The sequence below is a fragment of the Canis aureus genome, chromosome 26, assembly GCF_053574225.1.
Source record: "Canis aureus isolate CA01 chromosome 26, VMU_Caureus_v.1.0, whole genome shotgun sequence".
NCBI classification, from domain to species: domain Eukaryota; kingdom Metazoa; phylum Chordata; class Mammalia; order Carnivora; family Canidae; genus Canis; species Canis aureus.
The window spans coordinates 23,994,654-24,252,940 of NC_135636.1; the positions used below are offsets into that span (position 1 = coordinate 23,994,654).

The 258,287-nt window shown below is 46.1% G+C and overlaps 6 protein-coding genes, 1 long non-coding RNA gene, 5 other non-coding genes and 5 pseudogenes across 18 annotated transcripts; 7 read left to right on the forward strand and 10 right to left on the reverse strand.

Annotated features, from left to right (window-relative positions):
- Positions 1 to 3,246: 3,246 nt before the first annotated feature.
- Positions 3,247 to 4,733, forward strand: LOC144298913 (isoleucine--tRNA ligase, cytoplasmic pseudogene; annotated as a pseudogene).
- A 415-nt stretch (positions 4,734 to 5,148) lies between these two features.
- On the forward strand, positions 5,149 to 5,694 carry LOC144298914 (isoleucine--tRNA ligase, cytoplasmic pseudogene; annotated as a pseudogene).
- A 370-nt stretch (positions 5,695 to 6,064) lies between these two features.
- LOC144298915 (isoleucine--tRNA ligase, cytoplasmic pseudogene) lies at positions 6,065 to 7,182 on the forward strand (annotated as a pseudogene).
- A 7,313-nt stretch (positions 7,183 to 14,495) lies between these two features.
- IDH3B (isocitrate dehydrogenase (NAD(+)) 3 non-catalytic subunit beta) lies at positions 14,496 to 19,420 on the forward strand. 4 transcript variants are annotated; one of them, XM_077872452.1, is made up of 12 exons: positions 14,496 to 14,587; positions 14,714 to 14,794; positions 14,906 to 15,004; positions 15,106 to 15,226; positions 16,854 to 16,914; positions 16,991 to 17,123; positions 17,228 to 17,361; positions 17,454 to 17,556; positions 17,652 to 17,798; positions 18,004 to 18,098; positions 18,211 to 18,271; positions 19,278 to 19,420. In XM_077872452.1, the coding sequence occupies exons 1-12, from the start codon at positions 14,552 to 14,554 to the stop codon at positions 19,356 to 19,358; spliced, it is 1,152 nt and encodes a 383-aa protein (XP_077728578.1). In that variant the 5' UTR covers positions 14,496 to 14,551; the 3' UTR covers positions 19,359 to 19,420. The 4 variants fall into 4 exon arrangements, with proteins under 4 accessions (XP_077728578.1, XP_077728577.1, XP_077728576.1 ...); XM_077872451.1 differs by lacking the exon at positions 19,278 to 19,420 and adding an exon at positions 18,962 to 19,149 and having other exon boundaries at positions 14,499 to 14,587; XM_077872450.1 differs by having other exon boundaries at positions 14,537 to 14,599.
- Positions 19,421 to 19,429: 9 nt separating this feature from the next.
- NOP56 (NOP56 ribonucleoprotein) lies at positions 19,430 to 24,858 on the reverse strand. Its single transcript, XM_077872448.1, has 12 exons — positions 24,738 to 24,858; positions 24,474 to 24,563; positions 24,030 to 24,144; positions 23,176 to 23,337; positions 22,804 to 23,002; positions 22,269 to 22,456; positions 22,040 to 22,191; positions 21,767 to 21,867; positions 21,248 to 21,396; positions 20,897 to 21,018; positions 20,568 to 20,702; positions 19,430 to 19,887 (listed from the first exon to the last, which is right to left on the reverse strand). Exons 1-12 carry the CDS (start codon positions 24,738 to 24,740, stop codon positions 19,510 to 19,512), a joined length of 1,794 nt encoding a protein of 597 aa, XP_077728574.1. The 5' UTR covers positions 24,741 to 24,858; the 3' UTR covers positions 19,430 to 19,509.
- On the reverse strand, positions 20,773 to 20,843 carry LOC144298955 (small nucleolar RNA SNORD57). The gene has a single exon (XR_013365787.1). It is a non-coding gene; the product is annotated as a small nucleolar RNA SNORD57 (small nucleolar RNA).
- LOC144298956 (small nucleolar RNA SNORD56) lies at positions 21,111 to 21,181 on the reverse strand. The gene has a single exon (XR_013365788.1). It is a non-coding gene; the product is annotated as a small nucleolar RNA SNORD56 (small nucleolar RNA).
- LOC144298967 (small nucleolar RNA SNORD86) lies at positions 21,619 to 21,704 on the reverse strand. The gene has a single exon (XR_013365798.1). It is a non-coding gene; the product is annotated as a small nucleolar RNA SNORD86 (small nucleolar RNA).
- Positions 22,574 to 22,704, reverse strand: LOC144298962 (small nucleolar RNA SNORA51). Its single transcript, XR_013365793.1, has one exon. It is a non-coding gene; the product is annotated as a small nucleolar RNA SNORA51 (small nucleolar RNA).
- LOC144298970 (small nucleolar RNA SNORD110) lies at positions 23,476 to 23,543 on the reverse strand. The gene has a single exon (XR_013365801.1). It is a non-coding gene; the product is annotated as a small nucleolar RNA SNORD110 (small nucleolar RNA).
- Positions 24,859 to 34,581: 9,723 nt separating the features above from the next.
- TMC2 (transmembrane channel like 2) lies at positions 34,582 to 95,285 on the reverse strand. Its single transcript, XM_077874104.1, has 19 exons — positions 95,246 to 95,285; positions 89,240 to 89,561; positions 85,926 to 86,078; positions 73,992 to 74,082; positions 70,679 to 70,760; positions 70,210 to 70,316; positions 68,734 to 68,832; positions 65,396 to 65,538; positions 63,530 to 63,677; positions 60,183 to 60,371; positions 57,263 to 57,442; positions 55,634 to 55,783; positions 53,468 to 53,596; positions 50,881 to 50,948; positions 49,804 to 50,043; positions 43,226 to 43,351; positions 41,272 to 41,350; positions 40,073 to 40,190; positions 34,582 to 36,584 (listed from the first exon to the last, which is right to left on the reverse strand). The coding sequence occupies exons 1-19, from the start codon at positions 95,283 to 95,285 to the stop codon at positions 36,367 to 36,369; spliced, it is 2,682 nt and encodes an 893-aa protein (XP_077730230.1). The 3' UTR covers positions 34,582 to 36,366.
- Positions 95,286 to 110,074: 14,789 nt separating this feature from the next.
- Positions 110,075 to 118,679, forward strand: LOC144298062 (zinc finger protein 343-like; annotated as a pseudogene). Its single transcript, XR_013365039.1, has 3 exons — positions 110,075 to 114,157; positions 114,323 to 114,381; positions 118,487 to 118,679. The product of XR_013365039.1 is annotated as a zinc finger protein 343-like (transcript).
- Positions 118,680 to 119,123: 444 nt separating this feature from the next.
- LOC144298917 (zinc finger protein 343-like) lies at positions 119,124 to 123,115 on the forward strand (annotated as a pseudogene).
- Positions 123,116 to 124,797: 1,682 nt separating this feature from the next.
- Positions 124,798 to 126,681, reverse strand: LOC144298064 (uncharacterized). Of its 2 annotated transcripts, none has more exons than XR_013365041.1 (3): positions 126,381 to 126,681; positions 125,596 to 125,792; positions 124,798 to 124,952 (listed from the first exon to the last, which is right to left on the reverse strand). It is a non-coding gene; the product is annotated as an uncharacterized LOC144298064 (long non-coding RNA). The 2 variants fall into 2 exon arrangements; XR_013365040.1 differs by having other exon boundaries at positions 126,428 to 126,680.
- SNRPB (small nuclear ribonucleoprotein polypeptides B and B1) lies at positions 126,677 to 136,034 on the forward strand. Its single transcript, XM_077872453.1, has 7 exons — positions 126,677 to 126,834; positions 129,247 to 129,398; positions 131,527 to 131,638; positions 133,796 to 133,948; positions 134,480 to 134,618; positions 134,947 to 135,072; positions 135,751 to 136,034. The coding sequence occupies exons 1-7, from the start codon at positions 126,832 to 126,834 to the stop codon at positions 135,759 to 135,761; spliced, it is 696 nt and encodes a 231-aa protein (XP_077728579.1). The 5' UTR covers positions 126,677 to 126,831; the 3' UTR covers positions 135,762 to 136,034.
- A 12,400-nt stretch (positions 136,035 to 148,434) lies between these two features.
- TGM6 (transglutaminase 6) lies at positions 148,435 to 166,215 on the reverse strand. The gene is made up of 13 exons (XM_077874105.1): positions 166,206 to 166,215; positions 165,731 to 165,904; positions 164,753 to 164,995; positions 163,908 to 164,026; positions 162,489 to 162,617; positions 160,865 to 161,042; positions 160,486 to 160,624; positions 158,569 to 158,672; positions 158,249 to 158,491; positions 157,217 to 157,558; positions 154,414 to 154,568; positions 153,986 to 154,119; positions 148,435 to 153,144 (listed from the first exon to the last, which is right to left on the reverse strand). The coding sequence occupies exons 1-13, from the start codon at positions 166,213 to 166,215 to the stop codon at positions 152,991 to 152,993; spliced, it is 2,124 nt and encodes a 707-aa protein (XP_077730231.1). The 3' UTR covers positions 148,435 to 152,990.
- Positions 166,216 to 206,464: 40,249 nt separating this feature from the next.
- On the reverse strand, positions 206,465 to 246,607 carry TGM3 (transglutaminase 3). 2 transcript variants are annotated; one of them, XM_077872456.1, is made up of 13 exons: positions 246,489 to 246,607; positions 235,336 to 235,509; positions 234,713 to 234,955; positions 233,927 to 234,045; positions 232,500 to 232,628; positions 229,753 to 229,930; positions 229,530 to 229,665; positions 220,286 to 220,389; positions 217,449 to 217,694; positions 213,972 to 214,280; positions 211,716 to 211,873; positions 207,408 to 207,541; positions 206,465 to 207,071 (listed from the first exon to the last, which is right to left on the reverse strand). In XM_077872456.1, exons 1-13 carry the CDS (start codon positions 246,493 to 246,495, stop codon positions 206,924 to 206,926), a joined length of 2,085 nt encoding a protein of 694 aa, XP_077728582.1. In that variant the 5' UTR covers positions 246,496 to 246,607; the 3' UTR covers positions 206,465 to 206,923. The 2 variants fall into 2 exon arrangements, with proteins under 2 accessions (XP_077728582.1, XP_077728581.1); XM_077872455.1 differs by lacking the exon at positions 246,489 to 246,607 and adding an exon at positions 246,087 to 246,257.
- Positions 246,608 to 258,287: the final 11,680 nt, after the last annotated feature.

Consider the following 258,287-nt stretch of genomic DNA (forward strand, 5'->3'; position numbering starts at 1 on the left):
CCTTTGATTCAGCAGACACATCAATATTATTGCTCCACTGTCATAACATCCCTTCCACCTCCTGCATGGAGGAGAGTAAGTGGGAACCAAAGCGCCGTTCTAGGGTCTTGTTTCAATCCTATGTCTCACTGCTTCATCTCATTAACAGGTAGGCCACTGTGAAACCCTTACTGAACTGCCCTCACCCTGCTGCCCACCATTTGGAGGAGAGGATTCACTAACATATGGCAGGGAGTCTCTTTATAACCCCTCACCTGGTCCACAGGGTCTTTCCTCTTCCAGAAAGCCATGTCTCTGTTAGCATCCCATCCTTATGCCAAAACCATCAGGGTCTGGCATTTGAATTTATCCTGCTGATAAGTGATTAATTGGCCTCCTGCTGTTTCATGGATGCTGGCCAAGATGAGACTCCTGGCCAGAGACTAAGGACTTTATCACTCATGGCACAGCAAGCAGCATAAGCATAATGTTTACATTGCCTCCCTTTCCCCCCAAGTCCCACAGGGACAATGTGGGGGGCCTCAGTGGATGCTGTGCATGCAATAGGTTTGTGTTACATCTGAGAACATTGAGCTTGGAGAATGCACTTCTTTTATAGAAGGAAAGAAGCAAGTTTGCTCTTTGTCCTGGAGGGAGATATTTCTACATTCCTCAAAGTTGCTCTGCAAACACAAGCCTGAGAAATGGCAGGAAGAGCAGTTAGGACCTTGCATTCTTGGTCCTGAAAGAATGTGCAGGGACACTCCAAGCTCTCCCGATAGCTCCAACCCCTGTGTCCACTTCCAGGCCATGCCTGTCTCTTCTTAAAAATTTATTATTATTTTTAAAAATATTTTATTTATTTATTTATTCATGAGAGACACACACAGAGAGGCACAGACATAGGCAGAGGGACAAACAGGCGTCATGCAGGGAGCCCGATATGGGACTCGATTTCAGGACTCCAGGATCATGCCCTGAGCCAAAGGCAGATGCTCAACCGCTGAGCCACCCGGGGGTCCCTTAAATTTATTAAAAAAAAAAAATTATTTATTTGAGAGACAGAAAAAGAGAGAGAGAACACAAGGAAGGGGAAAGGGTAGAGGGAGAAGCAGATTTCCCTCTGAACAGGGAGCCGGACATGGGGCTTGATCCCAGGACCCCAGGATCACAATTTGAACCAAAGGCAGATGCTTGAGCAGCCTCGGTGGCTCAGCAGTTTAGCGCCACCTTGAGTCCAGGGTGTGATCCCAGAGACCCTGGACCGAGTCCCATGTCGGGCTCCCTGCATGGAGCCTGCTTCTCCCTCTGCCTGTGTCTCTGCCTCTCTCTCTCTGTGTCTCTCATGGATAAATAAATAAAATCTTAAAAAAAAACAAAAAACAAAGGCAGATACTTAACTGATCAAGCCACCCAGGTGTCCCTCTTTTTTATTTTTTAAAAAAGATTTATTTACTTATTTGAGAGAGAGCAAGAGTGAGCATGCACACGCATGTGCAGGGAGGAGGCGCATGAGGAGAGGGACAGAGAGAACCCCATGCAGACTCCCTGTAGAGCATGCAGCCTGACTTAGGCTTGATCCCACCACCCTGAGATCATGACCCAATCCAAAATCAAGAGTCGGATGCTTACCTGACTGAGCTACTCAGGCACCCCATCTGTCTCTTTTTTAAAAGCCCTGCTTCTCAGTCCCAATGCTCAGCCTGGATGATGGAAGCAAAGCAAGAAAAAGAGAAATCCAAGCTCTTTTAGGATCACAGATGCAAAAGACTTAAATAGAGGTTAGCAGAGCAAATAGAGTGGTATCCTTAAAAAATAATATATCATGATCAAGCCTGCTTTTCTAGCATACAAAGATACCCCAGCATTAAAAAGCTCATCAATATGTATTAACAGACTCAAGGATAAATTTCATTATTTCAATTAGCAGATCCCTATGGGGCAAAAGTCGACAAAAATAACAACATTCTAGCCTTCATTGAACTTACATTTAAGCAAGAGACAGACAAACGAATGAACAAATACATAATATGACATTTAGTAGTGATTGGGATAGTTGAGAAACTAAAGCTGAAGGGGGTGATAGAGATCAACAATTTCACATGAGGGATCCCTGGGTGGCACAGCGGTTTAGTGCCTGCCTTTGGCCCAGGGCGCGATCCTGGAGACCCGGGATCGAATCCCACGTCGGGCTCCCCGGTGCATGGAGCCTGCTTCTCCCTCTGCCTATGTCTCTGCCTCTCTCTCTCTCTGTGTGACTATCATAAAAACAAAAAAAACAAAAAAAACAAAAAACAATTTCACATGGTTTAGTCTAATATGTAAGTGCAAATTTAGCATTTGAAAGAAGTAGAATTTCTTATCTGGCAGAAAAGAACGTAAATGACACTGTGGCAATTAGCTAACATTTTTTGAAAAAATAAAGTTAGATATTTATCTTTCATCTTTTACAAAACTACATTACAGATAAATTAATGACCTAGACCATATAACCCACAAAACCATAACAGCATTAGCAGAAATACTGGAGAATATATCACCTCGAGACACCTGGCAGCGGCATGGACACGACTCTTTCTGTGGTGATCTGGTGTGGGGACCCTTCAGCAACAAAATGGTTCAGCAAGCAGAAAACATGAATTTTCCTGCTGAAGAAGAGAAAATCTTTCAATTCTGGTCCAAATTTAATTGTTTTCAAAAATGCTTAAAGCAATCAAAACAAAGGCCAAAATTTACATTTTATTATAGGCCTCCTTTTGCAAATGGACTGCCTCACTATGGACATATACTTGCAGGGACAATTTTTTAAAGATTTTATTTATTTATTTATTTATTTATTTATTTATTTATTTGAGACACAGAGAGACAGAGACATAGGCAGAGGGAGAAGCAGGCTCCCTGCAGGGAGCCTGATTCAGGACTTGATCCCAGGACCCCGCGATCACGACGTGAGCTAAAAGCAGATGCTCAACCACTGAGCCACTCAGGCATCCCTTGCAAGGACAATTAAAGATATAGTTACCAGGTATGCTCATCAGAGTGGGTTTCATGTTGACAGAAGATGTGGATGGAGTTGTCTTGGCTTACATGTGGAACATGAAGTTGATAAGACACTGGGAATCAGAGGACCAGAGGATGTAGCCAAAATGGGGATTATAGAGCATGAAAATCAGTGCCAAGCAATTTGTGATGAGATATTCTACTGAGTGGAAGTCCACTGTAACAAGACTCAGCTGATGGACTTACCTTTGCAATGACTGTAACACTCTGTATCCACAATTCATGGTATCTGTTTAGTGGGTCTTCAAACAACTCTACAATAAAGGTCTTGTGGATAGAAGTGTGAAAGCTGTGCCTTTCTCTACTGCACGCAACACTCTACTTTCCAGATTTGAATCTCACCAGAAATACAAGGAAATACAAGATCCTTTAATATTTGTAACTTTTCCTTTGGAGGAAGATTAGAATATATCTTTGGTTGCTTAGACAACCATTCCCTGGATGTTACCTAGTAACTTTGTCCTGTGCATTAATCCAGATATGCAGTATACGAAGATTAAAGGTATTTTCAGAGGAAAATTACTCATTTTAATGGAAGCCAGATTATGAGCCCTCCATAAACTGGAGAGTGACTATGAGATCCTTGAAAGATTTCCTGGTATCTATATCAAAGGGCAAGAAGCAGAGGCCCCTGTTTGACTATTTTGTGCAGTGTAAGGAGAACGGTGCTTTTACTGTGCTTGCTGATGGTCGCATGCAGGAGGAGGAGGGCCATGGAGTGGTACAGGCTCCTCACTTTTTGGTGCTGATGACTATCAGGTCTGTATGGACTTCAATATCATCCAGTGGATGCTTCAGGTTGTTACACAGCAGAAGTGACAGATTTCACAGGACAGTATGTGAAGGATGCTGACAAAAACATCATCAGGACCTTGAAAGAAGAAGGCCAACTTGTTGCCAGCACCCTTCCTCACAGCTACCCTTTCTGCTGGAAGCCAGACACTCCCCTCATTTACAAAGCAGTGCCTAGCTGGTTCTTGTGGGTGGAGCACATGGTAGAGTGGCTGCTGAGGAACAATAGCCAGCGTTACTGGGTCCCAGGGTTTGTATGAGAAAAGTGTTTAGGAAATTGGCAAAAGGATGTATGTGACTGGGTGATTTCCAGAAACATACTGGGGCATTCCTATCCCACAGTGGGTCAGTGATGACTTCAAGGGGGCAGTATGCCTTGGGTCAATGGCAGAACTTGAAAAACTGTTGGGAGCAAAGATCTCTGATCTCCAGATAGAGAGCATTGACCATCTGACCATCCCTTCCTGCTGTGAAAAGTGTTGTGCTGCATCTCTGAAGTGTTTGACTGTTGCTTCAAGAGTGGTGGCATGCCCTATGCTCAAGTTCATTATGCATTTTAAAACAAGAGGAAGTTTGAGGATGCATTTCCTGCAGACTTCATTGCTGAAGTCATTGACCGAACTAGAGGATGGTTTTATACTCTGGTGGTGCTGGCCACTGGTCTCTTTGGACAGCTGCCTTTTAAGAATATGATTGTGAACAGGCTTATCCTGGCAAGTGATAGCCAAAAAATGAGCAAACGAAATAAGAATTATCTGGATCCACTTCCAATCACCCATGAATATGGTGCTGATGCCTTCAGATTACATCTGATTAACACCCCTGTGGTGAGAGCAGAAAAAAACCTCTGCTTTAAGGAGGAGGGTGCCTGTGATGTCTTGAAGGATGTGCTGCTCCAATAGGTACAATGCCTATTGCTTCTTCATCCAGAATGTCCTAAAGCTGCAGAAGGAAGAAATGGACTTCTTTTAAGATTTTATTTATTGGGCTGCCCTGGTGGCGCAGCGGTTTAGCGCCGCCTGCAGCCCAGGGTGTGATCCTGGGGACCCTGGATGGAGTCCCATATCAGGCTCCCTACATGGACCCTGCTTCTCCCTCTGCCTCTCTCTCTCTCTGTGTGCCTCTATGAATAAATAAATAAAATCTTTAAAACAAACAAAAAAAAGATTTTATTTATTTATGCATGAGAAACACAGAGAGTGAGGCAGAGACATACACAGAGGGAGAAATAGGCTCCCCACAGGTGCTTGATCCCAGGACCCCAGGAGCATGACCTGAGCCAAAGGCAGATGCTCAACCACTGAGCCACCCAAAGAAATGGAATTTTTTCACAACAAGAATATGGTTAAAGAAAGTGCCAACATCACAGACCTGTGGGTCCTGTGCTTTGTATAGTCGCTTGTCGGGTTCTTTGAGATGAAATGGCAGCTTATAGGCTCTATACTGTAGTGCTTTGCCTGATCAAGTTCATGGATGTCTTGACCAACTGGTATGTCAGGATGAACCACAGAAGACTAAAGGATGCAAAAGGGGTGGAGGACTGTGTTATGGCCCTGGAGACCTTGTGTAGTGTCCTGTTCCCCATGCAGACTTATGGCCCCCTATATACTTTTTCTTACTGAATTGATGTACCAGAATCTAAAAATGCTGATTGACCCTACTTCTGTCCAGGACATGGACACACTCAGCATCCACTATCTCATACTGCCCAATGTTTGAGAGGAGCTGATTGACAAGAAAATGGAGGGTGCAGTGTCTTGGATATGGTCTGTGATTGAATGTGGATGAGTCATTTGAGACCCCAAAACCATTCTGATAAAATATCCTTTGAAAGAAATGTGGTTTGGAGAAGTGTATCACTGAATGTTTGAAAAGTCATTATCTGCAGACGAAATACGCATACGACTTTCACCTAAGGGCAGATCCTGATCCCATGGTCCTGGGGAAGCCTCTGAAGGGAACCTTTTTAAAAATATATATATATTTATTTATTCATGAGACAGAGAGAGAGAGAGAGAGAGAGAGAGGCAGAGGGAGAAGCAGGCCCCATGCAGGAAGCCCGATGTGGGACCCGATCCCGAGACTCAAGGATCATGCCCTGGGCTGAAGGTAGGCACCCAACTGCTGAGCCACTGAGGCGTCCCTGAAGGGAACCTTGATGGGTCCATCAAGTAGCTGAGGGATAAGGAGCTGGAGTGCTTCCAAGAGAGGGGGGACCACTGTTGCAGAAGGCATGAACTGCATGAAGAGGACATTCATCTCATGTACATCTTTGACCAGGTAAAGGAGGAATGATGCAGTTTGAAGGACACTCAGATGCTCAGGCTTTGGTTCTCTTAAATGGATAAAGGAGTAGCTCATATCCAGAAACTTCATGAAAAGTGCAGTCTGGCTGTAACAGATGAAATAATAGTTTATTAGGAAGCAAAGTCTGAAGAGAAGTATCAATGTTATTGAAAGCCGCATGGAGTTCATACCATAAAGTCTCCCTTGAATCCATATCTAGTTCCAACATCAGATAAAGTCCTTATTCAAGAAAAAACACAGTTGGAGTGCCTGAGTGGCTCAGTCAGTGAGCATCCCACTCTTGATTTTGGCTCAGGTCATGATCTCAGGGTCGTGGGATCAAGCACCTCTTTGGGCTCCAGGCTAAGGGCGGAGTCTGCTCGCCCCTCTCCCTCTGCTCCTCCCCCGGCTTGCATTTTTTCTTTTTCTCACAAACAAACAAACAAACAAAATCTTAAGCAAGCAAACAAACAAGTTAAAGGGGTCTGATCTGGAAATTACTCAATAGAGGATCATCTCTTTTTGGCCCTGCTTGTGCATATGTCAACCTTAACATCTGTATAAATGGCAGCAAACAGGTGGAGGATGGCTTCCAGAAAACCCAAAAGGCAATAGTAGTAGATTGCACCTTTTAAAGATGAAGTGTTATTACTAGTTTTTTTTTTTTTTTTTTTTTTTTTTTTTTTTTTTTTTTTTTTGCTGTCTTCTGCGGTGAAACAGAAATGTGAAATCAAACCAACTTATTGAGTCTCACTGGAAAAACAGGGTGGCAGCAGGGTCTTCCTGCAATGTGGTGGACAGCCCAGGCACTGTTCTCTGCCAGTACATCAACCTACAGCTCCCAAACCGGCCTGGAACAGTGGGCACTCTCCTACTGGAAACCCCCCTGGAGCAGAGTGGACTCGCCCACCAAGGTCTTCTGTATGAAGCAGCCAAGGTATTTGGCCTTCGGAGAAACTAAAGCTGAATGAGACTCTCAGATGAAATTATGACGAAATCCCCATGAAGACTGTGAACATGAAGACTGTGTATGTTTCTGGGACACCTGGGTGGCTCAGTGGTTAAGCATCTGCCTTTGGCTCAGGGCAAGATCCTGGGGTCCTGGGATCGAGTCCTGTTTTGGGCTCCCTGCAGTGAACTTGCTTCTCCCTCTGCCTGTGTCTCTGTCTCTCTGTGTGTGTCTCTCATGAATAAATAAGATCTTAAAAAAAAAGATTGTGTATATTTCTGTATTCCTGACACTAGCAGACTTCTAACATTTATAATCAATGTGATTCAGGCAGCCTTATGCTGGCACATACCTGTCCTCTACACACACACTGAAGACTATATAGTCCCTTCAGGTACATGTATAATGTGCTGCTTTGGTCTAAAATTGAAATGGGGTTGATTCATCAAGCGACTTGGAACCTCACAGTAATATTCACACTTAACCCTAAATACCTACCCAGTCATGGGGGAAAGCTATAATGTTTTCGCAGCATTACAGGGTTGATGTTTATACTTGAATTCTTCAAGTGTAGAAGGCAGAAGTGATTTAAGTGGCATAGTGTGTGCATATACATTCTGTGGCCTTTTAAAACTTATCTGAGGGATCCCTGGGTGGCGCAGCGGTTTGGCGCCTGCCTTTGGCCCAGGGCGCGATCCTGGAGACCCAGGATCGAATCCCACGTCGAGCTCCCGGTGCATGGAGCCTGCTTCTCCCTCTGCCTGTCTCTGCCTCTCTCTCTCACTGTGTGCCTATCATAAATAAAAAATAAAAGTTAAAAAAAAAACTTATTTGAGACCTCTTGAAGGAAGGGGCAGTGTTAAATATTTATTTTTTTAAGATTTTAGTCTTAAGTAATCTCTACACCCGGTGTGGGGCTTGAACTCACAACCCTGAGATCAAGAGTCACATGCTCTACTGACTGAGCTAGTCGGGGGCCCTGAGATATTTCTGCTACCTGGATTTTCTTGATGGAATATTTTAAGTTTCAGTAAACCAGAACAATAAACTTTCAGATAAAAAAAAATTGGAGAATATCCTTATTATCTTTAGAGGAGGCCTTCTGAAACAAAAGCCAGAGCTTCGAAGACAAAGGCTGACATGTTTCTGTATCACACAGGATATAAGCAGAAATGCTCTGTGACATTTCAGTAAGTGTCATAAATGGGCTGGGGGCCTCTGCTCTTCTTCTCTTTCTTGCTGGTTGGAATACAGACATGATGGCTAAAGCTGAAATAACAGTCTTAGATCTTGAGTGAACTTGGGAATGGAGGCCTTACAAGGAAGGGCAACCACATAAGGCATCTGAGCCTCTGACACTATAGGGGGCTGACCCTGCCCTGAACCAACTATCACAGAAATTTTATGTGAGCCAGAAATAAACCCATTCCTTATTTGGGCTGTGGTTATGTTGTGCATTGTTCCCTGCACCTGAATCTAATCCTAACAGAGACACCTGTTCAGGCCCAGGTGAAGGGTCATGATTAATGTAAGCCACTGGTTCTCAACTCTGGTCAACTTTTAGAATCATCCAGGGAGCTTTTGAAGAACATAAGTATCTGGGCCCCATCCTAGACAGTTACATCAAAGCTCTGGCAGTGGGGTCCAAACACAGGTGTTTTTCTTTTTTAAAAAAGATTTTATCTATTTGAGAAAGAGAGATAGCAGAGAGAGAGAGAGAGCATGGGTTAGGAGGAGGGGCAGAGGAGAGGGAGAAGCAGACTCCCTACTGAGCAAGGAGCCTGATGTGGCTTGATCTCAGGACCCCAAGATCATGACCTCAGCTGAAGGCAGATGCTTTACCAAGTGAGCCACCCAGGTGCCCCAAAACACAGGTGTTTTTTTAGAAGCTCCCAGGTGAGTCTGAAATGCAGCCAGGTGTGAATTAGTTTAAGCCAATCAGGAAAACTCTCTTCTCTTTCCTAGTCTCCTTTGCAGTAGGAGTGGTCACAGACCTAGTTTTGGCCTGTGATACCTAAGTGGAAATCTGCTGAGAGTGTTCCTGGGAAAACTTATATACCTGGTAAGAAGGAACAGATATGGGCAGCTCTGGTGGCTCAGCAGTTTAGCGCTGCCTTCAACCCAGGGCCTGATCCTGGAGACCCGGGATCGAGTTCCAGTCAGGCTCCCTGCATGGAGCCTGCTTCTCCCTCTGCCTGTGTCTCTGCCCCCCCCCCCCCGTGTCTCTCATGAATAAATAAATAAAATCTTAAAAAAAAGAAGGAACAGATATGGCTGGGACTATTCTTTTTCCTCCTTTCCAGCGGAATGCAGAAGTGATGTCTAGAGCTGCAGCAGCCATATGGTGATGATGAGGCACCAAAGATGAGGATGTCAGACAACACACTAAGGCTGGCAGGGTGGAAAGTAGAGATCTGGGATCTCAGGGGGAGTCACCAAACAGTTAAGCCAACCCCACTAATTTCTTATCTTCAGAAAAATCCTAGACCCTAATTTGTTTAATGAGTTTTCTGTTCATTGTGCCAGAACATATTCATAACTGAAACATATGCATGAATACAGGTGCTTTGGGGCACTTTGTAATGTGCATCATGTGTACAAAGAAAATCAGATGTACACAGCAATATTACAGGTAATGGCCCAAACTAGAAACCACCTAAATATCCATCAACTTGAGAAAGGCTCATTAAATTTAGTAAATTCTCATGATGGAATACTTATGCAGCAAAACGAAACTAGTCTGCTCCTTTTCTAAAACATGGTATCGTAGATTTCTAGTATTGAGTGAAAAAGTAAATTATAGGACAGTAAGTATATAGAGCATAAAACAATTTCTTTTAAAGTGCACACCCCGGGGATCCCTGGGTGGCTCAGCGGTTTAGAGCTTGCCTTCGGCCCAGGGCGTGATCCTGGAGACCCGGGATCGAGTCCCACGTCGGGCTCCCTGCATGGAGCCTGCTTCTCCTCTGCCTGTGTCTCGGCCTCTCTCTCTCTCTAGGTCTATAATGAATAAATAAATAAAAATCTTAAAGAAATAAAGTGCACACCCCTACACTAAAAACAATACTATATATTCTGTGTGTAGTGGGTGGTGTATGTGCATAGGAAAAAGGTTTTGAGGGAGATGACTAGCTGCCTCTGGAGATGGGGCAAATAAATTGGGGGCTGTGGCTAGGGTACTAAGAAACTTTAGACTTCCCTATGATTTATAATCTATTTTTAAAATATTTTATTTATTTATTCATGAGAGACACACAGAGAGAGTCAGAGACATAGGCAGAGGATAGAAGCAGGCTCCAGGGAGCCTGATGCAGGATTCAATCCCAGGACCCCGGAATCACGACCTGAGCCAAAGGCAGACGCTCAACAATAGAGCCACCTAGATGCCCTGTAATATTTTTTTTTTAAAGGAATGTAATCATTTACTCATTACTAATATACTAATTATAAATATCCAAGCAAAATCTTATATTAAAACTAACAGAAAAAAGCAGCTCCACTTTTTGGTGCCTCTTTCCAGTCACTGACATTTCTTATTCTCTGATGTCTCTGGCCTCCTGGTCTCTCCTGTTCATCAAGAGGTGATCCTGGCACCTGGATCCTTGCCTTTCCCCCACGACACAATCATGGATGCCTCCCATGGGGATACAGATGACCCAGCCAATATTGAGGGTCTGAATTCTCTTCTGTGGGGGTCTTCTTGAGTCTCTTTGGTACCCATTCCCACAGCTCCATCTGGGACTTCACTGCCACCAGCATCTGCTCCACTTCCAAAACTGCTGGTGGAGGCACCCTCCTTGCCTTCCAGCTCACTGCTCAGTGACTCCCATGAGCACTGGTCTTGGAATATTTTGGGCTCTTTGGTCCTTTTTTCATCTGCCTATCTATCAGATCTCTTCTGTCTTTACTTCCCTCTGGGTTCCATTTTGTCACCAGTCTCTGTTGTACTTCTCTCTGGCAAAAATAATATTTTTGGATGAACCCAAGAGTTAGCTTTCTCCATGACACCACACATAGTTGTGCCATACCATGATAAATTCACATCACCATCCCAATAGGGTCATTGGTATTGCTTATAAATTCCCCTTTAGTTCTCTCAGCCCTGAGACTTATACCAATTTTACCCACTACTCTTCACTGTACATCGTCTCCTCAACCATGCCTGCTCTCCTCATGGTGTCCCAGAGAACTATGTTCATTCTCACCTCCGCAGGGTAGCAGCTGCCTTGTTCAGAGCCTCGGCTAGCTGGTGCATCCATTCCCCACCAGTTTCAGGTGTTAGTTGTTAACTGCTCACAGATACCTCCTTCTCTGTTGGGTTGCTTTGGACAAATGGAGCCTCCAAGAGCCAGAGAGATGCCAGAAAGGTTAGGCTGTGCGGGGCCTAAGTGAAATGTGGAATGAAATGTAATTTCTATTAGTGACAAAGTCAAAGGTACTACTGCTAACACTACAATTTCATTCTACTTTCACAATGAAAGGAAATGCTAAATTTCAGTTGGAGGTTAGTAAGAACAAAGATGTGATTTTTGCATTTTCCCCATCCAAGTTCATGATACTGATTTGTATTCATGCATACCTGTGGGCTCTGTGGACCCAAGGTTAGGCCCCCTGTACTAGCGGATGTAGGCCTTGGAAACTGACATTGAATTAATTCAGCCTCACACTATATGCTCTGTAACAGCTATGCAGACTATTTAACAGCTAAAGAGTTCCTCCCCTGTGCAAAAGACACTGTTGGAACTTTTCAAGGGTTCTGACTAAACTTCCCCATTCTCAGGCAGTATCAGTGAGAGATGTCTTCCAGGATACTTGGAAGGCCAGGAAAGCTCACCAAGCTCATAGGGAAGATACAATGGCTTTCAGACAATAATAGTCTCATCTTCTCAGCTTGAGTCAATTGGTTAACCCTTCATCAGTCCTTTTCACCATGTGGACAGCCATGTGGTGTCATATCAGTTAGCAGATATTGTTTGAATGTCAGACTGGGCTTAATTAAGGGTAGAATGTCTTACATATTGATTGGATGTCATGCTGTGCAGAATTTAAAGATGAAAATAATGTTGTAGTTATCCTTAAGAAAACTAATATTTCCTGGGATGAAAATTAGATTATCACCAGATTGGATCAAGACAGCACATCTCTCTTCTTTCCCACCTTGAATTTCCTAAAATAATAGAAAATACAGATTTTTAAAAAGATTTTATTTATTTATTCATGAGAGGCATAGAGAGAGAGAAAGGCAGAGACACAGGCAGAGGGAGAAGCAGGCTCCATGCAGGGAGCCCGACACGGGACTTGATCCCAGGTCTCCAGGATCCCGCCCTACGCCGAAGGCGGCGCTAAACCGCTGGGCCACCAGGGCTGCCCCAAAATATAGATTTTTAAAATTTTTTTTATTTATTTATGATAGTCACACACACACACACACACAGAGAGAGAGAGAGAGAGAGAGAGAGGCAGAGACATAGGCAGAGGGAGAAGCAGGCTCCATGCACTGGGAGCCCGACGTGGGATTCGATCCTGGGTCTCCAGGATTGCGCCCTGGGCCAAAGGCAGGTGCCAAACCGCTGCGCCACCCAGGGATGCCAAAAATATAGATTTTTAAAAGAGTAAATCTCTCACTTTTTTTTTTTTTTAAATCTTAAAGAGTGATATTTGGAGGAGAAAAATAGTGGTGGATGGCAATAGCAGTGTGGAAGTTGGGACTAGGGAGTGTACGGGAACAAGATGGTGATGATCTCTAGGTTTTGTATGTTTGTTTTTAAGTAGACTCCACACCCAGCATGGAGTGCAACATGAGGCTTGAACTCATGACCCTGAGATCAAATCACCTGAGCTGAGATCAAGAGTTGGTCACTCAACTGACTGAGCCACCCAGGTGCCCCTCATGCTCTCTAGTTTTGATTTGTTTCATGGAATAAATGAATGGAGCTTGAGGAGCAGATTATATTAATACATTAATAAATTACACATTAATTTATTAAATACATTAATAAATTATATTAACTATATTTATAGCAGCCTTATATTTACACACTACTTTTAATTTTTTCAAGGCTCTTACACATTATCTAATCTTTAGATCTATAAATCTTTTCATCCCACTGCTGTAGAGAATGTTCTGTCTAAAGGAATGCAGAGAAGGAGGCATAAAGCCTGTATTTTGTCCCTAAGATTAGAATGACTACATTTCCTCCCTTGGGCTGCCAGAATGCCTGGCACCTTTTTCAGATGGATGAGGTATATAAGTGACAGAGAACCTAACTAGTGCTTGCTTTCAGTGCGTATCATCTGGAGATGCCTGTTAAAAATGTATCTTCTGGGGCCCTAATCTTGAGATTCAGATTCTGCAAGTCTGGGGTAGAATTCTTAAGACTGCATTTTTAGCAAGTGCCCCTGGTCCACTTGGATAGGTGATCCAAACCACACACTTCTAGAATACTGGCTTAGGAAAATCCTTCTGTGCCATTTTGTTTTTAGGCAGGTCACCTGGAAACAGCATGTGAATGGTATTTTTTTTTTTAAGATTTTATTTATTTATTCGTGAGAGACAGAGAGAGGCAGAGACACAGGCAGAGGGAGAAGCAGGCTCCATGCAGGCAGCCGGATGTGGGACTTGATCCCGGGTCTCCAGGATCACACCCTGGGCCAAGGCAGGCGCCAAACCACTGAGCCACCCAGGGATCCCCAATGAATGGTATTTTAAAAATTAGTCTGGGGGCACCTGGCTGGCTCAGTAGAGCATTTGACTCTTGATCTCAGGGTTGTGAGTTCAAGTCCAGTACTGGGTGTAGAGATTGCTTAAAAATAAAATCTTAAAGAAAAAAAAGTTTAAAATTCCCCTTTGGTCACATTGACACGCTTGAAATAATTTTTGTCTCTAATAGTCCTGCCCAGGGTAGTTGAAGCCTGGGACACACTGTTAGGGAAACAACTGTCAGAAGAAAGAACAAGACCACATAGGAAGAGACAAGGAGGAAATCTGATGAACAGTCTCTGGGCAGGCTGGAGCTCGCGAGGAGGCCAGACACACACGTTCCCCATGGAAGTTCGTGTTCGTGTTCTCTTTTAGTGCCTGATGTACGAATGTTCAACGAGTACTGGTTAAAAGAGTCACAAAGACGTGACACAAAAATATTAAGAAAAGACAGATCCCTCAGGATTGTTTCTCAACCCGTTAAACTCAAGACACTCGCATGAAATCTCATTTTCTCCTTTAGTGCTAGTTTCAACATAAATTAGATGTGGAGACTGAAAGCAAAGCAACACACAAAGTGGCCGCGTGTCCCATGGGGCTCCAGGGCAAGGGACACGCAGAAGACAAGGAGAGAGCAGGACACACAGGAAAGCACCGCGGCCGTGGGTCGGAGGAAAACAGAGCAGCCCGCGGCCCCACGCCCTTGTACTCCGCGGACCGGAAGTCGCGGGGCCGGGCCACGCCCGCTTCCGGCACCGTTTCCCACGTGACTTCCTGCAGCGAACATGGCGGCTCTCAGTGGTGTCCGCTGGCTGACCCGAGTGAGGCCCGGGGTCAGGTCGGGCCGGGGGCGGGCGGGGGAGCGGCGGGTTTGTACCGGGTTCATGCAGTATTCGGGGTCCGGGACCCCCACGCCCGACCTCATAGCGTGTGCGTCTGTGTCGCAGGCGCTGGTCGCTGCCCCGAACCCCGGGGCATGGAGGAGCCTGGGTACCTCGGCCGTGGCTCACGCCGCCTCGCGGAGCCAGGTAAGGGCAAGTTGGTCATCGGTCTACCCGCGCCCCTGTCCCCTCATTCCCTCTCCCCGGGAACCTCTGCTCCCGCCCCAGCTCTAGCTGTGATGGCTCCTCCGCTTGCAGGCTGAGGACATGAGGGTGGAGGGCGCCTTTCCCGTGACTATGTTGCCTGGAGACGGTGTGGGGCCTGAACTGATGCACGCTGTCAAGGAGGTGTTCAAGGTGAGTGTGGCCTGGGGGAGTCAGCCAGCAGGGACCGTGAGGTGGGTTGGAAAGGACTTACTCGATCGTGACCCAGAGGTTTTTGGGTCGTGTCCTTGAAGGCTGCCTCTGTGCCGGTGGAGTTCCAGGAGCATCACCTGAGCGAGGTGCAGAATATGGCATCTGAGGAGAAGCTGGAGCAGGTGTTGAGCTCTATGAAGGAGAACAAGGTGGCCATCATCGGTATGTGTGCCCCCTTGCTCCTCCACCCATGTGCCGTTTAAAATCACATGAGCAAATGTTTTTTAAGCTTCTTTGGGCACATACTAGCACATTAAGTCCTCTAAGCTCATCACTATTTTGTAGTTATTTGTTTCTTATTTCTGGGAATGCAGGAGTTGAGAGATCGTTAGTTGTCCTTGTAGGAAGGCTTCAAGGGGGTACATCATGGGTCATCAAATCTTGTTAATTCTGTTTCTAGAATAGTGCTTCTAGCTGCCTCTTCTGTCTTCCCCTCTGCTTGTCTGCTTTAATCTCGTTAGGTTTTTTTTTTTTTTTTGGTCTCTAGTTTTGCCTCTACAATCCATCTTCTTCATCTCTTCTTTTGGAAAGGCCAACATGAGTTTGTCAGGCCCAGCCTTAGCGTAGGAAAGTAAATTCTTCGTAAGCTGGCTCTCAGGTCTTCTGCCTTTATTTCCTTAACATTTGTTCTGTGCTTTGGTCACATGGGGCTGTTAATTTCCAAATACAGGACTATCTTAACTTTCGTCATTACTTCTGCCCAGAATGTTCTTCCTTTGATGCTACCTGTTAGAATGGTTCTCACTTACGGTTTTATAGTTTCCTAGGGCTGCTGTACAAATTACCTCAAAGCTAGTGGCCTACAATAACAGTTCTGCTCTCACAGTTCTGAGGGCCAGAATCCCAAAATTAAGGTGTTGGAAGGGCTTCCTCTGAAGGTTTAGGAGAGAAGCCTTCAGGTACTGGTGACTTTTGGTGTTCCTTGGTGTTTCTTGACATGTAGATGCATCCTTACAATCTTTGGCTCAGTCTTCATATGGCTTTACCCCCTCTATGTCTGTGTATCTGTTTCTTTTCCTGCAGGAGGACTTATCATTGGATTTAGGGCCCACCCTAATTCAATGATTTCAACATCCTTAATTATGTCTACAAACACTATTTCCCAAATAAGGTCACATTTACAGGTTCTGCAGGCTAGAACCTGGACATAACGTTTTGAGGTCACTATTCAACCTACTGTACTCACTTAACCCGAGGTTTGGCTGAAGTGCCAGCTATTTTATTACATTTCTTGATATTACCAGAAGAATTTTTACTGTGGGTTCCTGTGCATGATGTTAATACCTCTCCCATGGTGTTTATCATGTGTTTCATATTATTTGTCTTCCTTGATCTATTGTTTGGCTCTTGACAACAGGAATTGTGTATTGTGTTTTTTTGGTTGATATTTCCAGTGACTGACATGTGGTAATAAGTTTTGGTTGAAAAAATGTCAAGTAGGTAGACATGCAAACATAAAGAAAGGTATAGATCTCTTGGCATTATTTCTCAGCCTATTAAACTTAGGCTCTTTGATAACATGAAAAAATTTTCTGCCCTCCTTTTAGATCATTTTGAAGTTTCAACATAAATATGGTGACTAAAAATAAAGCATTGGGAAAAAAAAAGCATTGGACAAGATGTTTCTGGTTTTAACTACATTATTCTTTGCCTCCAGAAGCATTTAAGAGTCACAGTTTTGGGAATGGGAGATGAGAGTCTGGGTTGCATCATGTCCCTAGGATTGGACACTGATCTGGATTCCCTTGGGCTTGGCTTGTGCCTGACCCCTTCCCCTTTGTTTACACAGGAAAGATCCATACCCCGATGGAGTATAAGGGGGAGCTAGCCTCCTACGATATGCGGCTGAGGTAGGTGTTGGGGGCTATGGGGTAGAGGAGTCCTGGAGCACCAGGCATGGTACTAATGGCTCTGCCCCACCCTCAGGCGTAAGTTGGACTTGTTTGCCAACGTAGTCCACGTGAAATCACTTCCTGGGTACAAGACTCGACACAACAATCTAGATCTAGTGATCATTCGAGAGCAAACAGAAGGGGAATACAGCTCATTGGAACACGAGGTGAGGCCATAGAAATTGGGGAAGCCAGGTGTGAAGGTGGGAGAGCGGCATAGCTCCTTCTCTTCTTTCCAGCGTCACCTGGCTGCTTCTCTCTTCTTACCCAGAGTGCGAGGGGTGTGATTGAATGCTTGAAGATTGTCACTCGAACCAAATCTCAGCGGATTGCAAAATTTGCCTTTGACTATGCCACTAAGAAGGGGCGGGGCAAGGTCACGGCTGTCCACAAGGCCAACATCATGTGAGGGACATGGCTTTGCATGGGGTAGGTTCCTGGGAAGGTAGCCCCTTGCACTCTTGTGACTGAAGCTGTTCCCTTTGGCCCATGGACAGGAAACTTGGAGATGGGTTGTTCCTGCAATGCTGTGAGGAAGTTGCTGAACTGTACCCCAAAATCAAGTTTGAGACAATGATCATAGACAACTGCTGCATGCAGGTAATGTCCTCCCCATGTCTCTGCTCTCAAGGTACCAGGGATAGGCAGGGAGCAGAACTTATTTCTCTTCTCCATGCCCACATTTTGCCCCCTAGCTGGTGCAGAATCCTTACCAGTTTGATGTGTTGGTGATGCCCAATCTCTATGGGAACATTATTGACAATCTGGCTGCTGGCTTGGTTGGGGGAGCTGGTGTGGTCCCTGGTGAGAGCTACAGTGCAGAATATGCCGTCTTTGAGACGGTGAGTGAAGTCCCCTCTTCCCCCAGCCCTTTGCGTGCCTATCTTCTGACTTGAAGTTCCTTGATAGCTACTTCCCAAGGCGTCCTCTTCCCCCATGCCTCTTTCCAGTGTCCCTGGCCTGATCCCTCTTCCTTAATGCCCTTCCCTGACCTTAGCCATGCAGAACGTCTGCCCCCAGTGACTCTGGTCGGTCCTCTTTCCACAGGGCGCCCGACACCCATTTGCCCAGGCGGTGGGCAGGAACATAGCCAACCCCACAGCCATGCTACTATCAGCTTCCAACATGCTGCGGCATCTCAAGTAGGTCATGGTGGACTGGGGCAGGAGGCTGGGTGTTTTAAGGGGGAGTACAGACAAGGAAATTGGGGATGATGTGGGGAGAATTTCAGTTTCTTCCTGTCCACATTGACAGTCTCGAGTATCACTCCAACATGATTGCAGATGCAGTGAAGAAGGTGATCAAAGTTGGCAAGGTGAGTTAGGCTGTGGTGGGTTCCAGGGTCTTGGCACTCCTCTTTGGGGAACCTGAATTGGGGCCTCCTTTCCCGCCAGGTCCCCAGAACATCTGCTCTCTGATCTTCCCCTATGGCTCTCAGGGCTGTTCTTCACCTCCCTTCTCCTGGCTGTTTCATCCTCTGGGTCTCCTTTGCCTCTTGGTTACCGGCTGCTATTCCCTTTCCTGCTCCATCCATTGGCTCTTTTATGGCCATCTTAATGCAGCGCTTGCAGCTCTCTGCCTGGGGAGAGAGCATGGGGGATGGAGGAGCAGAGGGAGATAGCAAGCAGGCAGGATGAGGCACAGGTGTCCCCTTCTCCACACTTGGAAGCCCATCCTCTGGCTTCCTTTTCTCCCACCTGGTCTGATTTCCTTTAAGGCATCCTCATCCTGTCTGATGTGCATTTCCCATCTCACTTCATGCTCAGCCTCCCTCCCATCCTGCCCAGGCTGCAGCATAGCTCTGAGAGTGGCTCTGGCCCTCAGCTGGGAGTGGATGGGTCCATGCTCTTCCAAACCTGGCCACCTCCTTGCAACTCTGCTGCATTGCATCTTCTTCCTGGCCTTGCCATCCTTTCTTGGATTCCATTTCCATCACATTGCCCTATCCCCCCTTCATGGGCTCTCTTCTCTTCTTCCCCACGGCTGTTGCCGGTGGTGGCTGTAGGTGCGGACTCGAGACATGGGCGGCTACAGCACCACAACCGACTTCATCAAGTCTGTCATCGGCCACCTGCACCCCCATGGGGGCTAGACCCCTTTATTCCCTCCAACCTCACAAGGACCATACTACCTACACCTCCCTTCAGTACAGTGGACCAGAGAAGAGTTCTTAAATAAATCTTTAGACCATAATCTGGGCAGAGCCTAGGTTGTCCTGGGGCTGGCTTCCTTAGGGAACTGTGTTATTGGAAGGGGGTGGGTGGGGGGTAGGTTAGGGATGGGGCCTAGGCCACAGGGATGATGACAATTCTCCCCTACAGGTTCGAACTTCTGACATGGGTGGCTATGCCACCTGCCAGGACTTCACTGAGGCGGTCATTGGTGCTCTGCCTCACCCATAGGTCCACCCATACCCATGTAAGGTGTTCAATAAAACATGGACTCCTAAAAAAAAAAAACAAAACACATCGACTCCTGTGAATTTGTTTTTATTGGGATATAAGGGTGGGTTTGGAATCATGTGGGTTTGCCCCACCTGGTAAAATGTCCATTCTAATCTTCCTGGGATAGCTTCTGGAGCTTTTTCTTTTTCTTGGAGCTGCCGCTCTTGTTGCCAGCAGCCTCTTCAGGTCCACTGCTAAGTGGCTCCTCCTTAGAAGAGAATTTCCTCTTTTTCTTGGGGACGCTCCTGTTTACTGCCTCTTCAGCATCGCTAACTGGTTCCTCTTTGGGAAAAGATTTCTTCCTCTTGGGAAGACTTACATTGCCAGCTGTCTCTTCAACATCACTACTAACCAGCTCCTCCTTGGAAAAAGATCTCTTTTTCTTGGGTTTGGAGATGGAGACAGATGGGTCTTCCATTCCATTCTCCTGTGGAGTCTCCTGGGGCTTTTGCTTTTTCTTCTTTTTGGGTCTTTCACTTTGGGTCTCCTAAAGAGAAATGGGCATGAAACGATCATCCATTATATGGACACACACACACACATATTAAAAGTAGCTAGGGCAAAGACTGGTGTGAATGATGTGAAAACTGCCCAGTGTTTCTGGGATGGTTTTTAATGGACACTAGACATCCACCCCAAAGATGACTCCCACTTAGAAAGGAAAAATGTGTTATCTAAGCCCATGAATCAGCTTATAGAAAAACCCACAAACCATCATGCCAGGTTGCAAAGGGGACACTGAAAAACCACTTCACAAACTGGGTACCTCAAGAAAATCCCAGGGTGGATCCTGATGTAGCATTATGGATACCTCCCTGCCCCAAGCCCAACTATGAAATGCTACCACCTCCGGACATACGGCCGAGGACACGCAGAGCAGGAATTTATACTACCCCCGGTTGAGGACTCCTGGGAGGCAGCCGAGGACAGAACACTTGCCCAGGGACCGGGTGTGCTACAACCAGCTCTCTGGGCTCCTGAGCCAGTTCTCTCAGCACCTATCTCCTTCCTATAGAATCAAGAGGTAGTTGAGATGTTTCAGGTCCTTATTTCAGTCCAAGTCTGGACTCAAGACCATGGTTTGAAGTAGCATATCCTCTGTTCTGCTGTGGAGAACCCTACATCCAGGGCCTTCACCCTGGGCTGAGGGCTGTCCTGCCTACTGACCTCATACTCCTCTGGGGTACTACTGTTTTCTGAAGATGCAAGGGCAAGGGCGGCTAGCCGTTTCTTCTCCTTCTTCAAGCGTTTCTTCTCCTGCTTCTCCAACTTTCTAGCCATCTCAGCAGCCGCTTCTTCTGCCTGGCCAAAGAAAGGTAATGAAAAGGCCCCAAAGACTGCAGTATCTCCAGACCTCCCTTCTGGCTTCATTGGATCAGGCTCATTAAATCAGTTTTTTGCCTCCACTCTACAAAGTCAGGCTAAGCCTGTTCATCACCTCCAACAGCCAGCTTTGGTCCCCATCCCCTCTCTCACCCCAGCAAGTCCAAACTGACCTGAACCATTGCCTCCTTCATGACATCCAGATTCTTTCGTGGAATCTCTCCTGTCTCATAGAAGGATAGCCGCTCCTCAACTTGCTCTCGAAGCTTCTCCCCAAATACACTTGTGGGTACCTCTGGATGTGTGCGTGTGTGTGTGGGTAAACAAAACCTGTCAGCCCCTAAAGGACCAGCTATTTCCCACCCTGTCTTCCCTCTACCCTCAGCTTCACTCAGACCCAAAGTCTCAACACTCACTAAGTGAACTGCTGTTGACGAAAAATACTGCCATCATTGTAGAAGCTGCTAGGTAGTCAGCCTTCCCTCCCTCCCAGCCCCTTCTCCTCCAACCCCCTCCACCCATACCAGAGAAGCAATCAATTCGTGAGGCAATACTGCATTTGTTTGCCAGGTATCGGGAGATGCGGCCTTTGTTCTTGGCAGCTGCTCGGCCAATGAAGGTGGAGTGGAAAATGAGTCCATATTTTGGAGTGTTACCCCTGGTCTTCAGGGCTCTGGGAGAAGAATATTTAGTGGGGAGTTTTAAGATCAGAAATTTCAACTCTACTAGCCAAGGTAGCTCCTCCCCTCCCCTGTATCCCCAGTCTCTATCCAGTGAGCCTCAGGCTAGACTGGGTCTCTACCCCACCTCATGCCAACCCACAGCTCCCGGAGGCAGAGGGAAGGCATCCAATGTCGCTGACCTGGAAATCTGGTCCCTTTTGCTGGGCCCTAGGAATCACTCAGACACCAGGGCTGGCCATCACCCCCATAGCAGAGGTCTGTATAGGTCAGGGAGCCCTGGTCAGCCATCACTGTGATCCCCAAACAAGCAGTGGGCACCGGAAGTGGCACCTGAGTGTGGGCAGGTGCCCTCACTGGTACCTGAACAGGGCCTTTTCAGCCCCAAGGATCTGCACTGTGGACGCTGGATACTTGGCCAAGTTGGTGAGGCTGCCAGCATGAGCAATGAGACGTGCACCTACCTGGAGAAGGATTCAAGGAATTAGAGGCTGGAATTGTCTATCTCTCAACTGCACAATTCTGCTTCAGCCCATTAAATGCGACCAGGGAAGAGAACATGGGTCAAGAAATACAGCAGTGTGGACCTACACTGTTAACACTCCTTAACCCCATTTTATGTTCCCCACAACGCACCGCTTCCCCAATTAGGGCTGAGAGGCTGGGGGCTACTTGGCTCATCTTGGACCGCAGGTAAGTATGCAGGCTCTGGCGGTACTCTGACAAAGACACCACACGACTGGAGAAGCTCTCGATGTTTATCAGGTCGATGGCCGATATGTCCATGCCTAAGGGACACCTAGTGTGAATGCAGGACCAGATATCCACAGCCCCAAATTTATTTTGGCCACCAGGCTATACTGACCCATGGAGGATCGCGAGGCATCCAGAATAGCCTTAGCCTTGGCCCCATCCATTGTCAGCTCTTCCAGCTTCTCAAGCTTCTCCTCATTCAGCTCCCTTCGGTTTCCAATGAACTGAGCAAGGCGGCAGTATGTAGCATTATCGTTGATGATCTTCACCAGCTCAGGAAAGTGATACCCATACCACTCCCTGCAGAGAGCCACAATCACTCCTTGCTCAGCGACTAGATCTCAAAGCTACAACCTCAGCCCTCTATCTATTCTTTACCCAGAGAAAAGGAATCAAGTACAATTCAAAACCTCAACTCCGTGTCCTCCCATTCACAATACAGACCAGGCAAAGAGCCTGGGCTGGGGTGTATATGGGTGGATTTACTCTACCTCCTCTTTCTGTACAGCCAGTGTAAGAACACAGCCTGTGGTAAGCACTGGGAGGCTCAGCCCCACCCCACAGGAAGTGGTCCTGATTTCAGCATGTGAAATTAGCTACACCACAGGGCAAAGACCCTATTTTCAAGGGTCACTTGGGCACTTTACCTGACACGCATGGAAAAAGTATTAATGTCCTTATCCAGCTGGTCCAGGAGGCTGATGGACTGGATAATCATATTGTCCACCCGGTTCACATTAAACTTAACTTTGGCACGAGAATAGCTGTGTCCCAGCCCCAACTGGGCTTTACAAGCAGACAGATCTGTCAGACCTTTCACCAGGTTGTGGAAGTGCAGACGAACCCCTGGAAGAGGACAAGTCAGTGAGCAAGGGAAGGCTCTAAGCCAGTTACGGCGCCCATGGGCACCAAGCCAAGCAGAAGGGCTTCCCAGAAGCAACCTTATGCACCCTGGTTAAGTGACTAGATCCCCCCTCAGAGATGTCAAGAATGTTGTCAATGTTAATAGGTGGTCCCACCTCGCAGGATCTCAGCTATCACGCCTCCAGTCTGGCAGTTGTACCCTAACTCTTCTTGTATAGCAGCACCGATCTTGGGGTCTCCAACCCCCAGGAGTACTTTCTTCTTTTTGGATGGCAGGTGAGTCTCCAAGAGCAGGCGGAGGTCCTCATGAACGACACCTCAAGGCAAAGAATAGAGCTCCCACTAACATGCTGAAATCATAAAAGGGATCCTGTCCCCTTAACTGCTAATTAAATGACAGACTGATCCTACATTTGTCCCACAGAGCATGCTGAGTTCCTTCTTTGCTTTAGGCTTTGCTCAGAGACATGGAGACATCAGTGATTGCACTCAGGGGATTGACAGACTCAAGTCATCACTGCAAAGCCTGCATCAACTATGGGAGGAATAGGACTCAGGTCTGATAGCATGAGTGTGAAATACAGAATTGAAACCTTAAACCCGGAGAAACTATAGAGGTTAAGTATTTAGTATTTGATTCGCCTTTTGGAACTGAACTTATTTTTCTTGCCTTTTCCAATCACTTCAATAATAACCAAAGAAACACCTTTAGCATTAAAGCACGCCTACCAGATTTCACTGAATCATTTATCGCTGTCAGGACCACAAAGAAAGCCTCTATCCTGGAATATACACTTTAAACTTTTAGCATACCATATTCCCCAGACCTTGGGTTCTGTTTTAAACTACATCCTGTACACATCAAATACTGCCCAACACGTATCAGATTTGTAAGAAATCAGCTGAGGAAAGGAAAACGGGATCATGAACTCCCTATGAGAATAAGAGCAGCAGCTACTAACCCTGCGGTCATCTCCCTCAAATACCTACCTGGTGGTGGTCGACTCACCTTCGGACACAGCGTTGGCATTTTCCAAGGCAACCTGGGACGAGGCGAAGGGACAAAAGGCCACGAGGCGAACGATGTTGTGGAACTTGCCCAAGTTGAGCACGCACTCCTCCACCTTCGGGGAGAAGAGAGCGTGAATGGCTTTCCTCCCTCGCTCTTGCCTCTAGGGCGCAGTAAAGCAGCGGGTCTCAGCCCTGACCGCATGTCAGATCCGCACGCTCCGTAAAGGAGCCGATTACAGGCCCTAAATCCCGGGGTGCTGGCTTCTACATGCTCCCAACGCGACTGTAGGCACGGATGCAGCGGAGGACCCCCGGCTCCCGGGCTTTCCGGCCCAGCGCACCCCCCAAAGCGCGGCCGGCCACGTGGGAGCGCGCGGTGCATGCTGGGGCCCGGCGGCCCGGGGGGCTGCGGCGCGGCGGCGAGCCCACCGCTTCCACCCACCTGCGGCAGCAGCAGGCTGATCTCCTCCACCTCCTTGAGCGCCAGCAGCGCGTAGCCGACCGCGTGCTCGAACAGCACGTGCAGGAGAACCTGGAACGGAGCCGGGCGCGAGCGTCAGCACGGTCTCCGCGTTCGCCCGCCCCGGCTCCCAGCGCAGGCCCCAGCGCAGGCCCCGGCGCAGGCCCCGGCCCCGGCCCCGGCCCCCGCCCCGACTCGGCCCCAACCTCGGCCTTCGTCTCCCCCGCGCCCACAACCACTCCTCACCATGGCGCCCGCTCCCGGCCCGGCTCGCAATGCGGCGAGCGGGGTCTGGCGCGCGGACCCGGGCTCCGGAGGCCACGCCCCCGAGCCGCCGGCCAATCAGAGGCCGGGGACGATACCTTTGCGGGACTTCGGAGGGGTCCGCGGCGGTGGTGTCGCCCGGAGGGCGGGAGGGCCAGAGCGGGCGCGCGGGCGTCTTCCGCCTTCTGCCGCGGCGCAGCTCCCCGCGGTTGCCGGGGACGCGCGGCCTGGGCCCGGCCCCGCGAGGCCGCAAAGCGGGTCGGGAAGGCGCTTCTCCGGAGAACGCCCCGGCCCCTCGGGTCCGCCTCGCGGGGATCCGGGTGGCGGAGCTCCCTTAGGAGGAGCCGGGCGGGAGGCCGTTCCCCCTTGCGCGGCGCCGGTGGCCGGGGGTCCGGGGCCTCCCCCCCCCCCCCCCCCCGGGGCCCCGCCGTCTCCGCTTCCCGCTCGGGGGCCACGCTGTTCCCGCGGGCGGAAGCGGGGCCTGTGGCGCGTGTGCGCAGACCCGGTGAAAGGAGACCCACGGCTCCTCGTGTCCCGCCTCTTGCCTTTCGGGTGCATTTTGTTTATTATTTCAAAAATGCTTATTACAGGCGATAAAATAGAAAAGGGTGACCATCTCACCTGCTCCCAGGTCGGTTTCTAGGTCCCCCACGGAAGCAGGACCGGTCCCTTGGGAAGGGCCACGTGTTGCTCGCCCCGCCCGCGGAACCCGCAGTAGCTCCAAGCGCTCTCAGGTGCTTCCAGGTCCTTGAGGGCGGGGTTTGGGCATTCTGGCGACTAATTTGAAATTACCTTTACTTTAGTAAGTAATATAAGAATGATAAACCCCACACTTGTTTATCCTAAAGTGGTAAATTAAAAAAAATTTTTTGAGGGGATTTTTATTCCCTATATTCCCATAACTTAAAGCGCATTTACACACTTAATGCATTTTCTTCTTAAGCAATTCATTTCCTTGGTAAACAAAATCCAAATAGTGAGCTCCCTCAAAGATGCAGTGAATCTTAAAAATCTCAGTATTGCTTAAAACGTGATTGAATTCTGCTACATACATTTACATATGATCATGAGTCTGAATCCATTACTGTCTCTCTTTTTTTTCATTACTGTCTCATTTTAAGGTGGAATTGCAAAACTAATGTTACATACATCAGTGTGTTAAGTTCTTTTAAATTATAGATACCAAGTTAAGCAGATGATTCCAAAATATAATGGAAAATAGTAATGCTATGACTAATTTTTTCATTATTTCTGTACTTAACCCTAAATAATCCTGGGGTTACAGGTGCTTATCTACTAAAGTAGGAGCTTGTTTGCTTGCTTTTGCTTGCTTGCTTGCTTGCTTTCCTTCTTCATGAAGACAGAGAGAGACCTGGTGCTCTGGGCTGACGGCAGATGCTCAACCGATGAGCCACCCAGGCGTCTCTAAAATAATAGTTTTTAAAGGAGAAGTCAGAATCCATTAATGGATTGCAGAATTAATTTAGCCATTCTTTGCCAGCATTGAAAAAATAGGATGAAAAGGGTGCTTCCATGGCTCAGTTGATTAAGTTCTGACTTGGACTCAGGTCATGATTTGGAGGTCCTGGAATTAATTCCTTTGTCTGGCTTCCTGCTCAGCCAGGAGTCTACTTCTCTCACTCCCTCTGTGCCACCACCACCCCCTTGTCACATGGGTGCTCTCTCAAATAAATAAAATCTTTAAGAAAAGTAAAAAAATAAAAAAATAGGATGAAAAATGGGAATAATAGTATGTCACATAGTCACTTTAGCTGTGTGTAAAATACATGTGTACACATAAATTTAATAGTATGTATATATAAGTTACATAAACATACATTTCTGTGGATTAAATACAAGAAGGCTGAAAGTCACTGAGCTGAAAGATAATCACAGTCATACCTGGGACAGAGTGGAGTCCTCTGGTTATACAGGAGCTGTGCTAGAGCAGTATGCTAACTCAGAACTGGTAGGAGAAAACTGCACTTCCACTAGTGAGTTACAGATGTTCATGATTAGGTGGGACATGGTATAAACACTAAACATGTTCTTTTGGCTTCCTCACCTCCACCTCTTGTACTAAGCTATCTCCCTGACGCTTCATGATCCTGACCATCATGGGCATCTCTGCAGCATGTGATATTAGAGACCACATCTTCCTTCCCTTTGGGCTAGATTCATTCCTATAAGGTTCAGTTCTTCACCACCAAAGTGGAAATTTGCAAAACTTTTGGTTTCTTCTTCCCTAAGCCACCTTCCTCTCCATTGCTAGAATGATCTTCCTAAGGGCAGAGTATCCAATTGTAGTTGTTCATTGTGGCATGCAGTAATAGGAAGATTAAGGGCTTGGTGTCTCAGGATCACCTGTGGTAGCTAGTCTTCAAAGATGACCCCAATGATCCATGGCTCCTGGCATTAGGTCCTCGTGTAGTCCTCCCACAAGGAACCAGGCTGGGTCTGTGAGTCATTCTAGCCAATAGAATGTGGCAGAAGTGATTCCATGCCCATGCCAAGCTGCAGCCTTTTGCATTCCTGGGAACCTTGAGTTACCTTATGAGAAATTCAATTGCTCTGCTGGACAGACCGCATAGAGAAGGAAAGGCCCTGATACTTCAGGGACCTGTCCAGCTTTCCCAGCCGCTCAACTGAGCCCAGCCTTCCAACTGTCCTTATCAAAAAAGTAGACATGTAGGTAAAGCCATTTTGTGTGTTCCAGCCCCCAGCCACCATCTGACTGCAGCCACATGAGTAGCCCCAAACAAGACCAGTAGAAGAACTACCTAGTTGAGCCCCACCTACCCACAGAATTGTGAGAAATAATATATCGTCGTTTTAAGCCACTAAATTTTGGGATAATTTTTAAGCAGCAATATGAATCAGTCAGTAAACCTGGATCCAGACCTCAGTTCTACTACTTACAATGTGACTTCAGTTAATCACTCACCTTACTGAGCTCTCATTTCTTCTGCAGAATGAAGATTGAGGATTCATTTATCCCTTTTTTTTTTTTTAAAGATTTTATTTATTTATTCATGATAGTCACAGAGAGAGAGAGAGATGCAGAGACACAGGCAGAGGGAGAAGCAGGCTCCATGCACCGGGAGCCCGATGTGGGATTCGATCCCGGGTCTCCAGGATCGCACCCTGGGCCAAAGGCAGGCGCCAAACCGCTGCGCCACCCAGGGATCCCTCATTTATCCCTTCAACAAACATTGAATGTCTCCTAGGGGCCTACTCCTGGTAGGTACTAGGAACTCAACAAATACTAGTGGTCTTTTATCTTCTTTTTTGTCCCTTTATGATAAATAGCACAATGACAAATGATAAATAGCACAATTCTCTTGCACCTGTTCTTAGTCCCACTTCTCCCATTGCCTTTCCTGTAGAATCTACAGGAAACCTATTTTTTAAAAAAGATTTATTTATTTATGATAGAGAGAGAGGGGCAGAGACACAGGAAGAGGGAGAAGCAGGCTCCATGCAGGGAGCCCGATGTGGGACTCGATCCCAGGACTCCAGGATCAGGCCCTGGGCAGAAGGCAGTGCTAAACTGCTGAGCTACCCAGGGATCCCCAGGAAACCCATTTTTTTTATACACTCCACTGCCATCATTTAATCCTATCACTTCAGCCCCTAACTTATCCATGCAGACAGATCACCTATAGCACAGTTTAGTTTTACCATGTAAAAAGAGTTATGCATTCCATTTTTCAACTGCCAGTTGTAGTAGATGGACAGTTCATTGTCAGTCACCCTGATTAAACACTGCTGGAACCTGGAAAGCCTACAAGTTTGCCAATTATTGGTACCTCATTTGGCTCATTAATTTAAACTTTTCTTCTTAAATATGCATTGCCTTCAAAGTACTGCTTTAGTTGTAGTCTGCAAAATTCAGTATGCAATATTTTCATTTTTTTTGATATTTTATTTACTTATTCGTGAGAGACAGAGAGAGGCAGAGGGAGAAGCAGGCTCCCCGCTGAGCAGGGAACCCAATGCAGGACTTGATCCCAGGACACTGGGATCATGACCTGACCCGAAGGCAGATGTTTAACCAGCTGAGCCACCTGGGCACCCACAGTATTTTCATTTTTTTAAAGACTTTATTTATTTATTCATAGAGACACACATAAAGAGAGAGAGAGAGAGAGAGAGAGAGAGAAGGAGGCAGAGACACAGGCAGAGGGAGAAACAGGCACCATGCAGAGAGCCTGACGTGGGACTTGATCCAGGGTCTCCAGGATCACGCCCTGGACTGCAGGTGGCACTAAACCGCTGCGCTACCGGAGCTGCCCAGTATTTTCATTTTAATTCAATTCCACATTTATTCTGGTTTCTGTTATGAATGTTGTTATGACCCACACGTTATTTGGATTGGTGATAAAGGTTGATGTCCTCCTTGCTTCCTATTGCTGCTTTCTAGCCTTATTTCCTTCTCTTTTTCTTTGAAAAGCCTCGGCCACCCGTCACTGCCTGGTAGCGTCCAATTTTGCACTGTGAAGGACCTTTTGGATAAGGAGGCAAGAGGCTATTGATGAAAAAGTTTGGGGTGCCCCAAGCTGGTGAGCTTCCTAATCTCAGATTTACTGCCCTGATTATATCATTACAGCTCAGTCTTATAGGTGCTGGTGTGGCCCTGACAACTGGCATCATTATATGTGCATTAGGCCCAGGGCACTCTTTTTAGTCTGCAAACACCTCACAGATGTGAAGATGGAGTGGTGGCAGGTGCTGGGAGGAAGGAGCAGAGAAATGAGCCCAATGCTACATCCACTCATCTTCCTGGAACCCAAACTAAACAAGTGAATTCAGCTAGTCTTCTTTGGGCCCCTGAGATCATAGGTAAGTTTTAAACCAGCAAGCACCTTGGACACTGTGTGATCAACATCCTTTATGGAAGGGGAGTCAGGATATTCAGGTGTCAGGGTGAGGAATCGGGGTAGTCAAGAAGCTACAGAATCAATTAATTCTTCCATTTGTTAAAAAAGAAAAGAAGGGTTTTTGTATGCCTGTAACATGCTAGGTATCTTTCTAGGTGCTGGGGATACAGTAGTAAAAAAACCAAGTGACTGCCATCACAGAGTGCATGTTCTAGGAGGAGATAAAAAAATCAAATAATAGGTAGCGCATCAAGTACTGATGATGGATTTACACAGGCCCTCCTCAGTGAAGAGGCAACATCGAGCAGAGGTCTGAAGCAAGTTGAGTCAGCAATTCAGAGCTTTGGGAGAGTAATATGCACAATGATGATACTAACCAGTGACCTCTGACTTCAGGGACTTTCTAATCCTGGGAGACTGAACGTAGTCGAGTGCTGAGGTGAAGTAGTGTGGGAGGCTGCCCGGAAGACCACTTGGGCCAGTGTTCCTGCGGAAGACATCACAGTTAGAAGGGGTTCTAGGTAGTCACAGAAGAATGTGTAGGTCATTTAGAAATATAGGATAGAACGAGCGTGGAAACAAAAGCCAGCAACGAAAGAAGGAACTTCTAGAAGTGTAAGATTCATCCAGGTCAGTAGTTGGACACAAGACTGAAGAATCTAATATGTAAGATCTAGAACCTAAGAAGCCTTGAATGAAAGCCAGGACGAGTGGCTTGGGTCAGATGAGAGTGTTATTCTCTCCATTGTGCAAAGTTTGATTGGAGATGAGTTTTTATTTTTTTATTTTTATTCATCCATGAGAGACATGGACAGAAAGCCAGAGACACAGGCAGAGGGAGAAGCAGGCTCCCTGCTGGGAGCCGGATGCGACTATGACTATATGACTATATCCGGGGACTCCAGGATCACTCTCTGGGCCAAACGCAGGCGTTGAACCGCTGAGCCACCTAGGCGTCCCGATTGGAGATGAGTTTGTAAGTGATATGCAAGACAGGTTTCCCCCGAAAGTTCCAGCTGAGAAAGTGTCCTGCAGGGGCAGCAGGTCGGAAAGGGAGTTGTGGGTTTCCCTGGGCATGTTCCAGGTTCAAGCTTGAAAGCCATGTGGCACCTGGGGCCATTCCTTTCTTTGTGGAGCTAAACTGTGCATTCACCGGGAAGGATCAAACTCTATAGCACCTACTCCTTTTTTATGTGGCCCAGCCTGGGGCTCACTGTGTCATTTTGCTTTAAATTAACCCAGAGTTTTTACTGCTGGCAACACTAAAGGGGAACTATGGAATTTGAATGGATTTTTTAAGTTCTGGGTAGTTGGGAGAGCTTCGTGAAAGGAAATTGTGTGAAACAACCACAAGATGGCGGCACTGTACACTCATTTCTAGAATGGAAATGCCTCCTGTGGAATTTGAAAGACTTCCAGGAATTCCTTGGCCCTCTTCTCAATCGTGGAAAGAACCCTTGCAACAGCCTTTGGTAACAAGTTACACATATATGCAATATTTATTTCCACAGACTCAGAAGAATGAAAAGCATCCAAGGAAGATCCTCGAGCTCAGCATTACTTGTCATTTTGGTTGCAGTTTGTGAAGCCCACAGTAATTAGGATTATAGAGTAAACATTTTGTTCAGCCAGTGCCGTTTGAGTTCGGAATCTGAGCCTGAGGGATGTTTGATCTTACCTATGCCTGTGATCATATCTGTTATTTATGAGCGAATAGCATGGTGCTTGCTTAGTCTTACATGTGTCAACTTGTAGAACCTTCATAACAGAATTTGGAGGTGAGGTTTGTATGGCTCATTTTGCAGACATGGTTCAGTGATAGAGATGTCTGTATGCTCTATATCCCTCATCTGCCCCATCCATGATCTTGGGACTTTATTCATGTTTTCCAAACTAATACTGCATTGAAGAATAAATTATCTGGCACAATGCTGTAGAGAGCTGTTTAGAATTAGCAATCCTCAACACTCAAAAACAAGCCAAACTTACAAAATTGGATGGCACTCACACACCTGCTGCCTTTGCCCTTGAAGATTGTATTTTGGTTTTGTTCCCAAGGAACAAAAAGAGCCCTAAGGGACTCTATCCTTAGGTTCTAAAGCTATCCTGGAAACAGCACTTGGGATTATAAAATATTCATCTGACAATCTCTGTCTTCTATCTGCAAGGCTTAGTCCATTTGCATTTATTTTGATTCCTGATACATTATTTTTTTAAAAGATTATTTATTTATTTATGATAGAGAAAGAGTTAGGGTGTGAGCAAGAATACAAGTTGGGGTGGGGAGCAGAGGTACAAGCAGACTTTTCGCTGAGCAGGGAGCCCAATGTGGGACTCAGTGTGGGACTCAATGTGGCACTTGATCCCAGAACCCTGGGATCATGATCTGAGCCGAAGACAGATGCTCAGCCACTGAGCTGCCCAGGTACCCCCTACTATATTCTTTTTCTATCATCTCACACACTTTCTATTCATTGTGTTGTTTTTTGTTGCTTTGCTTTCTTCCTCCTCTTTCTTGGAGGTACTATTAACCGAAGATTACTTTAAATTAAAATTTTCCATCTGAGATTTCTGGAATGCACAATTGGTGTGGGAATTTAGGTCCTCTGTGTGAGGGTTGCCTGGTGGATATAAATTCTCAGGGGAGATTTTTTCTCCCCACTTTCTGCCAAGATCCAAAGAGACAAATGTCCCTTTCTGCAATGTGGGTTTGTTTCCTATTATCCCTTACAGGAACTCTGATGTCCCAGCTTTGGGTGGAGCTCTACAGAGTTTACTGGGTTGAGGGTCACCAGCATGGTGGACCCTGTGCTTACCTGGCCTAGCTCTCCCTACTGGCTAGTGCATCACTCCCCAGTTTCTGTGAGTATGCAAGTCAGGTGAAGGAGTATGCAAGTCGCCCTTGATCCTCACCAAAGTTGTGTTCCTACTTATCTGAGTCTGTGTACAGTGGAGTTCTTTTTTTTTTTTAAGATTTTATTTATTGGGATCCCTGGGTGGCGCAGCGGTTTGGTGCCTGCCTTTGGCCCAGGGCGCGATCCTGGAGACCCGGGATCGAATCCCACGTCAGGCTCCCGGTGCATGGAGCCTGCTTCTCCCTCTGCCTCTCTCTCTCTCTCTGTGACTATCATAAAAAAAAAAAAAAAAAGATTTTATTTATTTATTCATGAGATACACACACACAGAGGAGAGACATAGGCAGAGGAAGAAGCAAGCTCATTGCAAGGAGCCTGATGCAGGACTCGATCCCAAGACCCTGGGGATCATGATTTGAGCTGAAGGCAGACATTCAACCACTGAGCCACCCAGGCACCCCAACAGTGGAGTTCTTTATGGACATTGAGTGTGTTGATTATTACAAACGGAAAGATCTGACTGCAAAAATAGCCTTTGACAGAGAAAATCCAGGGTCTGTATCATTTTCTCCCAATGAGAAATGCACAAACTAGGGTAATATCAGTAAAGACATTGGGTAGTTCTCTGGATAAATTGTTAAATAGACTTTCTATTTCAAATCACTTTTAGGTGAGCTGAGGAAAGAAAGAAGGAGAGAGAGAGAGAGGGAGGGAGAGAAAAGGAAGGCAGGAGAGAGAAAAGAAGAAAGTGTGATCCTCATGCCTGATGGCTCCTGGATAGGCTGAATAGCTAAGTGGTGAGGTGGCATGAGCTGGTGGGTCAAACCCAAGAATGCAGATATGATGGGACTGCTTTCTAATAACATGTCCCAGCTCTAAAGCCACACCACAGCAACACCCTTCCCCTCTTATCCATGCGTTCTTCCTCTACCTGTCTCTCTGGTTCACTGGAAGTTTTCTGTTGCATAAGGGTCCTGGGAGCCACCATAAACTAATTCTCCGATGGACGTTTCTTGAAAAATCTTTAGAGTTGTCTTGAGAGAGTTCTCACAACTATTTGAATTGGGAAATGTCCTGTTAAAATATGTCCACAAATTCCTTGATAACCCCCTTCAAGAGATGGAGCCTAGTTCTCCTTCCTGTGAGTGTGAGCTAGACTTAGTGACTGAGTTCTAGTGGATAGAAAGTGGTAAGATTGATGGTGTAACTTCTGAGACTAGGTAATAAAAGGTATGTGGCTTTCCCTTTGTGTTCTCTCTCTCTTTCTCTCTCTCTCTCTCTGTCTCTCTCATCACTTGCTGTGGGGGAGACCAAGTGCTGAGTTGTGAGGACACCCCCGCAGCCCTATGGAGAGGTCCATGTGGGGAGTACTCAAAGTCTTCTGTTAATAGCCAGCAAGGAATGAAGCCTCCCGCCAATAGCAATATGTATGAATCATCTTGAAAACAGATCTTTTAGTCCCAGTCTAATCCTCCAGTGCCTGTAGCCCCACCTGAGATCTAGAGCAATACCGAGAACCAGCAAAGCCACTACCAAATTGTTGGCCCACAGAAACTGTGTGAGATAATCTTTTCTTTTCTTTTCTTTCTTTTCTTTTCTTTTCTTTTCTTTTCTTTTCTTTTCTTTTCTTTTCTTTTCTTTTCTTTTCTTTTCCTTTCTTTTTTCTTTTCTTTTCTTTTCCTTTCTTTTTTCTTTTCTTTTCTTTTCTTTCTTTTCTTTTCTTTTCTTTTCTTTTCTTTTCTTTTCTTTTCTTTTCTTTTCTTCTTTCTTTCCTCCCTCCCTCCCTCCCTCCCCCTCTCTCTCTCTTTCTTTCTTTCTCTCTCTTTCTTTCTTTCTTTCTCTTTCTTTCTTTCTTTCTTTCTTTCTTTCTTTCTTTCTCTTTCCTTCCTCTCTCTCTCCTCTCTCTCTCTTTCTTTCATTTTATTTATTTATTTATTTGACAGAGTGAGAGAGCACAAGCAGGGGGAGCAAAGGCAGAGAGGGAGAAGCAGGCTCCCCACTGAGCAGGGAGCCTGATGCATGGGGCTTGATCCCAGGCTCCTGGGATCATCCCCTGAGCTGAAGGCAGTCACTGAACCACTGAGCCACCCAGGCGCTCCTCAGTGTTTATTTCTTTAAGCTGTTAAATTTTGAGAATAATCTGTTGTGCAGAAATAGACAACAAAGACATTCCCTCACATAAAATTGTGCATCAACAGAACAGGATAATGTGTTTGTGTCTATGGTGGGTGTTGAGGCATTTTGGTAGCCATCAGAAGGCTGATAGTGATCACAAGGAGGCTGATGACTCAGGCCTCTCTTGTTCCCCACCCCAGGGACTGGCATTACCCAGGCAGGTGGTCTTGAAGGCCACATGTCACATGGTGACCATTTTTGGGCCTCTTGGTTGGATAGGTTATCTGGATCCCCATGTCAGGGCATCAGGCAGGTAAGCTCAGGGCCAAGGTGTGTCCTCCCAGAAGAAGACATGACCCACAAGAGTTCTGTATTGGGGGTCAGACCTGAGTTCCACGCACAGGAGGCACCTGCAGCATTTTCTTTAGCCTCGCCTGGAGATGGACAGGGGGCAAAAGAACCGGTCTGTTTCTCCTGGTCACGTGTTCCCATTCCCAATCCATTCTAGGTCATGTGTGAAGTGCTGGTGCTGGGGTGAGAAGGGGAAGGAATTGAAGGGGAACCTGGGAATTATTTTAATTCATAGCTTATGAAATTTCTATAAAATATCCATCTCCCCACCAGGACTTTGTCTGACTTTCAGGGTGTAGGGGATTTTCCTGAGAACCCCAGGGGCCATGGTTGGGAGGTGGATGGGGGAGAAGACTCCCTTTAGGACACTCAGAGACATGGCACGAGATGATTCTAAAGTTATATGCTCCCTGGAATCTGGGAACACGGGGCAGAGGAGAGGAGGACACCACCTATAGGACACCTGCACCGTCAGAGCCCTAGACAGTGACTCACACACTGCTGAGCCTTTGTCCTTATAGCCAAGGCCCTCGCAATGTCTGGCCTCCCTGGCTTTTGCCCCCCAGGAGACGTTCTGCATCGACCCATGCCATGACACTAGTTGAACATAGAATTGCTGGAGACAAGGCTCTGCATTGCACCCTTTGCAAACCCCTCAGAGAAATCGTCTTCAACATTCCTTACACAAGAAGCAGACTATTAAATTCCTTTTTGATCTGGTATTTGAGAAGGATTTTTCTGCCCTGAGCAATCTAAATTGTCTTCAATTAGAAGAAACACTTGCTCCTTGCCTTGCTGCTAGAAGACACCAGTGCGTTTTTTTGCTGCTTAATGGCATCAGCTCCCCTCAGGCTGGGTTCCGGGGGATAATCATCTTCCTACTCACAATGGCTGGACTTTGGTTCACTACCTTTATTTTCAGTGGCTTCTTGTACCTTTTATTTAAACTACTTCATCTCCTTTGGATAGAGGCCATAGTTAGGAACGTGGACTCCTCTGTATCTTCTTCCCAGTTAATAAGATGAACAGAAACCAGTGTCCTGAATGGGTGCCATGAGAAAAGTCTATGGTGGTGGTCATGGCCTTCTCCTTCCTCCCAAAGTCTGGAGCTGAGGGAACCATGGTGAGTCCAAGGTCCAGAGCTGCCTGAACCAAGGTACTGGGAAGAGGGCAGTGTATAGGGAGTGGGGAGACTCAGCCCCCCTAAAGAGTGGATGAAACCATTGTCTGAATGTTGTGGTAGCCAACAAGTGCCTGAGACTAAGTAATCAAACTTTTCGCATTCAATGAGAAGAGAGAGAATATGCATGTGTGGGAGAAAAGAGAGGAAGAGAGAATATTGTTTTGGGTGTATGATCTGGTGGGGCCGAAGGATCAGCCCCAGGATGGTGTTTGTGTGAGTCCCAGCTGTCAGTGGGGAGATCTCTGAGCACTCTTTCCAGAGGCTGACCTCCAAGGATGAGTCTGAGGCCGAGCGTGGCCAGAATCTGGTCTGAAGCCAGTAGGCCGAGCTACAGACAGGCCCTGGGAGGCAGGCAGCGTGGTCCCACTGGCAGAACCAAAGGTCCCAGGATCCTCGGCCTTCTTGTCTGGGGTCTGGGTTTGGCTGGCAGAGTGAGGCGTCATCCCTGGAAAAGGAAGCAAGATAAGAATGAGGATGCGGGAGAACTTGTCTCGGTTGCCTAGTATGGAACTGGAGCCCTCCGGAGCCGGCCCACTTGGTGTGTGGATTCCAGTCCCATGTGGAAATGTGAGAATGGTTAGATGGTCCTCAGGCCTAAACACATCTGCTGGAGGAACATACTCTACTGGCTGGAGAGCTAGATTTTAGAATGCTGCCCTTAAACTGGACTCTGCGAGCCTGGCTTTCTGGAGTATTAAAGTTGGGACAACAGTACGAGTCTCCTAGATGGCTTCCAGGGTCATATATGATGCTGGAAGGGGCCATGTAATCTACACGGAATCACATCTAACTTCTAGGGCTTTCGTTAATAGTTTCCTTCCCTTCCCCTAACTCTGACCTCAGGGTGATTACTGACTTGCTCCTTACCAAACCCAGTTCCTGAGACACAGAAATGGACTAGGTTTCCATGAGGGGTGAATGTGGCATGTGACTGATGTGCCCACTTCCACGTGTGTCCTCTGGGCTCTTCCCCTCAGACCAGTCCTGGAGCAGGCGGAGGCACAGGGTGGAAGGAGCCTGTGTCCCTGCGGCGTCACCAGGGAAGGAAGTGACTGTCAAGTGGAAACACCCAATATAGACTTTAGGTTGAGGGAGAAGTAAACCTTCATTGTGTTTGAGTCATTAGTTGTTTGGGCCTGTTTGTTACAGTAACTGGTATCATTCTAGCGACCACTTCAAGAAGAGAAGCTAAGTGAGGGCAGCCATGGAGGCCATTGGAGTTTTTCAGATGAAATGCTGGCTGTCTTCCTAGGCTCTCTCCCATGGCCTACTCCCACTGATGTGTTCAGATCACACTAATTTTTTTAAAAAAATTATTTATTTATTTGAGAGAGAGAAAGAGAGAGCACAAGCAGGGGAGAGGGGCAGAAGAAGAGGGGGAAGCAGTAGCATAGAGCATAGAGCCCCATGCAGGATTGGATCTTAGGACCTCAGGATCATGACCTGAGCCAAAGGCAGATGCTCAGCTGACTGAGTCACCTAGGCACTCCAGGTCACACTACTTTTTTAAAAAAATCAAACGCTGCAGTGCTGAGTTAAGCAGTAGAAAACTCAAAGTGCTTTAGATCTGTACTAAAAACTTGAATTTGGGGAAGGGCAAACTTTAAAGCAGCAGGGAGTCGAGCTGGGCGGGGATGGGGTGGGTCAGAGGGACAGGCACATGGGGACTGTATGGACACGAGATGACCACTGTCAAACCAGGGTAAGTCCCCTGGTTTCTCTCTCTCTCTCTCTTTTTTTTTTTTTTTTTTTTTAAGATTTTATTCGTTATTCATGAGTGACACAGAGAGAGAGAGGCAGAGACACAGGCAGAGGGAGGAGCAGGCTCCGTGCAGGGAGCCAGATGAGGGACTCGATCCCGGATCTCCAGGATCACGCCCTGGGCCGAAGGCAGGCCCTAAACTGCTGAGCCACCCAGGGATCCCAGTCCCCTGGTTTCTCACAGAAAACATTTTGTGCACCTACTTTTTTTTCCTTCCCTACTTAAGTCTGTTGGTGTCCAAATATGTCCATTCCCTTTTCTCATTTTTGTTGGTGATACTACAACAAACATTGCATTCACTCCATTTCCTGCCCTATGTGGGAAAATTAGGTGATTTCAAATATTTTTTTTTCTTTTTTTTTTTTTTAACTTATTTATTCATGAAATGCAGAGACATTGAGAGAGAGAGAGAGAGAGGCAGAGACACAGGCAGAGGGAGAAGCAGGCTCCACGCCCTGGGCCGAAGGCAGGCACCCAATCGCTGAGCCACCCAGGGATCCCGATTTCAAATATTTTCTTCAGCCTCACGGTAAGCTGCCAGCCAGCGGCTCTTCTGCATTTTATCCCTGAGCCAGTCTTGGAGGGCATCAACGGGCCGCCAGCCAGTTTGACCAACAAAACGTCTGTGGCTTCGAAATGTGTTCCATATATTTTGGGAGACTCACTAGGGACAGGTCTTATTTTGACACAGACTCCTTGTCCTCTTTTTGCGACATCCACTTGTTTTCTTGCTACTAACGATTCACTAGTCATTTGTTACTATTCCAGGAGCAATACTGACACTGACAAGTATTCCAATACCAACACGGCATTTGCCAGGGCTGCACACCGTGTCCCTTTGTCCTTCTGGCCAGCTTTCACAGCCATTTCTGCCACTTTTGGACCTCAAGAATTAAAAATAAGCCAATGGAGGATGTTCATCTTGCAGGGAAATGCTGCCATACAGCTAAATTATCTATTTCTGTGTGCTTTGTGTGTGTGAGTGTGTGTGGTCTTGCCTATATGTCATAAAGGCATCAAATAAATAATACAATTTCTGCACTAAAAATTCAAACTCCTGAACTATCGGCCATTTCTTGTGTGTCTTGTTCATTTCCTGCATCAGAGGTCAAAATCACAGCAAATCGATGTGGTTTAATTTTACAATAGGGCCAACCTTTAAAACACGGGGTCACCTCAGAGATGGTCTGTTTTGATTCAACGTTTCCTCTTTCAAGGTGGAGAGGGTCTGTGATCACTCCCCTTTGAAGCCTGTGACACTTCCCTTTTCTTTTTCTTAAAGATTTTATTGATGTATTAATAAGAGACATACAGAGAGAGGCAGAGACATAGGCAGAGGGAGAAACAGGCTCCCTGTGGGGACTTGATCTTAGGACCCCGGGATCATGACCTGAGCCAAAGGCAGACGCTCAACCACTGAGCCACCCAGGTGACCCACCCTGTGACACTTTCTTTGGAACATATGTGGCCACTTCTCATCCTTTTATTCCAGATACTCCAGTGTTTCTCTTTTTTAAAAGAGAATACAAACTGGTTCTGTTAGAAGTAGCAGCTGCCAGATTCAAATCTATTTCTCCTCCTGAAGAAAACATTCAAAATGACACAGAACAAATGCTTCCTCCATCCTCAGGTGGCTGTGACCCATGTCAGCCAACCCCTCCGAGCATCCCAGAGGCATCTGGGTGAGGACACCAGCAGCGCTCCTATATTAGGTTAAATAGATATAAAGAAGATATAACAGGGGACTGTCAGACTCAGGAGAGAAAGCGAAGAAGATGAAATCATTTCAGAAAAGAAGGCTGAATTGTGGCCAATGTCCAGAGTCACCATAGACAACGCAGCGAGAGATTTGGTGGGTAGAGGTGAGGGAGATGGCCTCGTGGGAGAAGTGGTGGTGCTCCCCTGTTTCACAGATATTCCTCCCAGTTCAGAGTCATGGGTTCTCTCCCTGTGCCAGGACCCTGAAGCTCACCTCTTGCATAATCCTGCCTCATTCTTCCCTCCCCATGAGGTAGGACCTATGACTGATTCTTAGCTTAATGTGCCTAACTTCACACAGCTAATTGTCAGAATTCTGACTTCATCCCAGCCCCACCTGATTTCTCAGCATATGCTCTTTCCACCTTTCCATGTGGGCTTGTAAAAAGTAATCATCATGAAATAGTATTTACCTTCTTTGGTGAGTGGGAGCTGGATAGCATTTTGGGAGGTGCCTTGAGCTGTGTCCTCTGAATCTCTGCCTGTAGTTCTGCCCGTGACAGATTTGTGGCTCTTCTCAACTTCGCGGAGCTGCAGGAAAAGGATGAATGGTTCTCAGGGGAATGGGTGTTTGAGGCTCAGAGCCCTGGATGGTGAGATCTAGGGTACAAGAACTCTGTCTTTGGTTCTTGGTCACTACCTTACATGGCCAGTTCTTTTTTTTTTTTTTTTTTAAAGATTTTATTTATTCATGAGAGAGAGACACACACACACAGAGGAGAGAGAGGCAGAGACACAGGCAGAGGGAGAAGCAGGCTCCACACAGGGATCTCGACGTGGGACTCGATCCCAACTCGATCCCGGGACTCCAGGATCATGCCCCAGGCCAAGGCCAGGCGCTAAACCACTGAGCCACCCAGGGATCCCCACATGGCCAGTTCTTGGTCCACACTGTCAATGGTTAGAGAGGGCAGCTTGAGACTCAGATTTGCACAACATTTGAAGGAGCATCTGGCCAGGGGAGGACAGAAACCATGCCAGTCCTGCCTTTCAAGGTTTTCTGTATCTGGGCAGGAGGATGGTGAGATTAGCAGAGGAGGATGTAGATGGAGAGCTGGCTGTGAGGCAAATGAGATTAGTTCAGGGGGAGGGAGTGAAGAGCAAGGAGGACAGGGTTTAGAGCGGGGTGGGGTCTGCCCTTTACCGCATGAAGGAGGCTGGTGGGCGCTGGGAGAACAGAAGAGAGCTGTCAGAAGTCAGGTGGTGTGGAGAGAGGCTGCCTGCGTGGGGCGGGGGCTCAAGAGACCCTTACACCATGGGCACAGCTCTGTGTCATTCTGACATTATTTTCTCTAGTATTTTAGTATTAGTTTTAACCTATAGGTATTATTGGGGATACTGGCTTTACTATGTATGAACATTGCTTGAGTCCATTGAATTTCTCCTGTTCTTTGGCAACCTCTCCAAATTGAAGTCATCATTATTGTGTGCCCCCAATAGCCTCAGAATATAAATGCATGTCATTTAGTCTTATAAGGCTTCCTATAATACAGATGGTTTGGGATCTGGTTTAGAAGGAAGCCATTTAGATAATATAACTGGACTCACAGAGCAAATTAGCAAAAACCAAAAACATGACATCTTTTTGAACAAAAGCTTCCGACAGACTCACCGCTTGGATTTTCTTTCTCAGCTGGGCATTAGCTCGGGAAAGGCTTTTGGAAACCGAGTTCAGGTAGTAGATGGCCAGGCTGCAAGAGAAAAGGGAGCCTCCTGTGATCCTGCAGTCTTGGAAAATGACAAGAGCTGGACTCCTTCTGGAGGAATCAAAGCAGGCTTCCTGGAGTAGGTTGCCTCTGGGCAGGGTAAAGAGATATCCTACTACTATCCTAAGTTCCCTTCTTAATTTAGAGAAGGTCCTGGGCACCTTGCTTTCTATCTTATTAAATGTGGAAATGACACACACATTTCTAGCTCTCAGAGTGCTCAGTAAAGGTTGGCTAAAAGAGTCGTCTTTCTTGGAAATCTGAGACGTAGGGAGTGGCAGGGGTTCTTGAAAGCAGAAGAAGCTGATTATGCATCCTGGGTAACTGCTCTGGTCAGGCTCTGTGCTATGTGCATCCCACTCCCTGGATAAACTGTGATTTAATCATACTGCAGAGCAGACTAGAGCTGTTAAAGTGTGGGCTCATGTATCCACATGGATAAATTCCCCAAACACAATGTTGAGTGAGGAAAGCTATGTAGAGTGCACGTAAAGCCCAGAGAAGGATAGTGCACATGCACATGACGAAAACACCAAACTATGGGTGGAAATGATTACGATGAATTCTAACAGTGGTTACCTTTAGAGAGGAAGGAAGACAGCAGGATTGGGAGGGCACTTGAAATGTATGCCTAACATTTGTTACTTGGAAAAAGACAGATCTGAAGCACATAATGCAGAATATCAACATTTGTTTACTCTTGTGATTGCATTCACAGTTGTCTGTACTTTTCTGTATGTTAGGAATATTTCCCAATTTAAAAAAGCATGCCAAAACAGGATTTTATAAAGAAAGACACCCTCAGGGCACCTGGGTGGCTCAATGGTTGAACATCTGCCTTTGGCTCAGGGTGTGATCCCAGGGTCCTGGGATCAAGTCCTGCATCAGGCTTCCTGCATGGAGCCTGCTTCTCCCACTGCCTGTTTCTCTGCCACTCTCTGTGTCTCTCATGAATAAATAAATAAAATCTTAAAAAAAGAAAAAAAAAAAAAGAAAAGAAAAACAACCTCATATTTTCATTAGTACATTTTCGTTGGTGGTAATTCCAATTCAGGACTCTCGCTTCCCACCTTCTTTTCTTTCTTCCCCTGTTCCTTCCTTGAACATCTGTTGTTTCCCTCCTCTGCTCTAGGCCTGGGGCTGGTGTTGGCAATACAGAGATCATGAAACCCACCCAACCATCCTCCAGGGTTTTTCAGTCTTTGGTGGGAGGGAGAGTGGTGAACGAACCAAATGCACCTAGCACACCCAAGGACAGGCTGAACCAGCCCCTCTGTTTTCGTAGAGACCCAGTGCCCAGAGGTCTTTAACATTTCTAGTGAGTGTTTAGGAGAGTGTTGCAGATACTGGCAGTGCCCATCCGTATTCCTTGGATCCCGCTTTCGGTGTGCTCCCTGTAAGACTTAAAGCTGCCAGTTCCTTTCCTTCTGGCCTGGAGCTTCCCTTCCAACTCGTGCAGAAACCATTCTACCCACGAAGGTAGCTGACCCAAACTGCAATAAACCAACCTCTCTCTCCTTTTATGTTTCCCAGTCCTACCCAACCAGTGAGCCCTGGGCGCCGGTCTACAAATGCCCAGTCCCCCACCCTTGAACAGGATAACTCTGAGGCACACCGATTCCCAGAGTTTCCCAGCAGGATTAAAGTCATCCCAGTGGTCATGACCTTCTTGTTCCTCCCCCATCTCACTGCCCTCTCTCCCTCCCCAATTAACTATCTGCATTTGAATCTTTGTCTCCAGATCTGTTTCTAAGAAATGTAGATTAATTAAGAGAGTGGGGAAAGAAAGATCTGCCAGGGAAGGCTCAGGTGTAAGGGGAGGTTGCCACGACGCAGAGCCGTGGGCCCTCACTAACTTACAACATCAGCAGGATGGCGGGGATGATCAGGCCAGGGTTGGCAAGGAAAGCAAAGATCTTGCCCAGGAAGGTTGGAAAATCGTTTTCAATCGTCTCTTGGATGACATCATACATTCTGTTTTTCCCACTGTAAAGAGGAGAGAACACATGACAGCACAGTACGTAACTCATGTGGCACAAACACCTGTGGCCCACGCCCCTGTGAATCCAAAGCTGCCACCTCCCACTGCTTTCCTGGAAGAACCAGAGCTCTGCTCCATAGGAACTGCACATAAAAATGCCCCATAAGGGGCTGCCATTTGGCTGTATCTTATAGCCGGGTCAATGCCCAGGCTCATCAGCATCATGTCCTTGGCACCTGAGAACTCAGACTACATTGGTCTCCTGTGTCTGACACCTTTTTCAGCAGGATGAAAATGGAGTTTCTACTATACTCTCATGGGAGAAAATTGCCTACCATATGGCTGTAAAATCGACATGGAGCTCCCTCTGGGTCCCCAGGGCATGGAAAGAGTTCCCTAGAGGCTTCTGTAAGAGATAACCTTATGGGGCCGCTCAAAAATACCTACAATTGTCTTCAGATTACAGTTTCAGGAGACTGGACTTCCTAGGACAGGCTCCTGGAGAGGTCACAGCAGTAATCTTGATTTTCTTCTAATACCTAAGAACCATTATGAAGACTGACCTCCCAGAGACTAGGGTCCTCTGCTTGGCTTTGGTGAGTCCTTTCAGTGTCAAGAAATGGACTTTAGGGCTTGAAATTTCATGTTCAAAACCTTGCTCCTTCATCTATTAGCTGTGGGACACCCTGGATAATTTACTTATTCTCTTTCTGCCTATTTTTATCAGTTCCCTGACTCTCCCCATTAGAGCTGTACTGTCCAGTGGAGCTATTAAAATAGAATAATAATTTTAAAAATTAATTAAAATTAAATAGAACAAAAAATTCAGTTTTTTAGTCTCACATTTCAAGTGCTCAGTAGTCATGGGGCTAGTAGGTACTATTTTTGAAGAGTAGATATGGAATTTTTTATCACATAGAAAATTTTATTAGACAGTGCTGCAGAGGTTTCATATCTTCAGCCAAGATACTGAACATTTCTCTGCCCTAGTTTCCTCAACTATATAATATAATAGAAAATAATATAGCAGAATATGGTATTGTAAGTATAATAATAGTATTTTCCTCAGAAGATTGTTTAGACGGCATAGATACAAATTTATATAAAATATTGTGGGGGTGTCTGAGGGGCTCAGTCTGTTAAGCATCTGCCTTCGGCTCAGGTCCTGGGATTGAGCCCCAGGTTGGGCTCGCAGCTCAGCAGGGAGTCTGCTTCTCCCTCTACCCCTCCTCCTGCTCATGCTCTCTCACAAACAAACAAACAAACAAACAAATAAATAAAATCTTTTAAAAATCATGTGTATGAGGCCATCAAATTATAAGTGCCCTCCAAAATGTTGCAACCAGAAGCTTCATTTTTCTCTTCTGTAAAGTATTGAGCAAGGATTGGCAAAAAATGGCCCATGGGCCAGATTTGGCTTGCTACTTGTTTTCACATGGCCTGAAAATGAAGCATGGTTTTTCTGTATTTAAATGATTGGGAAAAAAAGAAGAAGAATATTCTGTGATATATAACAATTGGAGTAGGTAATTTAAACTTCAGTGTTGGTAAGTAAAACATTACTGGAACACAGCCATGCTTATTCACTTAAATAGGGTCTATGGTTGTTTTGGTGTTCTAGTGGCAGACACGGAATTGTTGTGTCAGAGATCATTTGTGGCCATCTCAATGCTTAGCACTATTTAAAAAAAAAAGATTTTATTTATTTATTCATAAGAGTCACAAAGAGAGAGGCAGAGACACAGGCAGAGGGAGAAGCAGGCTCCCCAAGGGGAACCCGATGTGGGACTCGATCCCAGGACCCCGGGATCACGCCCCGAGCCAAAGGCAGATACTCAACCACCAAGCCACCCAGGCATCCCAATGCTTAGCACTTTTAAGTGCCATGCATATCACCATATTATGACATTTAATTAATTAATTTTTTATTATTATTAGTGGCCGTCTGTCATGTAAAAACAAGAAAAGTGAATTTCACATGTTATGAAGTCACAGTTAAATGTGGGTTATTTTGTCCTTGCATCATGATGTATTAGATGGTGTATTAGTTTCCAATGGGTGCTGTAACAAATTGCCACACAGGTGACTTCAAACAATACACATTTGTTCTCTTATAGTTCTGGAGGCCAAAAGTCTGACATGTTTCACTGGGCTGAAATCAAGGTGTTGGCAGGGCTGCACTCCCTTCAGAGGGAGAATCTATTTCCTTGCTTTTTTTCAGCATCTAGAACTTTATTCCTTGCACTCCTTGGCTCACGGCCCCTTTCTTCATCTTCAAGCCTGGCAACATTGAATCTTCATATCTCTCTCTGCTTCCATGGTCACATCACTTTCTGTCCTTCTGTAGTCAAATCTCCCTGTGCCTCCCTCTTGTAAGGACATTCATCATTTAGGGCTCACCTGGATAATCCAGGATAATTTCTCCATCTCAAGATCCTTAACTTAATCACATTGGCAAAGACCTTTCTGCTATATAAAATAACATTCACAGGTTCCAGGGATTAGGATATTAACATCATTGGGAGCCATTATTCAACCCATCACCATATGCTCTCTGGTCCTTGAAGATTCACATTTGTCCCACCAGCAAAATACATTCACTGTCATTCCTACATCCCCCAAAGTTTTGCAACTCATTAGAGTATCAACCCACAGTCGAAAATCTCATCTAAATATCATCAGCACTGAAGTCCCAAATCTCACCAGCTAAATCACGTATAGATTGATAAGACTCTAGGTATGATCGATATTGGGGCACAATTCTTCCCTGTCTGTGGACCCATGAAACTAGAAAACAAGTTATTTACTCCCAAAATACAATGGTGGGTCAGCCCTAAGATAACAGCAAAAGCTGGCAGTGTTACTGCTCATGTGACATTCTTAAATACCTGATGGGTTTTCCACAAATGTCATGGGAATTCAGTCCATTAGACAAGAGGGACCCACACTGATCTTTCCTGGAGAATTCTGTCTCTGTGTTTGCCTTCTGCTGAGATGGTTGAGAGGATTCCAGCCACAAGCTTAAAAAAATCCTTAACTCATAATCATTTTCCTTTCTGTACATTTTTTTTTGTCAAAAATAGAAGCCGAGTATTTTAACTCGCCCTACTGCACAGCAATTCAGTGGCTTAGCAGTAGTTAAGTACTATGGCAAGTTTTCTTCTATGGTGGGAGATGTGTTGTCATGTCTGGTACAATGATGGATCCAGGCAGCAAAGGCGGCAATCTGAGCTGTATAACTGATGTTTGATGACTTTGAGATTCTGTTATATGAGATATTATCATATAAAAAGTACTCCATCCTTTTCAATGGTGGATGTATCTTACAAAAAATTATACTCTATTATTATCATATCTTGAATTTTGTCACTAAAAACTTTGTGCCCATTTGTTTCTCTTATTTTTTTTAATTTTTTTTATTGATTTATGATAGTCACACAGAGAGAGAGAGAGAGGCAGAGACATAGGCAGAGGGAGAAGCAGGCTCCATGCACCGGGAGCCCAATGTGGGATTTGATCCCAGGTCTCCAGGATCACACCCTGGGCCAAAGGCAGGCACCAAACCGCTGCGCCACCCAGGGATCCCTGTTTCTCTTATTATACAAGTACTTACATGATATCCTTGATTTTGCCTCTTGATTCCCAAAGCCGAAAATATTTACCTTCAGGCTCTTTCCAGAAAAAGTTAGCTGAGCCCTGGTGTAGATAATGCTTTCCCCCTCATAGTCTTGTTATGAGTACCAGCCATCCCCAGCTTGGGCAGGGCCCAGGCTTAATAAACTCGTATATATGCCTTATTACAGAAATTAGCACCCTCCTTTAAGCACTTTGCAAATAATTTAGTAAATGCTCATAACAATCCTAGGAGGGAGGCACTACAATTATTTCCATGTGATAGGCAATTAACTTGTGGTGTAGGGAGCTAAGGAACCTCTCACGATGATCCAAGCTTACTCCAGAGTCTACACTCTGAGTCAGGGGGCTGAGAATTTTCTTTTTCCTGGAAAGAGCTGGATAATAAAGATTCTAGGCTTTGCGAACCAGATATCTCTGTTGGAGTGACTCCATTGTACTGTTGTAGTGAGAAAGCAGCCATAGATTATATGTAAGCAAGTGGATGTGACTGTGCTCCAATTAAACTTTATTTACAAAAAATTTACAGGACTCAACATTGCCCATCTCATCCATTTATGTTGTCTGCCTGGATCCGGTTGAAACCCTAAGTCCCTCCCTGCAAAAGTAAATTTTTGTGACCTGAGAGGTCTAGTCTGAACACTGACCATAAACCAGATGTTCACTTCTAGACAGTGAGAAAGGAAGAAAAATCACATCCTTGTGGACCTTACGTCCTGATGAAGGAGACAGACAACAAACACAGTAAATAAACAAAAGGACTGGGATGCTAGCTGTTGATAAAGGGATGCAATAAGCAGAAACAATGATAAGAAGTGTGTGTGTTGGGCAGCCCCGGTGGCCCAGCGGTTTAGCGCTCGCCTTCAGCCCAGGGCGATCCTGGAGACCCGGATCGAGTCCCACATCCGGCTCCCTGCGTGGAGCCTGCTTCTCCCTCTGCCTGTGTCTCTGCCTCTCTCTGTGTGTCTATCATGAATAAATAAATAAAATCTTTAAAAAAATGTGTGTATGTGTGTGTGTGATATTTTAGTTAGGCTCTCCTGGGAAAGGCTCACTGACGAGGTGACCTTTGGAAAACACCTGGAGCAAGCAAGAGAGAGAACAGCTGTAGAAACATCTGAGGAATGAACTTCTAGTTGTTGGTAAGTTTTGATCAGAAGGGTGACAGGAGGGTGGTGGCAGCCATGATTCCTTCTGAGTCCTGTTTTTACGTTCCTTTCCGTGCTCCCTGGCTGTAGGCTGTCGGGACCTCTCACGGTAGCCATGAAGCAAGGGTGGGGCAGATGATGAGGGCCAGGCAACCCATTCATGGGCCTCCTGTCTGGGGGCAGGTAGGCAGCCAGAGCAAAGTGGCACTGGCATTTGCATCCAGAGCTCAGCCATCCAAACCTTGCTTAGGAAGTCAAAAGAAGCTTCTATCACTTCTCTCATGTAGTTCTCCCTTCAGCCTGGTATCCCAGGCCTTCTACCGCTCAGTCCATTCTCCTATTCTAAACCTAGCCTTCCTTTCCTGCCCTCTGAACACCTGTGCAGCCGGATCTCACTCCGCCGTGAGCACTCCACTAACGTCTCTGAGCACCACCGCACTTGCTGGGGGACACCGAGCATAGGGCTTTCTCTAGCTACGTCCCTTGTAAACAGAAAGGTGCTGGATCAGCATTTCCCCATGTGTTGATCCACATTGGTGAGCATGGAGCCAGGACTAGAGTGAGGTGGGTGAGGCCCTGGGATGCACAGCTGAAGGCACTACTCACTCGGAGGATTGTGCAAGTGCAGCATCGCCACATCACCAGCCTCACCTTACTCCCGGCCTCACATGGGTATTACATAAAGAAAGAGTCTGTGCTCGATAAGGATGGAAACTTATGGCTCATACATATTATCTTGTTGCCTGATTCTTCTGATCCATTAATAAAGAGTGTGCCTCGAGCATTTCTAAGAGAGAAGGTGGCAGATAAAAGGGGCAGCATGTTCCAAACTGCTTGAACCACAGAATCAACTCCTTGTTATGGAGTAGAGAGATGGCTTTGTGTCCAGAGGGTCTCATGTTTGGAAAGAGAGCAGCAGGTGTATATTGTCTCTCAATGTACCTCCTTACATAATTACTTATTTCTTTATACAACACCCAGTGTCCTGAACTAGTCTGACTTATATTGAAACCAGCAGTGCTGACAAATGCTCTGCAGAGCATGGGGCCGGGGGCGGGGGAGGGGGCAGTCAAAAGTCTCAATTCCTGCTTCACATTTGAATGGCACTTATAAATGTATGGGTATTTCATCTTCAGAATATCCCCCGTTACTTATCCCATGGTAAAGGGAATCCAGAGCAGTAGATTATCCACATATTAAAAGGTCAGAGCTGCGCTGTCCAATATGGTAACCATCAGCCATGTGTGGTGATTTAAATTCAAATGAATTATAATGAGGGCAGCCCCAGCTTAGCGGTTTAGCACCGCCTTTGGCCCGGGGTGTGATCCTGGAGACCTGCATGGAGCCTGCTTCTCCTCTGCCTCTGTCTTTGACTCTGTCTCTCTCTGTTTCTCATGAATAAATAAATAAAATCTTTAAAAAAAAAACGAATTATAATGATATAAAGAAATTCAGTTTCTTTGTCCTCATTTCAAGTGCTCAAAAGCCACACATGGCTGGTGGCTACCATATTGGATCACGTAGAAATACATTTCCATCCTTGCAGAAAATGCTATTGAACAGCTCTGATGATTTGCTCAGAGCTGCATGGCCTTTTGCAGGCTGGTGTGACACTAGAACTGGACCTCTGAGCAGACTGGGAAAGGAGCTGCTCCCATGCAACCAAGACTGTGCACCTGAATGGCCCACAGTCAAAGGAGGGCGGGAGGGACATAATGGTGTAGGCCACTGGCAGGAGGCTGAGGAAGAGCACCAGCAGCAGGAGGCCCATGTAGAAGTTGCTGGATCGGGAGGCTTTGAACACACGTTCATGGGGAACGTTGCTGCTCATCACTGCCCAGCACTGGAAGTACATGGAGGTCAGCAGACGTAGCACATTGATGCCTACCAGTCCTGGAGCATAGAAGGAGCCCATCCTGGAAGGGTAGAAACCACACACCTGGTTGGCCCCATAGCAGGAGATGCCAGGGAAGGATGACAGGGGGAAATGGGATTGATGGGTTAGGAGTATGAGGCCTAGCTGCTTTCCCTGCACATCCCAAGGGCATGGGCCTCCCATTGCAGCAGGATGCTTACCACCAAGCCCCAGCCACCCATTCCTCAGGAGAAGGAGACCTCCAAGCTCTACTGGCCTGGCTTCTGGCCGGGATTTAACCACTGCCTCACCACGAGGGACCTAGCAAATTATTTGGCCTCCTGCCTGTTTCTCTGTGATCCCCCTAAAACAGCATTGCTGTTCAGAAATGGATCTGAAGTTCTTAAATGAAGAGAATTGGATGCTGGCTTGCAGTGAGCCCTTGGCCTCTTAAAGGTCTTTGGGTGAAATTACACAGCCTTTTCTTCATCTCCCATCTCAGAGGAGGGAACCCTTTGGCTCCTCTCCTCCTCCTCTCCTTTCTGTTTTCTCCCTCCTCCTCTTTCTTGCCTTTCCTCCTCTGTTTCTCCTCCCTCTCTCCCTTTTCCCTCCTCCTTTCTCCCCTCTCTACTTCCTTTTTTTCTTCCTCCTTCTCATTCCCCCTCCTATCTTTCTACATCCCCCTCCTTCCCTCTCTGTCCATGCTAGCACATGGGTGGGCCAGATACTGTCCTGGTTCTCATCTCATCTTCCTTCTTTTTGTCATCTGAATGGAGGCAGTTCAGAGAGGACTGAGGATTTTTCCAGCCTCTACCTAGCTAGGTGGGAGGCCAAGCTTGGGATTCCAGTTTTCTGACTTCCCCGAATCAGTGGTCCCCAGACAAAAAGCATAGCTCACCAGATCATTCCTTGGTTGAAGATCAAGCCGAGTACATTTCCACTAATATCAAACTCAGCATAAGAGGGCTGCAGAGGGAGGCAGACGGAGAGAAAGGAAGTTGTTAGGCATCTGCCAGTCCCTGTTACCAGCCAACTGGCTAAGTCGAGGCCTCTCCAAAGAGCTTGGTCTAGTGACCAGATAGGAGCCTTGGATTCATGCTTCTGTTTCTTTAACACATTTCTACTTTTTGAGAAAAGTTTTGAAGTTCTCAAAGTTGAAAATTTTTCCAATGACTTTTTCAATTAAAAAAGTGAGAATTAAAAAAAAAAGTGAGAGTTTTTACTTTTTAGAGCCTGTGGGCTGACAGTGTGTTCTTGGGAGGACCCTGGCCCCTCAGAGAACATTTTATCATTGCTCTAATCAGAAATTTACCTTGAAATTATAATAAAGGAATAAATCTAATAAATAACCAAATGCAAACATCTAAACGAGGAGTCAAATACAATAATAGCTTTAAAAGGAAGCAAGCAAACAAAATAACTAAACCACTCCTCCAGTTGTCTTTTCTCCTTCTAGTTTTCTTCTAGTCTGAGTGCAGTTCATTGAAAGGAAAGAGCTCAGCCAGATTCAGGTTTTCAGAATGACTCTGATTTTCAGAATTTTGGAGATATGTCAACTATTTGAAAGAATGCAAAGTGTGTGAGCACTGGGGAGTTGGGGGTCCTCATGCAGCATGCCTAAACTAACTTTCCCATTTGTCCTCCAGAAATGGAGGTCAAGGGTGACAGGGATGAAGAGGAGGAAGTTAGGAGAGAGAGAAAGAGAGTCAGGTATGGATCAAAGGAGGAAATGTACATATTCCAAATATGTGAAGGTTAAACCTTGGGAATTTAAAATTTAACATTTAAAAATATTTTTTAAAACTTCTCATCTTCTGGGCTTTGTGTCCTGGTTAGGAAAATTGTCCTCACGTCAAGATTGTAACTTTATATATGCTTTCTTTCAGAAATTTATGATTTCATTTTTTGATGTTTAAAACTTTGATTTACCTACAATTTATGTGTTTAGGTAAAATGAATGAGAGGTACAGTCTCTCCCCCAATTAACCAGTTGTCTCTACCCTTTATCATATAATCCCCCCTCTCCCACTGGGTTAAAAGACTGTCTTTATCTTAAATTAAATTTCCACATACATTATTTCATTTAGATTGTATTTCTGGATTTTCTATTCTGTTCCATTGGTAACTTTGCCTATTCCCTAGTACCAGTTGGAATTATTATAGCTTCATAATATGCTTTAAAATAATGGTAGGTCTAGTCCCTTTCATTTTGTTATATTAAAATTTTTTCCTGGCTACTTCCACATATTTATTTTTAGAATAAACTTGAGTATTATTTGGGGATTTTGTTGAACTTATAAATTAATTTGAGGGCAATGACATTTTAGCAGTCTCATGTTGTCCTATTAAAGATGGTGCCCTCTTTGAGTATAAGGTTCATTTATCCCTGTTCTCAGATGAGATTATGAAGTTTTCCTCACTGTGAGGAGGAGTTGAGTAGGCCTAAGTAAAATTGTGTCTGGTGACTAAAAGAAAAAAAAAAACTGACCGAGGCCAGGTACATACTGTAGGCCACAATGAAGATGACACAGGTAAACAAGATTTGGAGCTCAGTGAAGGGGAAGTGTCTCCCACCCACCAACAACAGTGACTAATAAGGTCAGTGAATGAGGCATTGAGGAAGAGACATGCACAGGACAGATGAGGCCAGACATTCCACCATATCACAGAAGGCCACCACAGAGAGGAAATGGCACTCATTTAGAATGAGCAGTTTCCCAGGTAGGTGGGGAAGAAGAATATCCCAGGTGGAGGGAATGAGGACAAAGAGGTTTCTCAAAGCATAATCCAAAAGACAGCACCGATGGTTGCTGTGTTCTTGATTTGTTCCAAGACTTTGTGAAACATTCATGTTCACATCTGCCCTCTCCCACCCCAGGATTTCATTAGAGTCTCAAAAATTAAGAGCTATCATTTCCAGGCTGCCTAGGTGGATCAGTTGGCTAGGGGTCTGCCTTCAGTTTAGGTCATGATCTCAGTGTCCTGGGATCGAGCCCCGAATTAGGCTTCCTGTTCAGCAATCCCTCTCTCTCTCCCTACCCTTCAGGCTTGCTCTCTCTCTTTCTCTCAAATAAATAAATAAAATCTTAAAAAAAAAGAAAAAAGAAAAAGAACTACCATTTCCCCTTATCCACTTCGATTACCATTCCTATCTCTTAACCAGTGTGGACTTCAAGTATGGTGTTCCTTGCCTTTCCTAATGAACATCTGCTTGACACTGAAGCATGTGATCTACCTTTCCCAAGGCCAAATGCCTCCATTTCCCAAATAGAAGGTCATTTTGTTAATTACATGGGGGAAAAAGTGAATTTCCTCTAGGAAGGCAAATATGACACTTAAGGGAAATACAGATAAAATGCTTCACTACTTCACAGAGCAGAAACTGGCATCAATTATCTAAACAAATGTCTATGAATGCATCCGACTATATCAGATAGGATGGTTGAGACGCCTCTCTGCGGGAAGTTCATGAAACAGTGACCTACAAATCCAGCCTCCAAGTCCCAGCACCAGCAGTAGTTCATGAACCGGACAAAACAAGCCCGCAGGAAGTCCCCCAGCAGGATGGTGATGTACGTTACCAGCATGTCAGACACTGTCAGCCTCATGAATTCCTGCAAGGGGGAGCACAGGAAAAGGGCATAGTCAGGGTCAAACCTTGCCCACTTCTCCCAATTGACTGGAATCATGCAAAGTCTTCCCCACCCACCTGAATCTTCTCTGTGACCTCCTGGTTCTTGGTGGCAGAGAAGTAGTGCAGAAAAAGGACCCCAGGCTTTGGAAAATGCTTACTTTTAGGTCCCAGCTCTACAAGTTACCATTCATATTGCTTTGGAATAATCTCTGAGCTTCTCAAAGCTGATAATGATATCAACCTTACAGGGTTATTGGGAAGCTTAATGATTATGCATGCAAATTGCCTGGCACATTGGCAATGCCCAATGTATGGTAGTTATCAATATTATTACAGAGAGAGGATCCGAAGGCTCCCTCCTTGCTTCCTCCACTTCCTCTGAAATGTAGCTGCCCCCAGCTAAGACTGAATCTGACCATCGTCCCTGGGGACAAGAGCTAGCCTTCTTCATCTCCTGCTAATTGGATTTTTGCCTTGTTATACAAAGATAATAATGCAGGTTTTTCATGAGGCACATAGTGGAAAGGCCAATAGCAAAGCTTTTCTCTGCTTTATAGAGTGTATATAATTTATTAATTAAAAAAATGGAAAAGATCTACCAGGCATCATCACAACCTTTAAGACATCTCATAGCCTTGAAGTTCCTGGGGAACACAGAGTCTGCTTTATTCATTTTTGTATCCTTCAAGATGATTAATGAATATTTTCTCGATAAACAGCTGATGAGTTTTCAGGTTTATTCCTCAATAAGAATTCAAGTTAATGCTCCTAAGTAAAAGACAAATCAACATGTATCAGGTCTCTTATGTACAAGTTGATGCTCTGGGGCCTGGGGTGGAGGTGGTGGAGGATACAGGTGAGCAGGACATAGCAGCTCAAACCCATCATTACTGACAGCTCAAACCCATCATTATTGACAAGTTCAGAAAGAGCTTTAATCAGTGTTGGGAACAGTGATGGGCATTCAAGGAGGAGGGCAAAGGAGACGCCTTCCAAGGGTGTGACATAGGAAATGAGAAATTCTATTGCAGAATGTTCCAAAAGAACCATGTAGGTAATGAACTCTTTTGTCTTCTGAGGAGAGTGGGTTTTATTGACTTGAAGACGCATTCTCTGTTACACCCTGTTATGGCTTTAGAAATGCAGGAACTAGGGAAGTTGGATTGCTTTGTACATTAATGGTGGGGAGGATTTAAAGAGTATGGGGGAATCTGGATTGGAGGAGTAAGAAATGGTGAGTCTGAGCCCTCCAGGGAGGAATTGGGGAGAAAGGGCCCCCAGGGCCCCGTGGGAAGGACACCCTGTCGCAGGAAAATATCTGCTGGTGGATTTAGAGGCAGTGTTGATGTGATATAATCCCTTTCTTCATTGTACTTCATTATCCTCAGTTAAAAACACTGTTGTCTAGTGCTCTATGAGGTTGGATTCTTCAGGGAACCCATAAAGAAGTAATAAACTGCATCTCAGTGTGGTGACATATAAAAGAAAACCCTGTGCAGGAGGTGGAGTTGAGGAAAAGAGGGCAGCTGATCCCTAGGCAGAAACGTGAAGTATTTCTTCAAAGAAAGAAGGCAAAGAACATTAGCCTTTGAAGTCCATACTGTGTAAGCTACAGGAATGGTGGTGACAGTGAATAAAGAAAAATGGTAGTTTTCAATTTTTGAGATTAATGAAAACCATTTATTTTCTTTACAAAAATGCATAGATGCATATATACACACGAATTCTGCATCCAAGTTTTAGGAGAATTTATTCCTTATTTCAGGGTGTAGAACCTCAGGTTGTCAGTGAAATCTGTAGTAAGATTCTAAATGAATCCAAATGGTATTAGATTGATGAATGGAGCAGGGAGAAAAATATGTGGGATGCTGAAAAAATTGGGAAAGAGAAAAGGTAGAACTTTCCTAAGAAATACTGGCTTGACATTTTGATGGCTTAAAAAAAAAGAAATATCAAGGAAGGAATAACAAAGATCTGAGAACAGGGATCACTTTTGCAGGAGAGCATAACTACTCACAATGCCCACGGCTGTCTCCCAGCAAGAACCCCGGGGCACATCTGCAGGGTGTAGGGGTGGCCGGGGGACACTCTCATTCCAACCAGAGGAGTTGTAATAGTTAAACAGAGTCCAGTGAGTGATGTTCTTTATTGTCTCTTCATTAGAAAGCTAGAATGGAAGATGGAGATGTGGGGTTGGAAGGAGCCAGGAGTGGTCCAACTGTTTCCATGGGAATAATTAAAGCCGGAATATGGCACCACTCTACCACCTACCCTCTACCCTACCCCTCAGCAGTCTCTACAGATGTGTCCTCCCCAGCCTTTCAGTCTATATAGGAAAGGGGGACATTTGGCTGAAGTCCTTGGGTCTTTTCCATGAAGTTATCTTTTCTAAGTTATTATCCATCTGTCTGTTCATCCATCCATCTAGTCATTCATTCTTCTTTTGAGAGTAATTTTTTTCAGGGTCTATTCTGGGCATGTAAGGCAATGGTGACACAAGAGTGAAAAAGAGAGACAGGCTTCCCTCAGAAAGTTCACAGTCTAGTAGGTGACAGAGATGAGCAGACAATTATAGAATAGAGTGATAAGATCTATGGGAAATATTCTCCAGGAATCAGGGAAATCCACCTCAGACCATGGGGGCCACAGAGAACTTCCTGGAGGTAGAGACATCTGAGACAAAAACTCAGGGAAGATTAGTCAACTAGCCATACATGGAGAGAAGGGTGGAAAGACAGGCAAGAGAAAATTCTGTCCTGTGGAGGAAATGTGAGGCTCAGGAGAGTGAAATAGTTCACTGGAGTAGGAAGAAAGTCAGAGGTGAAGGTGGAGGGGTAGGTAAGGGCCAGATCCAGTTACTTCCATGCTTAGAACCTTCCAATAGTTTTCTGGTAACCTCAGGCAAAAGTTCATGCAGCTCAATAATGAGGAGGGGTGGTGGGGAAGAGGACTATCGTCATCTGACCCTTCCCTTAGGTTCATTTTCCCCTTCTTCCCTCCACTACATTCGTGCCATCCTGTAGTTCCTTGTTTGCACCAGCTGTTCCCTCTGCTTTTTCCAATGTCTGGTAAGACACTCCAGTTGGGGTGGGAGAGATCTAGAGCCCCTCTTATGGCCTGCCATGATTCCCTGGGCTTGCCCCCAACTGAAGCACATGCCACAGTGTGCTGTAATGAATAAGTCTGTCTCCCAGCCTAGATGTGAATATGCTTGGAACAGGACTAGTGTCTTGCTGTCTGCTCTACCCACAAGGCCTGACATAGTGGGTGGTCCATAACCGTCTAGTGAGGAGTGATGGAAAGTTGGGTAAAGCTGACATATGTCAATGGACACTTACTTGGCTGATAAACATTTATGGCAGCTATGATACAATATAGGAAAGGCTGCAGATAAAATATTAAGGGTACCAAATGACATGTATACGATGTAAAAAAGACTACCTAAGAAAAAGACAGTAAAGACCTGCAGCAAAATATTAACAATGGTGGTCTTTGGGTCATAGGATTTTGGGGATATTTTTTTCTCCATTTTACTCTTCACAACTTTCCAAAATTTCTTTAATTAATAGGAATCATGCATAAGGAAATTATAGTTGAAGAAGAAATTTGGTAGACACCAGGGATCGGGGGAGTTTATGGTCTTTACCTTGAGGTGAACATCATCCATCAGGGCCAAGAGAAACGTGTAGAGGTTCCCCAGGAAGAGTGCAAAAATGCGTCCTAGCTGCCACTTCAGTCCAATGCGTGGGTGATAATTCTCCAGGGTAGCAATGGTTTCAAACAAAGGGGGACAAAACATACCAAGCAGGGACATCACAATTTCTACCTAAGAAATCAGGAAAGCCTGTATTACTTGTGTCATCAACATCACTTGCTTGGCCACCATCTCTATACTACCCAGGGCCATACATTTCCATCTCCTTGTTGCCCCCTCCTCTGCCTCTGGAAATGTCCTTAGGTCATCACAACTTACTGTGTGACCTTGGCTAAGGCGCCATCATGCCTGGAGCATTCAGTGTATTGTCCCATACATCATAACTGCTCTGTGATTGCTTGTCATCATGATTGTTGCTATTAGTATTGATAAACTTCCTTTGAGAAATAAATGAGTTAACATGTAGAACAGTGGTTTGTGTTCTGTAAAAGTCATGAACTGGACAAGAGTCACCATGGTAGCTCTTATCTCAGGAGCATTGAAGACAGGAAGCTAAGATCACAAAAGGGAGCTAAAAGCAGAAGGATATAGTTAAGAGTATGGCATTTGGAGTCAGTTCTCTGGGTTTGAGCCCCAGCTCTATCACTTGATGGCTTTGTAACTTAGGAAAAGTCACATAACTTCTCTGAGTTTCTTGTTTCTTCATATGTAAAGTAGGAATGACAATTCTTGTTGTGGGAGTCAGAAGAGATCTTGGACATAAGTCTCCCAGCCCAGAGCCTGGTAAGCACTAAATACTGGCTCCAATTTTGGTAGAATTTTGACTCATATAGCTGAACCTGACCATTGTAGAATGTGTGTGTGTATGTGTGTGTGTGTGTGTGTGTGTGTGTGTGTGTATAACTAAAACTGCTCATCTAGTGGAGAGTAAATCTTTGAACTGCTGACCAGAGTGCAGGTGGGTCAACTCTTCTGGGCTGGTTCTGATTCCCTCATACTCTATCACACTGACTGTTGGCTTGGCTTCTCATTACCTTCACACTTTCATCCCAGTTCATGCAGTGCTTCCCACCTGGAGAGCCACCCTGCACCACATCCATCACTGCCTTTCTTCACATATTTGTTTAATGCACAGCCCAATTCCTGCCTTTGCCACAAAATCCCCCTGCTTCTCCAGCTCACATAGATTTCTCCACCTGCCATACATCTGTAACCCGAAATGTCTTATTTGATACCTATTCCTGCCCACTATTTGTGCTTTGATTTATTCTTGTCAAGTACACGTCCTAAGAAGATGTAAGGGCAGAATCCATCTCAGGCATCTTATAGCTTAGCGACCTGAGTTTTAGATGAATTCATTGTAAATAGCATGTAGCTTTAAAAAAAATTCATTCTGATTATTATTGCCTTTATTTAAAAAAAAAAAAGATTTTAGGGTAGCCTGGATGGCTCAGCAGTTTAGCGCTGCCTTCAGCCCAGGGCCTGATCCTGGAGATCCGAGATCGAGTCCCATGTTGGGCTCCCTGCATGGAGCCTGCTTCTCCCTCTGCCTGTGTCTCTGCCTCTCGTTCTCTCTGTGTCTCTCATGAATGAATAAATAAATAAAATATTAAAAAAAGATTTTATTCATTTGAGAGAGTGCAAGCCCAGAGGGAGAGGGAGAAGTGGACCCTCGCTGCGTGGGGATCCCAATGTGGGACTTGATCCCAGGACCCTGGGATCATGACCTGAGTCAAAGGAAGATGCTTAACCAACTGAGCCACATGGGCACCCCTTTTATTGCCTTGTAGCTTTAATCCACTTACATTTATTGTAATCACTGATGTTAATTCTATCTGATTTTATGCTTTATATTTGTCCTACCAATTGCACGTTTCTTTTTCTATCCTTTTTTTGCTTTATGGGAAGAGAGAGATTCTTTCTTATTATTTATTTATCTATGGGTCAGTATTATTTTCCCTGGGTTTAAGTAGGTGGTTCTTTTGCTGGCCTCACGTGGATTCATACATGTATCTATGGTCAGCTGATGGTTGATGGCTTCATTCATATGTCTGGTGGTTGACTGGCTATCGCACTGGCCATGTGTCTGTCTCTCATCATTCAACAGGCTAGTCTGGAACTGTTCACATGGAGGTCTCAGGGTTTCCAAGAGACCAAGTTCCAATACACAAGCACTTTTCAAGTCTGCTTATGTCATGGTCGCTACTGTCTCCTTGCTAAAGCAACTCACATGGCCAACCCTAGCTGTATTCAAAGGATGGGGAAGCAGTCTCTACCACTTCATGAGAGGAGCTAGAAAATCATACTGCAAAGAATTATAGGAATATAAGAAGGGGAAGAACTTGTGGCCATTTTGCCAACCACTAAGATGTTAAATTCCCAAAACAGATTTATGCATTCAATATAATCACAATGAAACTTTGATGAGTTTTATTGTGGAGCTTGATGAGAGATCATCAAGACATACTTTAAAGTCATAGTTTATCACTGTGTTTTTTAGTGCAGGAACAGATAGATAAACCAATGGAATATAATAGAGAGCCCATACATTAACAGATACTTGATTTATGATGTATGGCACTATAGAGCTGTGAAGAAAGGGTCACCTTTTTAATAATTGGTGCCAAGACAACTTACTATTTAGTTGACTGACCTGTTAATTATAACCCAGCTTTAACAACCTACAAAAGCCTAATAAGAGGTTACTCTTTGTTCATGCAACTGGACTGAAAAGGGATGTAATAAGAGGTTACTCTTTGTTCATGCAACTGGACTGAAAAGGGATGTAATTTCACTTTTTAAAACATGTCCTATAATCCAGATTTTCAATAGTTTAGCTAAATTGCATAGGGACCAGGATAATTTCCATGTTTTCCCTCAATATTCACTTCTATAGAGATGTGTGTTTTACCTCATTTCTTTCATACCAGCTGACATTCTGCATTTTGGAGAATTCTTGGGATCGTTTCACCACAAAGTAAATGAGGTACCCACTTCCACACAAACAGCAGATGATAAGAAAGTTGGCTAGAACCCGGAGAAATCTTGTCAGATGGATATTTTCTTCTTTGTTACTTTCTTGTTCATCCACTATCGATTCCTTAATGTGTAGAAATAAGATGTGAATAATGACAAGCCAGGAACTATCATTGTTGGGCTCCTGAAATGACTACTGACTATATTTTTGTAAGTGAAATAATGCAAAGGAGGTGGTGCAGGGCACTATTGCCCTATGGAGAATTATTTTCTTATTTTCTTTTTAAAAAATATTTATTTCTCTATTGAGAGAGAGAGAGAGAGAGACCAAATGAGTAGGGGGGAGGGACAGAGAGAGGGGGGGAGAGTAAATCTCAAACAGATTCTGCACTCAATGTGGAGTCCCATGGAGGGCCCAAGAAGGGACCCAATCCCATAACCCTGAGATCATGACCTGAATCAAAATCAAGAGTCTGAGGCTCAACCGACTGAGCCACCCAGGCACTCTGAGAATTATTTTCTTCAAGAAGATATGTCTTGTTGTTATTGCCATTTTGATACATGTGATAACAAAAGCTTAGATTTATTGAATACTTACTGTATGCCAGATGTGGTGCTAAACACTTGCTTTGCATTATTCCTCCTAATTCCAAAAACAAGCCAGTGGAATAGTTTCTATTATTACTCATGTCATAGATACTAAAGCCCAGAGAGATCTTAGCAACAGTTTGGGATTATTTTAAAACTATAGATCGGGGCGCCTGGGTGGCTCAGTTGGTTAAACACCTGCCTTTGGCTCAGGTCATGATCTCGAGGTCCTAGAATTGAGCCCCACATTGGGCTCCCTGCTTAGCAGGGAGTTGCTTCTCCCTTTGCCCCTCTCCCAGCTTGGTCCTCTCTCTCTCTCTCTCTCAAATAAATAAAAATAAATCTTTAAAAAATATATAGATCAAATAGATTAAAATGAAATGTTAATAATCCTGAGTCTTCTAATCCAGGGGTCTACAAACATTTTCTATTAAGAGTCATATAGTACGGGTGCCTGGATAGCTTAGTTGGTTGAGTGTCAGATTCTTGATTACAGCTCTGGTCATGATCTCAGGGGAGTGCAATGGAGCCCCGCATAGGGCTCTGTGCTCAGTACAGAGTCTACTTGTCCCTCCCTCCCCCAACTTGTACCATCTCTCAAATAAATAAATAAATAAATAAATAAATAAATAAATAAATAAGATCTTTTCTTTATAAAAAGAGCCATATAGTAAATAGTTTTGGCTTGCAAGCCATGTGGTCTCTTTCACAACTACTCAGCTATGCCATAGTAGCATGAAAGCAACCACTGACAATATGGAAATAAGTAGGCATGGATTTATTTCAAGAAAATCTTATTTACAAAAATAGGCAGCAGTCCTGGGTTTACCCCTGGGCCATAGTTTGTTGCTTCCTGTTTTAATCTATGAACATGGTTTATTTCTCCATTTACTTAGGGCTTCTTAATTTCTTTCAGAAATGTCTTATATTTTTTGATGTAACAGTCTTGTACATTTGTTTTTAACTCTATCCCTAAAAATTTGATGTAATTTATGTAATTTTATTGTAAATGGGATTAAAATTATTTTCTAATTGTTTGCCGTTATATATAAAAATACAATAGATTTTATTTATTTATTTGTTTGTTTGTTTGCTTAAGTAGGCTCCACGCCCAATGTGGGGTTTGAACTCATGACCTTGAGATCAAGACCTGAGCTGAGATCAACTGTCACACACTTAATTGACTGAGCCACCCAGGCACCCCTAGATATTTTATTACAAACTTTGCATTCTGTGTCAGTAACTCTCTATGAAGACAGCAATAGTATGTGGCAGACCCAAGATAGTAAATGAGGTCTTCTGATTACCAAAGTGCCTAGAAGGAGACTTTTTTAATCAATGAACAATTACTGTATTTGGATTCAAGTTTAACTAATTTATCAAGCAGTTAATATACATTAGTTCATGCAGTTTTCACATGTGCCCTGTTTTGTAAAGTATTTATCTCTGTTTTTTAAATTTTTTAAAAGATTTATTTATTTATTCATTCAGAGAGAACGAGAGAGAGGCAGAGGCACAGGCAGAGGGAGAAGCAGGCTCCATGCAGAAAGCCCGATGTGGGACTCCATCCCGGGTCTCCAGGATCACACCCCGGGCTGCAGGCGGCGCCAAACCGCTGCGCCTCCGGGGCTGCCCATTTTTTTTTTTTTTTTTTAATTTTTTATCTCTGGTTTTAATAGACTCAGAGTAAAAGCCTTCACCTTCCCAGATGCTCAGAGTGTTTTCATAGGCTTTGACTTTCTTGGTCTCTCTTGGGTAGGCCTGGAGGAAGAGGCAAAGCACACGATGACCTCTCTCCTGCCCTTGGATGATCTGCCAGTGGCCCCCATCACAGGGAGAAGCTCCCTGAGCTACCCACTGCCAAGCTGTCAGGACTGTGACCTCATGAAACCCATGCAATGAGCTGCTGAGCCCAAGTTCTGCCCCTGGTGGGTGTACCTGCCATTTGTAGGCATTGGTGAGTGGGTAGCTGCCAGGAAGGGCTAGGAGAGAGGAGAGGGAAGAAGACAAGACAATTAAGCACAGATTTACAACAATCTGACCTTTGGCAGGTCCTGGCAGAAAGAAAGTCTGACTGATCAGATGGGAGAAATATTGAACTATCAAGAACTGTGAATAGTTTTTATAGTCATGGAGGAAAAAAATAAGATGTGCAGGGCTTTGGCATACTAGCTTAATTAAGCATGGAGTTGTTGCACATTTAATTGATTCCCCCAACCCCACCCAAACCAGGGTTCTCAACTCTTTCTGGAGTTTCTAATCACTCAGGGAGCTTTTAAAGAATTCAATGCCAGGAATCCCCCAGCCCCTGACCAATTATACCAGAATCTCTGGAGGGTTGGGGCTAAAAGACTTTGAAAGCTGCTTAGGTGATTCAAGCATGCATAAAAGGTTGAGAAGTGCAGCCCCAAATGAGTCCTTCCAGTTTCTCTGGCAGAAAAGAGATCCACAAGGAAATACTCAGGACTGGGTCCCAGCATCCATGATTCTCCGCCATATCAGGAAATGGATGGTGGGTACAAGTCATGAGTATTCTTTCTTGAAGGCTTGAAAGCTGGGCTCACACCTCTGGTAAAGCTCTTACCACAAATTACTTGTGGACCTTATCTACCGTGTCTAGGCTGTGTGAAGTCTTGTAATGAGCAGAGTGACCCAGAGTTTCCCCAGGAAGTGGAACTACCCTGGGGTGCCTACCTTGAAGCTGGTGGTGATGGAGGCATATTTGTTGTCAGCCGTCTCTGAATTCCCAATCAGGTAATCCCAGCTGGTGAACATCTTGAAGCTGAATGTGAAGTTAGCATTCTCCCCCTCACTTGCACTGCCCTGGGTATTGCTGGCCATCCTGTTGGGTGCATACCACTGTTGTTAGCCCAAGGGAACCTTGGCCTCAGCTGGTCTGGGGCACAGGTAGCAGACATCCAATGAGAGGAAAGAGCCAAAATGATTTGAACTGGGCTAATGATAGCCAGGGTGCCTTCCCCCCAGATTCAGAGTCCACAGCAAGTACACATGGTATTATCTGGACAATGAACCTGCAGGATAGAGGACACTTAACCCTGTTTTCTACCCTGACATTTGATTTCCTGTGGCTTGACTCATTTGCCAATGTTGTTTGAGAACTCCTTATGGGACTCTATTCTCAAATAGGAATGTCTTCTTCTAATTAACCTATTTTCTTGAACAGAAGAGATATTTATTTTCTGATATAAATAGAGATAGTTGTTACTGCAACCAGGTAACATGTACATCCTTCTCTTAAGCAAACTTGGTTGAAAGTACCTTGAGCCTGCCTTGTTACCCACCCATTTTATCCTACCTATCTTCATTCTTGCTTTGTGCCCCTGGAATTCAGCCCAGTGGGAATCAGAATTCCAAGCAGGTCCTCTATCAGATACAATGAGTGCATGGGAGAGTTCGTGCCTTTCTAGCTTATATGTTGGCTTTTGGGATTTGCTATCCCGTGGGATTAGTTGACTCAGTTATCTTTTTGGTTCATCAGGGAAACCTCCTGTATCCCTATACTTATCTGGAATAATAACAGGGAAAATTGTAACAACATGAAGGCTAGGAATAAAACCAAGCCTATCTCTGCTGATAGATCTGACTGGGTAGCCACCTATCACCCAGGGGTCACTATCATGTGCTGGGCAGGCTCTTGTGAACAGCAGCATTTCCTCTTCAGATGATGTGATAGAAAGCCATGCTAGGCCTGCGCACTGCCCTTCTAGAGGTTCTAACTTCTGCTCTACTCTTCTGCAGACATGGCTACCTGTGCTCTTCTGGGAGGAGTGACCTCATGTGGCCTTGCGAAGGGTGGGTGGGCGCTGGTGATCAGGTTTGTGCAGGAGACTGTGCCCCCCACCCTGCACCAGCCTTTGCTGATTGGGGTCCCCTGGCTTAGAAAAAGGCAATTCATGGGGCAGAGTTTTTCTTCAGAGAATATAAATGAAGACGCATAGACCTATTAAAAGGCCAAAGACCATGAAGACGTGTAGAGTTGAGTGCCAGAGAGGACACCAAGGTTAATCACACCACATACATTCCTTTGCATTTTTTATTGATATCTTTATAAGTGGGGAGCTCAGTACACACATGTAAGCTAGAGTCACAGAGGAGCAGGAGAGTTTTTCTGAGGAAGCTGAGCTCTGGGGAAAGCAAAAACAAGACCTTGAAGACTTCTCCAGCCTTACTTTACCAGTTATATGCCCTCTCTCAAGCCACACTAGCTTTTTGATAGGTTTTAGAATTCACTAGGATATTTGCTGCCTCAGGGCCTTTGCATATGCTCTTCCTTGTGTAAACTACTGTTCCCCAGACTTTCAGTGGGACTGGCCATTCTCAGCATCATGTAAAGATGTTTCTATTCCATTTCCCAAAACTTTCTGTATTACCCTGTTTATGTTTTTTTGTACCACATATGACAATCCATATCTGCTTTCTACATTTCTTTGCTTTCTCTCTAAACCCCCACAGGAAGGTAAGGAGGCACACAGTGGCCATAGGAGTTGGCTGTTTGTGTGAAGAAAATTAAAAGCTTGTAGAAGAGATGGTCATACTTACGATCTAATGACAATCATCAGGCTGTAGCCAAACACGCTGACCCCCACCATAAAGTAAGCCATGGGCAACCTGTATCTCAGCCACCCGATAGTCCTCTGGTTGTTGTAGTAGCCATAGAAGAGAGCAGAATACTTGATGTAGCCCTGTGGGACAAGTCCAAATGTGCTGGGTTTGTATGCTGAGCACAGATAGTCATCTGATACTTTTATTTTACTGGGGATTTCTTTCTCAGAGGTTTAATAGGAGAAAGGAAGAGTTCTGGGGGTTCTTGCTCTTCCTTTTACTTTCCCCAGTTGCTCCAGAGTCTCTCCATGTCTCTATATCTCTCCTTCATTCTCTTTATTCTCCATTATACAGAACACATATAAGATACAGGACGGGGAGGAGATAACATTTGGGATACAATTAGGGATAAGGGTGTGTGTGTGTGTGTGTTGTCTGTGCACACATGCATAAAGAACTCCAAATTCTTTCCCCTCACACTTCCAGGGTCTTAATTTAACATTCTGAAAGTAGGTGGGAGTCTATGAGCTTTCTCAGTACAAAACTTACAAAGAAAACAATACATTATAAGGCTCACAATCCAATCTGAATCTCAAGTTTTGGGCGTTTTTTGGTTTTTAGGCATAATTGGCTTGAAGTATAATCAGTACACTTTGAGGTATAATATTAGCTTAGAATTTTAGTACTTCTTTCACATCTTTGCTGAAGAGAAAACAAGATTATTCTGGCCTCACACAGATATGTAGTTGGAAAGGGTAGGCAAATCTTAATAGCTTTTTCATATACTTAAGGCTGTTGCTTTTTTGATATGATACTTAAACTCAATAAATAAATAGCCATCTGTGAAATATTAGTTGTAATGTGGAATCTGAATCACATAATAAACTTTTCATGTCTTGTTACATTAAAATCCACTGTACTCTCCAAAATACTGGGTAATTAAACAGAGAAAAATATTAACTTTACAGTAGAGAATTCTGGCACACACTACTTTAACCAAGTGGTCACTGTTAACATTGCCAGCAATAACACGTATCAACATAATGTGACCCCAGCTTGACACCCTGAGAAGGGCACGTTATCTTTGTGGTAGCCTTCCCAATAATGTATAACCTCACTACGATTATGACAGATCATCAGATAAACCCAAATTAAGGGACATTTTCCAAAACAACTGACCAGTACTCCTCAAAAGTGTCAAAGTCACCAAAAAATAGAATTGTCATAGATTTGGGGGAGACTAAGGAGACATGACCAATGCATTAGGAGATTTTAAGCTGAGTCTTGGAATAGGAAAGGACTATCAGTGAAAAAAATTGATGAAATCCAAATAAATACATTTTAGTTAATAATATTGTACCAAGGTTAATTTCTTAGTTTTGATAATTGTTCCATGGGTATATAAGATGTTATCATAAAGTGAAGCTGGGTGAGAGAATATGAGAACTATGTACTATTTATGCAACTCTTCTGTAAGTCTAAAATTATCTCAGGATTTAAAGTTTTTAAAGCGTAATTGCTCTATCTTCTACTATCAAGATACAGGATCTTTTAGCCACACATAATTATGTAACATCATGTATTGGTCAAGTGGAAAATAATGGTTCTCTGAGTTATAAAAATCTGCCAAATGTTGATACACTTCTTATGCCATTATTTAAAAATCACATTTGTTAATATCTTCATTGATTTCATCAGAAAAGCATTTAACCATTGAGAAACTACCACTGTCGTGATGGATGTAAGTTTTCCAAAGCTTTTATTTTAGCTGAAAAAATTAAATTTTAGAGGCACCAGGTTGGCTCAGTCAGTGTAGCATATGACTCTTGATCTTGGGGTCATGAGTTCAAGCACCACACTGAGTGTAGAGATTACTTTAAAAAAAACAAACACTAAGGGTGCCTGGCTGGTTCAGTTGGTGGAGCACACAACTCTCGATCTCGTAGTTGTGAGTTCGTGCCCTCTTTGGGTGTAGAGATGACTTAAAAAACACGTAAAAAAAAGAAAGAGAGAAATATTTATCATTGGTGACAGCAGCAACAACAACAACAACAAAACAGAGGATTATTGTTGAATAAATTCAGTTTGCTTTGGGCAGGTAGGATGTATTTTCAAAGGGGCCCTTGAGCGAAAATAAAGAATAAAAATTCCTTAGAGGTAGTCCATAGTAGTAGTAGTAGTATATACTACTTAGAAGTGTAGTAGCTATTTGGAACATCCTTATTCCAAATGACTTGGAAAAATATTCCCACTCACTTCCACACATACCTGAAAAGTCTTGAACTTGACTATGAGTGTAATGGATGACAGCAGCAATGATTTGTTGTCTGAACCATCACAGGCTGGCCTCCCAGCCAAAGGAACTCCTTGGAGCTATGGACCAAGCCCCATAAAGGCATGGGGGTCAGGGGACTCAAAAGAGGGAGGGGTGTCCCAGGCTGTGTTCTGAACAAAAGCAGGAAGGCACTGGTATGTGATTCACTCAGGGACTTCCCCCAAACTTGATAAATATTAGAACATAAAGTCTGAGATAGAAATGGAGTGGGAGAGGGAGGGAGCAACCATGTGGCAAACAGTGCTTTCATAAACCTGACTCAAAACACTGAATTTTATTCTGTTGGGAATGGGAATAAATGAATACCAAAGTAGGAAAGTGACAGGGTCCAGTTTGCATTTCAGAAAGATCACTCTGGCAGCAGAAGGAATGGAGATTTTTTAGGAGCCAAGCCAAAGCAGAAAGCAGAAGATTCTAACATGTCCTGGCATGGTGGGGACATTATTCAAAGAAGAGGCAAGAGAGGTAGAGAAATGGGCACCTAGTCAAGACAGAGTTAGTGGTTGACTGGTTGTTGTGGGAGGGAGGGTGGTAGTGAGGAGAGGGAGAAGTGTAGAATGACTTTCAGGTTTCACATTTGAATGATTGGGTGAATGGTGGTTCCAATAAAGAAGATGGGAGAAAACAATGTGGATTTGGCTGGGTAGATGTTGAATTTGAGGAACAGTTAGGATATTCAGTTGAGGATGCCATGCAAAGCTTGGGAATGGCTGAACTCTCAATAGCCCTGGAGTCTTAATGTGGGTATGGCAGAGAAAACCATCCTGTAGGATCACTTACATGGATCTGGTAGAGAGAAGGGAGCAGTGTGTGTGGCTGCAGAAAGGACCCATGAAAGGGACTTAGGAGGACATGGTTGGCTAGCTCATTTTGCATAGTGGGGAATGTGAGTTAAGCACTGGTTTTCCAATGTCTAAATGCAATATTTCACATTTATCCACACAAATGTTAGGCCTTACAATCACATAATAGGAATGCATTGGCATATTGGTGATGGTACCTCAAAATCCCAAAGGACAGAAAAATCCATGGCTTTTTCTTCCTCAGCCCGAGGCACCGTCTTTCTGGGAATACTCCCATAGGGCACACCCATCAGAACCTTGTGTAGGGACAGAAAGATAGGATGATGCGTGGAGAAGATACAAACACTTCTTTCCTTCGAAGAACGTGTCCTGCTGTTTATTCAGTTGTATTTTTTCCTGTAATGCTTATGATGTTCCTCACAGAAATCTTCTAATTTGTTATATTTTCCTTGGAAAATATCCCAGGCCAATACTCTGGAGACTTGGGATCTCATTCACTACAAACTTACTGTGTGACTTCACACAAGTTGCTTATTCCTCTTTTGTCTCTCAATTATCATCTATAGATAGGAATGCACCTACATCTGTAATAAAATTATATCTGGGAGAATAGTGAGGAGTACTATTTAAGTGCAAGATTTAAAAAAAAGTATATTATGATATAATGCATTCTCTCTTTTTTTTCAGGGTAAAGAAAAAACATACTAAGATATTAATTCTCCACTGATTTTTAAAAAGATTTTATTTACTTATTGGACAGAGAGCACAAACGAGAAGCAGCAGGCAGAAGGAGAAGGAGAAGCAGGCTTCTAACTAAGCAAGGAGCCAAATGTAGGGTTTGATCTCAGGACCCTGGGATCATGACCTGAACTGAAGGCAGATTTTTAACCAACTGAGCAATCCAGGAGCCCCAATCTCCAATGATCTTAAAGTAAAACAAAAGATAGAAAAATGTAGGGTTCACTTCTTAATTTAGAAACACGAGTATTAAAAAAAAGAAGAAGAAGAAGAAAAAAGAAACACAAGTATTTTGAGTGCCCCTGTCCTGTGTGTTTGGCTGGATTGGCCTAGGGGACTGGAGATGCCCCTCCCCACCCATGGGGTGCAGGGGCTAGCTGAAATCCTGGTGGACCACCAGGTGTGTGTGGCTGAGCAGGTGACCTCTCTGGGGAAGAATTGGCATTGTCCTTGCCTGAAGTGTGAGAAATGTGAAAAGATGCTGACTTTAGGGAGCCATATTGAGCATGAAGGCAAGCCCTACTGCAATCATCCCTGCTCTGCCACCATGTTTGACCCAAAGGCTTTGGCTGAGGTGGAGTTGAGAGTCACACTTTCAGGGAAACCCAGGTTCTGGAAACAATATCCCTGGCTGCCCATTGGATCACTGCCCTTCTGGCTGATTCCCGGCCTTATCCCCAGGCACCTGGGCCTCCCATGCTCTCAGTAAAGCCGAACACTCAGAAAAAAGGAAAAAAAAAACAAAAAACACAAGTATTTTGGTTCCATTGGTTCCATTCTTTGTCCTGAACTATTTGGGCAAAGGATGGGAGTATAGAATTTAAAATAAATGACTGATTCTTTGTAAAATGGAGTGCATTTGATTAATATAAATGAGGATGGTGGTCATGATAAGCCTTAACACTATCTAAAGATATAGGAAGCTCTTGGCTTACCTCTGGGATGATAACTAGACCAAATATTAAGCCAAAAAGGACAAGGTTAACTCCATACATCCATCGGAGAAAGATGAAATATGATGCCACTGAAGAACCAAAATGACCTGGCATAAGAAAAGATGGCAGGATTTAAACGTTATGGAAAGACGAAGGTAGCAGTACTGACTACTTTATGTATGTGATGGATTCAGTTTTCGCAACAATCTGTGGAATGGATATTTCAGATAAATAACCTGAGGCTCTGTGGTGTTAACCAGTCTATCTATGCTCTCACAATCAGGAAATGAAGAAACACAATTTAAATCTTGGTCTGACTAAATGCAATATTTCAATAGTTCAAAGTCCATTCTGTTTTCTAATACAACAGGACCTATGAAATAACCTCATCAGTTGGTCAGGAACACAATGCAAGCCCTTGGAAACTCTTTTATAAACCAGTTAAAAATGGTGACACCAAAACACTCACTTTCAATGTCCTTGATCTTCATTTCCCAGGGTATACACTGAGTCTTGAAATTATCAAAGTCTCTCTTAAACTTGACCCACTTCTGAAATTAAACAGATAATACACTCAGTTTATTAACATCCTGCTTTGGGGCCTGGAGGAACACATTGGAGGAACATGTTAATGCTGTCAACACCAAAGTCAGGAGCAGAGTGAGAGAGAAGCCAGCGCAGCATAATGTCTGGTCTTTGTCTGCGGTGCTGATAAAAATTCACGTTTAGATAGTTTATATATGAACTTAGGAATTGTATATATAATTTATGTTGGGGGATCAAATTAGGTTAGCAACCTCTGATACGACATTTTTTTTTATCTTAAAACAAAAATTCAGGCACCTGGGTGGCTCAGTGGTTGAGTGTCTGCCTTTGGCTAAGGTCGTGATCCCAGGGTCTTGGGATCGAGTCCTACACTGGGCTCCCCACAGGGAGTCTGCTTCTCTCTCTGCCTAGGTATCTGCCTCTCTCTCTCTGTCTCTCATGAATAAATAAATAAAATCTTTAAAAAACCAAAAATTCAAGGGGAAAAAGAAATCTCACGACCTTTACATCCACGTTTGGCAGACAGCCAAGTGCCCAAATCTGATAGGAATTGTATTCAACCGCAGTGATGGTGGAATTGGAAGAACCTCAACCCATGGTTTCCATTCTCCTAGTGAAACAACAGCTTGTTTTTTTTGTAGTTGTTGTGTTGTTTTTATTTTTTTCTGTAAATAGGAAGGCATTTTGCTCCTTCCCATGGTCTGTTCCCAGCTCCAACACTTAGAGTTTATATCATTCAGAAGCCTGAGTAGCTGTCTGCCTGCTGATTGGATGAAAATCTGTCAATTCCCAAGGGGCTGCTCTCCAACAACCTCACTCTCTAGAAATAAATCCATTTGTAATTAAAAAATAAAAAACTCATTTGGTTGGATAAAAACAGTGGACAAAGAGATAGTAGAGAGGAGATCCTAAGGTCAGTTTCTATTATTACAAAGATCACCTAAGAACTTATTCATGAAAGGAGTTTTCCCATGTTTAAATTCACGAAAGAATCAAAAGGAAAATTTATCTGAAGGAATCTGATGTGTTTCCAGACCTGCAGGCTTTGAATGTATCCTGATGGGATGATTGCTGCACAAAGAGGAAGTTAGCTGTTGAAGAGGGTGGTGGTCACAGATGCGACAGAGAGGAGGAGCCCATAAGCCAATGCCTGGTTGATAATAATGGCAAAGGTATCCCTAAAACAGGAAGGGATGTGGAGAATAGCAGGTGGTGGTCATTGGGCATTCCAGTCCCACTGCTTTGTCTACCTTCCCTAGCTCTGATCCCATGCTCAAAATTTATTTTTGGCATATTTGGCTTTCTGTGTAAGACTGTCTATAAGGAAAGCATTGCCCATCACCTGGGCTGTCAGTATTTTGGTTTCTATGACAGTGATTTGTGGTTGCAAGTTGATAGATCGGAAATGGGATTGTGGTTTAGCTACCCACATAAGTAACTCTACTATCAGAAGGAAAAGGCACTGCTAATGTGAAGTCTTCACATTTCCAGTTCTCTTATCAGTTATTTCTCCTTGTAAATTAATAATCCAGCATCTGGTTTTACCTATCAGTCCCAGAAGCTTTATTAATATGAATCCTCCCTGGAGAGATGGATCCCCTGTCAGGGTGCTGATAAAATCAGTACAGAATATACACTTGCAAGGCTGAGGGGCAAGACGGGTAATGATCATTGCTAAGGGAGGCCCCCGGGGACAGTCTCCAAGTTAACTTAGTCGATCACTTGGCAACCATCTGATAGCTCCTCAAGGCTGTGGGCATCTTGGCCTGAAAAGTGATGCCCTGGAGGTGGGGCAGAGGACAAGAAGGCCATGGTGAAGCTCCATATTGTAGCTCTTATATTTCATTAGTTTAGAGAATCAGAAGACTGGGATGGGATGTGGCCAGGAGAAGACACCCCCTCCCACAACCCTTCCTCAGAGCCACATGAGATGGTAGCTGTGGTCCAAGGACTGGGATATTATATGAGAATGTTGTCTTGTTCTCCAGCTGGATACAGAAAAAGAATTTCAAATAGTGGATGAACAAGACATGGACAAGCTACACATTCTGTGGATGAAATCCAGATCTGAATGACTAAGACAGCCACTGAGGTCTGAGAAATAGTATTACAGAACAAGGAAAAAGGGATATGACTCTTTGAAATTTTTGACAAGCATTTAGGTCTTCATAACTCATGTTTTGAGAAATTATTCAGCATTCTTAATAGGATACAAGAAATATGGTTTCTAGGTAAAAGATAACATTTTGGGATTTTAAAAAGAATATAAGTAGAGCATGGAAGGGTTCAAGGTAGCTAAAAACTCAGCAACATCAAAGGAAAATAAGCATTATAGGTAATAAAGATTATAATTGAAACAGAAGAGAATGGATTCAATGATATTGGGAATAAACCTGAGAAATTTCTGAGAATGCAAAGAGAGAAAACAAAGAATTTTAAATAATGAAGGAAGATAAACTCAGAAGAGGATCAACAGCCATCCTTCTCCTAAGGAAGAAGCTAGAACTATTTGCTAAACAGAATCATTTATTAAAGATATATTTGAAGAGCACATTCCTCATTTGGAGCAAAAAAAAAAAAAAAAAAAAAAAAACCTAAGTGTGCAGTTCGGTTGTAGTTTCTAGATAAAATTAATAAAATGACACATAGATTGCTGTCAGGCAAGTCAACCTGAAAAAAAGGTATTGGGAATAAAAAAGACTCAAATCCAACATGTACAGAAAGTAATTCCTCAAATTATGGGAGCACCATCTGCAACTTTTTGATGATACATATGATCTTAATGAAATGATTGAGTTTTGGCAAGAATATGAAATATCCAAATGGCCCCAAGAAAAAGTTAAAACTCAAATGAACCAATGAACATGGAATCCATGAAAAAACTTCCAAGTGTTATATAAAAAATGGATGATTTATCAAGCCATGTGTCCTGATTTGGGGCTTGGGAAATAAGATCTCAGTGCTTTAATCTCATCAGTTTTGTTAGTTTATAGTTCTTCACCAGAGAGGAAGTGAGTCTCAAATACACTGATGCTCTCACAGATAAATGTAGAGAAATTGACAGGAGACAGTTGGTTTGCATTCCTAGACAAATCAGTTGCTCAGCCAGACCTCACACTGAGGATTCTGGGGGAGCTGGACACTGATGCAGAGGCTGGGCAGGTGCCTGTGATGGTCACCCGGGTTCAGAGGGTGAACAAGCCCTCCTGAGGGATTGCTGCCTCTCTACCACCCACCTTAGCCACCAGCATCCTATAGGCATAGAGTCGCTTGCCTTTCCCCTTTCCCAAGGCTCCTTCATACTTCTCCACAAATTCTTGGGCCTCCCTGGTTAGGAAAAAAAAAAAAAAGAGAGTTAGAGGGAGAACTTCAATTAACACCAGACCAAAAGAAATCTGAATTATGAGAGCATATATGTTGCTAAAAGTCTTTTTTTTCTCTCTAAAAGTCTTAAGTGTTTTCATACCCCTAGTTAGAATATAAGCTCCATGAAGGTAGGGCATTTTGTCTGTTTTGTTCATTGAAGTTTCCTAAATTCTAAGAATGGTGCTTAGTACATGGCAGGCACCTCTGGTGACATGCCCCTGAATGGCAAAAGGGACTTTGCAGATACAATTAAGATTCCAGAATTTTTTTTTTTTAAGATTCCAGAATTTAAAATAGGGAGATTATCCTGGATTTTCTGGAAGGGCCCAGAGTAATCACATGATCACATGAGCCCTTAAACACAGAAGAAGAAGAAGAAGAAGAAGAAGAAGAAGAAGAAGAAGAAGAAGAAGAAGAAGAAGAAGAAAAGAAGAAGAAGAAGAAAGAAGGAGAAGGAGAAGAAGAAGAAGAAGAAGAAAAGAAGAAGAAGAAAAGAAAAGAAAAGAAAAGAAAAGAAAAGAAAAGAAAAGAAAAGAAAGAAAAGGAAGAAAGAAAGAAAGAAAAAAGGGCAGAAAGGGAAGTCAGAGAAATTAAAAGCAAGAGATTTCTTGACCCTCTGTTGCTGGGGGCCCTCAGGAGGAAACCCACAGAAGGAAGTGAATTCTGCCAAAATCCAGCAAGCTTGGAAGAAGACCTCTAGCCCCACATGGGAGCCTCAGCCTTGCGAATATCTTGATTTTAGCTGAGTGAGACCCTGAGCAGAGAATCCAGCCAGGCCACCCCAGACTTCTGACCAGCAGCACTGTGAACGGAGAAGTATTATCTGTTTTTTTTTTTTTAAGATTTTATTTATTATTCATGATAGAGAGAGAGAGAGAGAGGCAGAGGGAGAAGCAGGCTCCTGGCGGGGAGCCGGATGTGGGACTCCATCCCAGGACCCCAGGATCACACCCTGAGTGGAAGGCAGATGCTCAACCCCTGAGCCACCCAGGTGGCCCGAGAAGTATCGCCTTAAATAGTTACCTTTGTGGCAATTTGTTGCAGCAGCAATAGAAACAAACACAGCAAAACAGATGAAGGGGATTAAGTGGTAAAAAATTTCAGTTATAAAATAAATAAGTCACAGAGATGTAAAGTACAGTCTAGGGAATATAGTCAATAATATTGTAATAACGTTGTATGGTGACAGATGGTAGCTAGACTTATCGTGGTGAGCACTGTGTCATGTATATACACATCGAATCATGCTGTTGTACACCTGAAACGAATATAATATAGTATGTCAACTCTACTTCAGTAAAAAAAAAAAAAAAAAGAAAATGAATACAGCATTCAGTAGACATTTGTGGACTGCATGAATGTTGAATGAGGGAGTGAATCTCCACGGAAGGTTGGATGAGAAATCCACGGATCAGTTTGTCTATTAAGTATTCTGGGGAGTGTGCTGGGGCTGGTGAGAACTGGCTCCTGAGAACCCAGTGTTAAATATTCAGGAACTTGGCCATCCAGCTGTTAAACTGTTGGTAGCTTGAAATTGGCCACGGTGGGAGTATTTAGACCGTGGAAATCAGCAAATGCTGCAAATCTGGGCCTTTCCATCCCAGCCCCCAGACAGCCAGTTTTTCAGCACTGGATAGAGCCACACAAATGGATGAGGAACGAAGTCCATCTCAGCGTGGCCGGAAGGCGGCGTTGTGGAGCTGTGTTGTGTGTCTAGCTGATGTTGCTGCGCCCCGCCATTTGCTGTACAATACCTATCTCACCTCCAAAGTGCAAGTGCAGGCAGACGACAAGAGTCAAAGTCACATTCTAACCTCAGGTGAATCTTGAAGCTGGTTTTATTCGGATATCTCCAAATTAATAAGGCTGACTGTCTGAAGCTGGTTTTATTCGGATGTCTCCAGGTTAATCAGGCTGACTGTCTAGCTCTTGAGCCTGGGGTGAAAAACTGGTCTGTATGGGATTAAGGCTCCTTAATGAGATCAGCTCCCTGTTCCCCCCGAGGCAGGACATGTCCTGGCAGTTAGTTATCTGTGGCTACCAACTTAGCCATCACACAAAAAAATGTTTTCATGAAATTTGTATTTTTGTTCTTTTCCTGTATTTTACATGTGAGCAGAGGCTCATAAGCACTTAGAGTTTGTGGGTGTAAATGTGCCAGGTTTTGGGGCACCTGAGTGGCTCAGTCAGTTAAGAGTCTGACTCTTGGTTTTGGCTCAGGCAGTGATCTCAGAGATGGAACCCCACCTCATCGGGCTCTGTGCTCAATGGGGAGTCTGCTTGGAGATTCTCTTCCTCTGTCCCTCACCCCGGTCTCTCTCTCTAGAATAAAGAAACAAATCTTTAAATGTGCCAGCTTTTAAGATTTGGGGACTTCAAATGAGAATTCTTGAAAGTAAGAGCCAGCTCTTGTTTCTGAGCCATTGGGCTGGACAGCAAATGCTTCTTTTCTTGATGTCCAGATTCTGTGTCTAGATGCCCAGATCCCTCAGGAGAACAGAGTGCTGTGCCCACTACTGGATGCAAATCTCGAGGACCATTCACTATGAAAAGCCCCCCTGGTTTAAGAATTTTGGTGGGGCTCCTGGGTGGCTCAGTGGTTGAACGTCTGCCTTTGCCTCAGGTTGTGATTTTTGCAGCAAGCTCCTTTTTAAACATGTTGCCTATAATCCAGAGAGTATTTGGTTTATGGAAACCCTGGCTCCTGCCCTGTACTTTCTTTTTTTTTTTTTTTTTAAGATTTTATTTATTCATAGAGACAGAGAGAGAGAGAGAGAGAAAGAGAGAGAGAGAGAGGCAGAGACACAGGCAGAGGGAGAAGCAGGCTCCATACAGGAAGTCCCACGTGGGACTCGATCCCAGGTCTCCAGGATCACACCCCGGGGCTGCAGGAGATGCAAAACCGCTGAGCCACTGGGGCTGCCCTGCCCTGTATTTCCTGATGTAAATCTTACTTCTGTCAGGTGCTTCTGTTCCCCCCTTGTCACCAAGTGTCCTTTGAAAAGGGAACTTCCTGTAAACTTGCCTCTCTTTTTTCCTCCTACCAGATGGTGTGTGATAAATGCAGTGAAATAGCAAAAGAGGAAGGATCTGTTGTTTTGAGGAAGCTTTTAGGGGTGTGGATCTCAAGTTCCCTTTTGGTAGGTGACGATTAACCCCTTAGGTCCCTCCAGCACTCAGCAGAGGAAGAAGTTATTGAAGAAAGGGCTTTCATGTGTAGGCACACCACAGACAGCACTTCAGAATCCCCCCACATTTGCTTCCTGGAAGATCCTTCTTGTGAATAAAGTGGCCCAAACCAGTTTGGAAAACACGAATCAGGGTGGCTATGGCTGCTGGGAGGGAAGGAGGTATATTGTATGGCTTTTAGTGCCAGAGCCCAAGCAGGATTCTGTGGCAGTTTTCATCTAGAAATGAGGGTGATATGAGAATCAAGTGTCTGAATGCATGCACCGTGAGTATAGCGACTTCATTTGACAGCCAGTCACCCCTTCCCCTTCTGAGGAAGCAGTAGCTCCTAGGGTGGGCAGCTGGTAAGACTCTGCTAGTTCAGGGGCTTAGTGTGAGGAGGCCTCTGCCTCCCCAGGTGCCTGGACAAGGGGCTTGGTAACATGATCTTTCACAACAGGAATGCTCTGAAGTTGGCCCGTGGCATCTCTCAGAAACATTATATGCTTCCAAAAACTCCTCCCTGGTGAAGGCATTCAGATTCAAATCACACTTAATTTAGAGATTTGAGGTAAAAATAGACACAGGGTAGCTCTGTATGTGATGGCATCCTCACAGAATGTTGCTGTCCCATGCAGGACACTGAGAGAGAATCGTAGCCAGCCTGAAATCTAGAAGACACATGGAAGGGGGAAGGAAGCATTGATTGCTAAAAGGAGGTGGCTAGGGGCTGGAGGTGGCCAGAGGTTGAAGGTGGTCTGGGCCATGCTGGTTTGGCATCTCCCTTTGTCCCCAGGCAATTTCCACTTTTAGTTGTGGAGACAATGGCCAAATAAATGCTGAGTTCACACTAAATAGAAATTCAGATCAGCCAGGTGAGGCATCTGCTCTAGAGACCTCACTGAATCAACCCAAGGGCAGTGGAGGCTAACCAAGCGTAGGTTGTAGTTTAAAATACATTAGCAAATTATTATTCTTCCCTTTAAAATGGAGAACTGGGTACTCGGGTGGCTCAGTTGGTTAACTGTCTGACTCTTGACAGAGTCAAAGCCTGACTGCATCAGGCTCCTTGCTCAGCATGGAGTTTGCTTGTCCTTGTCCCTCCACTTCTCTCTTGCTCTCTCTCTTTCTCAAATAAATAAATAAATAAATAAATAAATAAATAAATAAAATCTTAAAAAAAAAAAATGGAGAACCAAATTCTCCTCCCCTTGCATGTGGGCCAGACTTAGTGACTTGTTTCCAATGAATAGAAAGTGGTAGAAGGGACATTTTATGACTTCTGAGACTAGGACATAAAAGGTATTGTGACTTTCTACTTGAATACATCCTCTTAAGCCAGCTGCTATGTCGTGAGGATACTCAAGCAGCCAATGGAGAGAAACTGAGGCCTCTTTGTTTTTTTTAAAGATTTTACTTATCCATGAGAGACAGAGAGAGAGAGAGAGGCAGAGACACAGGCAGAGGGAGAAGCAGGCTCCATGCAGGGAGCCCGACATGGGACTCAATCCCGGGACACCAGGATCATGCCCTGGGCCAAAGGCAGGTGCCAAACCACTGAGCCACCCAGGGATCCCCCCTGAGGCTGCTATCTAACCACCAACATCAACTTGTCATCCATGTGAGTGAGGCACCTTGGAAGTGGATTCACCAGCCCCAGTCAAGCCTTCAGATGACTGCAGCCCTGTCCAACATCTTGACTCAACCTTATCAGAGACTCTAAGTCAGAACTGCCCAACTAAGTTGCTCCTGAATTTCTGACCCATAGGAGAGAGTAAATTTTCATTACAGTTTTAAATTACTAAGTTTGGGTTAATTTATTACACATCCCTAGATAATATACTGTAGAACCCAAAACAGTGCTTATACATTTAGGTTTATTATGTCTTTCTCTTGATGGATTGATACTTTTATCATTCTATAATGTTCCTTTCTGTCCCTGTTAATTTCCTTTACTCTGAAATCAACTTTATCTGATATTTATGTAGCCTCTTCTACTGTTATTTTGGTTAATGTTTGCATGATATATGTGTATTTTTGTCATTTTTGTACTCCCAACCTATATATATCATTATATTTAAATTGGATTTCTTGTGGACCATATGCAATTAAGTCATTTAAAAAATTACTTTGCCAGTCTGTTTTTAAAATTGGTATATTTAGACCATTTACATTTAATGTAATTATTAATATATTACAATTTAAACCTACAATTTCATCTTTTTTGTTTTATGTTTGTCCTCTATGTTTTTCATTTCTGTTTTCCTTTTTCCTACAGGTTACTTGAATATTTTTTAGGATTCCACTTTGGTTTGTCTATGATGCTTTTTAGTGTTATCTCTTTGTATGACCTTTTCAGTAGTTGCTCTAAGTATTACTATATATTACCATATCATGAAATATGCAATGTAAGATGTGTGTGTGTGTGTGTGCATGTGTGTGTGTATTCAAAGTCTACTGGTGCTGACATTTTACTAGGTAAAGTGTAGAAGTGTTACCTCCTTTTACATCCTTTTAACCTCCCATTTATAATTGTCTTAAATATTTTCCCTTCACTCATTGAGAACCACATTAGATGGTGTTATAATTTCTTCTTCAACTGTCAAACATAATTTTAAATACTCAAGAGGAGAAGGAAAATCTATGACAGTTTCCAATATTTTTGCTCTTACCCTGTTCTTCCTTCCTGATGTTCCAAGAGTCTTTCTTTTATCATTTCCTTTTTTGTTAAAAGAATTTACCTTAGTCATTCTTTTAGGGTAGGTTTGCTGGTAACAATTCTTTTAGGTTTCCTTCATCTGAGAATGTCTTGATTTCTTCTTCTTTTTAAAGATTTTATTTATTTATTTGAGAGAGAGACAGAGAGAGAGCATGAATAGGGAGAGGGGCAGAGGGACAAGCAGACTCCTCACTGAGCATGGAGCAGGTTGCATGGGGTTTGATCCCAGAACCCTGAGATCATGATTGGAGCCACTCAGGCTCCCTGATTTCTTCTTATTCTTAAAGGATATTTTTGGGGCTATAGAATTCTGGGCTGACAATTCTCTTATTTAGCACTTGAAAAATTGTTGTGCCACCTTCTGTCCTCCAGGGCTCCTAGCAAGAAATTTGCTGTCATTCTAATTGTTTTCCCTTACAGGTTTCTCTCTGACTGCTGGTAAGAAATGTGACTATGGTGTCTTGACATGAATTACTTTGGTTCATCCTGTATAGGGTTTATTTAGTTTTCTCAAATCTGTAAGTTTTGCCAAATTTGAGAAATTTTTAGTCATTCTTTCTTTTATTTTCTAAGATTTTATTTATTTATTCATGAGAGACATACAGAGAGGCAGAGACACAGGCAGAGGGAGAGCTCATGGGGAACCTAGTGTGGGATCCCAGGACCCTGAGATCATGACCGAGCCAAGGGCAGACACTCAATCACTGAGCCACCCAGGTGCTCATTATTAGACATTATTTCTTGGAAGACCTTTTCAGCCCCATCTGCTTTCTTCTCTTTTCTGGGACTCTTCCCCCTATCCTCTCATATCCAGGGCAAGGGATGTGGAAGAGACATTAACATTAGAGCATTTATTATAGTCCCACATGTCCCATTCATTTTTCTCCCAGATTGTTTTCTCTCTTGTTCAAATTGGTTAATTTCTCTTGGTCTATTTTCAGTTTCATTGATTCTTTGCTCTCTCCATGCTGCTGTTGAGATCACTCATTCAGTTTTTAAAATTTTAGTTGTATTTTTTACTTCTAAAATTTCTTTCTTTTTCTTTCTTTCTTTCTTTCTTTCTTTCTTTCTTCTTTCTTTCTTTCTTCCTTCTTTCTAGATTTTTATGTATTTATTCTTGAGGGACACACAGAGAGGAAGAGGTAGAGACACAGGCAGAGGAAGAAGCAGGCTCCATAAAGGGAGCCTGATGTGGGATTCAATCCCAGGACTCTAGGATCACTCCCTGGGCTGAAGGCGGGCGCTAAACCACTGAGCCACCCAGGGATTCCAACTTCTAAAATTTCTAGTTGTTCTTTTTTTAGATCTTCTATTTCTTTTGTTAGACTTTTTTTTTAAGATTTTATTTATTTATTCATGAGATACATATATATATAGAGAGAGGAAGAGACACAGGCAGAGGGAGAAGCAGGCTCCATGCAGGAAGCCCAACGTGGGACTTGATCCTGGGTCTCCAGGATCCCACCCTGGACCAAAGGCGGCACTAAACCGCTGAGCCACCGGGGCTGCCCTGGACTTTCTATTTCTTCATTAGTTTCATGTGTTCATAATTGCTCAGGGAAGCACTTTTATGATAGTTTCTTTAAAATCTTTGCCAGGTAATTCTATCCTCTATGTCATCTTGGTGTTAGCATCTTTAGTTGTCTTTTATCATTCAGCTTAAGATCTTCCTGGTTCTTGGTAGGATGAGTGACTTTCAGTTGAATATTGGACACTTTGGGTATTATGTTTAAATGGATTATTATTTAAATGGTTGTTTAAATCTTGTTTAAATGGATCTTGTGTAAATCTTCTGCTTTAGCAGGCCGCCTCTGACATGGCTTCAGTGGGTGAAAGGGATGCTGTCTGGTTACTTCCAGGTGGAAGTCCATGTTCTTTACTTGGCCCTCTTTGGCACCTGAGGCTGGGTAGGAACTCTTCATTACTGCTGAGCAGGGATGGGAGTTCAGGCTTCCAACCAGGTTCTTCTCATATCTTCCTGGCTAGGAGGGATGCCTTGCTTCTGTCAGGTGGTGGTGAAAGTCTAGACTCCCCATGTGGCCTCCATAGACACCCAAAGGAGAGGGAGGGCTCATGACTGCCTGGTGGGGATGAAAGTCCATACTACCCACTCAGCCTCCTCTGATACTACCCTTGTGGGGGCATCAGGGGCACCAGTTATAACCTGGCAAGGGAGGTAATCTAGGCTTCCTCACTTTGCTTTTGCTGCCAGGGATGGGGATGGGACTGCTTTCTGTTTGTGGGGCTTGGCTAGAGTAAGATTGCTGTTGCCTATGACTTTGCCATCTCGACAGACTATCCCTTTCCTGGGCCTTTGGCTAGAGAGAGCTGATTTTTCTTGAGGTATTTTTTAGTCTGTTTCTATCCATGTTTCTGGGTGGCCAGAAATATAGGGCAAGAAGAAAACCCCATAACTCAGTGCCCTATCAATTCTCTGTCATGAGGTCTTTAACCAGACCATTTTCTTCTTTCCACCTTTCTGAGTCTTCTTATGTTTGCTTTACAGGTAATGTCCAGGGTTTTAGTTGTAGTTAGTGGGAAGAATTGGCAGAAGCAGGTCTACTGCCTTTTTCTGGAAGTGGAATTCTTCAGATTTCTCTGAAGAAAACAGGCAATTTGGGTAATTTTCTAAGATATCATCTGATAAAGCTGAGGGACACATCTGATTAATTCTATGGTTGAAGCAAACGTGGGACGCCTGGTGGCTCAGCAGTTGGGTGTCTGCTTTTGGCTCAAGGCATGATCCCATGGTCCCAGGATCAAGTCCTACATCGGGCTCCCTGCATAGGGCCTGCTTCTCCTTCTGCCTGTGTCTCTGGCTCTCTCTCTGTGTGTCTCTCATAAATAAATAAATAAAATCTTAAAAAAAAAATAAAAGCAAATATCCCTGATGCATGGGTCCTAAAAGGCAGAGACTGACTAGTGCCAAAGCTGCCCAGAGGTGGCAGAGGCATGAGCACAGGCTTGGGTCAGTTCACCACTGTTTTGTTCTTTATGCGTTACTATTCCTTCTTCGGTTGTCACAACAACCATGCCCTGGTCAGCCAGCTGCCCGAATGGGCCGGAGGCTGAGGTCTCCACACTATTGATTCTGAAAAAGGATTTATCGGTGCCTGGGTGGCTCAGTTGGTTAAATGTCCAACTCTTAATTTTGGCTCAGGTCATGTTCTCAGGGTCATGAGATTGAGCCCCACATCAGGCTCCGACCGAGCTCAGTGAGTTGGCTTGAGATTCTTTCTCTCTCTCCCTCTGTAACCACCCACCCCTGAAAAATAAATAAATAAAATCTTAAAAATAAAAAAGGAAGATGTACTCTGGGAATGCTATCTGCAATGAAAAACCTCACTGCCAGAGAGGGAAATCATAGAGGATGCAAAGGGATTCATTCTAGAATGTTTAGTAACTCTAGAGAAAGAATTACAAATGAAAAGCACAGGTACTGGAGCCAGAATCCCTGAGTCCAAATGCCAACCAGGCCACTTAACTCACCTTGCAAACCTGGAGCAAATTACTTAATTGCTCTGTGTCTCAATTTGCTCTTTAGTAAATTTGGGACAACAGTAATAGTCCCTATATCACAGAGTGGCTGTAGGATTAAATGGGCTGTGACACACCAGCACTCAGAACAGTGTCTGGCACACAGGGAGTGCTCAGTAAGTGGTGGCAATACTAAAAGAGAAATAATAAAAAGAATAGTAAAAGATGAATTAGACACAGCTCTGCAGACAAGAGTGTCCAGTCGAGGGGGATGCTCAATTGGAGCATTCAGTGCCAGGGGGATCAGAGGGGCAGTAAATAGCTCCGTCTGAATGTGAGGAGGGCCATGGGGCTTCCCTGCAGGGGAGCACTTGGCCTGAGTCTTACAGGGTCTGTGGGAATCAGCCAGGTGGGCCGGCAGAAAGCAGAGATCTAGGCAGAGGCACCAGCTTGCTTGGAGCTGCTGAAGCTCTCCCGCCTAAGACGGGAGTCTGGGATAAGGAGGCTCCGGAGAGGGAGGAGGGAGGGGGGAGGCCTGGAGGGAAGAGGCCGGTGTTGGCTGAGGAGCTCTGCCCCAGGGACCCAGGGACAGAAACGTGGGTCTGTTCAACTTCTCAGGCTTTTAAGGCTTCCCACTCACACCAAGAGCAGGACCCCTGCCCCTGCAGCTGGAGGAGATATCAGACTTCTCTCCTCTGGACAGCTAGACAGCCCTGGGGAATCTTCCTAGTCCTTGAGATTTCCAGCCGGCTGGAGATCTCATTTCCATAAGCACCTCAGTTGCTCTTTTTCCACTGTTAATAAAAGATGTGTTCAGGTGACACCCGAGTGGGGGGGTGAGGTTCTGTTAGAGTGACAGGTGGCTGTTCTGCACGCCCCTGTCAGGAAGAAGAACCTGGCCTGGAGATAGGAGTTTCAGAAGAAGGGCCTAGGAAGGAAGACAGCCACTGCCTAAAGCTGTACCTGCCACCAAACTATAGCCACCAGCCACAAGCGATGATTTAATTTAAATACAGTAAAATAAAACAAAAAAATTTAGTTTCTTAGTCACACTCACCACTTTTCGAGTGCTTACTAGCCACATAGGGCACTATTAGTGCAGATTTAGAGCATTCCCATCATCCCCCAAAGTTCTGTTGGTCAGTACTGGGCTGGTGGCGCCAGAGGGACACATTTTTTCCTGTAGCTGTGTAGGATACAAATGCGGTAATTTCCTGGCATGGAGTAAGCTCTGTCTTCCAGAACCTGTTGGGGTTCGCCTTGGGTTTGTGCAGCCCAGCATCTTTGCTGCGTCTCTTGGGGGTAACCAGTGAGGCTCAATAGGTCAAAACAGCTGCCAAACTGTTCTACATAATAGAGGGTGAGGCGCTTGGCTTGAGAGGATGGGAAACTCATGTGTGAGCAGAGCCAGGGAAATGGCTTTATAAAGGGGGAAGGGGAAAAGGAGTGTCCCTGCAGCCCTGTGGCAGAAAAGCCAAGGAGGAGCTTGGGGGGAAATGGTAATGCTGGATTTTTTTTTTTTTTTTTAAGATTTAATTTATTCATTTGACAGAGAGACGATTTGCAGGTTCACAAGCTGGGGTGAGGGGCAGAGGGAGAGGGAGAAGCAGGCTCCCCCCTGAGCAGGGAGCTTGACCCTACTTGGGGGGGCTTGGGGCTCAACCCCAGGACCCTGGGATCATGACCTGAGCTGAAGGCAGATGCTTAGCCAACTGACGGTTTCTTTCTTTTTTTAAAGTAGAAAACCAGAAATGTGACTCCCACTCTTTTCTCCTGCAGCAGAGAGGGAAGACTCACAAAATGCTCAAAGTGCTGGCCTTTCCAAGGAAGCCAGAGAAGGGCTGAGCTGGAAACAGGAGTCAGGGGCTTGAATAGGAGGAGGCCTGAACTATATTCATGGAGCACCATCGCAGCTTGGCCCTGGGTCGGGCAGACGCACTCCCTGCTCCCCACACACAAGTGTGGGTGTGCTACATACACATGGAGAGGTTCTTGGTTCCTAAAGAACACAGGGGAGTTCTGAACTTGTTGAGGTGGGGGCTGTCACCAAAAGCCCTCCAAGGAAGGCTTGTCTGTGTTGGATTGTGAGGAAGGCACAGAAGGGGAAGGGGTGGGGGACAGAAAGGTTGTCAGGCAGCAGAAGGGTTGGCCCTAGGCCAGGGCACCGTGATCTCTGTCTCTCTCACCAGAACCTGCTCTGTGCTGGCCAACAGCAGGGCCTCTGTCAACGGTCACCACTCACTCTTGTCTTGGCTCTAACAGCCCCCTACTCAGGCGCTGTGCTTGTGCTGGGGAGAGAGGGACCAAAGCAGAGTGGGAGGGTCAATCCCGCCTTCCTGTCAAGTCCTCTCCAAGTCAAGATGGAAGGTGTTCTGGGTCCATCAGAAAGACCCAAGCCTTTTGCACATCAAGAGGCCCCGGTGGACCACCCCCTGCTCACCTGAGCTCCCTAAGCTTTTTTGCCATGGGCCAGGGCTTGTTCCGCATGGTGGCAATGAGCTTCTTCTTGTCTTCTAACTGCTCCAGGATCCGGGCCAGCTCCTCCTCTGACAGAGATTCCCCACCAGAGGTGCTGGAGGCCAGGGAGGGTGATCTGCAGGCAGAGCCAGGGCAGAGCAGGGGGAGAGTGAAAGGTTGGCAAGTGCTCTGTGGAATGTATAGGAGCCCATGGCCCTCCCAGCCCTGACCACCCCTCAGAGGTCCACTCCTGCTCAGAAGCCCTCAGTGACTCCCACCACCCATCAGAAGAGGCCACAACTCTGTCCTGTAGCCCAAAACACCGTGAGAGTTGCCTCCCCCAACTCTTTCTCTGCGTGCTCGCTACCCACCATGTTCTAGCATAATGCTGCTCGATAGAACTGTAACCCAAGCCATGTGTTGTAATTTAAAATTTTCTAGTAACCATATTAAAATGGCAAGAAGAGATGGGTAAGTTAATTTTAATAATACATTTTATTGAATCCAACATGTCAAAAATTGTAATTTTAACATGTAACCAATATAAAAATAATTAATGAGGTATTTTTAAAACTTTTTAAAAAGATTTTTATTTATTTATTAGAGACAGAGACAGAGAGAGGCAGAGACACAGGCAGAGGGAGAAGCAGGCTCCATGCAGAGAGCCTGACGTGGGACTCGATCCCGGGACTCCAGGATCACACCCTGGGCTGTAGGTGGCACTAAACAGCTGCGCTACCGGGGGCTGCCCTTAATGAAGTATTTTATATTCTTCTTGTGCTGTCTTCAAAATCTGGTGTTCATCCCACAACCACTGTGCATGTCAATTCAGACATTAAATTTTCATTGAACATATTTGATCTGTACCTGGATTTCACAAAATTTACAGTTGAAAGGGTAGATCCACACACTCAAGTTGTTTTAAACATACTTAAAAGTCTCCTAATAAATTAACCAAGTAGCAGAATGTCATTTTCCTTTGACATTTGCATCTGCATTGACAAAAGCAGTTTGCCTTTTATTTTTAAGAAGAAATGCATCATCTTCAAATTTAAATTGATTTTAAAAATACAACTGTCTGTCCTAAGTTAAATAAATTCACTAACTCTTGTGTCAACTCAATAATATTCACCTTGAATTAAAATGAAAGGAGATTTAAAAAAAAGAAAGGAGATTAAAAATTCAATTCCTCGGTCATGTTGGCTGCATGTCAAGGGCTCACTCAGCATGTGGCTGCGGTGATGGTGCTGGACAGCACAGGGGGAGGGAACTTCCAGCAGGAACCCTTCCCCCATGTGAGGAGCCTCAGCATCTCACACACAAGACTGACCATGTGTTCGGCTGCCACAAAATCCTAGTTCTTGGAAACAGTGACTCCAGGTGGAACAGTAGCCCATGGGGTGAGGTGGAGGCATGGAGAAGACCACGCTCCAGCTGCCTTCTTAGCAAGTTCCATAAACAGAAACACCAGGATGTGGGCTTGGGTTACTGCAGGTTTTAGAGAACAATTCACAGCAGCCCCGGCAAGTTTTTTTTTTTTTAATTTTTTTTTTTTTTATTTATTCATGAGAGACACAGAGAGAGAGAGGCAGAGACACAGGCAGAGGGAGAAGCAGGCTCCATGCAGGGAACCCGATGTGGGACTCGATCCCGGGACTCCAGGACCTGCCCTGGGCCGAAAGCAGGCACTAAACCGCTGAGCCATCCAGGGATCCCCAAGCCTTGGTGAGTTTTAATTTCTGAAGAACTCAAAGAGCAGAGGAGAAGTGATGAGACATAGGTGAGAGGAGGGGCCCCAACACTTCACCTCTGGAAAGCCTAGGGCACAGGAGTGTCTTGGCATGCCTCATGGGCACCCCGTGATAGTTGCCTTGAGTCTTTCTATGGGGGATCCCTCAGTCTGGGTGTGGGTGGCATTCAGTCATTGCTTGTTCAAATGACATCTGTGCTTCAATGACAGGCCGAAATGCTTACATGCCCTGTGCAGGAACCCTGATGCCCCAGTGCCCCACCAAGAAGGCATTTCAATAAATCCTTTCTCAGACACATACTACTTTCTGCCTTGTCTTGTAAAGACTGTTGCCTGTGTCCTATCTCCCCTGCTAGATTCTCAGCATCTTGGGATCAGGACTGTCTTTTCTATACACCCTAGAGCCCCATGGGAGGGAACATATTCTTCACCATAGCCCTGATTCCTTCAATTATTTCAAAAACCTCCCCAGCCATCATCATCGACTGGGATTTTTAAAAAGACTTTATTTATTTATTCATGAGAGACACACAGAGAGAGGCAGAGAGAGAAGCAAGCTCCTCGCAGGGAGCCAGATGTGGGCCTTGATCCCTGACCCAGGGATCACGACCTGAGCCCCAGGCAGATGCTCAACCGTTGAGCCACCCAAGTGCCCCATCAACAGGGATTCTTAAACATCCCAAGAAGTGAGTAAAGCCAAAAAGGGAGGCAAAGAGAAGATGTCCCCTCAAAACTAGTAGCAAAGAACTAAACTCCCGACTTGCTGATTCCATGATCTGGCTCTGTCCCTGAACCCACAGTGCCAGTGCTCATGCAAAACAAAACAAATAAAACCCCCCATATCCTAATTTTCAGGGCTGGTGGAACCACTGAAAGTCCTCTAGATCAATGCAACATTTCACAGAAGAGGACACAGGTCCAGACTGCGGAAGTGGTGTGCTTAAGTCCTACGACGACTGCTAAATCCAATTCTGCTCATTTCTCTCAACACCTCTTCCAGAGCTGTGGTGAGTCACCAGCTGAAATCCAGGAGACTTGGGATCTTGTCCCATCCTGCTGCCATGTCACCTCCCCCACTCAGTGCTCCCATTTGCACTTGCTGGACAGGAGGCATTGGCTTTGAGAGTGGCCAGTCTGCCTGGGATGGCCAAGATCCTCCTCCCATTTCTGCCCCAGATGGGGAGGGCAGGGCAGTGGAAAAGGCAGGGACAAACAGAAGCAGATGAGAGCAGGGGTCACCAAACCAGGGGACGAGACCTTAGCCCTTCATCAGGGGAGGGGGAAGGGCCGAAGGAGAGGAGACTGGCAATCAAGAAAATGCACTTGGGGGTGCCTGGGTGGCTCAGTAGGTTAAGCGTCTGCCTTTAGCTCAGGTCCATCCTAGGGTCCTGGGATGGAGCTCCTATCTGGCTCCCTGCTCAGCGGGAGTCTCCTTCTCCCTCTCCCTCTGCCCCTCTCCCTGCTTGTGCTCGATCTTTCCCTCCCTCTCTCTCTCAAATAAATAAATCTTTAAAAAAAGATGCACCAGAATCAGAATCACAACATACCTGTGTTTCTTTGGTCGCTTCCGTGTCTCCTTCCTCAGTGCCTCCTTTTCCTTCTTTGGGGGAGCTCTCTGTCTCTGCTCCTTGAGGGAAGCCCTCCCATCTCTCTTCCTCCTCCCCTCACAGGTCCTCTTTGTGGAGCTCCGCCCAGGCTTCCCCAGATCCTCTCTGAGTCTCTGGTGCTCTGCCTGCTTCCTCCGGGGGGACCCTGGCCTTGGGCTCCCCTCGGCCCGCTCCTTCTGGCTAGGCTGAGCTCCACGCCTGCCCACCACATGCTCGGCTCTGGGAGGCTGCTTCCGTGAGGGTCTCCTCCTGGACCTGTCACCTGCAGGGGCAGGAAATGGACAGTTCTGACCTCACTGGCCTCCACCCCAGGAAAGTGCCCCCTGGAATCAGAGGTCCACGATGCTTCCTGGAGCTTGTTGGCTCAAAGGCCACCTCCTCTGGAGCCTCTGGTTTGGGATGAGATTTAATGTCCCCTCCTCTGACCGGTCGGCATCCCCACACTCTTGCCAAAACCTCAGGTAGAAATCTAGGCACATGTCTTTTCGCTTCTTGGGTGTGCAGTTCCTTGGGGTCAGAGCTGAGTCATTCTCCTGACCTCCAGGGCCAGGCCAAGCATGGGTCTCTGGCAAGTCTGGACCCTGACATAGGAAGGGCTGGGCAGGCTTCTTTCTCCAGGAGCTGCTACCTCACCTGCCCCCACCTTTGTGTGTATGTGTGTGTGTGTGTGTGTGTGTGTGTGTGTGTGTGAACCATGACTTTGTGGCATTGGCAAATGGCCTGGTTGAACACAATCTACGGTATGAAATTCCCTCAAAAGTTTGCCCAACAGCTACACTAAGTACAACTATTCATATAGGCATTTACAAATTAAATGCAGGGAAATTTTCATGAAGTTCTGATATTAATTACCAACCTCTCCACAGCTTACCAGCTGGGTGTCTTTGAGCAAGTCACTTGGCCACTCTGAGTCTCAGCTCATCTCTAACATGGGGATGCTCAGTCTTACTCCATTAGCTTGCTAATGAACACAGAACAGTGACTGACATCTGAGAATAAATGATGCTACCCTGATACTTTTAACCAGAAATAAGATGTCTTTTGCTTAGCTAAGCTGGTTTGCACGAAATGATCATTTCTGTCACTTTTTTTTTCTAAAGATTTTATTTACTTATTCATGAGAGACACACAGAGAGAGAGGCAGAGACACAGGCAGAGGGAGAAGCAGGCTCCATGCAGGGAGCTCGACGTGGGACTTGATTCCGGGTCTCCAGGATCATGCCCTGGGCTGAAGGTGGCGCTAAACTGCTGAGCCACGCAGGCTGCCCAGCATGACTATTTTTCCAGGAGCCTCCCACCCAGGCAAATGGCTTGATTGGTCTTTGCAGATTTCCCCAAAGACTCATCAACTCTTCAATGGAAAGCATCACAGACAATTTGCACCCGAAGTTTCTTGGGATGCTTTGCCTCAAAATCCTGGCCTTGCCCCTTATTGTGGACAGTCGTAATTCTTACCCAATTCCAATAAAGCTCTCCACTTTGGAAATCCTGCCTTAAACCAAACTTTCAATTCTCAATAAATTCTGACCGTACCTTTCCCTTTCTGAGACACTGCCAAAGCTTTGCCTGCTGTAAGCAATAAAGCAGCTTTGTCTTATGGATAGTTTGAGTTGGTGATATTTAGGAAGCCAGTTTTTGACAATAACTCAAACAAATTTTTGCTTTTAAAGAGAAGGAACAAATGGTGGATGATAAAAAAAAACGCCATGGAAATACAGAGAGAGTGTGACAAAGTATAATTGGGATGATTAGAAATGCTTCGTAAAGGACTGATGTTTACTCTGAGTCTTGAAGGATGAACGGGAATTTGCCAAGAGAAGAAGGGGAGGGGGATGGTGCTAGCAAGGTGAGGGGGTTCTAGGCAGAGGAAACAGGGGGTGAGGGGCCCCAGTGGAAACACAAGAGATGGTAGAGGTGACCAAGGCAGAGCTGAGTCTTGAGTGGGGTCTGGTTGCTGGGGATGGGAGTGTGCTAAAAGGAGGTTGCCGAGAGAGCTGTATCCATACAGTAGCTGGGTTGAAATCTTGAGGGTAAGGGTGTGATACTGGAGTCTTTTTGCAGGATGTAGTCTGCATCCAAGGTTCATGCTAGCAGCACTGCAGAGGCTTTTGTGAAATATGGACACGGGCTCCCATTACCGCAGGGCAGGCCCCGTAAGCATGTTTGCTGTGGCTGCTTCACCCTCAGTGAATGCAAGAAAAGGCACCAAGCAAAGATCTGACTCCATATTAACACTCTTTGGGACTTGGCTTCTAATTGGGGCAATTACTGCATGAGCTAAGTCGTATAAGTATACTGAAAGGTGGTGAGTGCTGTTTACAGATGGAAAGATAAGTGATTGTATGTACGGCTGGACAGGTTTTCTCAGCCCACTCCTGCCCTGATCTTTTTTTTTAGATTTTATTTATTTATTCATGAAAGATACACAGAGAGAGGCAGAGACATAGGCAGAAGGAAAAGCAGGCTCCCTGTGGGGAGCCCGATGTGGGACTCAATCCCGGGACCCCAGGATCATATTCTGAGCAGAAGGCAGACGCTCAACCACTGAGTCACCCAGGCATCCCTTTAAAAAAAAAAAAAGATGTGAGATGCAGAGAGAGAGAGAGAGACAGAGGCAGAGACACAGGCAGAGGGAGAAGCAGGCGCCACGCAAGGAGCCCGGCGCGGGACATGATCCCGGGACTCCAGGATCATGCCACGAGCTGAAGGCAGGCGCTAAACCACTGAGCCACCCAGGGATCCCCCGAGGTGTCCCTTTTTAAGTAGTTTCTATATCCAATGTGGGGCTTGAACGTACACCCCGAAGGCACCCCCTGCCCTAATCTTTCTTCTCTATATTACCTCCTATGGGAAAAAGGCTTTGGTCAGAACCATATAAAGCAAGATTGTCTAAGTGTAATGAGAACTCATCCAAGTTAGGAAGCTGGTTAGTATCAGCCAGTGAGAGATGTGTCTGTCCCAGTGAGAGATGTCCTTCCTCATGGCTCCAGAAGGCTTCAGCCCCCATTTGGAGGAGGGCTGGAGCCAGAAACAAATCCACTCCCTCCAAAGACCTGGGAATGAGTGTGAGAAAGTATGTGTCATTGCAGCTGGGACTCCTAGGAGAGTTCCAGAACTGAGCTATGCTCTCAGAGTGGACAGAAGAGCAGAGAGTGTGTACAAAGGGTGAAGGAGAAGGGTCTCCTGAGCCCCCATCTAATAATACTTGCTCCATATTGTTTAAAAGAACAGCGTAAAAATGTCAGTATGTGTCTGCATCTTCTTCTGAGCTCCGTGTGTCCTCAATCAGCTACCAAATGGTCTTCTTTTTGGTAATGAGCTGTACCGAGCATTCTTTCAAACACCTTAGATAGAAGCTGCGGGGCTTCACGCATTTTTTTACAGGCTGTAATTCCTGTTGTAATCTTATTTCCCAACTGAACGAAATTCATATGGAATGTGGAAAGCAAGCCAGAATTTGCTCTTCAATCTTCCCCAAGCCTCTTCCACACAGAATATGAGATACCCTTTTAGTTTTTCTTTATAGCCAGCTTTCCATGGACTCCACATGATGAATAATTTAGGAGTCTGAAGAGCAGCTGCTACATTAGGAAGACCTCCAAGCCCAGCACGCACTCCCTCACCCATAACAGGCCTCCTCGTGTGTATGCACCTGACCCAAGGTGAAAAGAGACTGAGGAGACTCTGGAAGGCCCAGTGGGTCTGGCTCACCCTCCAACTTGGTGATTTTAAGTGTTAAGTACATTTAGAAAATGATCTGGAAGGAGGGAGAGTTCTGACCCTCCTTGTCAACTAGTGAAATTACAAATTGTCATTATTTTGAGAAAATAACTGTGTTCTCATTTTTTTTCTCCTTGTAGACTATAAGATAAAGGAATAGGCTACCAGGTCCCCTCAGAGGTGACTCCAGAGGAGATTTAAAATGAAGCTCTTGATGTATTTGGGTTTCAGTTAATTTAATGGATTCTCAATATTTAACTTCACTGTATTCTTGACCATTTGGACCCCTGAAATGAAAATTCTGAACTTTCTTTTTTTTTTTTTTTTTTTTATGGAGGAAGGAAAAAGGGCAAGAGGGGTGGGGTATGAATGGCATTTTTCAGTAGGAAAAGGTTTGCATTTTAGGCAAGATGACTTTCCATTTCAATCATGCTTCAGGACCATGTGCCCGCAGGTGACCCCAAGACCAATCCCTTCGGCTGGGGCAGAGGGAGCCAGGTTGGGTGCAGAAGGACAACATCTGGAGGACTATAAGGAGAATGAAATGTGGAGAACCAGATCCCAGCATCCTGACATCTAGACAACTGTGACCAAGAGCACTACCCCCTCCACCCCCATGAGAACGGGGTTTCTCATCTAGCCACACTTGGGCACACCTGCTAATGCTTGTCCCCATGTCTGGAGGGAAGTAATGACAGGATGGTGGGTGGGGTAGGGGGGACAGACAGTGGCCAAGGGACAGCTTTCAGGGCAGGAGGAGTGTTGAGATGCCAGTGCTACCTCCCCGGCCCCTCCCTTCTGCTTGGGATCCTGGCTTTTCCACAAGTCTTGCTCCTGGGTCTCCCCCTGTGTCATGGAGCTGCTTCAGCAAGGACTCGGGACCCCCAGCAGTGGGGGGGCAGGTGGATGACAGGAGGGAAGGGCTTGGCAGAGGAGAAAGGTGAGGTGGATCCTGGCGCACCTACAGTGTGCCTAGGTGGGGGCCCAGACAAGTCTCTCCCCCTTGGAATTGGCCAAGGGGAATCTCTTCCACCTCCACCCCCAGAAGAACAGTCTGAGATTCTGCTTCCTCACTTACTGGGATTCAAGGAGAAAATGTCATCATATTTCCAATGCGTCTCATGACCTGAAGTGCAGGATGCCTGACCTGTGGGTGTGGCTCCAGGGAAGGTCTTCTCTCCTGCCTAAGACTTCCTCTGGCTCCTCAGGGGAATGGGGGGGGGGAACCCCACTCCAGGTAAAGCCCTTCCAGGCTCACAGAAAAGCTGTGGCCCCACTCCTACTGGGAAGGTAGCCTCGCCCCACCACTGCTGGTACTTTGTTACGAGTGTGCCATCTGGAGTCCAGTGGCCTGGCTGTGCTCCCCTGCCTTGCAGGCTGATGAATGCTCACTGCTTCCTAGGCTCAACTGCTAACTCTGGGCTGCAGGCAGGCCCTTTCTATGCAGCCCTCTGTCTCCCCACCTCCCCAAGTTAAACCCCCGACCCCCAGGGCTCCTTACAGGAGAGGGAGGGAAGGATAGAAGAAGAGAGAGAGGAAGGAGGATGGAAGAGAACTCTGGATGGTGGTTAGACCAGGAATACATCGCCCCATCTCATGCATACCCTACCTCACCTGTGCCCGGAGAGCTGCTCCTCGCCCGCCCTCTCACGCCTCTGCCTGCTGGAAGAGATAGAGGGTGATGGACGGCTGACCTCTGGGGGGTCCCCCTCCCTGGACCACTCCCACCTCACTGTGGGAACCCTCTGCTCGTTACTGCTGTCTCAGACTGGGACTGGGCTCTGATTATTTTACTAACAAGCATCTCCAGTCCTGACATATCTCTGGCACCCTGGAGCAGACATGAGGTCAGAACATCCCACACCCCCCAGACAGATAGAAAGACAGACAGAGAAGTCTGCTGAGGCCATTGCTGAGGAAAGGTGATTTTAACCAAGATAGCAGGAGTCTGAAGCCCCTGGTGGACTCTGAAGGCCTCTGCCACTCAACACTAGCACAGAGGCTGTACATGGCATTTTAATGGCCCTGCCAGGAAACAACGTGCCTTCATCTCCTGGGAGAGGCCAGGGGAGGCTGGATAAGCAGACTGGGGTCACCCAAGCGAGCAAGTGGCAGGCCCTGGACTCAAGCCTGGTCCCTGTGCCTTGAGACCCCTCTGCCTGCCTGGTCCCCTGCTGCTGCTCAGGAACCCTGTGGGTGGACCTCTCAGAGGTAAGGACCACTCACCTTTCTCCTCCCGGCCCTTTAGCTGGCAGCTCATGGTCATCGGGGCTCCTCAGCCCCCGGGCTGACTCACACCACTTGCTGGTCCACACACACCTTCAGCTGGGGATGCTCTCCTGCCCTCATGGCCCCCAGGATCTCTTTCTGAGCCCTGACGGCAGCCAGGGCTCCTTGGCTTGTTTGAGATTGAGCTGGAGGTGGGGAAAGGTTGGCAGAGAGGTGGGAAGGAGGTGGGAGCTCCCAGCCCTTCAATCCGGCCACACACTCCTCCGCTCAGGTTCCCCAGCAAAGAGGCGGTGTAGCCTCACGTTTCAGGCATCACTTACACACGGAGGGGCCCTAGAGGGGCCAGGAGCTGTCAGCTCCCCTCCCAGCCATGATGCCACCTGCTCTCTGGCCATGGGGGATGTAGGGAGCATTCCAGGGCCCTTTCTCCCTACCTTGGGTCCCTGGCTGGGACAAGGCACCAGTGAAGTCCTAGGATGTTTGAGAAAATCAGCCACCAGGAGTTTTGTTTAAAATGCAGATCCCCAGGACTAACATCGGGCATTGGAATCAGTAGGTCTGGGCAGAGCCTGAGGAATCTACACTGGGAATCCTGATGCTGAGTCCTGGGTCCCCTCTGATGATGAGCTGTTCCCCCTCCTGCCACCTGTCACTTATTCTGCAGCTCTTCCCACTGCTGCCTGTCTTCCCAAAGAGCAAATTTGGCCGCTTTGGAAACTAGAGGTTCAGAGTTGATTCTCTGGGTGGTAGTCACAGGCCCTAGGGTATGGGGTTCCTAACTTGGGATCCTTGCAAGCAAAAGGAGGGAGGATGTAACAATTTCATTATTTTTTTAAAAGATTTTCTTTATTTATTCATGAGAGACACAGAGAGAGGCAGAGACATAGGCAGAGGGAGAAGCAGGCTCCTTGCGGGGAGCCCCATGAGGGACTCAATCCCAGGGATCACGCGCCCGAGCCAAAGGCAGACAGATGATCAACCACTGAGCCACCCAGCTGTCCCCAATTTCATTTTTCTTAGTCTTTGAACTGAAATTCAGCATTTCCCTCAAAAATGTGTGATGTCGTCGCCTGTAGAAATCATAGACATTTTCTCAGCACATTAAGCTTTGGAGGTATCTCAAAGTATCCTTTATGCTTACACCGCTACTTTGAAAGTATGATAGTTATAAACCTCTTACTCGATCTTGTTATTTGCTTATCAAGAGGACCTGTCGCCTGGCCACTCTGCTGAGGGGAAGGGGCAAAAGAACCATCACACATGGTAGTGTCTGAATGCACATGGTTCAGCCCAGGCTCTAAAACTTTCTTTTTGTCACCTCGCCTCTCTGATCCGGAGGTACCTGCAGCACTTCCCCAGGCCCAGGGTTCCAGGGCAGTGAGGGGGCTCTGTTGCATTCTGTGGCCTCCATGTTATAACTCTGGTGGTGGTGGGGGACAGTGTGCCTGCAGCCAAGGCCACCCCTGTGCCCACTGCAGCAACCTGCCGTCAGCAGAGGGCACTCCCATCTCCCTTGCCTCCCCTGGGAGGTGAGGACCTCCCAGCCCTTCTCAGGGGAAGGGCTGCCTGAGGAGAAAGGCTTTCTACATCGCCTTTGTCACTGGAGGGAAATCCCCTCACAGGCCAGCACCTGGCCTGTCTATACCAGGAAACACACCACTTCTCTGCTTCTCACAGAGAATGACAAGCACCCCCTAGAGCTAGACCCAGTTCTAGGCACAGGGTGGTGGTGGTGGGGGGTGAGTCACAGTGAATAAGGCAGAGGTCCCGCCTTTGGGGGCTGTTTCTGCCATTCCAGGTGGGTGGGTGAGGCCTCGGCGTCTCAAGGGGACAGCCGGAAGTTTAGAAATGTCTTCTTTCAACAAAGCCTATGTATGACAACTATTGCTGGAGAATTCCAAGTCCAAGTTTGGGAGTCAAACTGAGCACCAGAGTATTTTTGCTTCATTGGGTGGTTACACACCACTCACATCAATACTCTTGAGATAAACTCACCCTCAGGTGTCACCTGCCCTGAGGAAGGGAGGAAGGGAGGAAGGGGTGGGGGGTTGTCCTTATCTCCAATGGGCCCACCCACAGGGCTTCTGGGCTGGAGCAGGGGGCGGGGGAAGCCAACAGGGTTTGTAAGGCACAGGGACCTGGGTTTGAGCCACTTGCTCAGGGAGTTACAAAAAAGATGACATTAATATTTTATAACACGTACTCACATTGCACGTGTGTTGTATGGTGCTGCGTGCTCTGTCCTGGCCGGGAGCTCTCTGAAAGATCTCTCTTTTCCTTTCTGCCAGCCACTTGCCAGGCTCTTTAAATGACTTATGTATTGCCCCAACCATCTGTGGCAGATAAGTCTCATTCTCTCCTCCTCCTCCTCCTCCTTCTAATAGATGAGAAACCTGAGGTTAAGATAAATAATGTGTCCCCACAGTCCCCAGGAACAGAGACTAGCACAGGTGGCTGCTCTAGATCCTGGACCAGACTTTTACCTCCACACGCTTCACCTCTCAGGAAAAGTCTGGATCATACCATATCCTTCCTTCCCTGCATTTGCCTCCCCCCTGGGCACCTGGCTTCTGGTCCTGCCCTATCTTATCAGTCTCTCTCCTGCATGGCAGTCAGGGAAGCCCCTAATGCAGAAGTCTGACTGGCTTTGACCCTGCTTTAAAACCTGTCCTGAAGCCTCACGGCCTCAGGATAAAATCCAGATTCCCTATTGTGCCAGTTAAAGCCCCTGAGAACTCGGGGTCTCTCCAGCTCCCCTCTGTCTTTGCATTTCAGTCCCGTTCCAACCCTACTAATGCACCTTGCTCTCCATCCAGGACTATGATTTTCCTTTGCTTTTGCTTCTACTATCATTTCTGCCTGGGGCTCAACTCTCTAAGGACTGGTGGCAGGGCCTTGGGCACACTGGCCATGCGACATTTAAAAATATAATTTGGGAAAAAAAACACATATGGCTTGGAATGACGTTTTCCAACAGAGTTCTCTGGCGTTAGCTACTTGAGTTACATTTATTGGACATTCAACATAGATGAATATTGTTCTGAACAGTAGTAATATTGGAGTGGTGTCCTCTTAATATTTCACCAGGATGGTGAACATTTCTCTTGCTAGGGTCAAGGATGGTAAGCTCTATAGTAGTTCTCTTTCATTGGGTGTGGCTTGATCGGAGAAATAAAACCCTAAAATCCAGGATGACAACAATAAAAATAATGTATGATTTCAACTAAAAGTTGCAGGGCATCTAAATCCAGTGGTGCTTTTGTCTCAAAAACCTTTGTTATTGGGGAAGCTTCTTGTGTCATCTTGTTGATTTCTAATTATATATATATACATATATATATATATATATATGTATATATATATATATCTGCCTACAAAATATCCAGTGTTGCTCATGGAACGCTGTAAACCAGCACAATGCAAAGGTTCCAGTGGTGGGTGGTAATGCCCTAGCTGGACACTGCAGCCGGGCACAGCCCTCCACCTGCTAACCCAAAGCAAAGACCCACTGCTGGGGTTGCTCGTGGCACCAGGGAGCAGAGAAGCCATCGAGGATCTGGCCAGGGGCTATATGTCCCCCCCACAAGATTTGGGGATGTGTATTATAAACAGAGGGTTTCTTAGTTTCTTGACTTCTTTCAATTAGAATGAAGATGGGGTCTTGTTTGCAAGGAACTACCTGAGTTGTCTCTGCTTATTTCAGGCTCTTAGTCTGGAAGGGAGATTCACATCCAGGTGTTTGTAACCTGAGGGATATTAGTCCCACAGCAGGGGCAATTCCTGTCAGATTAAAGCCAGACAGAGTAAGGGACCTAGATAGGCATGTCCTACACAGCTCATGAGGAAAACTGCAGCCAGGTGGTGTCTCTGGCCATGGATTTTATGTATTTGCTTCTTCCTGCCTCCATCCCAGGAGGCAGAGTCAGGGAAAGAGAGCTTGGAGCTGGGATTCCAAGGCTCTGTTATTTCTGCCTATAGGAGTAAGAACAATTAACAACTGGAAAACTCTCACAAGCAAATGCGTTAAATGAGAAAAGTCAAACCCCATTTACAGACAGGGACAGATCCTTCTTCAGCCCTCCACTATGTGGAGATCATAAGCAAGATACTGAAGATTTCTATACCCTCCTTTTCTTCATCTGTTGGGTAGAGGTGATTCTGCTACAACTCCTGCAAGGGTCCTTTGGGCATAGAGGGAGACAGCATGGCTATAAACAGAACACCTGGAAGTCCTGAGGAGTTCAGAGGGGTCTCTGGAGCGCCTGCTCACCACCACTTGGCTCACAGCTGCAGTGCGTGGACTTGTGCATGGAGGGCCCCAGAGACCAGCTCTTCTTCCTCTGTTCCTCTGTGCACCTGCCGCAAAGCCCATTACGGCCTGTAACCGCTTCACAGAGGTGTGGCCACAGTGGCAGAAGGGTCAAACTCACCCTATTACTGCCCCCATCTCTCTCTGGCCCCCGCTGCATTCCCTCCAGCTTGTTGGACTCTGTGGGGGAACAGTTTCTACTCCATTCCACACAGCAGCACTAAGCCCAGGCTGTGGTGTGCCATCCTCTTCATCCACAGCCTGCTGATCACCGGTTGAGGGTATAGCAGAGCTCAGAGCAGGAAACCTTAAATCAGGACTTTTTAACAGCTTGAAGATTCTTGGCCACTTCCGCCATGGGAATCCCCCCATCCCGCAGATGTTTTCTTCTGCCACTTTGTTTCCAGAGCCCCCTCTTCCTAGGGAGACAGGGCTCATCCGATAAACTAGAAGGTCAGGGTAATTATGCACAGTTCTGGGCGGAGAAAATGTCCTTACAGTGGGCAGGAAATTCCCCCTTTTAAGGTCTTTAGAAAGCCATTAGACCAGTGGTTAAAATGCTCCTGGTAAGCATGGACCATGGCAAAGAAAGCTGGGAATGACCCAGGGACACTTCACTTGAGATGCATGCATGTTTGTCAGGGACATTATTTCTCTCTTTTGGTCACTTGGGTAAGTGCTCGTGTAAGTCCCCATTTTTCTGATGTTTGTCTTTTATTGTCTCTAGGTCCTCGATCTTAGTCTCTGGAGCCGAAGGTTGGGATTTTGACCTTGAGTCAAAAATTCTGGATTCAGGGGGCACCTGGGTGGCTCCATGGTTGAGTGTCTTCCTTTGGCTCGGGTTATGATCCCTGGGTCCTGGGATGGAATCTCCTATGGGGCTCCCCGTGGGGAGCCTGCTTCTGGATCTGCCTGTGTCTCTGCCTTTCTCTGTATCTCTCATGAATAAAAAAATAAAATAAAATCCAGATTCAGCTCCTGGGGTGAACAATTAGGGACTCTTGAGGAAACAGTGGGGTCTTAGCCCCTGGAGGGAGAGGGGAGACTAAGCACCAGGAGTGGTCGCGAAGGATTCAGGTAGACTTGGAGCGAGGGACTCAACTTCTGAACGGACAATGTTCTGGAAACTGGCCTCCAGGGCCAGCTGTAAGGAAGGTCCCCCCTAAAAGGCCCCCGCGCTCCGCCATGCCCCATAAGACCCCCAGCCTCCCCGCCTTAACCTCGGGCCAGGGAAAGACCAGGTGGCGGGCAGTTGGGGAAGCGGGGTACCTGGGGCCTCCCGCCCACCCGGCCGCCCAGACCAGAGAAATGGGCGGGGAGCTCTTTGCCAGCCTGAGTCCTGGCTGGTCCATCGGGCGCCCCCTGTCGCCCAAGCCAGGCCGCGACGATTGAGCCGAGCAGAGGGCTGGGCCGCCCAGCGCGCAGGGGGACAGACCCTGGAGCCAGGAGCAGAGCCGGCCTCCGCAGAGGCCAGGGGACACTGGGCGAGCCGCAGCACCGCGTGTCATACAGATCCTAACCGACACACGTGAAAAGTCTCAAAATCACACAATTCTTTGCCAAGGTCAGCCTTTCTTGTCAGAGCAACTTGAGATGAATCTAAGCAGTATGATTCAAAAGAGGCTCAGATCTTTGATCTCAAAAGCATTTTTTATTTAATATATTTTCATTTTTCTATTTTTATTTATTTTAAAGTTTTTATTACGTAATCTCTGATGTAGGAAAGACATTAGAGTTTGAAGCCAACAGCCAGGAAAGAATTATTGAGATGTCTTTGGTGCAAAAAGGTGATTTTATTAAAGCCTGGGGATAGGACTACAGGCGGAAAGAGCTGCCCAGGGGTCATGAGGAATGACCCATTATATACTTTCAATATGGGCGAGGGTTAGGGATACCGTAACTCTCTAAAGAATTTTGGAAGCAAGGTTTCCAGGACAGTGAGAGGGCTAGCTATTGTTGGGAAACGTCACTTATTACCACCTAATAAAACCTGAGTCATATGAGACCCTTCCGATATGTATCTGTGGGCCGTATGCTTGGGGGATGATTGCCAACACGTGTCTTGGGTGGTTTAGAGATAAAGGAAATTTCTAAAGGATTTTTTTTTCTAAAGGAATTTTTATTTTTATATTTTTTAAAAGATTGTATTTATTTATTCATGAGAATACACAGAGAGGAGAGAGAGAGAGAGGCAGAGACACAGGCAGAGGGGGAAGCAGGCTCCATGCAGGAAGCCCGAGGTGGGACTCTATCCTGGGACTCCAGGATCACACCCTGGGCTGAAGGCGGCGCTAAACCGCTGAGCCACCCGGGCTGCCCTAGAGGAATTTTTATATGTTAAAGTAGACTTAGAGGATCCTGGGAATTGGACTACGACTGCCTTTTGCCTTTAGCAAGGTATCAACATGGAGGCAGTAGAGTCCCTAGAGGAAGGTCACTCTGCCTGTTTTAAGGACTTGTCAATGGGTGGTAGGGAGTAAGGAAATTTCATAATTTCTCTTCTGCCTTTGTTTCCCACATCAATCTCTATACCCAACGTGGGGCTCAAACTCATGACCCTGAGATAAAGAGTTGCATGCTCTTTATATTTAGTCACAGCCAGGCATCCCTATTTTTTATTCTTAACATTAGAATTTCTCAAGATGGGACACCTGGTGGCTCAGTGGTTGAGTGTCTGCCTTTGGCTCAGGTCTTGATTCTGGGGTCCTGGGATCGAGACCTGCATTGGCTCCTGGGAGGGAGCCTGTTTCTCCCTCTGCCTATGTTTCTGCTTCTCTCTGTGTCTCTCATGAATAAATAAATAAAATCTTAAAAAAAAAAATTTCTCAAGAGGATAACTGACATTAGTAGAGATTGAAATTAATGTTGGCTCTGTAGTCAATGATTATTTCAGCTGATGATTTCTGGGCTAGGTTAATAGGTATTCTCAAAGAAATCCACTTTCCCAAATGTATTTTCCTTACAATTCATAAGAAAACAAAAGAACCCAAAACAGTAACAAATTATGTGGATGACTAAAATCAACTTTCTAGGGGCACCTGTGTGGTTCATTGTGGTTAAGTGTCTGACTCTTGGTTTCAAGGAAGTAAGTTCAAGATCCATGTTGGGCTCCACGCTGGGAGTGGAGCCTACTTAGAAAAATAAATAAAATAAAACCAACATCTTACTATAGCTTTGGTTGTGACATAGGACACAGAACAGGCTTTCACTAGGAAGTTGGAAGTCTGCTGCAGAGAGGCAGAACTACATTTTGGTTTTGTGGTAAAAGTCACTTCTTATTAGTGACTTATTAGTTAAGGTAAATATAAATGTAATTAAGCAGTTAATGTTAAACTGAAGACTAAGCTATGTTGATTTCTTGTCAGGGCTATAGCGCATTAGCTCAGAAAGGCAAATTAACAAATTATTATTATTATTATTAGTTTTAAATATTTTATTTATTTATTCATGATAGAGAGAGAGCCAGAGACACAGGCAGAGGGAGAAGCAGGCTCCATGCCAGGAGCCTGATGTGGGACTGGATCCCAGGACTCCAGGATCACGCCTTGGGCCAAAGGCAGGCACTAAACCACTGAGCCACCCAGGGATCCCCAAATTAACAAATTAGCTCAGAAAGACACATCTCAAACTAAATATCTCATTGCAAGTTAGAGCAAATTAAAATAAATATAAGTAGTATTCCTAAACCTAACTTCCTATGGGAAATTAGAACAAATTGCATCTCTGTGAAATCAAGCTCGAAAGCACACATTTGTGATAAAATGTATGAGCTTTATAGTGCTATGTGGAAATTTCTTTATGTGCAAATAAGCTCAGAAACACACCGTCCCCTTAAAAGTTCTTAGTGCAAATTAAGTAGGTTAAGTAAAAAGAGTATCAATCACACCTTCATATGTAAAGTAAATCAAAAGTAATATGTTGAGTTAGTGAAAATAACCTGAAACTAAACTATGTGTACAAATGAGCAACATGTCTGTAAACAAGCTAAGAATCAGACATTCCCCTCTAAGGAAATTTCTAATGGTGAAAGCAAATAAAAATGAGTTAAAACCAATTAGATAAATCTAAGCAGTATTAGAGAAGATGTCATTATTCCTTAATCTACCTTGTATGGAGGAATTAGAGTAAATAGAGTCAATACTAAGCACTTTTGGTGAAATCAAGTTCCAAACCACTCATTCATTTCAAATGAAACTTCTTATTGCCTCTTAAAGATAATTCATATGTAACACAAGCCCCACTCAAGCATTCTCGAAAGGACATTCATAGAGTAACTTGGAGTGTATCTAAGAGTTTATGGGAAATCAAGCTCAAAACCACTCATTCATTTCAAACAAATCTCATAAGCATCATAAGTGCTTTGTAAACTTTACGTGTGCATCCAAGCTCAGAAGCTTCATCTCAAAATTTCCTGCTTCTCTTACTCTTTAGGGGGAGCTTTTCAGGTCTGGCATAAAGGCCCCTCTTTTCCCCAGACAGAAGTAGTTTTGAGTGAGACCACCAGGACCTATGTCCCTGCTCCCCACCCCCACCCCCAGTACGTCTAGATTTCAGCTCCAGAAGCTAAGTCCCCATCTCCTATTTGAAGAGCAAAGATTCTACTTCCCACATCAGAAGTTAAGACCATACTTTTCCAAACAGAAGCAAAGTCCCTACCGTATGCCCTGCTGGCTAGATCCACACTTCCCCCTACAGAGTCTGAGTCGCACTTTTGACTTTAGCGGTTACCCGTTGCCCCAGAGGCTACATCCCCCTTCCTGAACTTGAGTTCATTCATATCTAGGGTAACTTCCTATGGTGACTGAGATACAATCCATATGAAAATAATCAGAATAATTGAAAACAGGCAGAAAACCACACTTTCAATTAAGGTCCAGGTTCAGGTCCAGGAACATTTCAAATAAAATGTCTTATTGTGGGTGAGAGCATGTTTAGACCCAGACCCTGACCCTGACCCTGACCCTGACTTGCACACTAAACCTGACTCTCACTTTGACCCTGACATCACTCTGTCACCCTATGACCTTCACCATGGCACTGACACTGACCATGAATGATACCCTCAAGCTCAGTCTCACTACGATATTCATCCTGACCCTGAATCTCATATTCAACTTTACCCTAACACTTTGACTAAACATCATCACTATGATCCCCATCCTGACTCTCATCTGAAACTGACCCTAAAGCTCACAGTTGAATCACACTTGACTTTCACTGTCACACTCATTTTCGCCCTGACCCTCAGCTTCATCTTGGCTTTGTCCTTGACTCTAAACCAGACCCTCCCCTCCCCCTCTCACTCATCCTCATTTTGAGCTTGTTCCTCAAACAGGTATTTATCCTGACACTGACCTTGACCTCACTCTCATGCTGACCCTCACACTCTGCTGCTGTTCTCACTCCGACACTGACCCTCCTTGTGATCTACCCTATCTTAAGTCAAACACTGCCTGACTCTAAGAGTGACCATGGGCCTCATCTTGATAACCTTTACCCTAAACCATACTCTTAACCTCTCCATGACCCTGACCTTCATCTCATCTTGATTCTGACCTGAATGAAACACTCAATCTGACTCTTTCCCAAACACCAGCCCTGACCCTCCCTGTAACTCTCAACTTCACTCTCACCCTGACCCACATCCTCACGCCATCACCTTCACACTTCTATACTTGCCCTCATTCTGACTCTGACCTTGATCCTCAAATCACCCTAAGTCTGACTCCCCTTGCCCCCTAACAATCACTGACCCTGACACTTATCCTTAATGATCCGCATCATGACCTATATAGACTTCCTGACTGAGAAATGTTCACTCCTGATCCTACCACCCTGACCCTATTTCTCACTCTCTTATTGACCCTCACAAATCTAAAGTTGATGTCCATGTCCATGGTCAAAGTCAAGGCCAAAGGTTCAGCCCAGAACCTCTGAATCAAAAATTCCTCTTAAGTATAATTCATTCCTTGTTAATATAACTAGTGAGAACTTGTATTCTCTCTTGTACTTGTAATACTAGTAGAGATAACAAGATAATCCAGAACTAGATAATTAGCTATTATTAGAATAGAGAATGTAAAAGAAGCTCCAGAAGATACACATGTCTGAGGTTATCCCTCTTTATCTAGTTATATAGTTAACAGTAGTGATTTTAACAAGAAAAAATTCAGTGCTTTTGAATACTTTTGTGTTTTGGAATACTTTTGAATGTTCTTTGGAGAATAATAAGGGATTCTGAGCTGATTTCACAGATACTCTTAGATTCTTAGTTCACTTTTACTCTCAACAAAAAGGATTTTTAAAAATAGTGTGTGATTTTGGAGTTGTTAATACAAATCTTGCTTTGGTTCATTGTAGTTCTTCCATGTCACATTAAGAAATCTTTTGAGTGCTTTTGACTACATTTGAAAACATTAAAAGCAATATGTGATTCTGAGCTCATTTCTATCAGTGTCATAACTGATGAGGAGAACAAAGGCAAAAAAAATGTAGATAAAATTAAATTTCCTTACAACTTGCAGCCCATTGATAAATACCTGAGACAGGTAGAGTAAGATGGTATTTCTCAAGGAATTCACAGCTGCTTTAATGTTAATGCTTTGCTAGAGGCAAAAAGCAACCTTGGCTTGACTAAATCCAGATCTCCAGGATTCTGTAAACCTCTTTTAACATATGAAAATCTCCTTGGAGGGGCACCTGGGTGGCTCAGTGGTTGAGCCTCAGCAGTTGGCACAACCGCCTTTGGCTCAGGTTGTGATCCTGGGGTCCTGGGATCAACTCCTGTATCAGGCTTCCTGCAGGGAGCCTGCTTCTCCCTCTGCCTATGCCTCTGCCTCTCTCTGTGTGTCTCTCATGAATAAATAAAGAAGATTTTAAAAAAAAAAAGAGAGAGAGAAAATCTCCTTAGAGACTTACTTTATCTCTAATATCACCCTCCCCCCAACTTAAGGTATATAATCAATCACTCCTCACAATTTCACAGTGCAGGTCTTTCTGCCCATGGTCCTGTCCCCGTGCTATCATAAAAGCACCTTTTTTCACCGAAGACCTCTCAAGAAATCTTTCTAGACAATTCCCTCCTGGACCACATCACATCACCAAGGACCACAACTGCTGCATCACTTGGTAAGAGTATGTTTAGTTTTGTAACTGGCAAGCTGTCTTCCAAACTGGCCATACCATTTGTTGCACACATGGCACACGCAGAGGGCTGTGTGTATATCATAGAGCCTAGGCCTATGGAAATTTAGCTCTGTCACGGGAGGAAAGCAAACAAAGCTGAAATGCAAAAACTCAGGCCAGAAGCCAAACCACAAATGCTTTGGGACGCCAGACCCCAGCCTCCCAGGGAGGATCTGGATCCCGAAGTTGTGCAGGGAGCTGCCGCAGAGGCTTCTGGGGAGTGTAGTCTTTCCGGAGAACCCGCAGAGGGAGCTGTGATTTTATACAGAAACCACGACTTGTTTTACGGGGAGGCTGTCATCGCCAAAGTCATCGTCCTAGTAAATGAGACCCGCGAACGAGGAGCGGCCGCCTTGGCCGCAGCGGGAGGCGGTGCCCGCGGGGATTCTGGGAAGTGTAGTTCTGGCGAGGACCCGCCCGGGCCAAGGGCCGACCGGCCGGATCCCGCCCGCGGCGAGGAGCGAGTCCTCCTCCGGTCCTCGGCCCCTCGGGGTCTTTCCAGGGGGGCTAGAAGGGTGGGCAGAGGGCCGGCCTGGGGTCAGGGACCCAGCTAGAGCGCGGCAGGTGGGGAGTGCGGCGGCTCAGGCCGGCGAGTGGAGTGGGGGGTAGGGGTCACCTGTGGGGAGGAGGGGGCGCGCACGGGCGGGGGAGCAGGGTGACACTCAGCCCGCCCTGCATCCCTGAGCTGGGGGTGCTGCGCCGACCTCCCTTCCCTGGCTAGGCCGAGTGACTTGAGCCTGCATAACTTTTATTTTTGAAGGGAGTGGACATATCCTGGGCCATACAGCCCCCGAATGGGGACAGCTCCAGTGTGGGTCCGCGGGGTTTGAGTGTGGGGCTGAGTTCAGCCAGGGTCAAATAACAAACACCCCCGCTGTTCGGTGGAGCCCTCGTGCGGTTGGTGTTGTGCCCAAGATTGCGGATCTGAGAAACCGCCAAGGAGCCGACACCGATGCAAACACACGAGGGTTTATTTACAAGCTCGAGCTTGGGTCCAAGTGTACCCGACACAGCGGAGCAGAGACTTGGACCCCGAAGTGGGTTACAGCTGGGTTTTTTATAGGCTGGTCTAGGGGATTTTCAGAAGGGGTGGAGGAATTTCTCAAGTTCTGTTTACATTCTGGTATGGGGCTTAAGAGCATTGAGCTCTGTTCTCATTCTAATATGGGACTTTCTACCGGGGTGGGCTCTGTTGTCTTTCTGATATGGGATTCTCTGCCGAGGGCAATTCTGAGCTCTGTTGTCTTTCTGATATGGGATTACCTGCCCTGCCGAGGACATTGAGGACATTCTGCAGTTTTTCCCATAAAGTTCAGCTCTTATTCACAGGGACCTAAGATGGCCGTACTTGTGCTAATGCTAAACTTTAGGTGGGATGGCCTTAATTTTTCTCGACCTCCACATTTGGCTCAGGAGGTATTTACTTGGGTCCTGCAACTAGGCCTGGTTGTGGAAACCCAGGACTGATTGTGAATGTCAGGTTTTGGGTTGTTGCTTTTGGTGGGACTTACTCTTTGGGGCACATCATTTGGAGTGTGTGGTGTTAAGTTTTTTAGTAACTAGGTGGAAATGAGACCGCCAAGGCAAGCGAGGGTCCAAGAACAGATTTTATTGCAGGCACCCTCGGGCGAGGTTCCACGACTCACGGGGGAAAGAGAGTGAGTCGAGGAAGTCGCGCCAAGACAAGGTGGTAGGGGGTTTACATAACGTTGTAAGGCAGAACGGTTTCCTATTGGTTGGCTCATATGCAAAGGAAGGATTGCAATCCAACCAGTCAGAGTGATCCTCACTATGCAAAGGAAGGATTGCAATTCGACCAGTCAAAGGTGACTTCCTCCTCTGGGGTTTGAAGGGCATTGGGTTCGGTTGGGGAAGTCCAAAGGAGAGGTGTAAGGGTCTGCTCAAGCTGTCAGCAGGTCATTGGTCCATTGGCGTCCCAAGTGGAGGTGGTGACAGGAACCTCAGCCATTTTGGCGTATCCGCCATCTTGAGGAGTTTCCCTTCCCGCCTGGCCCCAACATGTGGAACATCCAACACGCATTGATTTGTTGGGGTTGGGTGGGTGGAGATGAGCTTGCTGTGTTTGAAATATACTTGGTTTGGGGGTCAGTGTTTGGAGTCCCTGGGGGTTTTGGGGGAGTAGGAGAAGTTTTGGCCTGGGACAAGCATCCTATAGTGATGGTGGACTGAACTAGTGGGGCTTGCATCTAAGCAGTGTTTTGAGTGGGGGTAGGTCTGCTTCTCTGGGACCTGTTGTCTCAGGTTTGTCTTGGCATTTTGCTTTGTGGCAAAGATTTTGGAGTTTGGTTGTCATGTGAGTGGCCAGTTTGGCTTATTCCCCCTTTTCTGATTTTCCTTTGTGTGTTGTGGGTCAAACCTCTGGCCTGGGACTTAGTGGAGTTCAGTAGGACGGGGACCTTTGACTTTGACTTTGCTGACTCTTGGATTCATTTCTGGCATCTGATTGGGTCCAGGAATCAGGGCTTTACTTTTAGTTTTAGTTTTTTGTAAGGACAAATTGTAAGCCTACTAGTAGAGTAGTACAATGAACCCCCATGGACCTATCATATATTCAACATTTATTTATTTATTTTTAAAGATTTTGTTTATTCATGAGAGACACAGAGAGGCAGAGACCTAGGCAGAGGGAGAAACAGGCTCCCTGTGGGGAGCCCAATGCAGGACTAGAGTCCCAGGACCCTGGGATCACGACCTGAGCCAAGATCAACCACTGAGCCACGCAGGAGCCCCTATATTCAACATTAATAAATGGGCAGCCAATCTTGTTCCATATACATCCCCTCAATGCTATGTGTGGATACACTTAGTTGTTACAGGGCTTGACCACTACTGACATTACCACTGTTGCAAATGGCTTGGCACTGTACAGCTAGAGTTCAAATCTAGGAACTTTCTAGCTTTGTCAGCTTGAGCAAGATTTATAACTGCCTCAGTTTATCATAAGATCTAGCCTATGGGGTCTTCAAGAGGTAAAATTTGTACAGTGCCTGGAATGGTGTCTGGCATACAGTAAGAGTTTAGTAAATGTTAACTGTTCCTAATAATATTACAACTTGAAGCCCAGAGCCATTAAAAACAATCAATTCTCTATTTAATTTTTTTTTTAGATTTTATTTATTTATTCATGAGAGACACACAGAGAGAGGCAGAGACACAGGCAGAGAGAGAAGCAGGTTCCATGCAGGGAGCCTGACGTGAGACTCGATTCCAGGACTCCAGGATCACGCCCTGAGCCAAACGCAGATGCTCAACCGCTGAACCACCCAGTGTCCCTCAATTCCCTATTTAATAGGAACATGTCAGGGTAGGTTGTACTCTGATGCCCACACCTGATTTTGTCCGTTAGAAGCTGTCTACATTCTTCTTTGAGGGATCTGAAGCTTTCTTTTTCTTTTTCCTTCAAAGGAAGGGGAGCACCCCTCCTTTAAACTTGGGGATTTCTAGCCTGGTATCTGGGGGCCAGGAGATAGTCCTGAAGCTCACAGTACCTCTTTCATCCTCACCACCTGCTTATATCCCTGCTTGCCCAGAGAGGAGTGGGTGGAGAAAGAGAAGACTTCTGGACTCCTGGAGCCCACTTTTGGGTGTGGACCACTGACCTTGTGCATTCCTACAATGCTTTCTGAGTTCCAAACCATGGGCGAAGTTCCTTTGCTTTTTCTGACATCTTGTGTCCTGCAGTGTCCTATTTGAGACACAGAGGCCTTGTTTATTTCTCTAGGATCCCAGGGCAGATTAAGGTCAGGGGCTTTTACAGAGAATATTACTCCAGGCCAGGTTGCCACCATCCTTCCCCCAGCAACTTTTCTCTATAAGTTTATTCCTATACATCTGTGTTCTTGATGCTTTTGGAAATGCTTTTTTAAATGTAAGTTTCGGGATCCCTGGGTGGCGCAGCGGTTTGGCGCCTGCCTTTGGCTCAGGGCGCGATCCTGGAGACTGGGGATCAAATCCCACGTCGGGCTCCCGGTGCATGGAGCCTGCTTCTCCCTCTGCCTGTGTCTCTGCCTCTCTCTCTCTCTGTGTGACTATCATAAATAAATAAAAATTTATAAAAAAAATAAATGTAAGTTTCTAGGGGCACCTGGATGGCTCAGTTGGTTAAGCTTATCTGACTCTTGATTTTGGCTCAGGTCATGATCCCTGGGGGCGTAAGATTGATCTCCGCATCAGGTTCCAACGCTTAGCCCAGAGTCTGCTTGAGATTTTCTCACTTTTCCTCTGATGTTCCCCCCACTCATGTGCGCACACACACCCTCTCTCTCAAATAAATAACTTTTCTCTCACTTTCCCTCCACTCGTGTGCACACACACTCTCTCAAATTTTAAAAATCTTAAAAAAAATAAAATAAATGTAAGTTTCCAGTTGTTTCTACCAATATTTATAAGCACAGTTAATGTTTGCATATTGACTCTTTATATCCTGCCACTTTGCTAAATTTAAATTCATTTACTTAAGATTTTGTTTTGATATTTTGCATCCTAGGACACATTGATATAAATAAATGTGAATGTAAATAAAGACAGGTTTGTTTCCCGTAGATCATCAGTTTTACTAATTTTCTATGTATCCTTCCAGTATTTTGTTTTTATGAAAAGACAAAGATTAAACACACACATACATGTTTATGCCACCCCACCTTTCCTAAAGATGTCTTTGGTTAAACTGAAGTCTTTAATCAATATGTAGTAAGACTTATCCACTTCTTCCTTAATGGGTTCTGGATTTTATAGTGTTATTTTTTTTTTTTTTCTATTTTAGAGATCTGTCTTTCCCCACAGTCCTCTATATATTCTTCTATATGTTTCTAAAATGTTTATATTTTTTTGTTTCTAATCTTTAACTCTTAAACTGCTTGGAATTTATTTTTATGTAAGATGTGAGCTAAGAATCTCATTTCCAATCAGATAGCAGCTTGCCTCAATCCTTTATGAAAAGAGGCCATCCTTTCCTGGCTGTATTGAGATGCTGTATCTACCATACACTAAAACCCCAAATATTCATGGAGTCTATTCTCTTCCATTTACTGTCTGTTCCTGCCCTAACACCACAGTTTTATTTTTTTGTGTCATTATATATTTTCCCTTTTATGATAAAATACAACACAGGAAACAAAGCTACACAAAAGGGGTATGTAGAATGAGAAGGAAGTGAACACCGAGGTCAAAAAGGAGAACTTTGTTGGTCTCCCCTTAGATGTCCCTCCATTTGTTTCATTCTGATCACAACTTCGTCCCTCCCTTCCAAAAGTAACCTTTCCCTCAGTTTCACTAAGGCCAGTCACCTAAATATGCATCTCTAAACCTTATAGTTTAGCTTTTTTTTTTTTTTTTTTTAGTTTAGCTTTTTTATCTTAAAAAAAACCTAATTATGATTTTTTTAAAAAGACTTTATTTATTTATTTGAGAGGGAGAGAGAGAAAGAGAGCATGAGCAGGGGAGAGAGTCAGAGGGAGAGGGAGAAGCAGGCTCCCCACTGAGCAGGGAGCCCAACCTGGGGCTTGATCCTAGGACCCCAGGATCGTGATCTGAGCTAAAGGCAGATGCTTAACAGACTGGGCCACTCAGGTGCCCCCTAATTATGATTTTTTTCAAAGTGTCTTTTATTTATTTTTTTAAAATATTTTATTTATTTATTTGAGAGAGAAAGCGAGAGAGCACCAGCAGGGAGAGGGGTGGAGGGAGAGAAGTAGACTTCCCACTGAGCAGGGAACCTGACATGGGGCTCCATCCTAGGACCCTGAGATCATGACTTGAGTTGAAACCAAGAGTTAGATGCTTAACCGACTGAGCCACTGATACCTCCAAATGATTGTATTTTTATAAGGAAATAGATTTGTCACAGTGGACTTGGCAAACAGAAAAGGACAGTGAAATGAATCTGGATGTACTGTATATAAATTGTATAACTTGCCGTGTCTGAGACGCCTGTTACAGTCAGTGCACTGCCAGAAGATCCTGTCCATGAGGGACTGTTGAGATGTGGAATTTTGTGACACATTGTGCTGACAATTTTTGTTTTCTGCAGATGTATAATATGAATTATACTTTCTGTATAGCCATAGATAGATTCTCATTCCTGAGGTCTCTTGTAATGGAGTAAGAGAGATATTTATTCACCATTGGGAAGATGAGACAGTGAAAATAAGATATATTTTTTTTAAAAATAAGATAATTAAATTGATTTCTCTGGGAAATAACAATATCCAGATTGAAGTTGGTTTTTTACACTCATTTATATATTTTGTAAATATTTAAGTCCCTTAGATCCCATCTTTCCTATATTTTCTTATGACAATCTACATGCATGCAGAAAACCTGAAGGGTTTGCTACACTGAATGTCCGTGTACCCACCTGTGTGGATGGATAGATGTGACGACGCCAGTACAGCAAAAATGTGAACAGTTGGGTCACATGTTAACAAGGAGATTCTCAGGTAGAAATATTTTACCTTAGATTTATACACACATATCCACACACATATATATCCAAACACTTAACACCTAATCAGTTTACTAAAAGACAACTGGAAGTTGTCCTCTCATGGTAGGTTTTCTGACATTAAACTGTCTTGGCCATTTCTGGGATAAAGTCTACTTGGTGATGATGTTTTATTATTTCTTTAAGGTACAGCTGGATTTAGTTTCCTAATGTTTTATTTAGGATTTTTGCATCTAGTTTTATAAGTAGAATTGACTACTGGTTTTCTTTCTCTCTCTCTTTTTTAAGATTTTATTTATTTATTCATGAGAGATACAGAGAGAGAGAGGCAGAGACCTAGGCAAAGGGAGCAGCAGACTCCCATGGGGAGCCCGATGTGGGACTCGATCCCAGGACCCCCGAATCATACCCTTGAGCCAAAGCCAGACGCTCAACCATGGAGCCACCCAGGTGCCCTGGAATTGTGCATTTTGACAGATAAGGAAGAGTGGCAGGGGCCAGACTTGAGGGTATACAGGCTGGAAAGGGATGAAGAAGTGAAGTCCGAGGAAGCCCTGGAGCCTGAGGCGCCACGTCAAATGAGGAGGTATGAGAGGACAGGGCCCCTGTGGAGGAGGCCTGGGCTCCGGCCCACAGTCAAGCTCACTGCATTGTCGAATGGCATCTCCGTAGCACAGGTCCTGGCTTCATGGAAGCAGGATGGGCTTTTACAAGTCAGACACCGAGAAGTCAGCCCAGGCAGCACAGGCAGCACAAGTTGATCTGGAGATGAGGTAACTTCCACTGGCCCTTGGGCAGAATTTCACGGCAGATGCCAGGCTGACTCTGGGGCCATGATGTTGCCTGACCCTTCTGCCCACTGAGAGCAGGGCCAGGGGACGGGTGTTGCCTCTGAAAGAGAGGGGCGACACAGAGACCATGAAGGAACGGACTCAAAATCACACAGTGGAAGGTGAGAGCTGGTGGGCCTGCAGAGGCACCGGGGCGGGGACAGCGAGCTGGGGTTTGGGGAGGATGATTCAGTGCCAGGGGCTCCTTCCTGCCCCTCCGGCCCAGAGGAGCTGCTCTGGGGGCGTCATAGGCGCCGACCCCTCAGAGCTGCTGTTTCTTCCCCCAGGTTTGCCTTCTCCAGCTACTGACGGGCTCCAAGAAAAGGAAGGCAAGCCCCAAATGCTGGTGAGTCGGGTTAGTTTTTTTTTTTTTTCCCCCTGAAATGCTGGCTTATTTCCCGGAGAATGAATGCATATTCTCTTTCTCTCTCTCTCTCTCTTTCTCTCTCCCTTTCTCTCTCCCTTTTTCTTTTTCTTTCTTTCTTTCTTTCTTTCTTTCTTTCTTTCTTTCTTTCTTTCTTTCTTTCTTCTTTTTTTCTTTCTCCCTGATTCCATTTATTTATTTATTTATTCATGAGAGACAGAGAGAGAGGCAGAGACATAGGCAGAGGGAGAAGCAGGCTCCCTGAGAGAAGCCCGATGTGGGACTTGATCCTAGGATCTCGGGATCACGACCTGAGCCGAATGTTTTATTTCTTGGAAAGAGGAAAGGCATTGGCTCATGCCTGTGTGTCAGAGACTGTCTTAGTCATTTGTGTGTTTTTCTTTGTTGCAAAATATACCCAGAGTATATATTAAGAGTCCAGGAAGCGTTTCAATGTAAGTGGTATTTTTGAAAAACAGATCATTAAAATTTTAAGTGTACTTTTAAGTTTTACTCCATATCTGCCCTAAGAAAACTGCACACTGGACATCTTTTTACTTTTGTATTGCTGAATTTTAAAAAAATTGTTATCTAAATTCTAGTTATCATACAGTGCAATATTGGTTCCAGTAGTAGAATTCAGTGATTCATCAGTTACATACAAATGCCCTGCTTAATGCCCATCACCCATTTAGCACATCCCCCACCCATTCTCCTCCATCAGTCCTTAGTCTGTTCTCTATAGTTAAAGAGTCTCTCTCTCTCTCTCTCTTTTTTAAAGATTTTATTTATTTATTCATGAGAGACACACACAGAGAGAAGCAGAGACACAGGCAGAGGGAGAAGCAGACTCCTCTCAGGGAGCCCAATGTGGGACTCGATTCCTGAACTCCAGGATCACACCCTGAGCCAAAAGCAGAGCTTAACTGTTGAGCAATTCAGGCATCCTGAGTCTTTCTTTTTTTAAAGATTTAATTTATATATTTATTTGAGAGAGAGCGGGGCTCCATCCCAGGACCCTGGAATCACGATCTGAGCCAAAGACAGCCGCTTAATGGACTGAGCCACCAGGTGCCCCATATAGTTAAGAATCTCTCATGGTTTGTTTCTCTCTTTTCTTTCCCCCACCCCATGTTCATCTGTTTTGTTTCATAAATTCCACATATGAGTAAAATCATACGAATCACGAGAGACCTGTTGCCTTTTCTCCAGTTTGCTCATAGGGCAAGGATCCTGAGCCAGGAGGGGCAAGCTGAGAAAAAAAACATGCTGTTTAGTGGCCCTCTTTTCAAGCAGGAGTGTTACTGAGAGCTGATCTTGTTCCTTGCTCCAGCTCCCAAGAATTGCCAAGAGGCGCCAACATCCTCCCCTGGAGGAGAGGCAGGTCTAAGAACTGAACCAGCAGTGTGCTGCCTCAGGTGACTGGCTTTATTTGGAACTAGCATAGGAGGTTGAAGTCTCAGCAGTGCTGCTGAAAACAATGGGGATTTGGGTGGTGAACAGTTAAGGGGAAGCTGCAGTTCCATGAGGCCAACAGGCTATATGCTTTCTCTTTTTCAGGAAATTAAAATACCCAGTAGAAAGGCCAGTTGCCCTAGTGATGACAGTTAAAGTACACTTGCAGTTGAGGGAGCCCAGGTAAATGTGTGATCACAAAGCACCACTGCTTAGGTTATAAGAAGTAACTTCATAGGAATCAGAGAATTAGAGTTGTAGAGTCTTTGTACTGTTCTGAGTTTCAGGAGGGATGCACATTGCGAACCTTTCATTCCTTTTATGCCTGCTTCCGTCTGTAATATCTGTGGTCAGGGGTAATATGCTATGTGTGGTCCTCAAGGGTCGCTATCACCATCAGACCCTATGCCTGGAGCGTTTGGTGTGAAAAGCATTATCATCAAATGTGTCTCCAGTATTTTCAAGTTAAATACCTATTAAATTCCTTGTTAAAAAAAAATCTAGGGGCACCTGGGTTGCTCAGTGGTTGAGCATCTGCCTTTGACTCAGGTTGTGATCCTGGGGTCCAGGATCACCAAGTCCTGAATCAGGCTCCTGCAGGGAGCCTGCTTCTCCCTCTGCCTATGTCTCTGCCTCTCTCTTCCTGTGTCTCTCGTGAATAAATAAATAAAATCTTTTTTAAAAATCTAAATTGTGAGCACTTAGTTCACAGAGTATTAAAAGTATGTGGATCACATCACTTTTTTTTTTTTGGCACTTTCACCTGCTGCCGCAAATTCTGAAGATCAGGTGTGTAAGCTAAGAAGTGTCCTCATTGTGCACCACTGCTATGGGCAGACATTGTAGATCATCAGCAGTTTTCTGAGGAAAAGAAGCACTTTAACCCGACCAGGTTAACGTTTTTGTTTGTTTTATATTTGATTGAGTTGTAATAGACATATAGCAAAGCATGCAGTTCAGAAATGTACCCAGACTCTCAGGAAGTGAACACAGCCATGTAACCAGTGCCCAGATCAAGGCGCAGAACACTGCCACTCGTGAGCATTACACTCCTGTAAGCCTTCTAATCTTCCAGACGATACTCCCCCGAGGATAGTCCTCTCCTGCCTTCTAACATCACAGATTCCTTTCCTACTTTTTGGGGTTTTTTTTTGTTGTTGTTGTTTTTTAATGAATGTCATCACATAGTCTGTACCTTTTTGTGTTTGTTCAACATTGTACCTGGGATTCATTTATGGTAGTATTTGTGCTTCATTTTTCTTCATGGTTTGTTTTTATATGTTTTATATGTTTTTATATGCCCCCCAATAGGCAAGGTATTCTTGAAGAAGAACAAAGTTGGAAAATTGGATTATCAGCTATCAGGATCTCTCATGATGCCAGGGTCATTAAGACAGGGATATTGGTATAAGGATAGACAGGTGAGCCGGTGGAGCAGAAGAGTCCAGAAATAGGCCCATACATAGAACAGTGGCCTTACTCATAGTAAAAGGACTGCAGTGTGTGGAGGTAGACTTCAAAAGAAGTGACATAATTGGTTACTGGCCATGATGTGCACCTGTCATTTACATAGTGATTGGCGGACTGGAGAGCTGGCCTCAGAGTCTGCTTGAGGCCGTTACTTGCAGTTAATATGCCACAGTAACTGACATTTGAACCATTTTGGTCGGGGTTTGGTGTTATTTAACTAAACTATGGCAACTGAGATTTGCACAAGGAATGCCTGTACTTAAAATGGGTGAATCTTCTAAAGCAGTGAATTTTAAATTATACCTTGATAAAGTGTCAGGTTTTAAAAGAAGATTAAATTATCTGTAAATGCCCCTTCCCTTGAACATTACTGCCATTCCCCTGCCAACTGTTTTGCACACGTGACATTCTTCGCTATGTGACAAGTGAAGCATTAGGGGCTTTATTTTTAGCATTAGGGCAGGGAAGAGAGATTTTATTTTTTTAAATGATTTTTTATTTATTCATTCATGAGAGATACACAGAGAGGCAGAGACACAGGTAGAGAGAGAAACAGGCTCCTCACATGGAACCCGATGTGGGACTCGATCCCAGGACGGGGATTACACCCTGAGCCAAACACAGATGTTCAACCGCTGAGCCACCCAGGTGTCCCTACAAAGACAGATTTTAGTAACCTGCCTCTCTTACAGATGCACATCACTGACCCCATCTTTTCTTTGCAGTTGAAGATTGTTCCATTTTTTTCCTCTAACTCTTCACCGTCCCCTGATGCCCAGCACAAGCCCCCATGTACCTGTGCTCTCCTTCTCCAGCCCATCCTCTCCTCTTCCATCTCAGAGTTTAAAATAAATAAAATGAATCCTCAAGGTCACTTTCCTGAGCATTGCTTGGGGCTTGCAGATTGATTCGCAGATCTTTTTGCCAGCGAAATCCCAAGGGCCAGGAATGTGTTTTTATGTGTCAGCTGTGTGCCCCTTAGATTTTAACACAAAGCCTGTAGGGGCCCAAAGAACTTGATACAGAGAACTGTGTACTCTGAAAAGAACTAGGTCAACTTCTCACATATCCAGGCTCTCCAGGGCCATCAGAAAGGATCGACTCCTCACACTGGGAAAATGGATGGTGGTTTGCTGTCTATTAACCTACTGCTTGTTTTTAGGTACCGGTTACACTCCGGGATGTGGCTGTGGTCTTCACGGATGCAAATGGAAGGGACTAAGCTCTGAACAGAGGAACCTCTACAAAGAAGTGTTGCTAGAGAATTATAGGAATCTGCTCTCGTTGGGTAAGGATGTGTTCTTTCCTTCATTAATTCAGTAGAGATGTATTGGCTATATACTTGTGCCAGAAAACATTTTAGACACTTAGAACACATTAGTAATAAAATAGTAACCCCTGTCCATTAGGGCTTACTTTCTAGTACGTGGTGACAGACGACAAACCAAAAGCTTTAGATGCAGGGATCTCATAACACGGTATGTTAGAAAGTGATAAACGCTACAGAGTATAACATCAGGATAGAATAGAGCAGGATAAGGGAGTATTGAGTGTGAGAGGTGCCTGACTAAAATTTTCAACTGGGGATTTGAAATCAATGAGGAGGGACCATGTGACCAAAGATAGAATGTGCTAAGGGAGTTGGAACTCTGGGTGTCTGGGTTAAGAGCATTTCTGGTGCAGGGACTTGTTGTGCTAAAATGTTCCAGAAGGGATGTACCTGTTGGGCATAAAGAACTGTAAGGTGGCCAGTGAGGTGGGAGAGAGGGGGACAGCTGGCAATGGAGAGAGTAGTGAACATGTCTTCTGCTGCAAAAGGCACAGGTACATGTCAGAGTTTGTATGGCTTTTGGGTTTCGTAAGTCATATTTTTTTTCATTTACTTAAAAAAACTTACATTGGTTGTTTAAACCTGGATTGGTAAACACTTTCAATTAGGACATTACTCTGGATCAAGAGGTGGCCAGCTTTTTCTGTAAAGGGCCACATAAATTTAGGCTTGTAGGCTATATGGTCTCTCTGTAACTGCTCCGGGGTTGGCCCTTGGAGAGTAAAATTGCCACAGACAACATGTAAGCGAATGAGTGGGGGCTATGTTCCGATAAGACTTGATTTGTGAACCCTGAATTTTGAATTCCATATAATTGTTATGTATCGTGAAATATGATTATTCTTTTGACTTTTTTTCCCAACTATTTAAAAATTCTTGGTTGTGGACTATACAGAAGGAGACAGCCAGGTTTAGCTTGTGAGTTGAATTGTCCCACTGCTTGTTCTAGCTTAGTGCTGCCCAGTAGAAATATATGAGTCAGGTGGGCTATTTTAAATTTCTTAGTAACTGCATTCTAAAAAGCAAAAACAAATGAGTGAAATTAATTTTAATAACATTTTCTTTAACCCAGTATATAAAAAATCTTACCATTTTAACATGTAATCAATATAGAAAAGTTAGATTTTTTTGTTACTAAACCTTCAAACTCTGGTGTGTATTTTCCAGTGAGAGCACATCTTAATTCAGACTAGCCACCTTTCAAGTGCTCAGTAAACCCGTGTGACTCATGGCTACCACATTAGATCATGCCGTTCTAGATATTTTATCTAGATAAAACATGTAGAGAGGAGTCACATTTTTGGAGACACAAACTAGTTTCAGGCAGAAATTTCTTCAGCAGTTTCCTTCAAATGGCATAGCTATTTCCCCGATATGAATTAATCACATTTTCTTCCATTTCCATCTTGTCCCTTGTGTTTTGATCTGATCCATCAATTTTGGGTTCATCCATTTTGGTCTGGTTCTGTGGATTTTGATTTAGCCTTAGCTGGTCAGCCTAACTAGATTTTGTTTTTATTTTTAGTTTTCTCTTGTCCTATTATTCTCTTCTTCTCTGTTAGTACGTTTAATGGGTTCAAAGGAAAATGTTAAAATGACCTAGTTCATATTATTCTTGATACTGGAAGCCTTGATTCCTTTATTTTGCTCAACACATAATATTCTACAGTTCTCCGGTCTCTCATGGGCTCTTTTGGGCTTTTCTCTTATTTCTTTCTCTTTTCTTAGGCTGATCCAGAGGACTAGTGTCACATACTTTTTTGTTGTTGTTGTTTTTCTGTGTCTCTATTCATATCCTTAAGGAATTTGTGAACTTTAATGATTTTGCCCATCACATATTACGATAAACCCATTTTCTCTGTCACTTTTGCTTTACCTTTATATTTCTATTAGGTTATAAGACAGCACAAGTTTATTCTTAGACTTGTCAAAAATTGAGATCATAGTGTTTTTCTTCCAAAATAAGCTTTTCTTTTTTTCTCTAATTCTTTACATACTCATGTTATGATGTCTCTTCTTCTCTACAGCTAGAAATAAGTGGGCCAATTTCCACTGAAATAATCTTTAAAGCTTTCCTAGGGGGAATTTTTGAGTTAGCTTAGACTAGATAATTCTGTGATAACAAACCCCCTCAAACTTTGGTGGCTTGTCATAGCAAATGTTCCTTTCTCACTTATATTGCCTTTTGTCTAAGTTCAGATGTAGTTCAGCTCTGTTGGTTCTGGAATTCAGACAAAAAGAACAGACTCATCTGAGTCCTGAGGTTGTTAAGAAAGAGGGGAAAGGATCACTATGGGATCACATAGTGCATCTTTTCTTTATTTTAAAGATTTTATTTATTTATTTGAGAGAGAGATTGAATGAGCACAAGCCAGGGGACGGGCAGGGGGAGAGGAAGAGGGAGAAGCAGGCTCCCTGTTGAGTTCAGAGCCTGATGCAGGGCTTGATCCCACTACCCTGAGATCATGACCTGAGCTGAAGTCAGCCAGTTAGCCAACTTAGCCACCCAGGCACCCACATAGTACCTCTTAAAACTTGTTTGGAAGTGGCACTAGCTATTCAGTCATCATTGGCCAAAGCAAATCCCATAGCTAAGTCTGATGTGCTTGTGATGGGATTGGTTTGGACATAAGGTGCTGGAATCCTGAAATCATGGGCCATGTTTTTCTTGTCTAATACTGAATCTACAGAGCTTAATAGAGAACCTAGCACTTAGAAACTTCTAGTAAGTATTTGTGTGGGATGGGAAACCTGAAATTCAGATTTATTTCTTTTTTAAAAATATTTTATTTATTTATTTATTTATTTGAGAGTGAGTCAGCATGAGAGAGAGCAGAGAGCACAATTGGAGAAGGTGGGGAGAGGGGCAGAGGGAGAGGCAGACTCCCCACTGAGCAGGGAGCCTAACATCCCAGGATCCTGAGATCATGACCTAAGCCAAAGGTGGATGCTTAATGGATTGAGCACTCAGGTACCCCCACAATTTGTTTCATATATAATCTCTGTAACCACTGATTCATACACCGTTTCCTACATTTGGAAGCTCTTCAGACCAAGTGACTTTTTACGTGGATCAGTCTTGTTTTGTAATAAGAAAAGTCATGGAGGTGATTTCATATAGGTCACAGAGACGGTTAGGCCCAAGTAGAACTGAGTAATGGACAGTTACGTGTTGATGTCAGTATCGATGGCTTAGATTATTTAGTAGAAAGGGAAGGTGAAGGTAACTGAAGCTGTTTACAGCATACAGTGCTTACTTGAAAGGTTCCTGTCTCACGTGTTTTGTTATGGATTTTGTGGAGTGCAATATAAAATGGAATGTGCAGAAATGAATATAAAGGAAATATTGGTGAGGAACAAATTGTGTTGTATATGTATTATTAATTACAGATGTGGCATAAGACGCTCTGTCCTAGGACAAGACAGAGCTGCCCGGCGGCCCTATGTAGGGCTTCTCTAACTGAAAACTCTCTCTCTCTCCAGCACAACCAAAGCCAGAAATCTACCCAGAATTTGCCTCCTGCCTTTTGGCCTTCTCCTGTCAGCAATTCCTAAGCCAACATGTGCACTAGATCTTTCTGGGCTTATATGTAGAGAATCAGTTCCATCCAGCAGACTCTGTTCCCTGGCATCAGGAGCAGCAGTATCTTGCTCAGAACTGCTGGAGTGGAAATACAGAAGGTCAACAGAGGGAAGGTGGCTCCCAACCCTTGTGTGCGAGGACAGAGGAGACAGAGACCTTAGGTGTATTCCCTAGCCTGCCCCTGGGACAGTCAGCAAGAACTAGAGAAGGCATAATGGTGGTAGAAATAGAGCCCACCTCAGCTCAAAGGTGAAACCTTGTCCAAACAGACTGAGGAGCGGAAGAAGCCTCAAAATCTGGAGCAGTCAGCAGTATGGACTGTGAACCAGATTGTAGCCTGAAATCATACTTAATTACAAGGTAGAGGACCCACTTATAAGGGAAACCCTATGATTGCAGGGAGTATGGGCGAGGCTTTAAAGTTAAGTTGACCCACATCAGATGCCATTGGATACACTCAATGGAGAAGCCTTATATGTGCGGTGAGTGTGGCCGAGGCTTCAGTGAGAAGTCATCCTTCATCAGACATCAGAGGACACATTCAGGGAAGAAACCCTATGTGTTCCTGGAATGTGGACAAGGTTTTAGTGATAAGTCAACCCTCAGAAAACCCCAGAGGATGCAGTCAGGGGAGAAGTCTTGTTTGTGGGGAGTGTGACCAAGGCTTTTGTAGTATGCCAGGTCTCAGCATACACGACTGGACACACTTGGGAGAGAAGCCTTCCTCGTGCAGTGAGTGTGGCCAAGGCTTTAGCCAAAAATGACTCTTCCTCATTCACCAGAAGATGTACTCAGGTGAGAAGCATGATATTTTCAGGGAGTGTGGGCGAGGCTTTAGCTGTAAATCAAATCTTATCAGAACCCAGGGGATGCAGTAAGGTGAGAAGCCTTCTTTGGGCAGGGATCTTGGGCAAGACTTTGGCAATCTATCAGACTGGGACCCAAGTGCCAGGTGAGCAGTAGTCCCTATCTGTGCATGGAGTGTGAGAAGAGCTTCAGAGACATGCTGGTCCTCACCAGGCTTCAGGAACATTCAGGAGAGGAGCCTTATCTGTGCGGAATGTGGGCCACTTGGTAGCCCCAAGTCAAGCCTCACCACCCGGGAAGGATGCACTTAGGTGGGAAGTGTGTGCAGGGGCTGCAGGGGAGGCTTTAGCAGTAAATCCACATTCACCCAACATCCTGTGGCCATCCTGGGAAGCAGTGTCATGTGTTCAGGGAGTGCTGGTAGACCTCAGCAAAAGAAGAGGCAGGCAGACAGACAGGATAAGGTGGTGTGCTCAGGGAGGAGCTGTGTGCTTATAGGGAGTGGAGACGAGACTTGGTCAGCCTTTGTCACATAGGGTAAGGATAATCTGTATGTGGACACCCTGGGGAGCTCTGCCCAGATAACCTCTTCGGGCCAGCACCCCTGCCGCTCCACATTACTGTTCCTGGGGCTGCGCAGAGGAGTTCCTTGCTGGGACTTGCTTGAAGCCACAGGGAACTGCGCCCTCCCCACTGGTAGCTCTGGCTTGTGGCCAGTTGATATGGGGAGACAACACCTCCATGCCTGACTCAGCTGGGACATCTCCACAGGGTCACCCGAGATCCAGAGGTCCCCATCAAACAGAATGACTTCTTGGCCACACATTGCAGGTCTGCTTCTGCCCTCATTCTCTGAGAAACCACTCAACCCTCCATTTTGTTGTCTCTCTGGGGAATCCATCCTGAGACACCTTAAGTGTGCAGGGAGTGTGAACAGGACTTTGGCCAGAAGTTGCCCCTCAACAAAGCCCAGAGTATACAGAACAGAAGCTCTGCATGTACGGGGAGGATAGGCCAGGGCTTAGGAAAGGCACACCTCAGTATCCATCAGGAAATAGCTTTCTTGGGAGAAGCTTTCCAAGGGCCAGGAGGGAGGCTGGGAGCAGGATGTGAAACCTCATCTTGTATCAGAGGACATGCTCAGGGAGGGCCCGTGGGTGGAGTTTTAGTCTGCTGTCTCTCTCTCTCTCTCTCTAAGATTTTATTTATTTACTCATGAGAGACACATGGAGAGAGGCAGAGACACAGGCAGAGGGAGAAGCAGGCTCCCCGTGGGGAACCTGATGTGGGACTTGATCCCAGGACCCCAGGATCACAACCTGAGCCAAAGGCAGATGCTCAACCACTGAGCCACCCAGGTGCCCCTAGCCTGCTGTCTCTTCGTGACAGACTTCAGGGGACAGAGGACTTGCCGGCTGTAGACCACTACCTCATTCACCTCTGAGGGGCTTTCAGAAGTCTTGAGGAGAGGGAAGATGGGTTTTCCCATTTGTGCAGAATGTGGGCCACTCAGTAGCCCTAAGTCAAGCCTCACTGCCCAAGAAAGATGCACTTAGGTGGGAAGTGGTGCAAGGGCTGGAGGAGGGGGTCGTTGGGGGGGGGCAGCCCTCGGCATATATGACTGGACACATTTGGGGAATAAGCCTTCCTTGTGTGGAGAGTGTGGCCAATGGAGACATGGGCTTTCCCCTTTATGTAATAAGATGGAGTAAAAACATAGAAGGCTTTACTTAAGTAATCTAGGAATGGTCTAGTTGTTTAATTTTCATACATAAAGTCTTTCCCATTTCTCTTGGCCTTTTGTTCCAGTAAAATCCTCTTTGATCAGCTCAGGCTATGTACCTCAGTCTCTCCCCTGTCTGGAAAGGAATTCAAATCCCAGCCTGGATTTCCCACGTGAATCCAACCCTTGAGAAACAAGAAGTCCCAAATCAATCTAATAGGTTTATAGGGGAATCTGAGTCTCTGCATGGGCGGGATGACCTAGGTTCTGGAGACATGCCAACTGAAGGGAGGGCCTTCCCAAGTCTCTGGGCACTGGAGGGCTATCACCTCTCCTACCGAGCTCCCTTTGACTTCTGGGAAAGCTCTTTTCCCAGGGTGGGTCCTCCCTCCCTCCCTCCCTGCGTCCCTCCCTCCCTTCCTTCCTGTCTCTTCAGGTCTCTGTTGAATCTTTCTCTACCCTCTGGAAGTACTGCTGTTCCTCAGTGGTCTGTTCATGTCCTCTGGATCCAGGGACCCTTTAACCACACTCCCACTGCAGTCTTCCAGATTCCAGGGTCAGGTCCTTTAACTGTCCCCCAACTGTTCTCTAGCCCCCAAATTACTGCTTTAGGCTTCTTAGCTATTCCCTGTGTCAATTCATAGGTCTAAAGACCCCTAAACACAGCCCTGATACCATGCCCCCTCAGCCCTTCATCCCTGGAGTCCAACCTTGCTAGTGACACCCCCCATCATCCCTCGAAGACAACCTAGCTGTACACCTGCCCTAGTTTGTCAGCAATGGGATTCCTAGCATAATCTTTTCCCCAGTGGAAATGGAATATAATACCATGCTATGCTGTTTTTATTTTCTCCCAATATGCATGATATATCTGTTTGCTGCAGCCCTTCAGGTGCAGACACTATGCAGTATATGCTTTGTGTCAATGTCACCCTGGCTCCCCATGCACATCCAAGTCCCTCGGTGACCCTGCTCCCATCTTTGGCTTGCCTGATGACTGTAGACCAGCTCTGGCCCATGCAAATCTTAAAAAAAGAAAAAAAGAAGATTTTATTTATTCATGAGAGAGAGAGAGAGAGAGAGAGAGAGGAAGGGGCAGAGACATAGGCAGAGGGAAAAGCAGGTTCCCTGTGGGGATCGTGATGCGGAACTCGATCCCAGGATCCCAGGATCATGACCTAAGCCAAAGGCAGATGCTCAACCAGTCAGCCACCCAGGCGTCCCTCACCATGTTATATTTAGTATATTAGACCTCCAGGTCAAGCAGGTGGCTGGAGATTTTGGCCACGAGTTAAATAAAGCACCCAGGGTTAGAGGAATAAATCTGAAATTCCTGAGCATTTAGGTAGTATTCACAAGTCATAGGACTGGATGGGATTGGTTGATTGACTCATTTGTTCATGGAAATATGTTTAGAGCTAGGCATTGCGGTAACGAAAAATACACAAAGGAAAATCTATACCCTCAGAACTTCCATCCTAATGGGGAGGAATAACAACAGAAACACGGTATATTAGGGATCACCATTAAGGAGGAAGATAAAGCAGGTAAGGGCGGGAAGGCTGCAGTTTAAATAAGGATGGCCAGGGAAGTCCTCAGTGGGAAAATGTTACTTGAGCTGAAGTCAGGAAGGATGTTCGGGCAGGAGTCGTGCAGGTACCTGGACGACTAGCATTGCAAAGGTGCTAAGGCAGGAGCTCGTCCAGCAAGTTCACAGAAAAGGACAGGCCGGGGAAGAGCGGTGGGACCTGGAGACCCAGAGGTAATGGGGAGGGGCGGGCGGGCAGCTCCGGAACCGATTGAAGCTAGGGAGGTGACCTAACATCCCGGGAAATGTTGTTTGACGTTAGCCCCGCCCCAAACTCCCGCGGGCGTCTAGGCTCCCAGGTCGGCGTTTTGGCCGGAACTCAAGAGCCGACGCCGGGCCGGAAGTAGTTTTTACCCGACCCCATTTTATCCGCGGCCGCACTTCCGGTAGCGGCGGCGGGAAGCGGTGTAGTAGCGGGCGTCTAGGCCTCTGCTGAGGGCAATCCGGCGGGAATCGGAGCCATCAGAACCGCCACCATGGTGAGGACGGGCAGGCCGGCTGCGCGGGAACTTCCGAGTCTGTCGTGGAGTGGGCACCGCGGCCGGTCGGGAGGAGGTCGTGGGTTGGCGGCTCATGGCGGCGAAGGCCCGGGCCGCAGCCGCCGCGTCTGGGCGGGGGAGACTCGGACCGTGGCCTTTGGACGGGTTGGGGGAAGGGAGGGCTGGGGCCGAGGGACGGAGGCCGGGGCCGCTAGGTGGTGGCGAGGATGGGCCCGCGGCTGTCCACGCCGCTGTAGCCACGGTGCTTGGGATCCTGCAGGCACGAAGTAAACTTTTGCGCAATAAATGCGCGTTTGGGGTTTCGGAGCAGACATAAGAGCCTCAGGAGGACTCGTGAAACGGGGTGAGGGTCTGAGGGGGACTTGCGGAAAGGGGGGAGGACTTCTGGCCGAAACTAGAGAGCGTGCTTGGGTCTAGCAGATGGGAGGAGGGAATGGGAGGGAAACCGAAGATGGAGGAAGGGTTCAACTCCTTTGTGGGGCAGGTCTGTGTGAGCGTGTCTGGCTTCTCAGGCACTGGGGCTACTCCACTCCTTTCGCTTTCTAGTTGCGGACGCAGGTAATATGATCCAGAGTGGTAATTAAGCACTGCGTAAAAGTAACGGGGCGGGATAAGAACGTTTTCCTGGAGTAGATGGTTTCTGAGCAGAGTCCTAACAGGTTGTTACAGGAGTCTCCCCAGCCTCGATGGAAGGGAGTGTTGTAGATTGGGAGGGCTCCAAGAGCAGGGCGTGAAGGGCCGCACTGTTGAGGGTTCCTGGAGGGGTCGAGGGGGAAGGGATGGAAGAAGAGATGGGAGGAATTGGCAGGAACCTGGCTACTAAAGGCTTTCCATGCTGCCTGATCCCGTTGGTGATGAGGGATGCCGTGGAAGGATGTAGCCAGCGAAATGACGTGGACGCAGTTGTGTTTAGAAAGAGCGCTCTGTTCTGTGGCTGTTGCGTGTTGGGTGAACCGAAAGCCGGGGATTGTTTGTAGGATTGGTTTGGAAGAGTAGGCACTGGATTCAGTCTGTCTAGGTTCCAGACCAGCTTCCTGGCTGTGAGACGGGGCAAGCTACTTAACCTCTCCTGACCTCAGTGGCTGCATCTGTAAAATAGGAATAATAATTAGCCTGGTTTTTAGAATTAAATGAGATATTTAGAGACTGCTGGGTGGCTCAGTAGTTAAACATCTGCCTTGGGCCCAAGGTGTGATCCTGGAGACCCGGGATTTAGTCCCACATCAGGCTCCTTGCATGGAGCCTGCTTCTCCCTCTGCCTGTGTCTCTGCCTTTCTGTGTCTCTCATGAATAAATAAATAAAATGTTTAAAAAAATAAAAGATATTTAGTGCTTGTCACAGTGCCTGGTACGCAGTGAACGACCAGGAAGACTTACCTATTATAAGGTGGACAGACCAGTAAATGTTGCCATAAGGCTTCAGATCTGTGTGGCTAGAATCTAGAGGGCAGATTTAAATGGGGACACTGGACTCAAGTTAACCAGCTTGTAGCTGGTTAACAGTCATTTGAGGGAGAGTGAGCCACATAACTTGTGTCTCTAGGCAAGGCTCTGATCCACACATTGGTGGGTTGAAAAACCTGTTCTTGTCCAAGCTTACAGAGATGAACAGCAAGCACAGTAACTGGCAAGAAGACGACACTTGGAAGGCTGATACACAAATCAAATGCCAGGTTATTTCTAGAGAGGTATAACTGCCAAAGGCACCTGGCAATTTGCGTTGTGAGTTCTATTTAGTCTGTCTTTTACCAAAGCTACCTTGGAAGCCAGGCTACAAACCAGAAAAGGTTGTTGGATTGATAAAGAAGTTTAAAGACCATTATGTGTTCAAACTGATGAGCACCCTGGCCACCAGAAAGTTTCCCTCCCAAAGACAGTTTTGGAGGCACATTAACATTTTTCGTTTAGGGATTCCATTTGCCTTGCCTCCAAGCTCATCAGCTCCTTTCTGATAATAGATTCTTGCTGATTGGATCCTTAGTGCCAATCATTCCAGCTGTTTTACTCGGTCCTTTAACTGGGCTGTGGGTGTTCCACAGCACTGGAGTCACACACCTGTAACCTGCATAGTGGCAGATGGCTAATCTGGTATGGGGGGATTGGATTAGTTTGGAGATACCTTACTCCTCACCCCTGAAACTGACACAGCAGACACACAGGCAATTGTGATATGAAAAAGACTGATATTAAGGGAGAGTAAGAGAGTTGTGGGCAGAGGTCTGGGCTGAACACTGGGTGTGGGAGAATTCCCCGGGAAAGGAAGACAGAGCTGAGAAGTTGTTGAGAGAGATAGCCATGTGGAAAAGTAGGCCAGAGCTGGTTTTTAGGAAGGACCAGGGATATATAGGTTCAAAAGAGCTTGACTCTGATCCTGCTGATTTCTCCTTGCAGACTGTGGGCAAGAGCAGCAAGATGCTGCAGCACATCGACTATAGGATGAGGTGCATCCTACAAGACGGCCGGATCTTCATTGGCACCTTCAAGGCTTTTGACAAGCATATGAATTTGATTCTCTGTGACTGTGATGAGTTCAGGAAAATCAAGTGAGAAGTGGGCTGCATGGGGGTGGGATTTAAATTGTGAGGGAAATGGACTGGGTGGGTGGGCCAAGCAACAGGTAGTGATGTAGCCAGCTGGTTCCTTGGTTTGCTCTCCTGTGTTAGAGGGCAGATTTAAATGGGGACGCTGGACTCTTAAGAAATCTCCTTCGTTATTAGCCCGGCAAGCCTTGCTCTCTAGTCGTAGCTGAATAAAAGTTGTAAGGAGGGCTGCTAGGCTTTTTGTTTCTCTGACTTTGTGTGCCCCTGGGTACTGGGGTAAAGGGCTCTCATGTTCTCCCCACAGGTGTGTAAGGGGGGAGAGCTTGATTTTCTGGCCTCATTGCCTATTTGTAAAGCTGTAGCCTAAAGGGCTCTCCCAATGCAGCCTGGTCTGAAACTGCTTTAAGAAGCCTCTGACCCTCTTCAGGGTAAGTGCTCAGCTTCCCGTGTGGGTTTGGGGCCAGTGATTTTTGTTGGCATTTATAGACACAATTAGAGATATTTTCTACTCTTCTATATGTAATTGGATAATTCCCTTGTCTTAGGACTCACAGATTTTAAGCTTCTGGCCTATGAAAAAATGTGGGCTAGCTTTTTGTGCATATTACATTCAAGGCATCCTGAGGCCCAAAGAGGTTATGTGACTTCTGTCATCATTCAGCTCTCTTTGGCCACGTGCAGTGGTCCATGTTATGTTGTTGGTAGCTATGAATTCCTTTTGATTCCCTTTAGGGCTCTTGTTTTCTTTTTGTGGCAAGAGGTCAAGAAGTACAAGAGACAGTGTGGTAGGGATGGCTGAGTGCCAGGTACACATTAGAGAAGGGCCAGCAGGTCAGCGTAGAACTATTCTAAATGGTTCCCTCCTGTTGTTGTTTTAATGAAACTATTCTGATAATTAAAAAATGTTTATTGGAAAACATATTTTAAAAATACATAAAAGTGTATGAAGATTTAAATACCCAGAATGGTGGGGTTTTTTTTGTAGTTTTTTTGTTTTATATGGTTTTTTGATTTTTATGGAAGAACAATACATGCTTTTATTTAAAAAGAAAATTTAGATAAGGAAAAAGGAAGAAATGTTCACCCACAGAAAACTGCTGTTAATTTAATATAAAAAATATTAAAGGAAACCTATAAGTTTTTAAAGATCAGAGCATTTTGTCTTTGCTTTATTTTTAGGATATTAGTTTTGGCTTTTTCTTCACTTCCCCTATCTTGCTACAGTTTATTTCTCAGTTTACATTTACAGTTGACACTTGAACAACCCAGGGGTTGGGGCACTGACCCCATACAGTTGAAAATCCACGTATAACTTTTGATTCCCTGCCCCAAACTGAACTACTAATAGCCTCCTGTTGTCCAGAGGCCTTGCCAATGACCTAAACAGATTAACGTATATTTTGTATGTTATATGTATTATATACTGTTTTCTTACAATAAAGTAAGATAGAGAAAAGTTATTAAAATCATAAGGAAAATATATTTGCAGTACTGTATCAAAAAAAAAATTCACATACAAGTGGCCCCACACAGTTCAAACCCATGTTGTTCAAGGGTCACCTATATAATTTGTTCTCCTGCTCTGGTAGTTACATTGGGAATGTCTGTTTTTGTGCTTTGAGGACAGAGGTGTAATTTCTATATAGTTAATTCTTTTATTGTTTCTATTTCTGAGGTGAGATGAGGGCTGTAGTGACTCATTCTGTGGGGCTGACTTGGTAGTGGAAGGGTGTTGTGTGCAAAGGGCTGAGTGGGGTTCAGTGGACTTGAGTTGTTCCGGCTGCCTCCTCACACTGACAAGGCCTTAAGCTGGAGGGAGGGAGTAGGGTAATGTCAAAGAAGGTTGGACTGCGGAAAGGCCTTCCTGATAGTTATGGACTAACATTTGAGCCAGGGCTGGGCTTTAACTCGTATCCTGTCTCTTGGTCAGTGCATCCCCTTGCCGTAGGAGACAGCCACTTAAAGGGGTGGTGAGTTCAGCCTGTGAAGACTGTCTTAGAGAAAGTTTTTGTACCATTTGTTGGGAGATAACAGTGTAAAACAGATCTTGGAGGCCCCTAGACAGGTGAATGGAGCTTTACCCTTTTCCTAATGCTTGCTTTTTTATTTGTTTTCCTAAACCCATTCTCAGGCCAAAGAACTCAAAACAAGCAGAAAGAGAAGAGAAGCGAGTCCTTGGTCTGGTGCTGCTTCGAGGGGAGAACCTGGTCTCAATGACGGTAGAGGGACCTCCTCCCAAAGATGTAAGTCTGCCTCGAGGGCCACTTTAAGGTGGGGAAGCCCTACTGTGAGCCAGACTCTGTGTTAGGTTCTCTGCATTTATTTCACTGCATTACTCACAGGCATCCTCTGGTTTTTCTCCTGCTTTTACATATAATGCAGTCTCAAAGAGGTTACCCCACAAGTAGGAAGTAGAAATGGGGAACCAGAATTGGAGGGTTCTAACTTTAAAGCTCTCCTCCTTTCCCTCAGATGCTGTACACAGTGAGGAGAAAAGGCACCTAAGGCCATCTGGTCAGTTCTTAATGTGATGGCATTCTACCTGGACCTTGAACAGTCCTCTAACTCCAGGGGGCACCTGGGAGGCTCAGTTGGTCAAGCATCCTACTCTTGATTTCAGCTCAGGTTGTGAACTGAGGGTTGTGAGACTGAGCCCCACATCAGGCTGCACGCTCAGTGGGGAGTCTGCTTGAGATTCTTTCCCTCTGCCACCCCGAACCACATGCTCTTACTTGCACATCCACTCTCAAATGAATAAATCTTTAGAGAAGAACTGGGAGAGCTCAGTTAAGAGGGAATGAAGAAACCAAAGGACTCATGAACATTAATTTAAAATGCTGGATTGTGGGGTGCTTGGGTGGCTCAGTTGATCGAGCTGCCAGCTCTTGATTTTGACTCAGGTCATGATTTCTGGGTTCTGGGATCCCATCCTACATTAGGCTCCATGCTTGGCGGGGTGTCTGCTTGAAGATTCTCTCTCTCTCTTCCCCTTCCCTCACTTACTCATGAGCGTTCTCTCAATTAAAAAAGAAAAAGTCCTAACTCCAAATAACAGAATGTATATATTTTGTACAGTTAGAGAATAATAGTTAACATTTATTAAGCATCTGCTGTATATCAAGCAGTTCAATATTTTAGTTTCTCCTTACAAGCAGTTTTTTGAGATAAATTATTCCCACTTAATAGAAAAACAGGTTTAGTAACATGCCTGAGTGTCACAGCTAATAAATGGTGAAGCTGGCATTTGATCCCAGGCGGTCTTGGTTCCATAAACACCAGGCTCCATTTAGAAATAGAACAGACTTGGGATCCCTGGGTGGCGCAGCAGTTTGGCGCCTGCCTTTGGCCCAGGGCGCGATCCTGGAGACCCAGGATCGAATCCCACGTTGGGCTCCCGGTGCATGGAGCCTGCTTCTCCCTCTGCCCCTCTCTCTCTCTCTCTCTCTCTCTCTCTCTCTCTCTCTCTGTGACTATCATAAATAAATAAAAATTAAAAAAAAAAAGAGAGACTTTAGAGCGTCTAACCAGGTTTTCCCCATTTTCATTTTAAGACATCATCAAAGGAATAATTGTCCTTAATTTTACTTTTGTCCACATATGTATTTTTTTAAATTTAATGTGTAATATGTATATGTAATACTTTGTTTTGCTCTTTCACTAAACACTGTAAACAGTTTTCCAGTTAACTGTATGGTTTTTAAAAGTCATGTTAAAAATACTCTCAAGTGAGGAACAGAGTACTTACCCCAATCATTTCCTTCTTTTCTCATACATTGAGACTCATACATTGAAGCCTTTCCAATTACAAATGCAAGGGATTTACCATATTTTTTGGTTAAAGTATATGTCTATATTCATAACTCTTGGATTGGTTTCCAGTAGAAATTGCTTCTGTTATATAGGTCACTGTAAGTCTTCGTGACCACAACTGGTCATATGATAACCCAAGTCCATTGTACTAATTAATACTAAAGAAGACCAGTGAGGAGGTAGTCCCAGACTATGAGATTACATGCCCAATTTCACCACCAGGTGAGAATCAGCTAGGATTGGACCTCATTTCTCTGATGCCAGGTCAAGTGCTCTTGTCTGCTGGAGCCTTTTAAATGGAGTCCTGGCCCTTTGTTGATTTAATTTTCATAGGAATATTATAGGTTGAGTTGTGGTGTGTTATCTCTAGACTTCCTCTTAAGTTCTTCTAGCCTATGGTAGAGGTGACAGCTAGGCACATAATCTTGGGTGGAAGAGGAATGGTATTAACACATAGGGGTGGTGGGGTAGTGTTTTTAAGGTGTTTCGATGCCTCATATATCTTAGGGGCTCCTTTGGCAATGATATTCCAAAGTGTACTTCTGATTCTCTAGGTCCCCAGCATTTTACCATATTTCTTTATTTCTTAGACTGGCATTGCCCGAGTGCCACTTGCTGGAGCTGCCGGGGGCCCAGGGATTGGCAGGGCTGCTGGTAGAGGAATTCCAGCTGGTGTTCCAATGCCCCAGGCTCCTGCAGGACTTGCAGGGCCAGTCCGAGGGGTTGGTGGGCCATCCCAGCAGGTAAGGAGTTGGGGGAAGGCACCAGCTTCTTGTGATTAAAATGAAGGATAGAGAGAGAGGGCCCACAGTTTGGGAAGAGTCCAGAAGAACCAACCTCCGACCATCAGGATGTCAGTATTTCATTGTGCTTTATATGTAGTCCTAGAATCAGATGAGAAGGAAAACTTAACATTGTACATTATTTTGATGCTATTGAAGTAAAGAGATGCATAAAAGGTATTTTTGCTGCCCATTTTGGGGCAGAATATTGCCATGACAACATGAGCTATGCTCTCTTACAGCCTGTTAGTAGTTACACCAACAGTGCTGGTGCTGTCTATGATTTGGACTGGGCCTCCTTAACTCAGGCCTGGTAGATAGGAATGAGCATTTAGGCTTGGTCTTCTCTGGCAGATGGTTTCAGATAGCCTGGTACCTCGGGTTGTAGCTTAGGGGATGGCATGTCTGCTGGGTCTTAACTGAGTTGAGGGAGAGTGGGATGCTGTGTTGTACTGCCCTGTTCTGCCTGACTCTGCTTCTGTGTCCTCTTAGGTGATGACCCCGCAGGGAAGAGGCACTGTGGCTGCTGCTGCAGCTGCTGCCACTGCCAGCATTGCAGGGGCCCCGACCCAGTACCCGCCCGGCCGTGGGGGTCCTCCCCCACCTATGGGCCGGGGGGCACCGCCTCCAGGTGAGGAGCCCTTTAAGGAGACCACAGCTACCTGATGGGAGATAACCTGAGCTGGATTCATGATGAGACATAACATTGACTGAAACTGATGATGAGTTTGGGTAATTAAGCAGGATTACTCTGAGATCCAGCGTGACTGACCATGGAACTAGCCAGATAAGAGCCATAGGGAGCCCCACCTCTTTGGCTCAAGACCCAGTTTCTTAGGAGAGACTGGGAGGGTGGAAGGTCCATCTGTCTCAGAACTTAGTGGACAGCTTTGTTATGTTGCCTGCTACCTTTTTGAGGCAGATACTTGAGCTGTATTCTTGGGCCTTTTCTCTTGTAGGCATGATGGGCCCACCACCTGGCATGAGGCCTCCCATGGGCCCCCCAATGGGGATCCCTCCTGGTCGAGGAACTCCAATGGGCATGCCCCCGCCGGGGATGCGGCCCCCTCCCCCGGGCATGCGAGGTAAGTACGAACAGCAGTGACTCGACTTCTTTAGAGCATGTTGGGATGGGAAATGGAGGGAAGGTTAGATTTTGCTGTACCCTCTGTGCTTCTAGGCCTTAAGCCAAGGGAAGTGAAGAGTGCAACTTTGTCCACAAAGGAAAGAGGGAAAAGGCATTTCTTAAAATCAGCGTTCCCTCCCTCTTAGAGCAATTAGAGTGGTCCTGTACCCAGGGCTCTTCTCAGTGTAGAAGGCAGTGTTCTGGGGGCACTGTGAAATACATTCTGAGAGTCCCCAGCAAAGGCCCTGGGATTGTCTTAGGCCTTTGGTTCTGTTTCTGTTTAACTCCAGTTTGAGAAATGTTGAGATAGATTAGCCCTCTCATTTTATAGATAAGATAATGGGCCCTGAGAGCTTAGCATCCTGCCTCCCAGATTGGTGTTCTTTGCCCCAAGCTATAGTGGCCTTTAAGATAACCCACAGCCACAGTGGGTGACCCCTGTCTCTAGTTCAGGCTTTTTGTTGGGTTTTATAAGCATAAGAAATCCATACATATCCGAGAAGTCCCTAGTTAGTGTGTATGTTATGTCCCTCTGATCCCTTGGTACCTGCAGGGTGTGGGAGGCTGGGGTGGTGGTTGGGGCTGGGGATTTGAGTTGCTGATCAGGCACTGACTAAACTTCTTACTCTTACTTCAGGCCTCCTTTGACCCTTGACCACAGAGTTATGGAAGTAGCTCCACAGAGGCGTGGGCCCGATTGCCACAGACGTGTTTGTTTGTTATGCCGTTGTTCTTGGAGTCTCACAGGATTGTCTGGTTTCCCTTTCAGGGCCCCCTCCCCCGGGAATGCGCCCACCAAGGCCCTAGACTCATCTTGGCCCTCCTCAGCTCCCTGCCTGTTTCCCGTCAGGCTGTACATAGTCCTTTTTCTTCCTTGTAGCCTGTGAAACTAGTTTATAATAAACTCTTAAGAATATTGTATTCGGCGTGTCTGTTTAATTTTAGAAAATGAGGTCCTTAATAGAGTCAAGAAAGGTTGCCCTGGAAAAGTTAGCACTAATCTTAGCTGCTTCCCTTATAAAATATTTTAATACACATTCACAGAGATGCACAGCCTCATACTGAGAATTAACAAAATTGGATGAGACATTCCCACGTACCAAACTGGCAAAGATTAGTTTGTTGAAGTAAATACTCATGCTGTTGGTGATGGTGGAGTTAGCAAATCTTTGGAAGACACTCCTTTAGACACTCCTTTTGATAGCCTTTTGTGCAGTACTTGAGATTATATTCATTTTCACATGATAAAGTAGGAGGCTGATACTAAAAATGGTAAACAATCCTATTGAGAGGGGAACAATTTTGGTAGAACTTTCTCCTAGCATCACACACATGCATATAACCTAACCTAACTTTTTTCTTTTTCTTTTAACCTAACAACTTTTGAGTTGGAGATATCCATGATTTCTTCCACTTAAAGTCTGTGTTTAACAAGATAGTTACTGAGTAGCACATCAAGCTTCAAGGGTACAGAAATAGAAAAGGACAGTATTCTAAAGTCTGGGGGAAGACCTACAAAATGCAAAGGGGAAAAAAAGTGATGTACTACTGAGGTGGTAGGAATTTCTTCAGGAATGTAAGGTTGGTTCAATGTAATGAAATACACATTAAAGAAAAAAGCCACATGATCATTTTCATAGATGCAGAGAAAACATTTGACAAAATTCTGACACCCTTTTTCATGGTAAAAACGGCACATTAGGAATAGAAAGGAACTTTGTAAATGGGTTTATTTGGAAATTCACAGCCAACATAAAAATGAAAACTAAAGGAATGAGTTACGGGTGTCCCTTTAACCACTGCCATTCACCCTTGTACTGGAAGTTGTAGCCGAGCAATTTAGGTAAGTATACAAAATTAGAGATACAGAAGTTAGAAAAGAAGTAAACCTTGACAAATATCCTATATAGAGAATATCCCAAAGAAACCGTTAGAAAACTAGAGCTGACCAATTCCACAGAGTCGGAGGGCCCAAGTTCACACAGAAATCAATTGTGTATCTATACACCAGCAACAATCTGGAAAGGAGATTTAAATCCTTCCATTATGGTAGCATTTCAAAGAAAATACTTAGAAATCTATTTAACCAAGGTGAAAGATTTGTACACTGAAACTAAACATCTTGAGAGAAAATCTAAATGAAAGACCACTCCTATTTATGGGATTGAAGACAATATTGTTAAAATGGCAATACTCTCCAAAGCATTTATAGATTGAGTGTAATCTCTGTCAAAATTCCAATGGCTATCTTTTTCTTTTAATATTTATTTATTCATGAGAGACACAGAGAATAGCAGAGATACAGGCAGAAGGAGAAGCAGGTTCCATGCAGGGAGCCTAACGTGGGACTCGATCCCAGGACTCCAGGATCATGCCCTGGGCCTAAGGCAGGCGCTAAACCGCCGAGCCACCCAGGATCCCCAATGGCTTTTTTCTTTTTTCCAGAAACGAGTGGATCTTCAAATTCCTAAGAAGCCATTAGAGGCCCAATTAGCAAAACCAATCTTGTAAAACGTTCAAAGTTGGATGTTTCACACTTCCTGATTTCAAAACCTAGTACAAGTAGTTTCAGTAGGCAGTGTGGTATAGACATACAGACCAACGGAATAGAATTGAGAATCTGGAGATAAAGCCTTGTTTATACAGCTAACTGATTTTTTGGGAAGTGCTAAAACCTTTTTATTGAAATAAGTTCAGCAAACAGTGCTGGGACCATTGGATAACTAACGCAGGAGACTGAAGCTGGACCTCTGCCTTACTCTGTATGTCACTCATTAACTCAGAATGGATCAATCATATAAATATAAGAACTAAAACTATAAACCTACCAGAAGCAAACAGGTGAATCCTGACCTGAGGTCTGGTGATGGATTCTTATATTTGACACCAAAAATGCAGGCAAAACAAAACAAAACAATTTGTGCATCAAGATATCAAGAATGTGCGAAAGCAACCTACAAAATGGGAGAAAATATTTGCAAATCCTATATCTGATTTGGATTTAATATCCAGACTATATAAGGAGCTTTTATAACTCAATAGCAAAAAGCTCAATTTAAAAGCAAAGGAATGGAACAGACATTTCTTCAAACAAGATCTACAAATAGATAACAAGCACATTAAAAATATGGTCAGCATCACTGATTACTAAAGAGATGCAAATTAAAACCAGAACGAGATACCATTTCATACCCACTAGGATGGCTTTCATGGAAAAAAGGGCACAGAGTGGGGGATAACAACTGCTGGCGAAGATGTGGGGAAATAGGACCCCTTGTACGCTGCTGGCAAGAATATAAAATGGTGCAGCCAGAATGGAAAACCATTTGGCGGTTCATCAAAAAGTTAAACATAGAAATACCATATGATCCAGCAATTCCACTCCTAAGTCCTTTTTTTTTTTTAGATTTTATTTATTCATGAGAGAGGCAGAGACACAGGCAGAGGGAGAGGCAAGCTCCATGCAGGGAGCCCGATGTGGGACTTGATCCTAAGACCCTGGGATCACACGCCCTGAGCCCAAGGCAGACGCTCAACCACTGAGCCAGCCAGGCATTCCAATTCCACTCCTAAGTATATACTCGAAGAGAAATGAAAATCTATGTCTACACAGAAACTTATATGTGAATGTTTATAGTACATTAATCATAATAGCCACTCAGTGGGAATAACTCAGCTGTCCACCAGTAGATGAATGGATAAACTGAGGGATAGTACATTCAATAAAATATTATTCAGCCATAAAAGAAATGAAGTATTGATAAATGCTGCCATTTGGATGAACCTTGAAAACATTGTGCTAAGTGAAAGAGGCCAGATACAAAGGGTCACATTATAGGATTCCTTTTATTTGAAGTGTCCAGAATAGATAAGATCATAGGGACAGCAGATTAGAAGTTACTGGGGCATGTGGATGGGGCCAAGGGGAATGGAGATGGATTACTTAGTGGATATGTGGTGATGAAAAAGTTTTACAACTAGAGATAGCTGGCTGGTTATTGTGTAACATGGTGAATCCAACTAAATACAGTTGAGTTCTAATAGTCAAATTAAAGTGGTTAGTTAGGGATCACTGGGTGGCGCAGCGGTTTGGCGCCTGCCTTTGGCCCAGGGCGTGATCCTGGAGACCCGGGATCGAATCCCACGTTGGGCTCCCGGTGCATGGAGCCTGCTTCTCCCTCAGCTTGTGTCTCTGCCTCTCTCTCTCTCTCTCTCTCTCTGTGTGTGTGTGACTATCATAAATAAATTTAAAAAAATTAAAAAAAAGTAAAGTGGTTAGTTATATGTTAAGTGAATTTCACCTGAATTAAGAAAAGGGAAAGATAGTTTCTTCGTGTAAAGAGTTTACTAAGGCTTTTAGTCATGGGAGGGACATCTCAGCAGAGGAAAAGGTGGAGGAGTAAGGATGTCAGGGAGGTGAATTTGGCAGCAGCTTTTGGCAGAAGAATCAATGGCTGGCTCAGACCATGTCACAGGAACCTATGCCCTGAGCAACAACAAACTGCTAAGCAGGTAGCCTCCCAGGTGCCTGGGTGACCCAAAGGGTTTTGTACTCTTAGCCTGAGCTGAAAGGCATGAACTCTTATTTTATCACACAAATAATGAACATTTTCTTCAACAAAGGAAAAATGTAGAGTCACGCATTGCCTAGTGATTAGCAAAGTAAAAATACCGGCTGCTCAAAACCATTCTTGAAAATCCATGTAAATAAAGTCTCTAAATAGAGACTCTTGAAGTGTGGTCTACATGGTTCTCTATATGCAGCCCTATGTAGAAAAATCCTAGGCACACTTGCATTTGGGAACCAGTGACTAAACAAGGAGAAAGAACAAAAGGAAAAGTCTGCAGTCAGACATCTGGGCATTCCAACTATTTTCTCTTGAAGATAATTCCTATGTCCCTGGTGGTGAAAGAGGTTTGGGTGGAGAATTGCGCATTTTGACTTCCCTCTAGGCTCTTCACCGGTTTTCATATTAAGCCTCTGTGACATTAGTTCAGTAGGTCAATTGGTCTGAAGCTGTGAGGATTGAATAAGATATCGGGTTTGCTTGGGTTTAAATACAAATTCTGCTTGGTCAGACACACATGCATACTCTTCCACAGTTTATGTATTCTGCTTGTTTCTTTCAAAAATATTATATTATTATAAATGCTCATTAGAGAATGACTAAAGAAAAAATACTCAGATTCCCAACACACTGGCCATTCAATGTTGAACATTTGCCTACTTGTTGGGTTTTGTGATCTTTCTATATCCTCAACTTTCTATTTCTTTTAACATCAAAAACAAACACCAAATCTTTGCAAACATTATAATGACTTTAGTGTTTCATTAAGTGAATATTGTACCTACCACTATTAACCAGGTCTCTGTAGTTGGACATTTAGCTTTTTCACTAACAAATAATGTAATGATCCTATTTTTGCATAAAGATCATTCTATATTTAGGTCATTAAAAAGGAATTTCTGAGTCAAAGATTTCCAATGTTTTCATTAACTTCATTAAAACTTACATTGATTTACCCTGTTCCAAAACACATGGCTATACTTTTTACAACATGCTCCTCAGAATTGATAACAGTCATTAAAAGGAAATACACTTTCCTAGTTTGGCAGCTGAAAATGATATGTCATTGTTGTGTTATTTTTATTTCTGAGTAGGGGAGCATTTGTTTTTATTCTTATCACTTTCCTCTTTTGTGTATTGTTTTTAAAGGAACTTTTGTGATAGACATTTCCCCACGTTATCACATAAGTCTTTTTTTTTTTTTTTATTCATGAGAGACACACACACACACACACACACAGAGGCAGAGACACAGGCAGAGGGAGAAGCAGGCTCCACACAGGGAGCCCGATATGGGAATCAATCCCGGGTCCCCAGGATCAGGCCCTGGGCTGAAGGTGGCGCTAAACCGCTGAGCCACCCGGGCTGTCCACATAAGTCTTAATAATGATTGCAGGTGGATGTGTGAGACCTGGTCATTCTTCTCATTTTGGGAATTCATATCTCTGATTTTTCATGACTGCAACTAGGCAATAATGAATACTTCTTTGAATTTTATAAGTTTTTAGGAGAGAGATTCATGATTCAAAGGCAGGCAGTAGAAAAGAAGCTCTCATTTGCTGGACGCAGGTATATGGGTGCACTACCCCTGGAGGGCTGTGTACAGGGATTGGCCAATTTGGTTGCCTGTAGGGAAAAGAACCTAGTTCGAGGGGCACAGGAACGGAAGGAAATTCCCACTGTATACCATTTAGTACTTTCAAACTATGGACTACGTGAGTATGTTACCTGGTTTAAAAAACTTAGTACATTTTAAAAATTAAAAATGGTGAATAATGAACGTACTCAAGAAAATCCACCAGGAGGCAGCATGGCTCCGTCAGGAGAAAGGGAGCCTCTGGTGTATGACCCGCCTGGCGTAGGTGCTGGGATTGTGGGTTGGATTTTAATTCTTCATTTGCTGTATTGTTCTTTCTACAAAGACCCATATGGAAATAAAATACACTTTATTTAAGGGGAGATGGAAATGTCAAGCGCTGCCCTTCTTTGGCTGTGACGCCATCCTTCTGTATATGGGCATAAGTTCCTAAAAGTGGAATTACTAAGGAAGAGGAGGGAGACATTTGAAATGTTGATAGACACACCAAATAAATAGCCTCCAACTGTATGATCTTGCACTGTTTATAACAATGTAGGCAGGTGCCTATTTCTTATCCTTGGTAACTCCGTGTATTGTTACGTTGTCAGATATTGTTCAATTTGGTAAGTTAAAAAAAAACTCCTTGTTTTAAATAGTAAATACTTAGTTATAAGAGAGGGTAGTGATGTTTTCATATAATCAAAAGCAATTTGTGTGGTTTTTTTTTTTCTGACTGACTTCTCCCACTCTAAGGAGGGCAGGAAATCTGTCCACCTTGTTTTCCCATGGCTCTGTGCATTCAGCACACGTTGTTGACTGAATGGATGGTAAGTAACTTTTCTAGGCTCTGTTTTCTTCATCTATAAAATGCGGGTGTTGTCCTGTTGGAGGGATTGACTCCCTCCCCAAATTTGGTTGGATAGCTGGGACTGATGACCATACATATACATCAAAGGGCTATAAAGAGATTTATTATTGACACAGAGTGGCTTTTGGGGCAGAGCAGACAGGCTCCTGAGCAGGTCTGAAAATGGCTTGAGAGAGCAGAGAGAGGTGACTGGCTCATTTTGTTGTGCTTAGGGGGTGGGGTTGTGGTGAGGGGCCCTTGAGAGGGACTGCAGGTGCCAGGGGAGGGAGCCCACAGGCTTTCTCAGGGGCTTGCAACTGTCACAGTCAAACATAAAAAAATAAAGTTGGGCTTTGTATTACAGGGTGATAGAACAGTCCTCATTGAAGATGGGATGACGTTATATACATAGTAAGGTTAGCACAAAGGAAGTAGGAAATATTTGCCATCATTACTGTTGTTGAGTCTTTCAATCCTAACTTGTAAAGAGTGAGTTTTTTCTTTTGAATATAACCTTAGACTTTTTTTTTTTTTTTCAGGAGTAAGATCTATATAGTGACAGGATTTGGCTACTCTTACTGATGATATGGCTTACTTGTCTGTTTCATCCCAGTGGACCAGCTACAGTGCTTTGCATGGAGTCAAAGAAAGAACATACTCATTTCCAGAATGCCTCATATTGAGGGCCTTGTGTAGGGCTGGGCTCTTCACACATGTTATGTCAGGGAAAGTTAGTTGACATGAATGAAAGAGAATATCCCTGGGGTGTGGGATGGGGAGGTTGGCTGGTGAAGCTGAACATATGCATGTTCTATGATACAGCAGTTCCACTCCTAGATGTATACCCAACAGAAATACTGGCATCTGTTCACAAAAAGACATATATGAGAATGTATATAGCAGCTCTCTTGGTAATAGCCCAAACTGGAAACTACCTAAATATCCATCAATAGGAAAATGGGTAAATTGTAGTATATTGTTTGAAAGATAAGAAAGATAAATTGTAGTATACTCACGCAGTGGAATATTACACATCAAAGAATATGAAAGATCTACAATAGAATAACTCACAACAATATAGATGAATCTTCTGTATAAAATGTCAAGTGACAGATATGTGTAATTCCATTCATATAAAGCACAAATATTAATCTTTGCTTCTACAATTTAGGATTAGGTTACCCTGGGATGGGGCCCAAAGGGAACTTCTAGGGTGCTGGTAATATTCTTTTTTTTTTAAGATTTTATTTATTTATTCATGAAAGGCACAGAGAGAGAGAGAGAGAGAGAGAGAGAGAGAGGCAGAGACACAGGCAGAGGGAGAAGCAGGCTCCATGCAGGGAGCTAGAGGTGGGATTCAATCCGAGGTCTCCAGGATCATGCCCTGGGCTGAAGGCAGCGCTAAACCACGGAGCCACCGGGGCTGCCCTGGTAATATTCTATTTCTTTCTCTGGGTGCCGGTTACCTGAGTGGATTCGGTTTGTGAAAATTCAGCAAGCTGCACACTTAAAAAAATTTTAATTTTATTTAAATTCAATTAATTAACATATAATGTATTATTAGCTTCAGAGGTAGAGTTCAGTGATTCCTCAATTGCATATAACACCCAGTGCTCATTCCATGGCTGCACACTTTTGATATGAATATATTTCTGTATGTACGTTAAGCTCCTATAAAAATGGAAATGGAATTTTCCTTGGGGAAAATCTCAAAGAAACTTACTATTATGCTGACCGCGGTAGTGTCTCGGTGACAAGACTCCGGCTGGCGTTCCCCTTCTCTTTCTGTATCTAATTTATTATCATTCATTCGTTCATTCATTCATTGCATAAGTATTTATTGCACGCCTACTGTGTACTAGGCACTCTTCTATTCAACTCTGCTGGATAGAAGGATGAGCAAAATGGAATTCCTGTACTTGATGAACTTTATTCTAGAATGGGGGAGATGGACAGTAAATAATATGCATGTAAATGAATTATGTCAAGCGGTAGCCAGTGCTACGGAGGGGAGAACATCAGGAAGGGGGATGGGAAGCGCTGTGAGCGCGGCGCTATTTAGTTAGGGCGGCCAGAGGCGGTCTGTGCAGAAGCCTGTGGGGAGGGAGCAGGCCTGGCAGGTGTGGTTGGGGATGGACACAAAGGATTCCAGGTAGGGGTGTGAGAATTGCAAAGGCACCGAGGTGGGAGCGCTCTTTCTTTTTGAGAAAACGTCAAGAAGGTCTCGGCGCGAGTCATCATCAATGTGTCGCATCTCAGCTCCGAATCCTGCCTTCCGGTCAGCGGCGCGATGTTACGGCTCGTCGGTAGGGGGCGCCGGAGAGACACTGCAGGATGCGAGGGCTGCTCTGCCGCCTCCCGCGTGCTCTCGGCCGGCTTCTGCGGGGTGCGCTGCCTGCCCGGGAGGAGGGGGCAGCTCCCGCAGCCCGGCGGGGCGTGGGGGCGGGGTGTCTCGGCAGCAGCAGCTTCTGCACGGAAGATGGCTTTGTCAGCCCGGGCTCCCGCGGTGCACGCCGTGGCCCACAGGCTCCCGGCAGTTTTGTAGGAGCGCCCCCGGGGAGAAACCTTGACCGGCTTTCCCTTGTGTCTGGCAGACTTCCAGCAACTTCCAGTCGTGAGGCACACAGCGACTTCTCCGCCGGTTTGAGGCTTAGCATGTCTTCTCCAGCCAGCGTGACCTCCACCTTGTTGGGGGTCAACTGTGGGCTCTTCCCGGGGCTCTTTCGGCCCATTAAATATAAAATTTCTAAATTCTTTGGAGTGCTCTTTATTTCTTATTAGCTAATGCCCGATTACTGCCATCCTCATTATAGTTAATATTTTATTTATTTATTTATTTATTTATTTATTTATTTATTTATTTATTTTTAGAAAAAGAAAGGTTGGGGAGGGGCAGAGGGAGAGAAAGAATCTTGAGCAGGCTCCATGCCCAGTGCAGTCTGTGGCAGGGCTTGACCTCATCACCCTGATATCATGACCTGAGCAGAAATCAAGAGTTAGTTGCTTAACTGACTCTGCCCCCCGGGCGCCCCACAATAATTCTTTATATTAAAGAATCTCCCCGTACAGGTTACTGCATGGTAGATCCTGACTGATACACTCCTTCTGCCTCTGGAGGAGTGGGTAAGTAAGAGAATGATAGGAGAAGCCAGAAAGGGTGCCTGGGAGGACTTTCACTCTGAGTGAGAGGGGGAGCCCATGGAGGGGATTTGAACACAGGAATAACATGATGTGACTTACATTTGGAAGGCTCCCCTGGTTGCCTAGAGGAGAGAGGAGAGGAGGGGGAAGCAGGAGCAGAAGCAGAGAGACCAGGAGGGAGGATACCACAATATTCTAATCAAAAGATGGTGGTGGCTGGCATCTGAGTGGGCTTTATGGTGGTGCCAAGAGGCAGATGGATTCTGGGCATCTTCAAAAGAAGGCAGAAGACAGAATTTGCAATTGGATGTCATGAGATGAGAGAGGAAAACAGGCCTAAAGAATATCTCCAAGGTTTTTGACCCAAAAGGCTATAAGGAGGGAGCTCCCATCTACAGTGGGAGGTGGCAGGAATTGGGCATTTGGATTTGGACTTGAATTCGATTTTGGATGTGTTAAGTTAGACACAAATTGAGAAGCATTTATTTAAGAAAGTCTACCAAAAACAAACAAACAAACACAAAAACACACAAACAAACAAAAAAAAGAAAGTCTACCAAATCTCGGTAAGACCAATGGGAGTCCATGGCTAAAATGGCTAAAATGCCATGGACTCCCATTTAGAGGGGCTGGTCTCCTACTCCCAGGTCCTTACCAGGGCAAGGCAGGCTGTGAGGACTGAAGCTCTGCAGATGAAGGGGCTGGACTTTATTAGAGAAAAGTGCAGAATATTACATGCCAAGGGGTGATGTCAAACCCAACAGCAACTTCAATGGCAAACTACCTGGGAAGGCCAATGTCACAGTTAGCCTAAGGCCTCCATACTGGTTGTGGCAAGCACCAGACAGGTAGACCAGCCTGAAATTTAACAACAGCTATGTGGGTAGGAGGCAGCCAGAGGGGGTCTTGATAAGATCCTACTTATTCCTGGTGGTCTGGAAGGCTGAGGTTATACCCAAGACTGTAAGCACCTAAAAAAGAAACCACAGAGAACACCTGCCAGCTATTCCTTCCTGGCTGAATGTGAGGTGTTGTGAACATAGAACTTAAAAGGTGAGTGGAGGGTATTTGTAAATTGCCTGAACTTTGAATGCATTCCTGAAACCACCCACTGATGCATCAGCAAAGGATGGAAGCCTTCAAGGTGCTTCATCCCAACCTCTGACTAATCATCTACTGACCTAGGGGTGACCTCTAAGAAGTCAGACTGGAAAAGAATAAAAAAAAAACCCCAAACTCTGAATAGAAAGATCAGCTGCCATACAATGCAAGGGAAATAGACTCCATAGAATTAATCCAGGCCAACAAAATGAGCACACAAAGAAACAGCAGTAGCAGCTGCCCCTCCTGGGAGGGATCAGAATTCAGAGTTGGACCAATATCTGATGTAAAATCTCTAGTCTTCAGTAAAAGATTTTAAAATATGCAGCACACACACACACACACACTCATACACTCACACTCACACAAGCTAGGAAAGCATGACCTTCCCTTTACCCCACAGGAAAAAAAAACCCAAACAAATAAAACAGTCAATACACATAATCTCTGAGCAGACAAAGACTTCAAAGCAGCTCCTACCAATATGCTGGCCTAATAGATCTGCAGGGCACCCTGCCCAACAACCACAGAACACACCTTCCTAAGCACAGGGTGACATTCTTGACAATGGATTATATACTACACAATAAAACAAGCCAGTTATTTTCAATTTTTTAAAAGATTTTTAAAAATTTATTTATTCATGAGAGACAGATTGAGAGAGAGAGAGAGAGAGAGAAAGGCAGAGACACAGGCAGAGGAAGAAGCAGGTTCCATGCAGGGAACCTGATGTGGCACTCGATCCTGGGTCTCCAGGATCACACCCTGGGGTGAAGGCGGTGCCAAACCGCTGAGCCACCTGGGCTGCCCAATTGTTAATTTTTTTAAAAGATTTTATTTATTTGAGAGAGAGAGAGAGTACACGTGTGAGAGAGAGCACTAGTGGGGTGAGGGGCAGGGGGAGAAGCAAACTCCCCACTGAGCAGGGAGCCCGATGTGGGACTTGATCCCAGGACCCCGGGATCATGACCCAAACCAAAGGCAGACGCTTAACAGACTGAGCCACACAGGCATCCTTATCAGCTATTTTTAAAATTAAACCTTTTATTTGGAGATAACAATAGTTCACATGCAGTCATAAGAAACAACAGAAAGATCCCAGGAGGTACTTTTTAGCTACTTTGCCCCAAAGGTAACAGCTTGCAAAACTATAGTAACAGTGTCCCAACCAGGATACTGCCCTTGGTACAGTCAAGGGAGACAACATTCCATCACAAAGATGCTTGCCTTGCCCCATTATACCCACACTGACTCTCATCCTCAGTCTTCGTTAACCTTAGGCAACCATGAATCTGTTCTCTGTTTCTAGAATTTTTGTCATTTCAAGAATGTCACAGAAAGGAAATCATATAGTATGTCACCTGTTGGAACTGGCTTTTATTACTTGGCATAATTCTATGGGGACTCCTCCAGGAGTTGCAGGTATCCATAGCCCATTCCTTATTATTGCTGAGTAGAATTCCATGCTATGGATGGACCACAGTTGAATTAGCTGTTTCCAGTTTGAGGCTGCTACAAAGAAAGCTGCTAAACATCCATGCACAGGTGCTTGTGTGCACATAAATTTCATTTCCTGGAGTAAACGCCCAGGAGTGCAACTCGTTGCTTGTATCTTAGTGGCTTGTTTCTTTTTTCAAGAAACTGCCCAACTATTTTCCACAGTGACTGTAACATTTTACATTTATTCCGGCAAGTTAAGAGAGTATGTGCCAGCATTTGGCATCATCACTGGTTTTTAATGTTAGCTGGTTTTGTTGCTATATAGTGATATCTCATCGTGGTTTTAATTTGCATTTCCCTAATGGCTAATAATACTGAATGGCCTTTCATGTCATTTTTTTTAAAAGATTTTCTTTATTTATTCATAGAGACACACACAGAGAGAGAGGCAGAGACACAGGCAGAGGGAGAAGGAGGCACCATGCAGAGAGCCTGACGTGGGACTCGATCCAGGGTCTCCAGGATCATGCCCTCGGCTGCAGGCGGTGCTAAACCGCTGCGCCACCGGGGCTGCCCTCATGTTATATTTTATTTTATTTATTTATTTATTTTTACCATCTGTATATCCTCTTTGGTGAAAAAAGCTTATGTCTTTTGCCCATTTTTTAGATTGTTTTTTTACTGTTGGATTTTGAGAGTTCTTTATATATTCTGGATTCTAGTTCTTTGTCAGATACATGGTTTGCAAACATTTTTTTCCCCAGTATGGAGCTTGTCTTTCATTGTTTTAACAGGTTCTTTCACGGATGCAAAAGTTTTGAATTGTGATGAAGTCCAATTTATCAAATTTTCTTGCTGAGATTTTGGTAAGAATTGCATTAAGCCTATATAACAATTTGGGGGAGATAATTGACTTCTTATCTTTAGGGAGTCTTCCAATCCATGACCAAGAGATGTCTCTCCATTTATTTAGATCTTCTTTGATTTCTCTCATCAGCATTTTTTTTTTTGGTTTTCAGTATGTAAATCTGTATGTTTTGTTAGATTGACATCTGAGTATTTTGTATTTTTTTGACTGATTATAAATGTAAATATAAATTGGTTTGGATTGTTCATTGATAGTCCATAGAGATATAGTTGATTAAAGAATTGGCTCATGTGATTATGGAGGCTGACAAGTCCAATATATACTCCTATTGGTTCTGTTTCTCTGGAGAACCTTGGCTGATTCAAGCACCACCACTAATTACCACAGCCACCTTTCTGCCTTGCCTGCATAATTTAAGAAATAGTCCTAGAAACCACTGAACCTCACCAATGAAGAGGAGGCCAGGGATCTTTTGAGGAGACACCCCTTTAGGGCTGCAGCATTGGCAAAGATAACATGAACAGAAAGCTATTGGAGGAGTCAGGGCCAAGGTGCTGGCCTCTGAATCCCCCTTGTTGGTTACCATCTAGAGACTGAAGGTTAGGACTGCTGACCAATATCAAGGAGAAGGTAGTGAGCCACAGGACACTTTGGACACACTGGCCTTCACTTTGTTCCTGGGACAAACCAAGCTCATTTCCACGAGTCAGACTCCTTGGTTGCAAGCAGAAGAAACTGATTCTTGTTGGCTTAAGCAGAGGGGATGGTGTAGAAATTAAATGCAAATTGGAGAGGATAGTAAGAGATAGACCAGACATAGGGAAATATGGGATTCCACGAGTCTTCAGAGGGTCAAGAAGCAGGCAGCAGGAAACAGCATGGCAGATTGTATATTTCCACATGTATCTATGGCAATATTTCTAGTCCTACAAGCTCTTCCAGAATCTTTCCACTTTTTATGATGAATTGGGTCTGTTTCCTTTTGAAACTTAGAGGAACCGGATGCCTGGGTGGCTCAGTGGTTGGGTGTCTGCCTTCGGCTCAGGGCGTGATCCCGAAGTCCCGAGATGGAGTCCCATATCAGGCTCCTTTGCATGGAGACTGCTTCTCCCTTTGCCTCTCTCTCTCTGTGTCTCTCATGAATAAATACAATCTTAAAAAAAAAAAGAGAAAGAAACTTGGAGGAACTTTGTAACCATTTTGATGACTAGAATGTGGTAGAAGTGGCACTGGATGACTTCCAATCCTAAAACATAAAGGCAATATGGTGTCTATCTGAGACTCTCTCTCTCTCTCTCTCTCTCTCTCTCTCTCGATGCTTGCCCTTGTACCACAGCCACCATGTTGTGAGGAAGCCCAGACCATGTGGAGAGACTGTGGGTAGGTGTTCCAGCTGACAGCCCAGCTTGGTGCTCGGCCAACAGCCAGCATCCACCACCAGAGATGTATGTGAGTGGATAAGCCTTCAGACAATCCTGACCCAGCCTTTCCACTGTCCCAGCTCCATTAAGTCAAGCAGAGATGAGCTATGCCTACCAAGCCCTGACCAAATTGCAGATTCATTCACAAAATAAGTATTGTGATTATTTTAAATTTTAAGTTATGGGTTGGTTTGTTACACAGTGATAGGTAACTGGAACATGCGACGACCATGTCACAGCAGAAATGACCTGGCTAGGGCACTGCCTGGGACTCCACCATCTACACCATCTGTGATGCCTTCTGAACATTCCCTGCATCCAAATCTCAGGAGAGAGCATAGGCCTTGTCTGAGTCAAGGTGCCCAGCCATGGCTGTGCCACAAGGTAAGTTGAAGACGACGATAATAGTATGTACTTCTTGGAGTTGTTATGAGATTAAATAATTAATATATATAAAGCACCTGAAACAGTTTCTGGCATGTAGTAAGCACACTCATTTAATTTTTCATCTTTTTTTTTTTTTTTGGTTACTATTAAAATTTGAGCTCAGATGTCACTTCCCCAGAGACTCTTTCTCTGATGCCACCATGGGAAGTGGTGCTATCCTATCCCCTGCAACTCTGGGAGAGGTGACATTGGGTTTTATTTTCTCTTTGGCACACATCACTAACTGCAATCAGCTTATCCACAGATTTGTTTACTTGCTTACTCTTATTTCTCATTTTACTTTTTGTACCTTTTAAAATGTTGTGATTGAGTGCCTGTCTCCATCAGCTGGACGGTAATCACCACGAGCACAGGGAATTTGTAATGTCACTGCTCTGTCCTTGGGTTGAACAGAACGCAGGTGGAGACACATTGTCTAGCTTTTCCTTCAGTGGAGGGTTTGTTCCCCCAACTGCTGGGAGTGCTGACCACAGACAACTTCAGGGATGACCTCTGCTGTAGAGAGCTATCTTGCTCAAAGTCACTTGTCTTCTGGGGCAAATCTGTGATAGATGCAGGCATAGAAAGGCCCGGACACCCTGGCCCAACCTGGAACAAATCTCATGGGCCATGCTAGCTCCAGAGCTGCCCTTGGGGTGGGCCCAGGCTGTCACTGGACCTGCATCATGGCTCCATTTCTCCCTCTGCCTATCCTGCTTCCCTTCCACTGTGTTGACCCCCAGGTCATTCCTCGCTAAGTGTCCTGCATGCTAAGCTCTGTCTCAGAGTCAGCCTCCTGGGAGGCACAACCTGGTACAGCCAAGTCTGAGGAAGGTGGGCAATTGGCATTTGCTTGAAGGATGAGATGTCTGGGGCCACTGCAAGGGGCCAAGATAGTCTCCCTGCTGGAAGGAGCATCCCTTTTACTAAGATCCCAGGTGCTTGGCTGGCTTAGTCGGCTAAGCATCTGCTTAACCTTCAGCTCAGGTCATGAGCCCAGGGTCCTGGGATCAAGTCCCACATTGGACTCCCTGCTCTGCGGGGAGTCTGCTTCTCCCTCTGCTTCCGTCTTTGTCTCTCATGAATAAACTCTTTAAAAAAAAAAGTGGGAGATCCCCTCTGTTGTAGTCAGCTTTCAGTACTCCTTCCTGATGCTCAACCCTGAGGAAGTGGCTGCTGCTCTGGACTTCCAGCTGCCCCTCTTATATGGACGGGATCAGCATCCCAAACCCAGGTTTGGAAAGCAGGTCCTTTACATCTCTGGTTCTCCAAGCCGTCATGCTGTGTAGAATCATGAGACAAAAGCCTTCACGGGGGCCTCGGTTACAAGGATCACCCACCACACATGTCCGTGTATTTGTCTGACCTCCTTTTAGCAAAGACTTTCTATGTCAATTATTCCCACTTAACTTTGCATTCAGCAAGTGTCCTACCGCGGATGAACCATTTTGTTGTGGTGTAGATTACTTAAAATTCTCTGGTCATTATAATTCTTTTGGCTGTCTAGAACATTCTGAGCTGAGTCTCATGACCGACATGTGCAGTTATCCTCAAGTCCTGGTGCTCTCCACTCCAGTCCTTGTTCCAGAGGCCTCTGTCCTGTTCTGATGCTGAGAACATGATTGTGTGTAGTATAAGCTGCTGGGGGGTGGGTTCTACAAAGTTACTGTTGCTCTCATTCTCAAAAAATGAATAAACCCTGGGCTGGTGGAAAGAGACCCCTAATGACCACCATGAGATCAGATCTGGGGCTTCATTTTCCCATTCAATCAGGCTCTTCTATTTTCAGCTTCTTCCAGGCAGCAGGGGACTCTTGGATGCTGGGCCTGGGTCTTCAGTGAGGGAAGATCTCCCATTGGTTCAAATCTGATGATTTTCAGAACACAACTTTGGGGTAAAACTTAGATGGTGTAAATGGCATGCACAGACCCCAATGCTGTCTCCAGCTCGCCCTGTGGCTATGGGCAAGTCTCTTCCCTCTGTGTAAAATGGGAGCATTGAGGAATGATTTGGTGCCAGCCCTAACACTTCTGGGATCCTTTTCAGAGTTGGGAGGACACTCTTGGGTCTGGATGCAGTCAGAGCACCGAGGAGCTGAGAGAGAAGCAAGGAGAGCCCAAGTGTCGGCCAGGGTGATGGTGAACAAGCAGGGCACGAGCTGGCTGAGCCGGATGGGCCTCGGTGATTGTGATGTTTGGTCTGTCAGCCTCCCAGTGGTGAGGGTGATCGATGAACATGGAAGAGTGTCCCTATATCATCCATCGTCGTCCAAAAGTTTAAGGCTTGCCGAGCCTAACACTTCATTTCACAGATGGCGAAACTGAAGCCCAGGAGAAGAAGGGACTTGCCCAAATTCACAAAGTGAGGCAGGAAGAGAAGCAGAACTGGAACCTGGGCCTCCTGGCTCCCACTCAAGAGAGACAAAGAGGTGGACAGGAAGGGAAAGGAGGCCATCTCCTCCACTGTCAGCCCCTTGTGGTGGCCAGTCACTTGGCGGTGGCCACGTGGATGACCACAAAGCCTTTGATGTCTGGGAAGTGGGGGCTGATGAGATCCACCTGCAGCTGCCTCGGGCCGCTCTTGGACGGGGTGATGCTGAACTGGACGGAAGCCTTCTCCTGGGGCTCCAGGCTGGGCACGCTGGGGAAGGGGATGGTACAAAGGCAGACCGTCAGCTCCCTCTCCTTCTGCATCTGGCCTGCCCTCTCCAGAGCCCTTGGGATCAAGGTCACACCTTGAGACCGACATTCAAGCCCTGTCAATATGCTTCTAGCTTCTGTTTCCCTGCCACCACTCCTCATTCTTTCCAGCCAGCCGGGCCTGTGCCCTGACCATACCTTACACTTCCTCTCTCTGGGCTTCCACCTGCACCGTTCCTCCCACATCGGATGTCCTTCCCATTCCAATCACACCCAAGGACAAGATCACGTCTCTCTTCTTCTAGGATACCCTCCCTGACTACCCTAGCCATGGAGACCTCTAACTGGGAAGCCTTCCATCCTGCTCCATACCTGAAAAGCTTCTCGATTCATCATGTAAGGCCCAGCTCCACTGTGGCCCTTCCCTGGTTCCACCCCATCCCCATTCAAGGGCTGTCCCTGATTCCCTGGGCCCCAGGGATCCATCCCTCCGCACACATCGCACTGTCCTCATTTGATGGTCCCGTCTTTGAGAACACTTCTTCCGGCAGAGCCCTGTCTGTTCATCCCGGTGTTCCCAAAGGTCACCAAGAGGCTCAGAGAACAGGTCATTCTGATCATGTGATTAAGGGTCACGTGAATGAGTGAGGGGGTGACTGGGTGAGTTATACACCTGAACTAATGACTAAATCAATGAAGGAAGAAATAAATAGATGGAGGCTGGTGTGTCTAGGTCATGAGCTGGTTCCTGGAGGCCCAGAGTCTCCTGCACCGCCCTCCGTTGGTCGCTTTTCCATGGCCCATCCTATAAGGAAGGCTCCCACTCCCAGGCTGACACTTACTCGATGCTGAGCTGTCCCTGGAGAAGGCCACTGCCCTCCACCATCAGCACACAGTCCTCCACTCTCTCCAGGAGGGGGTTGACCAGCGTCACTTTCACAACAACCGCCACCCCCACCACGGCGGGGCCCAGCACCTGGAGGGGTAATCCCCATAAGTCATTGTCCCCCTCTACGCTCCCCCAAGAAACCCATGGGTCCCAGCAGGAACACTGGCTGGAGCCTGGTGTGGGCAGGAATCATGGCTACCCCTTGCATCCATCTGCCCTCCTACTGAGCTCCATCATTATATCTAGCCCCCTGCATCCACGCCGCTTCTCTCTGCCCTTGAGAGCCGAAGCTGGAGCTAAAAGCACAAAACCCCCAGCCTTTGATGCTCTCCCCAAGCCGTGTAGGGGGCCTGCCAGGAAAAGGATGCAGACAGGACTCACCTTGATGGTGATGAAGTCCTCCAGAGTAATGTCCTTCTCCACCAGGAGCTTCTCTCCTTTGGTGACAAAGCACATGGCAGCCAACAGGATCTTCTTGTCCTCTGTCAGGTCTTCCTTATATTGCGAGTAAGATATTGTGATTGGGATCTTTTTCTCTGGAAGGGAAAGCAGAGGTGGGAGTTAGGGTCTGATACTCTTTTTCAGCTGAATCAGGGGGAAGAAGGGAAGGCTCCATTCCTAGTTACACCTCCTTTGGTCCTTGCCACCAACGTGAGATGAACATTATTATATTATTGTCAGTTTACGGATGAAGATACCTAAGCCTCAGAGAGGTTAGTTTCCGGTCCAACGTCACACAGCAAGTAAATCAAGGAGCCAAGATGAGATGGGATTCAAATTCAGGCCAGTCGGCTACCATGACACCTGACAGTTTCTCCAAAAACTCCTGGAATTGTGCTTAACCTTTCCCTAATCATTCCAGATGCAAATATCTCAGACCATTAACAGGAATCCATTCACTGTTCATTGAGGACCTACAGTGTGCACGGTGTGCCGGGTGCAGAGAAGGGAGGAGAGTCAAAGGTCGGCCTCAAGCTTCCAATCCAGTAAAAAGGCCAACTTCTTCGCAGCTTCTCCAAATCCTCCCTCCCCATTAAGGCCCATCTGAGTCAGCCCCCAAAATGGGAAGCCTTCATGGGTACCCCACTCAGTGATCTCGTGTCCTTTGCCTGCTGAGCTCCTGTGGTCCTCGACATCTGGGGCTCTCACCAGCCGCAGACACCCTGCCTGTGGGTTTCTTTCCCTGGAACATGGGTCACCACAGAGCACAGTGGACTACCGTTATATTTGGGTGTTTTTGGATCATTGTATTTTTCCTTTAGGTACAAATGGGTACAACGTATCTGATTTGCTCCCGCCTGACCACCCTCTGCTGTTTTCTGTTTCCTTCCTGCCCCTGAGGGCATTGGTTTTCAACCTGTGGAAAAAGTCCTTAAAGGATTTGAACCTGGTTCACTTTATGTTCCCCTAGAGCTTTGCATATAGTAGATGCTTCTTTTTTTTTTTTAATTTTTTTTAAAATTTATTTATGATAGTCACACAGAGAGAGAGAGAGAGGCAGAGACATAGGCAGAGGGAGAAGCAGGCTCCATGCACCGGGAGCCCGACATGGGATTCGATCCCGGGTCTCCAGGATCACACCCTGGGCCAAAGGCAGGCGCTAAACCACTGCGCCACCCAGGGATCCCTAGTAGATGCTTCTTGAATGCCCAAATGCTGATCCATATGTCAAAACTCTACATTGCTGTATGGGTTTCCTTAGTCCAGTAGGTCATGACTAGGTGAATCCTTAATACAACAAGAGCAACAATGAATAATTACGAAAGCTAACTTTTACTAACTTTTACTGCTGGGCACTTGGAAACACATTCATTGACGAACTCATTCAATCCTTACAACAATTTCATGAGCAAGTATCATTATCACCAACTCATAATATCAATAATGCTATCAATCCCTACAATAACTTACATGTCCCTTAGGTGGTCAGAATTACACCAAACACTTTATATATGTTCTATCATTTACTCCTTGTGTGGTGGGAAATTGGTGGTTTTCAAAGCATGGTCCTGGGACCAGGGGCATCAGCATGACCTGGGAACTTGTTAGAAATGCAAATTCTAAGGCTACTCAATAAAACATTAGCAAATTTAATCCCACAACATGTAAAAAGAACTATCTGTATATTTATTTAAAGATTACACATCTATTAAAATGATGTGGTTGAAGAGCTTATAAAAACATTTGAATAACAATGTGATGTGAACTGAGAGAGACACTAATAAACACTGAGTTCTCACAGTGTAATCAGATCTGTTTGGCAAAAAGCAACAGGCATTAAAACTGGAAGGAAAATATGTTAATAATCTGGAGGTGGGTGGTAGGATCACAGGTGATCTTGCTCTGTGCCCTCGAAATCTTTAAGGAATGTATATTACTTTTAATATGAAAAAAAAAAAGCCAGGAGAAAGTGCACGTTAATTAACATTTCCCTACACAGCGTTATTTTGCAATTTGGATTTTGTGAAGAATAAGGGAGCAAAAAAAAGTGAAAAGGTGTGTGACATCTCCTTCACATGTTTTCCCTCCATCAAAACACAGGAGCTTCACCAGAAACTGGGCCCAGAGGAACAGTTTCTTTGTTTAATTGAATCCTTAGACTTCAGAATGTTATGTGAGGGCAGAGAGGGAGCGAGGGGTGGGGGAGAGAGACAGAGAGAGAGAGAGAAAGAGAGAGAGAGAGAGAGAAACAGGAGGGAAGGGTGCAAGGACAGAGAACGCTGTGGGGATGGCAGTAGATGCGTTTAGAATTTTCAGGACAGAGCCTGGCACATGTGAGCACTTAGTAGCTGTTTCTTACTGGTCCGTGCCTCTCGTACAGGACACCTGCAGCCAGGTGGGCTGCAGAATATGGTGGATTTTAGAAAGGTGACAAGGCATATTCCATAGGTTGTGAAATGCTCCCAGCAGGTATTTGTCCGGGGAGTCAATATTCACATGGCTTGAGATCACCTCACCTGCACTCAAGTTTGCCACCAGATGACCATGGACTTTTACTACTAGTCTCATTAGTTAGCACCTCTGAACTCCGCTTTCTCACCTGTCAGGTGGGGAACAGGAGGCAAAGCACTGATCAAATGCTCAGAGACATCCCTGTCTTTCCTGGGAATGAGCACAGCTTGCTGGGAAGTCCCGCTTGGCCAGTCCCCCTCTCCATGCCCCCCCTGGGCAGCGGCCCCCCTACCTTCTTCGGGCCCCAGTCGCACCGTGTGGGACTCGTGCAGGATCTCGGCCACCGGCCTGCGGGTGTATAGGATGGTGGCACCGCTCAGGTTGACCCGGACCCTCTGGGCCCGGGAGGTGAGGTTAGCTAAGCACAGAGCCAGTCTCAGGTCGTGGCCCAGCATGGGTGGCTCCAGCATCTTGAACTTGCCGGTGACGCTGGGCTTGGTGGCAGGCTCCATGAGGTCCACGCGCCACAGCCCGCGGCTGCCTGCCCTGCGGACCCGGGTCCTCCTCCCGGGGGCTTCCACGCCGAACAGCTTCCTCACGGCCTTACGGTACACCTGCCTCTCCTTCCGGGACCCTGGGGGCATCGCACGTGGTGAGGTGGGTGTCCCTTTCCTGCTCCTCCCGTCCCGTCCCCCGGCTTCTCTTGTGCCATCTCACCTCCTCCCCACGGAAAACCACCACTCCTTCACCACTTCAATCCACCACGCCTGGAAGGGCTCCAATGGACAGCCCAGGAGCCAGGTGCACACCACGGCCATAGGCACCGTGTTTGGTTCGGGGACTATTTAAATACATTTTAAATCAATCATCAAAGACTTCAGATCGGGCAATTTCGCACAAAAATACAGGTCTGCAGCTTCTCTGCCAGCTGGGGCTGAAGACTCATCTGATGAGGACTGCCCACATTTTTGTAGACTTGCTATGTGCCAGGCACCGCAGTTCCAGGTGCTATATTTTCCCCCTAGGAAGTCGGTGCTACCATCAGCCACATTTTATAGATAAGGAACCAGGGGCACAGAGAAGTAAAGTGACTTAGAAGAGCCTTGAGATTTGAACCCAGGCAGTCTGGCTCCATATCCATGTTGTTAATCACACTCCCTTCCCACTGTCTCCATGGCAGGGATGGTCTAGAGCCGGGTAATGGGTGCTCCCCTCACCATCATAACACACAGGGCAGGGCCCGGCCCAGGCTGGTCTGCGGTGGGCCCTCTGCGGCAGACAGGACATCTTGGGGGGCTGATGGGGGCCGCCCTATTGCCCTTACCTTCTGGATACTTGTAGAGGCCCGTGATGTCCACGCGGGAGTCACTGCCCACGGCCTTGGTGCTGATGCACCTCCCAATCTTCTTGGTGTCCGAGTACACCCGCTCCCGGCTCTCATCCTCGTGCCAGAGCCAGGTGATGTAATCTGCGTTGACCTCCGCGAACACAAAGGGGCCATCGTGGGCCAGGTGCACGTCGCCCTCTCGGATGGCAGTGACGGAGGCTGGGCCGCACCGGAACATGCCTGGGCAGGAGGGATGGGCGTGAGCAGCAAGGGTGAGGAGGAATGGGGGTCCGGGGTCCTTCAGGCTGAGCCCATACCTTCACTCTCCTCCTGGGGGGTGGCGTCCAGAACCTGCCAACCATTGTAAGAGGGGCCCAGGTCCCGGCGGGCGAACCAACTCTCATTCCAGACGTGGAAATTCCTGCCACAGAGATAAGATGGGGCAGGATGGCCTTCAGTGAGTACAGAGGCCCATGGGATGGCAAGTTCCTATTGTGAGCCAGGCCCTGGCCCCAAACTCTAGGTATGTATATATATGTGTGTATATATATTCTATATATATGTAGGTATATGTATGTGTGTGTGCACATATGTGTTGTTCAAGGTACAAATACAATCACAAAGAAGACAGAACATTTTGCCCTCTTGCAGCTTACATTCTAATAAAGGAGAAGGTTAGGGAGACAGGCAAAAGTAGGTAAGCAGATAGAGAAAACAAATACAAGTACCAATAAATGCTGTGAAAAAAGAGACCTGAATGGCAAGTGACTACTGGAAACCTGCTCTAGGAAAATGACATCTAAGATGAGGCTTAAATAAGAAAGGATTAGGGGATCCCTGGGTGGCTCAGTGGTTTAGTACCTGCCTTTGGCCCAGGGCATGACCCTGGAGTCCTGGGATCATGTCCCACATCGGGCTCCCTGCATGGAGCCTGGTTCTTTCTCTGCCTGTGTCTCTGCCTCTCTCTCTTTCTCTGTGTGCCTCATGAATAAATAAATAAAATCTTTAAAAAAAAATAAGAAAGGATTAGCCATTGGAAGAGTGAAGGGAATAGTGTTCCAGGCAGAAGGAACAGCATGTGCAAAGACTCTGAGACAAGAAGAGCTTTGTGTCTTTAGGGAACTGAAAGTATTGTAAGTATCTCTGGGCTTCAGCCAGTATGGGGTTAGGTAGGGGTCAAACTATGCAGAGCTTCGTAGGTCCTGGTAACCTTGGTAAAGAATTCAGACTTGAAGTTTCCTGTGATAAAGATGAGAACATGAGACTAGCAAAGCAACATTATTTGCACAAGGTCACACCATAAGGAAGCAGGAAAGAGAAACCCTGGTTGGCCTGACATGGCATCTTTATAGCTGACCTCAGGACTCCTCTCCAGGAGGCAGTGGTCTTTGTGTGGGAGAATATTTGGATAAGCACTTGGGGGTAAACTGATAACCTCTGTGGTGACAGGGGTCCCAACATCAAAAGACAAGATATTTTGGTTTTGTTTTGGTGCAAGATGAACAGCATTACATTATGCTGCTAATACTGAGTCGGTAAAAAGTGGAGGAGTGAGGGGACTGTGAGTATGTATGTCCTTGCGTCTGCAGAGCCTCCCTGTGAAGAGGTGTAAGAAGCTAGTGGCCGCGCTGCCTCCGTGAGGACAAGAGGCGGGAACCCGGTCGGGGGGAGACATCACTATAACCCATTTGGTACCTTTTGAATATTAACGCACATGCGTGTCTTTCCTATTTAAAAAATCACATTAAAATGAATTGTTTAGCGATGCCCGAGTGGGTCAGTGGTTGAGCGTCTACCCTTGGCTCGGGTCATGATCCCAGGGTCCTGGCTTGGAGCCCTGTGTCCAGCCCTGCGTCCAGCCCTGCGTTGGGCTCCCTGCTTAGCAGAGGCTCTGCTTCTCCCTTTCCTCCCCTTTCTTGCTATTTCTGTCACTGTCTCTCTCTCTCTCAAATAAATAAATAAAATAAAAAAATAAAATGAATTGTGTAAAGCCTGTGGGAAGAGTCTTGCCAGGGCTGAGACACACACATGGCCCGAGACAGCAGACAAAGAAGCTGAGGCAGGACACAGGGGTGACCATGCATAGGGAATCTCGGGGAAGGCTCAGTCCCACGGAGGGCGCCCTGGGCTTCAGGGCAGCCAAATCTCCAGCCCCCCCACCTGGGCCTCTGGGTCATGTGTCCCGGGGCCATCCCTCTTGCAGACGGCTGGGGACCCGGGGGACTAGCACCCACCACATGCTGTCCTCTGTCAGGTCCTCCAAGGTCCGCCCGAAGGAGTCCACGTATTTGTCCACGCTCAGGTTCCTGTCCGTGTCATGGGCCGAGTTAAAGTTGGACACGACTCGGGTGGCGATCCCCAGGCATCTAAGGACTAAAGAGCAGGAGCCCCCCAGGAGGTGGAAGGGACCCCGCCAGGAGGCGGAAGGGGGCAAAATAAAAGATCCAAAGTCACACAAATGAACTTAACTATTTGGTTTCTCTCATCAGCAACCAGACTCCTATTTCCCCATCACCAATAGGGGAAAAACTTGGGGTGGGGTCGGTGCACATGTATGCAAATGAAGGCAGATGATGGAGCTGGCTTGGGGTCAGGGGACCTTTCCCTGGGTACCTGTGCACATGACTCCAGCGAAGACCCAGCACTGGCCGTATTTGACAGGCTTGAACCTGCCCTTGAACCACTTGTGCAGAATGGCCACGCTGCCGCTCCAGTGCAGGGGGCTGGTGCCGCCGCCGTACTTGCCCTGCCACTGGCCTTGAACCACGCCCCTGTCATTGTTGCTGTTCACCTGGGCAGAGGAGGCCAAGGGTCCACCACCAGGCAAGGCTTCCCTCCTCGGGACCACGCCATTGTAAAAGCATCTCACACTTTGCACCAGTCGTTCAGGGCCACCTCTTACTTTTAAATTATCTGAAAACTGGAGGCATCTGCTGTCTTAAAATACCTACTTTGGGTACCATTTATTGTTTTTAATTACCTTCCATTGGGATACCCTATTGTTGGAAACTACCTATGATTTTACAGCATTTCTTCTTTTAAATGATCTATCTGGGGGGCCGTTGGTGGTATAATTATAGAGGCAGCTAACATTTATTAACTGTTTACTGTGTGCAGGCCCCTATTCCAAGGGCTTCGTGCATACCATATCAACCCATTTCAAGGTAGATTTTGTTATTTTCTTTTTTTTTTCATACGAGAAGACAGATTCAAAGGGGTTGAGGGACCCATCCAAGTCACACAGCAGGTTAGCAAAAGGGTTGGTGAGCCCCAAGTTTAGGACTTTTGACTTAGAGCCCCACAGGGCTGTGACACTCCACTGTCTGGAACCGGTCACAGCTTTTGAGTCTCTGTTTTTCAACATTTCTCTAAGGTCTCGAGGAATGAAGTGTATCAACTCTGAGGAAAACAGCTTCATACATTCCTGGAATCACAGATATCCACCCACTTATCTTAGCACCTGCTTACAGTAGGCCTTCTGGCTATCTTTTGAGGAGGAAGAAGCATTATTGTGTGAAACAGAATAAAGACAGGCCTCCTCTGGTGGCGAGCTGGGCCTCTGTATCCCCTCCCTGAGTCTGGGCTGGCCCGTGACTGCTCTGACTGATGACTATGGGAGAAGGGAAGCTGTGCCAGTTTCCAGGCCCAGGATTTCTGTGTGCGACTCAAAGCTTCCAGTTCTTCTGTTTTGGAACAATTGTTTCAGCGAGAAGCCAGCTGCTGTGTCTGATTACGCTGAGATCACCATGCTGTGGGGAAGCCCAAGCTGGCCACGTGGGAAGGCTGCATGGAGAGAGAGCCATGTCCAGCCAACCTCAGCTGTTCTAGCCAGCCCAGAGCAGGAGCCAAAAACGATCCCAAGCAAGCCACCTTGACATTCCAGCTCCAGCAGACACAGCATGGAAGAGAACCAAAGAACCACTGACCAGTAGAACCAAGGCCCCAGATATATGGTCTCATGAAACCATTGCAGCCACCTGCAGGTGTTCAGACACCCCCAGCCGAAGCATCGCGGAGCAGACAAGCCGTTCTCATGGTGCTCGGCCCAAGTCCCTGATCTATAAAACTGTAAGCATAGTAAGTGGTTGTTTTGCGCCACTGAGTTTTGGTTGTGGTTTGGGACAGTGATAGAGAATTAAAACAAAATGTGACTTGGGAAGATCATAGGGTGTGATCCTGGGGTTGGCTCAGGGGCCCATGAGGAAGACTGTGTGCAGGGAACGGTGGAGCTCCTTACCATGGCGCTGATTGCCCTGGTGACATAGATGGGGTCGTGGCGGTGGGACACGTCGGTGGCTGGGTCATTTTGGTGAAGAGGACTTCGGTCCAGGATGGAGAGGCAGATGTCCAGGATCTCCTCCTCAAACTGTCCGCAGAGAGGCTGTGCTTAGAGGCCAGAGCTTCACCCGCATTCCAGGCCCTCCCGCGCACGATGCTTGCCCAATAGGTCCCTTGTGTTTTGCAGGGAAATTTGCCTACTTCCACCCAGGAACACCACAGAGCATCCCAAGTCTCAGAAACCCTCCCTCAAAGAGTCACTGGTAGCCAGAAACTTCATCGTAATCGTGTCCCCACCCTGTTCAGTATCCACCCCCAAGACTCCCCCACTACCCATGGTAAAGTTCGTGGTAAGCTGGTGACCCTGGAGCCGCATCTCTCCTGCTGGCACACTCCTGTTTAAATGACTTTTTTCAAATACATTTGCATGAATTGACAACTTTTCAAAACTGGAGGATCTTTGCATACAAATTAAGATTTCTGGTCTCTGAAGGTCTCTGAAGGTTCTTTGGAAGGTGTGGGGAGCCCTGGGTTCACTTTCATATGGGGTCAGAAGAGGTGGGTGCCGAGGAGTGGTTACCCCTTAAGTGGACCCTAAACTCTCCAGGACCTCGTCTGAACCCCAGACTAACTTCCAGCTGCTCTGCCTGATAGTCAGGGTCCTGGACTTGCCCAGCCAACCTTTTTTTCAGGGCACCTGAAGGCCAGGCAGCACCTAGTCCTCTTGCAGTCCTCCTCTGCTCCCTGACTCCCACCACCATGCGGCTGTGGGCTCTGCCCTCTGCCTTGTCACGTTGTGCCCAGCTCCACACTCAGCCCCAAGACCATGAAGCCTCCACAATACCTGAGGTGGGGTTTTAACACTCTTCTGACTTCCCTATGCCCCCTTCTCTGCCACTCTGATGCCCCCGTGTCCCCTCTGCCATCACGTTTTACTGTAACTATTTATCTGGCCAGTGGCTCTGAAGTGTGGTCCCAGACCAGCAGCAGCAGGACCACCTTAACCAAAATGCACATTCACAGGCCGCACCCCAGGTCTCCTGAATCAGTGCCTCTGGGTGGGGCCCAGCCACCTGTGTGTTTTGAAGAGCCCTCCCTGGGACTCAGGAGCTTGCCCAAGACTGAGAACCAACCCCACCCCCACCCCCCGGGCTCTGAAGCTATTTATTCTTCTGTACTGCACTGCATCCAAAGCACCTCCCGTCCAAGGACCCAGCGCAGGCCTCGGCACAGCTAAGAGTAGTGAATGAGCGGATTTGCTCTAGGGGTCAGCCTCGCTTGTCCCTGGCTGGAGGAGGTGAGCAGGCTCAAGGGCTCCTGCGCTGACTTTCTGCACACCCCACCCTGCCTCCTCCCGCTAGCCTGTGCCCCTGGAGACCTGCCCGTAGTTCCAGCCCTGGGCTCGGATGTGTTTCTCCACGCCTCGGAAGATGATCCCACTGTCGTTCAGCACGTACTCCTGTCTCTCCTCCTCTGAGTCCAGAAACACGTCGTCCTCTGAAAAGCAGTTGTCAGGCCCGGCTTGGGCTGGAGCTCTCTGGCCTTGCAGGCCTGGGGTAGAGGCTACATTGGGGAGTGCCTGGAAACTTGGGACAGGGAGGGCAAGAGGGGCTGGCGGGCTTCCGGGCTACCTTCTGGCCAAGCCCCATTCCACCAGGGGGCGTCCATTACCCAGGCGAGGACACCCCCACCCAGCCCCAGACTGAGGGACTTTAGCAAGATGACCCCACTTGATGCCGACAGCAGCCTCATGTTTCTTAAATATTAATAAGAGTACTGACCCCAGTACTCCTTACGATGTCCTGTGTACATCACAAGCATTAGCACTATGATTTCTCACCATTATCCCAAGGGGTAGGCGCTGTTATTACTCCCACATCACAGATGGGGAAACCAGGACTCATGGAGGGAGGCGACTTAGCAGCATGGGGACTAAACCAAGGCTGCTGATGGCAAGAGCTTGGGGCTCTCCTCCCATAAGGCCCCATGCTTGCCGACTGCCCCCGCATACTGGAAACCACTGATCCCTGCCCCCTGGCATAGGATCCTTTGTAGCACCTGCTACCGGGTTCCTCTGCCCAGGGCTCACCTCTGCCTAGGCCCAGCTGTTTTGGCATTCACCTGCCTGTTGCTTAGCCTGCCTCCCAGATCCCCTGCTAAGGGCGGGCCCACCTCTAGGACAGCTTCCAGGAAATCCTCTGCCTTGGACTTGCCAGCTCCTACCTGGGCACCACGGGTTGAAAAGGAGAACAAATTCGCCCAGCTTCCGGTCATTTTGCTTTCGGCGAGAGGAGACCCTGGTCCTCATCAGGTAGCGGCCAATGACAGCGTTGGGAGGGCTGGTGATGCTGACGGTCATGGTGTTCTCCGTCTGAGCCTCCTCCACCGCTGTCCAGTTCTGGCCCACATCCGGCTCCGATATCTGGAACACAGCTTTGGTGTGGCAGTCCTCAGATGCCTGGGGTCCTGGCAGAGAGGAGAGGGAATCGGGAGATCCAGGTGCCCCTAGGAAACCCAGCTCTAGGGAAGAAAAGAAAAGCTACAAGCCTGGAATCCACTGCAATGTTCACTTCCTGAATTGCCAGGACACTGTTGGGGGCCACCTCCACTGTCCCCATGTCCCACCCACGTCCTGGATCTAGGAGAAAGTAACAGGACCCCTGAAACCAAAGTCTGCCATTCGTCTGTCAAGGAGAGAGAAGCGGGCAGCCCTGGTGGCCCAGCGGTTTAGCGCCACCTTCACCCCAGGGCGTGATCCTGGAGATCTGGGATCGAGTTCCACGTCGGGCTCCCTGCATGGAGCCTGTTTCTCCCTCTGCCTGTGTCTCTGCCTCTCTCTCTCTCTGTGAGTCTGTCATGAATAAGTAAATAAAATCTTAAAAAAAAAAAAAAAAAAAGGAAAGAAAAGCTTGGGCCCCAAAGGTATCTGAAGAATTTCCACAGTTTTCCAGAGCCCTAGGATTCCTTAGTAGGCAGAGAATTCCAGAGCTGTGGCATCTGTCCCATCACCTGCTGGCAGTACCTGCCAGCCATCCTCAGCAAGTGTCATCAGGAGCCTCTAGGGGTCAGAGCTCGCCCACCTGCAGGGGTTGGGACCTGCTTCCCTCCAGTCTGGGTTGATGACCAAGAGGTCTCAGGTCACCGGTCACAGGACAATTCTTTCTGGATGTAGACCCGGGGGGGGGCTGGCGAGACAGGTACCTGTCTCCACGGTGAAGATGATGGTCTCCTGGTCCTCCAGGGCTCTGCTCAGCTCCAGCCGCAAGGTGAACACCTGGCCCCTGCGAACCACCAGCTCAGGGCCGGGGTACTCCTGGGTGTGGTGGGCAGCACCATTTTTCCGGCTGTGCCAGTCCACCTCGGTGACTCTGACCCCTGAGTAGGGCAAGGGCAGGGAGGTGAGGCGGAGCCCTTGACACGCTTCTCCCCTGCACTGTCTTGCCTTCCCACCTGCTTCAACCGGCCAGTCATTAGCTCCTGCAGCTTCTTTTTTATCCACTGTGTTATTCCTTTGTATTCCCTGTATTCGTTATTCGCAGTAGTTCCTTAAAGTGTCCGTGAACACAGAATTAGCAAATACTGAGCCATTGCTCTTAGCCTGACCCCCAACCCACAGCCCCCGAGCGCCCAGCTGACAGCCGTGGGCCTGAGCCATCTTGTAAGCAAATCCTCCAACCTCTGGTCATGCTGCCTCCACTGATCCCAAATGAAGCAGAAGCAAGCTGTCCCCCTGAGCTCTGCCCAGATGGCGGGTTTGTGAGTGAGAGAATGATAGCTGTTGTTTTAAGCCTCTAAGTGTTGGGGCGGCTTGTTATATGGCAATAGATAATTGAAACATTCAGGGGCCACAGGAATAACTGGGGTAGAATTTCCCAACAAGCTCAACGGCATCAGGACTCAAAGTTAGATTTTATTTAAGTAGTATCAGTAAATGTGAATTTCCTCCCACCATCCCTCCTTCCCTTCCTTCCTTCCTTTTTATACAGGGGGAGGGGTAAAGGGAGAGGGAGAGAGAGAGAGAATCTTAAGTGGGCTCTACGCCCAGTGCAGAGCCCCATGCTGGGCTTGATCTCATGACCCTGAGATCACGACCTGAGCCAAAATCAAGAGTTGGATGCTTAACTGACTGAGCCACCCAGGCATCCCATGACACATTTTTCACTTCCAGGTTTGGGTTGTCAGTTCATACCTGCTAAACTTTTCAACATGCACCTCTGGTGTCTGGATAAATCTTTAGGACTCTTCTTCAACAATAACATTCAACTTCTTCCCAATATGTAAATCCTAACTCAGAGGCCTGATAAGACTGTCCCAGGTGATGTGAAAGCCACCCTGCCCCCAAGTATGATAATAAGAACAATAAGATGAATACCTAATACATATATATTTAACACACACCATGAATTAGACATTATCTTCTGTGATTTACATTTATAAATTCAGTTAATCCTGTCACTAAGCTTGAGGTAAATACTATTATTACCCCTCATTTTACGTATGAGAAAACTCAGGCACAGAGAGGTAAAGTAACTTTACAAAGGTCACACAGCTAGTATGGGTGGTGCCAGGGTTCCATGCTATCTTGCCTCTCTGGTGATCAAGGGCCGAAACCAGGAATTATCAACTCTTGAGTCACTGGGGTGTGGAATGGGGCAAATACAGGATTTAGAGCCAGCAAACCTGGTCTGACCCCAGTTGTCGTCTCTCTTGCCCTTAGACAAGTCACCTCACCTTTCTGAGTCTCATGGTCCTGATCTAAAAAATGGGGGCCATGATAGCACCTACCTCACAGGATTCTTGGAAGGATTCAGCCATGAAGACTGCCCCCTTGCCCCAGGAAATCCAGTGGTGTGGCATTTTGCATATAGAAGGCACCAAGCAAGTGTCATGTTCTTTCATCTTTCTGGGGAAGGTGGGACCTACACTCTGATACCACAGGTTTCTGTCCCTTTTCCTGCTTACCCTCTGCCTCCTCCCATGGGCAAGGCCAAGTCTAAGCCCTCCACACAGCCTGGGAGCCCTGAAGAAGTCCTACAACAAATTCTTCCCAACCTTCCACCATAGCTGGAATGGATCTGGTCCCAGGATTACTCTTCATTAGCATCTAACGATTATGGACCAGTGACAGGCAGTTGTTAACAGTGCAAATGTAGCCACTGTACCTCCTGGCTTCCATGACTTCTTGGGGGTGCTTCTCCTCCCTCAAGGAAGACTCTTAGCTCCTCAGCCTGGTTTTGAGACCTCCACTGAGAGGCCAGCTCCCCTGTCCAAAAGGTCATCACTCATTTCCCCACCCTTGGCTCCTACAGTAGCACATCCCAGAGTCGCTTAAACGTGGGTCAGCATCCTAGATATGCCATGTGCTTATGTGTATCCTTCAGCCTGATTTAACGTCTCTTGTCCATAAAATGGGTGTAATAATGGCTTTTTCTCAGCTTTTTTTTTTTTTAATTTAATTAGTTTATTTTTTCATGAGAGACACAGAGAAAGAGAGAGGCAGAGACACAGGCAGAGGGAGAAGCAGGCTCCATGCAGGGAGCCTGACGTGGGACTTGATCCCGGGTCCCCAGGATCACACCCTGGGGTGAAGGCGGCACTAAACCACTGAGCCACTCGGGCTGCCTTTCCCTCAGCTTTAATAATCAGATTGAATAAGATGATGTGTGGAAAGCACTTGGCATATATCAGGCTCTCACCAAATGTCTATTTTGTTCCTTCTCCTGTCACATGACACGATGATTAATTTTATGTATCAATCTTGCTGGGCCACGGTGCTCAGATATTTGGTCAAACATTTTTCCAGGTGTTTTTTGTGAACGTGTTTTGTGGATGAGATTAAAGTTAAATTGGTAGACTTGAAATAAAGCAGATTACCCTCCCTCATGTGGGTGGGCCTCATCTATTCAGTTAAGGGCTTAGTAGAACAAAGACCAACCATCCCTGAGCAAGAAGCAATGCTGCCGGCAGACTACCTTTGGACTCCCAGTGGAACTGTAACTCTTCCTTGAATCTCTAGCCTACCAGCCTGCCCTACAGATTCTGGACTTGCCAGTCTCTATAATCGTATAAGCCAGTTCCTTAATAAAACTCTCTCTCTGTCCTCTGTATTGATCTATCGATCTATCATCACTCTATCTGATAAAATGCAGCAACATGGAAGCCACCATGCTGGGGAGGACCTGAAGAGAGACCAAGATAGAGATGTCTGAGGATCCCAGTCACCGGATACAGCAGGAAGAAGCCTCCATGATGATTGCGCCCCAGCCACAGTCAGACTGCAAGGCTTCTAAGCAGTCTTGGTTGGAGGTCTGCTGCTGATACCACTAAGTTTACATTTCCACTGTGATTTCTCCCTGAAGCCCAAACAATATATTCAACCATCTACTTGAAATCTCCATTGGGCGGTCTTCTAGGCAAATCCAGCCTAATACACCCAAAGCAGAAATCTGGATTTCTTCTCCACTCCATCTTCAAATCCCTACTCACCTGCATGTTGGTAGATGACATCTCACCTGGCACTCAGGTCCAAACCAAGGAATCTTTGATTTCCCCTTTGCTCTCACATCCCTTATCCGATCCAATCATGAAGTCCAATTGTGGCCACCTCCAAATCCTTCCTCAAGCCCATCACACACCTCGTTTTCCATCACTACCCTAGGCCAAGCTATGGACATCTTTCTTGTCTAGACAGCAACAGCCTTCCAACTGGTGTTCACTTATGAGGAGGTGGTGAGCTGGTGCTAGTTTCCATACCCAGGCCTGAGGGTCATGGAAGAGGCTGGTTCTAGCTAGCTCTGACTAGGCTGAAAGCCCTCGCCTGGCATCCTGATTTGGGGATAATGACCGAACATGTGAATGGGAACTTACACAGCTGACATGATAGTCCGAAGCTTAGGAGCTCCTACAGCCCTTATGAGCAAGGTGGATGAGCAAGGATTGGTTCCAACAGCGTCCTGTCTGGTGGGAGCCGTAACAGCAGTGCCAGGGACTTCCCACTAGCTTGCTAATTCTCACATCTGAAAGTAAGATGGGGAAGCCTGCCGCCAATTTAGCCCCAGTAGTCCTTGGTCAGGAACCTTCTCAAGTCCCTGAAATTTGAGCTCAGGTGGCCTCTGTTTTGTCTGCAAACACAGGCAGGAGCTCCAGTTACCTCGTACATGGGACTGCCAGCAGTGGAGCTGGAACGGCCATTAGAAGCCCAGTGCTGGGGATGCCTTGGGTGGCTCAGTGGGTGAGCGTCAGCCTTCAGCTCAGGGTGTGATCCCGGAGTCCCAGGTTCTAGTCCTGCACTGAGCTGTCCGTGGGGGTGCCTGTTTCTCCCTCTGCCTCTATGTCTGCCTCTCTTTGTGTCTCTCATGGATAAATAAATCTTAAAAAAAAAAAAAAAAAAAAAAAAAAAAAAAAAAAAACAAAGAAGCCCAGGGCTGCGTTTTACTGACCAAACAGTGAGACCCGGAGATGGGAAGAAAGGGACTTCCTCCCCGGGGACACTAAGTCAAGCCACACACTATAGGGGACAGGCCAGAACAGGATGCAATTGTTTGTTTTTTGTTTTTGTTTTGTTTTAGGGGATGAGTGAGGAGCAGGGGATAAGTTTACTGGGTGATAATTATCTTAGTGCTGGCACGCCCCAGGGATTCTTGCAAGGGGGGTGGTTAGGAGGTAAAAAGAGTCTCTGGGCTCTGGGTCATGGGTTCAAGTCCCAAGGATCCCACCTTGGCTTCACCTTTTCTAGTCACAGCCCAAACCAGCTCCCACCTCCCTTCTGGGCATCTGTGGCCTTATCACAGTGGGGCAAGAGCGGGAGGAATGAATCACAACAGCCATTATCATCATTATCCCCAAATCTCAAAGACCATCTCTCTTACTACTTCCTGCCGGAGTCAAAGTCCCTCCTCTGAATTCTCAGTGGATGCAGGATTAGAGTTCCAGCCTGCATACCGCAGAGGCAGCTTGTTCTCCACCCTGATGTTAAAAAGTGCTCCCTTCTGCTGAACCATAGGCTTTTTTCTCCCCATTTCCCCCCATTTGTCTTCGCTCTGCCTTTCCATTACTCTCACCAAACACAGCTCTTCCTTTTGGTCCTTGTTGGCTTTGCAGAGGGCTGTCACTGAGAAATCCTGACCTGTTACCCTTACCTGCGCAACATCTGCCCTGACCCAGGGGGTCACTGCTCAGGTGCCTGAGCCATCTGTACTCGTGAGCATCACACTCTGGTGACCTGACATTCGTGGGCTGTCAGGGCTGGGGGTGGTGTGGGGCCAGGGTCCCATGGGGAGAAGGCAACTCTTCTGGAGATTACAGCCTAGTTTTGCCCTAACTGGTGTCCTCAGCCCTCATGGGGGTTCACGGGCACAGAGGATGGGAGCCTTCCTATAGGGCAGTCCAAGGCCGGGAGACAGATGTGCATGTGGGATGGTTTCCAGAACGCTTATCAAAACAAACCCGATGTCACCTCCTCCATGTGCTCAGCTCCAGTTCTGCCGGGACTAATGTGTCTCTAATCAGTCATCAGGGAAGCCCAGACATAATTGTTTGCTTACATGTCTCTCCTCCACTGGACTGTGAGGCCCGAGAAGGCAAAGCCTGGGTCTTATTCTCTCTGGGTTGTTAGAGCCCAGCTCGGGGCCTGGGGCAGAGTAGAGGCTCAGGGAATGTTGGTCGGATGAATGAATGTCCCTCCTTGTCCCTCGGGCGGAAACTAGGGTGTGAAAGGGAAACTCCCCAGCTTCCTGGCACGCCCCTGGGGATCAACACCTGTGCCCTGCCAGCTCCCCACACCCCAGCCCCCCACCCACCCATAATCCCTTCTGTCAGGCTGCCACATTCCAAAACCTGCCCTTCCTTCCTGTCTTCCTTCCTGCAGCAGGCCTGGGCCTAGGTGGAGTACCTGCCACTGGCTCCCTGTGGGGTGTGGGTTAAGTCGCTTCCTCTCTCTGGGCCTCGGTTTCTCATCTGTGAAATGAGTCCAGAAGAGCTCTTCGGGGTTGGGTTGTTGGCAGTTTGCTGAATCAAGTGCTTCGATACCCCCAGGACTCCTCTCAGCCCCTTTCCACAACACACGCACCCCACCCCCCCTAAGCCCCTAAGTGTGCCTTCCTTTCCACAGGCATTGGGCACCCGATTTCAGAGGCACATGCTTCAGTTCCAACACAAGCTTCACCGATCATTGGGGCTGTGTGACCTGAGGCAAGTGACTGAACCTCTCTGAACCTCAGTCTTCTGGTGAAAAACGGGAATTTGTGCTAGTAGCCACCTCCTCAAGTTGTAACGATTAAGGGAAACAAGTCACGTGGAGTACTTAGAGCAGTAAGTTCCTGGCACATATTAAGTGCTGTTAATCAGATTGTCAGTGCTGGCACAAGGACTGCTGGCTGCCAGTCCAGTGCTCTGCCAATTAGTGTTCTCCTGCGTCTTCCACTTATTGGCTGTGCAGTGCCAGGTAAGTGAGTGGACCTCTCTGAGGTTCAGATTGCCTTCTCTGAAAAGTGGCAATAATAATACTTTGCTCATAGACTTTTCGGGAAGATGAGGTAAGGACCCTAAGCCGGGCTAGGAGAAAAAGCATCTCCTAACCCAGGAGATCCAGAGAGTGAAGGGCCATTAATAAGCACTCTCGGGCAACAAGCTTCAGCCAGGGTGAGTGGTCTCCCTCTGCATATGGTACTTAGCTCAGTGCTGGGTCCACGGGTAGCTGGGTCAGTACCCGGGCGGCCTCTTCCTCTCCCCACATCTCCCCCACCACTTTGGTCCACGCCTCCCTGCTCCCACACACATTGTTTTTCTTTTTATTCTCCCTTCTTCACCTCTTGCTTAAATCACTGCATGGCTTCCACAGCCTCACAGCATTTTCCATCTCACGCTGTTCAATCCATCCCGTTACTATGGAGAAACCGAGCTTCCGTGTGGAGACGGGACTCTCCTGGCTGCACCAGGGTCAGCCTGTCACTTTCCTTGCTCTGGAGCCAGCAGACCCACAGCCACTATGCTGGCATTCAGGGTCCCTCACCACCGGCCCCTGCCTGCCACACCCCTCCTGGCCAAGGTCATCTCCTTTCCAGCTCACCTGCTTACCAGCTGGCCCCAGACAGCAGCCTGAGAACGAGTTCTACTTGGAGGGGAGGTTGGCTGCTGCACCCCCAGCTCTTCACCACCACCCTCAGCTCTGGCTCACCCCCCAGCCTTTTCTCCTCCTGCCCTTGGGTGACGCCACAGCTGGCAGTGCTCTCCTCCCCAGATCTCCATCCCAGCCCCAGGGATGACACCCAGTGGGGTGAGCCCAGGTGGCTCTGCTGACACCAGCAGTCTCTCCCAGACTCTGGACTCCATGTAATTGGTTTTTAATGGGCCCCATTATGACCCTATCCTGAGTGTGCTTCACGAGCACCTGACCTCCACAGCTAAATGATTAACTGGGGAGTTGCCTGGGGCCACTGCCCAATCTCTCTTTCCTTTCTGGCCCTGTTGGAAGCTGCTGGCCTCTCCCACCAGTGGGCAATAGTGAGAACATCCCAGCCAGGGCCAACTGTGCACAGAGTATGTCCCTGGATTCTTAGAATTTCCGAGCTGAAAGCTTATTAGAATCCCATAATGGCAAAAGGGCCTCATTTCACTTGCTGGCACTGATTGACTGCTAGGACTGCTAGAAGAACTATGCTGAGTTGAATTCTGGGGCCACATTTGGGTCCTGTGGGGGGTGGAATTTGGGGGTCAACTAGTGATGTCTGCCATGGACAGTGGGGGAAAGAGCAACAGCACACAGGCCACAACTTTGCTTTCAGAATCCCACGTCTTGGTCATTCATGCACTAATTGCACAGTGGCCAGGTGCCTACTGCTCTGAGGAGGAGGTCCTGAGAAGCCAGGAAGACCCAGACCAGGGAATTGAATTTGGCCTGTCACTTCCATTTGCTAGGTGTGATGGGTCTCACCCTGTTATTTTACAGGTGGAGAAACTGAGCTTCGGAGGGAGGAATGGCCAACCAGCGGGTTAGCAACAGATCTGACACTGGAACCCCCTGTTCCTGACTTTGCTCCCAGAAGGGTCTTTCTCAGCAATTAAAGTTTGTCCACTTTAAAACTGATAGTATATCAGAGCAGTAGGGAAGAGGGGCCTCTAGGTACACCCTGAAAAAGTAGATCCCGAAGGAAGCAGAGCCAGTCCCCTGTGACCCAGGGCTAACAGGGAAGAAGCAGCACCAGCTCTCGAAACAGCAGTCTGGGGTGTGAGCTGGGGTGGCAAGGCCTGGCCCTGAGGGAGCAGACCATCCCAAGAGCCAGGAGAGCCCCGGATGCCCATAAATATTAGCAACTGCCAGGGTGGAATGAGGACAAATTCAAATATGACAAAGAAACTAAACTACCTGCTTTTGAAAGTCAAAGAATAAACAAGAGTTGACTCATGTGATTGTCACATGATCCTGGACAATAGAAAATAAGTGGTATAACATTAGGAACATCCTTTAAAGACCTGTGAGAGGAGGACCCCTGCGTGGGCTGTCTTGCTCACCCCTGGACCCCAGCACCCAGCCAGAGGAGGCTTAAAATACGTAATTGCTAGCAGACAAGTTCCTGGGGTGGAGGCAAGTTTGCCCTTCACTATATTGGGGCCACAGTGGGGGTGCATTTTCTGTGTCTGCGGCCTAGGAGGTCCCACATGAGATATTGTGGGGGCGTTTGGCACACTTGATTTTCATCAGTTCCTCGCAGCAGGCCTGTGAGATGATTTGTATTATAATTCCCTATACAGATGAGAAAATGGAGGCATCAAGAGCAAATTCTCCTCAAGGTCACATGGCTATTTTGACCTCAGACAGAGTTGCTTTTGCCCTCGAGTCTTTGGGGTGGGAATTTGAAGAGGATGCAGCTCATGGGGTCTCTCTCTGTCCCCGATCTCTTCCTCTGCTCACCAGGCAGGTGGGGAAGGCCTGGCACCAGGCCAGGGAGGGCCCTGCCATGGCCTTGCTGGGCCATCCCAGGATGGCTCTTTCTATCTCTGGGTTTCCACGCTCTCAGGAACATGAGGGAACAGTGCATGGATCGTGCAGCAATGCAATCCTAGGGATCCACTCTCGAAGTTCCACTGCATCGACCCCCCCCTTTCCTGAAGCTCCTCTCAGGGGCCGGTGCCCCGGGGCCCAGGCCCTGCCCACTCACCTGCCATGCCGGGGCAGGCCTGCCCTTGCTTCCTCTGCGCGCGGGTGTGCGGACCGTCTGATCGGCGTGTTGGAGCAGCCAGCCAGCCAGCCCCGAGTTCACGAGGCAGATCTCGGGGTGCTGCTGGGCAAGACAGTCAGCATCCTAGAGGAGGCGTGGCCCTTCTCACCCTGGCAGCGACACCTAATCACCCACTAATTGCCCTGGGTTGCACCTCGAGGGTGTCCATCGTGGGAGTGGCCTCGGCCAAGAGACTTTCCTAGCACAGATTTGGGAGCTGGGCTGTGGGAGAAACTTAGGCCCAGAAAGGTCACAAGCCTGCCAAGAACAGAGGAGGGGGGAGCGGAAAGCAGCTGGGAGCTGTGGTCTCCCGTTCTCATCCTCCCAGCAGCCTCCGATGAGAAAATGAAGGCTCAGAGAGGGCGCCCTCAAGGTACATGGCAATAAGTTGCAGAGCCGGACCGGGACCCAGTGCTGGGGCTGTCTGGGGCCGGCTTCTCCCATCCTGGGTGAGAGGAGGAGGTTCCGAGGCTGTGGCGCTCTCTTCTGTGCGGCTCCAGAGGCACCTACAGGAGTAAGGCCTAGGGTCCTCCCCTGGGCCATGCCCCCAACCCTGCCACACCCTCCGCCCCCTGCACGGCCCACTGCCCCACTGAGGGCTCCGGCTGCAGGGAGGAGCCCTGAACATCAGAGGGAGGAACTTCAGACCCACGTAGGCCTGGGTTTGAAGAACAGCTCATCTTCTGGTCACAGGAGCAGCAAAATGAAGATAGTGGCCTCTCCTCCAATATGGACAGATTGACCATAGGGGTAACCAGGATAACTCATGGACGGGTCTGGATGGCCAGAGACCCTGACTCACCTACCCCTCCCCTCTTGCAATTGCTCATTCAACTCCTATAGTTGGACCATTCCTGAGCTTGTCTGCCTCCTCAAAGTCTGCAAACTTTCCAGTTTGAGACTTCTGAGGGTTGGGGTGGGGTGATAGGGTTGGCATGCTGCTTTGCCTCTCAGGCCTGTGGGAAATCTACACTGGAAATTGGAAGGAGAGACTGTGGGAGAAACTGAGGCCCAGCTTCTGTCTGGGCCCAGCCAGCCTGATTCCTTGGGCTTCTTGCAGGGCCCTCCCCCTGTCAACACAACTGCCAGGGGTGATGTCAACCTAAGCTCTTGGGAGGAGGTAAATAGGAAAGAGGGGAGTGGCTCTTCCGTTCAAAGGCAAAGCAAATTCACCAGACTTTGTGAGCTGGCTCCACCCTGAAGCTTGGAGACCTGGCCTCCACCGGTGCTCTTGACGTTGAGCAAGACCTCTTCATCTCAGAACACCTGATTTCTCCACCTGTGACTTAAGAGGACTGCCTAAAGTATGAAGCATCATCCTAGCTCAAAGGCTAAGATCCCGGGGCTCCAAGATTCTGGACCTCAAAGCTTCTGAAGTGTTCCTTTGTCAATTAAATAGAAGGACTTTTATTTTCCTGGGAATGGGAAGAGGTTTCTCTTTGTTGGGAAGTGCCTTGAGGGGATGATTGGGGGCTCAAGGAGGCTGGGTGGGGCTGGGTCAGGGAGGAAAGGTGGAATGGGTGGGGGGAGATTCTGGGAGATGGGGGGGGGCAAGGACGGGCTGGGTCAGCAAGTGCTGTGATCCCTGTGATCCCCTGAACATGCAGGAAAGTGTGTAAAAACCCCAAGTGTTTGATGTGGAAAGTGGCAGAGGGGTTGAGTTCTGCTTGCCAGTTTGATGCAGGGCAAACATTTTTAATGGGCTGTTTGCAGGCCTGCACTGCCTTTAATTACTGCCTGCTGGCCCCGGGCCCTGGTGTTCCTCCCTCCTGCCCTGCAGCCTGCAGACCCGGGCCCTAGGAAGCTGCCTTTCTGCCTGTGAGGGTCAGGCTCCTCCCCACTAATCACTGTCTCATCCGGAGCCCTTTATGTTTCATCTTGGGTTGGCCTGGACTGGGCTCCCAGAAAATGGGGCATTTAAATGCCACCCCCCCACTTCCCTCCCCGTGCCCCTACCAGCTCAAACAACCCCAGACGACAATCCATACTCAAGCTTAGAGGAGAGCAGTGTACTCTAGGAGGAGAGCCAGGAGACTGGGCTCTTTTATCTCCGGGCCAAACTGTGTGACCCTCCGCCTCTCCGCCAGTCCCTAAGCTTCTCTGGGCCTTGGTGCCCAATAAGATGGTAGCCCAGGTCCTACTGGTTCTGGTCTCCTCTGATTCTAAATGATCAGGAAGGAGCCAAAGACTGGGACTGCTTGGGATAACCCAGTGTTGCTTCACAAATTAAAATCCCTGTCTGTGGAATAAACATATGTTTGTTTTTTTTTTAAGATTTTATTTATTCATGAGAGAGAGAGAGAGAGAGAGAGAGAGAACAATGGGGAGGGGCAGAGAGAGAAGGAGAGGGAAGCAGATTCCCCGCTGAGCAGGAAGCCAGACGTGGAGTTCAATCTCAGGACCTGAGCAGAAGGCAGACACTTAACCAGCTGAGCCACCCAGGCGCCCCTAAATACGTCCTTTATAAATTGTTTGCTTTTCTGATTGTAAAGATAATACATAACTCAAGTAGAAAATCCAAGCAACGCGGAGAAGGAAGAAAGTATATACTTCATGCATATCGCTGCAAACATGTAAATAAATTCACAGACATCCCGCTGTACGGAGAGGTGGATTTATAGCCTAACCTTTTCACTGAACCATGCTCACATCGTGCTCCCTTTCCAGATCACGGCATACACACATGCACAGTCATCACTAGTGGCATTTCTAGTGTTAATTTACATATTTTGCTTACTTTCCCCGAATTGATGGGAATGCCATTTTTTCCCGGGTTTTTGCCCTTATGAAGAAATGTCATGCTCTTTGTGGAGGTGTTTTGGTGTCCTTGCATTTCCGTTTCCTTGACGACAGACATCTGGAGAGCTTCTTTGTCCTCTAACCTGCTCACTGAGCCCTAGATCTTAGAGTTGGGGTCATGCTAATGGCCCCTGTTCCTTTGGTGGGAGGAATATAGAAAAACAGGGGCTTCTATCTGGGCAGTGGAGGATGGGGTGGGGGCTTTCGAGGGGGGGGCGCAGAGCAGCAGAGACCTAGGCAGGGCCTTCCCTTTAAAGAGGAATGGAAAAATAAATAAATAAATAAATAAATAATAAAGAGGAATGGATTACTCATAGGCTTCAACCCAGCAAAGTGGGCTCCAAAAACAATTTTTAAAAATGATTTTTAAGGGGTGTCTGGGTGGCTCAGTCAGCTAAGCATCTGCCTTCAGCTCAGGTCATGATCTCAGGGTCCTGGGATTGAGCCCCCCAACATCCGGCTCCCCGCTTGGTAAGGAGTCTGCTTCTCCCTCTCCCTCTGCCTGTGGCTCTGCCTGCTTATAGTTTCTTTCTCTGTCAAATAAATAACTAAAATCTTTTTTAAAAATAAAAATAATTTTAAAAATCAAAATGATAACTTTGGGAAATAGAAGGATTTGGGGGGTTATTTAATTTCAAATTTACTCTTGTTTTAATTATAAGAATTGGAGGGCACCATGACTTTTCCAAGACTCAGGGCACCTGCCTGGCCCTGCCTTGGAAAGTGTCAGAGGCAGAGCTGTGAATCTGTGAGTGTGCAGTCAGCATCACCTGGAGCTGGTTAGATATATAGACTCCTGGGCACTTTCCCAGGCCCTCTGAACCTGAGTTTACATTTTAACAGTTCCTCACATGATTCATATGCATAATACAGTTTGAGAAACTCTACTGAGAGCAGTCTTTCTCGAAGGAAGGTCTGGGGTCACCAAAGCTCTTTCAGGGAATCTGTGGAGCCAATCCTATTTTCATAGCACTAGGGAAGCTTTCTTTCTTTCTTTTTTTTTAATTTCATTTTTATTCTCTTGTGAGTGTACAGTAGAATGTGTGATACGTGATATTGCAAAAAACTGAATGGAAAAGCAGATATGAGACTATAGCCATTTTCCTAAGAAGCCTTCTCTTTAAAGAGATTCTTCAAAAAAGAAAGTAAAACAATGCTATTCTTACTAATTTTATTTCTTTGATTTGGAAAACACAGTTATTTTTCCTAAATATATGTTATTTGTGTTAAGATGCAATGGGTTTATTAGTTTTTTTAAAAAAGATTTTTATTTATTTATTCATGAAAGACACACAGAGGGAGGCAGAAACACAGGTAGAGGGAGAAGCAGGCTCCCTGTGGGGAGCCTGATGCGGGACTTGATCCTAGGACCCTGGGATCACCACCCTGAGCCGAAGGCAGATGCTCAACCACTGAACCACCCAGGTGATCCAGTTTTATTATTAGTTTTTTTTTTAGTTTATTAGTTTTTAAATGAGCTAATGAATAAACATTTTGTGAGTTTCTTATTGTTAATTTCTAAATTGGTAAATATCCAGAGCTATAACCCACAGAAGCAAACCTTCTTCGGGGTCCTCAGTAATTTTTTCAGAGTGTAAAGAGGTCCTAAAACCTGAAATGTTTGAAAACTGCTGGTCCAGGTATACTTTCCTCTGGGAAGTGGGAGTGGAGAGTGGGCCTGAGGCTGTGGTCTCTAGTAAAGACGAGTCCGTTGGCTAGAAAAATCCCAAAGCAGCTGTGCTCTGCAGGGGCAGCCCACTCATTTCCAGAGTCCCGTGGCTCCAGCGACTGCAAGCGTGATGCTGTCTGTGGGCAAATCCCAAGGTCTGAGCAGCCAGCTGGACACACGATCCCCTGTGTGCTCAGGCTGGGAGTCATCTACATGGTCTTGGGAATTCATCTTCACAGGACAATGAGTCAGAAGGACGAAGCTAAGTTAGACCTGGACTGGTCTGGTAGCAGGCTGTCCCCTCCCGTCTCTGGGCCTCTGTCAACCTGAGCTGGGAGATGGGAGATGATACTGCTCCCTCCACCCTGGGGGAAGTCATTGGGTAACTAATAAAAGACTCTAAAGCCCTAACTCATCTCTACATCACTTCTTCCTCAGAGTATTAACCACGGTGACATAGCTGGCTGGCGTTCAGGCTCTGGGAGGGAGATGTTTGCGTGGCTGGAAGGCAGGTCTCCATTCAGGTCACCATCTTCAGCAGACCTTCTTGTTGGCCACTGTGGGAGGGCCAGAAGCTTCGGGCAAACCAGGAGATCACAGGTAACCTGCCTCCCGACCTGTATCCAAGTGTTGCCCTATTCATCTACCTGCCTGTCTATCAAACATCATCAGGACCTAGAAGCTGCTCTGATGCCGCAGAGCTTTTACAGCTTACTGTGTTTTAGAGTTGGGTGTTCATGATCCCTTCATATACTCACACATTCATTCACTCTTTCCAAAATTTATTCAACAAATATATCTCTGTACCCACTCGAGAGTAAATAAATCTCTATGGAACCTACATAGGCTTCAGTACTTGTGGCATTTTTTTTTTTTAAATCAGTGCTTATATATCAATCTATTTTAGATCCTCCTCTTGATTCATCATTGGTTCACTCATTCTTCTTTGAGGATAATATGTTTAAAGTATTTTCAGCTGTTTTTCTTTTTTTTTTTTTTAATTTTTATTTATTTATGATAGTCACACAGAGAGAGAGAGAGAGGCAGAGACACAGGCAGAGGGAGAAGCAGGCTCCATGCACCAGGAGCCCGACATGGGATTCGATCCTGGATCTCCAGGATCGCGCCCTGGGCCAAAGGCAGGCGCTAAACCGCTGCGCCACCCAGGGATCCCTTCAGCTGTTTTTCTTATAAATTATGTTGCCTTGGGACTCCCCACCCACTGAAGTGGAGAGCGATGGCAGGCATGGTTGCCTGATCGGATGTTCTGGTTTCTGCTTGCTTTGATTATTACTGCCTAACAAGACAATGATCTTTAAAGCTTGGCCTTGCCAAGAAAGGGTTTAGTAAACTTTAAACCTCCCCTAACAGTCAGGAGTCAGGCCTAATGGATAAGACTCTCAAGGTTACCATAAGCCAGGGCCAGAGATCTCTGGATATATCATTGAACTCCTTTCCATCTGGGAAGTGAAGAAAGTCCCCCCTCTGCTGATTGCAGGAAAGAGAAGGGACACCAGAGGAGGAGAAGCAGGAAGATTTCTTGACCTGACTTCAGGTCTCCCAACTGAATTTCCAGAGAAGTAGGAGGATAGACAGGGAGGTGTTGGTAGCTACTGCCAGAGTGCCTGGGTGGCTCAGTCGGTTAAGTGTCTGCCTTTAGCTCAGGTAGTGATGTCGGGGTTCTGGGATGGAGCCCCCATCAGGCTCCCTGCTCAGCAGGAATTCTGCTTCTCCCTCTGCTCTCCCCTGTTCACGTACTCTCTCACAAATAAATAAATAAAAGTTAAAAAAAAAGAATTATTGCCAACTAACCTGTGGTGGGAGATCAGAATTATGGTTGCCTTTAGGGGTGAGTTGGAGACAGGGATATACTGGGAAGGGACATAAAGGAACCTTCTGGGGTGATTGGGATAGTTGATTGGGATGTTTGTTACACAGGTATTGGTAAACTTCAACAAATGTAAACTTGATATTTGTATATTGGGGCACTGGGCTGGCTCAGTTGTAGAGCATGTGACTCCTGGTCTCAGAGTGGTGAGTTCAAGCCCCACTTGAAATCAGGTGAGTTGGGTGTGGAGATGACTTAAAAAAAAAATCTTTACGACATCTGGGTGATTCAGTGGTTGAGAGACTGCCTTTGGCTCAGGTTGTGATCCCGGGGTCCTGGGATTGAGTCCCACATCAGGCTACCTGCATGGAGCCTGCTTCTCCCTCTGCCCGTATCTCTGCCTCTCTCTCTGTGTCTCTTATGAATGAATAAATAAAATCTTTAAAAAACAAATAAAAATCTTTAAGAAAAGAATTCGCATTTTTCATTGTATGTGAATTTCACATTTAAGAAAAGAAAAACTGTAAGCAAATTTCAAACTCTAGTCAATGATAGATGTGAACTATTTAGAGGGAAGTGTACTGATGTCTGAAATTTAATGATAGTGCAATTGAAATGCAACAAAAATGAGATGGAGGGATGGATGGAGAGATGTGTCATAAACCAAGTAAAGTCACATGTTAGTGGTGGGAGCTAGGTGGTGGGCATATGGTGTTCACTATAAAATTCTTTGACAAAACTTTGTAAAAGGTATGTTCAAACATTTCATAATAAAATGAAAAAGGGCTTTCTTTCCATGGTGCATCATCTTATCTAACTGCCCAGCCCCTTTTGAATGCCTTTGCTGAGTATGATGAATTTCCAGCCTCAAGATTATCAACCCAAAGGCAGAACAAAGAAAATCCTGGCGTCCCTTGCAGTTAGGATTTAGACCTGTGACCTACACTCATCAGATCACACCAGACTCAAGCTCAGAGTGTGTAGTCCTTGCACATCCTGTGTTTGCTGGCATGAGTGGTGGCAGAGACCAGCTGCTCTGGCGGTTATGCTTTCTTAGATGTCGCAAGGATGAGCTCCTGTCCCAGAGGTGGTATTGGCAGGGCAAGGGCAGGAGCCTCAATAGTATCTGCTGTTTCCTCTTCAGGCTGGTTGTGAGGTTCCAGGTATCATTCCTAGAAGCTGAGTGCTCCTGATGATTCTGAGTCCTCCTTATCCTTTTAATACACACACACACACACTCTCTCTTTTTGTTATTGTTGGAAACAGCAGTTGCCAGGGAGGGGGCTTGAAAGGTGGGCCTGAAACAACCTTCTTATATATAACAGGTGGGAATCCAGATGTTCTCATGTGCCCCTGGGAAGTAGAGATGCTGAAAGGGCTGGTGGAGGAGGCTTTCTGGTTCCCAGCCCTGCATATAGGGAGCTTGGATGTCTCATGCTGTTCTATCAAGTAAACAATGGAAAATCAACAACTCTTCTTAGATCTGTCCCAGAAGTGGGGTCATAGGGTAAGCTACTGACCCCCAAATTGGAGAGATAGACAGGCAAGTAGAAAGGCAATTTACTGGAGCAGAAACCTCCATGGGAACTTGTCTTGGTATTGGAAGACCTAGTCCATTATTGATGAATTGCTGGAGGCTCAATGTGGACCAGTTTGAGAGATAAAAACTCCGGGGGCCCCGTCCTAGAAGGGACCCTACACCTTTGTAAGTTTTGTCTCTGGGAGCCCTACCAGATTCTCACAGTGCAGATTAGAGAACACTCCCCCATGCTTCAATCAGGGGCAGGGGAAAGGAACTATTTAGAAATAGCCCAAAGCATTCTGTTCTTCTTAACAAGGCCTGCCCTTAAGAGAGACTAACCTTAGCTTAACTATTGTGTGTGTGTGTGTGTGTGTGTGTGTGTTTAAGATTTTATTTATTTATTTATTCATGAGAGACACATAGACAAAGGCAGAGACACAGGCAGAGGGAGAAGCATGCTCCCTGTGGGGAGCCCGATGCGGAACTAGATCCCAGGACCCTGGGATCACAACTTGAGCCGAAGGCAGATGCTCAACCACTGAACCACCCAGGTGCGTCTCTACTGTGGTTTTGTAGAAGCCTAACTGACTTGGGCCAAGGAAAATACCCAACTCCATGCCCCTCTAGCCATCCTGTCCCACCAAAGGAGGCTGAGGGGCTGAGAAACACTTGTGATGGTCACAGCCCAGAGGCTCAAGCTCACTAAAAAGCTGTGACCCAATCATAGAACCACAGAATGCTTCCCTCCCCTCCCCCCAACACCTCACCACCATCACATCACTACAGGTCTATTTATCGAATTATTTTACCCAGAACATCATGTTCAGCTTTCAATGAAAAATCACAAAACATACTAGAAGGCAAAAACACAGTTTAAAGAGATAGAGAAAACATCAGAACTGGACTCAGATACAGCAGGGATGTTAGAATTATTGGACTGGGAATTTAAAAGAACTATGACTAGGGATCCCTGGGTGGCGCAGCAGTTTAGTGCCTGCCTTTGGCCCAGGGCGCGATCCTGGAGACCCGGGATCGAATCCCACGTCGGGCTCCCTGCATGGAGCCTGCTTCTCCCTCTGCCTGTGTCTCTGCCTCTCTCTCTCTCTGTGAGACAGAGAGACTATCATGAATAAATAAATAAAATCTTTAAAAAAAAAAAGAACTATGACTATTATGCTAAGGCCTCCAATGAAAAAACAGACAATATTCTTGGCTTGGGTAATGTAAGCAGGAAGAAGAAAATTCTAAGAGAATCAAAACAAATGCTAGAAACTGAGCAGAAAGGAAGAATGCTTTCAATGGGTTCGTTAGAAGACTGGAAATGGCTAATGAAAGAATCAGTGGGCTTAAGAATATGTCAATAGATACTTCCAAAAAAGAAAAGCAAAGAAAAAAAAGAATGAAAACAAAAACAAGCAAAACCACAAAGACCCCCCAGACCAGAACAGGATATCCAGAACTGTGGGACAACTACAAAAAGTAACATCTGCGTAACGGGAATGCCAGAGTACAAGAAAGAGGCAGAGAGAGAGAGAGAGAGAGATAGAAGAAATATCCAAAGCAATCATGAGTGAGAATTTCTCCAAGTTAATGTCAGACCCCAAATCACAGATCTAGGTAGGTCAGAGGGCACCAAGGAAAAATGTGAAAGCCTGCAGCCCTTGGAACCAGCGCCATTCCCAGAGGGCCATGTGGGACTGGGCATAAGTCACTTGTCACCAGTCAAGGAGCAGATGGATAGCTCTCTGTGAACAGAGGACTCCATCATATAAGCTCCAGATGCGGTGCTGGAGAGAAAAGGGAGAGAAGGAGCTCTGAGAGGCTGGGCATTTATCCAGTAGGGGTTGGACCATCACTGTGGACCGCTTGGACTGACCCACATTTAAAATCCATTGTTTCAGGGCACCTGGGCGGCTCAGTGGTTGAGTGCTTACCCTTGGCTCAAGTCGTGATTCCGGGGTCTTGGGATTAAGTCTTGCATTGGGCTCCCCGGAGGGAGCCTGCTTCTCCCTCTCCTTGTGTCTCTGCCTCTCTCTGTGTGTCTCTCATAAATAAATAAATAAATAAATAAATAAATAAATAAATAAAATCTTTAAAAAAATAAAATAAGATAAAATCTGTTGTTTCTGGGACCCAGCACAGCCAGGGTTCACAAAGATTAGATCATGATAGAATGTTTACAAGCTATCTTTTCTTCACCTTTTTGAGAAATTGTCATGGTTACCATTTACCGTTGTGCTTCCTCTGTGCCTCTGCTCTAACCTGCTTCTCATGAATTATTAGTTACCGGTATTGTCCCCACTTCTTAGAGAAAACTGAGGCTCAGAAAGGATCCATATATGTCTCAAGGTCACACATTTGAAGACCAATAGAGCCGCACTTGAACCTGTGTAGCCTAAGTGTGGAGCCTGTATTCTCAACGCAGGGTTATGCGGTGAATTGATGTTCAGCCCCAGGGCAATTTTTTTGTTTCTTCATTTCTTCAGTAAATAGCTGGTGCTATTTATTGGGTTGGGATAGACACAGCAGGAATACAGCAGGGACACTGGGAGATTGCTGTACTCCTGCTTCTCTGGTCCAGTTATCAATGTGGGAGACTCCCCATATCTTCTTGTCAGTCATCAAATGCATATTAGCACCTATATGGGGCATCTGGGCAGGGTCCTTGGAAGATTAAGGAGTTAAACACACTCCTGCTACCAAGTGTTATTTTGTTCAGAATTCCTCGATTCATTTATTCATTCACTCCATCATTTATAATGTTTATTCACACCTGCTCCTGGCAAAGTGACAGCAGGGGGTGGGGAGAGAGATTAAAATGAATAAGACAGTCTATAGCCTTAAAGAAACTCAACGTTTGTAAGAGAAATAAAACACATACCCCAAATAATCACAACACATGGTAGAGATGGATTATTCCCAAGAAATACATAAACAGAGAATAGGTTAGCTCAGAGCTGGAAGAGGCCATTCCAGCAAAAGTTTCCCAGGAAACGAATTAAAAGTAATTTAGTTCTGTTGGGAGAAGGATGTTCTTCCTGTGAATTCTGAGTGTTTTTTTTTTTTTTTTTTTTTTTAATTAAATCTCAAATGGAACCAGTTGGGAGAAATACTCTCACAACCTAATTCCCAATCTCCCCCGCCCCAAAGCATTCTTCAAACTCTCAAGGGAGATGAAACAAAGGAAAAGATGGGCAATGGGTGAGAGTCTTCTGGCTTTGGCTGTGTCCTGGCCAGCACCACTTGGATGGTCCTCAGACCAGTCACTCCAGAAAGTCAGCTGGGAATGCTCCCCCACAACTTTACTTAGAGCTTCACAGAACAAGGAGGGGCGGGGATGGAGGATGGGGGGAGGACTTCCAGGGAATGGCACTGGAGTAAATGTGTCCAGGCATTTCCTGAAACTTTGCTGCCAAAATGGCAAGAAGGAATTTCTGTGGAAACACATACGTGCATGAGGACCGGAGAGCCAGGGAGAAGGTAATAGCAGCAAAGGTTTGAAATGTGGAGAGCAGGGAGAGGAGTGCAAATCACTAGCAGATCTGAAAAACAATTCCCAACCTGAAATCACCAATGGAAAAAGCCAGGCAGTAGTGAAACCCAATGTTGAGTTACTGTGGAGTCCCCCTAAGGCTCTGGAACTGACAGCCAAAGACACCTCCATCATTGAAATCTGGGGTAGAGGAGCTCATGGTGATAAATAAGAATTGATTAAAAGTCTGTTTATGAAGCAGTACATCACCCCCCTCACCCATGTGAGCTGAATGACTTCTCCTTCCCTGGCCTAGTAAAGCCTGGAACTCTATTCTTTGGAGAGAACACAACAGAGGCTGGCCTACACCATACACAGTTGAGAGCTGGGGTACCACTGAAAACAGATGCAATGGGGGTGGCACTCACTGGTGCACCCTGCCTCCACCTCCCTCTCAACTTCCCACCCATGATGCTGACAGCCGAGAGGAAATATCTGTCAAGAGGCTGACCATCCAAAGGAAAGACTTCAAGATGCAAGGTTGGAGTTTCTCACCTAAATAGCCCCAAGCTGCCACCGCACCATGGCATTCCTGTCCCCAGGCATCTCCAGGCCTCCCCCAGCACCTCCTATAAGCACTTCAGGCCCCATCCTTAACCCTGGGCAGACAAGAATCGCCATACATCTGCAGAAAACTTCTCATGAAAGAGAGGAAAAGAAATAAACATACTAAAATAAGAACCTTGGACGAAAGAGTCTATTTGAGGAGAAACATTTCAGATAAGTAAACCATGCTTGGTATCCTCAGAACCATGAGAAGATATTGCAGCCATGGAACAAAAACAGGGTATAATTAAACAAACAAACAAAAAAGGAATGTTAAAAATGAAAAGCTCTAGGAAACCACAAATTTGATAGCAGAAATGAAAAATTAGAATATATAAGTCTTGGAAAAGAAAGTTGAAGATATTGCCCAACGAGTAGTGTGAAAAGAAAAATAAGCAAGTATGTACACTGTACACATGGTAAAGAAAAGATCAGAAAATTTCAAGGCCAGTCCATAAGGTCCAATATCCAGGCCACGGGAGTTTCATAAAGACATAGATGGAGACAGATATGAATTATCAGTGAAGTATTTAAAGAAAATTCCTCAGAACCCAAGGACATGCCCTTCCAGGGAGAAAAGACTTTCTGGATGACAAGTAGAATGGACAACGGACAACTAAGGACACTCACCAGGTCTTGTGAAATTACAGAAGCCCTCAGAGGAAAGCAACAGATCACAAACAAAGAATTGGGAATGGAAGTGGCTTCCATTTTCTCAGTAACACTAGAATGCAGAAAATTCTGAGGGAAAATAATTTCTGCTTCAGAATTCTTGATCCAGCCAAGCTAGAAGCCAAGTGTGAGGGTAAAATAAAGACATTTGTAGACATGCAAAGTCTCAAAAGACTTACCTCTAAGGACCCTTTCTTGGGAAATTACTGCAGCATATCTTGCAATATAAAAGAGAGATTAAGTCAGGTAAGAAGAAAAGACAGGTGATATAAGAAACAGGAGCTCCAAAGGAGAAGAGGGACAAATTCCAGAATGATCCAGAAGGGAAACCCCAGGACTCCAGCTGGTTACTGGGTGTAAGAAGCAACCCGTCCAGGGTCCAGCAGGTCAGAAGGCTCTGAGAAGCTTCTCCAGAATGTTAGAATGGATGGAATAGCTGAGGTGTCCACAAATCTTGAGAGGCTATTTCAACATTTGCCAGAGTGTTTGGTTTTTGAAATAGTAATAAGTATATAGAAAATGAAGCAAACATAAAGTCTAGATTTTAAATCATAACTCCAGAGAAAACCAATTTCGTGCAGGAAAGGAAGAGTAAGCATGATGCAGCTATATGGATGTTATAATAATGTAAGGACCACATAATAATCCTACCAAAGTTATGACATAACTACCCTGGGAGGAGGAGGACAGGAAGACTGTACTGGAGGTTGGGCTGGGGGTGGGAATCAAGAGGACCTAACCCTCATTTTCCAAGGTGGGAAGTCAAGGGACAGTCGTCACTGTATTTCTGAAAAATAAAGATGCAGCTATCAAATTATTCAGAGTATGTTATTTGAAGACATGGCTGTAGATTTTTTAAAAAATCAAGTAAAAGAAAGGTGTAGTTGTGTTTTAATTCTACATGATAAATTGCCACAAATAGCAGCTAAAACAACATGTATAGAAAAATATTTGGTGGCTCCTCAAAAAATTAAACATAAAATTACCCTATAAGTCCACAATTTTACTACAAGCTGTATATTCAAAATAATTGGAAACAGGTTTCAAACAAGTACATGTATACCATATTCATGGCAGCATGATTCACAATGGCCAAAAGGGGAAACAACCCAAATGCACATCAAATGATGCATGAATGAATATATTGTGGGATATGCATACAATGGCACATTATTCAGCCATTAAGAGAATGACGTACTAATGTCTAGCATACCATGGATGAACCTTGAAAGCATCATAGTAAGTGAAAGAAGCCAGACACAAAGGGCCCCACACTGTATGGTTCCTTGTCTATGGAATATTCAAAATAAGTAAGACCAGAAAGACACAACTGATTGGTTGGTTGCCAAGGGCTGAGGGGAGGGGATGTGGGGAGTTGACCATTTCATGGATACGGGGTTCTTGTTTGGAGGATGAAAAGGTTTTAGAAATTTATAGAGGTGATGGTCGCACAACACTATGAATGTACTAAATGCCACTGGGTTGTTCACTTTAAAGCGGTTAATTTTATGTCATGTGAATTTCACCACATTAAAAAAAAAAACAACCTATATAATCCTATTAGTATGGTGTCATTCTGGGTTAGTGTGTGTAGCAGCCCACTAGCCTGATGAAGAGAACCTACCATGTAGAGTTATAACCTCTTCCTCCTTCATTGGCTGTTTTCCAATTCTGTTTTCCTTCATTCTGTTTTCCGATTTAATTCTACTCCCCAAAATGGAGTAGTACACTTCCTTTTATTTTTTATTTTTAAATTTTTCTTATTTTTTAAAAAAGATTTTATTTATTTCTTTGACAGAGAGAGAAAGGGAGGGAGAGAAGGAGAGAATGAGGAGAAGGAGGGGCAGAGGCAGCGGGAGAGAGAAAATCCACGGCAGAATCCTCTCTGAGTGGAGTCTGGGGCTTGATCCCAGGACCGTGAGATCATAACCCAAGCTGAAGACAACAGTTGGCCACTTGACCAACTGACCCACCCAGGTCCCCTAAAACTCTGTTTTTGAAAAACCAGCCAAACCAAAAAACCCAGACAGCTCTAATTTCACAATTTCTGTAGGTGTAGGCTTGCTTTAACTGGAGTCTCTGCTGAGGTCTCACATGGCTGAAATCAAGTTGTTGGCCTGGGCTGCTCTCTCATTGGAAGCTTGGACTTCTCTTTCGGACTCATTCAGCTTGTTGGTAGAACCCTATAGATGAAGGCTTGCGGTCCTTTTTGTCTTGCTAGCTGTCAACTGGGAACAGCACTCAGCTACTAGAAGCCATCCTCAGTTACTTGCCAAGTAGCCCCACAGACAGTTTACAGCATGGATGTTTGCTTTCTTCCAGCCCAGCAAGAGCAGGTCTTTCTGACTTCCTTTTCTGCAACCAGGCAGAGAAAATTTACTCTCAAAAGACTCACCTGATTAGGCCAGGCCCTCTCAGTATAGTCTCCCTTTTGCCATGTAATGTAACACAATCATGGGAGTAATACCACACTCATAGTTTCTATCCACACTCAAAGGGGAGAGAATTTTTATAAGGAGAAGGGTTATTGGTGGTTGTAATAGTCAGGGTTCTCCAGAGAGCCAATAAAATGTATATAAGGACATTTATTACAAGGAATTGGCTCATGCAGTTATGGAGGATGAAAAATTCCAAGATTAGCCAGGTGAGTTGAAAAGCTGGAGACCCAGGAGAGTGGATGGTGTAATTCTAGTTCAAATTCAAAGGATTGAGAACCAGGAGAGCCAATGGTGTCTTTCTAATCTATAAGTCAGTGGCTGGCAACCCAAGAAGAACTAGTGTTTCAGTTTGAATCTAAAGGTAGAATAAAGAGTCCCAGCTTGAAGGCAGGAGGACTTCCCTCTTACTCACAGAAGAATCAGCTTTTTTTTTCTATTTAGGCCCTTGAATGATTGAATGAGGCCCACCCACGTGAGTGAGGGCAATCTGCTTTACTCAGTCTATCAATTTAAATGTTAATCTTATCCAAAAAGATTCACAGAAACACTCAGAATAGTGTTTGACCAAATATCTGAGCACCCTGTGGCCCAGTCAAGTTGACACATAAAATTAACCATCACACAAAATCAACCAAGCTCATAGATACAGAGAACAGATTGGTGGGTGCCAGGGGCGTGTGTGTGTGTGTGTGTGTGTGTGTGTGTGTGTGAGGGGGTAGGTGAAATGAGTAAAGGGGGTGAAAAGTTACAAATTTCCAGTTAAAAAAATAAATCAGTCCTGGGGTTGTAATGTACAGTGTGGTAAGATCATAGTTAATAATATCGTATTGCACACTTGAGACTTGCTGAGAGTAACTCTTCAAAGTTTTCACAAGAAAAAAATTTTCTATGTTTGGTGACAGATGTTAACAACTTGCGGGGATTATTTCACAATATATACAAATATAAAATCATTATATTGTATACCCGAAACCAATAAAATGTGGTATGTCAATTATACCACAATAAAAAGAAAAAAGGGACGCCTGGGTGGCTCAGTCTGCTTTCCGCTCACGTCACAATCCTGGGGTCCTGGGATTGAGTCCCACACTGGGTTCTCTGCAGGGAGCCTGCTCAGCCTATGTCTCTGCCTCACTCTGTGTGTCTCTCATGAATAGATAAATAAAATCTTAAAAAAAAAAAAAGAAAAAGAAAAAAATTATCACAGTGACCATCTTAGAATTCTGTTTACCACGAAATCGGAAAGAACTTGTCAGTGGAGAGGGGCAATTAGGAGAAAGGGAGTGGGTAACTGATACTTTTCATACAAATCTTGTAGAATTATTGGATTTGATTTGTCCTTAGACCTGGGTCATGCACTGTGTTCCCCCTACCGCCCCTTGCCAGGGAGAGAATTCTGGGAGGCCAAGACGTCATGACTACAGGGAGCTTGTGATACCATCTTTTATTTATTTATTTATTTATTTATTTATTTATTTATTTATTTATTTATATTGGAGTTCAATTTGCCAACATATAGCATAACACCCAGTGCTCATCCTGCCAAGTGCCCCTCTCAGTGCCCATCACCCAGTCACCCCAACCCCCCGCCCACCTCCCTTTCCACTACCCCTTGTTCATTTCCCAGAGTTAGGAGTCTTTCATGTTTTTTCACTCTCACTGATATTTTCACTCATTTTTTCTCCTTTCCCTTTATTCCTTTTCGTTAATTTTTATATTCCCCAAATGAATGAGACCATACAATGTTTGTCCTTTTCCGATTGATTTATTTCACTCAGCATAATACCCTTCAGGTCCATCCACGTCAAAGCAAATAATGGGTATTTGTTGTTTCTAATGGCTGAGTAACATTCCATTGTATACATAAACCACATCTTCTTTATCCATCATCTTTCGATGGACACCGAGGCTCCTTCCACAGTTTGGCTATTGTGGACATTGCTGCTAGAAACATCGGGGTGCAGGTGTCCCGGTGTTTCACTGCATCTGTATCTTTGGGGTAAATCCCCAACAGTGCAATTGCTGGGTCGTAGGGCAGGTCTATTTTTAACTCTTTGAGGAACCTCCACACAGTTTTCCAGAGTGGCTGCACCAGTTCACATTCCCACCAACAGTGCAAGAGGGTCCCCCTTTCTCCACATCCTCTCCAACATTTGTTGTTTCCTGTCTTGTTAATTTTCCCCATTCTCACTGGTGTGAGGTGGTATCTCATTGTGGTTTTGATTTGTATTTCCCTGATGGCAGGTGATGCGGAGATTTTCTCATGTGCTTGTTGGCCATGTCTATGTCTTCCTCCGTGAGATTTCTCTTCATGTCTTTTGCCCATTTCATGATTGGATTGTTTGTTTCTTTGCTGTTGAGTTTATTAAGTTCTTTATAGATCTTGGATACTAGCCCTTTATCTGATGGGTCATTTGCAAATATCTTCTCCCATTCTGTAAGTTGTCTTTTAGTTTAGTTTTGTTGACTGTTTCTTTTGCTGTGCAGAAACTTTTTATCTTGATGAAGTCCCAATAATTCATTTTTGCTTTTGTTTCCCTGGCCTTCGTGGATGTATCTTTTTTTTTTTAAATTTATGATAGTCACACACACACACACAGAGAGAGAGAGAGAGAGAGGCAAAGACACAGGCAGAGGGAGAAGCAGGCTCCATGCACCGGGAGCCCGACGTGGGATTCGATCCCGGGTCTCCAGGATCGCGCCCTGGGCCAAAGGCAGGCGCCAAACCGCTGCGCCACCCAGGGATCCCCATGGATGTATCTTGCAAGAAGTTGCTGTGGCCAAGTTCAAAAAGGGTTTTGCCTGTGTTCTCCTCTAGGATTTTGATGGAATCTTGTCTCACATTTAGATCTTTCAACCATTTTGAGTTTATCTTTGTGTATGGTGCAAGAGAGTGGTCTAGTTTCATTCTTCTGCACGTGGCTGTCCAATTTTCCCAGCACCATTTATTGAAGAGACTGTCTTTTTTCCAGTGGATAGTCTTTCCTGCTTTGTTGAATATTAGTTGACCATAAAGTTGAGGGTCGACTTCTGGATTCTCTATTCTGTTCTATTGATCTATGTGTCTGTTTTTGTGCCAGTACCTGTGATACCATCTTTAATCTTGACCACGCTCTGTGACCAGCAACAGCCCTAACCGAACAGCTCCACCTGCATATAACTCCTTCCCCAGATTGGTTTCCAAAAGATCTGTTCCCCAGATTGGTCCTCTTGTTGGACTGGACACTGCTGTGTGTAGTATCCTTAGATATGAGAAGTGGTCCGGGGCTGCCTATTGACAGATGGTACCATGGCGCTGGAACATGTTTGCCTGGATGTCTCTTTTCAGTGAAACTTTTAATTCTGAGGAAATTGCAGAATCACATGCAGTTGTAAGACATGACAGAGAGATCCATGTACCATTTATCCAGTTTCTCCCAGTGGTAACATCTTACAAAGTTCAATCGAGATGCTGACAGTAATACAGTTCATGTGCTTTACTTGGATTTCTGATTTTACTCATATCAATGGGTGTGTGTTTTGTTTCATGAAAAATTTTATCATCCATGTAGGTTTGTGTAGCCACCCTCACAACCAAGATACAGAGCAGTTCCATCCCTAGAAGGAGCCCTCCTCATGTTGCTCTTTTATAATCACACTCACCTCCCTCCTGTATACTCCCTCCCCATCTCTAACCACTGGAAATCAGTAATCTGTTCTCTAGTTCCTTCCTTCCTTCCTTCCTTCCTTCCTTCCTTCCTTCCTTCCTTCCTTCCTTTCTTTCTTTCTTTCTTTCTTTCTTTCTTTCTTTCTTCTTTCTCTTTTCTTTTCTTTTTTTTTTAAAGATTGTATTTGTTTATTCATAAGAGACACAGAAAGAGAGGCAGAGACATAGGTAGAGGGATAAGCAGGCTCTCTGAAAGGAGCCTTTTGTGGGACTCCATCCCAGTACCCCAGGATCACGACCTGAGTCAAGGTAGATGCTCAACCACTGAGCCACCCAGGCATCCCATGTTCTCCATTTCTATAATGTTGATGCTTGGAGAATGTTATGTAGATAGGATCATAGTAGGTAATCTCTCAGGATTGGCTTTTCTTCTCTTCCACATGGCATAATTCCCCCCCAAAGTTCATCTAAGTTGTGTGTACCAATAGTTTGTCCCAAATGCTGGTGAAGTTGTGAAGAACCTTGATGACTCATCCATTCTTGATGGGAATGTAAAAAGGTATGGCCACTCTGGAAACAGTTTGCCAATTTCTTATAAAACAAAACATGTGATTCCCATATGACCCAACAACTGTATTCTTTGGCATTTATCCAGAAAAATGAAAACTTATGTTCACGCAAAAACTTGACACCAACCCATAGCAGCTATATTTGTAAAATCCCAAGAATGAAAACCAGGCCTTCACCTAAACAACAGGTGAATTATTTACAGACAGTGGAACATCCACACCATGGAATTCTACTCGGCAATAAAGAGGAATGAAATATTGAAGGCACAAAACAACCTGGAGGTCAATCTCACCCTGATGCCAAAACCAGATACATGCAGAAAAAAAAATTGAGAAGTGTTCTTTCTTCTATTTTCTGTAAGAGATTACACAAGCTTCATGTTAATTCTTCTCTAATGTTTGATAGAATTCTCCAATGAAACCCATCTGGGGTTGGAGATTTCTCGGTGTTCATTGTGGCAGGATCTCCCTTGCTGATGTCACTCAGCACCTGACATCTCTGGGAGGGGAGGAAAGCCCTGGTTGCCTATGGGATTTGGGTGGGTCCCTCTTGCCAGAGCCGGGGTCCACTTGGTCGTGTCAGAGTGACTCCTGTCCAATCCAGGGAAGGAATGAGCCTACCTGGACTGCCTTCCCACATTGGGCTCCCCACAGGGAGCCTGCTTCTCCCTCTGCCTGTGTCTCTGTCTCTCTCTGTGTGTCTCTCAGGAATAAATAAATAAAATCTTAAAAATAAATTAAAAATAAAATAAATCAGAAGCATATTTAGAAAATAAAAGTGAACTCATAGAGAGAGTAAAATGGTGGCTGTCAGGGGCTGGGGGCCAAGGTGGGGGAAACAAGGAGAGGTTGGTGAAAGCATACAAACTTTCAGCTATCAGATGAATAGGGTCTGGGGATCTAATGTACAACAAGGTGATTATAATTGACAATACTAGATTGTATAATTGAAATTTGCTAAGAGTGGAATACAAATGTTCTCACCAATAATAATAATAATAATTAATCTGTGAGGGAATGGATGTGTTAATTAACTAGGTGGGAGGGGATCCTATCAGAATGTGTACATATATCAAATCATCAGGGCGGACATTTTAAATATTACAATTTATTACAATTTTACTCATCAATTTTATCTCCATAAAGCTGTAAAAGAGAGGTGTAAATAAAGTTAAAATAGGAGTTCTTTCATAAAGAATGGAAGTTCTATCCAATTGCAGTTCATTCATTACCATTAAAACCTCACCCTTCAGATCACTCCAGTTAGGTTGGAAGACTGATTCTTAAGCTTCTTTTCTGCTCTAAGTATTCACCCTCAGTGACCTCATCCATGCCCATGACATTGAGGATCAATTATAGCTTGGTGTCTTTTTGAATCTCTGTCTCCTGAATTCTAGAAACTGACAACCAATGTCTACCGGAGCTTTCACCAGGATACCCCTCAGGCACCAAAGACACATGTCCAAGACCAATCTTTTTATCAACCCTCTATCTGCTTTGAAGGCTTCATTTCCCACCCTCTGAACTCGGCCAGGAGCCCGGGGCTCTTTCCTCTGCTCCTTCTGGCCCTCAACTCCTGCTCCCAGGCACTGTGGCCTGTTTATCATGCTATCATTTGACATGAAGCATTTAAAATGTTTTATGAAGTCAAGAGCATTGATCATTTCCTTTTGGCTACTTTTTCCTGACTCCAGACAGCTTCTTGGAAGTGAAGAAGGCAAGGCCCACAATGGTCAAGGAGCCTGGGGTCACTGGCTGTCACCCACCCAGGAAAAGCCATTTCCTTGCTGTTTCTTTCACTATAATTTTTAACTTATTTTCTTAGTGATTGCCTGGGGGTTACAATTAGTATCTTAAAACATTCTTGCTTGGATTAATACCGACTTACTGCAAATGGCATCTGGAAACTTTACTCCAGGATAGATAGCTCTTTTTTCTCCTCAATGCTTTGTGTCATTATTGTCATACACATGACATTTTTATACCTTGTAAACATATCAATGTAGTTTTATAATTTTCTTCATCAACTTGCTAGAGGTTTGTTTTATTATTTTTTTCAATAAACCAATATTTTGCTTTGTTCAGCCTTTCTACCGAACATTTTCTGTTCATTTATTTTTTGCTTTCTTTTTTATTATGGCCTCTATTCTATTTTTTCTTTTATTCTTTTATTTTAGGCAGTCTGGCATTGTTTTCTGCTATTACCTTTTTAAAAAAGATTTTATTTATTTATTTGAGAGAGAAAGAGTGAGAGAGAGCACATAAGCAGCAGGGAGACGGAGAGACAGGCTCCCTGAGGAGCAGGGAACCTGAAGTAGAGCTCCATCCCAGGACCCTGAGATCATGACCTGAGCCCAAGGCAGATGCTTAACCAACTGAGCCACCCAGGTGCCCCTCTGCTGGTGTCTTTAAAAATCCATACTGGATGAATACGTGCGACTATAACAAGCTCCCCTGGTGCTTTTGATGCACTCTCTGTGGTGCTAATTCTGTCTTAATGTCCATTGAAATCACCTGGTTTCCTGAGTGAGTCTTTTGCTAGTTGCTGAATTTTGGAGGCTGGTTCCGGTCTAAGGCTCCCTCTGTTGGTTATCCTTAAGATTGCAGCAGGCTGTCTCCAGCCCTCATCACCCTGGGCTCTTAATAACCAGGAAGGGCTCTGTCTATCCCTGTGATTCCCTGGAGAATGGGGATTCTGCTCTATTCCAGGCAAACCCTTAGAGCTCTGAGCTGAGCCTCAGCCCAGGTCTCTCTCTGTCACCAACTCAGCCCCCATTAGACCATCCTGAACTGAGAGGAGATCAAATCTCATCCATTGCAAAAGTCCTTCCAGTTATCTCCAGGCAGAAGGAGTGTGTCTCCCTTAGTACTCTCAAACCCTGGAGCCCGGTTAGGAGTGGCTAGGACGATGCTTGGATCTGGCAATAAAAATTAAATCTGCCCTTTCCTGAACACTTCTCTGCCAGGCACTGTTCTAAGAGCTCAGCATGACTAACTCAGCTCTGTCAGGTGGGCACCAGTATTGTCTTCACTGTATGAAGGAAGAAACGGAAGCACAGAGAGTTTAAGTAATTTGCCAAGGTCATACAGTCAGTGGAGAGGGAGAGCTGGGGTCCCTCGGCAGTCTGGTATAATAAATCATATTATTTACTGTTTAAAATAATTTTATTTATATAATTAATTTCATTCAATAATTTAATCAGTTTGATGATTGATTTATTATTAGTCATTTATTATGTTGTTTCTGTGTCCAGGTACTGTGAACTGCTTGATATTCATGACCCCATTTAATTTTGCGGATGAGAAGTCGGAACTCAGAGCAGGAGTCAGAAAATGGAGTGGACTTGGGTTTGTTTGCCCTGATGCTCCTCCAAGCCAGGTGCCTGTGTTGGCAGAAGTCATCAAGGATGCTCAGTGGAGTGCCTACATCAGCTACATCTGGATGGCATAAAATGCACATGCCTCACAATTCCAAGCCAGAGAGTTTGGAGGTTGAGCTGTGAGAATCTGCATTTAACAAGCACTCCTAGTTGATCGTGATTAAAAAATGTGACAAACCGTATTGCCCTGCTTCCTCTACCCATTAGAGCACATCTGACCAGTCACCTTAGATGCAAGTGACTTAGCATGTGTCTCTTTGCCTCTGCAACAGTTAAAAATGCTTTTGTTGCAAGTAATAGAATCTCTGACAACAGTGGCTTAGGTTCTAAAGACTTCTATTGTCTCTTTAATAAAATGTCTAGGATTAGACAGTCTCAAGGCTAGTATAGCAGTTCAGCCGTTCCATCAAGGAGCTAGTTTTTTTCTTTCTTTCTTTTTTTTTTTTTTTAAAGCTTTCTGCTATATTATCCCTGGCTGTTGGCTTTTCTTTTTCACACTTGTTTCATAGTGACAAGAAGGCTGCTGCAGATTCAGGTATCTTGTCCAAAGTCCCTAGACTTTGATGCAGCAGGCACACAGTCACATGACTTAGGCTTAGCCAAGCACGTGTTCTCACCTGGAATTTTTAATTGAGAGCTGGTGACAAGAAGTGGGGACAATGAGGACTGCATTCCAGGGGATGATGGTGACAGTTTTGGTGGCCAAAATAGGTTCTAGTGCTACCTTATTATCAGATCAGCAATCATGTGCTCAATATACTGGTTTTGTGATGCAATTTTGTCTGTGATGCTGCCTCTGTGGCCACCTTTTGCTTCTGCTGCTTTCTAAGCCTGGTTCTCCGTCTTCTCCGCCCAGGTCTGGGAGTTCCTGAGGTCCTTTCACAATTTCCTCCTTTCTTTGATCCAGCCAGAGCCAATTTCCATTGCTTGCAGACAGGGCTACCAAGCTTAGCTCTTTCCAGTCTTTGCCTAAAGGCAGCTCCTCGGAGAGAGCGTCCCTGGCTCTGGTGGGGGTGGGGGGCGGGCGGGGAAGGCAACCTGCTATTCCCTAGACAACATGTGTGTCTCTCCCTCATCATACTCATCACAAATGGTCAGTATTTTATTTGTGCAGCCAGACAGAACATTTACTTGTTCTGTATGGCTGCATATTAGGATGTAAACTCCACGAGACCATGGACCATCATGTTCTCCTGTATGCAACACAGTGCCCGACACCTAGTGGGTGTTCGGATGGTTGTGATGGGCTGAGCAGGTGCAGAGATGGCTGGTGCATGGTACGTGGCGTGTTTGGGATGGGGCTGACCTGGGAGGCACCCGATGGGTAAAGAAGCCCTTACCTCGGGTCTTATCCCTTCAGTCCCCCATATCTCCTCCTTTGTGAGGACCAGGCACATCGTTGACTATGAGAGAGCATCATGGAGAGAAATCCCTGCTCTTAAACAGAATCACAAGGGCTGTTCCTGCCCTGGGTGGGGAGGGTGCCTGCCTCCCCAACAAACAGGCACCAGCCAAGCACGATGGGGAAAAAAATAAAATAATATTTAGATAAAAGGCTATAATTAGCCTTAATGCCTGGGCATAATGCCTATTTAGACATTGATCACCCTGGAAATAATAGGGAGACATAAATGACACTAGGAAATTAATTCGCCAGGCTGACATGTGTTAGAGCTTGTCCCAGTTAGTGGGTAAAAACTACCCCCAAACTCAGTGGTGTAAAACATCCATTAATTGTTCTCCTGAGCAAGGATCTCAGACAGGACATGGTGGGGATGGCTCACCTCTGCTTCATGATGTCTAGGGCCTCAGCTTGAAGTCAAGAGAGAGGGGGTAACTCAACGTCTGGGGCTGAAGCCACCCGAAGGTTCATTTACTCACGCGGTTGATGGTTGATGCTGGCTGGAGACAGGAAACTTCGCTAGGCTTTCAGCTGGCCACCTACAGAAGGCCTGGGCTGCCTCACAGCACAGGGGCTGGGCTCCCAAGGTAAGCGCCCCAAGAGAGAGCCAGGCAAAAGCCAGGCCGTCTTTTATGATTTATTAGAAGTCAAAGTGCATCACTTCTACTGCATTCTGTTCATAAAGGCAGTCTCAAAGGACAACCCTTTGAAAGGGTGGAAATTAGACTCCACTTTTTTATCGAGTCTGGAAGAGCATATGGAATTTTAATTAGTATGTGGCCCTTTTCAGAAAATGGAAAACATAATCTGCCACAGGGCTCCCTTCCCTGGGCTGCGCCCCCCAAACTGAAATTGACTCTGGCCAGTCAGGGCTGGGGTTTCCCCAGTCCTTCTCATTCTCACATTTAGCAACACAACTTCCTTCTCTTGTCTCCCCCTGCCAGGGTCCTAGGTCCCCTCTTTGAACATGAGGGAGTCCTAACATCCTTCCAGGCTAGCTCCTCTGAGAAGTCCTCCCTGATTACCCCAGTCTCCTAGCTGGACCTCAAGAGTTCTTCCCTCCCCGCCAAATCCCTCCCACCCACCCCATGCCCGTCCCCCACCCCCCACTGTGCCTAACCAAGCCCTGCTCTTCTTTCCAGGATTGGCATGGAGCTCTCAGCATCTGGGACCTCTGCTGAAGAAGATGCTTCTTAAGCTTAGACTAGGGTCCCAGCACAGCAGCTCGGGGGTTGGACAAGAAAGGCGGCCTGATGGTGGCAGGAGTGAGCCTGGGAGGGGGAGGTAAAGAGCCTTCTACTGTTAGTTTCCCAGGGCTCACGTGGTGGAGGAAGAGCAAACCAGTTGTGCTTGGAGAAGTCTGGAGTCATGGAATGGCTTGGGCTACCAGATAATGTCATTCGTGCCTACTTTCTTCATATCCCACATCCAATCCCCTGGGACAGCTGGTGGGTTCAGCCTTCTGCACCACTTCTCACCCTACATTGCTGCCACCCTGCCCTGAGCACCGATACCTCTGCCCTGGACGGTTACAACAGCCTCCTCACTGGACGTCCTGCAACAGCCAGGCTTTCTTCAAAAACACAAGTTAAATCTTGTCATTCCTCTGCTCAAAACCATTCTGGCCTCCTCATCTCATTCAGAGTAGGAACCAAAATCCTTACAGTGGCCTTACAGTAGGATCTCTAACCCCCCCCCCCCCCCCCCCCCCCCCCCCCCCCCCCCCCCCGTCTTTATCCTGATTCTTCCCACCCTCCACTGTTTACTGCAGGAACATTGCTTCCTCTGTGTTCCAAGGATACTCCCTCCTCAGAGCTTTGCCCTACTGTTCCTGGAACTCACTCCTTTAGATCTTCACCTGGCTTTCCCTCATAGTCCACCCTGGGGTTCCACCCAAATATCACCTATCAGAGGGCCTCCCCTTCCCAACATATACCCATATCCTGGATTTTATTCATCCATTGTATTTTGTGTTTATTTGATTACTTATTTTATTACCTATCTCCCCACACCCACTCCTGTGCCTCTGCCTCCCTATGATGACAAACTTCCAGGAACCACAGTTCATCTGTGTGGAATCCCTAGAACCTGGTCATAGTAGGGGCTCATTAACCATCTGTGATTCAGTGAGATCTTGGCCATGGCATTTTTTAATGGCTTGGTGACCCTGGGAGGTCACATCTTCCAGGATCAGGCGAGTCAGTTTGCCAATGTCATACACAAAGATATCAAAATCTCTCTGTAGAACTATGTTCCCAGTCTCTTAAAGTTTAAACAGGCATTTCAAATTTCAACAAAAGGCTAGTCCTTCAGTCTGAAGCACTGGCCATCAGATGTCTGCAATTCCCATAGTGGAACAGTAGGAGGCATCCTACTCTCATCTCTCATCCCTCAGGGGCCCAGAAAACTCCGGAGTAGAGCTCGGCAATCTCAAAACCTGCCTGTTTTCTGGGGGGAAAAGTGGAAGTGAGTGGGGAACAGGAACTGTTTTTTCATTTTCCTATGCTTTTGCATTTAAGTAGTTTTGTATTGTGAATATATTTGTATACAATATTTTAATAAATGTGTCTTAAATTTTTTATTTTACAATAGAGAAAGCTAATTTACTACAGAGTGGCCATAAACTCAGAAGACATAAGTAATATTATTTTATTTTGTTCCAGATTGAACCTCTTGATTATATCTCCTGAAGCATGCTAAAAGTGTGGGTTTATTCAGGGGAAATCAGAGGCATTGATCATACCAGGCAGCATGCAGGATTAATGGAATTGCCACGTTAACACTCCAATTTTGTCGCCCTTTTGCACAGCACAACAAATTATGCTGTGCAATAATTCAAACACATTTAATTTATCATGCAATGTCACTGAATGTATCATATATTCTAATGTGATATCAATAAATCATTTTTATGCATGTTTGCCTATGTTTCCACGCTGTAGATCGGCAACCACTGACAGACAAACGGTTGCAGTAAATATGTAGGTGATCATAAAGGCAGATGAAGGCTAGAATGAGAGCCAAGAATGGAGAAAGCTAGCTCTAAACTGTTGCTTCCTCGTTGGTCCAAGGGTAGGTACATAAAGTCCCCTCTTTGAAGGTTGCCCAGAGGAGAAACAACATAATAGAGAAGCCCTCCTCCTGAGCAGGAGATGTTGGTTGAATCCAGTGGTTTAAGGCTGGCTTCTTAGGCAGAGGGAGGAGCAGGAATCCCATAGAAAGCCTGATGTGGGACTTAATCCCAGGACCCTGGGATCACAACCTGAGCCAAAGGCATATGCTTATCCCCTGAGCCACCCAAGTGCCCCTAAGGCTGGCTTCTCAGGCAGGTATGATCAAGGTCAGGAGGAGGAGTGACTGAGAGCCAGAAGCTGGGCAGATGAAGAGGCTGCTTCTGGAAAGAGGGACTCCCAGGTGTCCTACTGATGGTACCTCCTCAGTATTGGAATGCCAGAGCCGGTTTCTAAGCAGTTGCAGGCAAGTAGTTTGGGAGGAGACATCCAAGAATGCCTTTCCAGGGCTGGGTGCCACAGCAGAGACATTCTTCCTTGAGTTTCTGCATCCTATACTTCCCTGTCTCTTTGTAAACCTGTGATAAAATTTATCACTGGGTACCTTTTTAGAATCTGTGTAGGCAGCACTGCATAACAGAGGGGTTAGAAAGGAGCCAGCCTGCCTGGGGACCAGCCGCTGCCTTTACTAACTCTCCCATGACCTAATTAACCGTTTGAGTATCAGTTGTCTCATTTGTAAAATGAAGGCAATATTAGTCTTTTCCTCAAAGGATCATGGGGTGGAGTAAATCCACAAATACCTATAAAATACTTAGAATGGGCTTCTGGTCTGGTGAGTACAAAGCTTGAAAGTTGCTACTCCATCCTAACAGGTACAAAGCTGAACAAACCAACTCTCTTAGAACCATAAGAGAGGTGAGGTCACAATGCAAACAACCTGAAATTGGAGACACTAACAGGCGAATATAGAGTCATCACTTAACAGGAGCATAAACCCCTAAGCAGGGACACCTGGGTGGCTCAGCGGTTGAGCATCTGCCTTTGGCTCAGGTCATGATCCTGGGGTCCTGGGGTTGAGTCCTGCATCAGGTTCCCTGTGGGGAGCCTGCTTCTCCCCCTATGTCTCTGCCTCTGTGTGTCTTTCATGAATAAATAAATAAAATCTTTAAAAAAATAAAACATACCTAATCATCGGACTATAGGATGCTTTCTTCCCTCCCATACCTGATCACCACATTACTAAAGGTTATTTACAACAGTTCATTTGATCCAGTGCATCACTGATGCTTGGCTCCCCAAAAAAATTGCAAGGCAAAAACACAGTTTGAAGAGACAGAGAAAGCATCAAAACCAGACTCAGATGCAGCAAGGATGCTGGCATTATCAGACCAAGAATTTAAAACAACTGTGATTGATATGCTAAGAGCCCTAATGGATAAAGTAGACAACATGCAAGAAAGAGCAGATGGGCAATGTAAGCAGAGAGATGGAAAGCCTAAGAAAAAGAAAAAAGAAAAAAAATTCAAGAGATCAGAAACACTGTAACAGAAATAATGTATTTGATGGGCTTATTAGTAGACTGGACATGGCTAGGAGACAACCACTGAGCTTGAGATATCTTGATAGAAACCTCCAAAACTGAAAACAAAGAGAAAAAAAAAGACTAGGGAAGAAATAAAAAAGCAGAACAGAGTATGCAAGAACTGTGGGACAACTCCATATGATGTAACATATACATGTGATGGGAACACTAGAAGGAGGAGAAAGAGAGAAAGGAATAGAAGAAATATTTGAAACAATAATGATTAAGAATTTCCTCAAATTAATGTCAGACCCCCAAGTCACAGATCCAGGAAGTGCAGAGAAGACTAGGCAGGATAAATACCAAAAAACAAAACCAAAAAACCCCCAAACACCCTACACCTAGACATTTCATTCTCAAACTTCAGAAGATCAAAGATAGAGAAAAACTCCTGCAAGGAGCCAGAGGGGAAACAAACCCGACCTTCTCTATATAGGAGCAAACATAAAAAAATTACACCTGACTTCTCAGAAAGCATGCAATAGAGAAGAGAATGGAGCAAAATATTTAAAGCGTTGAGACTAAAAACCCCATCAACCTCATACCCTTCAAAGGTGAGGAGAAATAGCGACTTTCTCAGGCAAACAGAAACTGAGGGAATTTGTTGCCAGTAGATCTGCCTTGCAAGAAGTGTTAAAAGAAGCTCATGTGAGAGAGGAAAAACGATATAGTTCAGAAAGTAACTCAGCTTTACATAAAGAAAGGAAAAGCACTAGAGGTGGAATAAAGTGAAGGTAAAATAAAAACTTGTATTTTCTTATTGTTAATTGATCTAAAAGATAACTGTTTATTCAAAATAATAATAACAATATATTGTTATATATCTGTTATATATATATAACATATATACATACATACATATGCTATATCTGTTATACAGATATAGCATATGTATGTATGCTTATAAATAAGTGAAATGAGGGACAGCTATGATCAAGGAAAACCAAAGAAAGGCAGAAAGATAGTAGGATATAAAAATAGGAGCAAAGCATCAGAGGAAGAAATGGAAACCAGTAACAAATATGGTAGATATGAATCCAACCGTGTCTAGTTACTTTAGATGTTAATCGTCTAAATACACCAATTAAAAGACAGATTGTCAGAATGGATCAAAAAAAGACTCAACTATATTTTGTATAGAATAAATTAACTTTAAATATAAAATTAAAAGTAAATGAATGGAGAAAGATATACTATGCTAATCAAAAGAAAGTGAGAGCAGCTACATTATTTTCAGACTGCACAGATTTCAGAGCCAAGGAATGTTATGGGAGGTAAAGAAGGACATTCCAAGGGTGCCTGGGTGGCTCAGTTGGTTAAATGTCTGCCTTCGGCTCAGGTCATGGTCCCAGGGTCCCACATTGGGCTCCCCGCCCAGTAGGGAGTCTGCTTCTCCCCCACCCCTGCTGTCTTGCACACACTCTCTCTGTCTCAAATAAATAAGTAAAAATCTTAAAAAATGAAAGGAGGATGTTCCATAATGATAAGGGGGTCAATTCTCCAAGAAGACAAGGTGATCCTTAATGTGTATATGGAGGACAATTAGATGTCAAATTACCTTACAAACTCCAACTTTGGTTCTCCCAGAAATAAATGTAGTGCTGCCTGCTTTCCTTTGTTTCATTGCTAAAATTCTCTAGAACCCCATTGGGATGGAGGGCTTCTATTAGATACAACCCTTACAGGACACATGTGCCTGGGGTTGGTTAGAAACTCCACATGGATTTTTAACATCACACCTTAGGAGTCCCCCTCGAGGGTGGAAACCCAAGGGCAGGGATCACACCATGACTGATTTTCAATCTCTCTTGATCCTATGCCTGGCAGAGAGCCTGGCACAAAGTATACACTCAAGAAATACTTGCTGATGAGAGATGCTTGAGGGAATTAAGGTCTGGGGCAGGCCTCACAGGGACAGAAGATATGGACATCTTTGGATCTCCTTTCTATCAGAAACTGGAGTTGGTGTCTGTCAATTTCACCCTAGCCCTCCTCATTGGGGACTGGTGCAGAATCTCTTGAGGAGGAATGGAACATCCCATCTCCAGGCCGAGTCCCTGGGCAAGGCCCCCAGAACACTTGGAGAGAGTGGCAGAGCTTCCAAGAAGAGAAGCCAGCCCCTTGTTTCTGCAGGGGACGTCTGCTGCATCCAGACAATAGAGCTGGGGCCTGGTGAGGGTTCCTTGACATTGGGAGTGCAAGTGGGCACAGGTTCTGGTGCTGACTGCCCCCAGGGAATTGGGGAGACGGGGGAGCTGAGCCTGGAGCAGCTTGAGATGAAGGAGGAGGAGAGGGCCAACTGGGGCCAGAGAGCTCACTCCCTGCTTGGTGGATCAAGGAGATGTGATTGTAGCTCAGAAAGGCTGCCTTTACACTGCAGCCACACAGACAGCCTCAGTGGCCAAGCTGTGTCAGCTTGGGACCAGTAGGGACAGACCTTTATGGTTTTTCTCCAGCTCTGATGGATCAAGCAGTAGGAGCAGGGAGGTGGATGGAAGACAGAGTAGGTTAGGCCTGAGCTGAGCATCGGCAGACACTTTGAGCTGGATGTGGGGCTGAAGCTTCCATTTAGCCTGGACTGGTCCCTTAGATTCAGAAAGCGAGGCACAATTGCCAAAACAAAATTCGTCAGCACAAGTGACAGTAAAGTGATGGGCTTTCAAGAGGCAAAGACTGGGGAATCATCAGAGCATGTGTGAAGGCAGAGAAGGTTCCAGCTGAGCTAGCAGTGCTGAGGCCTCCTGGCTCAGGAGGGGCCGTGTGGCACGAGGAGGGAAGAGCCCAGCGTGAACAGAGGCTGGGCCACCACGGGAGCCTGCTCAGCAAAAAGGTTCCAGGAAAGACTTTGAAGTCCCTTCCCACTCTGACACCCGTAGAGCTGACCCAGCAGCCACACGGAACGAGGCGCTCCCTCTCCAGGCAGCCTAATCTATGTTTGGACATCATATTAGAGGATGTTTTCCTTCTGCACCCGGAGCCACACAGAACGAACCCGCTCCCTTTGGACTTTAGGATGTGGGGAGCACAGCCCCTTTGGGTCATCCCTTCTCCAGGAGAACACGGCCCCCGCCCCGTTTTCTCCTCCACCTCTTCGGCAAAGCAGCAGCCTTGGAGAGCCTGATTGTGTTCTTTTTAACCTTTATTTTGAGTGTAAAGACGTGAGTGCCACGTCAGAGAGCCAATCATCCCCATCCCTCCGCTGTGGCCCGAGGGAGGAGTAGGAATGTCCCAACTGCAGGCTTGGGATCAGCAAACAGTCCGGACTGTCCTCTCCCCGGATCCATTCAGAGAGCCGCTGGGTCAGGTGCCACTCTGTTCTGCAGCGCTGATGCGCTGGGGGGGCTGAGGGGGCCATGGGGCTCATGGGAATGTGCAAAAGTGAAGTCCCAGGCCCCGGTGGAGCCAGCCCAGCCTGGGAGTGCGGGCGAGGGCGTGTGCCGGAGGCTGGGCATCCAGGCCAGGCCACCGAGGGGATGTTGTGGGTTTCCCAGGCTGGACAGCATGGGCAGGGGGCTCACTCCACAGGTGCGCCCTGCCTGCTCCGTGTTACCCAAGTTTGTACGGGGGCCACGCAGGCCCTTCACTCGGCCACGTCAATGGACAGCATGGCCTTGATCGCAGGGAACTTGTTGCAGGAGAAATCGGCGAGCAGCTGCTTGGTGCCGCTCCGAGTGGGCAGGATCTCGAAACGTACCCGAGACCGCTCCTTGGGGCGCAGGGTTGGCACGCTGGTGGGGAAGGGCATAGGTCAGTGTTGATGAGGGGGTTCCCGGACCTCAGGCTAGGCAGGCCCTCTGTGGCCCTTGAGTCCTGCACTGGTGAGGTGGCTCCCTCTGGCTCCCTCCCTGGATTATGGGGCCCCTCAGCAGGGGAGGGAGGAGTTCCATGATCTCTCACATCTGCTAAGCCCTTGAGGACCAGCTCCAAGCTCTGGTGATCTGGACTTGCCGGGGGTTCAAGCCTGGCAAACCCCCAAGCCAGGTGCAAATGTGCCTCCCCACCTGCAGGTTCTCCCAGGGGCACCCCTCTCAGCATCTCTCACAGGGCCCTAGGCTGGGACTCACTCAATCCTGAGGCTGCCCAGCAGCAGACCGCTGCCCTCCACCATCAGCACGCAGTCTTTCACCGGCTCGTCCAGCGGGTTGGAGAAGAGCATCTGGACATTCACTGGCTTTTGCACCTGGGCCTGGTCCAGCACCTGTGGGGAGAATGGGTTGACGGAGTCAGAGTGCAGCTGCTCATCTCACTTGCCTCTTGCTGAGATCCCACCAGGCTGGGCAGGCCACTGGGTGATGGGAATGCGTCTGTGCGGGGGGTTCCCGGGAAACTGCTGTCATGCCCATGCTTCGGACAGGACACCAGGCTCAGTGGGAGAGGCGGCACATTGTAGTGGCTGAGGGCACTTTACCTTCCCCCCTGGGCTCCCAGGCCCTCCTGCCTGGTCATCCTGGGAAGGGAAGCTCCACCTCCCAGGACTGCCAAGTTCCACGCGGGCAGCTCAGAGGGCTGGAGACTATTTCATTCTGAACTTAGTGACAGTACTTTCCTTGAGGCTCTTACTCACTGGTCCTGTCTCTTCCCTCCTAGCCTAGATGTGCCCTCCCCGGGAGGCCTGACCCTGCTCAGACCTCCACTCCTGCTCAGAGCTTCACGCTCCTGTCCAGAGGACAAGGCATTGGGCCCCCACCTCAATTCAGGCCACTCTCCTCTGATGACACCCCAGTCTATCAATGTCCTTCGATACCTCAGGGGCCCAAGGATTCCCTGTGTGCCACGTGTGGTCTAGACAGGGCTCCTGCACCCCACCTGCACCCCTCTGACTCTGGTCAGAGACCGGAGAAAAGCCACCTGGACTCTTTGCTGTCAAAGACTATTTCCAAGCAATAGTCGTGACCGAGCAGACACATCACCTCTCCTGGCCGGGCATCTGCTAACGAGGGCTCGCTGTCCCTCCCTCCCTTGCATGGGAGGAACTAAATGAGATCATGAATGTAGAAGAAAACGTCTGAGAAATAGGTCTGGAAACGGTGTGGCTGCTGGCTTTCTTTTGTCCTTCTTTGGAGGATCATCTGTTGTTTGCATGGTTTTTCTTTTCTTGCCCCTCATCCACACAGCAACCCATTTGACAGCAATAAAGCTTTAGATAAATGCAACAACCAAGGCCTCTCTGGTTCTGGAGCCTTTGCTCTTTGCATCCTGGGATGTCTACCAATACTTTGTGCAAACCTGAAGCATTGAGACCATGATCTCTTTGGTAATTCTTCCCATGGAACTCATGTACAGGTGTGACAGGATGTGAAGCACGAAGCATAATTTTATGCCACTGGGATACAACAAGGCTACGGTAATAATGCTGTATTTTTCACATTGATATTCAATTTGAGATTTTTGTGGATTTGTTCTTTCATTATTGCTGCTCACCGCCCTGGCCCATTGACCCAAATCTGTATATGCACCCAAAAGAGAGGGTAAGAGCCACCAGAAATCTGTGCCTGATTATCAGTGGTTCACGGGCCAACATGAAGGACATCACCCTATGGAACAAAGTTCACATTTCATGGTCTGATTCTACAGTGTAACATCCTCAATGCCTGCTGCCAATCAGTGCCAGATAAGGTCATGGGATTTCACCTGAATTATTATCTTCTCATACAGATTACCCTCATGAGTTTTGAAATCTGTGCCCACTCTGAGTGAGCTACACATTGATTCTTTCAATCAAGACAAGACTGCGTTGATGCTCTCAAGGCTGAAGGTGACATTGGATTAGAAGGAGATTCACACAAAGATGTCCAAAAGAAGGATCAGATGCCTTCTTTAGAGGTGGGGAGAAGGGCAGAAGGTGAGGGAGAGAGAATCTTAAGCAGATTCCACACCCAATGTGGAGCCGGATCTCACAACCCTGAGATCATGACCTGACCTGAAATCAAGAGTCAGATGCTGAACTGACTGAGCCACCCAGGTGCCCTCAGATGCCTTTTTAAAAGATTAAGCAAGAAAGTTCTTGGTGGCACCTTTTCAGCCTGTTTATATTCTAATCTTCTTTTTAAAGATATAGGCTTTTTAGAGACAAAGCTGACTTGATATGGAAATCCAAAAGGTGTAGAGCAAGTGTTGAATAAAAGATAAAGCTATAAGAATGTTTGAGGATAAAGGAATGTCATAGGGAAAAACTACCCTCATTTAAACACTGATCATTGTAACACGGAATGTCTTCATAACTGAACTGGCTGCTACTCAGCATCACCTCCCAGTCTCACGCAGGAAGCAGCTCTCCGCTGCCCATCATGTCTGCAGGGAGGAGGTGCGGGTCTAGGAAATGTCTTGGGAGGCAGGAAGAGGCTTCAGCACACAGAGGACAAGCACTGAGTGACAATGAAGATTCTTGTGAGTAGGGCAGATGCGTGCTGGAGCCCAGTGCTCTCAGCTTACCAATTCTGATTAGCTTCTATGATATCATACGGACAACGCCCAGAACAGGGGCGGCACCTCCCCTGGTGGAGTTGACAGTCCGACAGAGGACCAAACAAGTGCACAAAAAAGGTATAAGTTCAGGGCACCTGGGTAGCTCAGGGGTTGAGCATCTGCCTTTGGCTCAGGGTGTGATCCCAGGGTCCTGGGATCAAGTTCGGCATCGGGCTCCCCACAGGGAGGCTGCTTCTCCCTCTGCCTGTGTCTCTGTGTCTCTCTCTGTGTCCCTCACAAATAAACAAAATCTTAAAAAATAAAAATAAAAAAGGTATAAGTTCAACCAGAGCAAATGTCACAAAATGAGAGGACACAGGCTCTCCAGGGCGTATAGCTGGAGACCCTGCCTCATTTGGATGGGCAGGGAGAGGGCGCTCCAGGAAAGGCTTCTCTGAGGACATGGCACCTGCAAGGAAAGTATTCTGTTAGCCCCGTAACAGAGTTGGAACACCCGACACACAGAGATCAAGGTTTACTCAGTGTGGCTGTTGATACATGATGGGGCCTGGATATAAGGTCAGGTCCAAGGGCTGAACTGCTGCCCCTCTCTGCTCTTCCTCAAACTGCCTGTCCACTCACTGGCTCCCCCTCTGAGGTAGGGGACCGATTCCCATTCTGGAGCCCAGTCCAGACCCACCAGAAGAGCAGAAGAGCTCAGGAACAGGCAAGTGGCTCGGGAGTGGGCACCCCTTGGTCCCTGTCCTCTGAGGTCAGGAATCCTGGAGGCTAGGGTGCAGATTAGGGAAGGCTGGCACTGGGGCAGCCACAATCATCTGGCCCCTCTAGAAGCTCAGAATGCTGCTGGCACTGTGACAGGACAGAAAAGGCTAGTGTCGTCTAGGCAGCCAGGGCAGACAGTAGGTACAGGAGATGTGGGTGGACCTGACCTGTGACCTGTGAGGCTCTCTGTGGGACCTCATTGGAAGAGCCATCTCCTCTGCCATCCATCTGGCCATCCTTGCCTGCCAGCACCTCATCCCTCAGACCTGTGCTGTCTGGTTCTACTGTCTTCCACCATGGGCTAGCGGGAGGGTGCCAGCTAGGCTGGACAGGAAGAGACAGGCTTGGAGTCAGTACAAGGATGGGCCCTAGTGCTGAGAAAGGGATAGAGTGGTCCCGGGTGTTTCAGTACACCGGCAAGCCCCCCTCCCCCAACCTGGGCTCCTGGGAAGGACCCTGGGAGCCAATCAGAGCCAAAAGCAAGCCCTAAAAGCAGAGACCGAGACCCCTCATCCTCAACCACCATGAAGACGCTGTTGCTGGCTGAGGACACACCCAGACACCTGGAAATGGTCCTGGGCTGGGAATCCCAGGACCTGAGGTCCAGCCCCGGCTCTGGCAGTGATGGCAGTTCCCTTTCCTTCTCTGGGCCTCGGTTCACTCATGTGTGAAGAGGCGGGGTATGTGAAGAGTGAAGAGAGTGGGCTCCTAAGAGTCCATGATTCTGTAACTCTGGCATCTTGAATGTGGAGAGATGCAAGTGAGTGGGCCTAATTCTGAAATGCTCCACAGACATGGCCAGGGGCTGGGCTGTAGGCTCCTTGCGGGCAGGACCCACCCCTTGTGACTCCTTGTGATTCCTGAGCCTGGCGGAACCCAGACCATAGCAGGTGCTCAGAGCTGACTGGGTGAGTGAGCCGAGGAGTCTCTCCAGCTGCTTCTCAGCTGACACCCCCCAGTGTATCTGGAGCCAGAACCAAAGGAGCCTGTGGGGAAATGTGCCTGTTTATCATAAGGAGCAAGGACACTGGTGTGAGTGGGAATCTTGCCAATCCATTTGGCAGAGGCTGGACCTGAGCTATGCCCAATACCCTGCCCCCTCAGCAGGGAAGGAGCTTCCTTGCGGTTTGGGGGTGCTAGCAGGGCTGGGATGGCTGGGAAGGCACCCCTTCACCCTTCTTTACCTCCAGGGTCAGGCTGGGGTTGTCCAGAATGATGTCCCTTTCTACCAACACCTCTGCCTCCTCAGAGACCTGGCACACAGCTGTAGTCCGGATCATGTTATCTGCCTTCAGGTACTTCTCATATTGAGCATATGTGATCTTCACGGGATGCTGTATTTCTGGAAGGAGAAGCCAGGGAGGGCAGAGTGAGAGGGAATGGGGTTGACTTCTGGAACCTTCAGAGCTGATGCCAAACCAAGGTGGCGGGAGCTGGCCAGGAATGTCTGCAGCCAGAGCTTGACTGAACCCTCCCTGCTGGGCTCTGTGGGAAACGTGCCCCCGTTCTGTGCAGCCTCCAGAGCAGGGGCCAGGGAGGCACCAGGACACTGACTGGCTGGGTAGCTTCCTAGGAAACTGGGCTGGTAGGGACTGAAGCTTCCTCCCATCCTGGAAAATGTCAGAGGGCAGGAAAGAATACAAATGCTAACTGATTGCTTAACGATGACAACACAGTAATAACTGGGAAGGGAAGCGAGGGATTAGCTCAATACGAGCTCAGGATCCTCCCAGACCCACTAATGGCCTGGGATTCTGTTGTGGCAGCACCCTGAACCACTTGCCCACCTCTGGTCTCCCCTGCTTCCCAGTCACCCCCACAACCAGGCAGACATGGCTTCAGAAGCATACCACCCCCCAACATCTTACTCCCCTTCTTCCCTGTCACTTCAAAATTTTTTCCATGGCTCCCTGCTGCCTCGGAAATAAAGTTCAGACCGCTCAGTCTGGCCCTGCATCACTGAAGCTAACTCAGCTCTCCCTCGAAAGTGCCCTTGGTGTTTCTCATTGGTCCTTGGACAACATGGGCACATTGTCACCTCCGTGCTTGGACACACATGGTTCCCTCAGGTGGCAATTCCTTCCCAGCTTCTGTCTCTTTACCTGGCTCCTCCCAAGACTCAGGGGCCCTCTCCCTCCTCTGTGGTCCAGGTCACTCCCACCTCTCTCTCAGTGGTCATGCTGGGTGGCCTGGGTGCCCTGATACCCACAGGGTCATATGCTCTTTGAGGAGGAAGGTGCCTCTGCTGTTTGCACTGGAGGAATTTGCCTGGCCTGCCCTGAATGGGCAGATGAATGTGCAGAATGGGTTGGCTTTTTGTTTTTGTTTGTTTTAATCATTACCCTCATGTGAACTATTTTTGACATGCAAAAAAAGCTCTCCCCTTGGGCTTTGAAGGTAGCTAGCAGCCTGACGGTTGCTTCTGGTGTGGGGATGATTTTGGCTAAAATTCCGCCAGAAGATAGACTTAGCTAGGGATGCTGCCTTCTGACAGGTATAAAACATCTGTTTCCCTACAGACAGAGCTCTTTCAAGACGGGCTGTATAATTAATCAGTTTTTATTTATGTGAAGCCAATAGCCACCCCACCCTTGTTAATCTGCTTTGTAAGGACCAACTTTTCATAACAGCTTGGAGGATTTTGCCAATGTGGACACACCTGTGTGCTAATCCTCCCAGAGCACCAGCCTTTTTCTGCTCCACCTGGCTCCCTCCCTGTCTGTGCTACCTATCTGCCTTGAGTCTCTGTTCCTCCCAAATTCTCAGGCCTCTGAGAAAAGCCATTTCTGCCCTCGGGAATCAGGAGACTCCCCACCTGGCAGCTATGCGGGGAGGAACACAAGACAAGGGTTTAAGACCCTGCTGTATATTGCCACCTTTCCAGGGTCAAACCTGGAAGTGAAAAGTGATTCACTGTGGGATGGGGGGTGGGGAGCCCTGGGGTGAGGGCAGGTGGTGGGGAGTGACAGAGATAGAATCTAGTAGATGGGGAGTGGGCCTAGCTGTAGCATTAGGAGATCCCAGTCTTGCCACTTACTAGCTATGACACTCAATCTGTTATGCAAGTCATGATCTCTCCAAGCCTCAGTTTCTGCCTCTGTAAAAGGTGATTCTAAAATCTGTCCTTTTTAGAAGGCTAAATGAGAGAGGATCTAAGGCAGCTCTCTGCGGGCTGAGCGAAGTGGTACATACTTCGGTGTGGCTAACTGCCAAAGGTTCCCTCCTTCCTCTCCCCAGGATGTCGAAGGATTTTGGTTGGCACCAACCTGATTTGCACTGTTCCCCAAGACTTACAAACCTTTAAAACCCAAGCCTTAACCACAGCGACCATGTGTTGTTCCTGTGTAAGCTGAATCCGTTCCAACAGGAACTCTCCAACCCCAAAAGAACATCGGCCACCTCGGATGCGCGGCCTCCCCACACACCACAGGATGAGTTACCTTCATTGGGATCCAGGGATATTGTGACAGAGTCCTTCCACACCTCGTGTACCAGTGTGCCGTTGTAGACGATGGTCCAGGCCGTCATGTTCACGGTCACTGTCTTCATGTCTCTTGTCAGGTTTTTGAGTATCAGGGCCATGTTGACTTCTTTGCCCACTTCCAGTATGCCAGTGACCTTGAACTTCCCAGAAATGCTGGGTTCCCTTTCATCTTCTGCCAAGTGTCTTGCAGACGTTGCACCAAATGATGCATGGGGTTTAAGTTTCCCCAAAGCCTTTTCAAACACTTGCCTTTCCTGGCTGGAACCTGTGTGGTGGGAAAAGAGGGAACCATCTCAGGGAGGGGGTGGCAGCCCGGATGAAGGACAGCGCTCTACCTGGAAAGGCAGCCTGGGACTAATTGGCTCTGCGGCCACGCAATGATTCTGATCCAAGCAAGTGTCCACGCTCTCTGGGTCTCTCCATTTCATCCTCCTTAACACGAGGCTCACAGACCAGCCAGTCTGTGCGCTTTCCCAGTCAGCTCTGCATTTCCAGCTGTAGGGAAGGCTTTATCAGCACCTGCACAAAATTACCATATGGCCTGATATTTGTCTCAGGCTAATTAGGTTAGGTTTCTTCCTTTTCTGTTTTATTGATTGATTGATTGATAAAAGTTTCCTTGTAAGAACAGATACTTTAAAAATAAGTAACAAAAATTGAGTTAGAAAAAAGATTAGAATGAGTTCATTCTAAAAAGGTTATGATTTAGAATTGGCTTCACTAAAAAAATTTTTTTCAAAACACTTTACTATGTTATTCTGCTTTGTTTTTAAGGTGCTTTGAAGTCACATAGTGGCACTTCTGCCCTTGTCAAGGAAGAACTTCCCATGGTTGGTTCGGTTCCATGTTAGGACTAGTTTAATTTGTCGAGAGACTTCAGGTTTTAAAAACAAAAAGGACAGATTTTCTGATGGTGGCTCAGCTTGTGAGTGCTGCTGAACGTGATGGTATAAATAGCTCCCGGAGAATGGCCGTCGTGTACCCTCAAAGTCATGGCTTTTGGGCATTAAGGCAGGTAACCACTTCTAAGCCTCTGGGCTGCACAATTCACATAAGGCTCCCTGTCTTGACCTGAAGGCAGATCCACTAATAAGAAGGTGTGTTGATTTTCCAGGAATAAGGGCAAACATATGCAAAGAGTTACTATGTTTTTAACTGCAGACCATACTTAGAGCCCCCATCTTTCCCAACCAACTTGAAAGTTTTAAGACACCAGAGGACTTATCATAAGCACTTTACTACGAAGCGAGTTCTTTCCCATAAGTTATATGTAACAACTGGCTGAGACCTCGGAGGCCAACTCATCCAAGCCCATCATGTTAGAAGTAAGGTCCTAAGGAGGAGAAGCAACCTGTCCAAGTAACTGGTCTAATCTTGGGCTTAGAGGTAGAGGAGGGGGTGGCCAGTCCCCAGGCATCTACACCCATAATCCAAGCATCCCCCCAAACCTCATATTGAAAAGGAGACAGGCAGCCAGATTACCCAAGCTGATCTCTCCTGGTGGGCTGGGTTCTTTGTGGTGCCTTCCCATCATCCAGCAGAGTTCTAAGTCCACACCCAGGGCTGATGTCTGTGCCGGGAGCTGAGTCTCCTGTGCCCAGGACCTCAAAGCAGGTGTGTTTGCACAATGAGGCTCAGAGCCCAGATACCTATATAGGTCACCTGATGGGCTTACTCAGGACCAAGCTTCCTGCTACTGTTTTCTCCCTTGGTGTTGTCATTGTGTAAATGCTTGGCAACCCATTTTATAAGCTTTTCTTCCCTGGGGCCCTCGGAGACAAGCTGGCATCATTAGGTAAGGAGAACTGGGTAACAGGGTGATCGGCTCTGCTGTCACGCAGAGAGGCTGGGGCATTGCCAAGAATCCTGCGGGGAATCACCCCAACCTGCCCATGGCTTGGCCCCCCTCCGTTGCTTAGAAGGTCTGGCTGGGACAGTCAGAGCCCCTTAAGGAGCAGAAGCAAGGTATGACAGTAAGAGAAGGAACCCATAGGACCTATATCCAAGTAGGCAGTGCACTTCCAAAGGCACCTTGGGAGGTCATTATTCCAGTGAAGCCGCGGATGTCCAAGTAGATACACTTCACCACAATTTAATAATAAGTCCTCCCCAGGTGTCAGGGACTGCACTTGGCACTTTCTGGAATTGACCTCCAGCCCTCAGTTATTTGTCCCCTGACCCCTATACTAGTTTCTCCATCATGACAGTGTTGAAAATACTTCTCCTATATCTGTGAGCTCAGCCCAGGGGGTGTAGGGCAGGGGCCCCATCTGCCATGCCCCGCATTGCTTCCCCAGAGCCGAGCATGGAGCAGGCCCTGGGGTGGGTCTTAGGATGTGTTTTTGAGAGACACAGGCTGTCCAACCCTTGCCATGGGAGGGCCTGCAGAGGCAAACTGGGGACCACACCAAGGCCACCAATCTTATTACCGTAAGCCCATGCCTCCAAATGTCCCCAAATATCACACCCAGAGGGGTCATCCACTTAGACTTGGAGTCAGACCCCATCTCCTGAGCTCTTTCTCCAGCTCTCCTCTGCTGTGAACTGTCGCTGATGCTAACAGCCAGCAGTAGTGAGAGTGTTGGGGGTTCACCTGAGGGTGTGCTCAGGGTGACTTTAGGAGCACATGGCTCTTGACCCCTCAGAACCTGTGCTCTTTGAGGATCAGCCCAAGCATCTGTTTCCAAATAGACTAGAAAGAGAAATGTGACCCCTTACAGAGTGACTGGCCTGCTAGAGCCAGTGTTCATTTACTTTGGGCTATTTCTGCAAATGAACGTCACCTTTGCATGTGTAACTCTGTCACTCTGGAGAATTCCCAGCAACAAAGGCTGTTGACTCCCAAAGCAGCTTCCAGACTAGAGTAACTACTGTAATTTGCCAAGCGTCAGCTCTGTAGAAGCGAGCCTTCCTGCTGATTCAGGTGGGTGCTTCGGGCTTCTTGGGGGGCCTCTGATGCATGCCTAGCATGGACCCACATCTTCAGGGTCTTTGTCCATGTCTTTGTTCACATGGTGTTTCCTGCCTGTATTTCCTGGAGGCTAGGGGGACAGGCTGACTGAGAAATTTCTCCTAAAGCCCTGGGCAGCCTCTCCTGGGGGCGATGTTTCTTCCTGTGATGTCCCATCACAGGGCTGTCACCCCAGTTGTAGGAAAGGGACACAGCTGGGGAAGAGCTGGGTTGACAGCTGCTGTGCCCTGCAGCAGAAGTCCATGGGCACTGGATCTGCCTGTGACGGTACTGTCCCCAGTGGAACTCCTCTGTCCCCGAGGAGCCGGGTGTTAGGTGCCAGGGAGCACTCCCACCATTAGGCAGAACGGGCTGAGGACACGGGGAGGACGAGCGGCTCTCCCTTCTCCACCCGCACAGCCCGGACACCTTCTTCCCCCGGTCAAGGCCGGGGTGGCACAGCCCCACCAGTGCGCCTCCTACCTTCTGGATGCTTGTACTTCTCCGTGATGTCCATGCGAGAGTTGCTGCCCACCGCCTTGGTGCTGATGTACCTGCCGATGCTGTGAGCGTCCGAGGCGTTCTGCTTCTGCGTGCTGTAGTAGACGTCATAGATCCAGGTGATGCGGTCGGCGTTCACCTCCGCGAAGACGAAGGGCATGTCAAAGTCCAGGTTCACATCTCCCTCCCGGACAGCAGCGACCGAAGCGGGGCCGCACTGGAACACCCCTGGTGGTGAGGAGCAGAGACTGCGTGCATGCCACGGCTGGGCCCACGTGCCACAGCCCACCCCAGGACCTGTTCCCCGGGAGCCACCCACAGCGGCACCACTCCCCTGCCTCTCCCCGCCAACGCTCCCTCGGCCCTCCACCTGCCGGCCCCACTCATTCAGCACTCAGCACCGACGCCCCCTGGTCCTGTTATCTGCTGCAGTGGCACCCCACTCAGAGTGCTCTCCTGCAGAGCCTGGCCCCGTCCTGCCCTCCGTGGGCACATTGGTGGATGCTGACCTGCCGCCCTTGCATTGTCTCCTTTCTATCTCTTGTGCTCAGGGCTGCCTCTTACCTACCCCTGCAAATCATCCTTCCCAACTCCTCACTCCCTATTTCTAAAAGAATTCCCTAAACCCAGGCCACAGGAGACTTGCTCCTCTGAGCTCACAAGCCCTGCCTATCACCTTCCTCTGCTAGCACTTGGCATGGATAGATCAGCTTAATAGATAAAGATGTAGATAGATATGTTAATGCAAAAATAGATATATAACATAGAGTCTCATTCACAAAGTCCCCAAGTGAAAAAAAGCAAGGTGCAGCAGAATAAAAGGAAGGGGGTTATTCTATTTGTGTTTACAAGACAAATAAAAAAGACACATTTAGGGTGCCTGGGTGGCTCAGTCGGTTAAGCGTCTGACTCTTGATTTCAGCTCAGGTCATGATCTCGGGGTCATGAAATTGAGCCTCATGTCAGGCTCCATGCTGAGGATGGAACCCACTTAAGATTCTCTCTCCTTCTCCCTCTCCCCTGCCTCCTCACTCTAAAAAAATTTTTAAAAGACACATACATGTACTTTTATATGCTTGGAGCAGTGACTTTCAAAAATTTTTTTTTTTTTACCATAATCTCTAGATCATGGCACATAGATGGTTCTGAGACAGAAGTTTTACAGGACAATACTTGTTCTTACTGTGTCCAATGCACCCTGATATTTTTCTTTTCCTCTCTTCCCACCTTTCTATGACATCCTACTTTACTTCTTTCGTTTTTAAAAGATTTTATTTTTTATTTTTTTAGATTTTATTTATTTATTTATTTATTTATTTATTTATTTATTTATGAGAGACACACAGAGAGAGGCAGAGACACAGGCAGAGACACAGGCAGAGGGAGAAGCAGGCTCCAATGCATGGAGCCTGATGTGGGACTCGATCCCGGAACTCCAGGATCACGCCTTGGGCCGAAGGCAGGCGCTAAACCACTGAGCCACCTAGGGATCCCCCTAAAAGATTTTATTTTTAAGTAATTTCTACACCGAGTGTGGGGCTCAAACTCACACCCCCAAGATCAAAAGTTGCATGCTTTACCAAATGAGCCAGCCAGGCACCCCCATTCTACTTCATTTCTTAAAATGATAGTCATAACCCACTAACTTGATTTTATAACCATTAAAGGGTCATAGTGAAAAGTGTGAAATCCACAGGCCTGGAAAATATCTGGAAGGTTTCTCCCCTCCCCAAATCCAGTAATGCTCAATTGCTTCTTGTTGAGGCTGGGATAGGGGATGGGGGGTATGACTTAGTTTTTATTATAAATCCTTTTAGAATGGTTTGAATTTTTTTTAACCATGTGCACATATTACTTTTATAATTAATTTTTTTTAAAAAAGTAAGCTCCATGCCCAGTGTGGAGCCCAACGTGGTGCTTGAACTCACAACATTGAGATCATGACCTGAGATGAAATCAAAAGTCAGATGCTGGATCACCTGGGTGGCTCAGTGGTTGAGCATCTGCCTTTGGCTCAGGTGGTGATTCTAGAGTCCTGGGATCAGGTCCTGCATTGGGCTCCCCACAGGAAGCTCTGCCTATGTCTCAGTCTCTCTCTCTGTGTCTCTTGTAAATAAATAAATAAAATCTTAAAAAAAAAAGTCAGATGCTTAATTGATGGAGCCACTCTGGTGCCCCATAATTTTTTTTTTTTAAGTTTGAACAAACAATTTGAAAAGAAGGTGGCAAACAAGACCAGCCCTGGAGGGGGTGCTTTTCAAGAAAGAAAAGAAAAATTCTGGGAGAGTCTGAGACCCAAGCTCTGAGAGACCAGAAGTGGGAGCAGAAGCCCTGCGCACCAGGACAGAGATGAGGCCAGACTACATGAAGGAGAGCTTGGCTTGGCAGAGGGACACCGTGGATGGGACAGAGGTGCTGGGAGACCTCGATCATGGAGACCTCCAGCTGAATTGGGGAATTGGGGCTAAATCCCTGGGCAATGGAGACCAGAAGCTTTCTGTGCCAGGAGACACAGGCTACTAGAGGCAGTGTGGGGAAATCTCTGTTGGCAGAGTGTGGTTTCTTTCCCTTGTTGCCAGGCACGTGCCAGGGCCTCCACAGCAGTGACAACAGTCATGTGGGCGCAGGGCAGGGAAGCCACTCATTTAAATAGCAGCTGGCGCCAAGCAAAATTAGGTTGGGAAATCTACTCTGAAAATATTTTTGTTTTAATTCCATCATGTCTTCCAGAGATGGAGAGCCCTCAGTGGCTTTCCTATGTTGCTGTCCACTGTCATGGACAGAGAAAGGGGTGGTCAGCAGGGCCAGTAGAGGGTTACCTTGGCTCCTCTCCTGGGGCGTGGCGTCCAGAACCTGCCATCCATTGTACAAGGGGCCCAGGTCAGTCCGCACAAACCAGGCTTCATTCCAGACGTGGAAATTCCTGCAGACAGAATCACAGACTGCAGAGCTTACCCAAGGCCACACAGCAGGAGGTAGCAAAATACCACATCTCCAGCCCAACAGTGTAGCGTCCAGTACTCATTGAACGAGTTTACTCTGCACCAGCTACTAGGCTTAACCTTGCTGAGCACTCTCTCATGAGTCCTCATGGCACTATGAAACAGGTACTATTTTTATGCCAATCTCAGAAAAGGAGAGGCTCAGAAAAGTTAAGCAGCTTATGATGGCAGAGTCAAAGTTTGGACCCAGTTATATGCCTACCCCCCAAATCTGCATCCTTGACCACCACATTCTACTGCCTTCCTGAGGAGCAGAATGGCTCCAGATTAGAGCCAGCAACCAAGCAGGCAAACCCACACCGCTTTCTCTTGCATGTCCTACTGGGGCACATGTCTGTATCTCATGTTGGCCGAGGATGGATGAGGCTGCAGCAAGAGTGACAGCTCTGCAGAAGAGCCATGTGCTTCCAGGCTGAGGTCTAGATTGAAGAATGACATATGCTAGCCCTAGAATGTTCTTCATTGTTAGGATCCCTTCGTCTCCCAATCTGTATTCTCAGTCACATCTCCAGGGATAACCTCTTAGCTAAAGTGTTAGTCATTCCACCTCATGGTTCTGCCCTCTCGGGTCTGGTTCTCTTCTCCACACCCAATGCAACTGCATTAGCAGTGGCTCTGGCAGCTTTGATCCGATTAGAAGATGCTATAGGTGTGACATGAATCTAAGTTCTATACAACTTGGAAACAATTTTTTTTTAATATTCATGAGGTGGGGAAATTAGTTCAAAGCAGAGTACCAACTTGGAAACCATAAAGAAAACGACTGAAAATTTTGGCTAGGTAAAAATATTAAACTTGCATATACAAACCAGCCAATCAACCAAACTGTAGCTCTGTTTCCTGTATGTTAGAGTAAGCTCATAACAGATGGTCCCTTCTGCAGATAACAATCAACTCCAAGAGAAAAACAAAACAAAACAAAAACCAAAAAAACAAGGTAATTACTCAAGAGTGAACAAAACAGGAGGATTTTGGAAAGGAGACAAAACTTGGAGAAAGGAGCCATCATGGGAGCAAATTGTACTTTCAGTGGCTGGGCCCTAAGGATAGGTCACAGTTGGGGTAAAGTGCTGGGCAATAAAAACTGTAACAGACATTCCACATTTTCCTGACCTGAGGAGCCAAGAAATAGCCCAGGTCAACCAGGACCACTAGACAGTGAAGAGGAAGCTCTGGAAAGGAAGGAGTCAGGGAAAGAAAATCCCAAATTTGTACATAAACTGCACCCAAGCCTCTGAGCAACTCTGACCCATGCATGTATGTGGCAGACAACGATCAGTCAGACTGAAGATAAAAGAAGTGAGCTGAGATTTGAGTTGTTGCTGGTCACACGTGAGACAGAGGTCACAGTCTGGGTCCACCTTAGGCAGGCTGCTAAAATAACCTAACAGCATCCTGACATACCCAATGCCTAGGATACGGTCCCAGATGACTCAACATATGAAGAACCAGAAAGACATGATCTATCTTTCAAGGGAAAAGACAATCAACAGAGTAACCTTAAAATAGTACAGATGCTGGAATGATTGAACCAAGACTTTAAAGCAGCTATTGTAACCATGCTCAGTGAAATAAAGGAAAATATGGCAATAACAAGTGAAAAGAGAGGAACTCTTAGTAGAGCAAGAGAAGGGCAGCCCAAGTGGCTCAGCGGTTTAGCGCCACCTTTAGCCTAGGGCGTGATCCTGGAGACCCGGGATTGAGTCCCACGTCAGGCTCCCTTGCATGGAGCCTGTTTCTCCCTCTGCCTGTGTCTCTGCCTCCCTCTCTCTCTGTGTCTCTCATGAATAAAAAAATAAAATCTTTAAAAAAAAAAGTAGAGCAAGAGAAAAGATGAAAAAAAAAAAAAAGGAAATTTTCAACTGGAAAAAAAGACCACTATCTTAAATGAAATAATTCAGTGGATGGGCTTAGAATGGAGAGGACGGTGGAAAAAATCTGTAAACTTGAAGATAGATCAGTAGAAATTGCCCAAGCTGAACAAGAAAGAAAAAATGATTGAAAAAAAATCAATAAAATAGGAAAGACATATACAACATATATATAGACAGAGATTTACTGTAATTAATAGTATAAAGTACTTACAAATCAGTAAGAAAAACACACAAAAGAACAAGTGAAACACACCAATAAGAGACGATGAGCAGGCAATTTTTATAAAAAATACAAGGGATCACTGAATGTATGAAAATAGTTTTAATCTCACTGCTGTGAAAAGAAAATTAAAGTGACAAAGAGATACCATTACACCCATAAGATGACAAAGATGAAAGCCCAGGATGATACACATAATTGTGTGATAGTCATTTCTAAGTGTGAGAAAACAAGCATGGTCAAAGGCCACTAGTGGGAGTTTAAATTGGTGTGATATTTATGGAGGGCCATTTGGCAATGAGTATGAAAAACCTTTAAAAATCTACATATCCACTGAGCCAGTCATTCCACTTCTAGGAATTTCTTCTGTAAAATAATTTACACGAGTGCACACAGGTGTACATGGAAAGACGTTCACTGTAGCATCGTTTGTAACAGCAAAAACAATGGAGGAAAAATCCACCAATAGGAAAATTGTCAGGCAAGTTATGGCACAGCCATGCAACAGAGTATCCAACGCTGTCCAAAAGAATGAGCAAAATCAATCTAGCACTCACAGGGAAAGATGTGTAAAAGATAGCAAGTAAGAAATAGTGCAGGGTCTCTGATTTTAACCACCAAACTATAGTGTCACTCTAAATTTTTATTTATTGGCATAGAAAGATACAAAAAATTATAAAACAGACTGTTTAAGTTTATCCTATTTGGTTACTTAAAACTCCTTACACATACATCCAATGTGTGTCACTATAAACAGAACGAAATGTCTGGGAGGATCTATCTCAAAATGTTATTAATGTTTTTCTTTGGATAGCTATATTATTAATGACTCTCCTTATATATTTGTTGTTATTATTTTTAAAGATTTATTTGAGAGAGAGTGAATAAGTGAGCCGGGGGAGGGGCAGAGGGAGAGACTCTTCAAGTAGACTCCCTGCTGAGCATGGAGCCTGCTCATGATCCCACCACCCTGAGATCACAACCCAAGCTGAAACCAAGAGTTGGAGGCTTAACTGACTGTGCCACCCAGGCGCCCCTACTTTTTATTATTTTATAATCAAGAAAAATTTGTTTTCATTTTGCATGTTTGGAAGAGGCTCCCCATAGGGCCAGATAGGATCTATGTGCATGAGGGGTTTGTACACTCTACAGCTATTGGAGGAGTTATAAGTGCCCATCAGTACTTCTGGCGTGCAACATGACCCTGGTAGTCCTTCAGGAAACAAGGGGAGATACAAAAAGTCAGCTTCAAAACAAGGCAGAAGGGGATAAGGCCCTAAGAGGTGAACAGATGATTAAGAAAGGTATCAACCAACTATATGAGTGGAGAAAAAGAATACTCTTTTCACTACTGCGATGAAACACAGATCATCACAATTTTTCTGGAAGCCATAAGCCTTTAAAATGTTCATTCTCTTTAACCCAGGACATACCATTTCTAGGAATCTTTCTTATAAGACTAATCACAGATGTGTTCAAGACCTACATGTAAGAATGCCCATTACTGCATTATGTGTAACAGGGAAAAGAAGGGAAATAAGTAACCTGGGGAATAGGGAATGGTAATAGTAACAGCAGGAAAAGAAATAATGGTTCAACCATATAAGGGAATATGATGCATTTAAAATCTTATTTTTGATGATTATTTAATGACATAGGGAAAATGCTTATAATATGACGTTTCAGTATAAACACACAATTTAAAACTGCAAAGTTGATTTCCAGATGTGGGAAAAAGTAGGGTATACCTGTTATATACTCTGCCTTATATCCATGCCTTATAAAATGTATAATCTCAATTCCATAGACGACAAAAACTGATAGAGAAAAGATTGGCTGGAAAACTATCAAATATTAAAAGTATGTGAACAATAGGATTTCAGATGACTTTTACTTCTTTATCCTGAAATTTCCTATAATTGTGTGTGGGGAGGAAAGTCATCATAAAAAAATTATTACTAGTGGGGGTGCCTGGGCAGCTCATTCGGTTAAGCATTGGACTCTTGATTTCAGGGTTGTGAGATGGAGCACGGTGTCAGGCTCCGTGCTGGGCATGGAGCCTACTTAAAGTCTCTCTCCCTTGCCCTTTGCTCCTCCCCACAAACCCCCACTGGTGTGCTTTCTCTCTCTTAAAAAAAAAAAAAATTATCCCTAGGAAGACCGACAAAAATATCTTTTTGAATGGGCCTTCAAGATCAGTGAGAAATCACCACCAGGAGAAAGCAGGTGGTGTGAGTAATGATCAAGGTACAAGACAGGGATGAGAAAACAGTAAAAACACCCAAGTTTCACGTTCATTTAGTCCCAGACAGAGAACCCCAGGGCAAGGGTGGGTTGGTAGCAAAAACAAAAACAAAAAGTAGCTGTGTTTTAATACTTGTTTGCAAGGCGGGAATTTATGACAGAGCAGATAACAGATACATCCTGGTCCCTCCCTCCTTTGGAAGCCAGCACTTTACTGGCAGCTATTTGGGATGCAGATGCCTTTCAAATGCCCAAGGGTGCACCATGGAAATTCTGCTTTGTTTCTGATTGGATGACATACTCTGTCTCACCTCCCACTTGGGCTCTGTTTCAGTCTGGAGGGGTTTCAGGAGGAGGAGCTCAAGAAAAGGACACACTGTAGGTCTCAGAACTACTCGAGATACCTACTAACAGATGTGGCTTCCCCTCTCTCCCTCCACCTAAATCAATTCTAATGTGATCTTGAAAGTTGATAAACCACAGCCCTAGAGACAGCATCTGAGTTATGCTTACCTTTGAAATCATGGGGTCAGGAGACCCTGTCTAGAAAGTGGCCTCCCAACTCCTACCCCTTCTACTGGTAAATAGCAGTCCAGCCAGCTACTACTTTCGCCACAAAAGCCTTTCCCTGAGGTATTGGAAGAGAACCAACCATATGTCTGTGCTACCTCTGAATTTTGCACACGATTCAGTTATTTGATGTTTTCTACTCCATAATTACCTGTCTTCTCATGCAGCTGTGAGCTCCTCAGGCATAGTTCCTACATCTCCCCCCTCTTGGTACCAGGTGCCAGTGACAGGGTTCTGGGGCAGAGTACATACTTAATCATGTTTTCTGGAACTTGAGCCACTCTTAAGAGTCTTGGATTCCTTGCTGCAGGTCTGAGCCAGGTACATTGGGGTGGCTAAGTATGAGTGGAGTCTGGTAGCCATGGAGAGATTGCATCAGGAGCCAGGAGCTCGGGCTCAGGTGTGGTTGCCCAGAGCTCTTCCCCAGAATTAGTCAACTCCACCTCCCTGCGATGGGGCAGGGCAACCTCCACGTGCCTGCCATCTCGGAGCTATAGAGCTATATAAAGTCTACAAGTAGAGTCAGGTCTGTGACTCTGGAAATTGGGGAATCAAGTCAAACAAATTAAGAAAACAAGCCAGAAATGGCAAGTATAACCTTGGTCCTACTGTTCCAAATCATTTGCTTACTGCTCAGTGACTGAATAAGGAAGGCCCTGGAGTCCTCCTTTACAGTGGCTCAGAAAAAGAGTTGTGTAAAAAAAGCATTCCAAACTAAGCCCCCCACCCCCACCCCAAAGCAGCCTGATTCTCAAGAAGCAAATAGTCCAGGGGCTTGGGCCTCCTAAGCCAAATCACTGGTATGAGCTGGATGGCTAAGAAGAGGGGCATCTGCGTGGCTCAGTGGTTGAGCATCTTCCTTTTGGCTCAGGTCATGATCCTGGGGTCCTGGGATTGAGTCCCATATTGGGCTTCCCATGGGGAGCCTGCCTCTCTCTATGTCTCTCATGAATAAATAAATAAAATGTTAAAAAAAAAAGAATAGTTAAGAAGAACATGTACCCCAGTAGAAGCAGTGAATGTGATTTAAAGAAAGAAGATCTAGAAGAAATTGCTGAGGTCCCTTGATCTAGCCCTTCTTTGGACAGATGGGAAACTGAGGCACATAAAAGCTCATTTTCTCATTCATGAAATCAGCAAGTCCCTCCCCGAGATCCTTCCAGTCCTAAGGTTTTCTGATTTGGGAGAGTACCATCTGTGGGAATCTGTGTTCCACCCCTAGCTTGGACACAAATTCACAGTTTGACTTCAGGCAAGTCATTTCCCCCTGCTGAGCCCGTGAGGTACTGCTTAGCCTTGACAGAGAAGTACCATCTGCTGCCCAGGCATGAACCAAAAAGCCTCACTCCGCCATCTGCATGGGCTGGATGGCACCCAACCTCACCATAGCTCTGGTTGGTATCCAGCCAACCAGGAAAATCTCAAGGTAAGCAATGTTCTATTGCTCAAGGTAACATCAATCCGAAATAATAACAACATTCTCTGGCATCTCTCTTGTGCTTTATAGTTTACAAAGCTGCCTGGGTTCAAATCCCAACTCCACCATTTGCTAGTTGAGTGCCCTTGGGTGAGTGACTCTGTGTCTCAGTTGCCTCAATTGTAAAATGGGGTGATGATAATAGTGCCTACCTCATCATTTCTGACGAGTAAGTGGAAGCACTTAGGATAGTGCCTGGTACACAACAGTTGCTCGCAAACTATGCACTGCTGCTATTATCAACAACTTTCAGATGCTTAACCTCACTTGATCCCTACTTTCTATTACTTTAGGCAAATTGGGCAAGGTTCTAAACGCTTTCAACATGTGCAACACAGAGAGATTCACATCAAAGTGTTTCTGTCCAAACCCAAATTGTCCTTATAATAAGGGCTAGGAAAGTCATGCCAGGCAGAGAATGACTCGTGGTTTATCTCCCCCCTGGGTGGAATCTATGCAGAAGGAAACATATAGGTCCCTTGGGAAGGGTAGCTCTCATACAAAAGGGAAGATGAGAATAAAAAAAAATTAAAGCCAGTAAGAGCAAGATGGTAGTGGGGCTGGAACCAGGACTCAGGACTCCCTGTCCTCAGGTTCTCTACCTGCAGCTGGTAGGCAGTGGGTTGGGTAGGGACCGCTGGTTGCCACTGCTTTCTGAGAGGGCTCGGAAAGCCTGGTGGGGGGCGAGAGGGTAAGAAATGAGGAGACCTCCAGCAATAATCAGAGCTTTGGGGCCTGACACCCTCCAATGAGGCCAAAAAATGACAGTGGAGATGCCCTGGAATGTCTCCACGGGCCCATACTTGTCCCTACATGATTATTTTTGGAATGAATTATAAAGCTAATGTGGGTGGTAGTGTGAACCAGTAACCAAGAGGTCTGGGTCCTAATTCCAAATTCAGTTTAAAAGCCCCACATTTCTGTTCCGAGGGAGCCTTCCTCCATGACTCCTTCCCCAAGCTCCCACAGGGCTTACTGCCTGATGCACTTCCCTGGCATACCACACACCGTCCCACGACACACTAAACAGCTTTGACTAATGGCTTCCCATTCCCTGTCTTCTAACAGAACCAGAATGTTTTCAGTAAAGGATGGAGTCTCCAGCTTTCTGGTCCCTCTCTGGATCCTGGCAAGGAGGATAATCCCAGAGGTGTTATGCCCCAAGGGACCTCCCCTCCCAAATGATGTTGGATCAATCATCTCCTCTTGCAAGGAAGCCAAGGTCAGGAATGGCATTTTCACCCAGTGGCGAAAACAGGTTGCAGTGGGATTTTGAACACAACAACAAAAGAAAAAAACAGGGAGGAGAAAAAGAAAATACTCATTTATGAGCAGCTGGGAAACAACATCTTGCTATGTAGCAATGTCATTAGAGAAAAAATTGTATATGTGTAGATCAGGAAGGAATGTCCTGAAACAAGCCTTCTCTGTCTCATTACACCCTAGAAGCCACGTGACCTTGGGTGAGTTATGTAAGTCTTATTCTCCCTCGGAGGTGAGGGGATACTTATCTTAGTTCCATTGTCGGTATGGGGTTGTTGTTTACCTGTTTTAACAACTTTTTTGTTTGCGTTTATTTTCCTTCAACTTTATTCAATTGATTACATTAAGCACATTTCAGAAAAGTTGGACCTACTTATACTGGGAATATTAAGTAATAGGAAATATCTTATACAGACTATCTCAAAATTGGACATCCGGAAATAAGATGGCATCTGCTATCAGGTTATCTAGCCCTATATGTGTGTGAGTGATTGTGTGTTTGTGTGGAGGGATATTCTTTGAAATGGATTAAAACCAGTAGATTGTTAAAAAAAACAAAACAAAACAGTAGATTGTTGACATATGCATGTAGTTCTTTGCATATATAGGCACATAGATATCTATGTAATACATGTGGGTATAGACATAACCATTTTCAGTTACCACTTGGTAATAAACTGGCATTTAGTATGATCTCAGATAGCTGTAATAATATTTATTTTATGCATTTTTATACTGCTATATGAAGTTATAGATATATGTTTATAAGTTTTATACAACTGACTTCCAGTTGCCACCTATTACATATTACATACTTATGTGTAGATACATACATGTGCACATGGCATGTTGATGGTTAGAAATATATATGTTCAAATACACACAAAGCTTCTTTTTTTCAGTAGGAATCCAGAGTAATTGACTTTTTATTCTATCAATCAAAGTACATAAAAGGTACACATGCATAAGAGAAAATGTGTTGCCTTTCTTTAAGCAAACCGTAAGTCATATGGGTTGCCTGATATAACATAAATTTATATTTGTTACTGGAAAATCAAGAGTGTCATCATTTATATTCTTAAGTAGCTTAGGGTCTAGTGGACCCTATAAATTCAGGGCAGTTGTGCAGAGCCCGTGAGCCACTATCTCTCACTGGTATCAGACCCTTCACCCTAAGGCAAGACACTGGACTTCCAGTCTTTACAGAGCCCTGGAAAGAGTTGTTTTGGATCGTACTAGAAGTCTAATAAGCATGGCCAACATTCCCATTCTAAAGCTTGTGCTGACTTATCACTTGTCTCCCAGCTCCTGTTTGGAGTCTGGTCCCAGGACCTGTCGGGGGTTGGGGGTTGGGGGTTGGGAGGTGGACTAAGAAGCTGCTCCGGTTTGGTGCTCAGAAAGTCAGTTACTCACCAGACACTATCACTGCCTTTGTCCATGGGCCTCCCATAGGGGTCGTAGTACACATCCACGCTGAGGTTTCGGTCTGTGTCATGAGCTGAGTTGAAGTTGGTGACCACCCGGGAGGGAATCCCAAAAGACCTCAGCACTGCAAGTCAAGGGGCAGCATAAGGACCCAGGCTGCGATGGAAATGGCACCTTGGGGTCCCCCATTGTTGTCACCAACCCCGAGTACCTGTGTTGAGGGTTCCAGCAAAGACCCAGCACTGGCCAAAGCGCACTGGCCTGAAGCCAGATTTTTTCCACTCCTTGAGGATCTCCACACTGCCATTCCAGTTCCGTGGGTCCCGGCCACCTGTGTAGTTGCCACTCCAGTTTCCTGAGAGCACACCGTTGTCATCATTGCCGTTGACCTGGGCAGGGGGAGCCCCAGATGAATCAGCATAGAGGGGGACAAGGTGGGGACATGTGGAAGGAAACCATGAAGATGTCAAGAGAATTTTCTGTGTCTTTCTGGGTGACTTGGGAATGATAATTGTAATAATGATCTGCTAGGGGTATTAAACAGTTTATTAATTTAAAAGTGTTTTGCTTAATAGGCCATGATCAATTGCCCCTAACCCATCTATCAATCCCATGAGCAGGCTCACATGGCAACCTGAGAATTCACGGCTTGTCAGTGGCACTGCAGGGTCAGACAGGCAACGTGCAGATAACTTCCTGCCAGCACGTATGGGCTGTCATTCATGTCTGACTTGGGAGTCTGTATTTTGAAACTCAGTTTTGGTGTACTGGTCTAAAAAGGTGCCTTTAGAACTTTAGCTGCTAACTTCTTGGAACATATAAAGATGGAATACTGCTTTTCATTCATTCATTCACTCACTCATTCATTCAACTGAAGATCTGATTCTCTTATAAGTAGTACAAGCAGGATGCAGTGTGAACAGAGCACCGAATTAGGAATCAAGAGACCTGAGCTCCATTGTCTTTTAGAGACACATATTGTAATATTTATAGATGAAGTGATTTAATGTCTGGGATTTATCAAATAATCTGTAAAGGAGGGGGTCAGAGCTGAAACCAGACTGGCCTAAGGAGGTGATCACAAAAGCTGATGGTGGGTAACCTGGGAGTTCGTTGTACTGTTTCCTCTATTTTTGTGAAGGTCTGAGCTTTTCCACAATAAAAAGTTTACAAGAGAAAGAAAAGAGAAACCAGGGTATAAGCCCAACTTTGTCACTTGTCAGCTGGGTGACTGTGGGCAGGTCAGTTCCCCTCTCTGGGCCTGTTGTTCTTCACCTTCCTTCCCTTACAAGGAGAGTTAGAAACAAATGAGCCTCCAGGAGCCAAGTGTTCAGAGTTCATGAAACTTCGGCCAGCACTTATCCCGACTGTCCAGTGAGAGGCTGTGAGCCCTGCTCCCTCTCTCTGGGCTCTGCAAGGGCCGAGACTAAGGAGAACAGAGCCTGGACACAGAAGAGTCCTTGCCCCACAAGGGTGGAGCCACCTTCCACAGCCCCTTCCCCCACTTCCAGCAAAGTCTGTGCTCTCATCGCAAAATCAGGCAAGACAGGCCTTCTCCATGATGGAACATTCTGTGGCCCATCCCATCTCTGAGTCACACAGGCTGCAGCCACTGAAGTGGTAATCAGCAAGGTCATCTCTGGCTGAAAGCTGAGCATTTCAAAGCCCCGTACAGACCATAATTAGCTGCAGGCCCAGCCCGACCAAGAGGCCTGGAGAGAACAGTGGGGAGGAGCAGCTAAGGAACTTGGTGCTACCATAACCTGCTTTGTGCCCAAGGTCAGAGTGAGTCAGCAGCTGCTGGAGCCGGCTGGCCTCCCCCACCCTCTCCTGGGTCTATGAGGCTCAGCCTCCCTTAACCTCAGCCTCAGCACCATCCTGCTGCTCCCAGGCCACTCCACTGGCAAGATTCAGCCCAGGCCTTCCCTCCTTGGTTCCTGCCCCTGCCTCAGCGGCTCCACATCCTCTGGGCCTCCCGCCTCCTTTCCCCGCAAGCTCCGACTCAGCCTGCACTTTTCCGGAAAACAGAAGATTGCTCCAATGTCTAACAACATAACTAACTGGTTAACTCAGGCTCCAACCTCAAAGTAAAGAGACAGAGAAATGCCTCGGCCATTAACAACAAAAAAGTTAGACGCTTCCAGGCCATTGGTTTGAGAGGATTCAAGTTCAAGAACTCCTTGACTTTCAGCTTTGTAATTCATAACTTTTAAGCAGGTTGATACCATGTTTGGACACTTTGTGATGGGGGCCTTGTCAGTGCACTGAGTACCAGGAGATAGATTCTTCCAGGATCTAGTGTGTGTATGTGTGTGTGTGTGTGTGTGTGTGTGTGTGTTCAGGGAGGGGGCAGGTCCCACGTGGAAGGACTGAGTGGATGCAAGAGGCCCTGGGCAGGCCGTTTGAGGACTTGTTCTGGTTTGACTCATTGGCCATGGGCTGTGAGCCAGTCACTTCAGCTCTGCCGGTTTCCCATCTAGATACTGAGTGGGTCAGCTCACTGCCTGCCCAGTCTGACATGTGAGTGCTCTTCTGAGGAGGGGATGGAGCAAAGCAGAGGAGGTTAATACCTCAGGCTTACTTGGGAACTTACCCTTTTCTGGAGGAGCCCAGTGATGGAGCAGTTTCACCTTTGTCTCCTCCTAGCCTAGTAGACACCAAAAGGGCAAGTTCCCTTATCATCCAAGAAAGGCGTCAAGATACAGTGGCCAGGGCCTTGGAGCCAGGCCAGACCTGGGGCCAGTGCCGCCTCTGCCATTCACTCACCATGTGTCTGAGGCAAGTCCTTTAATTTAGAGAAGTCTCATAGTCCGTGTGTGCAGAGCAGGGTGGTAATAGCCACCGACTATATTTTGTGAGGCTTCAATGAGATGATATACATAAAAAAACACAGACCTAACCCATTGTTGAGTTTGATCGATGGTAACAAACAGTTATGATGGTATTCCTATCACTCACCATGGCACTGAGCACTCGACCAACATATTTGGGGTCATTTCTGCGGGCCACATCCGTAGCAGGGTCACGGCGGAAATTCAGGCTGTGATCCAGGATCGAGAGGCAAATGTTCAGAATGCCTTCTTCAAACTGTTCCAAAAGACACCATAGATGATGATGAAAGAAATGACAAGGAGTGTTGGCTAATTAAGGGTACAGGAGCTATGCTGGTGAGAACCACAGGCATGACTTGGGTCCTTTCACCCTGTGGCTTCCAGGATAGAGAGCTCCCAAGGAGCAGCTGCCTCGCCCAGCCTTGAACCCGCAAACTCAGGCAGAAGCCCTGGCTATGCACAGAGCCCTGTGCCGAAGTCCCTAAAGTGAACCGGACTTCCTCACTGTCAGGGAAAATTGGGAACAAATCACTTAGCCTGCCTGGGCCTCAATTTCTCCATCTGTATAACAGGGGAGCAGGCCAAGCTCATCTCAAAGTTTCCAGCTGGCTCTACAATCTTGAGCACATTATTTCGACTTCTGGGAAATTAATTATGAAGATATAATATCTCACTAAATGAAGATTTTGAGGCCATTTTCTCAAAATAAGGCTTGTTTTTAGTTACCGCTTCTCAAATGGAGAAGGCCATGCTTCCTCTTGCCTTAGGGTCTTCGCATGTGCTGTTCCTTCGGCCTCTAATGCGCTTCCCCAAGACACCTATCTAACTCCTTTGCCTCCTTCAGGTTTCTGATTAAAATTTCCTCCCTAAGAGAGGCTTTTCCAGACCATGCCATTAAAATTAGCCTCCTTTCTACCCCGAGGCACACCCTATGCCCTTACACTTTTTTTTCTTTTTTCTTCCTTCCAGTGAAATTTGGCCCAAAACCTCCAACATATGAAATATACAGCTGCCTTGCTCTAGTTGACTATATGCTGGGAAGAAAAGGTGGAGGGGGTCCCCTAATATGTTCTAGGCTAAGCACACCTGAGAGCTCTGTGGACTCAGATGGGGTGGTCAGAGTAACGAAGGACAAAAGGCTAAGGCTTTGAGAGGCCAAACTTCCTTCCAGGAAGTTCTGTCACATTCTTAGATGGAATGAGTAACAGAAAGTACATTATTGCCCAAGTGTCTCATCTAGGCCTTATCTTCATCTGTGTATCATGGCACCAAAAAAACCTCATTGTATTGATTTAATGATATATTTGTTTTGTACACTAGATCACGACCTCCTCAATGACAGAAAATGTGTCTTATCTCTCTTCCGTGTGCAAAAGTGTGCAGCTGGGGCCTGGTACATAGTAGGTGGTCGGTAAATGTCTTCTGAATGAGTAAATGAATGAACAGAAGGGCAGGCAAATAGACAGAGTTGGGAACTTCCACCTCCGCAGGGCCAGCCACAGAGCTTCTTGGGTAATAGGAACAGTATGCCCAGCCTCCTTATGACCCTTTTACCTGTCCGAAGTTCCAGCCAACCATGCCGATTCGATTTGTACTCCCCACATAGATGATGCCGGCATCTTCCAGAACATACTCCTCTCTTTCCACATGGTTACTCATAAAAACACCATCCTCTGTTCAATACAAAAATCAGATGTAACAAACTAGAATCTTACAGAGGACTTCAGAGACCAGTCCTTCTCCCATTCCTAAGTACTGGCCTTGTGGCTGGAACAAGCCATACTTGCAGCCCTTCCACCAATCTCCACTAAGGAATGAAGCCTTGAACTCTAATGCTTCCAACTCATATTGTGGGAACTATGAACTTGGAAGAGAAGCTGGGGTGACCTGAGGGTCTGAAAATGAGACTCCAGGAATGAGACACTTGCTCCTTCAGGCAGGAAGCCATCTCCATGCTGTAGAATTACACTGTGGTCATTGTCTCTTTTAGTTATACCATATTATGCACTTTGTAAAAGCTCATGAGGTCCCTGCAATAGCCGCAGAGGAAATAGCAGGGTATCCATTTAATGGTAAGGAATTTGAAGCTCAGAAAGATAGATTGACTGCCAAGACTTACAGAGCTGGTTAGGTAACAGAACTGGGACTCAGATCTATGGCTTCTGGAGGAGCCCAGTGATGGAGCAGTTTCACTAGCCTCCTCCTAGCCTCCTCCTGGCTTCTATTTCCATAGCCCACAAACCTCCCCTAATAGAACTTGAGCCTGTAAAAATCATTCCCCCAGCTTCTTTCCATTGGTATTGCTTAGCTGATGGCTGGGAGTGTGGGTTACATGCCTACCTTGCAACCAGGGGTTAAAGAGCAGAATGAACATCCCAAGTTTCAGAATGAAGTCTTTGCCCTGGGAGGAGATCTGAGTGCTCAGTGTGTACCATCCTACAGGTGCATTGACAGGACTGGAGATGGAGATGGTCAGAATATTGTCCTTGTTGGACACAAGCTCTGCACTCCAGCCACCACGACTTGTCCTATTGGAAAGTGGAAACACAGCCTTTGTCCTGGCTGACTCTGAGGGTTGAGGTCCTATAAAAGAAGACAGAGGACAATGAAAACCAAGGCGTACTGGCCAGACTGTGGGGAGAGACCAGATCTCAATACAACCACAGGGGTGTTTTGTGGGGACATCATCCACTGAGGTACCAATAATAACACTGGACACAACTGACACAACCAGAGAGGCCAAGTGGGCCAAATCTCTCTGGTTTGAAGAGTTGGACTCTCAGGCTCAAAGACATGCAGAAACTTGCCCAAAGTCACACCAAGTCAATGGCAGAGCTGGGTTAGAGCCCAGAGCCTAGTGACCCCAGTGTCACACCACCACTCCCAGGAATGCACAGCCCCAAGGGCTGCTCAGGTGTGTGTGTGTGTGTGTGTGTGTGTGTGTGTGAAGGATGAGCAGGTACCTGTGGAGACTACAAAACCCAGACTTTCTCCAGTGCCAAGACTTCGGTTCAAGCTCAATGAGAAATTGAAGGATTGGCCTCTCCGCAAGATGAGCTCCTGGCTGGAGAACCTGTCTGTGTGATGTGCGCGCCGGTTGGAGGTCGCCTGCCAGTTGATACTCTGGGGTTCTAAAGCTGTAAGACAGAAGAGGGGAACTGAGGTCCTGGAAGGCAAGGGATGGTGGCTTGGGGAAAGGTGTAAGTTACCAAAAGGACAGCTTTTGGGTGGGGCTAGTTGGGAAAGAGCCAAACTTCTAGGAAGAATCACATTAAAATTCAAAGACCTTGACTGAGCATAGCAAGCACTTCATAACCTATTCCTCATGCTGTCCTTTCAGGCAGCTGAACCTCTGCACATACTACTCAAGGAGCTGAGAATACCTTCCCTTCTACTTGGTCAACAGTCATTCAGCCCTTAAGGAGCAGGCCATGTGCTCAGGGTACTTTCACCCAACCAGTCAGGAGAACCATGCGATCAGTTCTGTGTAACCACATTTTGTCACTTTAGCATCATTACTTTGGTGGGGGGAGAGGGGCTCGGACAGAACTGGGAGGAAGTTATGTCTCTCAAATCCATCATCTCAGTTTGACTTGCTTGCTTTTCTCTTTGTACCTTCCCAGATACCACAAGTTGTTGTTTTTTTTTTTTTTTTTTTTTTTTTTTTTTTTTTTTTTTTACCACTGCAACATCCAGCAAATGTGTACTAGTGTAGTGTATTCCTTACTTTCTCTAGATGTGCAATACCTGGATGTCAGCTGGGCCTCTGCTGCTGGCTGGGGAGGATAGCGTGACTCTGAGGAGCATTTCTAGGCCTAGAGATTGGGTGATCACTGGCCTGGAGGGGGCTTTCAACTGCTCACTGGCAAGAGCGGAATATGGGAACCAGTCAAAGCCCCATGAGATTTCTGGATAAGACCCCGAGGTTAAACACTTCGAACCTCCACCCAACCCCAGATTCTTCTTATGTGGTTGTGGAGTTAAATTGAGAAGGATTTATGACAGATGCCATGATGTATAAGGAGGGTAGCCTGGATAAACCTTCTGAGAAATTGTATTCCTCAAAGTTGCATGCGAGATTTTTATCACTCATTCCTCTGCAAACCAAACTGGTTTCTGGCTATATGATGAGAGTGTGGTGACACGTCCCAGTGCCAGACACAACTTTTTTTTTTTTAATGTGTATCTGCCTCTCACCATCAGAATGGGCCTTCTTGATCTTCATATTCTTATGCCTAAGCACATCACTTGATAGTGTTAGGACAGGTAGATAGACAAATGGATGAAGGAATAAATGAACAAATAAAGTCTCATCATGCAATGATCATCATGACCACAGCTCAAAATTTAGCTCATAGGGAAAGTTGAGTGTGGCGCATTCATCCAGTAAACATGCATAAAGTATCTATTATTTGTAGGACACTACATTAGGTGCAATGCTGGAAGTGTAAAAATGTATGAAAAGGAGTTTTTTTTTTAATTTTTTAAAATTTATTTATGATAGTCACACAGAGAGAGGGAGAGGCAGAGACACAGGCAGAGGGAGAAGCAGGCTCCATGCACCGAGAGCCCGACGTGGGATTCGATCCCGGGTCTCCAGGATCGCGCCCTGGGTCGAAGGCAGGCGCCAAACCGCTGCGCCACCCAGGGATCCTGAAAAGGAGTCTTAACCCTCGAAGAGTTTCAGCCGTGGGTAAGACAAGCGCAAGTGGAAATGAATGATATAATGGGGTAAGTCCACTGTCTCCCCATAAAAGGTGTCCTGGAGATGCAGGCAGAAAAGAATCACTTTCAATTGTAGGGATTAGGAAAAGCTTCACTGAAAATGCCAGGTCTTGAAGAGAGTTTTCTTGGATGCAAAGGGAATAGCCTGCATTCCAGAAGATAGGGAGAGAATCCCAAGGCAGGGCCAGCAGATGTGTTGTTTGGCTAGTGTAGAGGCTCTGCACACAAGAGAAAGTTGAGGTGGGAGAGAGTGGGGCTCCAGGGCAGGCCTGGGGCCACGGGCTCCCACCCAATTAGCTGGAGAAATGGGCAGAAGCTCCTCATAGATACTCTATCAAGTGAAATGCAGACTGTCTGGGGTAGTGAGCCAAAGAATGCGAGTGGAGAGAGGGGGTTCAGGAAGTGATCTTGCCACCAGCTCAGGGCATGAAAGATTCATTCATTTACATCTGCCCATTCATTCATTCACTCAACAGGTAAGTATTGAAAGAATAAAGTGATAAGCTTTGGCACAAACTCAGGGAAATGAAAACATTCCTGCAATCCATAAGTATCTATTGAATAAAGGTAAGAGCAGAGGAAGAGCAGAAAGGAGATGAATGTTCCTGTACATAAATATTGAATGGTGACAGCCCAGATCTTAGACCTTCTATATACTCCCACGTAACTGGGCAAACATTGAGCTCTTTAGGGCTTGTACAGAGCTAACTTGTTAGTTCCTTGGTCTTTCTAGGGCAATGTTCCCATGTTTTTGAACCCCTGCCTCTTGACAGCTTGTTTACTACTTTCCGTGCATCCCTGACAGTTGCGATTTGGTAGAGCTTTATACTGTCTTGTTTTAGAAAGAATAGCTCTAAGGAACATGTAGCCTCAGATCGTATGAGTCTCCAAAGATTCCTCACCCTCCTCCCAAACCCAAAAGGAAGCATACCTTTCTCCCCAGATGAAGCTCACTACTTTAGATCATGAACTTTTTGAGAGTAGAAAGTGTATACCCAGATAGTCCTCTGCAAAGCTCAGGGGGAGGGAAAGAGGGGTTCGTGTCTGTAGCTGGCATCTGCCTCCCCTCCAACAGGCCCAAACATCCTTCTTTGCTCCACCAAGGGTTATGCACTATTTGCTGAGTCCAGAATAGGGCCTTCTCCCTTTCACTCCAGAAACCAATGGTTTGTTCATAGAGAAGATGATGAAGAAAAGGCTGAGCTCCAGGTGCATAGGCTACAGAGACACTGAAAGGAGATGAGGAGCACTGTGCATGCCCCGGGAGGCAAGACTTCGCTCAGAGTGACTGTGACAGTCATTTCTGCATTTCCTGACACCACGCGTGAGCCCCAGCACGAAGGAGCCAAGCTCCCCATTAGGGCATCTGTGAGACACACAGGACTTCTCTGAACTGGAAGGTGAGGAGAAGCAAGCCTTACATTTGACATCAGTCAACTGCAAGTCAATTGCTATTAACAATATACAGAGCACTTTGCATACATCATGGGTGGAATCCTTCTACAGATTGGAAACTGACGCTCAGGGGGATCAAAGTCTTATTTGAGGTCATATACCTAGTAACCGACAGGGTCAGGTTTTTACTGGCACTCTCCTGTTGCTGTGATCCCCAGTTCTCTGCCTGGAATGGGGGGTCTACAAGACCTTCAGCCCAGAAATTACCCACATGGTGAGTGGACCTCATTACACATTGTTTTTCCCACTGGCATTTGCATTCTGACCAAGAGGAAAGAGTGAATACCTGGAAGAGAAACATGTTCAAAAAAAAAAAAAAAAAAAAGCCCACAAAACAAAAAGGCATTCCTTCTACATGAGAGGTGAATAAAAGGGGAGCAGCCTGCCCCTGCATCCCTGAGTGGAATGGGCAGGTTGGGTGCATACTCATAAAGCCTTCTGGTGCGGTTTCTGAAACTTTTCTCCTTGCCACCTTCAATCACTGTCCTTTCTCTGAACCCTAGGATTGGCTCTACCAGCCCCTTAATCAAGGATCTGATGATCCTGTCTGTGGATTTCCTAGTTTCCTTCGTTTTCCCCCACCCTCCATTCCTTGACATATCACTCATCACAGCCCCCTCTGCCAGAAGGGAAGGGGAAGGGGAAGGAAAAGGACAGGCAGGGAGTGGGGTAAGGACACAACTATGTAAGGTTCTCCACAAGGTTGAGTTTACTACAACCTCAGGGCTTGCCCCAGTCTGGATGGAAGGAAGGCAGGAAGGGAGAGTTGCATGACTCTTCCAATTGACTCATGAAAAACATCAGAGGGAAAGAAACTTTGGAGACAGATCATACACTCACACTCACACTCTGGATGTGAGCTCATGGAGGCCTGGAATGTGGCTTTCCCACAGCAGGACATCTCTGGACTCTCATCCCAAGGTTCTCTCATTTCCATGCCACCTCCTGGAGTTACTGCTTAACTCCGGTGGCAGGCTTGGGGCAATTTCTCCAATTCCTGAGAATATCAGTGGCTCCAGCAGTCCCAGTGTGGCAGAGACTATTCTAAGTGTCTACCCCTATATTCCTTCGCCCCTTCTTTTTTTTTTTGAAGATTTTATTTATTTATTTATTCATGAGAGACACAGAGAGAGGCAGAAATACAGGCAGAGGGAGACGCAGGCTCTATGCAGGGAACCTGATGCGAGACTCGATCCCAGGACTCCAGGATCATGCCCTGGGCTGAAGGCAGGCGCTAAATCGCTGAGCCACCCGGGCATCCCTCTCCCCTTCTTTCTTGGTAATAAAATCCCCCATATAACTGGGCACTACATTTCCCGGGCTCCCTGCAGCCGGGGTGGGGGGGGGGGTGTCACGTGAATGAGTTCTGGCCAATGACCTGTAGGCAGAAGTTATAAAGCTGCCAGGAAACCTCTTTTTTTTTTTTTTATTTTAATTGAGCTAAAAGTCACAGAACATAAAATTTCCCAGTGTAGCCTTTTTAAAGTGTACAATTCAGTGGCCTATAGTACATTCACTATGTTGTGAAACCATCACCAGGGTCTGGTTTCAGATCTTCCCATCACCCCTATTAACAATCATTCCTCATTCCCCCTGGCTACTATGAACCTGTTTTCTGTTCCCACAGATTTGCCTAACCTGGACATTTCATGTAGGAGGAATCACACAGCTATGTGGCCTTCAGGGTTGGTTTCTTTCACTTAGCATAACGTTTTCAAGGTTTGTCCATGAGGTAGCATTTATCAGAAGTTCATTCCTGCTTATGGCTGCAAAATATTCTGTGATATGGCGGTACTGTACTTTGTTTACGCATTCATCAGTTGAGGGGCATTTGGGTTGTTTCTACCTTTTGGCTCTTGTGAATAGTATTGCTAGGAATGTTCTTTTGCGGGTCATTGTTTGAATACCTGTTTTCAATTCTTTTGAGAAAATCTCTTTTTAAAAATGGTTGGCAAATGCCCTTAATCTGCTTACCTCCCTCTTCTTCCATCCTGCTGCCCAGAGTGTGGATGTGATGTGGATAGACGTGCAGGGAATGCCCTGGGAATGGCAGAGTGGGAGCCTGGTTGGGGTCGGGCCCCTGGGCACTGTACAGCTGCCTTACCCTCCCAGAATGGCCTACATCTCAACCCACTGTTTAAGGAAGAAGTAAACTTCTGTTTTGTTTCTCTAAGCCATTCCTATTTGTGAGTTCACCATCATTCATAACCAAACCTAATCACATATACCTAAAACATAACTCCCACTCTGTGGTCCATCTTTGGCAGAGATAACATGAGAAGCGCAGAACAGATTCTGGACTGTGTTACTAGTCAGCTGTCTCAATCTTTATCAGCCTGGCTCTGTACCTGAATCACCTGCCATAGACAGGACAGCAGCAGACGGGGATTGCCAGGTGTGTGCCTGGGGTTCTCCGCTTCCCATTCCCAGGAGGACCACACCATACAGTTGCTGGCACGTGGTCCAGCATGACATAACTAATACTCCGGTGGCTGGATCTTCCCCACCTGTCCAGACCCTATTCCCCAAGTCTCCTCTCTAGGCAAAGATATGTATCTTACAGATTTCTAGAGCTAATTAGGGCTGATTGTTAAACTAAAAACTGTCTAGCCAAGTGTCTTCAAGTATTTTTTTAGAGACCACATTAAGAAATTAGAGTGTTTAAATACATGAGTCTATAATAGATATAAAGTTTCACAAAATACTAACCTTTACTATTTACAATGTACTGATATTTTGATATTTTCTCTCCTCTTTTTTTTTTTTTTTTTGATTGCTGGTCACAATCCACTAAACTGATTTTATAATCTTCTAATGAGTGACAGCTGACAGCTTGAAAAGCAGTGATGTAATCCAATATTCTCATATTACAGGAAGACCACTGAACCCCCAAAAGGATTACAAAGTAGTTTAGAAGCAGAGCGTGGCCCAGAAACCAGGTCTGGAAGCCTGGTCACTCACTGAGGGGCTGTGAGCCATTCCCAATTCCCACCCTCTCCTGCCACTCCCCTCTGGACACCCGGAACACCCCCAGCTCCTGGCCAGCCCCCCACTGGCCCCAGGCACACAGGGCTTTCCTCTCAGCTCTCAGCTCTCTTGAGCTCGGGTCATTCATTTCCTTTTGTCCTTCACCCGTGTTCAGACATGTTCGATCCCCATGCAGCACGGGAAGTACAGTTTCTTGGCACGCAGGTGGAGGGGAAGATGGGGTTCCACTGGCCAGCTGAGCAAGGGGCTGGCGAGGCCCCCTGGGGTCATGTGGAATGCACCCTGGACTGGTGGTCTGAAGGGTCCTGGGGCCTTGGTCAAGCTCTCCACATCTCTGGGTGGTGCTTTCTCCATCTATAGAAGGGGACAGTGAGGCCCCAACATCCTCTCTTGTAGGGTAATTATCGGGATCCCATCACTAACACCTGGGCCCCCAGAGGTGGGGGCAGGGAGGGGGACAAGTCCCTTGGGATCCGACACGTTATGCCAATAGTGACATAAGATGAAGGAGAGTTGGAGCTTTTTTATGGACTGCCACTGGGGACCTTGGACACACCCGGCACCGTGTATCTTATTGACATTATGTCCTTCAATAGTGACAAAACTCCCATGATGTTGTTATTCCCCTGTCACAGATGAGAGATTTGAAAGTCCAGTTGGTGACGTCACTGGCCAAATAGCACATACTCAGACAGAGAGCCTGGCCCCAGCCCAGACTGGAAGCCAGTTTTGCCTGACCACACATGTCTCCAAGTTGCCAGCCTACAGCCAATCCAGGTGACTGTGGTGTCAATGACTTAGGCACGGGTCCAGGAAGCTGTTGAGGAGAAAGGGCCACCCCTAGCTTACTCCCTACCTTGACAGTATGCGGTCAGGGAGAGAGGAAGGAAGAAGGACTCCTCAGCCCCCTTGTTTCCAAAAGGAGCTGTTAGAAGCCCCTAAACCAGTGGTTCTCCACCCTGGCTGCACATAAGAACTGTCTAGAGAGTGTTAGATTGGGCCGGGGCCCCATTCCTAGAAAGATTCAATTAGAATCTCAGGGTTAGGGTCAGCACTGGGGGGTTGTTGTTTTAAACCCCCCCCTCCATGATTCTAATATGCAGGGAGTACTGAGGGTCCCTCTCTTGGGCCTGGTCACCATTTTACGCTCATCAGCAGCACGCTCTGCCCCCACCCTGTCTCACCTGAGCCACGTGGCCATTCTAGGGGGTGGAGTGGGGGTGCGGGGAGATCACAGCTCCTCATCACAAAAGAAGGAACTAAGCTAAGAGCAAGGAAGGCAGAGCCTTCTGAACCCATCCCTCAGCTCCTGCTAGAACCCCTGGGGCCTTGTTCCCTCCACTCCCCAGCGATGGGGAAAAGGATTTCCTATTTGAGCTCTCACCCCAGTGGCAGGGGAGCCTTGAGGGGGATCAATTGCCCCATCTGTGCAGCCCAGCCCAGCAGAGTGGACACAGATGGAGAAATCATGGGAGGTGAATACAGATAGCCCACATACAGATGAGAACTGGGGACTCCAGAGGCTGGTGAGGAGGCTGGAGGGGGAGAGGGTCCTTGGAAATCCTCCTCAATAGAAAAACAAAATGCTCTTTGTCTCATAGGGTTTTTCTTCAGACTCCAAGACAAGGAGAAAACAGACTCAGGAAATAAGTTCCCAAGTGATAATAAGCTATGTGGCCTGAGCACCTATGAAGTGGACACTAAAATGCCACGTGTTATTTTACTTTATTTTAGATTTATTTATTTGAGAGAGAAAGAGAGAAACAGCATGAATAGGGGAAGGAGCAGAGGCAGAAGGAGGGAGAGAATCTTCAAGTAGACTCCCCACTTCACTGAGTGTGGAGCCTGATGGGGGTCTCCATCTCACAACCCTGAGATCATGACCTGAGCTGAAATCAAGAGTTGGATGCTTAACCAACGGACCCACCCAGGCTCCCCTAAAAGCACCCCGTCTTAGAGATGAGAAAACTGAGACACAGGGTTAAGTAGCCTGCCCAAAGTCACTCAGCTAGTAGGGACAGAGCTGAGATGCAACCCAGGACACGTCTGACATGCACTTGTAACCCCGAGGCTGTCCTATCTCTGTAGGTGGAATCCTTGGTGGCAAAAGTGGAATCCTGGGTGGCCCTCCCTGCAGGTGGTTGCAGCCACTGGGTGACAGGAAGCTGGGGGGTAGGTGGGGTCCTGAGGCAGAGAAGGGGCAGCTCATCCTCTTACAGGTGCTAAGAAGGTATAGCCCTGAGCCCCTGAGCCCAAGGGGTGATCTGCCTGCAGAGGTAGCCTCGGTGTCGCTCTGGTCCAGGGGGCTGAGACAGAAGCTGTACCCCCTGCTCCAGGAGAGCCCTGGACTCTCCGAGTTTACAGAAGGAGGCAGACCCCTGCTTCAGGGGCAGAAAGAGCCACTGGTGTCCCAGCTCCAAGGAGAAATTTTCTGTGGCAGATCTACAGCCCAAAATGGCACAGGTCCTCTGCAGATCAGGAATGAGGCTGAGGAAGGTGAGCACTCTGCCCCATAAAGCAGGTGGCAAGAGAAGCTCACCGCCCCACGGGGCACGGAGAATTAGTCCTGGCCTCCTGCAGGTTTAGACTTTGGGGGTTCTGTCTCTGACTCAGACCCCCCCAAGGGGCTTTGGGGGATGTTTAAGGGTGGGGAACAAGGCTTCCCCCCCTCACAGAGGGCCCTAGGACGCTGCACCACTTTGTGCAGAGCATTGCCAGCCAGGCCTTCCTCTGCCATCATCATCCCCACCACCACCTGGGCTGCTCCCGCCAGTAGGAGAGGAATAACCAGGTCCCTGCTGATTCCGGTTAGAACCTGGAGCGGGACACAGAGTCCTTTCAAACCAGCACACATGGGACCCTGCTTGTCCCCTGGGTTATACCTGTCGACCCATCCCCATTTATTTTCCTGTTTCCTGTGCCCCAAACCCTCCTCACCCCACGAGGCTCCTGACCATGCCTAACTCATCGTCTGTGACCAAATGCCATCTGCTCCCCCGGGGCCTCCCCTATCCTAAATCCTGGCTGCACTTAATCCCCTCCTCCTCTTGGCGCCCCACAGCGCTGGGTTTGGATTTGCTAAGCAATCTCATGACCGTCCACCTTGTGGGTCACTTGCCTAGGAACTGGTGTTTCCAAGCAGTATCAGGCCGTGAGTGCAAGCTCACTGAGGGCATATACTACAGCTCATGTATCTGTGTCCCCCACCCGCACCCGCACCTGCCATGGCTCTATTCCCTAGGTGTCCCACAAGTAAAGCCATTCATTCCAGAAACATTTGCTGAGCACTACCTGGCTTGGCTGATGCTAAGCTAGGAACCACCTGTGTGACAATGCCACAAATCGAAGGGAATGAAGGTACTCACCCTGCCTTTTTAAAAACGGATTTTTTTCCCCCAACTGGCTACTGTCTACATTCTGTTGTGACCTTAGGATGGCTCTGGTTGATTTAGATACTGAACTTTGAAAGCTCAGTGTCTCCATGAGTCACAGGCCCTGAAACACGGGCCTGCTGAAGTGGCGTGGTCTCACCACGGGCAGGCTATGCTGGGGTCCCTGCAGGCCTGCAGAGTGATGCCATGCACTCGCCACTGGGGTGAGCGTGTGCCAGGACCCGTGCTCCCTGATCCTGGTTTCCTCTCATGGCCAGGGCGGCCAGTACCAGAAGGAGCCTGAGCCTGTCTACTGCAGGCCTTTCATCTTGCAAACGGGAGCCTGAGGCTTGGTGATGCCAAGGAACACAGAGCAGTGGGGAAGAGAGCTCAACCGAGCAACCAAGGTCTGTACTGTTTTCCTGCGTCCCAGATGTCACATGTGCTCATCTCTGAGCTCAGCTCTGATAACAGGACAGAGCAGAAAGGTCACTGCTGGGACCAAGTTTGGGCTGTGTGGCCCCGGGAAGACTGTCCCCGCTGGGCCGCCGCCCTTTCCACCTGGAGGGAGGGGGATGGCCTAGAGGACACTTATCTCCTCATGCTAGAGTCTATAGGGTCCAGAGTTCTTCTTAGCAACCCAGCGTGAATGCATGTTCCCAGGAGGATACAGAGGACAAGGGAGGGCTTCGTGCTTGCAGCCACCCTGTCCTGGGCTTTGGGATTACCAAGGTAACCAGCATTTGCCTTTTGCATCAGGCTGAAGGATTTCTTTGGCAGACCTTCCCGAGGTCCTAACTACCATTCACGATTTTTACAGGTTTGACTCATGCCTTGTTTGGGTTTGGCGTCACTGTCAACCCACGAGGCTGAGCACCCCTGACACGCAATAATTAGCACGCTGCCTGGCAGGGGCACTGGCTAACGAGAACCCAAACCCTCAGCAGTGACTGCAGAGCCCAAGAAACTGTGCTCCTTAGAGCTCTTTCCCACCCGTCCTCCCCTGGTGCAGCTAGAAGGGACCGTCTTGCGGCACACCTGCTCTTTCTGTCACGGGAGGTTTCAGCTCATCAAGTCGCTTTTCAAAGAGCCTGCGGTGCTTCCGGATGTGTGGTTTACTTAGGAGCATTCCAGCTGTGCTAATGAGTTTTTTTTTTTTTTTTAAATCAACTTACACGCTGTCACTCTCCCTCTCCCTTGTAGCTCTGCGATGTGCTTTTCTTTGCCTATGTTTACTGACAGCTGGAACAAGCGCACTGAGAAATAAGAGAGGCGGGTCTCACTGGGCTGGAAAAGGCGAGACTTGTCCATCTAAGGGACAGGACGTCCAGCTGAGTGGAATACTGTGCCCATCACTCAGGACTACATTCCAAACATGTTCTACCCCCGGCATCATGCTGGAGTGGTGAGGCAGCCAGTGAGAAAGAGGCGCCGGGGAATACCATCCCAGGGTACTAAGATCTAGCCTTCAGAGCCCCCAGGGCAACCGTCGGGGGTTGAACACTGGCCCGTTGGGCTGGCCCAGGAGAAGCACGGGCTTCCAGCGAGGACCTGTAAGGAAGATGCCATGCACTCACCCGTCATGTTGGCCTTCCTCTGCCTCTTCTCTGGGAATGGCACAGACAGACGGACGGAAGGTGTGGGGAGCCGGCTGGGGATGTCCTTACCATTTATAGCAGCCTCTCCTACACACCTAATTAGAATTCTAATGAAGTGGGCGAGGCACCAGGTCATTCCTGTAGTGCTTGTAAACGTTTCCCTTACGACATATTTGTCACCCAATGGAAGGTCATCCTGCTTGTGCAAGACCAGCTTGGGCAGAAGAAGGGAGATAAGAAATGCCAGGAGTTCGCTTTTATGATTTTTTTTCTTCTAAGACGAACTTCCTGGATTGTAGAGTTTAGGAAATGATGTCATGCTTTTCTCGAAGTATCTCGTCTAGAGCTGGTGCTCAGAAGTCCTTTGGGAGGTCAAGAGAATGGGCCTACAGAACCCAGAAATAGAAAACAGCTTGGTCCTTTCTCAGTGTATGTGACGTTGGTGTTTTCTGCCGGCATGAGAGGTAGGAGATGCTCATCACAGCCAGCTTGTTCAGGTTGCTGTGCTGTAGAAAGAGCACTTGGTTTGGGGCATGAGGCATGAAGCAGTAGTAGGTTCTGATGCTGACAGGGCCCTGGGCATCACTGGACCCCACAGCCCTGGAAGCCCTGTCTGCGATAGGGGGTGATCGTGTCTACCCTTCTCTGCCCGCTAAGTGATGGGAACAGTCAAATGAGGTGGTACAGGGATGTGGACTGTAATGGTGTAAATCCAGACTGAGGGGAGACTGTTCTTTCCAAAGAGACAGCAGGGACAGCCGCAGAACCAGCCATGGTGACGCAGTTTCATCCCAGTTCTGCCCCACAGTCTCTGCAAAAGAGGGGATCAGTCTCTCTCTGGGCCAGGCTCCAGGACATTTTGAAAAGAAGGGTGGGGAGAGGGGGATGACCCTGACAATCTACATTTTGTGTTGGCTGGTTTGTCATTTACATTTTTTTAAAAAAGTCCTAGTGTGGAAATTTACAAGTACTGAGCTTTCCCGTGATGGACAAAGGAGTTTTAAAACATCCTAAGGCTCCGAGGAGTCACAAAGGAGTAGAGAGTGCTTGAGGCCTCCCCCAGGGGTGGAGAGGGAATGAAGACCTAGCACCAGGATGACAAGATCGGGTCTAGAGAGAAGGGGGAAGAAGGCCTCGAGAAAGGTGAGATGGAAGAGGCAGGCGGCAGACAGTCCTCCCTCCATCCTCTGGGCTCCCGCCGCGTTTTGCCCCTGGCCCACCTGGGGACCCCAATTGCGGGATGCATCTCACTGCACTGGTCCATCTGCTCAGGTCTGCCCCCATCCTTAGACTGAGCTCTTGAGAATACAGGCTGCATAGGATTCGCATCTTCTCAGAGCCAGGCGGAGGGCCTGCTGACGGCAGGAGCACACGTATTTTTGAATAAGTGAATCAATCAATCACCATAAACACGGAAATATTAACTATCATCAATTTAGTACTCACCATGGGCAGGTCAAACACTTCACATCTATTACCTTTTTTTAAATCTTTATAGCAATCCCATGACATCAGTACTATTATTGCTATCTTGCAGTGGGGAGAAATGGGTTAACTCGAGTCTCTGCAAGCTGGAGATTCACACCCATATGTGAGTGATTCCAGAGCCTCTTTGAGGAAGTTGGCTGGCCAAGTGAGGTGGGAAAGACTGAGTTCTCTGGTCGCTCCAAGTAAGGTGACACCGCACCTATGCCAAGCAGAATGTGATCCCCTCTTGGCTCTGGAAGACGACCAAGAAGAGAGCGGAAGGCAGAGGGGTATGTGGCATGGAGTGTTGGACCCCAGTTAGGAGGTGTGGGTCTTAGCCCCTGCCATGGCACTGGCTGTGACTCTGAGCAAAGCCCTCCTTTCCTGCGGAAACCCTGAGAACTGAGTGCGTTGTTTTGATCGAATGAGTGCAAAAGTGTTCTGTACACTCTCGAGTGTGGCATCAAGAGGAGTTGTTGTTTTTTTTTTTAAGATTTTATTTATTTATTCATGAGAGACAGAGATAGGCAGAGATGCAGGCAGAGGGAGAAGCAGGTTCCTTGCAGGGAGCCAGATGTGGGACTCGAACCTGGGACTCTGGGATCAAGCCCTGGGCCAAAGGCAGATGCTCAACCGTTGAGCCACCCAGGCGTCCCAAGAGGAGTTTGTTTGTTATTACTACTGTTGTTGCTGTTGGCTGGGAGCTGAGAAGAACTGGACCCTGGGCACTCCTTCTAGAATGAGTCGACCTAAGATGTGCTACTTTGGATGGGGATCATTTTGAACTGAAAACAATCAAGGCCTACGAGTCTCAGAAAGAAACTTTCACCTCCCTGCTTCCCCATCTGCCTAAAATGTTTTTTTTCTTTCTTTTTTTTTTTTAATAGAGGACCTGCTCCAGTTAGGGAGCTATCACCATACATAATGGCAGTATGACATGAACTAGGTTTGGTGGACAGGGAGGAGCCCAACACGGCTAGTCTGATTCAAGTCCTCCCTTTGTCCCATTGTTCTGGGATGGGCCAGGAATGATCTGCTCACCAAATCTTTACCTTCCCATTCTTCCTTTACATTACCTTCCTTCCCTCTGAAGCCCCAGGCCCCTGAGTCCTTAGTCTAGAACAACACAGATACCTCATTTTGCCTGTCTTTGGTATCTCTCACATTTATGTGGGTTCTCTGCATGTATGTAATTAAATCTGATTTTCTCTTGTTCATCTGTCTCATATCAATTTAATTCATAGACCAGCCAGAAGAACCTCGAGGGGCAGAAGAAGATTTTTCCTCCTGAGTAGTTGGCCTCACTGGTCAGAGATGCTGCAGAGGAGAGATCTGAGGACAAACAGCCAGTAGAAATAAGAATTCTTACCATGTCAGCAGCCCAGAATCTCTGTCTGCGCTGTCTGATGGAGCCAAAGTTGGGTGGGGAGCGTCCTTTTTCTCTCTCTAAATTGAGATTAGCAGGAAAAAGAAATATTTGTGGAAGTAGTTCCTTGGGTGTAGTGACAGGTAAATTTGGGTTTTACTGATCCATTTCCTCTCAAAGAGAGTACACTGCTTTTCTCTTCCCATGTCTTCCATGTCATCTGTCATAAGAAGGAAAACCATAGGATGCAAACTCTGGCCTAGGTCCCATAAGTCTGCTGCTGGAGTAGCCTCATGGCCTTGGGGAGCTCACAGTTCTCTCCAGACCAGCGTCTATTTAAAGAAACTTGCTGCAGGTCAATGGGCACATGAGGTACTGTCGCTAAGGGATGTCTTGGAAGCCAAAGTCACAAAATTGGTGGGCATGGGTGGAGCACTTAAGAGCTGTTAGAGCGCTTGCAACCTAACCCAGAGACTCCCTTGTTAGAATAAGTGAGCCACAGAATGGGTTGGAGGACACAAGGTCACCTGCCAACCTCAGAAAAACTTCTGTGCAACAAGGTACTCTGTAAAATAACACACAGTCCCTCACCCCGCAGCACATGCCTCTGAGGTGTCAGTGTGGTTCGGGGGAAACCCAGGACTTAGCTAAAGCTGTTAATGTACATATAAAAAAAAACTGGGTGAGGTTTTTCCTTTCATCTTGTTCTGTGTTCTGAGAGCTTAATTTTATGACCAGTGAGGACACTCTCTCTGGTCTCCATCATCTAGAGGTGCATTTACCGTAAGTGGAAGAGGCTGGCACTTCAAGATCTTCTCTTTGCCCAGCTGTGCCAGCTCTCAAGGGGGAAAAATATGTCAGGGGTGCCTGGCTGGCTCAGTCGGTAGAGCCTGTGATTCTTGATCTTGGTGTTACAAATTTGAGCCCAAGTTGAGTGTAGAGATGATTTAAAAATAAAATCTTTAAAAAAAAGGACTTTAGGGTGCCTGGGTGGCTCAGTTGCTTAAGTGTCTGCCTTTGGCTCAGGTCATGATCCCATGGTCCTGGGATGGAGCCCCAAGTGGGGCTCCCTGCTGAGCAGGGAATCTACTTCTCCTTCTCCCTCTGCCCTTCCCCCTCACTCATGCCGACACACTCTCTCTCCTAAAGTAAATAAATAAATTAATTAAAGTTAAAAAAAAAATAAAGCAACGGTTCTTGCTTTTGCAACCTGCATCTTTAGAAAGGCAAGTGTAACACTGAGAGCATGCAAATCCCATTCCTTATATGCCTACAGACAATTGCAGATGTTGCAAGAACCTAGAACATTAAAAGAAAAATTGTGTTGGACTTAAGAAAAAGGGAAGTTTAAGAAGCAATTTCCCTAAACCCCATTATCAACCTCAGAAAGTTAATTTTTCTCCTCAAGAGGGATGATTTCCCCTCCAGTTGAACCTCAGCTGCACCCCAGAGCCTACCATTAAACCTAAAATAGAGGTTGGGGAAGTGGATTTCTTAATTGACACTGGTGAGGTTTTCTTTACCGTCTGCTCAGAGGATTTCCTTCCATCTGTCCCTACTGATTCTATCCAGGATTGTTTGAGTCCCTGGGCAGCGCATTTTGTTGCCCATGTCCCAGGCCACCCCAATATCTTAGGCTCTCTTAACACCGTTCATGCCTTTCAAACCGCTCATCAGCTAGCCTTTTTGATAGAGCTGTGTTATGTAAATTTAATGCCACTATAATGTAGTGAAAAGGGCATTTTTCCCTCCCTTTCCTCAGACCAAGCCCTAAATCTCCTACTTCCTTTGCTAGAAACTCAGTTTGATTTTAATTCATCTGAAAAGGATTTTTTTTTAAGATTTATTTATTTGAGAGACAGAAAGAGTATGGTGGGGTGGGGGGGAGGTGGTGCAGAAGGAGAAGCAGACTTCTCACTAAGTGCAAAGCCCAATATGGGGCTCGATCCTAGGACACTGGGATCATGACCTGAGCCAAAGGCAGCTGCTTAACTGACTGAGCCACACAGGTGCCCTGAGGAGGATGTCTTTAAAAGATATTCCAATTAGTCCCTGGGCTACACATGCAAGTGGAGTTGGGTCGAATGCCAAGTCTGTGTGCACTGCATTACTTTGGAGAAGGAATAAATAGGTTCCACCAGTGGCTCAATATAGATTTTCCCTGCTACACATAAGTAGAGCATCCCTATGAAATCTTTCACAAGCCCAAGTGGCAGAAAGTAAAGAAGCAATTACTATCAATTCATATGGAAAAATTTTTTTGACCATTTCCAGACCCAAAATTAACCTCTCTTTGGCTTTGGTGATACCTTAGGACACATCTTGCTAAGAGATGCACAGAATAAACCAAGACAAAGCACAGATGCTCGCAGACACGCTTCAAAGCTATGATGCTGAGACGCTGAAGGAGCTTCTTCGGGGAAGGAGCTTGGCAGGACCACTCTCAGCCCTGGGGTGTGTGTGTGCTGCCTCTGTGAAGGCCCACTGCAAAACAAACGCTGAATGCTATTTTTGCTTTTTGCCTTTTTTTCGTAAAAACGAAAATCCTTTTGGGATTTCTTTCAGTTAGAGAAAGCAGAGACCAATGTAGATCTTTCATAAAAGCCAAGTGGTGTAAGGCAAACTTGTGAAAAGCGGGGGACACCTGGATCTTCTCTCCAGACATACAGAGTGAGGAGTTGAATTTATAATAGACTTTCTCTCGTAGGAGGGTGTACTTTTCTTTACTTCTTCACCCTGTAGCTCTCCAATCTTGCCAGTAAAAAAAGAAGGTAAATTTGATTGAGACTAAAATAAAATCTATCTATTTGTGCAGATCTTAGGGCCATAAACCTTTGTACTTCCTCTGCATCCTGTAGTCGCAAATCTGGCTATTATTCTTAGCTCCATTCCTGCTGATGCAGCCTGGTTTATAGCAATTGATCTCTGCTCAGCTTTCTTTTCAATCCCATTGCACCCTGACTCACAATTTCTTTTTGCATCTGCATTCAGAGGGAGAAAATGAACACCGGCTTGCATATTTCAGGAATATTGTGAGTCTCCCTCAACATTTTCTTTTTTTTTTCCCTCAACATTTTCTGAGAATTTAAAGCAGACTTAGATTCTGTAGCCTTTACCCAAGGCTGCATGCTTGTTCACTATGCTGATGATCTTTTACTTTGTGATCAAACTAAAGCTCTTACAGACTCTCATTCTCCTAAAGGCCCTAGCTGAACCAGGCCAGAGAGCCTCCAGATTTAACTACAACGGGTGTAAACAACTATTATCTACTTAGGACGTGAGATAATCTCGGGGCATTCGAAAGCTCACCCTAAAATGCCTGAAGTCAATTTTGTCTTTCTTCGCAAAATGAGAAAGCAGTTACATACTTTTTTTAGGGGCAGCTGGCTATTGCTGCTGGTGAATCCTTAATTTTGCAACCCTTGCTAAATATCTGTATACTCTTCTCCTAGACAACACCTCAGAGCGTATATCCTGGCCCTCAGAGACATTAACCTCCTTCAAAGCCTTGGAACTAACATGCCAACACCCCTAGCTCTGGGCCTACTGAATTTTTAACAAGCTTTTTCAACTATATTGCCATAAAAATTGTGGAATTTGCTACCGGCATTTTAGGACAAACTTGTGCCTCTCAGATATATCTTACGGCATATTTTTTGTGCTAGTAGACCTTGTTGCATCAGGTACGGCCCCATGCTTCCATGCAGCAGTGGCTTCTGCCAGTTGGTTGACAAAGCCGATGCTCTTCTATTAAGGCTTCCACATTCACCTCTGTGTTCTCGTGCGATGTCTTCTAAGTTCACAAAACCCAGCATCCCTCTATACAGTGACAAACCACTTGTGAACAAGCTCTTGACTAGCCCTTCCATCATCTTACATGGTCGTACTACTTGAAATCCAGCTACCTTACTACCTCCTGATGATGGAGAGCCCACTCTATTGCCCAGGATTGCTTTACAAGTATAGAAATGGTCTCAAAACTACAAGAGGCTCTCTCAGACATCCCTTTAAACATCCAGACTGACTTCTATTTTGTGGTGGCTCTTATAAATGATATTTCTGGGGAAACATAATAACTGGGTATGCCATAGATTCCCCCACATGAACAGTAGAGGCATATTTTTTTCCCATTAAAATCAGCCCGAGCTACTGAACTCTTAGCTCTTACTACAGCTTGCACATTGCCAGGAGGGAAAACTGCCACTATTTACACAGACTGCAAATATGCTTCTGGAGGCTGCCATGCTGTTGGCACAATTTGGAAATCCTGTGGATTCTTAACCTCTGCTGGTACTCCAGTTGCTAATGGGCCTATAATAGCCTGTTACAAGCTATTCACCTTCCTTCTAAAGTCACCATGGTTCATTTGTTCATTGTTCCCATACAAAGGAAACTGATGCTATATCCTTAGGAAATGATAGGACTAACACACCTTCTAAATACGCCGCTCAGAATGGACCCCCTTAACCTCTCTCCACCCAATTTTCAAATCTGCCTTCATCCTTGACCGATACTATTAACTTGCAGATAGATGCTCCACAATCTGAAAAAGACAGTAGCATACGAAAGGATGCCAAACAAGTATCAGATGGATTATATATTTATTGGGCCAAATGGACTTCCTATGGCCTCCTTGTCTTTTTTTTTTTTTTTTTAAGATTTTATTTATTTATTCATGAGAGACACACAGAGAGAAGCAGAGACATAGGCAGAGGGAGAGGCAGGCTCCCTTTAGGGAGCCTAATGCAGGACTCGATCCCAGGATCCTGGGATCATGACCTGAGCCAAAGGCAGATGCTCAACCACTGAGCCACCCAGGTGCCCACCCCCTTTTTAACCCTTTGGTTTGTCCTTTTCTTCCACCAAATGGGACATATGTGCAGACAGGGGATAGTTAAGGAACTAAAAGCCAATTGGTTTCACCTTGGCATCTGCAAAATTTCTGACCAAATTATTTCCCTGTGTACTACTTGTGAATCTCACCAAATTTCTGGAAGAAATCGATATGCCCCAGGAAGTCCTCCTAGGCTCACACTTCCCTTGGCTATATTTCAGATGGATTTTGTACATTTGCCCTCAGCCTTGGACTATCACTGTCTGGTTATTGTCTGAACATTTAGTGGATGGACTGAAGACATCCGGCTAGACAAGCTCATGCCATAACAGTGGTAAAGAAATTAATAACTGAGATTGTTTCTCATTTCTTCATCCCTTGATGGACTGAATCAGACCAAGGAACTCATTTTACAGCAGAGATAAACCACTTGCTTGTAAAAACTCTGGGGTACTCATTAGATTTCATGCCCTATATCATCCTCGATCATCAGAGCAAGTGGAAAGTAACGATCTAGACAGAAAAAGGACTTTAGGAAAAATCTGTCAAGAAACCGGACTTAAATGTCCAGAAGCATTGTCCTTAGTGCTTGTAAAGATCCAGAATACTCCAGGTAAGGGACATGGATTGACTCCTTTTGAAGGAGCATTTGGTTACCCAATACCTGTGGGCATCTCTCAAACTTCTGTGTTTAGTTAAGTGAACATTATGGGAACAGAAGTGAATAATTTAATGCTGTGGCTAGCTAACTGTGAGAACTAAATAGTATACTTGAAACATATCACCCACAGGTAAAAGAGGCATGGCCACTGACAGATAAGCATTGCCATCCCTTCCAACTGGGAGACCAGGCATATATCAAGGTCTTTAGAAGCAAATGTGCTATCACCTCGCTGGGAAAGATCTTTTGAGGTACTGTTAACCCCTTACACTGCTATCAAAATAAAAGAAAAATCCTCCTGGGTTCATGCAAACCATGTCGACTCAGACCCAGATCACTGCTGTCAAGACCATTGGAGACAAGCCTACAGGTGACCTTAAAGTGAGGACTTCTGGGGCCAATTCCAGGTGCCAGAAGTGGTCAGCACCATGAAGTAGACAATTTTTCCCAAGATCATGGAGCAGGCAACTTTCCTTTCACCTATCCCTCCTTCAAAACAAATGAGCAGGTGAACAAACAAAAACACCCTACCTTCACACTACAAGCCAGCCTCAACGACAAAACCAAACACTCTCTTTCTTATTAATACTTTTCCATGTTTATGAATCAGAAAGCTGGTTGGAGAGCACATGTCTCTATTATTGCACTTCCTGCCTCTGAGTCTCCACTATGGGTGCCTTTGCAATCTGCATCTTGCCTGTATTGGCTCTCTTTTTTATCAGGTTGAGTGCGGACCACACACCCCCTTATGCCAGGTCACAACATCTGGCCCCACTGCTGGATGACCCCACTCCTGGCACTGGGATATGCTTTAAGAAGCTGTGGGGACACGTGGCTCCATTTGTTCTTTCCTGTTTGTCTTTGCTATAATCCATGTCTTCCTTCCCGCGGCAGCTCCCTTGCCACTCAGCTACTAGCCGGTTTTCTCTCTTCACAGTCCCAGACTCAGCTTTTTTTTTTTTTTTTTAAAGATTTTATTTATTTATTTGACAGAGAGAGAGAGTGTGTGTGTGTATGAACGAGCACAAGCAGGGGAATGTGAGGGAGAGGGAGAGAGAGAAGCAGACTCCCCACTAGGCAGGGAGCCCAACCTGGGGCTCTATCCCAGGACCATGAGACCATGACCTGAGCTGAAGGCAGATGCTTAACCAACTGAGCCACCCAGGAGCCCATGGCCTAAGTTTTTAATATGCGAAACTTCCAGGGAAGTTTTAGAGGAGGGAACTGTCAGGGTTCAGAACAAGTTGCCCTAAGCTGTGCTACTTTGGCATGTGGATTATTTCAAGCTAAAAACAATCAAGGCCCACAAGACTCAAGAAGAAACTTGGACCTCCCCCCTTCCCCAACTGCCTAAAATGTGTTTTTTGTTTGTTTGTTTGTTTGTTTGTTTGTTTTTATACAGGACCTGCTCTAGTTAGGGGGCTATCACCATAGATAATGGCGATATGAAATGAACTAGGTATGGTGAACAAGAATGAGCCTAACAAGGCCAGTCTGATCCAAGCCCTCCCTTTGTCCCTTTGTCCATTGTTCCTGGGTGGCCCAGCAAAGATCTGCTCGCCAAACCTTTACCCTTCTCATTCTTCCTATACATTGCCTTCCTTCCCTCTGAAGTGCCAGACCCCTGAGTCCGGAGTCCAGAATGACATAGATACCTCATTTTGCCTGACTTTGGAATCTCTCACATTTACGTGGGTTCTCTGCATGTATGTAATTAAATTTGATTTTCTCCTGTTCATCTGTCTCATATCAATTTAATTAATAGACCAACCAGAAGAACCTCGAGGGGCAAAGGACATTTTTCTTCCCCAACACTTTCAATGACCTGGCAAGGCCACCTGCAGAGGTGACAAAGAGGTGGTGCTTTAGACATCACACAGATGTGGGTCCAAATTCTGGTCCTGTCAAGTCACCTCACTTCTCAGAGCCTCCATTTCTTCATCTGTAAAGTTGAGGTTGAGGTGCAGCAAGAATTGAAATAGACAATGAATAGAAAGTACTGAGCACAGTGTCTAACTGGCATAGTCCAGTGCAATCTGTTAGTGGACATTATTAGCATTCTTATTACTCCTTCGGAACCCCTCTGTTCCTGAGTGGTGCAGATTTTGCCCTGGGACCCACAAGCATGGACAGTGGTGCCTGACCACTTGGCAAGTTCTGTGGTGATCAGTCTTAGCCCTAGTGTGGTAGGAAGATACCCAGGTTGGACTCAGAAGACCCAAAGGAAAGCCAGACCTTGTGGCTTGCCCACCCTGTGACCTTGATGGAATTCTTTGACTTCTCTGAGCCTCAGTTCCCTTACTGGCCTATCTACACACCTCCCAGGGCTGTAGCAAGGCTCAACACTGCAAAATCCCAGATATGACACTCCTTTGTAGATAAGGTGGTATTGCACAGATGTCAAGGTTGGCTTTTTTCTTCCCCTCCCTGCTGCTCTGTCAGCTCCCCGGCAACCTGCTGACAGCCCAGCAGCAGGGCCCTGTGCCACAGAGTCTGCCTTGAGTTGGCCTAATGTTAGCTGCTGGAGGATTGCACCATGGTGGTAGCCACAGCCCCAATAATTTGCATGCTTATGTCACAATTTTAGCTAAATGACTTTCAATTCATAGGTGGAGTCACCCAGCTACATGCAGGATGAAATTCCTGCTTGGCCACGCTCTGCATCTTGGACTCCAGTTAAGATGGAACATACACATATGTTTGTTTGTTTGTTTAAGATTTAATTTATTTGAGAGAGAAAGAGTGGGGGACGGGCAGAGGGAGAGGGAGAGAATCTCAAACAGACTTTTCACTAAGTGAGGAGCTGGGTGTGGGGCTCGATCTCACAACCCTGAGATCATAACCTGAGTCAAAACAAAGAGTTGGATGCTCAACCAACTGTGCCACCCAGGCACCCCCAAAGATGTGTTTTTTTTAAAAAAAGGCAACCTTAACTGTTTGTTTTTATTCTCCCTCCAATAAAGGGATTTAGGGCTGCTGGAGATTTGTAACCTGTGGAGAGGCACAGAATCTTCTGAGATGTCATTGACTCAGCCTTTCTTGAAGCACAAGAATCCCCTTTCCTGACAAATCTCTCTTGAAAACTCCAGTGGTGGGGAACTTGCACTTCTCAAAATAGCCCACACTCACACTAGATGGCCCTCCCTGGAACAGTCACTTCTGGGGTGCCTCTGTGCAAGGAGTATCTTCCCTCATTTCCTAGGAGTCCCATGAGGGTAGAAACTGTCTGCATCCATCATTGTTCCATCCCCAGTGCATCCCTGTGCTTGGGGCATGACATGAACTCTCAGTAAACTGGGGTTCAAGTGCATTGAAAAGACCAAAAAGTTCTTCCTCATTTGAACTGAGAATTTGTCCCCCAGAGCATCTACGCACTGATCCTCATTGCTTCCCCCCAATCCCTCATTGAGCTTATATGAACTAAGAGCATGTTCTCCCTCAACACGGGGG

What these genes read in the sequence shown, in the direction of transcription:
- IDH3B (XM_077872449.1), top strand. Translation starts at nt 14,552, where the DNA reads ATGGCGGCTCTCAGTGGTGTCCGCTGGCTGACCCGAGTGAGGCCCGGG. An exon ending in ACGCCGCCTCGCGGAGCCAG is followed by an intron (nt 14,795 to 14,905) that starts GTAAGGGCAAGT and finishes CTCCGCTTGCAG; the next exon opens with GCTGAGGACATGAGGGTGGA. An exon ending in TAGACAACTGCTGCATGCAG is followed by an intron (nt 17,557 to 17,651) that starts GTAATGTCCTCC and finishes TTTGCCCCCTAG; the next exon opens with CTGGTGCAGAATCCTTACCA.
- NOP56 (XM_077872448.1), bottom strand. An exon ending in TGCCAACGCTGTGTCCGAAG is followed by an intron (nt 23,338 to 24,029) that starts GTGAGTCGACCA and finishes CTTTGCCTTGAG; the next exon opens with GTGTCGTTCATGAGGACCTC. An exon ending in ACTTTTTCCATGCGTGTCAG is followed by an intron (nt 22,457 to 22,803) that starts GTAAAGTGCCCA and finishes GGCTCTCTGCAG; the next exon opens with GGAGTGGTATGGGTATCACT.
- TMC2 (XM_077874104.1), bottom strand. Translation starts at nt 95,285, where the DNA reads ATGACCATGAGCTGCCAGCTAAAGGGCCGGGAGGAGAAAG. An exon ending in CCCGCCATCCTGCTGATGTT is followed by an intron (nt 41,351 to 43,225) that starts GTAAGTTAGTGA and finishes TTTCTCTTGCAG; the next exon opens with CCTGGCCATCTACTACCTGA. An exon ending in TGAGAAAGAAAATCCAAGCG is followed by an intron (nt 40,191 to 41,271) that starts GTGAGTCTGTCG and finishes CTTTTCCTGCAG; the next exon opens with CTCCGCGAAGTTGAGAAGAG.
- SNRPB (XM_077872453.1), top strand. An exon ending in GATGAGTTCAGGAAAATCAA is followed by an intron (nt 129,399 to 131,526) that starts GTGAGAAGTGGG and finishes ACCCATTCTCAG; the next exon opens with GCCAAAGAACTCAAAACAAG. An exon ending in CCGGGGGGCACCGCCTCCAG is followed by an intron (nt 134,619 to 134,946) that starts GTGAGGAGCCCT and finishes TTTCTCTTGTAG; the next exon opens with GCATGATGGGCCCACCACCT.
- TGM6 (XM_077874105.1), bottom strand. An exon ending in CCTCTACAAGTATCCAGAAG is followed by an intron (nt 157,559 to 158,248) that starts GTAAGGGCAATA and finishes CGATGCCCCCAG; the next exon opens with GGTCCCGGAAGGAGAGGCAG. An exon ending in CAGGGACAGCTCAGCATCGA is followed by an intron (nt 153,145 to 153,985) that starts GTAAGTGTCAGC and finishes CCCCTTCCCCAG; the next exon opens with CGTGCCCAGCCTGGAGCCCC.
- TGM3 (XM_077872455.1), bottom strand. Translation starts at nt 246,222, where the DNA reads ATGGACAAGTCTCGCCTTTTCCAGCCCAGTGAGACCCGCCTCTCTTAT. An exon ending in GCCCCAGGAGAGGAGCCAAG is followed by an intron (nt 217,695 to 220,285) that starts GTAACCCTCTAC and finishes CCTCACCACCAG; the next exon opens with GGGTGTTCCAGTGCGGCCCC. An exon ending in ATCCCTGGATCCCAATGAAG is followed by an intron (nt 211,874 to 213,971) that starts GTAACTCATCCT and finishes TTCTCCTTCCAG; the next exon opens with AAATACAGCATCCCGTGAAG.